The 255,523-nt window shown below is 41.4% G+C and overlaps 8 protein-coding genes and 1 long non-coding RNA gene across 15 annotated transcripts in view; 4 read left to right on the top strand and 5 right to left on the bottom strand.

Annotated features, from left to right (window-relative positions):
• The first annotated feature begins 3,514 nt into the window (after positions 1-3,514).
• On the top strand, positions 3,515-43,573 carry LOC133010652 (homer protein homolog 3-like). Its single transcript, XM_061078251.1, has 9 exons — positions 3,515-3,671; positions 20,144-20,300; positions 22,659-22,790; positions 23,208-23,315; positions 30,373-30,494; positions 33,771-33,927; positions 37,277-37,387; positions 38,257-38,337; positions 39,951-43,573. Exons 1-9 carry the CDS (start codon positions 3,667-3,669, stop codon positions 40,134-40,136), a joined length of 1,059 nt encoding a protein of 352 aa, XP_060934234.1. The 5' UTR covers positions 3,515-3,666; the 3' UTR covers positions 40,137-43,573.
• An 845-nt stretch (positions 43,574-44,418) lies between these two features.
• Positions 44,419-46,243, bottom strand: uba52 (ubiquitin A-52 residue ribosomal protein fusion product 1). Its single transcript, XM_061077823.1, has 5 exons — positions 46,190-46,243; positions 45,642-45,753; positions 45,262-45,348; positions 44,821-44,923; positions 44,419-44,572 (listed from the first exon to the last, which is right to left on the bottom strand). Exons 2-5 carry the CDS (start codon positions 45,742-45,744, stop codon positions 44,479-44,481), a joined length of 387 nt encoding a protein of 128 aa, XP_060933806.1. The 5' UTR covers positions 45,745-45,753; positions 46,190-46,243; the 3' UTR covers positions 44,419-44,478.
• An 8,149-nt stretch (positions 46,244-54,392) lies between these two features.
• arrdc2 (arrestin domain containing 2) lies at positions 54,393-64,626 on the top strand. Of its 2 annotated transcripts, XM_061077899.1 has the most exons (8): positions 54,393-54,577; positions 55,385-55,639; positions 61,222-61,439; positions 61,547-61,649; positions 61,752-62,008; positions 62,105-62,267; positions 62,837-63,000; positions 63,230-64,626. In XM_061077899.1, the coding sequence occupies exons 2-8, from the start codon at positions 55,390-55,392 to the stop codon at positions 63,281-63,283; spliced, it is 1,209 nt and encodes a 402-aa protein (XP_060933882.1). In that variant the 5' UTR covers positions 54,393-54,577; positions 55,385-55,389; the 3' UTR covers positions 63,284-64,626. The 2 variants fall into 2 exon arrangements, with proteins under 2 accessions (XP_060933882.1, XP_060933881.1); XM_061077898.1 differs by lacking the exons at positions 54,393-54,577; positions 55,385-55,639 and adding an exon at positions 59,073-59,737.
• A 35,648-nt stretch (positions 64,627-100,274) lies between these two features.
• ifi44g (interferon induced protein 44g) lies at positions 100,275-109,856 on the top strand. Of its 3 annotated transcripts, none has more exons than XM_061078586.1 (10): positions 100,275-100,340; positions 104,822-106,302; positions 106,382-106,424; positions 106,752-106,807; positions 107,012-107,054; positions 107,390-107,585; positions 107,693-107,845; positions 108,227-108,398; positions 109,181-109,281; positions 109,357-109,856. In XM_061078586.1, exons 1-10 carry the CDS (start codon positions 100,336-100,338, stop codon positions 109,552-109,554), a joined length of 2,448 nt encoding a protein of 815 aa, XP_060934569.1. In that variant the 5' UTR covers positions 100,275-100,335; the 3' UTR covers positions 109,555-109,856. The 3 variants fall into 3 exon arrangements, with proteins under 3 accessions (XP_060934569.1, XP_060934568.1, XP_060934567.1); XM_061078585.1 differs by having other exon boundaries at positions 106,379-106,424; positions 107,015-107,054; XM_061078584.1 differs by having other exon boundaries at positions 106,379-106,424.
• On the top strand, positions 103,026-103,670 carry LOC133010922 (uncharacterized). Its single transcript, XR_009680702.1, has 3 exons — positions 103,026-103,119; positions 103,236-103,329; positions 103,421-103,670. It is a non-coding gene; the product is annotated as an uncharacterized LOC133010922 (long non-coding RNA).
• Positions 109,857-112,871: 3,015 nt separating the features above from the next.
• rabgap1l (RAB GTPase activating protein 1-like) lies at positions 112,872-210,003 on the bottom strand. Of its 4 annotated transcripts, none has more exons than XM_061078581.1 (26): positions 209,922-210,003; positions 204,152-204,378; positions 203,661-203,814; positions 201,555-201,759; positions 200,574-200,748; positions 199,640-199,797; positions 198,984-199,094; positions 197,121-197,187; positions 196,732-196,834; positions 195,430-195,596; positions 191,983-192,100; positions 185,788-185,881; positions 183,379-183,529; positions 149,179-149,292; positions 141,884-141,958; positions 139,874-139,999; positions 138,056-138,199; positions 134,863-134,904; positions 129,672-129,800; positions 119,808-119,900; positions 116,510-116,620; positions 115,999-116,103; positions 114,993-115,076; positions 114,469-114,540; positions 113,774-113,974; positions 112,872-113,260 (listed from the first exon to the last, which is right to left on the bottom strand). In XM_061078581.1, the coding sequence occupies exons 2-26, from the start codon at positions 204,287-204,289 to the stop codon at positions 113,105-113,107; spliced, it is 3,093 nt and encodes a 1,030-aa protein (XP_060934564.1). In that variant the 5' UTR covers positions 204,290-204,378; positions 209,922-210,003; the 3' UTR covers positions 112,872-113,104. The 4 variants fall into 4 exon arrangements, with proteins under 4 accessions (XP_060934564.1, XP_060934563.1, XP_060934565.1 ...); XM_061078580.1 differs by having other exon boundaries at positions 209,863-210,002; XM_061078582.1 differs by lacking the exon at positions 209,922-210,003 and adding an exon at positions 209,535-209,711.
• On the bottom strand, positions 171,760-172,881 carry gpr52 (G protein-coupled receptor 52). Its single transcript, XM_061078791.1, has one exon. The coding sequence runs from the start codon at positions 172,879-172,881 to the stop codon at positions 171,760-171,762; it is 1,122 nt and encodes a 373-aa protein (XP_060934774.1).
• A 2,858-nt stretch (positions 210,004-212,861) lies between the features above and the next one.
• fam163ab (family with sequence similarity 163 member Ab) lies at positions 212,862-214,238 on the bottom strand. Its single transcript, XM_061078816.1, has 2 exons — positions 214,146-214,238; positions 212,862-213,260 (listed from the first exon to the last, which is right to left on the bottom strand). The coding sequence occupies exons 1-2, from the start codon at positions 214,236-214,238 to the stop codon at positions 212,862-212,864; spliced, it is 492 nt and encodes a 163-aa protein (XP_060934799.1).
• Positions 214,239-246,402: 32,164 nt separating this feature from the next.
• tdrd5 (tudor domain containing 5) overlaps positions 246,403-255,523 on the bottom strand; it is a 10,698-nt gene continuing 1,577 nt past the window's right edge. Inside the window, exons 4-17 of the mRNA XM_061078200.1 lie at positions 255,107-255,282; positions 254,798-254,881; positions 254,624-254,680; positions 254,338-254,504; positions 253,848-253,971; positions 253,292-253,506; positions 252,766-252,975; positions 252,590-252,656; positions 251,960-252,160; positions 251,735-251,866; positions 250,214-250,279; positions 249,639-249,887; positions 249,331-249,514; positions 246,403-246,470 (exon numbers count right to left, since the gene is read on the bottom strand). Of these exons, the coding sequence (XP_060934183.1) occupies positions 246,403-246,470; positions 249,331-249,514; positions 249,639-249,887; positions 250,214-250,279; positions 251,735-251,866; positions 251,960-252,160; positions 252,590-252,656; positions 252,766-252,975; positions 253,292-253,506; positions 253,848-253,971; positions 254,338-254,504; positions 254,624-254,680; positions 254,798-254,881; positions 255,107-255,282 (2,000 nt within the window). The remainder of the gene's footprint in view (positions 246,471-249,330; positions 249,515-249,638; positions 249,888-250,213; positions 250,280-251,734; positions 251,867-251,959; positions 252,161-252,589; positions 252,657-252,765; positions 252,976-253,291; positions 253,507-253,847; positions 253,972-254,337; positions 254,505-254,623; positions 254,681-254,797; positions 254,882-255,106; positions 255,283-255,523) is intronic.

Genomic DNA, 255,523 nt, shown 5'->3' with positions numbered 1-255,523 from the left:
CATTATTTCTTGGGTTCTGTTAATGAACATTCTCACTTCAAGCCGTGGAAACAAATGACCTTTCGGCTGAGATAGAGATGTTCTGATGGTCTGTCTCGTTATGAAGAGATTGATGATGAAGAACGACACAGTTGCAGATCAATAAAAACACCAAAAACAGATGTCACCATGTTCTCCGTGTGATTAATGAGCCACCACAAATCATACATCTTGTTTTTAAATGTTACTCTGTCGTCATTTCAGGCCCAGAAACCATTTTCTTAAAGCAGCCTGTGACTCTTTCACGTGAAACCAGCCTGGAAATGTCAGTGAGTTTTATTCAGCAGTTATCAGGAGCAGGCTGATGTGCACTGTGGCATGTTTACAGCGTCTTTAACAAAAACCATGGAGCTGAAATCACTGAGGCTGGAGCATCTTCTGATTTTAAATTCAAAGGAAAGGTGGTTTGTTCTGTGAAAAAAATCGACTAAATGACATTTCAATCTCTTTCAACCACAAACCTGCATTTCTTGATAAATTGACACAACAACCTGGATGTTGGATATTTACCATCATTGAAAGGTGACATTGATAGACTATGTGTTTTGCTCTTTCATACAAGGTAAATACAGAGTAACCTGGATGAGCGTCAAATAAGTAATTCATGATGATACCATGGCAACACCACTATCCCCTTATTGTCTTTATTATTAAAGCACTCAACCAGGCTTTGAGTACATTCTGCATTGACAGAGAACATCAAAAGATTTGAATGTTACTTTATTCACGTCTCTTTAGATTTTTTCCAAACGTTATATCAAGAGATAGATAAAAAGCACTGGAGTGGGTTGTTCATAGGTTGATGGAAACATGAACATTCACAGATTTTCCACCAAAGGACAAAGTCTGTCTTAGGTTCCCTCATCTTACGTCGAGCGGCTCTACCTTTAACTTGAATATCAGAACTCAGAATAAGTATTGAAGTAGTGAACGTGTGCAGATACATTTGTCTGTTTTTTAGTGAACACTGAATTAAACTGGGCTTTCTGAAACATCTATAAAAACAATATGTGCAGGTGGGATTCACAAGAACAGTGATATAGTTTTGTGTTGTAAATATAAATGACCTGATTTAAGAATACACCGTGAAATATGTAAGGAGGGGATGAAGGTAAACATGGAGAAGCATAATATAGATACAGTATGAGGTGCTATGGGAGGATTTTTCCCATGAGATGTGATATGAGTTGGATTCAGCCACAGCTCGACTGGTAAACACGAGGATCCATCTGTGTCTGCACGCTGAGCTGCCAGAGGTGGTTAGCATCCTGCCTGTCAGAGACCTGAAGGTTCAGCATCAGGCCTCACACTGCCTCCGCCCGGCTGAGGAGTGACTGTGTTCAGGAGCACGAGGGTTGTTTGCATGTGAGGCAGAGATCTGATGCTGCCTGCTGCCTCCCTGCAGCACATGGAGCAGCTGCATCTCTGTAACAGGCCACTGAGCAGCGGGATAACCGAGCTGCTCCTCTTCGCTCTTCCGCCACATTTGACGCTCCATCCTCAGCCCACACTCGGGCAGAGAAGTGATTTATTCCAAATCTGTGGTGACACCAAATCCCGGCCTGTTAATGGGGGGTGAAGAGCAACTCTCTCTTTCCAAGCATGATGGTGATGTGATTCTCACCAGTTTCACAAGGGAAGTCTGTGAAGCTTGAACAAGGAAGAATAAGTGGTTGAAATATCCTTTTTAACCAATTAGTAACTCCATGAAATTTTACTCTTTTAAAACCTTTATCGGCTGCTTTAACATCATAAAAAATTTTACTTCTTCCATCTGATAAAATACATTCATTTATTTTGGTGAGGTCATTGCAATACTCAAAACAAAACACAAAGATATATAATATACACAATGACGTTAATAGTTTTTTATATTTCTCTGTGTATGTGTAAATGATTAGATCCTGCATGTTACTGACAACCATATTAGAAGAACTCTCCAAAGTCATGTAAAGAGGAATTTCAAGAGAATCATGATTTTTGATCTCATCGATGCATTACTCAATATTTCAGAAACAGTATTTCAAGAGTATCCTTCAGTATCTTTCAGTATCAGTTGTAGTAAATTAGTTATTTGATGACATGACCATTGCTATGAAACATGCCCTCATGAATAAAGGCATTGTATAGATACATATCCCTGTTATATATTGTAGAGTGGGTTTATTCAGTAGGTTTATCCCCGGCCCATCATCAGGGGGATATTTAGATTTTATACATCACAGTGTTTGATAGGATTGCCATACAGCTCTGTGTAAACAGCTTTACTCTGAACATCATCTGATTTAATGTGAGCTCAGCAGACAGCGGGATGGTTCCTGCTCATCTGAACTGGAGCTTTAGCTGTAAACAGCCATTTGGCTCCTGTTCCTCCTCACGTCATTTCGGATGTGACACGCTTTTATTACGCTCCACCTCGTAAATACGCACCGAGGGGGCTTTTCAAAACGACCCGCAGGCCATTTCACATTGTGACATCTCACTGGAGAAGTGGGGGAACAGCCTCGCTGCAACAGCATCCGGGCCCGCACCACCAGGCTCAGAGACAGTTTCATCCTCCAGGCCATAAGACTTTTAAACTCCTCTGAACTGCAATAACTCCACCAAACCAGCACCGTGGCATATCTGCATATTTGCACTATTGCTTTTCTATTTTTCTCTTGAGCTGTATATATATATTAATTTAGATATATACATTTTATTTTCTATTTTACATTTTTTGATATTCTATTTTATTCTATTTTATACTATTTTTATTTTATTTTTTGGGGGTTGTAATTACTTGAGCATTGCTAGAGATTCAAGAGTTTTTATTGTCAAATGAACAGAGATAACATGAAGCAGTCACTGTCAATGAAATACTTGGGTCACAGGCTCTCTTTAAGCAATGCTCACTAATTTCAACCCAACAAAATAAAATAAAAAATAGAAATAGTATAAAATAGAATAAAAAAGAATAAAATAGAATAACAATAAAATAGAATATCAAAAATTTAAAATAGAAGATAAAATATATTGCCAGCGACTGCTTAATGTTATTGTTGTGCATGTGATAATAAAAATCTTGAATCTTGAATCTGGGTCGTAGTGTTGCGATTTGGCCGCTAGGGGGCGCGGAAGAGGCTCCGTGGTTGCGACTGGGCTGAATGGGATCCCACAGTGGAGGTCTGGCACAGAGAGGGGGGGAGACTAGGGGAGCATAGCACAAGTCCTGGGGGCGTTTTGAGCTGAAACTATCCCACCGACAGACTTCCATCGACATTCCTCCGTGCGTCCCCCCCACACCGAGCGGAGCCGAGGCGGGTTGACGCTGCGTAATTACGCACGAACACAGGGACAGATCCTTGGTGTCTCCGGCTGTGGACACCGGGGGACAAAGGGCTGGAGGACAACAACTGACTGGAGAGGAGGAGTGCTGCTGGAAGAGGAGGAGGAGGGGGGGAACCAGGGGAGATCTGGAGTCGGAAGTGATTTCGCTTCTTTCTTTCTTTCTTTCTACCCGAAATGTAACTTATACGCTTCAGGATTTCACATGCGAACATAATCGAGTTCGCAGAGGAAACAAGGGACGGGAAAGAGTTCGTGAGTGGAATCTTTTCCTGGAAGCAGCTTCAGGATCCTCGGAGCATGGGGTAAGTTGTGTGTCTGTGTGTGTGTGTGTGAAATGCGTCTGGAAGTGATTTGCTCCGATGACAAAATGCGTGGAAAGTGAACTTTGCGCTGACTTGAGGGTTTTTTTCTGGGCGTTTGGCGTTTCGATCCTTTTCTTGAATTTCATTTTACAGCATTTAGCGGGGAATCGAACATGTGACACTGCGTTTGTGTTTTTTTTGTCCATTTCTCGTTTCACCAAAGACAAGAAACCCCTCGATTAGTGATGCATTGATCCAGTTCCATGAGAATCTGATGTTCATTCACACCTGAATCTCAGCTGTGACCCACAGAAGGTCGAATCTCCAGCTGCTTCAAACTGAGCTGCACAGACACGGTTTGTTTAAAACTGAGAGTGCACGGTCATGTGATAAAACACACACACACACATACACACATACACTCTCTCTCTCTCTCTCTCTCTCTCTCTCTCTCTCTCTCTCTCACAGAGGTCACTCATGCATCACTCAGTTATTGTGATTTCCTGTTTTCTTCTCTCTCCTCTGCTGTTTGCATCACACACACACACACACACACACACACACACACTAACAGACACACACACACACACACACACAAAGCTAGGGGGAGAGAGAAGAGCAAGGAGCTTGGACCACTTCCAGGCTGCTTTCTCTGTAGAGGATTCTGAGTGGTTTGGCTGTCGGTGTCCCATTGTGCTCGGTCTCTTTACCTGTGTGTGTGTGTTTGTGTGCGTTGAATGATGCATGAGGACATTGCTTTCAGCTCAAACACGCCTGAACTCTCCTCACATGTCCAGAGTCCTGGCTCTCATTTCCTCTGGGGTCAGTTTAGTGACATTTAAATGGAGCTGCTTCTCAAATAAGTGTAAGAGCACAATATGTGAGTGTTGTACTGATATGCATTTTTAATAGAAGTCCAGTCCACCTTCGTCCCGTCCTCAAAGTGACATTTAACACTGCAGTTCAATTTGAAATGCCACAATATACAGTTTGCAATCAGGAGATATTGATTTAATGCAGACCCTAGCTTCTTTAGACCAGTGCAGTAAAGTGATGCTGCACGATGCTCACTTGTTTATCCCAAATTGCTGCAGCAGCTTCATCAGGAGTCAGCGGGTCCACGGTGCTGTGGCCTTCGTAGGTTCTGAACTTTAGCCTCCATCCTCAAATGAAACACAAAAACTCACTGTGTGGTCAGAGGTTTTCCCCCAAAACCCTTCAGCTCGCTATCTCAGCTCAGCTCCATATTCTAATTGAGGTGAAGTTGAAGATAAACTTATGAGCGGTGACGGCTCACAGCTCTTGAACACCTGAGAACCAAATTCTCACATTTCTGACTAAAAGTCTATATGATCTTGGCTGCTGAAAAGATTTGCACCACTTCTGTCCTGTACATCTGTAACTGGGGATGTGAGAAACCCCATTGTATCACATGTATCACAGTCACTCCGCCATACAGGGGAAACTCTAGGTGCCTTTTCATATGATGTCAGTGGCACAGCAGCAGTTATGTGGACCTGTTGTGCAGCATCTGCAGGAGCAGGAACACTTACAGTCTGACAGGAGGCCTGAGACAAACAACCGCTGTGTTTAGATGTCACATGTTTGACGCCTCTCTACCGTCTGCACTCTAACCGATCACAACGGCATCACCGCCTGCGTCACCGAGGCAGCAGAGGACAATCACCTTGTCCAAATAGAAATCAGAAAGGAGCTGGATGTAGCTGCAGGGTCTCTCGCTCTGCACAGGCAGACAGGAACCTGCAGATCTGTTTCCCTCCTGACTGAAGTGAGCAGCGGCAGCAGAAGAGTCTGGATTAACAGCCTCTTCAAGTCCATTAACAATATATGGCCGACGCACAGGTGCATGTACAACTCCTCTAAGAGTGCACACTGAAAACTAAATTTACTCTTGATATAATGAGAATCCTTAATTCCTGTAACAAGCGGCTGACAAAACAAAGAGCTTCCATCATTTACAACATTAAGTAGTTTTACCGTTTATCCACTTAAAGAAGACACATTATGATCATGGTGATCCCAGTGCGTGCCACACTGGTTTCTAGGTGTGGATTATGAAGATGTGCGGATTGTGACATCACAAATAACCCCTGAAATATTGGCCTGACTACTGATGACCATTGACCACAGACTTCAAGATTTTTTAAACTTTTATATACACAAAAAATCGAAATAACACATTAGAGGAAAGAGAAAATCCTTTAGGTTGTTTATTAATCAGAAACCAGACCTGCTAAAGACAACTGTCTCCACTTTGGCTGTTTGGACTGGATTGAGGAACCTCCAGCATGAGTGTGATGAAGTTTGAAAGTTTAAAACAAATGTTTCTAGTGATGCTGTGATTACCGTGTTATTCTTTGGTGTGTTCATGTTGAAATGACCCAATCTTATGTGTATTTTGTTTGATAAGTGAACTTCATCAAATTATTACTGTGATTCAGTGCACAACTGATACAAACTGGTTTGGCTTTTACTAGAGCCCGACCTATAATCCAAATGCCAATATTAGGGTGTAGAAAATTGTTAAACAAAAATGTGACAAAGAAATGTTATTGGGGTTTGATATTTTGTTTTAGTTAAATGATATAGAAGAAAACAAATAAAATAAATAGAACTTGAGTTAAGAAAATAAACTATCTTTTCTGCATTGTTTATTCTCTAGTTTTTACGAACCTAAGTGAGTGTTAAGTCTGTGTTGTGACGCTTAAGGTTTCCTGACAACCTCCACAGGTACATTGTTCTACTTTGTAACTTGAATCCTCTTTCCTCTCGCCCTCTTTCCTCTCGTCCTGTTGCAGAGGAGTTGTCTACGAGCTGTAAAATGTACCCGCTACAACGAGAGAGGTACAAACAAACCCGCTGTGGTCGTCTCTGTGTCGTGACTCTGCATGGCCGGGATGGGCGAGAACTGCAAGTTCAGATTTTGATCTCCCACCGATAAATGTGGAGCCAAATTCATTGTGTTTATTCATAATTAAAGAGTTAGTGACGTGGTTGTCGATGTCACTCTGCTAAAGTTACGAGGCACACGTGAAACCTACTGAATATTAATCTTGGAATCCCTGTTAAATTTCAAGCTTTTATTTGAAAGTCAAACATTATAACGTGAAACTGAGAGAGAGCTTTTGTACATTTTAGTTTAGCTTCTTGAAAAAACACAAATCTGATATCGATATTTTGGGGATCAATGCGCCCATCCCGACCTCGTCAGTCATTCATTTGCCTCCGAACCAAATCCACCTTCATCACGTCCCCATGATGTTTCTCCTCCGCAGCATCTGTTGAATCTATGGTTCACTGCTCGATCTGAGGGGAGGTTCCATGCTTGTCATGATGTGCAGATGCTGTCGGCATGATCTCCGCTTATTGTCGTCGTGGCTTGATGTCTCTGTCATCATACGTCGTCCTGTCAGTCGCTGCAGCTCAACCTTGAAACATCTCTGCTTTGTTTAAACTGTGCATCATCTTGTACAAGATCGTGGAACGTCTCTCATGTCAAACTTCCGTGTTCAATGTAACCACACGGCTGTCACGCATGTGCCGCCGAGTTTCCACTTTGTGCTGTGAAATGGGTATTTTTAAGTCGCTCAGTGTTTGACGCTCAAATGACGGATCATCAAAACAACTACAAGAGCCGCTGAGCTCTCTTCATTCACGTTTCAGTCTGACTGGTGATTGGTCGACTGAACAAGCTGCTGCCGCATGTTGACTGAGAAATACTGGTGAGGAGTTGGTGAGAGGAGCTGAAGTCTGGAAGTGTCCAGATGTTAGAGCTGCAACGATTCATCAAGAGAGAGATGTGATAATCAGTTATGTTTTGCTAATTTTTAAGCTAAAATATCAAACATTCTCGGATCATAGCTTCTCGAATGTGAGTTTTTGGTGCTTTTCTTTATCATTTGACGTGAACTGGACCATTTGCATCAATTAAATACATTTTGCAGTTATTTCACACATTTAATTGACTAAATAATTAAACTAGAGGAAATATGTGCAGATAATCAACTGTTTTATTTGTTGTTGGGCCTTTAATTTGAAGAAAAGCTGCCAAATGTCAGCAGTGATTTTATTTTTGTCGCTTCGATGGGAATTTCCAGCGTTGTTCAAATGATGAGAAATAGTTGCGTAAAGAAATGAGTTGTGACGCAACAATGTAAACTATGGAGTACAACATAAAACAATAGTTGCACAATATCATCATATTGTACAGCTGTAATTAGTTTGAGTAGGATTGTTATTGTATAATGTGTCTGTTGCTGGTGTCTGTATCGAATCATCTAAAATAAATGAAACCTCATAACGCTGCAAATCAGACGTCACATATCTCTGTGGAAACCTGTTCAGCTTCAAGGAGAAAGAAGCTTTTGGATCGCTGTTATGGAGACAGCTCTGCAACTGCAACAGTAAACACTCGTGTCTCTTTGTATTCACTTCATTTCACTGCGTTTTATTGGCATGAAAGTGAATAACGGTGCCGCCGGAGGATTGAGCTGTCAGACCCCCCCCCCCCCACCACCACCATCACCACCACCATCATCTCTCTGGTCTGACCTTCACATCCTGAACACAGAAAACACTCTCTGTGCTTTGCGTCACCTTCACAATTGTTCGGGCGCAGTAACTAACCGGTCCGACTCCTTCAAGAGGAGCCGACCTTCAGATAACTGAAGCTCTCCTCTGTCATTCAACACAAACACAGCTCACATTTCAGCCCTTTCTCCAAGTGTTTTGCCAGCGAACTGCTTGTGGTGATATAACGTGGAGTGAGTTCTTACGAATCAGGGAAGTGGAGAGACGCTCGGTGAGGTGGTCGACGTGTAAGAGGACGTCGAACTGACAATAATAACAACTCCAGAGGGTTCCCCAAAGTTGTGCAATTCGGTGTATGCAGCGTGTTGTGGTTTGTGCTGCAGAGATATGGTGACTTGTTGAGCTGCTCCACTGTGAGTTAGCGTTTCCCCTCGCCGTGCTATTTTCGGTGTGTAGTTGTAGCGTGTCATGTTGCCAGACTGCGGGCGACACACTTTCGCTGGTCCGGGAATGTGGACGCGAGGCCGCCGGAGGTCAGAGGAAGCAGACGCATAAAGGAGGAACAGTGTCAGATGAACAAAGAGGGGCCGACAAAAAGAAACGCAGAGAGCTTTTTTTCCCCAACGTCTCTGCAAAGACTGTGAGGTCCCTGGAGGCTGTGAAACCACAGCAGAGACTCAGCAGTGTGTTGTGTTAATGCACAGATGGTGAAAAACGATGCTCTGCTGAAGCACTCAGCCGAGGCTCTCATTCACACTGACTCACACTGCAGTCAGATGGAGGCAGGAACCAGGACCAGCGCAGGGTCGGGGGTCAGCGACTTGTTATTTAACCTGACAGACTGAAGAGCAGGATTCTCTTTGTTATTGTTGGGTCACTGTAACATCTTTTGAAATGTTGCTCTTTCTCCATGGGAAAGATACTTCAATCATATCGCTATCATGTGACTTGTTACATAAGATGAATCTCCTCTTTCATCTCCGGTGGAACAATATTACAAAGCCGAGAGGTGATTTAAAGGGCAGCTACACGCTTGTCTTAAAGGTTCAGTGTGTAGAATTTAGTGACCTCTAGTGGTGAAGCTGCATGTTGAAGCTGAACACCCCCTCAGCTCCCCCTCCTCTTACAAACATGAAAGAGAACCTGTGGCAGCAATCAGTTGTCGTAAGAACTCTAGTTTGAGATACTGTAAAAAACATAGCTGCCATGTATACTCTGTAAATAGAGTATTTTAATATAATGGGGTTATTCTAAGGTAAGGAAAACAAAAATTTGTAAAATTTAGATCATTACACACTAGTGAAAACATCACTAGGATTATTTTATATTTACTTTCTGCCAATAGATTCCATTTTCCCTAAATGTTACACACCAGACCTTTTAAACCAACACTCACATTTGGTCTGTTGTTACTCTGGCTGTGTAGAGGATTAAGCATAATGTAAATAAAGATGCCCTTGTTCTGTGTAAAACTCAAAGTATTGTGTAGAAAGTGTTTTAGTTCTATATTTACCTCCACCAAGGACTTTGTGTTTAGTTTTTTATCTGTGCTTGTGTGTATGTTAGAAGGATTACACAAAACTACTGCGTTCATACCACAAAACCCTGGTGGAGGGGTGCGGTATTGACCGGGGGAAGGACCCATTACATTTTGGAGCGTCTCCGGATCGGGACTCACTCACTTTCTCACTTCATAGCCAGATAGGGCGCTTTTCAACATTTTCATTGATTTCTCAGGGAATAATTCATGGGGGGGGGGGAAGGGGAGTGATGTTTATGAGTGTGCACGGACAAAATAATAATCTAGTGAGTTTAAACTTGGTTTCGTCAGCGGACTGTTGGGCCTCGGTGAAGGTTTTGTGTTATTGTAATCTCTCTTTGTGTTTCTATCCGGCGTCATCATGGAAACAAGGTCTGTGGTAAAAAGAAAAGAGGAACCAAAAGACATAACAAAAAAAAACCTTGGCACGGTCGGTCTGACTCAAGCTTTGTGTTACTCTAGATTTTATGTCTCGTCATTGCTGCAGACTAATATGTGAAAAATGACGATTATCAATGTTGAAGGTGAGACCTCCTCTGAATTTGGAGTCTGAAAATAGAGGGTGTTGATTTTCTCTGTGCAGATTGTAAACACTGATGATGCTTACATCAGGCTTTGGTGTATAAATAAAACCGATATGATTTTGTGTCCTTGGCCCGAAACCTACTCATCAATGTACTTTGATATAAATCTCGGAAAAGCAGTAAATTGTTGCATTGAGAAGCTGCAGCGTCAGGGATTTTATATTTGTATATTTGGCATTTTCGCTTGATGAATAACTTAAAAGATTAATTTGTAATCAACATGTATAGTTTGACGACTGATTTATAGACTAATTGTTTCAGCACTACATTAAACACAGAGTCTGTGAGTATATCTTGCATTAACATCCCATTTAGATAATGAGATGTGGTATGAGCTGATATCTTTTCTTGTTTCACTTCATCTCTTTGGCAAGAGGACGATTCAGCCAACCACAGCGTCAGCTCTTCATTTCTCTTTCTCTAGTGATGTTCAGAAGCCAGGAAGTAAAAGTCTCAGAAATTGAAAACCCTCTCCGGGTCCCTCTGGTATTTATTAAGAAAGTTGACGAGAGAGATATGAGAGAAATGGCGACTGGATCCTCAGATGTGTGGAAGTTCATTTGCATACGTGATTCATGCTCTCGCTCTGACCTTTACTGGATGTCTTTGTCATCAGACCTCTCGCTGGCTCTCTGATTCGCCGTTTCAAGTGCAAGACGTTGGATTTTAAGTTGAGCCAATGGGATTTTAAGGCGGTCGGGGTTACAGCTTCACCCCCTCCCCAGGCTATTTACAGTCCACAGAGCTCATGGGCTCCATTTCTGGCAGTTTGAGAACTATTTTCTCTTCTGCAGAAGCGACCGGTCGTGTATGACCGCGAGGCCAGACGGGGGGGGGGGCAGCTTCTGGTTGACAGATCAGGGATCTGGGTGAGGGGGCGGGAGCTGAGGTTCAGAAGAGAGATGGAGGCAGCAGCGGGGGAGAGGATTAAAAAGTGATGACTTGGGGAAAAGACGCACAGCAACCGTGTGTGTGTGTGTGTGTGTGTGTGTGTGTGTGTGTGTGTGTGTGTGTGTGTGTGTGTGTGTGTGTGTGTGTGTGTGTGTGTGTGTGTGTGTGTGTGTGTGTGTGTGTGTGTGTGTGTGTGTGTGTGTGTGTGTGTGTGTGTGTGTGTGTGTGTGTGTGTGTGTTTGTTTGTAGGTGCGAGACACTGAATATGCAGTAAGTAAATATCCTACACTGAGAGCCCCTGAGGCTTTTCTCAATGTTTATGGTTATAAATTAAAATCACTTGGAATAGTTACAATTTAATACATTAATGGAAAAATTACCATCATCATCTTGTCTGCACAACCCCAGTAATAATATACCTATAATTTATGTTACTCTTTTCTTAACAATGTTACCAAGTGCTTTACAAGGAGGAGAAAATGAGAATAAAACAATAGAATTAGATTAAATAAATAATTAGGAATAGTCAGGCTCAATTAGATCCCGTCTCAGTGTGTTTTATTATTAGGGTTTCGGGATAATTTAAGCTTAATATGTTTGCCTCAAATGAGATTAATCACACAATGAAGAGTTTAAAGTAAAATGAAATGGACTGATTTTGATAATATAGTTAACATGAATAGAATTAGTTGTAAAATCTGGACAATATTCAAATTCTGTAACGAGTGTATTTTGTCATTTTGATATCGAACCTCATCCAATATGCAGTGATTAAAAAAATACTAATGCTTAACTGTTCTGTTCAAATTATGAAGGCATTCTTTATTTTGTAAACATATGTTGGTGGTGTACATCAGCTCTGCCAAGTGCAATGAGAAGCTTTACAGTTTGGAGAGTTTCTGCAGAATTCAATGGGCTCTGTTACTTTCTACAGGTGCCATCAGTAGCAGTTACTTGTTAACTCTTGCTTTCCCTCTATTAGCTTCTCTCCTTCTGTTGAACGCTAAGCCCCAGTCCACTGAGTCACTGCAGCATCCAGTCCAACCTGAATGAGCAGAGGGTGTCTCAGGTTCAGAGACTTTCAGCTCGTTCAGCAGCAGAGATAACGAACAGTCAGTGGAGCGACTTTCAAAAACGCTTCTCTCAGTTTCTCCACGTTGCTTTTAACTAATTGATTAATATAAACGAATCATGGAGATGAAGGAATCATCTCTTAACTTTGAGTGTCTAAACTCTTAGAGGTGTGTATGATTTTCCAGTTGGACATGAGGACTGAGGGCTTTATGCTGCAGCCCCTCAAACTGTGTGTGTGTGTGTGTGGGGGGGGGGGGGGGGGGGGAGTTAACTTGACACTTTTGGTGCTGATTTTATCCGTCAAAGAGTCGCTCTGCTGTGAAATTGTTTTCGGACTGACTGGTTCAGCACTTTCATACAATTTATGAAACTCTGCAAGTCTGTTGACTTTGCTTTTTGAAGAAAATGCATATTGTTGTGCTGTGAAAAACAACAGTGAAAGGATGTTCTCCTGTGTTGTTCTGCCTTCACTGGGATAATGAACTTACCTCCGACATCTTGATGACATCATCGCTGCTCTTGTAGACATTACAAATAGATGCAGCTCATGTACAGGTTTGTTAAGGATACTTTGGTTCTGGCCCAGGTGCTGTTGCTCTGGTTTCAGGCCTGTGTGTTAGCGAGCTTGCTGTCAGCTCCGATCACACACTGTGACATAGTCATTGAGGGGAAATGTGTTTTTGAGGCAGACAGAGTGAACTGTGACCTGCAGGGAACAGATGATGTGTATTAGAGCACTTTTTGTACCATGGTGGTTAGTCACACCGCTGTCAGTGCAGGAACCTGCTGTCTGTTGTCCATCGCATTTTTTGAAAAGCTGTTTTCAGACAAGAACTCTGAAAAATGTCGTGACAATTGGGTCCAGACACTTTCCTGACTTTGCCTTTCACACATGAACAACACTGCAGGAGATTTTCCCGTCAGACGTGTTCACAAAAACAGAAAATGAACTTTCAGGTGAGGGCTGGTGTCTGAAGAACCTGCAGGAGGCAGATCGTGTTAATTCTGCTGCGTTTGAAGCACATCGACGCTCTGGAAACTCATTGTCTGTAGTTTGTACTTAATTTTTTGCGTATTTGGTGTTATCAACACCCTCAGTTGGAGGCTGTGAATCCTCTAAATGATCTCCAGCTGTATTCTCACATGGGCTCAGTTGGAAATTATCCAGAGTGGTTACCAGGCGGATGGAAGGAGAAGCTCCAGAAATCGTCCTGACTTTATTTATCTGATATTTGTGTTCTCGCCCTCCTGGGTACTTTAGATTAGAAGGAGTTTAATATCTGAAAGAGTCTGATAGTCTGTTTGTCATCTTGTCCTTGTCAGATCGGAACCTTTTTTTAGTTTGGTTGAAAGTGAATTTTTGCATGTTGTGTTTATGGTAGATTAACAGCCGTTCATTCCGAGCAAGCCCATAATGTTGAAACTCATGAAGAATAGAGCTGCAGATATTAAACTCTCAATAGAAAGTTGATTGGTTTAGTCATTTTCAATCAAACGTGTCAAATGTTCATGTCCAGTGTTGACTGCTTTTCTTTGTCCGATACAGTGAACACTAAATATTTGATTATAGTATGTTGGTAGTATGAACATATTAAACTGCACTTTAATTCTCAATTCTCAAGCTGCCTTCACTTCAAGTTGAAAATATATAGTTTAAAATAAACATAGAATGTTTGTATGAAACCTATTTCTATTGAAGCAGTAGCAGCAACATTAATAATAATCACTGCTCCTCTCCATGATAAGCAGTTGTTGAGGAGGAGATTCACAAGGGACTCAGCATGGGACTTTCCTACATCACCGACAGTTTATGTGTCATGATTTGATTTCTCTGCGGGAGGAAATGAACCTTTAACAAGTTTGTCCAAGCGGTATATAGAACTGGAGCATGGCGGCGTGCGCTGAATGAAGCCACTTAGTTCAGAGGGAGTTTATCCTTTGTGTCGTGATGGCTCCCTGTAGAAGACTCAGCGCTGTCTAACTTCCAGCTCGTCCAGATGGAGCCGTCATAGAAATCCGTCTGTTTACGGCCTTTGCTGCAGGCAGAAGCCAAATACCGTTGTAATATTTTCCTTTTCCCTGAGAGGAGGCATTTCATCTGTTTGAATGAGAAGCTGAGAGGAAGAGCGTGCACGCCCGGCAGAAGATTTTCCAGGAGGAGGAAACCGGAGAAGTGTTTGTTTGCCTCAGCCTGACATTAAATTAGATGTGCACCCATATCCTTGAAATGCTTCTGAATGCTATAATGCAATTAATTTATCACGAAGGTGGGGTTTGTACCTGAGGTCCCCGGGGGGGGGCTGAGCTTTTTATGTGGAGGCTGTTTTGTGGATAAAAGAAAACTTTAAAACTTCAGCTGCTTTATTCCCCCGTCCTCAGACAATGGCAGAATATCAAGTGCGGTTTTTCCAAATGCACGCTCAGTTTCTTTGAGTTAAAGTATAGTTTTTAAACTGCCAGTTGGCTCTTTATCAAAAAGAACAGCAGCGTGTCCCCTGCGACACGCTGTTGTTGTGGTCAAACCGTTCCTATAGAGGTGAGAACCACAGGGTTGAGCCCTGGTGACCTGCCTGTCTGCTGCCTGGACTCGGATCCCAGCAGAGACGTCCTGCATGTGTCCCTCAGGTTCTACCTGTCTCGGTTTTTCTGTCTCCTCCACTCGGACCTGGAATATAAATAAGAAGAATTCCCAGGAGAATGGTTTGAGCTGTTTTCCATGAATAAAAAAAAGCAGATTTGTGTTTCTGTTATGAAAACCATCTCTGAAAAGCTTCTCAGGATTTTGGATTGGTTGTTGGACAAAACAACCAATTGGAAGATACCATCTTGACCCTTTATGGATTTGTTTTTCCTCACTGTTTTTTAAGACCAAGAAAGAAGTTGACTGGACACTTGTATGGGCTGTCTGTGTTCAGTGCCTCTAACTACAGCTGGACAACTTAATTCTAGCAAATATATATATAAAGTAATAAAAGTATATCATTATTATTATTTGCATGTTGTGACACCTTGATCCAGTTGAAAGCAGCTGTAGACATGTATATATATAAACTGGGTGATCACTTTTAGGTGTCTGCACATTCCCACTAACTTCAGATGCAGTCTATTGTCCTAATCTCTACAATAACAGTAATAATAATGATAACTTGAAAAAGTAGATTGGGGATGTTTTCAACAGCGACAGATTTACTCCTTGAAAAACATGTTTTTACGTTTTTTTGACCCCTTAAAGGAGTGAGCTGTAATCTGAAGCTCCGCCTCCACGCATTCATGGATGAGTCGCAGTGTGTATGAATGAGGGGGAGGAGCGGCTGGATGTATACAGCACGTATGACCTGGAATAGATTAACAATAATTGATCCTGAAGACGCCTCACTGGATTCAGAGCAGGGGGGGGGGGCACGCTGCTTCACCATCACTAAGCAACAGAGGTGGAAAATAACTACGTGGATCTTGATGTTCTTCTTTCTACTTCTACCAGGGTTATATGCCCAGAATCTATATCATTTCCTCATGAGGTTATGGTTTTGCTCAAGGGACTGTTGGGCGGAGGAATGTGTTCTCCTGTGACTTTCCCCTTAAGTCCATGATCTGAATATTGTGTGTCTCGTAGCAATGCAAAGAAGTCGGCCAATAGAATGATGACTCCCTTTATTCAATTTATCTCCCTTAATGACGCACATTGAGTTACATGTCGTCCTTTCAGGTTACAGACGTTGGGCTGATTTCTGTAGTTTAACGTTTCACTCGTCTTCTCTTATTTCTGACAGCTATTAAAACTGTCAGGTGTAAGCATCGGCCTCCTGCTGCCCAGTCAGTTACGCTTTTCACTCACACGGCTCCAGATTTAATTAAAAGCTGCTGAGACTCATATATGAATCGTATCAGGTTTGTGTGAAGTACAACAGACTGCAGCTCACCAGGCTTTTCTCCTCGGTACTGCTCTGCGACTGCCGAGCTGCTGCTGGCTGTTTGCTCTCCTTCACCTCAGGAGGAGTTTAATCCACTTTTAATTTGCCCGTATGACCAAACCTCGACCTGTCGGAGCTGCTCGGCTCGGGGGTCCTCTCCCAGAGCGACATGAAGACGTGTTCAAACGAACGGGGGGGGGGGTCTCTCATTCCTGTGAGATCCGCTGTGACGCCTGGAAGATGATCTTCATTTTACATTGAGATGAGAAAAAGAAAATCCTGAGTGAGGAAATTTTTTTATTCTGACGTTAATTCTATTTTGGCTTATTGGCTTAATGAGTTTAAAGCCCTGGTTATTGGTTATGGAGCCAGATAATTGTTTTTATCAAGTATTTTCACATTTCACGTTTTGCTGTTGTGCTTGATTTGTGTCTGATGTTTGTTGCTTTCATAAAACTACACTGATATTGGGTTTCGACTGTTGGAAACTACATATATCACTTAATAAACGGTTGTTAAGACGGCCGCACTCAGGGACACAGTAGATCTGATGACAGAGACGGGAACTCGCTCTGTGAGACGCGCTGCAGGGAATCTTAATGCAGTGATTGAAATGCTTGGAAGCAGCATGTTAATCAACAGATGCCCTGTCTGTACCCGTGTGTTGTCACCGCCTGTTTGTAAAGCTGCTTTCAGACGTGCAGTGAACTCTGCAGGGGCTGAACGTGAGGACGCAATTCTTGTGAGTCAGTTGCTCCGGACTTTCTCTCTCCCCAAGTAAAAACTCCAGAAAAGAGCCTCTGTGAGACAACAGCAGGATATTGTCCGGAGAGTTTGTTACACGTAACGGACGCAAAAAAACACAACAACGTAATACAAATATCTCAGGATGAAAAAGAGGTTTCATACACGTAGGAGACACAGGCGAAGAAGTCGAGAAAGACAACGAGATTCAAGCTTTTGGGGATAAGGGTAAATGCTTTGAACAAAAACTTGTGACTTTCGCAGCAGAGTTAATTCGTAATTTTGGACAATCTTCTGCTGTGATCCTCATATGGAAAAGTAGTTAATCAGAAAACAGCTGATCAGAGCGGCAGACAGACAAATACATTTTTTAATATATATATATATACATCATCAATTAGTTTTAATTAGTATTAATTGTATCTGTAGCTGCTGTCTTCGTGGACCTGGACTTCACCTAAATCCACTTCCTCGGCCGTGCTGCTCTTCGCTGGTCATCTGCAGCTTCGGTAATCTGTGTTTGAACAAGAACGACTATTGTTTGTATGCAAATGTTCGGTAATTCCACACAAATCCCACAGGAACAATGCACCATATAGCCAGTCATGACCTACATAGTGAATGGGTACTTCTCTTTGCCAAGACAAAGACTGAGGCCTCCTCCCAGCGCACATTATCCTCATTAATGTCGGTGTCTAATTGACTTTCCGTGGGAGCATCTTATTGTGTACATTAACATTATGCAAACATTAGTGGTGTAATGTTGCATGACGTGTCTGTGAATCCCCTCATGGTCCTGAGAGCCCGTGTCCACAGTCTGTCCCCACAGCGAGTGTGTGTTTGTCTCCAAACGGAGGAGGACGGCTAATTGGACCGCTAGCGGTTAGCTAATCTTCAGCTTCATTTGCACCGTCGGCCTCATTACACCGGGAGAGCGCCGCTGACCTTCAGGACGTCTGGAAATAACAATCACATTTGGAAATTGGAAGTGTTTTGTCCTATTTGGGACTCGATCCATCGTCATTCTGCACTCGCTCACCACAGTTTCCCCTCAAACGGAAAAACAAAAGAAAAGATAATGATATCCAATTAATTTTAATGATGAGAGCAGATGCTTTAGCCTCTCGGCTTTGATCACTGAGCTAAAAATGGTTTCTTGAGAGTGAGTTTAACATTTGTCTACGGTGCACATGTTTTTAAGTATAACTGTGAAGGCATTCTTATCATGGTTGCCCTATTTTTTTTATAATGCAAAAGAATAAAGCTTATTAACTGGAATATTTCTGCTTCTTCTGAAAAGATTACACCCTAAAAATAACACCCACAGGTCGTATATTTATGTACATGATGTGAAATACAAAGAAGAAAACATCAGAGCAGAACTGGGAAGATTCCTGTATAAACCAAAGGCTCAAAGTTGTGCAGTCATTTCTTTGCTTTCATGCAGAAAATAATTCTCGATGGACTGATATGATGAATTTTTTTTTAATTTGTTCCTCAATAATCTGTTTTTGACAACAACAAGCAGTTGTCTATTTCACCGGTGTGGATTAAGTGTGAAATCATACAGTAACTTTGATTTGGAAATAAAACCACAACTCGTGTAAGTAAATATGTTTCTTGTTTACTGGGATAACTCCCTCTGCACATCAGTGCATCACTGGGACGGCTGCAGCTGAAGGGACGGTGTGAAACTCTTCTGCTTAAAATTCAGATCCTGCGGTGAAATAGTCCACATAAAGAAACTTATTGAGAGAGACAGATTTATGTCTCCCTTAAAATCTGACATCTAAATCTAGACCTCAGGCTCAACTGGCTGTGTGCGAGAGAGCTGAGGGACAAATGAAGAGGTCGGACTGAATGTGATGTGTTCACAGTATGAGGCATACGCTTGAATTCAATAAGCTGCACCAAAGAGCACACACTCATAGATATCAGTTCCATATATGTGCCTGATCCATGAATTATTCACTGGGAAATCAGTGAAAATGCCAAAAACAGAAGCAAAGAAAGTAACACATCCTTCCACTAAGTTTCGAGGCAATCCTTCCTGTAGTTATAGAGAATTCTTGCTCTCAAACAAACCAACAAACACAAGGACAGGAATGAAAACATGACATACTTGGCAGAGGTAAAACTGAAGTACACTCCAATATGTACACGTTTGTACATGTATTCAATTTTTCTTTTAGTTTCAGTCTTTTTTTGGTAGATTTGGTCCCTGACATATTTTTCTTTAGGCCTATTTGAAGAGCTGAAACATAGTTACAGTCCACTTTTGGCTGCTACCAACTATAAATATAGAAGCTTTTGAAAGACAGTGTTTGTGAAATAAGTTATATTGCAAAAAGGACACTGAGCCATTTTTTATAGACAAGAGATTGCTCCTGCGTTGCTGTGTCACTGCCAGCAGGAGCTCGTGGGACAATAACAAGCTCAGAGTGATGGAAGTCAACAGGAGCCGATGCCAAATTTGGGCCAATTAATCAAAAGAAATTCAACATGGGGAGAAAGCCTCGTGTTTTCCTGCTTTCTGGTTTGTCCAAATTTTGCCACGCTGATACCTTTTTAGATTGTGTTCCAGGATTTACCGTCAGCAGGCTGCTTAACAAACATGTCTCGCTTTTGTCAATATACCGAGTTTATCCGAAAAGTGTCTGACCGCCTGAAAACAAGCGACTTACAAATTAGATTCTAAACGAGCATGAATTCATCACTCAGGTTGTGAAATGAACCTTTGAGAAATTCTGCAGTCCACAGATGGATTTATGTTTTGCAGATCTGACATTAAAAGAGAAATATTTAATTGGATTGAATTATATATGAATTGGGTTTTTGTCCTACATAATCATTTCATCTTATACTTGCAAATGCTGTTTCCTATATTTGCAAGTATCTATGTTTGTGCTTAACCGTGTGGTTTTGATGTCATGATTTCTATGGCTGATCTGTCGGTGTCTGTTCTTTTGGTTTGCGAAGTTGTTGTTTAAATTGTAAATGAGAGGAAAGTAGTAAATTATCCAGCTAATAACCATTAGTCAGCATGTTACACAAAGCTAAGGAGACAGGGTGGGACAACTGGAACCCTCTCTTCTCCTCAGTCACCAGCAGCATCAAGTGAATGTGTGTTAATGTCTTTCTTTTGTTAATGGTTGTGTGTGTTTTTTTTTTTTAAAGGGAGCAGCCCATCTTCAGCGCCAGAGCTCATGTCTTCCAGATTGACCCGGCCACCAAACGCAACTGGCTGCCGGCCAGCAAGCACGCCGTCACCGTGTCCTTCTTCTACGATGCCAGCCGCAGCGTGTACCGCATCATCAGCGTGGGGGGGACCAAAGTAAGAGCCTGACACACACACACACACACACATATATTATTAAATTATTAAACATTATTCCTGCTGCTTGCCGGTGACAAATATGAAGGAACGTGACCTTTCATTGGTCAAAGCAGGGTCAGCACGGATCTGTTCATGCGTGTAAGGCCTACTTTATTCACGGGGGGGCACACAACACAACACACACATCTTGGTATCTGGTGACATTTTCAGGACAAAAACAAACAACATTCAATTCTACAAACATTTTTCAAGCGGAGCAATGTCAACACGGTTCAGGGGTAAATGATGTTGGTCTTCACCAGGGACTGACCTACGCAAGCCTATAGCCAACCCCCCCCCCCCCCTTCTCTGCCTGTCTGTCTGCGTAGATACAACTGACAAATGTGTGTTTTGTGCATAATTAAGAAAAAACAATTACAGTGGATGGGCAGATGGGGAAATTTCATCATGCTAGGGGGAAAAATCTGGTAAATGTGTGTCCGTAGCGTAACACTCTAGGTGACCAAAAAAAAGCTGTTTGTTGTATTTAACAACTATTAAATCTGCCATGATTATATTTTTGTCAACTAAAACAGGACAAGATGTGTAACATAACATAAATCAAATTTGTTTTCGAATTACAAACTGCAGTTAGTTGTATTTTTTGCTCTTCATTATCACCCTGACTTTCATGTGATCTTGCCCACTCCGTGCATCTTATCCTGAGGTTCTGGAAGTAAATAGAAATAGATCTATTTTTCAATTTGCATGTGGGATTACATTTATAGAATATGCACATGGTCCACGTGGGTAATAACAAATCCACAACCACATTCAGGAACGAATGGAATATCGTGTTGGCACCGAAGTGAAACTCAGAGAAAACACTGTGCTTTGTTCTTATCAGACAAATGTGCCAGTTTATTCTACTGAGGCTTTCGGAGGAGAGACTAATGAATTCTACATTTGGCAACGAATCCCCTTATCACTCTGGATTCTGCATAATTTAATGTAACTGGTTGTGTTACAGTCAGGTTCTACATGTCGACAGTATTTGTTATTGCTAATGAGTGTCCTCAGCACCAGCCTGTTTGATGTAACGAGCTGCTGCATAGTTGGCCACTTCACAATCAGATGGGAATCAGCACAATTTCTGGTCAAGTGCGTCCACATGAAAAATAACAAAGTGCTGTAATGAATTCGAAATATAAATGTGACAGGAATTATTGATATTCTCCTCCACTGGCTTTGGATACTGTGAACCGGTTGTCCTTGAAAATTACCTTCCTTTGAAAACCAGGTTGTGTTTTCGTGCTGTGATAAATGCACGTGTCTAAGTGCTGCAGAAAAATACACGTGCAGAAAACCAGGTAGTTGAATGAGAATCTAAGATCTGACTCATCTGCACTTCGGGAAAAAAGAGTCCATACAGTTTTTACGGACACTGTAACTCTATGTCCCAGTTAGACGAAAGATAGACGACGTGTCTCCACTTCCTCCCACTATCCAGAAATTAAGCTAAAATATCCTGGCTACGTGCGATGCAATCTTGTGAATTTGGAGCCAGAGCTGCAATCAGGGGATGGAGACGTCCTACAGACACTTTCCCAAATCCCTAGTCAGTCCCAGCCGTCAATCACTTCATCTCTATGGCATCAAATAACCAATTAAAAACCAAACAGACAGACAAAATGAGCGATTGCACAAACATCCGTGTGAGCAGAACTACCTGAAATTTGATGTGTACTTTGGTTCATGTATGTGGGGGTTTATGACCTATACAGCAACCAGCCACTAGGGGGTGATTAAGACTCTTTGGCTTCACTTTTGGGAACCTTCCTGTCGTCCATCTTTTTATATAAAGTCTATTACAGCTTTCACACCAAAATTAGAGGGTGTACGGGTTTTTAAAATAAAAATGTGTGATTAGTTGCTTTCACATTATCACTAGAGGAGTTACCTGTTTTTTTTCCCAACAGTGCATCATAAAACATACCTAAACCTAAAGCCCTCTCTCACCCCACTTTTGAAATTAGTGTGTTCACCCGGGTGTTTCTTTTCCCGCCGATCGGAGCCAGAGTCGATAAAATCCTGCGTCTCCTGCCGAGCCCTCGACCTGAGCTGAACGATTTGAATCGATTTCCTACTGCAGACAAAAGCCAGATGTTAATTGGTGGTAGTCGGGGTTTGGACCAGTGGAAAAGTGGCTTTTGGGTCAGACCATGACTTTGAAGGGATTTCTCTTAACAAGGTTCATCTCAGTTTCGATCCCTCTCCGTCTTTATCTCCTTCTCACATTGTCCCATTTTTCCTCTCAGGATAATCGATCAACTCTGTTTTAACTTGTGTCATTTATTTTATTCCCCGTGGTGCCAGGCAATCATCAACAGCACCATCACCCCCAACATGACCTTCACCAAAACCTCCCAGAAGTTCGGCCAGTGGGCGGACAGCCGGGCCAACACGGTGTACGGACTGGGCTTCTCCACCGAGCAGCAGCTGCAGCAGGTGAGCATCCCTCACCGAAACCATGGCAACCAAAAAAATGAAATACTCTGTCGTTATCACAGAGAGAGAGAGAGAGAGAATTCAACACTTACAAAAAATGTGTCACATCTGGAAATACTTTTTATTTTTCTCACCATGACACATTTCACAAGACGTGATATTAATTCAGCTTCAAGATTTCAACATGTTATGAGTGAATGTCTGTTGAATTATTTCACAATTTCCCCACAACAGTTTACCCATGAACTTAATTATAAATAACTATAGATAAATATGTAAAATAGTGTTTTTTAAAACTTTATCAGAAAACATAAATGCAGACACTGATTTGTCCGTAAAAAGTTCCTATTCAGGTTTTCTTTGGACACATAAGATGACAGAGTGTGACTCATGGCTCTTCTCTCCCTCCACCTACAGTTTGCAGAGCAGTTTAAAGAGGTGAAGGAGGCGGCCCGCCTGGCCAGAGAGAAATCCCAGGAGAGGTTTGAACTGGCCAACCCGGCCCTCAGCATCGCAGCTCCACAGGTAAAGAACTCCTGCACGTTCATAAAACCTGGGTGTGTCTATTTCCCAGATGCAAGACAGAACTATCAAATCAGGTGCCCCAAGCCGGTATAATCAAAATGCATTTGTTGCTGTGCCAAATCAAATCAATGGCTTTCTAATTATTTAGCTCCTGATTTCCCCCCCCCCCCCTTTGCTGGCCTGGAAACTCACTTTCTAAAAGTGCTCATTGTCAAAAGTTTTCATCAGAAACTTTTGTTTTACCGGAGAAAAGATTTCTCACCCCAAGAGAAATCTGTGTATAATCATCAGTAACTAGGACATTGCTTCTGAACACTCACATTGCTGTAGAGATCTGCGATGCTTTAAGAAACCCAAACCTCACGACACAAACCTCCCACTTACTGAGTGAATGTTGATGAGATGTAACTATTATTTTTAAAAACATATGGTTTAATTGACCTGTTATAGGAGTAAAATTGCCAACTGTGTAGACATAAGTCACAAAAACACCAGTGTCTGAAAATAACTTAAGTAAACGTTCTTCTTAAAAATATGTAATAAAAGGTTCAAAACTACCTCCATGTCTGGACATAGGATTAAGGTTGAGTTGTAATGATTAAACTTGAACGCCCCTCAGGCCGACAGCGGAGCAGTCGTACAACTACGAGCTCAGTGGCTGCGTTTCTATTTTAAATATGTACAGGAACACGACGGGTTAGATGGATCCCCTTCTGGCCGCTTCATTATTCCTCCCATTGCTTTACTCCATTAACAGACCTCCTGCGTGACAAATGAGGGTGGGAGGCGGAAAGAGACGCCGGCGCTGAAGGTGTTTCGGAGGGGCAGTAATGGCCGGGGCTGAAAGGAAGAAGAACGAGGGATGATTTGGGGGTCGGAGGGTGGGAAAGGAACTGATTCATCTATAATTGAAGGGGAGCTGCTGCTGCTGCTGCTGCTGAAGGGACAATGGCCGGCTTTTATTCTGCCAGCATGTGTGGGTTCGTGGTGAACTCTCTAACTGAGGTTCAGAAGTAAAAGTTTTCCTCCACTGGGATGAAAGTAGCGGAACCTTCACAGCTCGGTGGGTTCGGACCTTCTGACTTATTAGTTTGCAGTATATGAGACACTTTTTGGATGGTCCAGACTTTTGGAATAATTGCAGGAAGTTGAAGAAGAAGAGAAAGAAGTGGAAGCAGCTCTAAGGTTTGCTTGTAGTCTTTGACATATTGTTTGAACAACGACAATCATCTTGCTCGTAGTAAACCATATTGATATTAATGTGGCGAAGAAATGAACAAAGTAAACCAGTTCATCCATTCAAACAGAAAGACAACTTTTTAATGTATTCACGTTATGTTCTAAAAGGTCATTACAAAAGCCTAAACAAGACCCGGACCCCAGACGAACGGACGTCTACAAACCAATCAATGTGAAGTACGGGTGATTGATTCCATTTTACAAACGCAGAGGAAATAATGTCCCACATACGGTTCGGAGAGGCCTCTCAGCTGCCAGCCTCCTCTATTAGTTAACTCTGCCAAGTATTAGGAGTCTGCGTCGGCGTCACAGTGACAGATTCCAAACAGAGTGGTGCTTGTTAATGCTTTTGTGCGTCCACTGTGTGTAAATCTTAACAAAGAGCCACTGAGCGGAGTGACGCTGCCAAACAGGACCTCGGCTCCGAGACATTCGCCAAACAGCCGATTGTTTGTCTTGTCTGTTTATTCAGTGCAGCAGAGAGAAAACAAAGACGGGCTTCAATACCCGAGAAGGTCAACTGCAAGTCCAGAGCAGAAATTAAACAATATTTCTCCAGAGGGACGGACATTAAACAATAAACCTTTAATAAATACCGTTAAGATGCTGCTCTGAGCTGCACAGGACAAAAGGTCAAAGGTCAAATTGTTCAGTAATTTTCTCCACATTATTATGACTATTACCTTCAGATTTCCTTAGATATCAGAAACATGTGTAAGTGCTGTTGCTCTACTCAATCTAACCCCTGCATTTAAATCAAAAATACATCCATCTGAAGTGTGAAAAGTCCTTTTATTGCTTTTAAACTGCGAGTTGGCTTTAAATGTTCATATTTTGATCCGCTCCTGAAGATGATAAACTAACAAACATAGAGAGACGGTGGACAGAAGCTTTTCCTTTCGCTCTGTGTATCAGTTTAGTTTGCATCACCTCCAGCTGGTCAGTAGCAGCCCTGGTTAGTAAGCAGTCCACAGTGCTGCAGAGCTGTGTCTCCGCAGCCCCTGGCTTTCCAAAGCACACACTCTCACTGTGATATGTGGACGGCAGCAGGGGATCTGCAGGCGGTAAAGCTCCGGCTTCCCGGCGTGTTAGCAGAGCTCAGAGATGGAGGAGGAGACGGTGAAGTCAGCGAGATAAAGATGAAGAGACGGCAACAAAGAGAACGTTGTCATATTGACACAGTGCAAAGATAATAAAGAGGTTTGTGCAAAGAGAAAAACCCACATAAAAAATAATGGAGGTCTCAGTGGGAATACAACACATAACCCTGTTCAGATTAATGACTTTATATCGGGAAATACAGAACTCCAACATAGTTTAAGCTAGAATTGCACTCAGTTGATCATAGCCCTCCGCCAAAGCCCCTTAGATTACAACAGGCCTTATAGCTAAAGTCACATTATGTGTCTCTATGGTGCTAGTCACAGGTTACCGTTTGTTACCATCCAGCAGCTGAAAACCCTCCCCCCCTATGACACAACATTGAAATCAGTAACCACACATTACCCCCTGAATGTGTTCACATTTTTACATCAAGATTCATGAATTATTCTGAGAGAAATAAACAGAAATGATGGAAAACACCCTCTCACTTTGTTAAAGAGTGTGGAAAAAACATTCCTGGATCCCTCCCCCAGATCTGGATCAACACCAGACTGGAACGGGTTCTTCCCTGATACACACTGCCTCCTTCCACCAAGTCTCATGGTAATCCGTCCAGTATGCTGTTGTGTAATCCTGTGAACTGACAAAACAAACACACAGTGAAAACAGAACCTCCTTGGTGGAGTTAATAAGGATCCTCGAGATTAAAGATGATACATAGTCATAAAAAATATTGAACTATTGGGATAAATAAAAGTTATACTTTACCTCTTCCCGAGCCATCACCGTTAAACAGTTTAATCGGGTTAATCTGAAGTAATTTATTTAAATGTGCCTGCATGGATCATAGAAGTGTTTTCGTATTTTTTATGTTGTTTTTTATTTTAGGAAGACGTGACACGATGTGTGCAGTGTAAACACAAAACAAGTTGGCTGAACACCACCAGACACACAACTGAAGCACTTTAGAGTTTAATGGTCTGTTTCATCGCCAGAGACAGCCTCCCTAACCAAACTGTTTTCTAGCACTTTCCTCTGTGTGTATGTGTGTGTGTGTGTGTCCAGGTATTACTCATGTTGTGAGGACCTACATCTGTTTACACTGTCACATTATGGGGACCTATTTTCCTTATGGGGACAAACAGCAAATCCCCATAACATAAATCATTCAATTTGTAGGTGAAGACGTGTGTGCGTTTGCGTGTGTGCGTGTGTGCGTGTGCGTGTGTGTGTGTGTGTGTGTGTGTGTGTGTGTGTGTGTGTGTGTGTGTGTGTGTGTGTGTGTGTGTGTGTGTGTGTGTGTGTGTGTGTGTGTGTGTGTGTGTGCGTGTGCGTGCACACAGTATCTCTGGTGCATTTAGACATGAATAAGTAAATCCGGTGTGTGGTGTGGAAACACTCGAGTGTAGAAACAGGAGCTTTTGGGAGCAAATGGACCGAAGCTCAGATAAATAAGTAAACCAGTGGAGATGAAGCCCAGATGAACAGTGGTGCAGAGACGTCCTGATGAAAGCTCTCAGAGAAGCTGCTTAATATTTTACATATCTGCGAGATCCCATCGATTACAATCTTTCGCCTCCTCTCAGGGCCCCGAACATTTTTTGTGAAGTTTCTCCTCTATATGCACATTTATTTTGCAGGTTGTATTGAGGTGTTCTTATATTTCACTTTGCTGATGGTAAGACATTTATTCCACCTCCGTCTTTGTTCCGCCTTCGTCTTTTTTGGCTAAGTTACAGCGTTTCCAAGGGATATCGCCTGCCACTCAAACAGTGTGGGTGGGGACTCTGATCTCCTCTTCCTTTGTGGATACAGTTAGTTTCCATCGTGTGTTTAGCCTTCGCTGCTCCTGCTGGTTATCCTCCTCTTCCTCTCTCAACTCAAAACAAACCAGAGACATAAAAATCCACCAAATCCTGCAGAGACGAAGCTTCAATGTTGAAAACAGTGAAGCTTTGATGAGCTGGGAACAGGGCGGATCAGTATAGGATTATAATAAAAGTGCTTAATGCGTGGCTTTAATTATCTAATGACTGTTTTTGCTTTCTCTCCTCATATCCCCTTCCTTCTCTGTTCTCCCGATGCATCATGGGACACATCATTCGGCTCTCAGCTCTCCCAGGTGCGTGAAAACACACTCCTGCAGCCTACAACACAAAAAAACCAACAACACAAAGATCTTCTTTTGTTGAAGCGGCGTTCACAGACGTAGCGTTGCACGGACTATCATGTTTAATAATTCATCTGGAGTCTGATCACATTTGACTTCAGAAAAATTTTTGCTTCAGAACACAGCTGGTGTTTTCTGCCTGAGAAAAAAGAGCTTTGTTACCGACACCAGCCTCACAAATGTGAATGGGATTCAATCTGCACGTTTTCTCTGCGATGCAAAGATTGTGGATTGTTCATTTACTCAAATTGATGTTCGTAAATGTTCAGAGAGCAGAACAAATACACAGAAATGTCCTTTTTAAAAATGTAAAATTCTTCTCGTAAACTCTCAATCAGTAGATGGTCGCTTGCATGTTTGTGGTCTAATATCTCTGCCTTGTTTCTACTCCGCCAGTTAGTGAACAACATGCAGAAAAAAAATAACTGCTGTAAATTTGTAATCCCATTTATGACTTAAACATGACCCGCAGTATGAATTATTCAGGGTTACGCTGAGCCGATCCGTCGGCTCGGGGCCTGGACTGGAGTTGCGTTGGCTTTGATTCTCGCTTTGCTCTCTGCTTCCTTCTCCTGGACACTGTTCTCATCCAGTGTTTTATAGACGTGTGCACGTGTAAGGACAGTAAGAGCTGATGAGGTGCAGATAATTAACTGCCCTCCTCAGGGGAGCGACTGGGATACAGCCGGGCAAACTTAAATTAATAATACAGGCGTTTTTCTTTCTGCAGTAAGTGCAGGGTGGTGGTGCTTCACTGAGGCACTCGCCCCTTGACAAGCTCAGGTTTCTATGCAGGAAGACAAACACAGAAGGCAATGGGGGGGCAGAAATGGGCCTGAGTTAATTCATCTGCACGCTTTTAAAAAGGGAGACGGAGCACACACACACACACACACACACACACACACACAGCCTCAAACTGAAGAAAATGGTTCAGAAAGGAAGCTCAAACTCATTTCTGGGCAGCAGGGAGGGAAAGTATCAAAGCCCATTGGTTAGACTTGACAGTTCCGGGGCTGGAGTCAAGCCATCTGCATTCTGCAATGTCACATTCAAAGTCTCTTTATGACAGCAGAGGAAGAGGAATTGTTCCACTCATACTTTATCGCCATTCACTTTATTTAACCTTCATTTTATAGCCGAGGATACTTCTCATGAACTCAATTAAAAAGTAAAAGCTGCTGATCTTGTGTTGCACAGAAACAATATAATATAACCTCATATATATGTTGAAGTGTATTAACCAGGCTGTGAACTAAGAGCGAGGAGAACATTCTGCAGATCCATTAAATGTTCCAACTACAGATCAGTTGTGTAATGAGTGAGATCTGTATGTTATTGTCAAAAATGAACTGTTGTTGCTCTAGTCTCAACACAATAATGTTTATTTTTCTCAGGGGAAATCAAGCAAGTATGAAGTTTTAGTATTAACTAGAATGACAGAATCTCCGTAGAGCACGAACCTACAAAAGCTCAAAGGCTCTTTCCTGACTCCTCCCACATGGTAGATTTGTCTTGTCCTGTTATTAATTTACAGTTTCGTTAGGAACTTGTTAAGAACAGCAGGTTATGGTCACGGTAAAGATATCATGAAAAATACATACAAAAACTTTTAATTAACAAAATACAAAAATAAGTTATCTTATTTATTTTATCCTAATATAATAGGTATGTTACAATACAGCTGTGATAACCAGTTTCACTGACACGTGCGTAAACTCCAGATGAACCTTTTTGAACGGGAGCTGTTCAGTCATCTGTTGAATCAGATCTGTGTTTGAGAAGACGGCAGCTGGGCTCCACACACGGCTGCTCGCTCGACATGGATCCTGTTCGCCCAGATGGGAAAGTGTCGAGCTCTGACAGGGGCCCTGTCCTGTCATGCTGCTGTGTAGGGTCCATTTGTTTCTGATGACAGGTCTGAATTCACAGCAGAGACGCTGACGGATCCCTCAACAGCTCGAGAGGCCGGGGACTCTGAGCCCAAATCATATACCTGCTCAATATAGTTACATATACAGTCAGTAATGTTTGAATATATCCTAATTGGCATTTAACTTCATATAGAACTTCCACTCTTTATGAAATAATGTTGAATAGGTGCAAACAAAACCATGTCACAACCTTGTCCTCTTATCAGATGTTAAAGGACTGCTCAAAATTATTTGCAGAATAATCCTAAACATTTCTAAAATAAAGATGCTGGTTTATCAAGCCTTTTCTTTTATTACAAAAACTTAACGTTCTTGATTAATTGATTAGTCACTTGTTCTAAGTGGTTGTATTGTTTTCAGTGAACTTGTTTTGTCCGACAATACAGTACTCAAAGAGATAATTTACTCTTATGTAGCACAGTGAAAAACTTCAAATCCAACTCAAGACAATTATTTGATGATCAAAATAATTGCTGATAAAAGTCCTATCAATTTAATTGATTAATGGATTAATCTGAGCTCTCTTTTCATTTTCATTGGTTTCTAAGAAGTCCTTTTATTAATGATCCTGTTGATTCCTCTGTCGTTGATCCAGGAGTTGTCGGAGGAGCGACATTCACCCCCGCTGCTGACCGTTAATGGGCCGGGCGAGGAGAAGCTGTTCCGCAGTAAGAGCGCCGAAGTGGAGCTGACGGCAGAGAAGGAGAGAGTGAAGAAGATGCTGTCTGAAGGGTAACTGATGATGATCTTTTTATTGTTACGTTGCACACAACATTAACACCTTGCATTGTTTGGAGAAAAAAAGGCTTAACAACCTAAATAACTTTAAGACGAGCCAAGATAAACCCTTCTGGGATTCAAGGGTAAAAACACCTTTACTTTTAATTCAAACTTTTTTTTGTTTAGTTCTGAATGCGTGAGACAATTTCAAGCAGTTTTCATGAACCTAATCAGCCTTTTCATTTAGAATCAATGATCAGCGATGCAGAGTTTCGAAACGTGTGGTCGGCCTCTAAAAGAATCTCATTATTACCAGCACTTAAAGTCACAGTCAGTTCAATATAAGTCAATAATGCATGGACAGATTTTCCCCGAACTTTGTGGGAATGTTATCTCAAGATAAGTTTTGGAGCAGTTTGGGTCAATCTCAACAAAAATACATTCTGAAATACACACTTTCAAGATATATCCACAGATAATAGAGCTACAGAGACAGTCTTTGAATATATCAATATATGAATCAATATACATTTTAAAAGTATTTATGCTTGTATGGGAGGATCATGAAGTCTTACTGCCATTCATCATTATGAAATGGCATGATTATAATATAAAGAAGTTAAAATCACCCCCTGATGCTTTTTATTGTTCTGAATTCAGTTCATTACATCCACCTTGTGTGCTCCTTATTAAAGGGAGCCAACAAATAACCGTAGCAAAATGTATTTTAGTTCATTTCATGTAATAATTCATCTTCATTAGTGCACAATGTTTAGACTCTACACTTGATAAAAACATAAAAAAGAGCATCCAGCAATAAAAATAAGAAAGAGGGAAGAAGAGAGAGAGAGACAACGTGCTGTGAAATGTTCGCCTGGAACTTATGATGTTTATGGAAGAGTATTTGGCTTCAAGCAAACACAGCATGAGAACAATAACAGTAGCACTCAAAACACATAGACATAAAATACATATTAAAATGAAACGACCAGAGAGCTCTGTGTGCGTGCGTGTGCATTCGTGTTTGTGTGTGTTTGCTTGCATGTGTGCATGCATGCGTGTGTGTAGGAGTAGCAGAATGGACATTTTCTATGCTGGTGTTTGGAAAGTTAAAGACAAAGGTTGGAATCCAGTGTGTGATCCTCATCTTGGCAACATCAGCAGATGTAAATGCCCAAAGCACTTTGTTCAGCTCTGACCGATACTCTCTCAAAATGCTAAATTCATGTACTCTGTTAGAGAAGGGGGGGGGGGGACTTACAATAGATTGAATTGCAAAGTATTTAAAGAGCTTCACTCTCTTCTACATTTGTTATTTTCACAATTGAAGTTAATCAGCCTCACGTAGTTGTTTCCCCGTCATTGTTTCATTTAAGTGATGTCGAATCTTAAATGAAAATATCAATTTGTTCTCTGGCTCATGGTTTAACTTGTTCCATAAATCCCCTGAAAGCTGTTCCCAGGTTTTGGAGATAGACAGGTAGTGACTGAGCAGAAAATATAAAGAAACTGAAAAGATCTGTGTCTGTAACTCACACATATTCTGCCTTTTAAAAAAGTATGGAAATACTCACAAGAGTAAAATGTAAGGGTCTCATCTAAGTTTTCAAATGAAGGTCATCCTGTCATGTGGGGTTTAACTCTGTCTTCATGAGAAAAAAAAAAGAGTTACACAATCGAGTTTCAGTCTGAGAAATGGAGGAGCCTTGGAAAGGGAGAAATAGATGAAGGGTCCAACTTCCAGGATGGAAGGAAATGGAATATTATAATATATTACTGCAGAGTAGACAGAAAACAACCATGATGACACTTAAATTCAAACAAGCTGCACTTAACTTCACACACTCAGAAATATCAAATATCAGTCCCCTAAAATGGGCCTGATCATTATAATATGGGGATGCGTTTGTGTGTGTGTGTGTGTGTGTGTGTGTGTGTGTGTGTGTGTGTGTGTATGTGTGTGTATGTGTGTGTATGTGTGTTCACTTCAGACTACCCAGGCCTGACCACCACTGAATTTAGCTGCTCATAATTATTATTACCGTGGCCGTTATTGATCACTCACCTTCCATCTGAAGCACACCCAAAAAAACAGCTCACTTGTCCTTGAGTGCTGTGCATCATATCATCCAGGCCATTTGATTTTATGATTGTTATGAGCCCATCCAGGCTTTTCTCTCCTCTGCTGTGATGAGTAGTTTTATGGGTGCCACGCTGTTAGTTTGGTCGTCATGGCAAAGACTCAGCCTCCTAAACCCCATCGTCTCATCAGACAGCTTTCGGGTTTATTAGATATCCCCAATGAATCCTGACCTTTACTGGCAGACAGGAGCTGATCTCACTTCCCCACGCTGCCATAACGACGGCACATCACCTGTCGCCTTATTTTTTACATTCCACTGGGGAATATTTTCATTTTAACACCTTAACTGAAAATGATCAACCCTGGAATGTAGCTTATGGCGCCATGTTGGACTAATTAGTGGTAAAACTTGTGTGACATGGCACTTTTATAGACAGTATAGCAAGAAAGAGATTAGATATAACTTTATTGATCTACACATCGGGGAAATCCACTTGTTACAGCAGCAGGCAGGTCAGAATGAGACAATAAAATAAAAATAAAGAAATTAAAGTTAAATAAAAAAAGAAATGCTGAGTATGTCCATTCAGTACACACAGGATGATTGTACGAGGCAAGTAAAAATCAGTTTGTACATAAGAGTAAAACGGTCGTGCATAAAAAAAATATTGCTTTCTGTTAGAAAATAGTGAAAATTAGATCTAAAGGTAAAAGACATTAAGGAAACAAGTCAGACATCTTCGAGTTTCACTCATCTCTGGATCTATTGAAATCCATGAGCTTACAGGCTCTTTAAAATTCATTTAATGTCCCATCACATTTCTCCAAACAGCTGGTGCAACATATTATAAAGGTTTCACTTCATTACCTCATTAACTCTGCCTCTCTCCGGCTGTAGCCTCCAACCAGACCCATGCCTTTAACACTAAGTATTTCTGATGGTACAAATAGATCAAGTGTCTATATAGCTGCTTTCAGACGTGCTCTGAATGAGCAAAGAATAAAACAGATCATTGCTGCAGCGGGATTTAAACGTCACGTCCTGCCTCCTGCACGACAAACACCTTTTTGTCTAGCATAACAACTTTTATACAATGGAGTTGTGTGAGTGTTGTATTGTATTTACAGGTCCCTGCGCCACAGAGGCCAGAATAAAGACTATAAGAGCTTCGAATGGAAACCAACTTCTTATGACTTCTCCTCAGGTCCATGTGTGAGATAAACATGGAGGCAGAACTCTTCACCCTGCAGGACAGTAACGCCAAACTGGTGGAGGCGCTGGAGGAAGCCAACAGCAGCGTGGATGAGTGGAAGAAACAGCTGGCTGAATACCAGGAGGAGACGGATCGCCTGCGAGACCAGGTGACCACAGCGTTCACAAAAAATCTCCAATATAACGGCAGCATGAAACTAATGATATTTGATCTAATCGGCTACAATTTTTTAATATCATTTAAGGTAAAAAGTAGAGAAAGAAACTTAGCTGTTAGAACAAAATAATTAAAATCTTTCATGAACAAATCAAAGAACAAAACATTTAGTCACGGTACTTTCTTTTAGGGCTGCACAATAATCAAGTTTGGGCAAATTGATGTAGAATGTATGTAGAAAGGTGCTACTTAGTTGCAATATACATAACTAGGGCTTTAATTTCCCATCAAACCATCACTATTATAATTATACATTTATGTACTTGTATAAAAATAAAAAATATAAGAATAAGAGGTTCAGTCAACACTTTGCTAAAAGCAGAAATAGAGAAAAACCTTCCTAACATCCCTGACCACTCAGAAACTGGGTGTGATGTTGTTTTTTATTCATGCACCTCTGAGTATCACAGTAAAATCCCCACTCTGACTTGGTCTGTCCCAAACTGCAGGAGCATTTTCCATCTAGCACACACACACACACATACACACACACACACACACACACACACACACACACACACACACTTGACAGGATATTTCTGTTGACAGGCTCCCGAGATAATCGCAGGGCGAGCACGCAGACATTTCATCTTTAATTTAGGGAGGGTACATTCTGCCCTTGCTCAGACCTAACAAGGCTCTTACAATGGGTCAGAGTTAAGTGCTTCAGCAGTTTGACGGCGTGATACTATCATCACCAGTGACAGAAAACTGGCCTTTTGTTTCTGGTCCCCTTTGTAGATTCATCCCTCACTCCGAGTCCAGGTGAAGGTTACCCCCCCCCCTTCCATTGTAAATACACACACAGCTACAGACTGACTGCAGCAAAGTCAACCAGGTGGCGAGAAGTAGAGCAGGCCCCAAGGGTTTGGCAAAGGGCTGTTTGACGGGGGGGCAGGGATGGTTTTTTTTTTTAGGGGACACGACACCCTATACTGCCTCCCCTCCCCCCCTTCCCCCTCTGTGCCCCAGTTGTGGGACGAAGATAAATCACCAGAGGAGCAGACGGAGAGCGGTTGGCGTTGGCTGGCGGACGCTCCCTCGTCACACTCTCGGTCTCGGCCATGTTGGTGTCGATCTGCCACAGAAAGGCTCAGGGTGGAATTCTGGGTTCACTCTGACTCCTGCTCCGTTTTAATGAGAACTGTTGGCTGTATGACGTTTTTTTTAAGTACCTTTTAAATGTCAAAGCAGTTCCAAATATATTAAATAAGCCTAGAGTAGGACATGAAAACCGTTCGAAACCTAAGATGAGATATTTTTTTGGACTGTGGCATATTTACAAATATGTTTGGTTTACTTGTTCATGTTTGATATTTTTTAAGTCCTTACTTCAATTAGATTGATATTTCACTCAGGTGTTTTTCTGCAGTTTTAATTGGGTCTGTTATAAGGTCCCTATTAATATTGTGTCATTTCAAATCAACCTACAAAAACAGGAACCTACACCACACTCACAGCTCCCAAATCAATTCTATGGAAATTCGATTTGCATCCAAAACTATGAGAACACTAAGAAACATGGTGATTCTTCTGATTCCAGTTAATTTAGTCTCATATTGTTATTCCTAACCTATTTTATTTTTTTGCCTGCAGTGGAGGAATTTGATATTATTTATTCTTTCAAGTAACTGGGTAAAAGATGAACAGTCAACATGCATCCTGTTGACAGCTGGCCAACACCTGTCAGCTGAGATCATGTCGGGTTTCATCATATGTCACGTTTCATTCAGCATCTGGAAATCACACTGACATGCATGGCTTGATTTGATTCAATCCAATCAAGGGAAAGGTCAGAATAATTGCTGTGTAAACCTTTTAATCAGTTTTCTGCTCTCAGACATAAACAGGCTGGACTCGATTAAAACAGAGATTCATACAAAGAAAATCTACATTTAACAAACCACAATTTTTCAAACTATCCACATGAAACATCACTTGAGCCTGTGTCTGATTTAAAAAACTATCTGATGCAGTCAGGGCCACGTCCGTTTATAAAAAAAATACATAAAAAGCATTGTGATGTTTTCCTTTGCAACAAGCAGAGTGGAGTGGGAGCCGAAACTGTGAGTGTCAGTGACCATGTTTGGTTCAGAGCTGCAGATCAAACTCAAACGGTGAAGTTCAAACCTTAAACTGCATCTAGTAAAAAAAAACTTGAAAGGCTGAACAGCTCGTCCTCCTCAGCCTCTTTGCTCCCAGGGCGGGAAAAATATTTCTCATGATTCCTCAAGTTCCTACAGCATCAATTTATTTTCAGTTCTGTGACGATTGGCAGTAAAGCTGTTTTCTTTAGAAGCATCAAAGTGTGTGTGTGTGTTGTGAGGAATCAAAGAGAGTAAATGAATCAAGGAACTGTCCTTTACTATTTGCAGATTGCACAGCAGATGCTGAATGTGCTTTCACTTCTGACTCTGTGTGTGTGTGAGTGAGTGTGTGGGCGGGAAGGCGATGACCCTCTTGGTTTCCATCTTTTCCATCAGTAGTAATCGTCAAACATACATAGTGTGTGTGTGTGTGTGTTGATTTCTAAGTGATTTTATTATTGCATTTGTACATTGCTGCTGTTATGTAAAAACCTCCTCATGCTATTCTGGATGATATCCATGTTTTCATACGAGGTGAAGTGCTCTGTGTTAATCTGTGACTTCACTAAATTCAATGTGCGTTTGGTTTATTTCACCTTTTCAATGTGCCTTCGTCTGATAACCTCTTAAATGAGATGGGTTTCCTTTGACTCTTTTCACTTTCACCTTCACCAAGCAGAGTTTTCTCTCTCATCTTTGGCCATTAACAGATTAGGCAGAAACCATGTTAGGCTGTTCCCACGACCCACGAGGACTCGTTGGTTTGATTACATCATCAATCATCTGATTCCAGCTCCTAATTTGATAACTTGAAATATTATTTGCAGGCTCAGGATATGAATTGAGAGGATCAGAGTACTTCAATGTGTTACCATTGTTTCTGTGAAACCCCCAAATATATAACACAGAGCTATTTATAAAAGAAACATGTAAAGTGTTGATATCTATGAACAGGTGAAAATTGCTTCAGATCCAGATAATGGTGTTGTGAATTTTAAGGGGGTCGTTAGATAATCAACTATCAACTATTTTATTATCATCCATAGTTTAAAGTGAGCATTTAGCAAAAAACAATACAAAAACATCTGATCTTAATATATGTTTATGTTGTACAGTGATAAAGTGGCCAATCAGCCTGTCTCTGATTGCCCTCCAAGTTTTTAATTGTATTGACTCTCTGACTCTGCACTCCAGGTGGAGGATCTGGAGGCCCAGCTGGGTCATCCTGCTGCCACTCAGACTGGTCGAGAGGAGCTGAACCGCTCGCTGGAGGAGCTGGAGGCCCTGCTGAGCGCCAGAGACCAGGCAAGACACCCAGGCTGCTCCACACACTCCACACTGTCCAGATCCACTGAATCTAACAGCCTCACAGGAAGCTCCATGTGGGGAGCAATACAGAATGCACCAGCACATTCATTCACATTTATAAAACAATTAAATCACTGAGTGAAACCTTTTATTTGTAAAACCAGGATTATGTGAGTAGAGTGAGAAAAGCCAGTTTGAAAATGTGTTTAATAACTCATCTTTAATGCCTTTATTGGGATTGTTCTGGGTTAAATCATTTAGTTTGTATCTTTTCCTGAAGATAATTCATTGGTGAAATGTTTAATAACTCATTGTCGATATGGACAAAAAAGAAAAAATGGGTCGACCTAAAGAGAGGTTTTCAATTAGATAAAATCTTCAATTATTCATCTTTTCTATTCATGCTTTAATATTCATTTCCATGGAGAAAAAGTACATTTTATGTTTGTTTGGACCACGTCCTTGTACATCAGAATGCATGCTGGGTGCGATCAGCTAAATAAAAAGGAAATATTCATTGAAAACTGCAGCCTCATTAAAATAACCATGGCTGTCCCATCATTTGAACTATACTTCCACTCTTGGCTGTGGGATTTGTGTGAGGTGGCGGCGGCTTGTTTCCCTGGAGGCAAAACCTGCCTCTTCCTCACAAACATCAAGGTGTCCCAAATCTCTCCACCACCTTGGTGCATGATTAATGACTCAGCGTCCTTTAGAGCCACATCCAGGTATATGGATTGAAGTATTTTGGTGTGAAACAAAAAGACGAGTGCTGCAATATTGCGATAAACCAGTATGTTGCGTGTGTGGCTATAAATTGGAGGCGTTGTTGTGTTATAACGGTTTGAAGTGACTTGTGTTTGCAGGAAATTCACAATCTACAGAGCAAGAAAACAGATGTGAGCGAGCTGGAGAGGGAGAGAGAAGATGCCACTCAGAGACTGCAGGTAACTGACGAGCAGTAATGTCTCTTTACGTTTCCTAACTCGTCCCATTGCTTTCCACAACGCTGTTCTGCTTCTGGTGTCTCTTATTTATCTACTCATCCTTTATTTGACCTCAAACGTCCCGTCGAGGTACAATATCTCTTCTTCTGGGGAGTGCTGATAGCAGAATGAATAAAAGAGTTGTATATAATAAATACAAGCAGGGAGAGATAACAGAAAATATCTCCGGCTAGGCCCAACTGTCCCTTTGTGAAAGCGCATTTAAATTCACAGGATTTTGCACACGCTCATACATGTCACTGCCCTAAAATTTGTGAATCTTTTTCCATCAAGATCCATGAAACATTCCCAGAGAAATTAAGTAAAAGGTTAAAAAACGCCCTCAATCTCTCAAAACATTCCAAGCATGTGACTCATGAAAAGGCAGATTTGAGTCTCATACGGCCTCGATGGCCAAATCCTTTATTTTAGTTTAGTGAACTTGTCAGTAAACTGTACATGATGGTTATATTTACATCAGATTGGTTGACAGGAATTGGAATTTGCTTTTTTACATGAAAGGACAGAGCAAATGATAAATAAGACAAAAAGAGGTCTTTCAAGCATTTTCTCATTTTAAGTTCCCCATTTGTGTAAACTGCTGCTGGTTTGTTTATACATCGACTCAAAGCTTTTTCTTGTGGTAAGAAGTGTCAGTTTTGTACTTTCGCTGTCTGGCCTCTGTGCTGGTTTCCTCTGTTTGCAAAGCACTGATGCTTTACTCATTAGAGAGCCCACTGATGCTGCACTGTACGGAGACGGTGCAGCTCAGACCAGCAGCCGAGTCACTACAGGTGATGTCAGGGCTTCAAGGAGAAAACAAATTGTATTGAATTACCATGGTAATGCAGGAGGATAAACCTGATTTTGCATCAGCCTGATTGGGTCCTCTGTCATTTTTAGGAGCAGTGTCAGTGGTGAATAATTTATATTCATGTTTAACCTTTGTTGTCCTTGTGCTCATTCCCTAATCTATTCATTGGTTCATTTGGGCCTGAGAATAACATGAAACTGCACATTTAGATTTGCAGTGTAAACACTTTGAAGCACTTTAATAAATGCTAAGGAAACTTCACACAACAAATGACAAATCTGCTGACCTCCTCACGTTGGACTATATCTGCTAAGTTTGATACTTTATTTTTGATTGCTCCAAAGCTGTTGCACTACAGAGGATTTTACTCTCTGTCCCAGTTCGAAGGAATTGTACCTGTTACAATACACATGTGTACAAGGTTCATGGTGAACTTTAAATGTACAGTGAAGGTGTAGCCTGTAGCCTTACATTTACTGTCTACAATTTCTCAATTGATAATTTTTGCTCATCTAAACTCGATAGAGGAGCCATACAGTCAAAATATATATACAAAAGATTACGACTATACAGAAATGGCAAGACTAGCAGGAATTATTGAATAATCAATATTGACATTTGGCACTGAAGAGTGATTTGCAGTACAACTACGCGAGGTGTGCCCGACAGTAAAACACATTATAGAGACATAAATGAGTATAAGTTGCTCGTGCTGATGTCATATAGAAATAAAACTGAATGTATCATTCAATGTGTGCAGGATCTGGAGAGACGAAACACGGAGCTGGAGGACCGGGTTCAGAGCGCCGAGACCACGCTGGCCTCCCGCCGGGAGGAGCGGGAGCAGGCGGAGGTCGAGGTCCTACGCATCATCGAGGCTCTGGACGTCAAAATCTGCGACCTGAAGGACCTGAGACAGAGCCTAGAGAAACTGGTTGACAAATAGCCTCTGTTGGGCGGTTGGGCTGCATCTCCACAGTCAGAGCCCGTCTCCTTCATGTGGCCTTGATTTGTGTTTCACTGATTTCACAGCAGAGGAGGAATCAAAGCAATATGAATCAAAGGAGGGAGACATACAGGCGTTTACCTTCATGGATCTGTTTTCTAGGATCAGTGCAGGAAAACACACAAATCAGAAACCTCTTACAGGTGCAGAATAATCCATCTGCCCCATGCATCATTGTCACTTTCACCTTGGGATAATTATCATAATATCATAAAAGCATAATGAGGTTTGGTCTAATTGACCACTGCTACTTGTTTTCCCATGTCATAATTCCCACCAGCTGCACGTCCTTCAGTCCCTCAATGCCTGAGGAGCATGAAATCATTTTTTCATCCTCCACAGTCACTGACAACTCTCTCAAAATAGGTGAGGTCCAATAGCTCTGGTAGAACAGCGCCCCCCCTCCTCATTTTGATGTCATAGCAGCCGGATATGTAAGGTTAAAATCTGACCTGGTTGTTAACAGAGTAAAAAGTACAGAGCAGAGGCAGAAGGACCCTTAAAGTCTTTTCAGGAGAGGTCTCATGTTGTTATGCTGATTAAAGTGATGCCTCAAAATGCATGATCACTTCACATAAATACACACTTCTGCACAAAGCACCTTTTAAACAGGGATTTGGTGTTTTGCAAAGACATTTCCAACAGGTGCCGGAGCATTTCCTACTTGCTCTTTAGTTTTTTTTTGTCTTATCTATTATTATTTAATACAAAATCTCTCATGATCTGCTTCTAAATCTATTAGCATATTATTTTATCGAAGGAAGAAGCGAGAGGAGGAGCCAGACTTGGGAACAATCAAAAACTAACGGCCTGTCAAACTAACAGCAGGAGCTGCATCAGGGATGAGTGGTTGAAAAATAAAGTTTTATGGAACAATTATATTTTATACTTCTTCTAAACATTAATACTTAATAATTCCTGACACATAGAAACCTCAGCGACTGTCCATAAAGGATTTTTTTCAGAGCAGTTTGGCAGAAGCTCATTTTCACATTAAACTAATGAAGCATACTGATAATATAAATTTAATGTTTCTCATGCTACTGGTGAATCTTAAAAAGTGAGAGCTATTGCAGCAATTACTAAATAATCAAGATATACAAGAAACACATCCTCTTCTGTACAATAACAAGCTTCAGTTAATTTGGGCTGTGGAGATGCACCCAGCAGGAGTTTGGTTGTGGTAAGGACACATGGAGGCAAAGACCCTGGATACAGTCGGTTCCAGTTCACCATCAGCAGCCTGCACTGGACCACTGCTCCAACATCAACACAAGAGAAGCAAAACACAGCCTGCTCCCGTTGTGTTCTGAGGATCTCCAGCTCATGTTTCATAAGGACTGCCTCTCTCTCTCTCTCTCACCTCTCACTCCATCACTCCATCATTCAGGTCAAGGTGGGACATCAAGCTGCAGCTGGTAGATTGCTCCTCTCCACCGTCCTCTGACAGGTTGATGCTGGCTTTTCCCATCCTGATGCTGATGAGTTGAACCTGCTCTTGAAAATGTCTGTGCCAACTTTAATTTTGTCTACTTTGTTGTTTAGAATTTTTTTTGTTGTTGTTTTGGTCCGTGTTCACACAAATGAATCTTGTTCTACTTTGTGTACTATGTGTTTCACGACACTACAGATTACCATTAGAGTAATAATAACCCTGAGGCTTAGTGAAGCGGCAGAGCGTAGATCATTAGAGAGCACTGCATGAGCTCTGCAGACGCCCCCCCACCTGCCAAGTAAAGTGACGCACGTTACTTAGCAGCGTGCTACCTCGAGTTAAAAAAGCACAACTGCAGTAGTTTTAGCGACTGGGTACTTAATTGACTTGTCCGTCAAGCTTTGTATGTGAACTTCTGACGCACACTATCGATCTTTGCTTCTCACCCTCGGATGAGTTATGGATTTCTTCACATGACGTAATGTAGGTACAGTTGAGGTGCAGCTCCTCACAGCTGATGACAAACATCGTCCAAATGCGATCTAAGCAGGTCAGAAGACTAAATCTGTCCATGTAATAAGTTTGCCGGAAACCGTTGTAGCATTATTACGCTGACCTGCCATTAACACCTTGTACGGCTTCTAGCATCGTCAACTGGTGGTGTATTTATTATTACTCCTTCGCAGTTTCTTTGAGATTTTCTAATGTGCAGTTCCAAATGTTCACCTCAGCCATTTCATCAAACCTAATGCAGTAATAATGTTGATGTTACTACATTGATCACTTTATGGTTTTAAGACTTCATCACTTCGACAGTTGCTACACTATCTGGCATTGTGGGCCTCAGCTGCTACATGCAAGTATATCACTGAATCAGCAATACATTTTTTTTTTGCATAGATGGCTTCTCATTGTTGATTCTAGTAATATGTAGGTTATGACATGTTAATTTGTTTTATCTCACGTCTTTAAAAGATTAAAATTTATGGTTATCGGCTTTTTATCAAACACAGAGAAGATTCAGACGTTAGTGGCTCCTCAGCACCAGCTCACCGTTACTGTCAAACACTCAGCTTCACAGCAGCCTTATTCCAGTGTATAGTTACCACACAGCCGCACGTGAATACCTTAGAAGTTTCTGTTTAAAGAGAAAGAGGAAATGAGCTCTGCCCCGTATCTAGACTCAACTTACCGCTGATCTCCAAGAAAAGATTCTTCCTTTCAAGATCAATGGATGTATACGTTAAGAGGAAAAGCACATTAGTGTTTACAGTACACTATACCATCAGGTGTGTTCCACTTTAACCTTAAAACACTAGTTACATCGTTAGTATTAGTGTCTCTACAAGTTTAGACGACAAATCCACCTCATATTTAAGAATATTTGGGAGCAGGCTTCTGGTGACATTACACTTCGTAATGACTTTCTGGCAGAAATAACAAACCATTACACTTAAGTATAGCTCATTGTAACTTCTAATATGGATTTGATAGCAAAAGGGTTTGTGCCTCTTATTAGGACCATTACAGAACACATGGTTGGAAATAAAGGAAATCACAAGCTCAACAGGCCACAAAACTAAATATACACTGGAATAATGAGCTTCATAATCTGTGTTGCCAGCAGTAACAAAGATGCACCAGTCATTCCACAGCCACATTAACTGGAATAAACACTTACGTATTTTGCTGGACTTTCATCTACTTTATTATTAAATTTAGTTTTTTTCTTTAATTGCTCATTGTCCCACAACATCTGACCGTTCATTAAGATGCTAAATACCTCAGAATACTTCACTTAGTTTCATTGAAGTACTGGTAAACTCAACTGGTGTCGACAAGGCCACAAGAATTTCTGAATTTGAGGTGAGCGGGTGTTTGTATGGGATCTGACTGTGAGATGTGTTCCTTATATTTGTACAATATATGTTTAAACATAAAAAAATCCAATCATGCAAAGTCATGCTGTGTTGTTTTTGTGATGGACGGGCTTCTGAATTCCTAAGTGTCAATTTCCCTTGTGGTGTTTAATTTTCTTCAGACTATAATGAAAAGAAAGTCAGTCCTTTTGGACAGACTCAGTTCATCAGGCTTTGAGCTGCCAACGCCTATACGACAGTGGCAGTGATCCATTTGGCCTGTGGCAGCTAAGGGCGGGTAAAGCTGTTCAAATAGAGTAAGTGGCAAAGGAAGCAGCTGACAACAGATGATGGAAATGCTGTGGATAAAACACAATTTTAGTGTTGGGAGAGACGGTGCAGCACATTGCATTTAGATTGTGCCATTACCAGCTATATAAATGTGTTTAATAGCCCACTGTTTGAGGGACTGTTGGGACAAATGCATGGTGTTTTTCTGCCAAATGGACCTGTCAATTCAGGCAGGCCCAAGCAGTATGTGCTGTACTAAAGGGCCAGATGGATATAAATAGGAAATCACTCCAAAGTGATATGAACCAGTGCAGTGCCAGGTTGCATGCGGACATAGACAACTGTTCATTTAAACCAGATCCAAGAGGCAGGTTTAGTGAGTTACCAGGTCATTTGGTTAACCAGCATCTCAAAACAGTCCTGTGAACTGTTCTAATGAATGTTTAATCTTTGTGTAGAAAGAAGTGACATTAGATTATTGGATCAGCCTCATTGGGATTGTCGGGGTGGTAACTTTTCTTGAAGTTCAATAACCCTGCACGGCCATCCAAACTTGAACTAAAATTAAGCCTCAAGTTTCTTCATGTCTTTCTGTGTTGAAACATTTTACTGAATAATACAAGTCGACAAAGCAGGATCATTTTCTGACATTTATTTTAACACAAACTGTCATTGAGCGCCAATTCAGCCAAATTGTCTACTTCAGCTTCTTCTTGGGGCGAAGGTTGTTGGTGTGTCCACACTTCTTCTTGCGACAGTTGACAGCACGGGGGTGCAGACGGGCATAGCACCTGTAATACAAACAGAGCAGTCAGATCAACTCGAGGGAAAACCTTCATGAAGCACATTTTAAGTTAATAGTCGATTGATTTCTAGCCATTTTAAATCACATTTAAGACACGTTTAAGATCTTAATGTGAAAGAATGTTCAGATTTACACCAATTGGATTATCAGCCAACATATAAGTTCACATCAATGGAGCCTCAGTTATGTTTCATAATTACAGCCCTGCACACAAACGATATCTCCGAGACTTACTTGCGGCAGATCATCTTGTCGCAGTTGTATTTCTGGGCCAGCTGCCTGAGAGAAGGCTCGATGATGCCACCACGCAGACGCAGAACCAGATGGAGAGTGGATTCTAGAGGACGGTTAAAACACATTAAGGCCCAAATAAGTTCAGTCACATCCAGGTAAATTTATACAACATCCTCTGTACTTCAACATCTTACAGACACTCACTTCTAAAAGTTCTATAAGAGGATGCAGTACCATCTCTACACATTCATTTCACGTTTGAAAACAATACAAAATGAACTGATATATCTTAACACTATCATGCTTGAGACTTCTAGGTGACTCCTTTGTTAATTTAATTGAGTCCTTTCCCATTCAAACTTTACTTTTTACTATTAAGAAACAAATCAATGGTTTTAGGACCACAGACACACTGGGCACATCTGGCCTCGTCCTCATTACCTTTCTGGATGTTGTAGTCTGACAGTGTGCGTCCATCCTCCAGCTGTTTGCCGGCGAAGATCAGACGCTGCTGATCAGGGGGAATTCCTGCAAACAATCAAAACGACAGATCAACCAACAAGCATCCACATTTAACACACAGGCAACAGTCAGCACTGAGAAGACTGACTGACATATCACATTACTCCTGCCAACAGACTCGACTACTTTAGAAATCACAGCATCTGTCAAAAAGAGTAGAGGACCAACTTCCTGTCTCCTATCAAACTCTTAACTGTTCAAACTATTAGCTGCTCAGTAAAACAGTAAATCTGAAGCGAAGTGGGACAAATGGAAGTTTCCAGGTTAACGTGAGCTACCCAGACTGGGACGTGACTCACCTTCCTTGTCCTGGATCTTAGCCTTGACATTTTCGATAGTGTCGCTGGGCTCAACCTCGAGGGTGATGGTCTTCCCCGTCAATGTCTTCACGAAGATCTGCATGTTTGCAGGCTGGAAGAGGGGAAAAGTGACGTTAGCTACGAGGAGAAGCTAACTAGCTAGCTCGGAAAGACGACTTTAAAACGTGGGCTAACGACAGAAAGTCCCTGAGCGGATATTTAACAACAATGTGGAGTCACCGTTTGTTTTTTTAAATCTTTAACAGTTGATAATACTGATAAGTTGTGTGTAGAAAGCTAAGGCGGAGACGATGCTAGCTGTTAGCTGCTAGCCGCACACTGCAGTCGGTGCGGGGGCCTCGCCACATGCGGGACGCTAGCGAGGCAAGTCGGTCGGTTTTATCTTATTTTCCGCCCCTGAACCGCCTCTCACCTTCGATACCAGATCACCGGTGATACACGAGGTACAATAGTTAGTTTTAACCACACTCCACCAGTCGTAGATCGGTGAAACTCGACAGAATGTGCAGAACAGAACGAGCACTCACCCGGCCGCTAGCTGAGCCTCAACGAAAAGAGAGCGGAAGCTGTGAAGCGCTGACAGACGTCACTTCCCTTCTCTAAGTTTCCTTTATGTTCATAACACGTTTAAATTGTTGATTCTTCACCTTCTCATACAATCTAATAACATGTACATGTGTAACGACTTTAAATGTCATCTAATTAATATTTAGCCTCACAACCAGGAAATAACATTCACAGTAATTAATTATTATTATTATTAGGGCCTGAGCACTGAGAGGAACCGATAGACAGTGCGGCCCTACTGAAATTGTAAGGATTATTATTATTATATGTGACTCAATTGATAATACGAGTTATGGAAGCAAAACAAAGTTCAGTAGCAAAACAAAAGAGTCCTTAAATTAAGGCTAAGGTTCCTACAAAACAAACTACAAAATACAGGAAACTAGAAAAGAGTCCATAAAGGCTAAATAAAAAAACAAAACAGAGAAAACACTAGAAAATTAGATTCAATTACATTACATTTAAATTAAATTAAATTAAATTAAATTAAATTAAATTAAATTAAATTAAATTAAATTAAATTAAATTAAATTAAATTAAATTAAATTAAATTAAATTAAATTAAATGCAAAGAAGTGGACCGCATATCTCCTGCGCAGAAGTGGACTGCGCATGATAAATTAAATTAAATTAAATTAAATTAAATTAAATTAAATTAAATTAAATTAAATTAAATTAAATTAAATTAAATTAAATTAAATTAAATTAAATTAAATTAAATTAAATTAAAATAGTTTTTTATTTAATTTGTTTTTTTTGTTTTAAATTTTCTAGTGTTTTCTCAGTTTTTTCGGTTTAGCCTTTATGGAATCTTTTCTAGTTTCCTGTATTTTGCACTTTTGTTTTTCTTTTGTAGGAACCTTAGCCTTAATTTAAGAACCCTTTTGTTTTGCTACTAAACTTAGTTTTGCTTCCGTAACTTGTATTATCAATTGAATCACATATACTATTTACTAAATTAAGTTGTGGTGATGTTCTGTGCTCAGGTCCTGTTACTTTGAAGCTTTATATGATCTTAAATGAAGTTGGTTAGGTGGTGACATGATAGCTGAATGGTTAGGATGCACATACTATGGTCATATATGAGCTCTGGTTTATTTTATTATAAAGGAACCACACACCTTTGTATATTACGTAGTAGTACATTAAGCTGCAGTCTGTTTTTCACCACAGTTTTATTCCACAAATACACCAAGGAGGGCGACAGAGAGCGGTGTGATTCACTCACAGCTCAGTGGAGCCCAATTAGAAAACACACACTGTAATTACTGAGTCACCTTGTGATTTGTGTGCACCTAAGATCATGAGTTTTACAGACACACATCTCTGTGCTGAACACAACTGTTTCATAATGACTGACCTCTTATCAAAAGTGACACTTACCCACACATGTGCCATGAGAACTGTGTTTTTTTACTTGAATTTTAAATGAAAGTACATTTTAACTTTATATACTGTGCATGCACTCCAATATGTTATGTCTAACCAAAGCCTTCCGAAGGTTTTACATGTAGCTTGTAGCCCAACTTATTTTTTATTTGACAACAACAGACCAAAACGCTTCCAATATAATTGCCTTGGCAACATGAAGGGTCAAAATCATGCTCCTCGGCAAGTTGATATTGTAAAAGCTGAATTATTCATTAGACTCTTAGAAAAAGGAAGTTTGTCCACTCAAGGACAAAAAGCAACAATTGTTCTCATTATCAATTGATCGTATCATTATCTTTGTTCATTAATATTAGTTGTCTGATCTATTAAACTTTAGAAAATAGTGCAAAATTAACACCATAATGTCCTACAACCAAAATTGTCAAATGTCGAACATGTTAGAGTTCTGAAACCCCCAAATTATTCATATTATACAGATTATAACTTGTACCAGTCCTGCTTTTTCTAACACATGCAAAGCCACATATAAGTTGCATTTGCTCCTCCATGACTAACCAGTCTATTTTCTTCCTGGTAAGCATTACTACCTAAGAGTGAGCACTAGGTTTTGTGTTTCCTTGTTGTGGAATCAAATGGTACAAATGAATAGTTACTCACTGGATTTGGCATAGTAACAGGACACCGTGCATTAGTTTCTCTGCCGGAGCAGCGACAGTATCAGTATCATCATGTTCCACAGCACAGAGGTTTCCATGGTGAGGCATTGTGCTTCAGACGAAGGTGGCTCGCTTCACCAGAGAGTCATCTTAACATAAGGAAGACACCGGTGGAATCAAACATGACAGCCGTGGTGGAAACACAGAGTCCAGCCCGTCCTGCTGAGTTCCTCCTTCCAACCAACATCTCAGACCATTCACATGCAAATTCAACCCAGTTTCAGGATGACCTCCGGCCTTGGTCTTCCACAAGAGCAGAGCGTGTTCGTGAGCCCACTCCAGCCCAGGTGGACCACAAGGACTTGAGGCATATCAATGAGTATGTGACAGAGGCGATGGCTTCCTACCAGTGTCACCCATTGCCACAGTTGACCCGCTCACCACAAATGACCAGGCTTCCCACCAACTTCGAGATGCAAACAGACCCAGAGGGAGAAGCTTTCCTCACCACTTACTCCCAGAAGTTTCAGGCCTGGCCCTTCCAGGTCCCTCCCACACCAATCAGACCAACACAGGCCGTCAAGAATAACCCACTCGTGGAAAAGCTTCCAGACAGCACCAACAGATCCACTTTCACTCCACACCACAGTCCCTCTATTGTAAAAGCCACTGCAAAACATCTGGGTGAGTGACTTTAATTTCATTCTTTCAGTGTAGTTTCTCAGTAAAACAAAAAACTCAAATTTGGTTATGGATTATTTTTGATTGATTTGAACATATATTCATTTGGTTAGGAATTAACCCTTAAGAAGTTGTTAAACATTCAAACCTAAACCTTATTGCCTTGTAATAAATAACAGTGAAGGAATCTAAAGGAGGCTGTGAATCCTGCAGAAACAATTTGTCCCATAACATTTTTCAATGTGAGAATGATGTGTTTCTTGAAGACGGCTTACCGACAATAAAAGGGGATGAATGCCAGCGCAGCTTTGTCTCGCATTACAACGACACCTTCCAGGGAGCCTGGAGCAGAGCTGCCCAACCTGTGGACCAGGTAACAGCAGCAGCAGCTTTTGACCATGAGGCATCGTGATAAGTCAACCTGAACACCACATGGCTGATTATTTCATTCAAACACAGATAACTCGAATCCCCAAATATTGTTCCAACTATCCAAAGGTAGTAAGCAGTGTTGAACAGCCACAAAGTGCATTTACTCAATAGATACACCAAGTGTAAGAGCATTACGTTTCCATGTTCATTCTTTTGACGTACTTACTTTGACTATTAAGATTTTACATTCAAATATGATCAACCTATGATACGTCCTAATTGTTCATAGGTATTTAAAAAAAAAAAAACAGTATTTGAAATCGGGACAATGACATCACCAAAGATGTCTTTAACACTGAAATGCCACTTATGATAAAAGAAGTGACGAAAAGTGGATTCAGTGATTCTCCTTCACTCTTTAACCACAGGCTCATTAAAAGATTAGAAAAAGGCGGTGGGTCCACTGAAAGCAACATAGATTTAGTTAATTCTCTGTATTGTGAGGAGACCATCACCTGATGACCTGTCTCGTGACTATTAATTACTTTTATTTGATAATAATTTTGTACTTTTATATTTACTTGTAATTGAGTTTGCTTTGCACTGCTGATGCCTACTATTAGGTTGCTAGGTAATAGTAAAAGGTCTGATTGTCTAAAGCATTGTTTTACCTATATTTCTGAGAAAGTACATAGAACTTTTATCCCAAAATAACTTATACTTCTACTGGTTCAGTCATGGTACATTTAGGGAAATAATAAAACCTAAGAGTTTGAAAGAGTTTATACACTGTTCCAGACAATCTCATTATGAAGATCCACTTTGACCCGGAGCACCTGCACTGTCAGCTTTAAGTCTGTGACAGCCACTGTTTTTGTCATGTCTTTCTTCAGCACTCCTCCTCAGTGATTATCGGTGACCCTGTGGAGACTGTGGAGAGAGAAACAACCCACAGCGCGTCATTCAGCCGGCCCACAGCCTGCAGGTCCGCAGCTTTCCTGCTCCGCTGCTAAAACTCCAACCACGTGACTCAGTTTTCTTTCAAAGAAAAGCACTCAAGGCTTGGTGTCTCTGGTTGTGGATCTGTCTCGTTGTCAAGCTGATATTTTAGTCATTCAAAGGCTTCAATAACTTAAATTGTAAAGTGTCCTAAAATCAGGTGTTGAATTTATCCCCTTGCAAATGCAATAAAAGCCCTGTTTGTGTTTTTCATTCAGGCCACGAGTGGTCAAAGAGCGTTTGAAGCTCAACCTTGGAAATTTCTCAAAGAACCTTTGGTCCTCTACTTCCAAAGAAACTTACTGTTGTCACAAGCTGGGTGAGTGTTTTCGGCAGCTTTTACTTAGAGTGCAGCTTTGATGCTTAATGTCCCATGGCCATGGTGAATATACATTTGTTGAACCATGAATAAAATAAATATCTGCTCCGAGTCTCCAGGAATGTAAAACCATCTTTACACAAATTACCTCATGTTTCTTTTGCATTGTATTTGAGGTAACTGTATTGAGCTGATATTGTTTAGTGTATTGATTGAGCTGCACATTTACTTATATTCCATTTGACACTTGTGTTCTCTCTTAGAAAAACTTTCTTGCAGGGTTTCACCTGAATGGCCTTGATTGCTGTGTGTCACTGTATAATGCATACATTTTTATTCCCTTATATCTTACGTGTATCTACAACCAATCAGACCAAGACTTTATTATAGTTAGAAAATACTCTTTTATTTTTTCAGGCAGTCCAGTTGAGCTGAGAAGGGGAAACAAAACCTCCAGTTCCTTACCCAGTGGAGACACTGATACCAGTCGCAACAGAGAGAGACTGTCGCTCACCACTAACAGAGTGTCCTTCTCTGATGTGAGACCACAGATTTATCCGTCTTATTTGTTTTTGAGCTGGTAAATAATGTATAAATTGTAAAGTGGACATTTTTCTCTTTAGATTTTTAGTTGGTGTGCCACATAAACTGTATGTAAAGATGGAGGATGCATTTACTCCCTCCCCATATCCAGAAATGAAGACATATATCCCGTATAAATGATGCCATCTTGTGCCAATATTATTTTGTCTGCCCAGTAGTAATCTGGGATGCAGCCATGGTATCAAGGTCCCATCGATATGTGTTCTTGGTCCTTTCACAAGTCAGCCGTTTTCATGGCATCAGATAATAAAAAGCAAACTGTGCACTTAGAACTACCTACAATGACAGAAACAATCTTTGACGTGTATTTTGAATTTGTAGTTTTGTCCCATGTCCCATTTTCTAACATTGAAGAGGAGCGATTTATTACCTAAACTGCAGCCACCCACCAGGGGGCTACCAAGACGCTTTCGCTTCACTTTTCCATCGTCCTTCTTTATATTCAGTCAGTGGTACGGCAGTAAACCATATAAGTGATTTCTGACCATGCTGATTGTGTTACTCTTTAAAGCCGACCCCTTCACAGCCTCCAGTGTATGTGCAAGGGTCTGACCTGATGACCAAAAGCAACGTAGAGTTCAGCCCAGCGCCGACATCAGGCCTGTACTACACAACCACAGCAAAGCATCACTTCGGCAGAAAGGAGGTAGAGCCGGCCCGACCAGCCATCCAGTTCCAGAGCAACATACTGACTGGGCCAGGTGATGGATTGTGCGATTGGTCCCGTTGTGTGTTTACAGGGAGCTACGTGTAGATATTGATTGTGTGTCATCTGTTTGGTAGAGACTGTGCCAAACCTCAGCACCACCCAGGCTGACTTTCTCCCTGTGAGGGCCTGTAAACAGACACCTTGTCTGTTACTGCAGCAGGTGAGAGATGATAAAATAAACTCAAACATATTGAATTCTCCGCTCTGTGTAACAGTTGTAATCAGAGGTGCAATAGTTGTCGTAGTGGTAATAATGTCAGTGTACTGTCTATTTTTGTCTTTTCTCACATTAATATGTATATACTAATGAATGTTTGTTGTCTGTTAATCAAATAGAGTCACATCAGGTTTCCACTGGCTGAGCCACACTTCAGCACCACCCACAGTGAAGACTACACATTCAAACCTCTGATCGTGCAGCAGCCAGGCTGCAGCCACTTCCTCTCTCATATTGTCATGAAGTGACTGGCTCCTGTGGTCTTGCTCCTGACAGAAGATATTTTATTTCAGATTTTGTAGAAAATGCTGCTGCAATGTTATTTTGTGTTCACAGTATAAGACAATAGTAAGAGCAGACACAGTATCATACTTTTAATGCCTCTTTATGATTGTAGTACACAGTGAAACACCAATACAATACAAGTTCAGACATTAATCAATGATACAAAGGCTAAGTAGTGAATTTTATTTTTAAATATATTGTTCTCTCGCAATAAAATTATCATTATCGTGCGGTTTTGGTTAAATTTAGCTTTTTCTTGGGACTGGCTGCAGGAAATGTAGATGTAAATGAAAATTATTTTATGAGTAAGTGAGAAACATATATATTAAAAGTTGAAGGGAGCTAACCTCTGCAAAGCCTGAGCCTGTGTTGGGACATGACTTTTTTGGGTTATGCATGATTTATAAAACTTCTTGATCTCCTGGAGTTTACAGATGAGCTTTGGTGTTGGTCTAAATTATTCACATGTGGATCCTGAGTCTAAAAATCCATCTTAGAATAAACCATTAGGTTTCCATGTTTAAGTTAAATGCTCATGATATTCCTAAAGGGCGAAACATTAACAAAACCTTTACCCAGAACAGTACAGGAGCAATTGGAGTGTGACATATTGCAGCAGTGCGCTGGTTTAAAAATAAACTTCAGCACGTCCTGTCATATTTAGACCAGGGGGAGGGGGGAGGGGGGGCATGCCTTCAACTCCACTGTCCTACTTGCACTCTGTTTACACTGTCCTGGTCCTCATCCCCTCCTTCAAGCATGATTGACTGCAAAACTTTGTAAAAAACAATCAATGTTGTATCAATAACACAGCCCTGACACCGAAATGCAGGTTCTCTTGATACAAAAAAAGTTGGCAGGCGAGCGGATGTAAATAAAGTTTGGCAAGTGGAGCTGGAAAGTTCACTGACCAAAGTTCAGACTCTAGTCCATATGTGCCCAGCTTTAATTTCATGACCTCCCCCATCTGTTGGCAGGGTGACACAAAACTACTGAGCTGATTTACTTGAAACTTAGTGTAGGGGTGGGGAATGGGCCAAGGAAGAAACCATTAACATGTTGCAAGATTTTAATATGTTTTTAAAATGTATTTATTTTGACATTGTAACAAGTTTTCCAGGAAATAAATCAAGGATCCTATTGAAAACATTCTGGCATTTGGGGGACTCGTATCTTTGAGTGTGTGCAATTTGCTGTCATGTCTGAGTGGAGTGTCATTCTAGTTCATCCTTTAGTTAACCAGGAAGGACAAGAACAAGATGGGCAGGTATTTTTTTTATCTTAGATTACAAATGAGACCCAAAAATACACAAGAATCAGACACAAAACAAACAAAAGAGATTTGTGGCTAGAAACAAATCACATCAAATGATGGCACTTGTTAAAAGCAATAGAATAAACCAGAGTACATTGTTGTGACTTAATCTCCAGAATAAACTGGAGATTGCTTGTTTTATGTTACTTATTATTGGCAGTCAAGTCTATCAGGCTTTATCAGGAGTTTACTGATGAATTAAGGAATTAAAATAATTAAGAAACGTGGACACATGTGAGTATTGTATGAGTCTTTATATCTGGTTGAGGTTCTGCTCTTCTAGATCCACCAGTACACAATAAAAACTTCATTTTGAAAGTTACTGCTGTGGAATCACCTTGTTATTGTGCCTTATTACAGTCAGGCTGGTCTGTTCACCCTGTCTTCCTCCTCCTAACCCTCATCTTCCTTCTCTTCTTCCTCCTTCCTCCTCTTCCTCCTCCTCATCTTCTTCCCTTTATTCCTCCTCTTTTTCCTCATCTTCAGCCTCCTCCTCTTCATCCTCCTTACTCCTCTTCCTCCTCCTCCCCCTCCTTCTCTTCCTCCTCCTACTACCCTTTTTCCTCCTCGTCCTCCTCGTCCTCCTTCTCCTCCTCTTTCTATTCTAAAGTGGGCGGGCGTGCCTCGCATGTATTCTGTTCCATTGGTTTAACACAGTCGCTTTGTTTATTGTCGGTTAAACCTTTTAACGGACGCTCTTTTTTAACAGTCTGTGTTTTAAAGCCACCACCGTTTATTAAGGCGCCGGAGTTTGATTTTATTTGCGCAGAGAACTTCGTGAATCCACTTCGCTGCTCCAGGTGAGTTCAGAGACTTGAGACTAAACTCAACGCTCACGACAGCCATTTAATAAAGATACGTATTCACGGTTCTTAGTCCTGATTGGCTGAAGCATGCGCTCTTTTGTATATGAAAATAAACGTTTAACACGTTCATGGTGAAAACGATATGATTATAATAATCACAGAAAACCATCCACAGTAAGTGGTGCAGCAGAACTACTTTTCCCGGCGGAAGAGTCGAGCACGATTACTGTATCATTGACATGATGTTGTCATTTTACCTTACGCGTGTATCAATGCGCATTTAATTTGTTTAGGAATCATGACAACTTAATAATAATTAAATGTGTTTTTTTAAATATTGTGAGTCAATACATGGTGTGTTATAAGTCACTGTAAGAGAAAGTGTAGCATTATATTATTATATGTCATTCAACATTTATAAAACAGAAGAAAACACTGTTAGCTGCAGCCTGCACTGACAGGGCTGTTCCTAACATGTCGGGGGCCCACCCGGGCAGGACCACCCGATCCCACCCTAAAAGTCCCACGAGGAAAAAGCTTAAGAATATGTTCAATAAAGTTTCTGTTCCATGGCAAGTGCACAACGTTTGAGAGCAGTCTGGCCAAAATATTAAATGTAAATAAGAAATTCACATGCATCATTAGTATGTTCTGGGTCCCCTGGTGTCAAGTCTCTGAACTTCACTGAAGCCATAAACAAATGATGACATAGCATGTTGCCCTTTGCGTTATGTTTTTACAGCACCTGAAAACTAGTTCAGTACAATCCTAACACAATCGTCTTCCCGTCGTCTCTTCCAGGAATAATGCTGGACCCCATCGAGTCTTTCACGCTGGAGCTGGATCGTCCTGACGACGTAGCGTACACGGGCGGGGAGGTGGTGTCGGGCCACGTGGTGCTGGAGCTCTGCAGGGACACCAGGGTGCACACCATGAAGTTGATGGGCCATGGGATGGCCACTGCGCACTGGGTGGAGAACATTTGCATGAACTCCGTCTATTACGACTACACCTCCAAGATCGCCTACTTCAAAAAGAGGCAGCATCTGATCCGAGGTCAGTGGTGAAAGCTGCAGAGGGGTTAAGTCCTGTGAACGCGTGATATACAGTTGACTCTGTGTTATAGCTGCATCTGTTTGCAAGCAACCACACATCCATCCTGCAGAGTGAAATGTGCATTGATTTAACATTTATCTAATGTCTGGAATTGCAAATATAAGGTAATTGATTTTAAAGGTAGTCATGAATAGTTATAATTTAGCCCATTAAATACTTTGTAATCAAGCGTTTTCAGCGGGCAGGGCTCAAGTAGGGCCAGTCTGGCTCGGCTGGGAAGCATTGACTGAGGTAACATTAGGCCAAAGGAGACTAGAAATAAACATGGCTATTTAAAATCGCTTCTTTATAAGGAGGGACATTCGTATGATGACATTGCTGTCATTCCGTACTTTCTCCTGATCTCTGCCAGATTTTTGTACGATATTCTAGCGTTCTCTGTGTAAAGTAAAACTGCTGATGTGCTCTGTCGTGTGCCAGCCGGTAGATTCAGTGTCTTGTAGCTGCAGCAGTTTTCGAAATTAAGCCAGCTAGTCCTAATGTGTTGCATGGAAACACGGGAGAGAAATCCACCCTGGCTCATGCAGATGTGTTTGCCAGATAACAAGATTCCTGCAATCAAACCAAATTACCACTAGCTCTTACGTTGTGCTGTGTTTAGGGTGTAACCCTGTAAAGTGTGTTATTCCCAGACAGCAGGCAGCTTCAAAACAGAGGCAGAGACGATAGGCCATATTGGCTGAGTAAACAAATTGAAGATAATGGTTAATATTTGATTAGATGCTTTGTAAACGGTACATTGAGTTTGTTTTCTCAGCCGGGTCAGACTGGCAAATATGAACAAATGGACAGACTCTGATTTTTGTTGTTGCTTTTGCAGAATTGCATGCAGCCAAACTAGTTTCAAGGAAGTATAATCTAAATTGTCCTTTGGTACAGTTCATTGTTTCCTGGTTATTTGGTTAACAACTATGCACAGTGGTCGAAGGTACACGGAGGAGCTTTTGTACATTCAGACTAAATCATACACTGAGACTGCAGTAACACATCACCTATTAACTTACACGCTGTCCTGAAGTCCACAAGTATTTAAAATACTGAACATTTCACAGAAAATTACCAGTTACCATCAGTTAAAATCTTTTTTTCACATTGTCAACAGAGTGTTGTCAGTCTAATGTAATGATAAAATGAGATTCAGAAAAGTGAACACATAAATTGAATAAAAATGCATCAAAAGGAAAATCTTGGTATTTTTGTTTGACAAATTACTAGTGATGAACATTTTATTACTATCATCATATATTATAAATAAATATCATGATCTCTATGTAAAGTCACACACATCATGTGGTATTGGATCCACATCTATGTCTACAACCCTCAGTAAAGCATCTCATGATGATATGTGCACTAAAAATCACACATTTACATTTAAAAAATGCAGCCTGTGTTGCTGTGGCAACCAGGAAAACAACACGTGGCTCCCCTCAGGCTCCGCCCTCCTTCACCTTGCTGCCAACTTCTGATGTTCATTCATTTCACATTGTTGTGGCACAATTCCTTTACTGTAAATTAATTATTGTTTTCCACATCCCAACTTGTCAGATCACTGTGCATCTTCTTCAAAGTGGGTTAATATTTGTTTTACACCATTGTGTACTTTGCATCTCCTCTGGTAAACACCATGGAACTCACCCACGTTTATTTCAGTCTACTGCTAACATGCTAACATGTTTTCAGCCATGATTAGGTTGATCATGGCAGTGGCACAGCAGGCGGCATTTATCAGGCCCATCGCTCAGCACAGGGCACCACATGTTCTCCGTCTTATCAGAGACAAGGAGGCCTTGGCAGGGTCAGCTGCTGCTCCCAGTCACCACCAGGTGGCGTGCGGAGCTTGATTTTTACCCCAGGCCAGAGCTTTAATATATTTTAAATAGAAGCACTTTACACTTTCGTCCATTATATGCAGACATGCATGGGCTATTATATAGAGTTAGTAGAGACTCTAGTATGCAATATCCAGTGAGCGTCATCGAATTGTCTTTTTTCACCTTTGCCCCACATTCACACACACATGTGCTGTAACAGCATCCTGGTTGTCCTGCAGCTGTGCAACACTGCCTGCACACCGCCAGCTGGTGGCAGTGGATAGCTCATCCCTCATCCCTGGGAACAAAGGAGTAAACAACTTTGTTTTTCTCAGACCAGACTTGATTTGTGCGTGAACGTGTTTGACCCAAATGAAGACAGAGAGACTCAACTTAGAGATGAGTGTCTAGTTTATAGATTACCGAAGGGTGAGGAAGTGTTAGAAGTTAGTTCAAGGTTTTGAAAAGACTGCATGGGAGCAGTTCATATGCATGAATGTTTCATGCATATGATCCAGTTGTAAAAGTTTACTTTGAATAGGAGCTGTTATTTCTGTGCAGCCAGTTTCGTATCCCTTTATTTCTGAAGACAGTGTGGTTGTTTTTCAGCAGGGGATCTGGTGACCATTCATTGCAATGCTTTTGTGCATGGCTGTGTTGTTTTCCATGTGTGCGGCAGCCCAGGCGGTTTAACAGCAGACACAAAGCACACACAAGACTTGGAGTAAACAGCTTTGGTCCAGAGTATAACTATTTCCCTCTGAGCTGTGCAGGGAGAATCTCTGCCAGACTGAGGCCTGCTCAGTTGGTCTTCTAAGAACCTGTAACCATCAATCATCATCAGCCCTGCCTGTGTCCTCTCTGCTCCCTCCACACCCAGACTGCATGTTTATTATGCTGCGTTCACACTCAGTCTGGAAATATGGGCGCTGTGAGAAGGGCTACACCTAAGTGGCTCATATCAGAAAGTTAATAAGTGTTAAAGGAAGTGGGGATTTTACACTTTTAACTTGTCATGATGCGATTATTAGCTGATAAGGAGTCACGAGAGGGGTGACTGTATGTGCAAAGTGCTTTTAGTTTCATTTATTATTATGGTTTCACTTTTTGTTCTGGCCTCATAAGGGGGTTTCGCTCATGGCATATGTTGGGACATGTTCTGGGGTTCCTGTTATTGTGGTTTCCTGTTACCTGTAAAGGTGATAATCAAAGTTTGATTTGTAAATGACGGATTGAAGTTTTTTGTACTTATATTAATACACCATAAAACAACAACACAAACTAGGAGTAGATTCAATTAACCAGATGTTTAAGGGCCGGTGTGTCCTCGGGCAAGAGGACACACCGGGCAAGATACTGAACCACGAAGGCTGTGGTGGCAACTTTTGATTGATTTGTGATCGAGACAGGGAATAAATATTCAAGGTATAAAAAGTTTGTATCAAGCCATTTCTGACATTAATCTCAAAACTTTACAGCCCATTCAAATTGTTAATTAATAATTACACACAACCACCAGCAAAATGGAAGAACCCCGATAGTGAGAGTAAATCCATATTGTGTATTTGTTACATCTGATCAAGCAGTGGGGCAATAATACATTCAGACTTAAACATCTGTTGCATTGAGATGCGTGTGTGAATGAGAGAAGGGCAAAACTGTCTTGTTTACACCCGGAGAGCTGAAGATTCCGTGCCTCGGCGGAGCGCCTGAACGCAGCACCGCCCAGCCTTCAAACCTCTCCTGAGGCCTTACATAATAAATGCACGAAGCCCCGCCCACTTCTGGAGGCTTCAAATTGGGCTGCGGACCTGGGAGATCTCAACACTCCGATCTCTAACAGGACAAGCGAGCACATCTGGACACTTTAACGCACTGAGGAAGAAGAGGTGTAGAAGAAGAATAAACTTCTCCTGCAAAATACAACAAAACAAAACAAAACCAAGAAGAATGATTTTCGACAAGTTGAAAAAGTTGGACATCGTGTTCGACTCCCCGGAGCTGGACTGCCCCCCGGTGTTCAGCAGCGGGGACGTGGTGTCCGGCCGGGTGGTGCTGGAGCTCAGCGGGGCCAGCAGGCTGGACTCCCTCAAGCTGCACGCCCAGGGCTGCGCCAAGGTGCACTGGACCGAGTCCCGGTCCGCGGGCTCCAGCACCGCCTACACGCAGAACTACAGCGACGAGGTGGAGTACCTGAACCGCAGAGAGGTGCTGCTGCAGGCAGGTCAGTCCAGGGGACAGGGGACAAGGGGACAGGACACACACACAAACAAGTTCTCTCGTTAAAGCCAGTGGAACAGCACTGGAAGTGTCTGATTTTGACTGGGGACCAGTGACCAGTTGTTTTGGTTACTGGGGATCGTGTGTTTTCATGGTTTATTATTGTGGCAGTTAAACTGTTTTTTGGGCTGATGTGGTTTATGAGATGATTTATGATTGTCTGTATAAAGTTCACCGATTCTCTGAAGGAAACAGAAGTCAAACATGCTGGTTTTATTGTTTATTTCAAGGGATGTTTATTTTTTAGTTGAAAACTTCCTGGTAAAAGTCCACAAATGTCCCACATCCTGTCATTTATTGACGTGAACACGTTTTGCTTTGGGTCTCTTTGTTATTTTCTTCTGCCATTTGAGAAGTTTGGTTGTTGATCAGTATTTTAAAAAGCCCACTGTACAGGAAGAAACCTAAACCCAGCTCCAGCAGCTGTCTACACACGTTAATGTGTAATATCCGTTGAAAGGAAAAGTCCTGATCTCAGACTTTTCCTCAGTCAAAGAAAAACCTGAGTTGTTTTTCTCCAGCGACACTTGAGACCGAGCCTCTGGTTTCTGTCTCCATTCATTGGGCGCTGGGTTGTTTTGGTTTGCAGTGCACACAGGAAACGCACAGCCGGGCCTCTGGACAATTTTATGATGTTTTTCCTGCTTCGTTTGTCTACTTTGACAATATGCATGATGAGAAAAGTCATTTAAATACACACACTATAATGTGTGTTAGTTTAGTCTGTGGTGTGTGAATACATTTTGGAGGTTTTCCTCGAGAAAAACAAGTTCCCAACAACCCACTTGACCCATTAAGAGGATTTGACTGTGACAGAATTGTAATTTTGAATCAAATTGGAGCTTGCAGTTCACAAAGGGACGAAAACACACCGAGTCTGTTAAACGCAAACACGTGTTTCTGGACCTGTGCAGCAAGAGAGGGAGAGAAGAAAACCGAGCAGTTGAGACGAGCTTGAGGAAAAACATGTTCTCGCGCAGCACAATGGAGCAAGATCCGCCCTCCGAGCCAGCACACAGAGGCCATGTGATTGCAAAGAAAGACAGAGAGATTTCTCTTTCAGCAATAGTCATGCTCAAGTGATCTATTCATACTCATCGAGTCGACCTGATTTATATTGATTTTCCAAACAATAGCAGTCTTTAAAAAGAGAGTTTGCCCCCTTTGTGCAGAAAAGTCTTATCTGGACTTTACCTCCAGGCATTTGCTTCCTTTCTTGTGCTGTTTGAATTTCCTTACACAGAATCAGATAAGTACAGATTAGGAAACTTGATTTCGCTGTGCTGGATTTTTTTTTTTATTACTTATTGCTCTGTGTCCTGACTTTAACTTGGCAGCACCAAGAAGAGGCTGGTCCTCGAGGGGTTGAAGTCCTGTTGTCCTAGAATGCAAATTGCTGAATGTGTTTTTTCTTTTTTATTTCCTCAGATAACGGCGATGTAACCGTCCTTCCTGCCGGCAGACATGAATATCCATTTAGCTTCCAGCTGCCAGAGGAGACGCTGGTCACCTCCTTCGAAGGGAAACATGGCAGCATACGTTACTGGGTGAAAGTGAAGCTGCACAGGCCGTGGGCCGCTGTCAAGAAGCTCAAGAAGGAGTTCACTGTCATCGAGCCCATTGACATCAACACACCAGCCTTCCTGGTGAGCAGCTCAACCCTCACTGTTCATCAATGTTTCTTTACACCCCTCTCGTTGTTGTCTGGGCGTTTTCGGAGGCACTCGCTCATTGGGTCTCATCCTTCCTCTAGGCACCACAGGCTGGAACGAGAGAGAAGATGGCCCGGGCATGGTATCGCAACTTTGGACAAGTGTTAGTGACGGCAAAGATCGACCGCAAAGGCTACACACCAGGTAAGAGTCCAGCATCTGAACCAACACCCTCTATGCATAGGTGTCTTGCTGGCCAGATTCAAATACAATCTCCAAATTCTAATTCCTTCCTCCTCTGTGCAGGTGAGGTGATACCCGTCTTCGCCGAGTTCGACAACTCTACCTCCAGGTCAATTGTGCCCAAGGCCTACATCACTCAGACCCAGACGTTCATCGCCCGCGGCACGATGAAGCAGAAGCACTCGGTGGTGGCCACGTTGTCCGGCGACATCGTGGGCGCCAAGTGCCGGGAAACTTGGCACGGACGCGCCATCAAAATCCCTCCGGTGGGGCCGTCCATCCTGCAGTGCCGCATCATCAAAGTGGAGTACATGCTCAAGGTGAGCCGAGTCACCAGTGGCTGTCGGCGCTGTGTTCCCTCTTGCTCGTCACGTGGCTGAAACCAACAGTTCTCTGCTTTGTTTCCTTCCTCTCAGGTTTGTGTCGATGTTCCCGGAACGTCCAAGCTGTGTCTGGAGCTGCCGCTGGTCATCGGCACCATCCCGCTCCATCCCTTCGGCAGCCGCACCTCCAGCGTCAGCAGCCAGTACAGCGTCCACCTGGAGTGGCTGCGGATGGCCATCCCAGAGCAGCCTGAGCGTAAGTGTCTGATGATGTTTGAATATGTGTGGATCTAAAAGTGCTAACTCGATTTTACTTACTTTTAGAATTTAAACAACGCAGGAACTTCTGCCACCGTTTTTGTCTGTTTTCCATTGTGTTTAGCAAACACAGGATTATAAATTGGCTTTTCTTCCGTCACTTGGCTGAACATTTAGTGCTCAGACCGGGCCAATAAACCCAAGATGCTCTTAATGGTCTTTTTCACCATTTTAATAACGTATAGACAGATTCAGGAGATATTTTCCCCTTCACTAACCTCTTAGAGTTTGTGATCCTGTTCTTATTTTCATTTTTATGATCCCTCCACTGCCAAAGTAGCACTGGGTCAGATGGCAAAATGCAAAAACAAACAAAGGCATCAATTCAGCAGAGAATCATGCTGGACCAAATCTGTGCTTGTTAGTGCAAAAAGCAGTAAATTTAATTGGATTCTCAAGCGTTTTAACTGCACTGACGATGACTCGGCAGCTTTTGTGTTTTGGACCTGTGCTGTTCACTCGAGTCCGACCAGTGGATTTAACTGTCTTCCCCCTTTTCCCCTGCAGCTCCTCCAGATTACAGCTCTGTGGTGACGGAGGCGGAGGCCGAGCAGTGCAACAACAACACGGTGGTCTCGGAGCAGGCCGACGAACTGAGTGGGATCCTGGAGCGCCCCCTCATGGCTTTTCTCCAAGAGTTCCGCTTCCGACCTCCGCCAGTGTACTGCGAGGTGAGTCACCAGATGCTTGGAACCACCCCCCCACCCCCTTCACCCACAGGAAACTTTTGATTAGCACACACAAGAGCTTACAGAGATGTTTATTGTGCAGATACAGAAACATCCTTTACGGCACTTTTCCCTGACAAATAACATCTTGAGATCACAGCTGAGTTGTTCAAATGTATCTTCATGAAAATGAAACTTATTTGTCTTTTTCTCCTTGTTTTCCTGCCTATAGATTGACCCCAACCCTCAGCCCATCAACATGAGACGCCGCTGCATGACGTGTTGAACCATGAGCTCCGCCTGAAAGTCAAGCGACTGAAATTAATGAAATGAATCAAGAGATTTGTCTTCGCCTGGATTACTTCTCTCTGACAGAGAGAGAGGTAATCGGTGCCTGGTCCCACCAAGCGTTGTGGCGGCGGACCGGGAGAGAAGGAGCTCACAGGACCTGGATGTCGGTGGAGGAGCTGCCACTTTGTTTCCAGTCCATAAAGTAAAGTGGACGCTTTCCTGGTCTGCCGAGGGGGTCGCGATGTGAAGCAACTCCTCCACATCGGTTCCTGTCCTCCCCCAAGTGATTTTTTTTTGGCTCAAGACGAAGTGAGCTGCAAATACCTCCCAATCAACGATTCCCTCACGTGATGAGATTTTTGAGATACAAGGGACATATTTTGGGGGGGAAAAGATCACTTGATATTTGTCAGATGCAGAGTTGCAGTTGCAAGAGATGTTGAAAAAAAAATTGCTCTTGAGAAGTTGACAAAGTGTCAAAGAAGTGCAATTATGGTCTTCAGCATCCACTCCCCTCTGCCTGGTTACACAGTAGACTTTAACGACCACATGGTTATCTATGCAATGTGTGACCGGACGGCAGTGGGCCTGTGATGATTTCTACTCTTGTTTAAGCACATACTGTATCTGAAGGTGTGACGGTGGAGAGACGATGGCGTATATCTATGCATGCAGGTAACAATATGTAAAAGGGAAAAAAACCTACGTATGCCTTAACTATCTGCAGCAGGAGATTGCATGGGAGTTTCAGGGAATTGTTCTCTCATAGCGTTGAATAGAACTTAATGTTTTCTGAAAGAACTTAGAACAAAAACGGTTTGAACATCTGGATAAATTCCAAGTGAAGTGTTGTGTAAATGCAAAGAAACTTAGTAGCTGAATTGTCAGGTAGCTGTGGCTGTCGGCGTTAGCACAGTTAAATAAAAAGAAGTAGGAAAAGCAGTTGTGTGTGTGTGAAGCTGCACGAGGCTCATAGATTAGCTCTCAGCTGCTAAACCAAAGGACGAGACCTCTGAGCCGTGCGGCCTGAAGCGGAGACGGGAGCCAGATGCCTCAATGCTCCGTTAGGCTCGTGCACGCTGCGACGCCCGGCGCTCAAGTGGAGCCTTAAGCTGGAGATGCCACTGAAGCGCTTGGACAAAAGAACATTCCAAATAGACTCGAGGATTATGTTTTTCTCCTCAACTTCCAAAAAAAACTGGTCTTCGAGGTCAGCTGCGCGACCTCCTTGGCACGCACTGAAAAAAACGAATGTATTTTTATACAAATGCAGTTGTTGATGTGTAATCTTGCCAAAGTTTTGTAACTGTTTTTTCTAATAAAAACTCTTTTAATGGATGTTTGTCTCCGGTGTTTCCTTGGAACCTCGGCTGGTATGTAAGCTGTACACTGTTAGGCAAACAGTGGAGGGACTCTGTCTGGCCTATTGCGTGCAAGTGGATTGGTACATCATGTTCACTGGTGTGAGTCAAAACTATAATAATGCCAAGGGCAGCCCTCACTGGAGATATGAGCTGCAGTCGTTGGGCAAAAGCTATAATTAAAGACATAAGTGGTGTCTGCGACAGCTTCAATATTATGTTACTGAAGCAGTCCGGTTTTTCTGGGCGTCTGTCGCTCTATTAAAAAAAACAGAAACTAAAAGTTAGCAATTCAAATCAACACTAATTTAACTTTTGCATCAGTGGTTCCCCTTGTGGGAGTCAATGAACCCAATACAATTTCAAACCTTAACAGATGACATAACTAAGCCATAATTGTTTTGTAAAATTTAAAAACCTTGCAAAAATACGCATTCTTTTATCAGCAATTTCCCCTGAGGTGATTATGACCGATAAGTCATAGCATCAACTGCAGCAGGTGGACTCACAGTAACACAATATACATTACAACATGTGCACCCCTGTGTTACATTAAGTGCAGCAAATGCATGGATCCAGAGGTCATCTGTTTTCTGCCACTTGTAAACATGTCACACATATGAAGTAACTGGCAGTGAATTGTACACAATGTTAAACAAAGGTAAACACGGTTTAGGTACAGGTGGAAGAAGTTCTTGGAAGAAGGCAGAAGAAAAATGCTCAAGGCAGAAGGGTGAAGTCACTTACATCTCATATCAAGAGAACACTTTCCTCAAATTAGTACTGAAATAATTAGTTTGGTACTTGATAATTCAATCGTCAACATATCTAATAATAATTTATTTAAGCCAAACTACCAGATTCTGTGGTTAAGGTTCTTTAATGTGAGGATTTGCTGTTTATCTCCTAACTATAACAATGATAATAGTAATAGTAACTATGTTTTAGTTCATTCACGAGAGAGATGAGAAGAAAAAAGAAATAAGTTCATGTTACATAAAGTTATTTTTGTTAATTTTGTAAAGAAACACAAGAAACACTTGAGGCTTCTCAAAGGTCTTTGAAGGATAAAATGAAGTTTGAATTTTCACTTGAACTTAATGGACTGAGATTTAGGTGCAAATCAAAGGGTCGGTTCCGTTCCTCAGACAGCACTTCCTGTATTGTATGCAACATAAGTCATATATTTGTATTGGACTGAATTGAGCGTGACCTCTGAGGCGTCCGTCACCCAGAAGCTTGACCACACAGTGAACCTGTGTGTTTCTTATGACGGGAGTTGAAAAAGAGAACGTGAGACGTGAGCAAGATGTTTAATGACTTTGTTTTCCACCGAGTCTCGTGTCTTTTATGCGTCACTGGTAATTGATTCATCAGGGTTCATCCCAGTGAATCATTCAACCTTTTAGATATTTTATTTTTATTTTCTCCTGCTGTCAAACCTGCCTGTCTGGTTATAGTGTCTGGATTTATAGCTTGAATATTCAGTTTGTTATACAGATACTGTATTATACATCGTGTTTGCTTGAGTATCTATCAGCCTGTAACAAGAGGCTGCATGCAGACTATATATAGAAAAGTGACGTTTCTTTACACAGACCTACTATTTCATAGAGGAGGTTATGTTTTCACCCCTGTTTGTTTTTTTTGTTGGTTTGTACGTTTGTTTGTTTTTAAGTTACCAGAAGATTTCCACGAAACTTGGTGAAATGATGTCGAATGGGCCAAGCAAGAGTGACCTTATAGTTAAATGATACTGCCTTTAGATTTCTGCTGTAATCTTTTCCATCTAACTCACATAATTCATTAATTGTTTAATTAAATTTAATCTGAACCACAAAAACATTCCATGGAATTCTTGTGAACGGTTCCATAAACAGATTTCATCAAAAACACACAAGGGCTACATTTACTTTAACCTATTTGCAGCTGCAACTATATTTATATCGAGATAATTAAGTTTTGATAATCATGTTATAACATTCACACGTCAGAGGATCCTGTCAAATGAGAGGCTGCATTTATTTAGTAGAAGACTTTTAAGATTTAAGTTACTGGTCACACTTTTTTTAAAAGGCTGACGTCCTATTTTGGACAGAAACCCTCTCTTTGCGTTCACACATGTAACCTCCTTTCCTCCGGTCTTGCCTTGAGGTGTCTTGTAGCCCAATTGTAAGGTGGAAGTACACGACAGGTCTGTTTGAGCACCTGTTCTCTTGACCTGACGTAAATAGAAGACTGTATCTGAGCCTTAATTCAGAGAGGGATATTTATTTTTACCATTAAATCAAAATATAGTACCATCAGTCCTTTATATTATATTTAATCCGGACATCAAATAATATCTTTAGGGATAGTCAGATAATCCACTCTGGGAAGTTTTCCAAGAAATCGGAGCATTCTGTTTTAAATAACGTGACAGAAAGACGGTTTCGCCACCCCCATTTCCTCGGAACTCCTTTATTCAGTGTTTAACCAAGTTAACACAGTCACATGACCTAAATAAAGATAATCAGAATACTAATTTATTTGTATAGCACCTTTCAAACAAGAAATGCAGCTCAAAGTGCTTTACATAAAATATACATAGATAAAAACAAAAACATATAATTCATATAAGAGAACAGACCAAAGAAACACAAGGGCATCTTAAAATTACCTTTAAAAGAAAAGGAAATAGAATAATAAAATAATAAAAAGATGATGTTTTTTGCCTTCACAAAATGTTTTGGACAAGTTGAAACTAGTGCAGCACCAAAGTATCCCCCGATCACTTGGAAACAAGCTATACTGCTACAAGAGTATTAGCGAGGTTGGGCCCAGAGTCACTGTTCTGGTTCATGATGAAGGAGTTGGATGGGGTTCAAACCCGGCCTCTGTACAGGTCCTTCTACCCCAGCAAAGTCCAAAAAAATTCCTTTATGGAACCAGACATTGTCAAGCTGAAACAGGGAGGGAAAGTTGCCATAAAGGTGTAAATGGTGAACTACAAAACTATATCCTCTTGAAGTTGTTGTGCTTTAAAGCAGGTTCTTTGGGGGGAGGATTAGCTGGTTGCAGGTCAGGAGGGCATTTTCAACAGGGACTTGCAGGAATCCTGCAGCTGTCATTTGGGAAAATACTGTACTACAGTGACTTGAAAATCCAGTCAGGAGAGAAGATCCACTCGTGTGAGTTAGTAGGTCGTTCCAGGGTTCTTATCCAGACATTTTTGACAAGTTCCTGAACACCTCGGATGATCACGCCACCACACAAACACACACACACACACACAAACACACGCACACACACAAAGAAACACCCAGGGCTTCACCCAGGTTTTGACCCCAGCTCAAACAAGCGCTGGCAAACCACATCCAATCTGCACGCACATGCTTAAGACTTAATGACCACATATCGAGTTTCAGACACAAGTATAACAGCCCCGACAAGTCAGGGAAGTGTGTACTTTTTTTTTTAACATGGCTTTGCTGATGGGACACTTTGGTGAGGCAGTGAAAACAAGTGGATGGGGGGGTTTACACAGAAAATGAGGAAGTTTCTGCAGAACTCATCTGTTGCATCTTCGGGCAAAGACGTCAAACCATGTTCCTGTTTGTGAGGAATGAGCACAATCTGAAAAAACAGCCAGCTGTCAGTCAGAGGTTTTGCAGACTCATCATATTCTTAGCAATTGTGTTATTCATCAAGTTCTATCTCTTGATCCACGGTAATTGAGAAAGATAATTACAGACGTGCTCAGACGTGTCCTGACTAGGTCTGTTTGGTGTTTAGTTTTATCCAGAGAAGAAGAAACAAGTGATAGTGATGCCAAATGTGACTCAGCGATGCTTCTTTGAGACTTTACAGATATGAAGGATTGCTAGTCAGCTCATTCACTGTGGGGGAGTTTGGTATCCTTGATTAGTGTCCTTGATTTCATGACTGTTTGCCAACCACAGTGTCTTGAAATAATAATAATATAGGTGCTTCACAGACAACTAATAAACAGTCAGTAGATACCAGAATATCCAGTGAGACATTACAATGATTATTATGAAAATGTATTAAAAGACAAATACTGCATATTAAAGATAAGAGGGCATCTTGGCAGTATTTAATAATATGTTTGTAGAACTTCAAGATATGTACGGTAATACACCTATGTGCATTTGATCTTTTTAGTGGAGAATCCTACACACCAGGCCAAAATAAACCTAAACACATTGCTTCTCTTTTATCTTTGAGCTTTTAATCATTATATTTTTTGTTTTCTAAGATGTCTGGCCACATTACAAAGTCATCACAGAGGGAAATCTGTGGCAGACAAACCAAACCAAAACAGAGCTGCTTCCCGTCCGTGCCGAGGACACATCGTCGGTTTTGAAAGACATCATGAAGCTTTGTTGTGCGCCGAGTTGGAGGAAAATGCAGGAATGTTTGTGTGTGTCCATGGCCAAATATGTTTTGTCTTTGGGCAGAAGAATTTACATCAGTCTCTGTTCTGACTCTACAGCTTTAAGGTTTTTTCTTTTTCTCATCAGAAGGAAGTTTATGGCAAACCAGCTCCATCTTCTACAAATTATGTGTCTATAACAATTGCTAACTCGATAATGGAAATGTTCTGAAGCACTATATCGGTGTTGCAGTTTAACTCTATGGACATTTAGTTTGTGATCAAGATATGAAAACTGTGGTAAAAAACAAAAATATGTATTGTATGTATTAATAAACCAGGATTTTTGATGAAAAGCATCAGATATGTTTTGGAAAATGTTGATTCCAATATAAGCAGCATTTCAGTTTGATGCAGTAAAGCGATGTTAAACTATAGGTTGAAAGCCACATAAAGATGGGAACCAAGTAAAGCTACTGGGATGGATGTGGACGATTCAACAACACATTAGATTTCAACAGTGGGGACCAGTATCCGACTCCAGTTCAAACCAACACTTTTTTTTAATTTCTCCTTAAGGTGTTGAGGATTTAATGGCATCTAGTCAAGCAGTTTGTGAGGACAATTTTGGGAATAGATCTTACAGAGCGAGGACATTATTGGAAAGTGAGGACATTTTGTCTGGTGGAAAAAAGAACAGCTTTGTTGACGTCTGCTCCTCCCCCGGTTGAAATTCAGGGTTTCCACAAAATCTATTTGTTGCTTTGTTCGGTTTATTATCTGTCTCCCTTTGTTTCAGGCCTGTGCGATGCTCTTTGTTTGTGAATCCCTGTCGGCACAATGGAGGCTCCACACAGAGCCCAAGAAGCATGACGTGATGAATTCTAACAAACAGAAATCAATCTTCAGTATCTCGAGGCACCAGCACCACGAGTCCCGGATTACGAGACATCAAAATACCCGAAAAAGTGATGACCTCAGAATCTGTGATCTCTGAAATAAACACCTGCAGGGTTTTGACAGTGATGTTTGGAGCTGGTAGCATCGCTCAGTTTACCAGCCTTTGGAAAGTGAGTCGGTTTAGTTCAGCGTCTTCAGCACTGTTGTTCTATACGAGGGAAGATGTTCAGTATTTTCTTGTGGTTGTGATGTGCAGTCGTCAAAGGGCTGAATGAATGCACTAGAGCTTGAGCTCAGATTCAGGCCTGTGCTGCTCCAGATGTAATTTGCACACACACATTCTCGAATTCATCAACTTAGACCACTTGTAATAGTGATGTGTGAGAAATGTGTCTATAATGCAGTATATATATATATATTAGACTGGATTTACTGTGATATTTTTGCAAATTTTTAGGATTCTTGAGATGAATTATTGATATTTTATATCGTGTCTTTGACAGAAAACATTGCAGCTCAATGAAATCCGTGTGTCCTCACGTCAACTTGATGTTTTCAGGTTTGTGTCAATGCATCAGTCAAAAGGAGAAGTTCTTCAATCCATATGCAGGTATTTAACCTTTCAATTAATCTAATCACATTTTACATTTGTACGATTAACTTTCTTGAAATTCAGGCTTACATTTTTAGTGTCTGTTGTCTTGTGTGGCTCTTTTTAACTGCATCAATGAACCGTGTGTGGGTTCAGACTGCTGAGGGAAGGCCTGTTGGTTCAAGTAGACGGTGAACCGGTTGGATAGTGGAATATTCCCTGTGTGCTGCATGTGTTAAAGCCACATGTTTGCTATTTCCCCTGGCATGCAACGGAGCACGTGGCCAGGTTGTTTTGTTGAAGGAGCTGGCCGCCTGCCAGCAGCGAGAAGGCTTCTCCTCCATAATGTGACAAACATGAAGGCAGCACTCAGGAATGTATTTTTCTTGGAAAGAGCGTAAGATTAGCACACACTGAAACCCGCCTCGAGCTTCAGAGCAGCAAAATAATAGCTGGGGTAAGCTGATGAGACGAGTGCGTTGGGACTTGAACGTATTGCCCAATCACCTCCCTTCCAGGCCAGAAAGAACACTATGTCCCACGAAAGCAAAACAAGTCGGATGTAAATACTCTTGACAGCAGGAAAAAGTTATTCCCGATATTCTGGGAAGAAGGTTTGAGATAAACTGAACAGAACTTAAAATTCAATGACTCATTTCGCAGTTGTTATTCTGCCTGCAAAGGTAAAGTTGCTCATTTCAACACCACAGCACATTTTAGGTACTTTACATTACACATATTTCAGTTTCAATTTCAATAAGCTGGAACCGAACAGAAGTGCAGAGGATCTTTTCCTCAACATATTAAAGAAAACAAGTAGTGGACAGTCGTCCCATCAGAGTGAGGTGTTTAATCTGCTCATATTAAACAGCAGCTGCATAACACAACAAAGTATTTTATCACATTTACACTGATCCCTCTCTTCTACCTAAAACATATGATCAGTTGGTAAAGTATGATGCTGTGTTGAAAGTACTTCACAGTATATAAAGTAATGAAAATAACAACAGCTTGACCTCGAGCCACTTCACCCATAGAGTAAATCTTGTATGTTGACTTAGCAATGTGATAACACTGATGAGGCACATACTGTATAAATAAATTGCAGTTTAACTAAGGTAAATAATCAAAATGTGTTTTTCTCAGTACTGTTCCTATTCAGTTCTATTTGGTTGACCTTTACTATAATGTTCCATTTTATTGATTTGCTTCACACGTCTTATACACTCTGAATCAACCTTTGTGTTAAAAGTGCAGAACAAATGAAGTTGCTGTGCCGTGCGTCGGTCTGCTGCTTAGAAAGAAAACATCACCCATGTCAATAAATTCCTTCTTTATCTCCTAGTTTTGCATATTTCCACTGAACGTCTGGTTCAAATCAGTTTCAGGTCTCTGTCTCTGTGACCCTTTGACCTCCTCACCTCCATCATCCTGTTTTCTGATCTATTGAAAGAAAGGACAGTCGCTCACTGCACTTCTGCCTGCTGCCAGTGGTTCAGGATAAGGGTGTCAGCCGAACGCCTGAAATGTAAATGTTATCGTGAGTGTAATTTGATTCGGCTTGTCTCTGACTTGTTGTTGCCCTGCAGGCTCCTTGTTGGGAGTGATGTGATCTGCTGAGGGGGGGTGTAGAACTCCCTGCAGAGCAAGGCGGTGGGCGTTGGTTGAGACAAGAGGGGTCGATACTGGGCTGCCCTGCCTGCTGCAACAAGAGCTGCTGGAAAACAGGGTTACACAGGAAAACATCAGAAACCTTATGTAAGGGGGAACTGAATTCTGTTGTTTAATCTTTACTCTGTCAAATGTTTGCTTTGAGGAGACATTGGGGTTATTGTGGCGTTGTTGTCATTTGCTACAAGAGGTCAGTGTCATCCTCGTCCGGTCTCTTCAAGGCACTTTTTATTTATCATATCCAGATCAAGGGTTAGGGTTAAGGTTAGATTCCTCAGTCTAAAGACGTGATCGGGGTGTGGTTAACTGGAGACTCTGAATTGTCCTTCAAATGATAAGTGCTGATGTCTGTGTGAACAATATGCTCATCCAAGCATTCACCCAAACAAAGACAACAACATCCCAGCGTGGAAAATTGTCTGTTTGAAGAAAATATGTCAAGACAGATGTCTGAACTCTTTTGGTATTGGGGAAAATATTTTTTATATATATACGTGCATATGTATATTAGCTGCTGATGCTGCTTGTGGAAAATGTTTTGTTATTGTGCCACACAATTTTTTGCAAAGTTGGCTTTCATAGTGCTGCCGTCCAAGCCGCTACCCAGTCAGATTGACCTTCAGCCTCAGCGTACCCTCAAGTATCGTTGGCTACGAGGTCAAAACACTTGATCTACCGGCCCTTTGCTGCATGTCCCCCCCGCCCTGTCCTTCTTTCACATGAATCGTGTCCTGTCTTATAATGACGGCATCAAAGCCTGAAAAACAAATAAATAAACACACGTAAGTGGGCTACATCACACTGTAACGTTTGCACTTATCGGAGACAAGTGATTATTAATGTACCTGTTTACAACTGTAGCTTAATCCATGGGTGCAGACCAACATATAATGAATGATTCAAACATAATTGCAATAACATGAAATAATGTGGAATACATAGTTTATGAATATATATAATAATTCAATATTTCAAATATCGTCCCAGCTGCATTAAAATACAGTGTGTGTGTGTTATGAACCTTTGTAAAACACTACTTATAAACTCTTTGTCTTTTTCATAACATCCTGTTCACTACTGTGTCCCACACAGGTCAAATTCTAATCAACTTTATTTATTTATTCTTTTGTATTCCACCAGTTGCATCATTTACACAACACGTCCCAGCGAGAGAACACATAAACTATCTCTCTGTGGGTTTTTTAATCATGTTCACTTCTCACAGCTAATCCTCTCATGGCCGTCCCTCGAGAGGAAGGGGCTCTGACGTCAGGCTTTATGGGCAAGTAAACAAAGACTAATCGAGGGAAGAGCTCCCATGTAAACAGAGTTGTTGTTACTGTCAATAGGACGCAGACCAAGATATAAACACAGGATGGGGTCAAGTTTGGAGCTTGGAGAAAAGGAGAAGAATGGGAGCGAGAGAATTACATTTTGTTTTGGGTTTCTTCTGCTAGCGTGAGGAGAAAGGCCTTGACCAGGATTCAACTTCAAATGCATCAGTCAAGTCGTGTTTTAAATCTTAATTGTTTGCATTATATTGGGTTGTGTTGTCATTAACATGAATGTAAAGTAATAATTAATGCAACCCAAGGAGGCATTTTCCCAATTCATCTGGGTGTTGAGGTGATAATCGGCTTGTGAAATGTAAAACATCATATTGCTTGATAACAACAAACCGGTTTGAGTAAATCATGGGAGATGATCAAAGCATTTAGAGCTGAAAATAAATCTCTCGGATCATCTGATGTTACTTTCTACACACTTTAAAAATAACCATACTTTTCCATTCGTCTCATTACGACCAGTCCACATGATCCGAATGCACAGACATGCAATTTGTACACACGCTATTTTAGTTTCAGGAGCTTGTGATTTCAAAGTGGAAAGAGCAGAAATGAATTACGTATAAAAAGGATATGGCTTTCCTGTGCACATGCTTCCTATGGATTAAGATAAGTAAGATCTATAATTAACGGTGTAGATGTCTCAGGATCTGCTTTGTGTGGTCTATGCACTTCTTTACTTTGACCGACATTTGTCAGCTTAGTTTGTTCACAGATAAGAGAAACTGATTCTGTTTTACACACATGCATCAACACTTTAAGAAACAAACAAGTATATTTGTCTTCAGTGTGATGTGTCTGTTTTCTATAGCTCTAGTTTTAATCCCAAATTATGTCTTTTTATTTCATCCTTTCCCACAGAAAAGTTGTTTTTCTACATCAGCTATGACCTAAAGAGGTTTCATAACAGAAAAGAAAGTTCTCAGTTCATATTTAATCTTCTTCAAAAATGAGCAACACTCCAGGCCTTTGTCTGTGTCCTTTTTTATGTCTACTTTTAAAAAAATCACATGCTGATAATATCCTCCACCGAACTCAATGTTGGTTTTCTTTTCTCCAGAGCTAAAGTCCTGAATTGAACTTGCTTGAGGTGCAAACATAAACTTCTGAGGCTCAAGGCTACAATATCAACTTTATCTGATCGTCATGAACCTGCACAAATCTGTTCATAAGAACAACACAACTGTGAATGGTTCATTGTGAATAACTCAACTCAATTTATTACTCCAAGAAATTCACACTATAGTTCAGAAAGTTAAGATAATCCTTTATTAGCCTCCACAGAAGAGAAACAACTATTTCCCTCCTGGACGAGTATGTTGAAGTTGGGGGAAATTATATGGATTTAGAAAAATAATTATCATTTCAGAAAATATTTATCTTTTGAAAGCGAATGTCTCTATTTTGTTTGGATGACTGTATAAAAAATAGCGGCCTCGTTAGAGAGGACCCTCTACCAATGTAAATATAAAGTATTTAAATATAAAGGGCCCATTCTAGGTTAAAAAAACATCACTGGATCCCTTTCACCTAAATCTTACAAACTGAACCTTTAAATCGATCGTGAGTGTGACTGGTTGTGTGTCTCTGTGTGTCGGCCCTGTGATGGATTGTAGATGATGTACCGAGCCTCTCGAACAATGTATATATATAAACAGTAAAACAAGAGAAGATAATTTTCCCACAGCTGCATTTACTGTATACACAAAACAGTGTGTGTTTCATATGTGCCCACAGGCAGTGTCGGTATGTGCAGCTCCAGGAGACCAGAGCACAGGGGGGGTGCCGCGCTTCTCCCATTGGCTCATGTGGGATGACTAGGGGTGAGGGGAGGGGGAACGAGGTTGGTGGTTGCATCCCTGACTCCAGTCTCAGTATCTACATGTGCACGTGGAGCTGTGCACTTCCTCTCGTGTGAGCTCCAGTAAACAACAGTGAACATTTTCTGTGTGTCACTGTAAAGTTGTTCAGAAAAGCAGTGGGAGGTTCAGTGATCAGACGCTTCATCACATTCATAATGCTGATTTATTGAGACTTTTATTAAGACTCTATTCGCACGGTAACTAAAAGTTTCCCAGTCCTCCCTTTCATGTGACGCAGGTCTGTGTGAAAATCTGCACAGAGACTCACTGTTTGCGTCGCTCTTTGAATAGATGGATGATCGAGGTGTGAATCCAGCCTCTGTTCAGGCCAGACGCTGGAAGCTACAGATTTATTCACACTGAGACTTTTATCAGAGGAACATTTTAACTTCAAAGTCTGCAGCTTTCCTGCCCTCGGGGTCCTGATGGATAATAGTTTAATACAAATGTCCAATTCACTCATTATGCAAATACATTTTAAATTGTTTTCCTAATAACATCTGGGCATTGAAACCAAATTAAACTTTATGTTTTTATGTGTAGAAATTTACAGGACTTACAAGATTACAGAGTGATTATCATCTTATCTACATAATAAAACTAAACAGTGACTGCGAGTATGTAATAACTTTATTAATCTTTAACTGGGACAGGGACAGGTCCCTCTAAATGTTAATGTTGGCTATATCTAATCACATGGGGGGTGCTGTGCCTCCTTCACTGAATCCATCAGTCCAGTAGCTGATAACATAGAACTCAGAATATACAGTGGGTCAAAACAACATTTGAGAGCCAAAGCTGAAGAGGGACCATATACAATAAGAAACTTTAAATATAAAAACATACAGGTCCTAGTGTTGAGCCCTGACGGTCTACGCGCTAAAAAAAACAGAGAAAACAAAAAAATAGAATAAAGCTGTTAAGATGGAACCAGAGATGTCAACACACTGCTGGCGCTTGTTCTTTGGAGTGTTTACAGATCCAAAGAAACAGTCACACTGTTACATAAGGAAAGAAAAAGCATTTATTGATTCATTCGCCCTTTTAAAAAACAGGTTTTCAGGGCATATCCCGGGTCCATTAGTTTTTGAAACCCTCAAGCTTTGCATAGGATGATAACAGCTGTGTGTGTGCATTGTTTCAAAGCTGGACCATGGTTTGTTATTACAGGAAAAAACTGTCACTGTAGCCTGCCCCTGTCAGAGAGTCACTGTTACATAACTGCATTACTGTAAAGGACGTAGACTCCAATAAGTCATTTTCTCTGACCTTGGTGTTTATGTGCACTATCTCAGGTGCTTTCCATACTGTGGGGATGTGCTGCTTGTAAACCTCGGTTTCAAAGCTATAAAGGTGACTGGTGTGTGAAATTGAAACAGCCTGCGGAGGGAGATAAAGAAAAATAAAATAGAGGATTTAAATGGTCCCTCTAGCACTTTTCATGCCTTGAACTAAAATATGTCCTGTGTTATTTCATCGTTTTCAAACAACACACTCATGCTCTATCTTTGGTCTCTTGGGTGAACAGACAACGTGCGGGCTGAGACCAAACGCTGACTTTCTGTGGCGGCTTCAACACGTGAGTTTTATTGTTCGCTGTACATGTCGTCCTCTTCTCTAACCACAGCTTCTCTCAGCGAGAGGAAGTAAACACACAGCTTCACAAAGTCAACTGAGAAGGAGGTGTCATGTGCTGCTGAAGACAGAGAGAATTTAAACAAATAGCTTATCTGTCTTTTCTCTTCATCCATGATCATACAGATATTTACAGAAAGGGGTTTTTAACTCTCACACAAGCTGCAACTATTAATGTTTCAACATGTTAATGTGCACTGATCAAGTTAAAGCAGTGTTATTGTGTCATTCAGACAGAAAATACATCCTCACAGACACATTATTCTTTGTCTTGTATATAAAGGTTGACGTTGCAAGAGTTCACCAAAACTGAAGCCAAATAATCCTGATCCTTCCCCCTGGTGGCTTGCTGCAGTATGGTTCCTTTAGGCCCCACCTCCTTCATGTTAGCAGATGGGACACGGACCATACTGAAAAGTCAACTGACACGTTAAATGTCATTTTAGGTTCTTCTTATCACACAGATTATTCCTGTAAATTTAGTTTTAATAAGATATCTCATGTTATAAAAACAAGGTGAAGCAGCTGAGACCGATTCATGATAATAAAAACGCAAGATGGCAGCATCTGTATCCAGGATATCTTGCTTAAATATTTGTACAACGGGAGGAAGCGGAGACGTGTTTTTCAACACACATTCCGTCGTCTTGTTACATTTCACAACTAAATGGCAGACGGACAAAGTGAGAGACTGGCTGCTGAACACATTTTAAAAAGACGGATACTTCTGTGTTCCTGTTGGATACATATAAAAAAAACAGATGCTAACATTTCTCAGTGACGGTTAGAATTGTGTCAATATGAACGATAATATTTTACCTCTGAACCATAACAACCTCAGTATTCATCTTTTAACGACCTGAGCACGTTGAACATCTTTCCAGTTCTGGGCATGTTCACCTGACATTTACGGCATCTCGATCCAGATGTGAAACCAAATGTGATGCTGTGTTCCGACACCCATTCGTCAAACATTAAAGAGGAGAGATGGAGGAGGCCAGTGACACAGCTGCCGTGCTCCGTGCACCAACAGCTACGATTTAGTGGGCACTGCTCTCGGAAAATTCAAACCTCAAAATGGATCCCAGATGATATTTTGAAAAGCACAAACGTCCTCTGAGTCGGAACACATGTGACAAGTTATGCCTGCTTACATGCATCGGTATTAAAGGGGGGGGGGGGAATACGAGGAAAATGGGAAGCTGGAATCGTGAAGAGAAAACACATTATGCAATTATCCTGAATACATGAAAGAATGATTCATCTGAGTGATGTTTTCAAACGTGTGTGACAGACGTTCGCGGTTGGACTTGTTTGCTTTTTCAATGAAATCTGCAACTCTCAATGCATTTTAAACGTTTTGAGATACCTGCAGTAAAAGAACCATATTGACATCGTACTATATTCATACTCATTTATAATTTGAAAAGATTCATGTGGCCTTTCATCACCGCTGTTGTTTTGAAAGCTGATGATGTGGAGATGAGATATATCCCTGGTCAGTTGGTTCATGTAGTGTTGCAGCAGAGTTACACAGTGCTGCGATTAAAACGTGTTTGTGTAATGCAAAGTGTCCTGAAGCAAACACATTGTACACAAACTCAGCCTGGGTGAGATTCAAACTCCTGCCTTAAACTAAACTACACATGAGTCTTCTTTATATATCGAGACAAACAACTACAAGAAGCCAGACATGCTTAGACCTTATCACCTTGTGAGATAAGACTTGTTATTGTCGAGCTGACCTTGCTAATGTGACTGTAAAAGCAATTTAGGGCCACTTACGCCTCAGTTTACGATCAGCTTATTCTTACATTTTTCGTTTTCATTTCAGGTGTTTCCTGAGGGGAGAAAGACACAAGGAGTTTGTTACGACGGTTACAGGCCGTACATTTGAAAAGTTTTGAGTGTCTCCACATCCATCCATCTGTTGTCTACAAGTTTTCAGGCTCGCAGGGAGACTGGAGCCGATCCTTGCTGACACTGGGGGCGAGGAACACTCTGGCCAGATCACCAGCATATTGCAGAGCTGACATATAAAATCAAACAACCATTCACACCTTACAGGCTATTTTAAGTCTCAAGCTGTGTGTCTTTGCACAGTGCAAACATGCAAACTCCACACAGCAAGGCCTCAATGAAACCAGGGTTCAGACCCAGAAACCCCTTCAAACCACTGTCCACCGTGCCGTGTCTCCACAGACTCTGGGAGACTTATGGGAGTTATTATCGGAGGAATGTGCTTGTCTGGTGAAGATTCTGCTGTTAACATGCAGCTGTTTAAATGGCTCTGAACGGCTCCTCCATCAATGAGGCCAACATCAAGATTCAGGACTCAAGATGTTTATTGTTACACCAGTTATACAAGTATAATCGTGAGAAGAACTTTTGGAGAGAAGTAGCTAAATAAGGTTGAATAAGTAAATATTGGCAGAAAAGTGCTAATAGTGTGATAAATATACAGTAATAGAGTAAAATGTTTATCCAAAGTAAAAATATACAATAAGAAGACGCAGTACAGACATAATAAGAAGATACAAATATGCAATAACACTGTAATAACAGTGAAAGGCTAAATACTTGTAAAATTGCACAATAGTTTAATGTGTGTGTGTGTGTGTGTGTGTGTGTGTGTGTGTGTGTGTGTGTGTGTGTGTGTGTGTGTCTGTGTTGTATGTTTACACAGTTTGATGAATTGCACAGGGTTGATTGAACTATTTGTTAAGGAGTCTTATGACCTGAGGGAAGTCTGTTCACCTTTGATCAGAACTGGTTGTTACAGCATCATTAGCGTGTTAGTGGTGCAGCCCTGGAGAGCTGCTGACATGGCTGCAGACTATTTCAATGTTGCTGGCTGTACTAAGGAGCAGAACCTCCCCCTTATTCCACTGCTGCTCCTTCTGTATGGTTTCTCCCCTCACCCACATGGAGCCTCAGTGTTTGATAGGGTAACAACAACTGGCCGTGACGTCACGACTGGAGGAGTGAGGTGTTTTCGTTCAGCTCGTCCCCCCCGGGAGAGGATTCAGTGTCAGAGGATCGTTAAAGAGAGCAGGGTTGTTTTCGCAGAACTTGTGCAGCAACTTCAGACCGAGGCACGGATCGTACGATTTGATTTAAAAACAAAAAAACAAAAAAAACGCCTGTCTGGTACTGTTTCAAAAGTCTGTTCCTGATCCTAGTGGCAATCAGAGAGAGGCTCAGGGGAAAGAGTGAGACCAAAGTTGTGATGATGCACTGCTTTCGAGAAATGTGCTCGAGATTTTCTTTCATTATTTCGATATTTGAGCAAAGTTCTAAACATATAATCGTCGGTTTTCCTTCAATAAACCTGCCACAGACATGTGAAGCGGATAAGATGAATGTTTTTTGAGTTCTGTGAGCCACAAAATTGAGATCTTCGCTTGTTAAAACCTTCCAATATTTATTTTACACCTTGTCGGGAATGTTGTAATATTTGCAGTAGTTGGTATCCACGTTATTCGTTGCAGCCTCTTGTGTTGTTTCCTCATCGCACGTGTTGAGGAGCGGATTCCCTTGAATAACACACTCTCCGACTTTTGGCGCGGGGATGTGACTTTGTGGAATTATGGCCTGTTTTCTACCAATAGACAGGGTTAAACAGGGGACAGCCCCCCCCCCCAGCCCCCTTCCCTCATGACCACAACTCTTTGGAACACCACCCTCTCCCAAACCCACACACAGCAAACTGCTACTTCAGAGGAAGTCCTACTGGTCCTGTGTCGAAGGGCAACACAACAGGCTCAACCCCGTCATCCTCGCCTCTCTCTCTCCCCCCCCCTCGTCCGTCTCCCCATCTGTTCCCCTGGTCCCTCCTTCTCAACTCTCTCCCTGTTTGTTTTTCATTGAAAGGAAAGCTGAAACCTGTCGGGTGTTTTTTTTTTCTCTCCCTCTCTTGGCCAAGTGCCTGCTTTTATAACCGAGGTGTTGGCGAACGGGGGGGGGAGTCATCTTTCAGAAAAACACGAGGTGGATGGCTCGGTCATGGGGGGGGGGGGAGTGGAGGGGTAGACAGGCTGACACGGCTAGATCTCCACGTCTACGTCATCTTGGGATGTTTTCATCTCTCAAACTGGTTGGACGGTGTGTCAATCTGTCAAAACACAGAGTTCTTCACTGACTCTGAAGCCTCAGTCACGACAGCTTGTTTTTTTCCACATTCTCCATGTAACAGATTGTTATTAGAGGAGAAAACTATTTTGTTTACTTGCTCATCTGGATGGAACTTTTCCATCAAAGTGAATCACACTGACTTCATTTTTTAAACTCGAGCAAACTTTGTAACGATGTAGAAAATGCTTTTTATCAAACCATAACACTTCTGTTCCTGTTGTGACAGACAATTTAGTGTAAGGTTTTCAAACTTGTTTTTTTCACATCTGTAGATTATTTCTCAATCAATGGATTAATCACTTGTTTCAGAACATGTCAGAAAAGAGTAAAGATTTCCTAAAGCAGTTGGAGAAATGTTCAGATAACTTCTTTTAGGCCATGAAGGCAGTATTGAATTGGGACGGTCTGGTTTACCGACATCTTCTTCTTTGCTTGTCCCACTTTTACCAGTGGCTGCACTTACTGCAAGCTCAGCAATCCAGACAGAGAACTTGTTCCACTTTGTCACAAACACGATGAATCCTGGAATAGGTTGGATCCAATCGTTAGATCCATCATTGATTGGAAATGGGAGGACGTGTTTGTGAGTCTCTTTTGAAGGAGCCTTCTAAATAGGACGGCCTCCAATGGATGCAGCCCCTGACTTATGACACAGCTGGCGTGTCAGCTTGTTCTTACAGACCAACCATCAACAACAAACCTGACCAGAGTTGATGGCGACGACCTTCACTGATGAAAAACACTTCCAGTGAATGTGCATCCATTGTTTTTCACTATAATGCATGACTCTGATTCTGGTAATCGTGGCAACAAATGCTTGTATTTGTTCCCAACACCAAACATCTGTCCTTTTTGGGCAGATGTTTGATCCCAGCATCAGGAAACTCTCGCACTTTTCTTATCTGTACTAATGGAAGCACTTACACAAAATGTTTATTATGTATTTCAAGTGGAGATCAGAGGCATTATTTATGTAACGTTCATGTTGTCAGTCATATGTTCTCTTAATGAGAAGGGACTTCCTTTTTATCTGATTAAGTGGGAAATTTGGCTTTTCTAGTTGTAGGAACTATTCCTGCTGATGTGACAAAGAAATGTCCTCTTACATTCCACCAGTGCCTTCCTCTCTCTTGTGACCATTATCTTCATGAACATTATTTGAAACACAGGAGTTTTGTGAGCTTTGAAGTTAAAAATTAAAGAAGAATTTATAATCTGTCACTAATTAAACACAAAATAAAACCACTTTGGGTTTAGAATCACATGGGAGGGAAAGTAAGGACTTAGCCAACGTTTCAGGAACCAGTTTAACGTCTGACTATGACATCACTGTTAAAATACAGTGAGTCAGCTGGACTTCCCCTTGATTTACAATATGATATTACTGCACCTTGCATCAGAAGGACCTGATGCAAGGGTGCAGTAATATCATATAGTAAATCAAGGGGAAAACCAGTATTATTATAAATGCCTTGCTTTAAGATTATGTTGTACAACTTAACTTAAACCGGTATAAACGGATTGAGGCCTCTGAATATTTGTTGGTCTGTGTCCATCTGTGTCCGTCTGGCTCTTCAGCTCAGTGGGGAATCTTTGTGGAGAAACAGAACAAGGCAAACAGATTCAACCCCCTGAGTGCCCCCTGACTCCGACCCACCACAGCCCCCCCGACCGCATCGCCTCCTCTTCTCCTGCAGCCAGAAGCCCAGCAGGAGAGTCATAAGGCCACTCAGCTGATTTAATCCCCGGTCTAGGTCACATAAACACACGACACTGGGAAAACTACGGGAGATGTCCTGGGGATTTTTTTGAGATTTTAATCAGTTTTGGCCCCAAAAAATGTGTTTATTTTATCCTGACGTAGGAACCACAGAATCAACAGTCGCAGAAACCTCAGCAGATGACAAGTTTGATCCATGGGAACAGACAATGCTGCAAGAAACCACAGAATTACATCAACTTATTTGAGTTGCATGATGACACATTACAATAAGGCGAGGTTTCTCATAATAAAGTCCATTCTGGGAACATGGCCGTACCTAACATTGTTGTTTTTCACTTCACTAAATTTTGACAATAACAAGAGTGTTGTCTTGCACTCAGGTATTTATATTATATAGAGGGGAAAAAAACATAAACTCATAAATTGACCAAACATTAAGGAGAGCAGAAGGTATTCTCATAACAGCTGTATTTACTTTTAATGTGAACTTTGAGACTAAATGCCCACGACTTTCTCTTTGTTCTGTTGTAATTACTATGGTCATAAATAATAAATAATGTCGTTTTTTGTTTGTTATTTAAATACACTTCCATTCAAAATGACTAAATATTTGATCATCCCATTGATTTATTTATATCCTGTATGTTTATAGTTACTGCTTAGTTATTACTGTACACGACTGACTGAAAAGTTACACAGAATTCTGCTGCATTGCATCTGTCCCACGTTACACAGCAACCGCAGCTTGCAGCTGGGGATTGCGTAAGAGACATCCCTGGTCATGCAATGTACCAGGCAAAACAAAGAGAGGAGAAGAAGAAAGGGAAGAGGGTGAGAGCGAGGAGGACAAAGGGAAAGTTGCGGAGAGGTGAGATGAAAGTGGGGCAGTGAAAACCAAACAGAAATACTGTACATGAAGAGCAAATAAGAGATAAGAGACTGTGAAACCAACAGAGACGGAGAGATGAGATACAAAGACGTGTTTGACAACTTTGTTATTTGGAAAAACACATCAGTACTCAGGTGGCAACTGTTTTTAACAACATACGCACACTAGGATCAAATTAACACAAAACTGATCTTTATTAAGAAATAACAAGAAAAAGTCAAAACTACGGAGCGAACAGAAGCAAGTTTGTTGGATTCACCATGTGTTTGTGAGTTTGTGTTGGGGATGAAAGCAGGACTGGATAGGGTGAGGCCGTCCACAGACACACACAACAAGGACTCCCTGTACCTGGGACTAGTGAAGCGCATGAATGCCTCCGATACAGAAGGCCCATTGTGACGCTTATCTGATCTGACATCTGCAAAGCCAAAGAGAAGGACAGCCCGACTCTGGGATGAATGAAGGAATGAAGACAAACAGACAAACAGTCGGACAGAACGCCGAGCTCTCACAGGTGGATTAGCCGAGAGGACATCCTGTCAACGAAACCATCACGTCCTGCAGGGCAGTGCAATGCATGAGAAGAGCGACAGAAAGCATATTAAAAAGATGTATGATAAAGATGAAATTTAGGTGTGAACATCTGATCAGTAAAATAGCTCCAGCAGCAACAATCAGCTTCAAAATTCTTTTTTATTTTGAAATGTTACAAATCTTTAAGCTGCTGTTCACCAGTCGTACGAACTATTATCCTCAATGAACCTACTGTATATATTGATATAGTGATATATGCTGTGTTGACAGACAGCCAATTAAAACAATGTTTGTCTGCAAACCAAACCCTAAAAGTCGAGATACACGTCAGCTGAAACTTGCTCAGACAGTTTCTGTCATGTTTGATGGTTATATCACTACGATGTTTTTTCAATTTGGTTTTAATTCATTATTTGATGCTATAAATGGATTGACAGCTTAGACTGACTCATGAGACGTTATGAATAAAACTTTCACTACTGTTTTTTCACTTTTCAAACCACTTTTTAAACTTTCAAAACTGACTTTCAGTCTCAATATTGATTCCATTAGTCGTAAATCAAAGTTTACAGCAGAAACATTCGCACTTACAATTTCTGATTATTAGTATAATGAATATGCAGATGATATGAAACAATAACAACGACATAAAATGACAGAGTAGTGTGCATGGTTACATCCTTATGGACACATTCTTATCAAAAGTAAATCATTATGTGTTTGGATCAGTTAGTCAGAGACAAATATAGCTTGTGACTACAATATCTGACCTGGATAAACAAAACTATGTTAATCACTGCAAGGGCCAATGTTAAGACCTTAAAAGCTGTTTGTTTATAAGCACGGAAATATAGGCAAAGTAGATGTAAACACATAAGTGAACATATTCCATTGTATAGCACATGCAGACAAACACTGATGCACAGACACACAGACACACACACACACATCCACACAGCAAAGCTTGTTGTAGTGAGCAAGAGTTTGACTGCATGCACGGACACCAAGTTCCCAAGTTAAACCACAACACATGTAGAGTAGAACCCACACAGAAATGCAGCAGATGGAGTGACAACTGCACAACTGCACACACACACACACACACACACACACACACACACACACACACACACACACACACACACACACACACACACACACACACACACACACAGACTTCCTCTGTGCAGCACCAGCTGTTTTGAGGCTCCATTTAAGTGTAATAACATATGGAGGATGTGCGTGGCTAACTGTATGCTGCTGCCGTGTGTGTGCGTGTGCGTGTGTGTCTTTTGTGTGTGCAGCCCGTGTGCACGTTTCTGCTTGTTTGGGCTGGTGTGTGTTTGGCTCGTGTGTCATGGCTCTTCAGCCTGTTGTTGTAGTGTTTGGAGAAAGTTGCTGATTTGGGTCGGAGGGAAAGGTTCATGTTATCAGAGGGAACTGAGGGACATGAGACTGCAGCAGAAACACAAGTAAATACAAGACTATGATTTAATGCTGTGTGTGAATAGTTAAACAAACACCACAAAAGAAACGTAATAATGGAAGGATGGTGTACTGAATCCAAGGAAAACGTATAGGTGTGTTTCCAAGGTGTGTGCATGTGTTGTGAGCACAGAGCTGAACAAAAACACCTCCAGAAACTGAAGCATTTCACTGAGTGCAACAACAAAGCAGCTTTGACCTTTGACCTCTTTACTGCAGTTTGAAGGAAATAGTTATAATCCCTGCGTTTAAACAGACTCACAAAAACAAACTGAGAGACTGGAGACGTAAGAAACCATTCCAGTAGTTATAATTGGGAGGCAATAATGCACATTTGCAATCTGTATATTCTCTCCGTGTTATCTATCTGCAGTGAAATATGAAAAAAAAATCAATAAACTTCCTGTGCAGACGCTTTGAAGCGATACATGTGTCATTTAAAAGGCAGCAATTGCACTTCTATACGACACACTTTTTTTAAACTCCTACGCTCTGACTTTCACTTTTCACCACAGATTATATTAGTTTCAAACACTCTCAGTTTAAATCCTGTCTGTCGCTGTCACTGAGAACTGAACCTGATTCTCAGTTCTTCCATTTCCAAACTGCACAAATGAGCAATAAACCATTTCCATTGGAATTATTTGTGTTCTGTCGTGTTTCTCCCTCCATCTTATATCGTATATGAGATGCATAGATATAAATAGATATATTAAGAAGAAATTTTGAAATAGTGAAAAAAATATGGCACAAATAAAACGTGTTGTTTTCCCAAAGACTGATGACATTTAAACTAATTGCAAAGTTGCAAAACTCTGCAACGTACCGGACAAACTTGCTTTCAGCATCAGCCTCAACAACAAAGGGGAAGTGCAACTGAAACATGTGCGTGTGCGTGTGAGTGTGTGTGTGAGTGTGTGTGTGTGTTTGTCTGACAACACAGACAGCCGGGAACATCAGGCCCCGCCCTCTGCTCTACTCTCACTGGCTAAACTGTTGCCAAGCACATTTAGGAAAGAAAAAAACAAAGAAACAAGTCGCTGTTTGTCCAATCAGCACGGGGCTAGAATTTCCCTGACATGCCGCAGCATCTTTTCTGCGGTGACATCACACGACCCTTTAAAGCGTTTAAATGGCCTGATGGGGGTCATGAGAGGTCACGACCAGAGAAACAAACAAGGTTCAGGTGTGTGTCTTTGTGACATGACATCTTGTGGCACAATTGACCACAATGTATTTTGTATTATATATATATATATATATAAATAGTTTACATTTCCATATATATATATATATATATATGGAAATGTATACTTATCTCGGGGGAGCTTAGTTTGTGTGTTTATTGGTTGGTGAATATACTCACTGGTAATTTCTATTGATCTTTTCTAAAACCACAACTGGAGAGGATCAATGAGGATCAATACAAACTCTGTGTCTGGACTTTTGTGTTTAATAACAAGACTTTTGTGTGTGTAGTGTTTTTACCGTAACACTCGGCAAGAACAAAGAACTTTTTTAAACACAATATTTTAACTGCTTAAAGTTTATGCCCTTTGTTCTGTCAAAGTGCTGTTGTTTAATGCAGGTGGAGATAGAAATCAACTGCACACACAAACCATGCTGCTGGCACATACACGCACACACACACACACACACACACACACACACACACAGACACACACACACACACGCACACACACACACCTACTGTGATGCACGTCACACACGGTGAAAGGAGAAAAGTGTTTCCTGTGTTTCTCAGACGGGAGCATGTGACCGATGAGTTAGAACACACGCTCCCCCCCCCTTCCTTTATATAGACTGTACATGAAAACACGTCTTGTTTTTTTTTTGTGTTACATGAAACTTTACTGATGAAAGCATTTGCTCTGTGTGTGTATCATGTGTCTTTGGCCTTTTGTATGTGTGACTGTCCCTCTGTGATAATGGAGGTCCTCTGATTTTCGTGCGTGAGAGTGAGGGGAAATCAGCAGTGAAGTAAATTATGATTTACTACAGAGGTATAGATACTTATGAGTCAGAGAGTACTTCTCATAAACCAAGGAATTTGCAAATCATTGGTTTAATAACTGTTTATGAGGACTATAAAATATGGGTGTTGCAGAAAGTTGCTCAACAGAAATCAATTGTCCTTTTCAATATTGGCAGACTGTATACTGACTCAACTCATACAACAGCTGCCACCAATTTAAACTCTTTGGTTCTCTCTGTTCTCTCAATAAAGTTTATCAGTGACGAGAATCTCTACCATCTCTGAACGACTCAGACATTTCACTCTTATCAACCTCACTACAGATCTGGTTTGCACAAAGGTAAGCTGGTACCACTGTAAACTAATGTTCTTCACCATATTTATCTGAAGTGTTTGACGTTGAGACCTTTAAAGAGTCTGGGGAAAGTTTCATAAATCAGTTATGGTGTGAGAGGAAGTTATTTCCTTTGTAAACTGTAGAAAGTGTGTCCTTGAACGAGTGGGGACTAATGGGAAGTTGGCTCAACAACACTCTCCACAGCGCCCAACAACAGGAAAGGCTCTTGTAAACCTGGAGCACTCTGGCTAAACCTCTCTCACGCTGTGTGAATCATTTTATGGCTTTCAACACATAAAGGGAAGAACTTATGAGGAGAAATCTTCTCTTAAAAGCTGTTCACATTTTTACAACAAGAATGAAATGATATAGAAACACCTGTGATGAAATAAAACCAAGTTTCTGATCAGACAGGAATTTCCTTTTGGCAAAAAATACACTGCAGCCGGCTCAGAAAATAACATTTAGTTTAGGCTCATATTTCAACTGTCAAAACAGACAATGGCAAACCCCCATAACTAAACTCATCTGAATGTCTGTGCGTGTGCATGTGTGTGTGTGCGCACGTATGGGAGGAAGAAGTTGGCGGTAGAAGGAGGCGGGGGGGTGATGCAGCTCACAGCACTGGCTCACGCCGGTTCGCGCTGCTTCTCGCTGGCCCAGCCCCACTGCGAGGTTGTGAGGTTTGGCGGAGAGGCTGATGGATTTGAGGGGGGAGGTTAGAGCGGGGGGGTCATTCAGTGCCTCTACTGCCCTTTGCAGCGCGGAGGGCCTTGGCACGGCCGCCCGCTGACATGCCCGACGCATAGCTGCATGGGGAGAATGCGGCGGCCGTGACCCCTCCCTCCGCGAGGAATCAGAGACGGCCAGTCATATGAAGACTGTTTTTATGCATCACACAATATGTGCACAGACGCACAAGCACGGACGCACAAAGTCCCCACACAAACACATTGTGGTCATTCGTGATGGATTTCCTGTTTTCGATCAGATATCGACTGAATTCATACGACAAAGAACTGAAAGTCAAATAACTGCAACTTCTGATGAGTGAAAAAAGCAAAACAAAACTGAAACTCTGATCATATCAAGTTGTAGATTTGCTGCATTTAGCCTCTCTGCAACATTCTGGAGCTTTTTGCATGTATTGTGCAGAAGCATGCCTGATATCCAAAGTTCTGCAGCAGCAACAGAACAGATATTCACGTGTGGTGAGGCTGCTCGGGCTGCAGAGTTGGACGGACGGAGAGTCGGATCACTGACGCAGCTGCTGGACTCGAACATTGGCTGCAGCAGACTCACTGTTGTGTTTTGGTCACGTTCAGAGGCAACAAGCACAGCTGAGCTTAGCGAGAGATCTGTGCCCAGTTACAGAAACAGAAACAGGAATCATTCCATGTGTGTTCTGAGTCTCTCTTCCTGTCTGAATCTCCATCGGCCTTGGCCGGACGACTGCTCCTCTGGGCCTCCCAGGGCCTTGTTTACAAGATCTGCTTCTCTGTAATCGTGCAACGTAAACAGGCCAAAGGAAAATCCAATGCAAAGAGAAAGACAGTTGCAGGTGGTGCGTCCCAGAGCAGATGCACTTTGATTTAAAAACAGAACATCTGTAGATCTGATTGTTCGTAGTGCAAGTCTTGGGCCTGAGGATCAGAGGTCAGAGGTTGACCTTTAAATGTTGTTGTTGACTGAATGTTTTGCTTGAGAGGAAAGATTCCAGGCAGAGAATCCACTCTGTCCGTTGAAACACTTTGTCGGGAAAACAAACTCCATCTAATTGACCTTGGTGTTTTGACCAACTATTACTCGAAGGTTTGGCAGCAGAAAATAGAGGAAACATTTTTCCACCTTCTCCGGTCATAAATAAAATGCAGCTGGAGAGTTATGCAATGGAAAAACTAGGTGGTGCCGCTTTGCCTCGGTCCAGGTGGAACTGATTTTCAGCTGTGGCACATAGAGACACTTTGCCCGTGTTTGCTGTACTTGGATTTATGGGGCATGTTTTTCCAATCAATGAAGAAGGCGGGATTTGGAGAGAGACGCTCATTCAGGATTTTGGGCTTTTTATGAACTACTATTTATCCACTGAGTGTTTTTATATCCCAACATCCTGCCTCATATCTGTTCACTTCCACACATTCGTACATGTTGACGTTTTCTACTGGTGGCAACTAAGATTGTATTTTCTGCCATTTTTGCTCAAGGGCACGTTGACGGCTGCGAGAATGTTTTTCTCATTTCGATTCTCTAAACTACACTTTAACTCTCAGGGCCAGTTTGAAACAGATACTTTCACAAACTTGTTTTTCAGGCTGATTCTGACTCAGTTTGGTTATATCCTAATCAATGTTGCAGCAGTATTACAATAAACAATAAGAACAGCGTAAAAGATGCGATATGCAACAATTCTTTATTCAAAGGTCTTAAAAACAACTACATTTTGTGGAATTGTGTACTGACATTATCCTTTTATGTTAAGATTATGACAATCAACAGGAATTTCAAGGATTCAATTGAAGGTCATTCATACAACCTTTATCTTTGCCTCCCATTGCTGTGAATGAAATGTGCACAGCCAGATAAGTTTCTCCGGAGCTGTAATGGAAACAGAACTGTGTGGTGTCGACAGTGAAAGTACCAGAAAATGACCTGTTGCATTCACAACAACAACTCCGGGCTGCTCCAACAATATAAAGCTGCCTTTAGTCACACGTTATAAAACCTGTGAGTCTGCACAGAGCGCCCACTATCTGCTCTGCATGCAGCAAGGCTCCTAGCAGAGTTATGGGCTGAGGTCAGAGGTCGGCAGTCTGACCTCTGGCTCTACTCCTCCCCTGCTGCAGACATCTAATGAGGGCGATGACCCCACCGTGCCGAAAAGCCACAAACAAGACGCAGAAGTTAGCGCAGCGTGTTGACTTCTCTGCACCTCCAACTGAACTGCTTTCACTTAGAGCAAGTTGGTAAATCCATTTTCCTCAAGTGAAAGTATTTCTATATTTATTGTCTCTATTGTCTGTTGTTCTTACACAAAGATGATTCAACAATCTGTATAAAAATTCTGCAAACACAACGTTTTTAGATATTTTTGTGTTCTTATTTTGTCCTCATACTTCAAGTATTATTATCATTATTATTATAAGTAGTAGTAGTAGTCGTCTGCTACTAATTTTGCTTCTTTATTTTCAATATCAGTGTCCCAATGTAAGAAAAGCCTTCAGCTCATCCTATGATGAAGGGAACAGATGATGGATGGATGCTTTGGCTTTGCTCCAATTAAACTCACCTGAAGATGTTTAACATGATTATAATCATATAACCAGTGCAACAATACACCGCTTAATAAATCTGTTTTGATAGAAAACTTTCCAAGAATTTCCTCTCACACTAAAAACTAGATCAAGATAAAACTTACTTGGGAGAAAAGTTTTGAAGAGTTTTGACTGTTTCTGAAGATTATATAATCTTATTTATAGAGACCAAACTCGAGATCGATGCTCACAAGAGTAAACATTTCTGTCCCGTCCTCGTCTGATAACTTTCGTTAAAAAGTTAGAAATGTTATCTTGGCTAAGTCAGGAGCTTTGTGAGTGTTTTCTCAGAGGATTCGTGGATGCGGCCCCGGGGGTGTGATGTGTTTGTGATAAGTCATCTCTGCTCTTTAACAAGTTTCCATTACGTCTGTGATGTTCCACAGTTTGACAGCACGACCAGTGTTTAACTGGTCTGGGGTTGAATCATCAATTTGTGCTAATGATACAGTTATAAAAAAATGTTTAATACAGAATTGATCACAGTCGACCTTTCTTTGTTTAGAAATTGTTCTGTAGAATCACAACACACAGATACTTTTTTTTTTTCAGCTTCTAAATGAGGATTTATTTTTCACTAATACTGGAATGTTGTCCTAAAATGTAATAAAAGAATAGAAACAGATTTACTTTATATCTAAGTTTGGCAGCGCTGGCTCCATCATCAGTAAGAACCTGAAGCCATCACATGAGGAGCCTGAGTCAAACGGCCACGTGCAGTGATTCCAGGTTTGCTCTGATGAGCGTAGATTACTGGAAGTGTAATTTATACCAATAGATTGTGTTTGATCGTCGGTCCAGCATCTGCCTGTCTGGGAGAATAAGTTTAGGACTTGGCAGCCGGCTGAATCCAGGAATAGTTTCAGTTCTCATGAGCTGTGTTAGCGATAGCCAGCTTCGGCCTGAGCTCTTCACAGAGAGCGAGATCAAATCCACTCTCTCCTCACACACCTCATACTTCTATACTATTCTATGTTCTTTTTGATATATTCTTTCTATGAGTTATTCCAAATTAATTAATACTTTTCCTTTTCTTTCTCTTGGTTTCTTCCAAATCTCTTAAAGGAGACACATTCAATTCATATTCATGTTCATATTCATTCTGAAACGCTTGGTTTTGACCTCCTGTCTCTTTAAGGCCCCGTCCCAATGAAGCTCAGGCTGCTTTGATTGGCCAGCTGGCCCACTCTGTTGCGATTGGTCAACAACTTCCAGCGTGAGTAGGGAATGTCGTCCTCTGCTCTCGTTAGGTGTCAGACTAGCCACAAGACTAAAGTAATGCGAATGTGAAGCATCATGTCACATGACGTCACGGAAACGTCAGCCGGACTTCAGCGCTCCAGGAGCTTCAATGTTTTCAAACCGCAGAAACTTTTTCAACTTTGCTCAACTTTTACATTCACAACAAAACCTACAACACACTGGAGAAAAACTGAAAAAGCCTCATGTCTCCTTTTATTTGTGTCTTTAGTTTCATGAGGTCAATGCAATCCGACACGTTGATAGTTACACTGAGGGTGATTAATGAATATTGTCCCTGATAACTAAATGGATAAATTAAATCAAGTTAATTAAAAATGTTCTGTGTATCTTCATTGTTCATAAATACAAAATGGGGCTGATTTGTGTAGTTATTTGTTTGTATTATTTTATTATTATTTTATTCCTATTTTTTAGTCTAAGGCCATTTATCTTGGTCATTTATGTGGTTAATTAATTTCCTCAGCAGGATTAATAAAGTTATATTTTTCTGCATTTGTGTGAAGAGCTTCCTGTGCTGCATCCTGTAATAACTTTCTTACTCTCCTATAACTATTGCAGTTCATCCCTGTGTGTGTTCTTCGTTACGTCAGAGTTGTGAATTTGTTGTTGTATTTTCACTGGTGAACAGAACACACAGAACCCTACACATGCAAGTCTAATCCAATAAACAAGACACAAATCACTCGTCTTATGCAATGAGGCTGAAACCAGATACACTTCCTTGAAAGTCTAACCGCTCCATTTCATCCCTGTAGCGTCCACATAAAGATCTGCAGCTTGGGACGACAGCGCGGGAACAAAGTGTCCCACCAGACGCAGAGCTCACTAATCCCAAGAATGTCTGCTGGACGCTCAATATTCCCAATTTGACTTCCCTAGGACACGTCCTGATTCCTCATGTGATGACCGGGGAACATCTGTCCAGCTCTGGATCATCCCAACAACTCAACGCAACTTTATTAATACATGGCACCTCTCAAACAAACACACGCTTTTCATTTCAGGATAAAAAACACAAACACACAGCTTATAGAAAATTACAGTTTCCAGCATTAACATGACGATTGAAGGTTCATCAAATGAAAAATAAGGAAATGGCTTTAAAAGTGACATAAACAATCATATATATTAGAGTTCAACTTTAAGCTGTGATTGACCCTGGAGTTCCATCAGTGTCCCTGCTCTCACGCTGCTCTGGATCCTCTTACACTTCTGGGGAATGTATATCCAAGTTGTTCCCGGTGACAACAAGCGCATGACGGAGTCGGAGCGCCAAAAGAAAAAGTTCAGTCTGAGTCAGAGGAAAGATGAGGAGGAGGATGGGGCAGGGAGGGAGGTGAGGAGGGGGGGTGTATGGCACGGAGAGTCGGCCTGTGCTGGTTCAGACCGGTTCCTTCCCCCTTCCCCTTCTCCTCTCGTGCTTCTCTTCCTCCGCCTTTTCCTCCCGTTTGCTCTCAACTCTTAGGGCCCTGTGTTTTTTTTTCTCTTCCTCCCCTATTTTGGTCTCATTTTCTCCCTCTCCCTCCTTTCTCTTACTTCCTTAGCCCCCTTTCGCTTCCTCTTCTCATAGCGTCCCCCCCCTCTCTCTTAATAACACTTTCACACGTTTGGCTGCAAAGTTAACCCACAGCCCAAACTTGGGAGAGTCAGATCTCGTGCTCAGTTAAAAACAGACCCCAGCAGCAGATTGTGTTCATTTTGAAAACACCATTGAAAACACGTTGTTTCACGAGAAAGGTCACAGGTCAGTTGGAGCGCGTGTGAAATAGGAGAAGCAAAGACAGACAGAAAGCAAAAGTCTGTGTGTTTTGCATGAGAAAAAAAAAGATCAAGAGATAAGGAGTCCTCCCTCGGATCCTCACTCCCAACGGAGTCTCCTGACAGAAAAGCAAATACACGTCGTGTTTTTGCATATTCTTTCACAGAAAAAAACATATGCTTTCCTCTGCCTTTAGTTGCAGGTTAATCCAAAAGCTATGCGGAGGATTACGATTAATCTTGATTCTGAGGATGTGGAGCAGGTCAGGGAGGAACACAGTCAATTTGTAGATCTGGATCAGCTTTGGGTTAACTTTGCAGCCAAGCCAGATCCAGGAATCCCTTTCTTTGACAATGTAAATAATGTAGGGAAGTGACGAGCTTGTGCAACGTGGCGCAGCTTTAATGAATCTAAGGCGACTGATGGGCCTTGGCGGAGGAATGAGCCTCCTCAAGGCCACCAGGCACGTGTACAAAGTGAAAGTTGTTTGTTTGAGGCCAAACTGAGAAACAAACGTGTTGAGGCTGCAGACTCTGGAAGTTGGGTCTGATGTTGATATTCTAAACAGAGAAGGAAAGGCTTTGGGTATTTTTCATAACAAAACTGCAGCCCGTCACTCCTCCACTGAGCAGCAGGGTGAGTCGCCCCGGAGGAGGAGGCCGGAGATGTAAACACTGTGCGATGTCTGCAGGGCTGTCGGCCAAGGACTTTGTGACCAAAGATGAACTTTATAGTTTGTGTTGTCTTTATTATCACAGTGAAGTGCCCTGTAATACTAGCGCTATTAATCCATGGAGAACTTCACATAAAGTCAGAGTTTGGCGCTGTGTTTTTCGCTCCGTACAGAGTTCGTGGAAGTAGGTGAAATGGTGACACGTCTTTTCCGGTCCACTTGGCTTTTCTCGTGTACATTCTGAACAGCTCTCTGAAAAGTCATTCAATCTAAAAGTTGTTTACGGAGAGCTATTTCTGGGAGCCGGTGCAAACGTCCTGTTCACAAACAAGCAGCTCTGGTGACGGACAGACATTCGATAGCTCGAGTTGCTAATTACGGCTTGTTGACTGTCTGCGTGAGGCGTAGCGGCCAGATCCGCCGAGCGCGTTGACCAGCAGACGCAGCTCCTGCTCAACTCATTGACCCCCATCTTAATAAGAATCGAAATATTCTGTGTCTCATGCTTCTCTGGTTGCAGGAACACAGTCTGGCAGTCTGACGCTGACTCACAGCGCTGGGTGAGGGTGGAGCTGAACTACAGCAGGTGCCATAACTGCAACCAGCATTTGAACGGCCCATTACAGCAGGAAGGAAACCATGATGAATATCACACGAGTCAGCACCAAAATGATCTCTGGGTCCAAGATGATCTTTGCCGGTGTTAAACAAAATCGCTTCCTTGCTCCACAGAGAATAAAGTTGCAGAACTTTTGTCTGTTTGTTTTGTTCTACTTTTTCTGCATACTTCTTTTTTTCACTATTGTTCTGTAGACTGTGACGACTGTAGAGATAAACTGTCTCATAGATATTAGTCCACTAAACATTTCTGATTTGTATCATCTCACAATGCTAAAGAAAGTTTCACAGAATTCCTGGATCCCTCCCACGATCTGGATCCGCACCCAAAGTGAACACAGCTGACGCATGCTGCATCCGACCACTAAGTGTCATGGTAATCACCTCGCTTGTTTTTGCTTGATCTTGCTAACAAACACACAGACCGGGGTGAAAACATAACCTCCTTGGCAGAGGTAATGACATGTTTGTGTTGCACTTGTTCTCGACGCTGACACAAGCTTGTTGCACTACAGGAACCAGCGTCACTCCGCGGCTCCATGTTGACGCTGACCTCGGTGCTAGTGCTGTCAGCTGTAATTTTAAACAACAATTTATTTTCGTCCATTGTGTCCAACGTCTAATATCAACCTTGACTGAGGCCACAACAACCCAGTGACATCATCAATCACCTCCTTTCGAAACCATCAGCATCATCACCGCACCTTGCAATTTTTCTCACCCACCCACAAGCAGCCTGGGCTGAACTGTCCCAGTGATGATGAGGATTCTGATTTCTGCAGGTTACAGCAGGTGAGAAGTGTGAGAGCAGAAGGAAACAAAAGCAAGATGTCAACAGTCTCCTGTGTGAAGAGTCATGTTTACACATATGATTCATTCTAGGAGAGGATTCACGAGTTCAAGGCGAGGTTTCTGTGCTTTGCTCAAGGGCACTTTGACCATGAAGAGTCAAACCTGAGGCTTGGGCCAACAGTTGGTTGTAATTTTGGTTCATGGAGTGACAGAAAAATGAATTATCTGCGAACTAGAGGTCTCCAAAATAAAAAAAACTGCCACTATAAGTGCAATACAACCGAAAAAACTGACTCAAACGGGGATAAATACTGTGCATATACACAAAATATGTATAATATACAATTCAGATGCTTTTAAAAGAAGAAAATATGTTTTTTAGATATAAATAGATTCCTGCAGCGATAGAGTCACATAACTGCATTCTGACATGTTAGTACCTGCAGCGACCTATAGGGGGACACTTTATCTTTAATAGTTTCTTTAAATGTTGAAAAACAAACAAACTTTGAAGGAGAAACAACATAAAAAGGGAAGAACCAACATGCAGGAGGTTGGGTTCTGCCAATCTGTGTTCAACATCAGCAGAACATCCCAGTCACAGAAGCTTCTCACAGGCCACAGCTGTTTGTGTTGCTGAATAAGAGAAAACCACAGAGGCTCTTACTCAACTCATATCACTGAACTGGCTGTTACAGCTACTGCAACGTCACAAACTAAATCTTCTTATTTAATATCAGGCTACACTCAAAGCCACAGGGCGGATGAGCCACCCTACACTTTACATGAAGGTCTCATGACGTCCTCCACTAGGCTGCTTCTCTACACGACACCGTAAACACGAGGAGAGGCCGTCAGCCGAGAACATCACGTCCCCTCCGACCTGCTGCTGCCGAGACCCGGACGCAGAGGAAGGAGAGCTGCTGCCAAATCCATCTGAGCTGGATAAAGGCACAGAAACACACTTGTGTATTATTAGCAATAAGAAAACAAAGATCATTTTCATCTACACACTTCAGCCGATGGAAAAACAGCCTTACGCACTAACTCCATATATCTCTTTGGAGAGAGAGAGAGAGGTCGAGTGCACGTGTCACCCAGAGTGGATGGGGGGGGGGGGGGGGGTGGTTGCCTGTAAAAAGCTGTGTCACACGGATTCATCGTCAGCACAGCTCCTTGTTTAGACGACCCCCCCCCCCTCCTCCTGCAGCTCCTCCACTCTGCAGATATCAGCTGGAGCTGCTGAGTTGGAGCTGAATTTGTCTGAACGTCGACCAGCAGTGAACAACCTCTATCCTGTAGTAATAATGAGATATAAACACATGTTAGTTCACATGTCCTGAGCGCACACTGGTATCACACACTGACCTTTGTCAAATCATCTTATTGCGGAGTCTGTGTTTATTTGACCAAATCTGCTCACGTAATAAAAACCAAACATGTTCGATCCAAAACGCCTGCACCCAGATCCAGACTGAGGTCTGAGTATTACTTCCATCCTCAATATGATAAATATCATAGTTCAAGATAGAATTCTGTTGTGGACGGACATTTATCTATAGACGCGTGACACATGTTTTCTGGTCACAGCAGAGTCAGATAATGAGTTCTGTTGTGTACAGTTACCGTGTTTGGGTTTGTGGCTCCAGTTTTTACAGGGAAACATCCTCCATGTGTATATTCAAAGGGCTTTAGCCAAAGTTCCACTGACTTTTAATAACACCGAGTCATGACCTCAAAGCTGCAACCGGCCCGGCCCTGACGTCTCCATCCGAAAGGTGACTCAACATCTCTCAGCCTTCCTTCCTCCAGAAATGAGAGCTGACGGATTCGTTCTTTCTGCTGATACAGCAAAAGCATTGCATGACCACACAAGGCCGTAAAGATACCGGTCGTGGACTGTCATTGTGTCTGATCAGTTTCAGGCTGGATAACTTCACGCTGAGTGACAGACAAGTGAACTGAAAGAATCTGTAAACATGTTGTTTTAAACGTTTGTTCAAGTTGGAGGAGTTTTGCCGCGTCAGCATGTTCCTGTGAGCTTCTCTCCGAGCTCCACAGCCTATAAGTGGAAACAGTTTCATTCTGGTGACATCTTAGCGAGTGAAGAGCTGATAGATGTGATTTGTTGCCGGATCCCTTAGAGTGGAGTTTGTGTATCGTCCCCATGTCAGAGTGGGTTTTCTCCGGGGACCCTCCGACCCTTCCCCCAGTCCAAGGGCCACTTTTTAACAACATTGACGCGATTGACACAATGATTTCCCTTTTTTTTTATGTGTAAATACTTTAAAGGAGAAACAATATGTTCAAGAACCAGTCTGAGCAGGTACTTATATAAGATTTAGAATTAAACACAGCCTGATATAATCAATGCATTCACAAAACGACCTGGATTGAAGTTAATGCTTTGTCCAATTTTTGAATTTGACCATTTTGTGCGATAAAACATGCAGAAATGACCCAAAATACTTTTCTTATTCGTTTTCCCTGCAAACCCAGAGAAAGTCAAGACCCAGTTCACTGTAGGCCCGTACATGAACACACACCTGAACCCCTGGTGAGTTTCTTATCCAATGAATATCAATCAGCACCATTGATTACAGATGAATACACAGGTCTCCGCTGATTGGAAGCTACTGAGTGAGGACAGTCAAAAACAGGAAGTTTTGGATTTCAGGCTGTGTGGCCTCCCTGTGGAGGAGCCAGAGACAGCGTGGACCTGAGTGGACCTCTGCTGGCAGCCAGCAGGAGAGCACAGCTTCACACTCAGTACCAGAACTCCATCTAGTGGACATGATGAGCAGAGACAATAGAAATAGGGAGGTCTTCAAACATGCTCATATTTCATAATTATTTATATCCACAGCAAATCCCTCCAGTCCATATTTCTTCAGGACAAACTTTTCCACACCAACTAGTTCACCAAGTGTTGTAGAAGACGTCTGATCTGATGTTGAGTCCCTCACAGACAACATGTTGACTCTGTCCTCTCGTCTAAAGGCCTCTGCACCAACACGTTAATCTACTGACACACCTTCACTCTCTATGAAGCAAACCCACAAGAGGGTTTCCACATACAAGCAATCTGCCTTGGTGTTTTGTTGAAAATGAACATAGTGTATATATAGAACATTATGGGGAATGATAAAAAAAAAGTACTCAGTAGAAGGTGAGAGAAAAAGTGCATTTGGTGCAGATCAGGAATACAAACTGATATCTTTGTAAGAACCTTAAAATCCTACAGAGTGAAGACAGTTTGGCCACTCCTCATTTTCTGACCCACTTTGTATGGGCTGTTTGGCTTTAGGGTCGGAAAGAGGTTTAGGTTTGTGTTGGGTATTTAGTTTGGATGGTTGAGGTTGGGGTGAGGGGCTAGGGAATGCATTATGTCTGAGTGTCCTCACTAAGGTAGATGTACAGATGTGTGTCTGTGTGTGTGTGTAACTTGTAGACAATATAAATAAAAGTCAGGGTGTGTGTGTGTGTGTGTGTAACTTGTAGGCACAGTCCGGGTGTGTCTCCACCACGAAACAGTTTCACTGGACGAAATGAAAGTGTGTGTGTGGCATTTCTGAGGAAACCTCCCAGTCTCAGTTTAAATGTATTATAGTCAACAACACACTGACCGTGCACAAAGACTCAGTGTGTGTGTGTGTGTGTGTGTGTGTGTGTGTGTGTGTGTGTGTGTGTGTGTTTCTCCAGCACTATCACTTTCTATTCGTCAGAAACAAACCTGCCTGCACTTCTGCTCTCTTTCTTCCTGCAGCAGCTGCTTCAACACAGGACTCACGATGAAGTAAGTGAATATATATAAGAGCTGGTAAGGTTTTCACAGAAAGACACAGATGTTACAGAGGGAGACGGTTAAATAACTAACCTGTGATGACATGTGTTTGTCTGTGAAGATCTGTAATACGTGTTGGTCTGTGTTTGTCTGTGGTTGTGTGTGTCGTGTCACTTAGAGCAGCAGGGACGATGGGTGTCAGTCAGAGTTGGTGTAGAAAGAATTTCATATTATTTTATATGAACTCATAAAATAATATAAACTCTGCTGTGCAACATGTGGCTTTTTGTGTTCATTTGTATCGTCACCAATTTACAACATTTACACTGCAACAGAAGTGGGACTTAAAAAGTAACTCTCAGCACATTGAGCTTTGGACAGTTCACAGCAGATCACAGGTTTAATCTCTATGTCACCTTCTACATGCAGGTTGATCTGAAAGGAAACACAGAACATGTACTATAGTTTATAGTATAGTATAATAGTTCTAGAATAAAGTCAGAGACATTATTACAAACACATACAAATGCCTCTATGCTTCTGTCAAAATGTTTCCTGGAGATGGAGTTAAATTAAATCTATTTTTATTGATTTGCTGAGTGAACGTGCTTTTTGGCTTGCAGTAACAGTCTCTTACCAGCAGGGGGGGAGGGCGCACCCATGTACATCATTCTGAACTGTTCTCATTCTTCTTTAGTTTTATTTTTGTGGTTCTTTACATATACACATATATATATATTGATGAAATACTTTTGTACAAACGTAAATATGATTGCATCTTGTGGAACTTGATCTTGGTGAATAAGTGATCATTTACAATACAGGACGTTTACTTGTAGAAGTTTTTTTTACTGTTCTGGATCGGCTCTCAGGGGAAATTTCATATTTGATTTCAGATTATAGTTGATTTTAAATAAGTTAGTGTGATGCTTCGTTCTAATCCATGATAACTGATGTGAAAAGCTGCTTATCAGCCGTCAATCACTGATAAGTTGATAATAGTTAAACCTCCTTTTGGGCTTCCAGTTTTATTTGTCACTGCTACAATACACGTTACAGCAGGGGCGTCGTTAGGCCTGTTTTAGGGGGGCTGCACTGCATGAAAAGAAGCGTTTGTGTCAATCTGTGTCGCAGAGAAGTGTTGGCACATCCTTCGGTTAACGACTTTCACACGTATCTGCAGGCAGCAAAGGAAACGCTCAGGGTTCCTGCAGTTGTCAAGCCTGTGAGCTGTTGAGATTTGACCCCCCCTGCTCCAACTCCTAGAGGACGCTTTCACATGCAAATGACAATGCTCTGAGCTTCACAAATGCAAATCAGTTTCCCTGAGAGCAGATAACACCAATGTGTAAGAGGCACCAACAAACTATCTGGCTGAGTAAACCAGGCTTAAAATAAATATTAAACCTGAAATTTTAAATTGTTCTTAAGTAAGTGTGCTATAATGAATTATATTGTATACCACGAACAAAGGTCAATGCAGTCAAAAGAAATGAAACAATGCACTTTATTTCAAATTTTTATTGTCATCCAATCCTAAATCTCAACAACTGTACAGAGTGGCATGATTACAGTCACTTTTTCAATTGTGCTGGTTAAATGCACAGAGGAAGTGTAAACCACACCTCTACCAGCAAATAAATGATGCTGGGTATGATCATCTGTGTCCTGTAAGCTCCAAACTTCTACTGGCTTTCCATAAAAATATCTGTCCTCCCAAAATACTGGCATCAAATTCACATGTCAATGGCAAACTAAGCTGTTCCATGAATTATAAATGGTACCTTTTCACCACTACTTTCAAAATTGCTATGAAACATTCATTGATTTAATGATTTATTTTTTCAGTGTAATATTTAATCCCCCATGGACTGCACAGTGACAAAACACAGCAGCCGGCTGTTTGGATACAACATACATCTCCACTCAGTTTGATTATTATTTTAAATATAAAGGAGACACAATATAGAGCTTAAATTCCTTCATTATTTGAACTTCAATTGTCTAATTGTTGTTATTAAACTTTCTCAGTATTCCATTAAAACAGTCAACACTTTTATCCAAAGCGACTTACGATAAGTGCATTCAACTATAAGGTTACGAACACAGAACAGCGTGAATCATGTGTGTAAATGTACTAAACACCACAAAAAATAAACCTGGCCTCAGTCAAATACTTATCCCATGAAGTAACCGCTGCTCACGTCACCCGCTCGCGTCATCAGCTGATGGACTCGTCCAATCAGAGCCTCGTAAACGCCGTGCAGCAGCGTCGAGTGTCCCGCAGACAGGAAGCGGGTCGTGTTTAGCTTGTCCCGTACGAGTGACTCTGTCTTCGGGGTAAATAACTTGCTGAAGTCGACACGACGCTGTTCCCTGGAGGAGAAGATGAGTGCGTGTGGAGGCAGAGCCGCGGGCCCGGTGTGGACGAGTCGAGGCGGAGAAGACGGGCGCACAGTCCCTGAGTTACGGTGAGCTAGAGACGCCATGCTAACCACTAAGCTAACCCTACATCTGAAAGCATGTCCGCCACTCTTTGGGATAGCGAGAAAGTTGCTAAAATACGAATACAGCATCGAGTGCTGGAGCAGATCTAGTGCATGTGTAAATATGTATGAATTACTTAGATGTAACAGTTTGTTCTCGTTAAGTTTTTTCATCAACGTGACTTTTTTTCTGTATGTTTTCACAGCCTCAGCCCCCCCCCCCCCCACACACACACAAACAAAGAGGCGTTAGGCTGAGACGCTGAAAGTCCGGATTTAAAGTGCAGAAAATTAAGCCATTGAATGTAAGTAACTGTTTATGAATTGTTTTGGTGTTTTTTTGCTGTGGATCTTCCAACGGTGATGCAGCGCGGCTATTTCCGTTTATTAATAAAGTCATGTTACATGTGTTGTTTTCCAGCTGCCTGTCCATGACGTACAAAGACACACTATGAGCCAGTATGATCCGACCAGACCTTACATCAGCATTGAGGAGTTGTCGGAGAAGAAAGAGGGTAAGGTTATATTCATTAAATAATTTTCCAGTTACATGTAAAGGTGTATGTTGTAATTGAACTGTGCTAATTTTACTGAATGTGTTTACAGCTGATTGAAGCGGGACAGATGACATGGATCCATCCTTCCACAGCCAGGAGTGCACCGACCTGTGTCCCACACTTCATATAAGACTGGAAGCTACACTGATCTCACAGCTACACACCACAGACGTCTACACACTGGAGAAGAGTCCCACAAAGAAGTCATGACCCAGAGGCTGCAGAGAAACATTTCAAGCCTCATCTGAGTTTTTGTACAATATTTTTGCTGTATGTAAATAAAGCTTTCACTCCACATATACCTTGTTCACATTTGTTCCCTGTACAATATGATCACCTATAGCATTAAGCATCACATGAATGTTTAGTTTTAATTAACTGCAGTGCTTTTGGTAAAGGCTTCCTTATAAATAATAATAAATATTAATATATACATTTTTATTATAAATATTGTGTGGGAGGGGCTTACCCCACGTGCGGAATGCTGTGACCCCACGTGTGCACTGCAATGACCCATAAGGTGACCAATAGCAACACTTCTACCAACCAATCACGAGTGACATTAGTTTCAAGGGTCTGTGGTTTCCTCCAATGGTGAGTAGAGAGAGGTTCTAGCCAGCGGCTGGACTCCGATTCATATGCTAATTAGATCACACGTCGCGATCGGTCCGCGAGGCTCAGCGAGCCCCCCCGCGGCTCTCTCCTTTGTTCTGCAAATCCCCCTTAAGGTCCGCAAACGCCGATAGACCCACCTTGTCTTCACTGGCGAACGCCGAGGTAACATCATGGAAACAGTTGGTTACAGCAGGGGATTAGGCCTGTCCGTAGAGGTTCACTGTGACAATAATACTGCTTTTCGTCTAGTGTGACATGTTATAGTTTTACACTTTTGTGGTAGAGATTTGACTCAGGCTGGAGCTTATAAAGCAGATAATTTTAATTAATAGATTGATTATTTTCTTGATTATTCAGAATAACATGTATCAGGACACCACTTGTTTTAAAGGGGACACATTATGAAAATTCCACTTTTGTAGTGCTTCTACACGTTAATTTGGGTATCTGGCATGTCTACCGTCCCAAAAACTCTGGACTAAAACAACGCCCACGATTTGTTATGGATTCTCTATGTCAGAAACGTCATGCTTGAGTGACTGCGAATGAGCTTCCGTGTGCCTCCCTCGTCACAGGCCCAATGGGAGTCTCTTACATGGCCTGTGACAAGGAGGGCATACGAAATCCTCCCTATTTCAATCTCATATTTTATCCCAAAACTCAACAGGGCTTATTTGTCCTGAGTCGTCATAGGGACCTCTCTTATTTGTGTCAGTCCACATCAATAATGTTGCTACTTTTAAGTCACAGTTATCATATTTGAGATATTTGGATCATTTGGTTTTGTTTTATCGATCATCTTCCTGTGACATACGATTGTTTTCCGTATAAGCAGCAACTCTTCATTTGGATCAGCTGCTCCAGCTAAACCCACCAGCATCTCTTCATTTGGATCAGCTGCTCCAGCTCAACCAACCAGCATCTCTTCATTTGGAATCGCTGCTCCAGCTAAACCCTGCAGCAGCTCTTCATTTGGAATCGCTGCTCCAGCTAAACCCACCAGCATCTCTCCATTTGGATCAGCTGCTCCAGCTCAACCAACCAGCATCTCTCCATTTGGAATCGCTGCTCCAGCTAAACCCACCAGCATCTCTCCATTTGGATCAGCTGCTCCAGCTCAACCAACCAGCATCTCTTCATTTGGAATAGCTGCTCCAGCTCAACCAACCAGCATCTCTTCATTTGGAATCGCTGCTCCAGCTAAACCCACCAGCAGCTCTTCATTTGGAATCGCTGCTCCAGCTCAACCAACCAGCATCTCTTCATTTGGAATCGCTGCTCCAGCTAAACCCACCAGCAGCTCTTCATTTGGAATCGCTGCTCCAGCTAAACCCACCAGCATCTCTCCATTTGGATCAGCTGCTCCAGCTCAACCAACCAGCATCTCTTCATTTGGAATCGCTGCTCCAGCTAAACCCACCAGCATCTCTCCATTTGGAATCGCTGCTCCAGCTAAACCCACCAGCATCTCTCCATTTGGAATCGCTGCTCCAGCTAAACCCACCAGCATCTCTTCATTTGGAATCGCTGCTCCAGCTAAACCCACCAGCATCTCTTCATTTGGATCAGCTGCTCCAGCTAAACCCACCAGCATCTCTTCATTTGGAATCGCTGCTCCAGCTAAACCCACCAGCATCTCTTCATTTGGATCAGCTGCTCCAGCTCAACCCACCAGCATCTCTTCATTTGGAATCGCTGCTCCAGCTAAACCCACCAGCATCTCTTCATTTGGATCAGCTGCTCCAGCTCAACCAACCAGCATCTCTTCATTTGGAATCGCTGCTCCAGCTAAACCCACCAGCATCTCTCCATTTGTAATCGCTGCTCCAGCTAAACCCACCAGCATCTCTTCATTTGGAATCGCTGCTCCAGCTAAACCCACCAGCATCTCTTCATTTGGATCAGCTGCTCCAGCTCAACCAACCAGCATCTCTTCATATGGAATCGCTGCTCCAGCTAAACCCACTAGCATCTCTTCATTTGGAATCGCTGCTCCAGCTAAACCAACCAGCATCTCTTCATTTGGATCAGCTACTCCAGCTCAACCCACCAGCATCTCTCCATTTGGATCAGCTGCTCTAGCTCACCCCACTAGCTTCTCTTCATTTAGATCATCTACTGCAGCTAAACCCACGGGCGGCTTTTCATTTGGATCACCTACTCTAGATCGACCCACCAGCGGCTTTTCATTTGGAGCAGCCACTCCAGCTCAACCCACCAACAGCTCACCAGCGACGGCCTTGGAAGCTCTGAGTAAATGTACAGCTCCAACGAGCCTAACGTGCAAAATAAAAGCACCGACTTTTACATTTTCAGGTAAAACCAGACCAGAGAAATTTTTTAGAGAGAAGGATGTTTGATTAAACTTCACTGACTCTTACACTCTGTTCAGCAGTGAACCAGAACGGTCAACTGAAAGGCACAGATTCAAAAGAAGTGTGAGTAAAACTGTGACATTCAATAAACCAAGCTCTAATCTTCTTTAAGAATATGAGCAATGGGTCAAATGTTACAGCTGGATTTCTTTTTCGCTGACATTTCTTTATTTCTGTGGGCTTCTATCAAGGAAACGTTCAATGTGTCATAAGATCTCGGTTTATAGTCTCTGACACTCACTCATTTGTCTCTGTCACGATGTCGACCCGCTCACTTACGTAGTATTGTTCTTATCTGTAATTTGTGCAAGATCTGAAATCAATCACATTTTCTGCTTTTGGGTTCATGGATTTCCTTCCTCTGATCTGTGCGATTGTTTCCCTCCACAGCACTCAACCTGAACTTGTTCAATTCAAAATGCCGAATTTCACTGGCCCCAAAGCAGGTAAACTACTGAACGGTTTCGATCAAGACTTTCAGAATCTCTCAGTGCTGATCGTAAGCTCCAGTGTAGCTTCTGCAACTGGCTGCGATCACTGTGTGTTCTGCCTCTTATCCATCCCATAATGCATGTAACTATTCAGAGGGGGAACAATGCAAATGCTGAATGTTTCATGAAATGTCCTCTTAACTCTTAAACTCTCCCCAGCAGTTATACCCCCTTCGTGGAGGAATGTGCAGTGGACAGAAGAGTGAGTAAAGTTACATTCAATCAAAGGAGACATATTAGGATCATATTCAGTTTCGAGGACGTTATATTTTCATTTAATTTCCTGGATATTTCAGACTTTTGAACCAATTGCAGGAAGTTGAGTCAGCATTAAACAATAGAAGAAGAAAGAGACTCAGGAAGGAGGGTTGCTACCAATGAGAACTTTAGTTTTGCCGTAATTCAGTGGCGATGAAATTGAGAAATTAATCGGATTATACCTTTTTTTCCGGACGGAGGGGTGGTTGGGTGGTGAGTAGATAATGGATGAATTTTAATTTTTTTGGTGAACAATCCCTTTTAAATGTCAACCTACAGGCGAAGGACCAGCCTGATGGAGGCCGTGGGCTCCTACACACCGGGCAGTGAGGAGGTGACTCAGGCCAGGGTTCTCCTCCTGGGCCCCGTCGGGTCCGGAAAGTCCAGCTTCATCAGTTCAGTCCATTCGGTGTTTAACGGACGAGTCACCAACCGGGCCATGGTGGGCGCCTCCTCCACCAGCTTCACCAAAAAGGTACAAGAGGAGCAACAGCATGGATCTCTGAAGCTACTGTTCCCTTTTTCTTTTCCTTGAATTTCATTCATTTCGTCCATCCCATGAATTCCTTGTGTGTCTGTTAGTTGCAGTCGTTCACCATCTGTGGTCAGAAGAATAAGGTTTCGACCAAACTGGTGCTGTGTGATTCTATGGGTCTGGGGGAAGGAGAGATGACCGGACTGACCCTCCACGACATCCTGTCCGTCATTAAAGGTCACGTACCTGAGGGACACAAGGTAATACTCCCAGTGATGTTTTCACTAATGTGTAATGATCTAAATGTGTACGAATTGTTGTTTTCTTTACCTGAGAATGTAAAATGAGCAGGTCCTCAGCCTGGACCAATTAAGCACCTTTTCAGTTTTTACGGCAGCTGAAGGTTTCCACAGGTTCTCTTTCATGTTTGGAAGGAGAGGGTGAGGTGAGCTGCAACATGCAACTTCACCACTAGATGTCACTAAATTCTACACACTGGACCTTGAAGGGTCATTGGCGGAGGGAAGCTCTCTACTGTAGTTTTCGTGGTCTGGGTGTGTCCGCTCATCCTCCTGACGTCTCGGTTCATACATGTGTTATTTCCTGACTGAACACCGACTCTCTTCCTTTGTCTCCTCTAGTTCTGCCCGGACCAGGCAGTGAGATCAGAGACTGGAAACTACGTGAAGTGGCCGGGCCTAAAAGACAAGATCCACTGTGTGGCCTTTGTGCTGGACGCCTCTAAAATTGAAACGTACCCCAATGGCCTCAGAGCCTCGTTCCAACAGCTCAGGGAGCACATCAGTGACATGGGTGAGCCAAGGACAAACAAGTCGTCCTCAGACATTAACCTTTGTCCCTCGTTCATATGGGGCTTCATGACTGTGTAGCCTCAGAGGGTCTGATGTGTGTAACAGCACAGGGCTGGAATCTTTCTTCAGAGATCAACTGAACTGAAAACACTGTCACTGATTTCTGCAGAATAGAGTTCCCTAAAAGGCCCAGAGACCTATAACCAATAAATCATTGAGAATTGTCTAATATTGAAAGAAGCATTTCTATTTTCAGCAGCAAACTTAGAGACCAGCTTCAGGCGTCGTAAGTGAACTCATGTGATGTCACTCAGCCAATAAAATCTGTGAATTCCAAGACCAGGACAGACGAATGAGGGAGGAAAGACAGTGAGAAGTGAAATCAGAGGAAAGAAACTTCACATGGCTTCATTCTCTAAAATGAGCAAAGTAGAGTTTTTAACCAAAATAGTTTTCAAATCCAACCTTTTGGTTAATATTTATATTTTTATATTAGAGACTTGTATATAATCCCGATGGTTCGCTGTGAAAACTGAGAAAAAATATTGTTGGACTATTATTGTGCCAAACTTTCTTAACCACACATAGATGTTGATACATTTCCTGTTTTGATGTATTGTATATTGCACTGGATCGTAGCACTAGTAAGATATTTATGATGCTGATCTTTGCTGGAGGAATTGGCTCTTTTCTGATAACTGCAATTGTGTTTGTGTGTGTGTGTGTGTGTGTGTGTGTGTGTGTGTGTGTGTGTGTGTGTGTGTGTGTGTGTGTGTGTGGCAGGTATCCACCAGGTGGCTCTGCTGACCCATGTGGATGAAATCTGTCCAAAAACAGCCAAAGACGTCTCCATGGTTTACAGGAGCGAAGCAATAAAAAAGACGGTGGGTTGAAACAAACCAGAACCTGAGAAATGTTCTGTAAATTTCACAGTGACCTGACAGAGTTTGTGCCTGTAGATGAGTAAAGCTGCAGATCTGATGGGGATGTCCACCTCCTCCATCGTCCCCGTGAAGAACTACTCCTCAGAGCTGGACCTGAACGTGAACACCGACGTGCTGCTTCTCAGCGCCGTCGAGCACATCCTGCAGTACGTCGATCTGTATTTCCAGGACAACACACCGGAGGAAACCAAGTCAGAGAAGCCTGAGTACTAAATGTGATGGGGTTTGAGCAACCTTATAAGAAAGTTGCTTATGTTTTTCTAACCTTTTTTACCAAATTTTAACTGAAAAATGTCTTAATGTCAGAATCAGAAGTGTGTAATCATTTATTTTCACCTGCAAATACAGTGTTCTCCACTGTCATATTAGTCGTTTTAAAAAACTTGCTTCACTCACCAATTTTTTTTGTGTACTTTTTCTTAATAAATTTAATTTGTAAGCGGTGCAAACTTGTCATGTAGAGACTATGATTTCTTCAATGTAATTCTAAATAAATTCAATACAATTAATCCTGATATTTTTGGATTGGAATAATTTATAAATATACTCCTTAAATATAAGATTCTGGTCATAATAACATATATCAATAACATCATGGTTTGACTGTTTATTTTAGATTGCAGTTGTGATTGGACTCCTCTACAGCTGTTGCCCTCTGCAGCAAATCTACAAGTTGTCACTTATATAATTTATATTTTTCAAATTGTGAATATTTAAAAATGAAAAGGGAAAATGTGAATATTCCAGGCACTCAAAATTTGTTTTTTTCTTGAAAGAACCAGGTTTATGTACCACCTTAACATGGACTGGTGATGTTATTATCATCATTAATATTTACAACTTTTTAACTGTTATCATATCACCAGTCTGAGCGGTTACACAACGGTTACTGGCCTCCCTCTTCCATGTTTCTCCATTACAGAGCTAGAAGATGTTCAACGGAATCTGATTTCATTAGAACTGAGAAATTCCATTTATTGTTATATCACACGTTATAGAGTACATTGAGTTTGAATCTTAATTCCTTTTTAAAGTCTCAACTGTTGCAGAATTGCGTCAAGTCACTCAATAAAATCCCAAAGTGCACCAATGAACTGAAAAACTGGAATTTATTAATGCAGGCCAGACAGATATTGTACAGCAAACAGTGTTGGAGTTGCACCGGTCGAGGATCAGTGGCTCCACATGTAACAGGACCGTCACACACACACATTCACACTTCTGATCCGACTCACCGCCTGCTGAGTGTTGAAATTAACTGGGAGTTGGAGCGGATTATAAATTGGCAGCTGACCTCTGGGCGACGGCAATCATCAGTTAAAAAATAATTATGCTTCTGTGCTCAGAATAACTTTTAAACAAACAAACACACACACAAGTCTTGAAGTTAAAATATCAATGTTGTGTTAGTGCACATAAAAGACGGGACCCCTCCCTCCCACTTGGCCTCAGTTTACATGACACTGGTTGTACGACACTGTAATGGTCACAGGGGGATGAGGGAAGTCAGTCTCCTTTTCTTGCTTTGCGTGATATTAAAGAGATTTCCTCCAGCTGGGTTGCTGAGGGGCCGGTAGCGATGGGACGGTGGATGTTGTGGGGATCTCCAGGTGGAGACGTGTGACACAGGGCAACTGTAGAAGATAATGATGTTTCTGTAAGACCAGATGAAATGGTGGATTCATGAGGCACAGACAAGGAACCACTGGTGGACAGAGCCGTGGTGAGAACCTTATGGCACAGCTGACGCAGCCATCGGCTTCAGTCATCAACAGAAAAGGCAGCCGGGGGAAGAAGAAACCATTTCAACTTCAGCCACTTGAGAGTTACAGTGGAAAACGCACATAGACATACACACACATCCCAAAACACTCAATCATACACACACGGACGACGTGCGAGTCCAAACACCGATTCAAGAAAAGCGGAAAATAAACCAAGACTGTTTTGGCACCGACAGGAAAAACAACTTTTCATGTTCGAGTAAAAGAGACTTTTTGGTTAACTGCTGTTTTTAGAGACAACACAATCCTCTTGGTGTCTTCAGATACTAGCGTCAATGTCACAGGTAAGAAGTTTTACGTAATCTCCTTTAAAATCAATAAAGATGCTTTAATTATAGCTATTGTAGTATCATTCCAAATGAACTGTGAGCACAGAGCAACACTGACAACTGTCCACTGTGGACACCGGAGATTCTGGCTTCCACAGTGACGTTGTCTTCCTTTCAAGACTGAACTCACAACCACAACACAAAGGGAAAACAAAGTGTCAACGTGTTTGTTAATGATGGCGTTTGGCCTGAACTTGCTCACTATAGCTGGTGGTTATTTAGGGATGAATTCTGATATATAAAATACTTTAATCTCCAATTGTACTGCACTGACTTCTATCTACAGTGGATTCTGATGACCTGTGTGAAGCAGTGAAGTCATCCAGTACATTGTGTAACATCACTGAGAGATCACCTCAGTGTTAGTTTGGCTGTGACCTTTCCGGCCCTGTTGAAGCCATTTTTCTTTCTGTAAAGATCGAACAGAGGAAAAATCTTCTCGTGAACGAGGAACGCAAACCTATAGAAACTTTAATGGATGTCAGTGCAATTTAAAAAAAACGTAAAAGAAAAAGAAAATTCTGAAAGTGAAATTTGCAGAAAGTGAAAAGGCCCGTTTCTGTTTTATAAATATTATGGCTGCAAAACAGAATAAAACAACAACCTGCCACTCAAATTACTGATGAGATGGAAATGAGATTTCTCTGTTGAATTTCGAGATTATGATCGTCAAATCCGGTTTATGGAAAAGCAGCAGGGACAAATCGAGCCGCTGCACATTGTCACTTTGTCTCTTCAGCGTTTGGACTCGACCACATCGATCGCACACCGTGCTCAGACGTCAACACCGAAGAGAGACGACATTCAAATTGCAAACAGTAGAAAAAAAAATTAACAAAACTCTTCCTTGTGTTTTTTCTTTTTCTTCTTCTCTTTAAAGAACTGTACAGGATTATTTAAAAAAATCAATAATTACTTATACATATTTATATGACAACATTGTTTACGTTATATTACTATAAAGAAATACAACTTCTATGTTGTTCTTGTTTAACACCTTGGATGCAGTATTCCTTTTTCAGACTCCCGTGGCTTTGCCGGGCTGAAGATGGTTCTTGTAGATTTAGGCTGTGACAGTTTAATCAAGGTGACGTAGCTGTATCACTGTCACTGAACATATTGTAGGTTTAATTCTCAGCTACCTAAAATCAGTTAAAAGGACTAATAACGCTGCAGTGGCAATGTCTGTCCACAAGGTCCCACTACATGAGCGATGCCATTCTTTCGATAAACTCCGGTTCCTTAAGCGGAGTTTAGAGATTTAACTGAAGTAACCAGAGTCAGCGATGACCCCTGACCCTTGAGAGAAAGTTAAAGCCACTCACTTATAACATCAGCTGTGAAGCAGAGAAGCTCAAGAAATGTTTTTTTGTTCACTCAGATGTAAACAGGAAGAGAAAGACAGGAGGCTGCTCCCGTCCAGACCCCCCCCCCCATCTTTATAGCTATTTGCCATCAGAGAAGCTGCTGAGCTGCACCTCGCCACCACTTGGAAAAGGAATACTGCATTTCTCTGCTGCTTGTTTCCTCAATCTGTGTTCCTCAGCTCTTGTGTGCATCCCTACATGGGGATATATTTATATATATAGAGATATCTGTATATATCTATATATATATATATAGAAGGGGGATTGCGGGAGGAGGGGTCATCTAGGCGGGACCTTCCTTCGGAGAGGACGGCGTCTGGGATGTGGAGCTGGCGGACGAGGAGCTGGAGCTCTTCAGGGAGCCCAGAGTCTTGCTGAACCAGGAGTTCTTGGCCGCCTGGATCTCGTTCATCAGGACTCCGCGCTGGTGCTCAAGCTCCTGCACAGCGACAAGAGGAGCAAAGGGAGTCAGCGGGAGGAGCAGGGAGGTTGTGGACAGGTTACATTCTTTATTGTGAGTTCCTCTAACTGCCCTGTGTCATGTAACAGTGTTTATCCATATAACAGTCACATCCAAGGATCCTTACACTTTACTTCAGGGGTGTGTTCAGGTGCTTTTGTATAAATTGTTATAAAACTGAGTCTTAGTTGTTGACGAGTGTAGAGAAATTTAAAAGCTGTGACTATTTTAGGTTTTTAGAGAAATCATTGTTTATATTTTTTCTTTGTTGTGAGCACACTGAGACAATGATCAATTAAGCTCCAGTGATTTGAATAATTACTTGAATCGGATGTGGATGATTCTCACAGATTTAGCTAATATATCAGTTTCTGTGAGAAGAACCAGACTTGATATGTTTGCCCTGCAGCTCCATAGAAGCTTCAATAATCCCTAATATTATCAATAATCATGTCATATCGATGACTGTCCCTCCTGGACGCTGCTGCTGACCTGGATGCGACACTTGGCCTCCACCAGCTGCAGCTTGGTCTGGGCCAGCTCCAGCTCCAGATGCCTCAGCTGCTCGTTCAGCCCGTCCTTCTCCTCGTCCTGCGGCTCGCTGGACGTGTTGTCCCTGCCGGGGGACGACACCTGCAGGGTCCCAAGGGTGCTGAACAGGTCTCGACAGTGATCACAGCCCGATACTTTACTCTGCGAGGGCACAAGGGGAGGTAAACACATTGTGTACTGTAAACGTCCAACCAGTTACCTCATCAAGGCTGTTTGTGGCCTTTCATGTACAACTTTTCTCCTGCTTATTTGATAATCATTCCCTATTTATACCCCTCTCTCCTGGATCAAGCCTTCCTGTTTCAACTTGATGTTCTGTCGTTAGACATCACATGAGAGGAGAATGATCTTTATCCGGGCGTGAGGTGGTACTCCACCGCACCCGAGGAGCAACGGCAGAACGTTAGAGTTTATGTTTGACAAGGGCTAAACGAGTCATGTGCAATCAAGTTCTCTGTGGGTGGGATGATGTTACCAACATGGGCTTGTCCGACTGCCTCATGCAAACTCAAACACACAACAGAGCTATAAAACCCTTCATCCTGTGACGGGACACATTATCTTAAATTAAGATATTAAACGTCTCAAAACCTGCACCTGCGGCCTCCTTCAGTGTCTCAACAGTGCAAACTCACCCTGACTAAATCCAGCTCCTCTTTCGTTGCCGCCTGCTGCTTCTCCAGTCTGGTGCTCAGCTGGGAGCAGATCTGAAACAGAGACGGGAGGTCGGGTTGTGTTAAAAGATGACAAACTACAAAATGAGACACAATGAAGATTTCTTTGACCTGGATTTCTCCAGGAAAATCCTCTGAGCAGAGTCATCTTAATCCCAATTAAAACTCCTCTCTCACTGATATAGCTGCACACATTCAATGTGAGCAATCAGTTCTTAACCTGGTGCAGAGTTCACCCTTTATTAGACTGGAAATCTTGTCTTATAACTGCACTCTTACTTTATGCTGCACTGATGGATAAACCCTACAAATACAATTTTAACCACGATACGTGAATCTGATTCTGCTAAGAACGAGCAGAGTGACACTGATATCTTACTTTACCTCTAGATTTTCATTGAAAAAGTTGCAGAGCTCACAAAACTAAAACACTTGTCATACAATTTACATGCACTGACGACAAATGAGTGATTCAAATAACAAACCTGTTTGTATTCAGCTATGATCGCTGTGGTTTTCTTGATCTCCAGCTCTGCTTTCTCCAGCTCCCTCCTGAACACTTCCTTCAGCTGCGAGGAACAGAACAACAGCAGAACTCTCATGGAACGGATTCAACTGGTAATACTGCATCAGTCTGTCTTTATGGCTCGATGAACAATAACTCTACCATTACTGGCCCCTATGGTGAGATCAATAGTAACTCATTGACTACACCTCTAACAGTAAATGTAGCCTTTTAAGATAATTTCAGGTTGTGTTGTGGTGGAATATAACTTTTAAAGATGATTCAGCTCCCACTGATAATAAAAAAACATGGCCATCATTTCTTGTTTAGACTTAAAGGTCCAGTGTGTACGATTTATATTTACATCGGGGGCGGGTCCTCTCTACGGAGGCCGCCATGTTTTTTACAGTAGCTGGACAAACTAAACAACTTTTGAGTTTCTATGACAACTGAAGGTTACCACAGGTTCTCCTTTTTGTTTGGAAGGGGAGGGTGAGGTGAGGGGTGTTCAGCTGCAACATGAAACTTCACCACTAGATGTCACTAGATTCTACACACTGAACCATTAATTAGGCTGATGATCAATACTAATTACAAAATGCTCCTTATCATTTACAGTGGCGACAGATTTCTGAACAACTCTATTGAATCTGCTGTAATTATACAGCAAACTGAACCTGTTCTCTTGTGAGTTATATTGATAATAATCAACTTCTTGCTGATGTTGTTACACTTTGGTGTTTGACAGAAGCTCACTAGAGGCATTCGTTACTAAATGTGCATTACAATATTTTTCTCAGTTAATATCATCAAACAATGAAGCCGTTCAGCAAAGGAAACACATGTTGTGTTTCCTCATGAAAACTTAATCAAAGGTCTGTTTTTCTTTATCACACATGTTAGTTAAAGTCGAGAAATGGTCCAAAGCTTTGACTGGGACCATTAAACCAACTGATCACTGAGGCATGTTCAGAGGCAGCTGTTACCTGAGCCGTCTCCTCGTCCTGTCGTCTCTTTTCTTCCTCTGTCTCCACGAGACGTTGCTTAGTGCTCAGCAGCTCTTTGTTCAAAACATCAGCTTTGTCTTCCGCCTGAATGCACACGGACACAAGACCCTTTATTGAACAGAATCTGCAACTGTAGAACAGCAGCAGCATTTTCACTCAACACAAACACAGACTGGAACATCTCGACTGTCTACTAATGAATACACTTGCATAGATTCACTGTGACAGTGTCCAGAGCAGCTGCAGTGGATTGTTTAATGATTTGCATGTGTGCAGCTCAACAAGAGCCGGTGATGAAGAGTGTTTGGTATCAGTCTGTTCATGTCAGAAAAAAAAGTTTTTAATGATCTCATCTGAAATTGTTAATAGCTCTACATTATAGACACAGACCTGCGAAACAAATCCATTCTTCAAATTAATATATAGCATCTTTTTCAGTTTCAAACAAAGGTGTCGGTTTGATAAACATGCTCTTGAGTTGCAGCGTTACCTGGTCCAGGTCGGTCCGAAGGGCGATCTTACTGGTGACCAGTTCATGGGCCAGGTCATCGTTTTCCTGTTCTAGTCGCATACTGGCCTCCTGAAGACGACGGTTCTCCCTCTGCACACACACACACACACAAACACACACACAGTGATGATGATGAAATGATAACAACTTGAGTCTCATGAAAAATGTTTCTTTGTGGATGAATCATAAAACGTTCATTGTTTTTGTATTATTTATCTAACGTAGACCCTCTGGCTTAGAGATTAAGAGAACGTCCATGAAATGTCCTCGGCTCTTTGTTCGCCTCATTCTCCCTCATTCCCTGTCTACTGGTGCTATATGATAGAGGCAGCGTTAAGTTGTATTTAGTTTATTCAGAAAGATAATTGTAATTCTATTCAAAGCGGTTAAAAAAACACCCAATACACCCCCCCTCCCACACACACGCACACCATTTTAAAGTCCCCGTTGTAGACCATTAGTGAAGTCCCATGACTGCTGGTCTGCCCGTAAACAGTCTCACATGACGGCCATGCCTCAGTGGGACAAAGCAGTTTGTCTCAGTTGTGTCACCTGACTGTGATATCCTGTCACTGTCACCCAGACGACCTCTGCAACCCCTAATTAACCACACCCACCCACCTAGCTACTCTATTTATGTATCATAACAATTACAATTAAATACCTAACTGGTCTGAATTATTGTATTTACTACAATAACACCGATATAAACTATAAAAGTTAAATATACGTGCATCTATCTACACAGTGAAACTCTCCTTTTGGTTTCACATGAGCAGATCTAAATCATTTTTTTAACTAAAAACAGAACAGTAACCAGCATGTGTGGAGCCACCATGAAAGTCACACAGCTCCATCACCCTCTGATGTATTATATCACACATCACACAAACAGATACCAGCAGGAACAGAAAACACAAAAGTATCACATATCACTAAATGAGTCCAGCTTTGCCTGCAAGGAGCCGTCATGCTGCCAACAGATTCAATTAATCACTTCCTGTTTGCAGTTAAGTGGTGAATTGAATTTGGGACCCGCATCGTCTCAGTTAGCAGGGAGGGAGGTTTTAGACTGAACATCAAAGAATTCACATTAAATTGTAATAAATAGTCAACGATTAATGCAAACAACAATAAAGACGAGCAAACACCTTAAGAAGTAGATTAAGTGGAATGTCTGTAGGAGCAGAGGCAGCTTACCGTGCTGCTGTCCAGAGTCACAACATCATCTTCATATTCATATTGAGCCTCCAGCAGCACGGACTGAACTCACACACATGATCCTGGCGGGAGTTTCCCTTCTCTGTGCGACACTTCACTCTCTCTCCCTCACACACTCTGTGCTGTGCTCTTTTTTTTAAAGACCCTTTATTTAGTTGTAATATAAACAGCGAAAGCAGCTAAGAACTGTGCTAGAGAAACCGCATATGTTTTACATGTATAGAGCATATAACACACAGACAAATACAAACTAATGTCGACTAAACAATGCAACACACGGGTACGTACCTAACCCCGGAGCATAGAACCACACAGAATGGTTAAGGATAACGTTAATAAAATCCGAGATGTTATTCCTTCGTGTAAAATCGAACCCTGCGTTAATTCAGAGGCGGCAGCTTTTCTGCTCCGTGTCTTTGTCTTCTTGTTCTCTAACCAAGTTTTTCCACTGGCTCCAGAGGAGGTGGCTCAGATCCAACTTCTAATCTACAGTCAAAGTCTTCCTTCCTTCCCTCCAGAACCAGCAGCTCCTGCAGCTCGGCTGTTTACACCAAAATGCCACTCACGTCTCAGGGGAAACCAAGGACGGATTTTTATGATGAAACATTTCCTGGTTTTGTTTTACTGTTTCACTTGATTGTTTAATGCCACTGCTTGTTTCATCCAATTCCGTTTTATGCCCTCACATATACTACTTTTATGATATTTCATTGATCATGTTCTGGACATCAGCAGGTTGTTGTTGTTGTTGTTGTTGTTGAACTGAACCGGAACTTTAGAAATCATCCAGAAAAACAAACAAAAAAAAATGGCTGAATTTTCCTAAACCTAGAAACACAGTCCAGTGTATTTATTTTAATGTTAAATCAGTTCATGAAATATAATTTACATTTGTCTTGCAGGATCAGTTCTGTGTACATCTGAGGGGCTTCGTTTTTTAGTGGAACAGCAAACACAGCTTCAACTGTTTACATCAATCCAGAACATAATAAACCATGAAGCTTGAAAATAGTGAATTAAAACAACAAATTCAAATTTGAACCAAATGTCAGCAGGGACCTTCCCCCCTTTTTCCAACTACTACGACCAGTCGTCTCTAAATGACACAAATGTTTGACAACACATTAATTGTGACCTCTACACATCCTAACAAAGACTAACAAGGTCAAACTATATTCACTCTCAGCCATTGTTTAGAAAAAAGCCAAATTCAATTATTAACTGACTAACTAACTAACTTTAGTTAGACTTTGCTGAAATGAACAACACATGGAAGTTCAGCAGTTTGGATGTTGGGGAAAATCATGTGACATAATAAAAAGACAGACCTGGGTTTTTACTTCATCGCTTAAAAATTAGTTTTGAACTTACTTACTTATTGTTGAAAGAAAAATGCTACATAATTTCTTAGAGTCTGTCCACAAGAACAAACACATGCAACAAGAGCAGCGGGTTCATTCGGAATAAACGGTTTCTGTAAATTCTATATTAAACCTTCAGACTAAAGAAATTCATCCCACACAGCTCCAATTATTTTCTACTCTTCCTAATAACAAAGACAAATTTGAAAAAGAGAATCAAACTGTGCCCTGAGATTTTGGAGAAACAACAATGACAGATTTAAACCAAGAAAAAGAGAAACAAAAGCTACAACACAGTTGGAGTTTTGTGTGAATCTTTAAATATCTGCCCTCACATCTCCCTTTTTTTTTTTTTATCTCGCGTAGAATCAGACGAGATGAGGTCACTGCAGCTACACCCCTCTTGACAACAATGCCAAAAATAGACGGGTCAAACACGATAAAAGAGAGTAAGTGATTAAAAGAGTTTCATGAACACACTTGTGCTCACAGGAGAATTCCTATTTTAGAAACATGGTTCATTTTAAGAAATACGGCGACTTAAAAGAAGCATGAAGAGCAAAGCGTTTTCTCACCATCTCTAAGACTGAACAATAAAATACGAGAAGATAAAACATTGGAGCACAAGTAACTAAGATATGGAAAGTCATATCATAATTTGTGTATGTGTGTGTGTTTGTGGGTTTGTGTCCGACCTGGTATCGGTCGATGGGGTCCTCTTGCTGCAGCTGGCTCTCTCTCAGCGTCTGATATTCCTTCTCAAACTTCTTCAGTTTTTTGGTTGGAACCTGAAAACAACAGGAAAGTTGTCGACATCATTAACTAACATCTCATATCCTGTGTGATAAAAATCAAAGCACATGTTTTGCTGTTTGGAGATTAAGAGAGAAGATGTGTTTATTTATTTGGAGAAGCAAAACAAGTGATTTTCAGATTAGGCGTCCTCGCTGCGATGTTGTTCTCTCAGTCGGAACCAGCAACAGTCACATTGTACCAGAGTAGTAAGAGGTCTACTGCAGCTTGAAGAAAGTAGGTGTAAAACATGTCTTTAGAAAACTACAGGGCTCTAAAGACAGCTACAGTTGAGCAGTAAGAGCTTCAGTTTTAACATCTCCAACATTAAAAGAAACTCAAAAGGTCAGAGGTTGCAAAATAAATCTACATAAATGAACTGAGCTGAACATTTCTGCTGAAATATTGGTTTATGCTGCACAGTTTCAATTTTCTATTGCACAGTCTGCTGTTTCTGATCTGAACACATTACAAACACTACATTTTACACTTTCTTAAATAAAGTTTTACTCTGAATATAATACAATTGCCATTCAACACAGAGTAGGCACATAGAGATTTTATCTCAGAAAACTACCAACACAAAATCCAACTGTGACGTCTTTGTGCTGTGTTCAAGTGCACCTGCGAACCAGAACATTGCCTAGTTCAGCAAATGATGATACGTTTCTGTGTTGTGTAAAAGTCTCTGTGATTAACTTTCCCACAAGCGCAGAGAGCCTGAGGGTCACAAACATTTCTCCGTTAACAGGTAAACTCTGCAAAGTCTCTCATTTCAAGTGATGGAGTTAAAACACCTGAAAGAAAAGCTGCGTGTTTTGGACATCGATGACTGAGTGAGTGGGAGCTGCATCTGTGTGTCTGGTGTGTGTGTGTGTGTGTGTGTGTGTGTGTGTGTGTGTGTGTGTGTGTGTGTGTGTGTGTGTGTGTGTGTGTGTGTGTGTGTGTGTGTGTGTGTGTTTCTGCTTCAGGTGGAGGGTGGAGGGTAATGTTATCTCCCCTGTGTGGAAACAGTGTTGCCATAGTGTCCAGCGTTAAGGCTGGGATTCCAGGTCAGTTTCAGCAAGATGACTCCCTCCTCTGAGACTGTAGAGTGTGTGTTTGTGTATCTATGTCCTTCACTGGTTTTGTTGAAATCAAGTCAAGAGCCTGATTCAGTATTGTGTATAGTGTTTATCTCTTTCGTCTCTATCTATAGGTTACATATGAAAAGCGAAGGAAAACACATTCACGTGAATACAAATATCTTATAAAGATATTCCACATCACAAAGTGAAACATGACAGTCAGTGATTAGAACAGCAGGGTACAGGCATTTTTTTAATTCTAGCAGTCACTTCTGAAGCTCAAATGTTGGTGCAGTCACAAATGGATTGTTCTTAAAATCAATAGATGTTCTTTCTGCCTCTTTATATTAAACCCATACACTCATCATACTGCTGCAGTCTGGTGCTGATCACAAAATGAAAAATGACACCAATTCACTGTAAAACCAACAGCAATAAAATCCTTTATGGTTCTTCAATAATGATTTGTCTGCTCCCCCTCTCCCAGTTCTCTAAAAGCAGCCATTCTGCCTTTAGTCCATCATTGTTAATCATTTATTGGCCTTGTTAAATAAATGTCCAGTGACAACATGTAAATCATTTAACCCTCAATAAAGAAATAGAAATGTCAGCTTCATAAATGAAGAACGTCATTGTGAAGGATTAAATAAAGTGCCGGAATTGAAAAGCTAGAAAAGATCTTTGTAAAGCTCATTTCCTATATAGACCGATGTATAATACATAGATCAATATCAGAAAGGAAACCAGCCACTTGTTCACTGGGCCTGTGCGTAGTGTCTGTCATCACCTGACATCTCACTGACCTGTGGGGTGACGTGTGGTCTTTATGACCCAAAAACCACTGAGCTGAATAAACGTCACAATTTAATCTGTGTGACACACAACTCCTCAGGAGATAACGCAACCCAGACCTATTCTGTTGTTATCTGTGTGGGAAGAACAAGCAGCTTGGGTCTCTGCACGCTAGTTTATAATAACTGGATTGTACCAAAACAATGAAGAAGAATTGCACACGGTGCACTGGGCATCAACACTGCGAGAGACAGGAGTTTGATTTCCAATACTAGACTATTACACAGCCACAGTGCAGTGAGGTGTTCTAGTCTGGATGAACTCATTTATATCCAAAGTGTGAATCAATGTTTTCTTTTCCCTGCAGCTTTAGATTTAGAAAGTGACCTCCCTCCTTTTCCCTTTTGTATTTGTGTGGTATTGATTGTAGATTGATAAGAGAGCAAATAATGTTACTTCTTATCTTAGCAAAGACCTGCACAATAACAAAGTATTCAGGGGACTGAGGACTGACCTGAATGCACAGGAAGGTCCTCATTGTGCATGTCTATTAAAAAGTCTTAGGTTCAAGGCTATAACATAAAATTAACATGCAAGAATATTAAGAAAGAGAAAGAGAAAACTGTGTGTGTTTCCACCTCCAGATTTGCCATTCTGACGTTCAGAGTTGAAACCAGAGAAGCCACTTCTCACGTCCTCTCACACACTCATTTGCTGCCTTCATGCATTCTCCCACAGAATCAACTTCACCAACCAAAGACAGTGGTTGTATCATATTTTCCAACCTTCCTGTACTACATGGTTAGTCACAGATTTCTGCAGGTAACAAACCCCCAGTTTTTCCCCCCTGATGTGCAGATTTCTTCTACCACACAGGAAGTGAAGTTTAGCTTATTGTGTTACAGTCAGAGGAAAATATGCGTTTTCTGTGTTTTCTTTCAAACAACCTATTTTCCTTTGTCATGCCAAAATGACTCTATTCTTCCAATCATGTAAAAAGGTTTCCGACTCAATATTAGGAGAATTTTTACTGGTATGAGTCTAACACGATTACACTTTGTGAAAGTCCTAAGTGAATTTGTGAAATTTAATGAACGCGAGGAGCAAATCATCACAACACTGAACTCTAATTGTTTAACAAGAGCAGATTTCAGAGATCAGCATCAGCCGGAGAACAGCAGCTGTTAGGGATTGAGTTTCCCTCAAGGGCACTTCAACATGTTGGGGCTTTAAACTCGCAGCTCCTGAGTCCGCGCCTCTCTGCTGATACAAAGAATTTCAAAAGAAAGAAGCCCTGAGTCACACATTAAATCAGAAATCATCGACAGACAAACTGAAGTCTGGTTAGTGATTATTTAGCCCGCTGCTCTCCAACACCCCTAAAACACACAAACACTCCAGTGTGGCTGTGTAATGAAAGTAAAACTGGGCTGTGCTCACCTGATAGAGGCGAGGCCCTTTAATCAAACACACACAGCCACTACAGCTACAATCACTCAGGATCCCCGACTCCATGACCTTCACATAACAACTGCACCAGCCTGCTCATTTGTTTTTTCATTCCAACGGTTACCTCAGTTTGATTGAAAACCACCTGATGCAGCTAATAAATTAAATGTTGCTAAATATCAGTACAACTATTCCCTGACTTCCATTTCCTTTCTATTAATATCTTCATTGTTATCTGATATTTTTAAAATTACTGAACTGTAAAGTAAGTTCCAATTCACACATCATCACGTTATCAATAGTATATCTCTCAGCGTCTGAATATGCAGCCATTCCCAGCTACATTCGGGGAAAATAGCTCAAATGTCAGTTAATGATATTCCTGAAATTCCAGGGGCACGGGGCAAAGATAAGCCTGCTCTGCTTAGATACAGCAATGTCATGCTCAAGGCAACTTCATTAACACTAGTTGTTAATACACACACACACACACACACACACACACGCACACACACAGTCACACAGTCTCAGGGCTCAAACTTGCTGAAGCATCACCAAACCTCATGCTGACTTCCCACAACTTTCACTGTAGATGTTTGAAGCCACTTTGAGGACAAAGGGGCCTCTGTAGTTCAGGTGATGCGATTAAAGTTGCCTGGTGACGCAGGAAATGGTACCAGGCTCATTTTAGATTCCCTGACCTGAATCCCTGAAGCAGGAAATGGAATTGGTCCCAAACCTCCAGGATGAAATCACAAGCAGTGTGTGAGCATCAAGGGGAGTGATCCACTCCTACATGAAGTAGGTTGAAGTAAGTTTGAATATTGAAATACATGCAGTCTATTAGAGACACACACACACACACACACACACACACAAACACACACACACACACAGAGACATACACACACTCCAAGTTTATGTACGAAATTTAAAGAAAGTCACTCAGCTCCGTGTTTGCATTGACTGACAAAGCTCTGTAATCTTAAACATCAGATGCACTTTCAGTAAAAAACACTACACAACTACACAAATCGACTGTGCAGGAGTCCACAAACCATTAAACACATGCAAGGAAATGTGGTTTCTGTAAAGCCTGCATTTCCTCCAGTGTTTATAAACACAATCATAGGGGGCGGCCCAAGTGAAAAAGACAAATGATATGAAGACGAGAAAATAGAAATAACTTCCCTATTCTTTCGCACAACTGCCGAGGACAAAAGGGCCAGTAGAGCTGTGAATGTTCAAGAAGGCAAAAGTGATAAGACTCCAGACCTACCACCGGCCTGAGCGCTCTGAGGGGTCTGGAGTGGGCGACCAAGCGAGCCAGGGTGTCCTCCTCACCCGGCCGGTCCACTACGTGAGCGTCGTACGCCACCATGATGGATATCTCCTGCATCATCTTGACTCCTGCTAGTTCCCAGCAGCAAGGAGGAGGGAAACGAAGAAGAAAAAAGGGAAGAAGGAGGAGGAGGTGGAGGAGGTGGAGGAGAGAGGTGGAGGAGAGGAGTGCGGCTGACAGGTTTTGTTTCTCTCTGAGAGTGAAGGAGGAGGCGACGGGCTGCGTTCAAGAGTCCCTCAGGAGCCGAATCCCGCCCACTGAGAGGAGGAGGAGGCAGAGGAGGAGGAGAGCGAGGGGGCAGGACAACACACCTGTTTGTCTCTCTCTGTGTGCAACGCAGGGGAGGATGAGTTTGCTTTTTCTTCCTTTCCACTGAGTGAGTACCCCCCCGCCCCCCCCCCCACACACACACACACACTCGTATGATCTCTCTCTCTCCCTCACTCTGCTTGATTCCCTCTATAGTTACTGACAGAACTTGTTTTTTTCTTTTTTCTTGCTGCTGATAAAAATAAAGATAAAGGCTTGTTTACGATATGTAATATGTGTGTGTGTGTGTGTGTTTGTGCTTGTGTGTGAGTGTTTGAGGTTAAGAGAGGAAGGAAGTTGTCAGATCCACCACAGTGACTTGTCGCTGACGGTTGCACATCGTTCCAACTGTAACGCCCAAAGAGTGAAGTGAGAGCCACTTCAAGGCTGTGTATGTCTGCCATAGTAGTATCCTCCCAAAGGACCCCCCCCACACACACACACACACACACCCCCACACACACACAGAGCTAAAACTACCTCATGGAAACTTATTCCCCCTCGTAAGGGACTTAGCAACAACCATCACTTCATCCGTCTGTGTTTCTCTTGCCATGTGTGTTGTTATTATCGCTCTGTTTTCACAATGCTGACAAATTCCCCTTGAAATTTGGTGGGAGGTTGGGCCAAAAAATAACCAATTCATATTTTTGAGGATTTGCATAAGGGGATGAAACCATGATAATTTTTTTCCACTTTTCTAGGTGTACATGTGGTCAACGCTGAGACAACCAAGTTGTAAATTCAGAATGAAATCTGTCACAGTCAGCTACTGTTGTCCTTAAGCGGTTGACTCCCAATATGGCAGCCTCCCATATCTCTCTCTGTATCCTTTTTATTTTCTGCTTAATTTCTCTCAACGCTTCAACGGCGTTACTGTAACTATATACGTGAAATTCTCCCTCTATTTCTCTGTTTAAAACCCTCCATGTGAAACTTAGTCTGGGTCTCTTCATCTCTCCCCGTCTCTAAATTATCCTGTCGGTCTCTCTACCCTCACTCCTTCTCTCTTGTTTCTCCTCAGTCGGTTAAAAGTTGAGCTTTTCTCTTGGAGGAGGGATTTGGTAAATAAAACCCGGATTAATCAGTCGAACCCTGAGCAGCAAATGAATGTACGACATTTCGCTCCTTTTTTTATCGAGAGTCCTGAAAAGTCATCACTCCAGTCGCGGCCCGGTGGATGTTTAAGAAGGCAGAGAAATTCAAAATCTTCCCATAATCCCCCAGAAAGCCTAAGCCACCCTACTACCCGTTGTGTTCATCAAGCCAAGGTGCCAGTGAATTCTTTCGCTGTTTTAAGCAGCTTACAGAGTTCAGCTGATCCGGTTTAGGCGTCGACAGTGAAAAATATGTAAAAGGGGTCTGAGGAGAGAGCAAAGTGGCTGGGACAGGCTGGTTTCCCCATTTCCCTGATGGCAGTTGAGCACGGAAGGTGTTCCAACACTCCTCCATAGAAACTACTGTCTCCCCTTGTCTAGAAGACTCCTTTTGTACAAATGAGTACAAATTTTTTGGTAACCCTAGTTTAATAGATGTCTGAGAGTCAGCCGAAATTAAATTATTGGCTTGCATATCTGTCTGTGACTAACCAACCTGCTTGCCTGCACACACCCTGCTCGTACTCTCAGTGCATTGGTGCTGCTTTTGCGAGCTTTTCCAGGATTACCAACCCTAGCTTTAAGTGCTTAAGTAATTTCACAAGCACATAAATGAGAAACTTTGTGAATATTTACAGCTTTGCTCTGTAAGATATTACTGTAAATTGAATATAAAAAACAAAAACCTAGACAAAGGTAACGATTTGAAATCCAGTAAAACTGTGACTGATGTTCCTCTGACAATTTTTGTAATGAAACGTTGAACAATGATATGATTGGCTCTATGTGGCTTGGCTTGTTTGATATGTGATGTGATGGAGTGTTGTGCAATGTGGCATGAGACAAGCTGATATTACAGGCTGTTATCTGTGAGCCAGTCTGGGCCGGCTGGATGGTAAGTGGTGAAAAACAGAGAAGAGTGGGATGGAGAAGAAGGAAAGCAAGACTCTTTGACCACTCAGTCATTTTCATTAGTCTCAGCTTCTGACTGACTTACTCCATATACTTGCATCCACAAGGAATATTCTATTTTTAAAATGAAAAAAAAGGTACTGTAAGAGAACATGAAAGTAGAGAGACTATTTTTGAGGAGAAGTCATCAAAGGATTTATTGAGAACTTGTATTTTTCTCTCTCTCGCAAGTCAGCCACTTCTTGCTCATATCCTGCATTCCCTGAAATATTTGACCAAGAGTCCAATAATATACAGCTTAAGCTTCTTTCCAAGATTCCAGCAGGGTGACAAAATATTTGTGATCCAAACATACGGATTGAATCCAATACTCTTAGTTTATGTGTATGTGCTTTTGTGTGTTTGTTTGTGTGTGTGTGTGTGTGGGTGTGTGAGAAAGGTGCAAAGAAAAGAGACCTCAGCAGAGACAGCTTGTGTAAGGCAGAAAAAAAGTGTGACAATAAATACGCCATCTCAAGAGATGTTGAGGGACATCAGGGGTTTAAACCATCAGGCAAAGGATGATCAAGAGACCCAGCAGAACAAAACAGGCTGTCATACGTGTGCCCAGGGGCTTAGTCGTCCTATCAGACCTGTTTAGATGACAGCTAATTTAGTCAGAAGCATCTGGTTGGTGTGTGTGTGTGTGTGTGTGTGTGTGTGTGTGTGTGTGTGTGTGTGTGTGTGTGTGTGTGTGTGTGTGCGTGTGTGTGTGTGTGTGTGTGTGTGTGTGTGTGTGTGTGTGCGATGAAGACAGATGCTTCTATATAGAGCATTAGGGGGTTACTGAATGGTTTGATGAGTATAATAATCTGATTCATATACCATGTCCTTTGTCACCTGATTACAATCCATGGAGATTATGGACTGACTGGTTTGACAGCGCTCTCCACATAGGAAGGAAATTCTTTCGGAATTACTGTGTTCCGAGCTCCAGTGTCATTCTAGAGCCTTGCTGACTCTATGCAAAGGCACATTGAAGCTGTTCCGACTGAGACAAATGGCTCAAAAGCAACACTGTGAAACTAATTACTTGGTACAGACTTGGAAACAGGAGAATGAAGCCGCTGTCACTCTCACTCCTCCCCCTGAACGCTCTATATGTAACTTTGGAGAGTGGGTACGATCTCCTGCGGGAACTTCAAAACCGAATCGTAGTTGCAGCTTATTCTGCAAAAATCCATCCTATCAGGAGTAATGCACGACTGTAGATCAGTTAAAAATACTTTAATTATTAAAAATCAATGTGCATCATTCGTGTTCAGTGAGGAAACTTTTAGTTTATGGGTAATATCCACCATTCCGTTGTGTTTCACTTCAGTGAGTGAGACTTCACAGTCAGAGCTCCAGTCAACATTGACACATTTTTTTCTCTACATGAAACCACTTAATCCATTACACACACAAAATCAATCAGCACGTTAATCACCACGTGTGGCTGCAGAGGTGGCATCATCACTGGTGCTTGGTAAAAATGACATCTGTTCATGCCTGGTAAAGTGTGTGTATTTGAGCGTGAGAGCATGCAGAGTAAACTATCTCATGTGTGTGTGTTCTAGTACAACATGACATGTCAGGTCCTAACGCTGTCAGGATTGTGCAAGAAAACCAAAATGCTACAATACCACCAGAGATTAAGTGTGAGTCACAGAGCAGGATATCCTGTGTGTAGAAAAACATTGAAATACACCGAACATGGAGGAATCGTAGTCACTTAGGGCCATGCACCCTGCAAACATGCTCTCAACCATGATGCTGCATCTCAACCTCTTCACTCACGCTGAGCTTTTCTGGATTAAAAAGTCAGAGAGTACCTGCAAGGTAAGATATTAACTGTATGAAAGAAATAAGCAGGGGAGAGAAAGACATAAGGGTGGAGGGAGGAAGATTATCTCTTCCATCTGTCTCTGTCAACTCCTTTCCTTCCTTTTCTGCTGACAGACACATTATCTTATACACTGTGTAGTGCACTTGGTCTCTAGGGAACTCAGCAAATTCCCTAAATGCCAGCAGCCTCATTAAGGTCAACGGGAGCATGATAACATGTGGGCACACATGAAAGGACATTTTATCACATCTCAGAAGTCTTTGAGGAAAACTATGACCACTATTCAAATCATTTTTATTTCAGACCAGCCCAGTGAACACCAGTAACTACCTCAGACATTTCTCTTTCCTATCTCTCTCCTTATGCTTCTCCAACAGCAGAGATCAAACCCACTCTACATCCAACTCACATAAGCGTTTTCATTTAGAGGTAGCTCCTTCCTCCTGCAAGACTGCAAGTGATATCTGTTATGTTTTAGCCTTGGTTCGAATAAACTAAATACGAGATCCGAGCGCACTGAGAAACATCGTGCCTGAAGATACAGAGACACAGCTTGTGCTAAAGAAGGAAACATGTAGCAACAGAAAGTCCCAGAAAATCAAAATGTCACTCTCTCAACTCGTCTTTTTGACTGACCTGAGCGACTTCCCAGCATCATCTCCACATTTCCAGAGAGAGAAAGATTTGCTACATGTTTGTATCTCAGTGGAAGATGCAAAAACCCCTTAGTGTGTTGCTCAGACTCGCACAATAACTCGTACTCCCTCCTGTGCATATGATATGTGTGGATTTGTACACAGTGGTCATGCAGATGGTGTTTTTTAAAGTCCAAAGCCTTTGAATGGACATCACTCTGGGACTTTTTTCACTTATCACCTGGCTGCTTGAGGGCTGGGTCTTGGTTTGGTGTGTTTGTTTCCAGAGCTGCTTACCTTGATGTTGCAGGCCTGCTCCATAAGCCTTCGGGCATTCTCTGCAGCTCTGTAGCGTTTCGGGAGCTGGACTCTGAAGAACTTGAGAGCCCCTTCAAAATCAGCCTGCAGCAGGTCCTCTTTAGACGTCTGGAGCGAGAAATGAGGAGGTGGGAGGAGGGGGTAGGTGGTAGAGGCAGACAAAAACAATGGATGCTATTAAGATTGAGACATGAAGAGCACTGAGCAACCTCCAACAGATTGTTGTTCGATTTTTAGATTCAGGAAGAACAGACTGATGAAGCTATTGACTGTTTCATGAAGGTCATACTGATTCGTGTGAGATTCATTTAGTTAAATCATACTTAAAGTGCAGCAAATGATCTGAAGAGAAATCACATATTTTCTCTCATGACAAACAGGACAGAAGAAAGGTCATATTGTGGCTGAGCTGTGTTATTTGCTCTTGAAATATGAACACATTTAGGAGATTTCTCAATTTGAGTCAGACCAAACCAATCCAGTTCATTATCCAACAATAAAATGTCACAATGATACAATGTTTAGTCAAAATAATTGTTTTACTTTTCCCCAGATCCACTCAAGTTTTTAAAAACTCACAAACCTGACATTTAACCTTAAATCTAAACTTCATTAATATAATTTTTAACTACAGTGTATGTATAAATACCTGCAATATAACACATAACGTATCAAACCTTAACCATCGACAAACACATTCAGTGTCCTGCAGTAGCGTCTACAAGTGAGAGAACAACCTGCTGACAGGAAAGTTACTGTTTGAAAGAAAACACTCCTCCCTCTTATCAAAAAGTAATGAGGCCACATTCAAGCTACTGTAGCACAGCTAATCAGTAGCTAATTGCATGAGGCAAAATAGTGCTGGGCTACTCTTAGTTTGAATCTATCAAATCATAAGGAAATGAAGAAAAAGGCTATAGGTATATCTAATCAATAAGTGTTCAAAACACACCAATACCACCATCTGGTGGTGTGCAGATGCAAAGACACTAGGTACCTCAGATAGAGTGAATGAACATTCAGGTTTTTTCCGACCGAGGATAGAAAGATAAGTGCCTTGTTTCAAAATAAGAACTACATTTACAGAGCTTGTTTTTCTGTTTAAGTTTTCATGCCTTTTTTTTACAAGAATCTGTATTTATGTTTATCCACAAAAAAAAGTGGTCATCCATTGTAAATACAATTTTAGGCCATTTTAGGGTGGATATAATGTATAAGCTAGAATTCCATAGGATGTTGATTGTCAGCAATAAATAATAAATAGCAAATTTGAGATTCACTGAACTGGTGAAACAGAAGCTGCTTCATGAGACATTGTGCTTTTTCACCATCCTCTGCTCATGAACCAACAACCACTCCCTTATAAAGACATTAACCCATGCATGCTAATCTTTTTTTTTTCCATCCAGCATCTGTTACCGGCCCCACCACCTGCCTCTCACCGCCAGGAGCTTGGGAACGAAGAGCCGGTGTCCCATTCCGAGAATACCCATCACTTTGCAGACCGAGTCCGCTGAGGCCTCACCGCTCTGTGCACTCTCTTCAGCCTTTCCCTCTCCATCCTCCAACGCTCTACACGCTGCAGGAAGGGGCATATGGGGGGTCAGGGCCGGTACAGGGGGAGGAGATGCCGGTGAGGAGGGGGGAAGAGATGATGGTGGAGTGGGGCAGGGCGAGGGAGAAGGGCGGTCCCGCTCCGGGGTCAGGGTGGCAGAGGACTCCAGCATGTCGTCCAAATGATCCAGTGGGTTTCCCAGTTGATGGAGGAATGTGTGGTCAAGTTAAGAGAGCCAAGATTTGTTTAGAGGTCAGTTTGTCCGAGGTGAGTGACTTTCTGCCACACCAGAAAAGAGAAAAGCAAATAACTACTTCTAGGAAAACGCAGCAACTCAGCAGGCACAGCCCGGGCCTCCAGGGCATGAAAAGTTAAGACTGATACAGTTCAGGACAGAATTTGGTCAGGACCTAGGCGGTGGCCACTCAGCTTGAACCACTGTCAGAGCCCAACGGCGGCCATTGGACGCAGCAAAATAACAGTCACAAAATGATCAGTTGAAGCTGCTTGCGGCATGGTAGTCTTCCAGCTACCTGCCAGACTCTTTCTGTAAACCAGTCACACTGCCCACTTTCATCTTCTTCTGCCAAACTCCCCCAACCAATTCCAACCCAGTATACAGTTGCCTAGCAACAACGCTGCTCAACACGTGGGCCGCTTCTCCGGCAAACAGCAGCGATGGATAAGTACTGCACCTTTTTTTAAATTATACCTTCGTTGATAGGCTTCAAAAGATGGAGAGAAAATCCTCTCAGATTGAGTGGCGTTAACACTCAAGGCTGAGTGCGAGTGAGACAAACACACACGAGTATGTGATGCTCTTTCTACTCCGTCTCCAAATGGCTAGCCACGCCTGGATTTCAGCTCTCTTTGAAATGTAAAATGCACTGAAATGACGGTATGAATCCTTTTATCTGAAGAGCCTCTGCCTAAGAGTGACTAGACGGTCCCGACAACACAACAGAAGCAAAGATGTGTTTCTGTTAGCGTGGCTGATTGGCACTTTTCTGCCTTCAGGGGAAGATGATGCACTGCATATTTGCGTTGGTTTCCGGCTGAGTGGATGCTGATGCTATGCATGAGCTTGGAACGAGGTATTCACACAGAATAAAATGTTTTCCATAAGGATGTAAGTCTTTTTTCTTCCTCTTTACTGATATAATCCTACAATCTGAATCCTGTCCAGTTCCAGGCCAGTCAACAGATCCAGCATGGAGCCTGGCACATCTCCATTAGCAGCAGCGGCCAAGCATCCGGTGTGTATCGGTCAGTGGATCTCTTAGATGATAAGCCAGCTTCTTCAGATGGAAAGTCACTTCTGCCTCTCAACCACACCGGTTTGCATGAGTGTGTGTTCTATCAGGAGTGATGGTCCGGAGGTGAGGCAGAGAAACCACACCGTTTTCCCCTTCCTCTGTTTCTTTCTACCACACGCTGCCTTCCTGTCTTTCTTCACCAGTCTCACTCCCCTTGTGATGCTAACAGCTAGCAGGGGCGGCTCCGTTGCAGAGGTCTGGGTGGTGGACAGAGGTAGCGTGCTGGAGAAATACAGCCAACAGAGTGGAGGCACGGGTGTAAGAAGGTAAAGAAGGTAAAGAAGGTAAAGAAGGGAGAGAACGAGAAACGAGGCTCCAAGCAGATATCCGACAGAGGTAAAGATGAAAAATAAAAACACCAGAAAAAACACAGGAACACTGAGATTTTCTACTCCAGGTTCAAAATGCTAAGGCTAACGCTCATGCTCCTGTTGTGATGTGGATGGCGACTGCCGAGCAGGAGAGGGAGGGTGGTGAACGCAGAAGGAGGGAGGGGTGATGAGAGCGGAGAAGAGCGAAGGATGGATGGAGGAGGGAGGAGGGAGCCTCGAGGGAGAATGCCGTCATGCCTGGCCAATGGGAGGCAGGCAGTGGAAGCCCCTTCCACCCTCCTCTCATCCTCATTTGTTCTCCATTCCCGACCATCGCATCCACCACATCTTTCTCTCTCTGACACACAGAATACATTATTACTAAAACACAGAGCAGGAGGGCTTTTTAAAACCAACCATGTGTGATTGATTCGGAGCAGAAGGCCTAAGTGCAGCTGCTTTACAGTGTAATATATTGATTAAATATTATTACATAAATTAATATTTACATTTATTTATAATCATTAATAATATTTGGACATTTTGATTGACTTCCTGTTCTAAGCTATATTGCTGTGGTTATTTGATGTGCAATTTTTTTTAGTTAAGGAAAAATTGATATTAGATCAGAATTCAAGTTTGGTAGTTAACCAATGTTTAAGGGTTGATTTTTGTGGCAAAACCAAATTTTCTGGAACATACCTGATAAAAATGTTCACTCCTGATTTAATAACTAACTATTCTTATTCTATCAGCATCTTAAAACTTAACCTGTACAACTTTAGTGACTCGAGAAAAACACATCAGGTTAAATCCTTTAAACATAAGAATTCCTTGTCATCAATCCCCGTCATTCACTCAAAGACTTCTTTGAGAATAAATCAAAAGATTATTGATGATGCTGAGACGTTTTGTATAGTGGTTAATCGACTGAGACGTTGACTGTGCAAGGCCTTCTTCACTGAGTGTTCTTGAAATGACAGCGTCACTTCCATTCAGACAACCCCTCCAAATTAATGTGTACATTATGAGTCACGAACATTCAATATGAAACAGTCATTGCGAAAACTCATTGATCCATCCCAACACAGACAGATCTCATAACACAATCACAAGTGCGTCGACACCAGTCCGCTCTAATGGCTCAACATTTTTGCAAGATTGGCTTTTTAAACATGGAAACTATTGCTTTTTAATGTTACCAAAATCATAATTGATTTTTAACATAATAACATCAATTGATAAACGTTTTTGGCTATTTTATCTCAAGTTTGTGATGACGTCTGTCTATTGAAATTTTACATTTTCTGATTCTAAATGATGCAATATTAATATAAAAATCTGAGGAAAACTGTACAGAAACTGACATTTATAGAAAATGCTATATAAATTCCTTCTGTCTATAAACTGCAAAAACATAAACATAAAAAAATAGTAAAGGAATCAATTGGAAGCTATCAGTTAAATCAAACTCCAAAGAAGAGATCCCACACAACACAAAAGCACATTATTCTGTTCAAGATCCTGTATGAGTATACTGGCAGCTGGTGCGACACATCCAGCATGATGTTTAGGATAATGACTAATATGTCTTGGAAGCTTCTTACTTCCAGATGCAGTTTCTCATGTGCTCACTAGGGGGCGATGAATGCCAACGAACTGACTAACCTCTAACCATGAGACCTCTGCACCAGAGCACCTCCTCTTACTCAGCACCTCCTTTGCAGAGTCATGCCTCCCTGAATCATTGCTCTGCACAAATATCCAATAAGGTAAAAAAAATAAAATAATAATAACTTCTTAACTGTTGTCTCTGGTGCACACAACAAAAGTCAATAGATATATCCAATCATTAATATAATCTCTCCTTTATTGAAGTAAGGTGGATCTTAAACTAAAGATACGAAAACGATTTTTGAAACAAGAAGTTCATAGTTAAACCTGCATAAACAGGCAGTTTTTTTTTAAATAAATGAAATCATACTAACCTTGAGCAGGGCCAGGGCTACATTGAAGATGATGTTCAGACCCTGGAAAAAAAAAGAGAATTGGATATGAGCACAGAAACAAGAGCTCTGAGTTCACGTGTATAAGCAGATTTTTGTAATGCTGAGAGCCATGTCACCACATCAGTTTATGTCAGTGTTCTTATTTTTGATGACACTGTCACCAATACCTTAGATTTCTAAAAGTTTGTGCCAAAAACATCACGTGTTTGAAATAAAGCTTTCCAGCAGCTGAATTTAACACTTCCTACTGTGCTGAGATATTTCCCACTTGTTTTCATACAGAATCTAGTTTCATTAGGGTGGGAAGCTCTGCTGCAGATGCACCTTCTGATCTTCCTGGTGAAAGATGAAGAGACTGGAATCAAATCCAGACATATCGCCATATAAAGAATCAAGATTGTCAGGGCAATCTGCACGGGAGGGGAAGCAATCACTGTCTGGGAGATATGTCTCCTGACATTTTTTACTTTTTTCACAGAGAAATTCAGCAGAAAAGTTGTCAGCAAAATGGCATTGATGGAGCAAAGTAAGAGAAATGCCAGACTCTAAAGATGTTCATAAAATAACAGAACTTTAATATGTAAGCACTTTTTTTCTTTACAAAGAAGAAGATAATCAGTTAATCAAAGCAGCCTATCACAATAACTTTGCCAATAACCCTTTATTGTAATGTATATCATGGTTGATAAGCTTTAGAATTTCTAAATGTCGGTTGATTCTGGTTGAGTGATAAGAATATCTGTAATATAATTACCAATAAGAGCTGCAGCACAAGGGTGTATATTTACCAATATATGTCTGGATCTAAGTAAAAACAAAGGTACCTCAAAAAATATTATTATGTATTCAGACGTTAAAATAAATATGGACATAAATGCTGTGATGCTGTGTTTGCCCTCCCTCTTTTGTAGATATAATAACAGTGAATTTGACACATAAAGAAAGCAAATGTAAAGCATCAGTGTCAGCATTGCATGGGAACACCCGTCTCCTTGGTCTCCGTGACAACCAGTTCACATGGCAACACAGAGCTAAAAATATCTGGACGGCTCTAAAAATAACAGGAGAAAGAGAAGAAGAGGGGGTGGCTCCATACGCCTTTCTTTGTAGGCCTCACGATGGTGCTACAGGGCTGAGGCACGCTCAAAACGGGTGCACAAGAGAAAGAACGATAATCTAAGAGTCATGAGTGTCCGAGGAAACACGGATTCATGGGCGGAAAAGGGGAAGATACAGAGATGCAGTATCATGGAGATGGGGAAATATGGAGAGGGATTCATGATGGGTCGAGACTACATAAAAAAGACAAAGCGTTTCATACATTACAAGAAAATCTTGGGTAGTGACCTCAAGATATGAAGCAGTTAAGAGAGGTTTAGTTTAAAAGAAAATGAATGTGCAGTGGTTAGCTCCGTCACCTCACAGCAAGAAAGTTTGTGGCTTGAATCCTGATTCAACCAGGGTCTTACTGGCCAACATGCTGACTGGGGTAAGGTTAATGGTTGTTTATATGTATGCATGTATTGCTGTATATCTATATGTATCTGGAATTGGCTCCAGCAACACTTATAAGTGTTTTATATAATAGTTGGATGGATTGCTGGGAGGAAAAATGTTGTCGAGAGGAAAAAATAATGATGAAAATCCAAACTTTTGAGAAGCAGAAAGCTGCGGCAGACTGAGAGAGAATGGGAGCGATTAATAAAGGTGACGAAAAAAAAGATGGTGGAGAGAGAGAGAGAGAGAGAGCGACAGAACAAAGAAAGAAGAGAAAATAAGGAGTTAAAAATGATGATGCAAACAAGTAAAAACTGATGATAAAGACGGCGGAGAGAATTAAGACAGGGGGGGGCTGACAGGAAGGATGCAAGAGATAAGAGTTCTGGTTTAACGAGCAGATTCTCATAATGCGGCTCATTGGTTGAGAAAAACCTGGGAACCTTTTAATTGTTCAGCCTGTGGCCGATAGGCAAACAGAGGGAGGGAGGGAGAGAGGGAGGGAGGGAGGGAGGGAGGGAGGGCGGGAGGGAGGGAGGAAGGGAGAGAGAGAGAAAGGGAGGGAGTGGAAAAAAGTGAGGTAGGCAGGCAGACTGAGACAAGGATGGAACAAGACAGGAAGACAAAGATCTTTATGACTTCACTGTTTGATCTAGAGAAACTTTTCAACTTTAAGATTTCAAACAAATCTTAACACATATGCATTCTCCAGCTCCAGATTCTTTACCTGCCACCGGATCCAACTCACCAGCAGGTGGTGATCAGTTGAAACCTGTTTCTGTCTTCACCTAAATTCCAAAATTACTTAACTGCAGTTTAGATGATTCGGTTAAAAAATGTAAACCTGGCAACAATTATAGTAAAGTGGTCAGTCTAGGGAATTTCTCTATTTTTTGAAGTTCTGTATCTTCCCTATCAATGCCAGCGTGTTGGAATGTAGTTGTAGGCAAAACAACTGCTTCACATCCCACTGCTTTTCATGCAGTTCTACATCTGCATAAACAACTGACTCGAAAGCATCTCAGAGAATTTTATGAAATGGTTTCCTTTCTCATTTGACGAGTTGGAGTTGAAGCTCCACTGTGATCTCAGTGATCTCTGAGGAATCCATTTTAAAGACAAGGACATCGCTGCAAAATATCATAGAATGCGGTAGAAGAGAAATGGATGACTTTCACAATGACAATAGTCACAGAGTACTGTGGAATACCGAGAAGAGGAACAACTCTTCAGAGGAGCTTCCTGTAAAAGTGCCTCAGAGCAAGAAGCTGTGATAGTGATCGGGTCACCAGATCCTACTGACTTAATTCAATCTGTGATTGTTTCAACCCTAAAAAGCCTGATCAGGGCATCTCTATTGATTAAGAAGGGCAGATGGTGGATGGATTAATGCTGATGCCACTTAGTCTAAGGTGCTTTCTACCTTCTAAATACTGATAGCTGGTAAAAGTAAAGTTCAACAAACTGCTTTCTCTCCATCCTTCTCTTTCCTTTTATGTCTCTGTTCGCCTGTTGTGATGGTTGGGAACCTAACCACTTCCCTTCCCATGACCCCAACCCTTTACTACCACCTTGGAACTACTTTCATCTTTCCAGAAGTTGACTCTGGACAATGTGAACCAAACCACTTTTCCAGTATTTGCAGAACAATGTAGGGCCGTGAGTCAAGTTGTACCTCGCAGAGCAGAAGGTCAGTGATGTGGAACACCATGCACAAGGGGAACTTGGCAGTGAAGAGGGTGAGAAACCACTGGGAGGCATACATGTGCGCCTCCAGGTTTAGCTCCTGGAAGTGGGACCACAGGTCTGGAAGCTGTTCCTGTCAGGAGGAGCAGAAGCGTGTGAGATAAAACATCAATTACAACAATACAAGTATGAGGCTCCAGTTGTCATTTCAATTTGAAATGATTTAATTTGTACTCATACTTTATTAAATCAACCCGTCTCAAAGATTATGATCTCTTTCAAGAGTGCAGCAAGAAAAGACACATGAAACAGTTCAATAATATAAGATACATTACTTGTACATCATTCATTGTTTAACATCTAGTTTGAAAGCTTTTTATTATACAAAGGATTTTTAAATCTAAAGTAGCAAAGACATTTCAAAATCCAGGTTTGCAGAGCTGAGGGGTTTCATTATCTGATGTATGTAATGCAAACAGTGTAAGAACACCAGAATTTAATACCGTTAATGTTCTGTCATAAAATTTACTTTCATATCTGTTAAGAGGAAAATTCTCACTCTCATTATTATCTTTTTCACACTTCATTCCCTTTCTTCAACATTTTTGTTTTTTTGCGTTTATCAACTTTACTTAAGGAGAATTAAATACAGCTGCAGAAAAGTGTGCGTCTGCCTCTGTGTCAACACATGTAGAGAGAATACAGGATTCAATTAGCCTTGATGGAAATCCACTTTGGCAGCTAACACTTACCAATGCCACATCACACATGACTGGATCAGATAGTGAGCTCCCACCCAAGTGCCAATAATTAGCAGTCAATGCTTACATCCTTACATTGATCTCATTAGGTTGATGCTAATTGAGTGCTAACAGAGTTGATCCAGGTGCTGAGAGACGACTGGTAGCTGAGCCAGGACGATTCAGTGACTGGATCTAGGCTGTAATACCTGAGTAAGAGATGGGACTGCACACAGACGGACAGAATGCAGTTTGTCATATAGAGAGACTGCAGGTTCGGTACATACGGAACATAAATACTTACTGTTATATTCAATTACTTTTGTCTTGAGGAAATCAGAGTGAGTAAAGCCTGTTAAAACCTTTAGAAAATGCAATATGAGCTTTACAATTGTGGATATGATTTAACTCAGTTTGTGAGGCTATTTGCTGCCTGCTTGTCTTTTTCTTTTAATGGTGTCCACTATTGGTTCATTGTACAAACTTTACAATCAGTGAGTAACTAAATGAAACAACCCAGGGGACATTTATTCGGAAAGTGAAAATCAAATCAAATCTCGTGTAAATGAAATTTCCAATACGGATGGCTGGTTATGTCGAGCGAATTTCACGGCATTTACATTTATGACATGGCCAAAGAGTCTGATAAACTTTTTTCGTTTTGATCTGAAATAGTAGTGGACCCTGAGGCTAAATCATTTAAAATCCCGCCACCAAGTGGAGAGATTAATCGTTTCTTCAGCCGTAGCCAGAGGTGACTTAAAAAAAACGTGAGATGAATAAACTGAGAGGATAAACAATCAATGAATACACTGGGACTGAGGTTTGGGCAACAAGGATCTCAGGGTCTGCTGCATTGAGTTTAATTTGTCAATACAGAATTATTAACTAAATTGGTGTCCCTTTAAATAAATAAGAATATTGAAATGGGACTAAATTATGAGGTAATTCCTAAATCAGCAGCTTGTCCCACTTGATACCCAGGGTCGTCCTCCTAGCACTATGTTATTGCATTGTTTTAATACATTCCATTACATCTCAAATCCAGTAAACACTGCATCACCAACCTGCATTAGCCTCTCCAGCTGGAAGAACTTGCAGTGAAGATCTTGGAAGTTGTTCTTGTAGAGAGCTCTGAGGCCGTATTTATACATGATCTTCACTAACACACAGAAGGCCTGTTCCTCGGGCATCTGAAAGAAAAGCACCATATTAACGTATAAATCTTGAACAACAAAATGTTAGAACGTATATCTCGCGCCACCAAAGCAAACTGGGTAACTTTTGTTGAGAGCTTTTCGGGACATTTGGTCGACAAAGACCTCAAGAAAAGAAACAGATTCACTCTTATTATGTTCACGTCAGTTATAGTTTTGGCAGAGTCACATTTCATTTACAAAGATTTGGGTAAACTCCTCCCATCTGCCCCTTGAAGCAAATTATGTATTTCATTTCTGACATATCTGACGAGCTCTCAATACATGAGGAAAGACAGAAGAAGGTGAGAATGATCTTAGAGGACAGTTAGCAACATGTCACAGTTTCTGCATGTTTCAGTGTATATATGGCTCAGATGAATGAAGATAAGAGCCATGAGAGAAAATGTGTCACTGTGTGTGTGTGCATCAGTGAGGCTATATGGATTTATTTCCCCTCACACACACAGACAAACAGACACACAGACACACATACACACAGACACACACACACACACTTTGAGGTGATATTTAATCAGAGTGACAGTATGTGTTTGGGGCTGAATGGGCTCCTGCAGGTAAAGCTGAACCCCTATTAATATTCCTGACATCTCCTCTACAACCTCTCCCTTCTTCCTCTTCCTCCTCTATAACCTGTCTGCCTCCTCCTCCTCCATTACCTCTCTGTTTTACTGCTCCTCCTGAAATTGACAGCCTCCTTCTCAATAACTTCTACTGTTTTCTTCTACCACCCTCCTCTGATTTCTACGTCCCTCTCCGCTACACCTCGTTATTTGTCTTAAACGTGCTCCTCCGCAGCTCTTCTCTTTCCTTCCCTCCTCACTCCACCTCCTCCTGACCTCTGCCTTCCTCTCCACTCCCCCTCCGTCTTCCTACTCTTTAACCTTTGCTGCCCTTGTCGTTTGGACGTCGACCAAACTTCCTCCGCCCTCTCTCCTCCACTCGGGAGTCCCGCCTCCATTAGTCAACTCCCCTGTCTCTTCCCCCATCTGTCTTTCAACAGCTTATCAAACAAAAATGTGTGTTTTTATGCAGACAAGTTGCAACACGTGCATAAAAAACGCTGAACAACGCACAGAAAGAAGTTCACTTCAACACGTATGTGAAAGGGAGATATGGCTGCCTGTGACCTTGAGGACAAACGTGTGCGAAAGTGAATGAATGCCTCTTCCAACTCTTTGTCCCTCCTCATTTTCTGATATGACCCTGTCTCGTGCCTTCAGCCTTTCCTCCTTTCACATTCTCTCACTCCGTCTATTCATCCAAATCATTCTACTGTTTTCATTTGAGCGGTCAGCAACTTTCTTTTCAGCCAAAGACATTCATTCTCTCTGCTTGTCTCGTTCCCTGAGCCTCCGCTGTGTCTGTGATATATTCTTCTGTTCTGTTTTATTACACCTTGTAAGAGCTATCAGACTTGGCTTCTGTAGAGCTGGTCTGGTGAAGGCGCAGCCGCACAATAACGACATATTTTCTTTGTATTGGTGTTGGCCTTGACAATTTGTTTCAATGTTGTCCTCAGACTGTTAAGTGGAACGTGAACATTCCAGCAGCTTCAGAGAGCTTTTACTTTAAAAACAAGGGAAAAGCACGAGAGGTTCTCCAGTAAATGTTAAGGATGAATGTTTAGGTAGAAAGTACAACATAAAAGTAAAAGCGTCCACAAGACGTATTGCCTGGCAATGTTTGATGTTGTAGATTGTGATGTAGTGATTTGCAATATATTGCAAATTGATACGTTGTTTCTCTCAGCTAAAGTCTCTTCATTCATCTGTGTGTGTATCTGTCTACAATATAGATCTATAAGATGCATTCTGTTGACCAAGAAAAGATGGATGGAGGGATGACATGTTTACTCACATGAAGCAGGAGAACGGCAGCGAGGAACGACTGACCCTGACAATAACCAATTTCCTCGTCATAGACAGAGTAGGCCTGTTAGGAAAAAGGGAAAGGAGACAGGGGAAAAAATTACTTTGGTTATTCTCTCATCCAGAAATCCTAGACATTAAAGGGACTCTTACCTTTGTTGCATTTTTACACTTTTTGTGGATAAGGTTAAATTGGTATTAATAAGGTAATGACACTCTAAAATGCAAGACAGACCCACCAGGAGTTAAAACAAACAATTATTTCACTCTCGTAATATTTAGTGAAAACTTCAACCAATACAATTCTTCGGACCGAAGGACCTTATTGGCCGACAGACCTGTCTGTTTGCTGCATGGAAACAGACAGGAAGCCCGTCTGCTTCTTGTGGCGCATTCGGGCCCGCGTCATCAAGGCGCGTCCTCAACTATAGGGTTTGTTTTGATTCCATGGCAGACAGTAGCGAGTAGCGACCGTATCGACCGTAGCGACTGACGATGGCAGACCAAAGTGGTCCACGGCGTACTGAAAAAGCCGCTCCCAGGGGGAAAAACAAAAGAAAAAACACCGCGGATGGGAACGAGGGGGTGGGGCATTGGAGGAAGGCGGGATGATTCAAATGTGCTGTAATTCTCAAATGCAACAAAGGTAAGAGTCCCTTTAATAAATATTCTTTAAAATGAAGGAGTTGATGCTGTATTCTCGCAACTGCCACTTTCCTCTGTGTGTTCCCTTTCACTTTAACATGATCTTGGAAAAACAAATATAGGAATAATTCACCCTCCCTGGGCCCATAACAATAAAGAAACACATTCAACATACATACTTTTTGACATTTTCATAATTTTTTTTTTTATGTCTATATATTTATCCTTTTTGTGTATTTTATTCTCTCCTCTATCTCGGCTTGTTTTACTGTTCGATTACTATTCTCATGTTTCCTTCTTGTATTCCTGTGTGCAGCTTTCTTTGTAACCGTCACATAAACTACTAGATATATTTCCCAGAGGATCAACAAAGCATCTGTCTATCAAAACATCTCTATTATCTACATCCTGGAGGGAAGAATTTAATTTCAGAGTTGTGATAAATTAACAATTATGCTTTTTGGAATTGAGCAGAATAATGACTTGTGATGTGATAATGGCTTCACTTACAGCTGAATTAATCTTAAATACACCAGGCGGATCAACATTAGTCTCTCGAACACTAACACCCACGTAACCAACTATTCAGTGGGTGGGTTGAACACAAGCCGAACAGTGCTTGGCTCACACAGGTGCTAATGACCTCAGAAACTACAGCATCACCACGGAAGTGACATCCCTGATGCAAGTGTGAATATCTTTCTCTCATTGAATGGATGATGTGATCCAAAGGCTTGTTTAGTGGCGCTTTGTCGAACCAAGATGAATTAAAGAACAACAGCTGATTTTCCTTTCTAATCCCTGAGGTGCTGGAAATTGGCAAAGGTTACTTAGGAGTCAATTTAATTGTGTTTTAGGTTCACAAATACCTATATTCATAGTCACACAGGTACCAACGTCTGGGGGCAGCACATTTCAGCCACATTAGATATGCGAATCCAGTGAAGCAGCTGCGTATTTAATGTCTTGCACTCAGGCAGTGGGAGGGGGGATGAGTGTCAGCTGACATTTTAACAGTCCGTCATTTTACCTCCTACATAAAGCATTATTTATGTATGGGTATGTTGCTAGAATGACTTTCTGTCTAACAGAGGTAAGGATAAGAGATCAAGAAGAGCAATTAACTGTTTTTGACTCATCCTGAAATATGACTTTCTTGCGCCCGCATGGATTGGTCATATTTTTGATATCCACTGGAATTTCAGCTGCATCTTTTGAAAAAATATTTTGGAGACTGTGACAAGTCATGTCATTTTATCTTAAAAGCTTAGTGCCTTGTTGATCTTCCGGACGTCAGTAGTCTTATCACTCTAATGTGAAGGCTGTCAGAGCATCAGTATACAGATGACATTTCCTCAGAGATCAGATCTCTCTAATATCAGGATTTTTCCTTCTTTCAGAGGAATTACCGTGGAGGCTTTGTTCCTCTGTTCTCCCCTATACAGCTAATTCTCTGTATCTAATAATGTAACACCAATATTTGATGTCCACTTAAATAAAAAGACATTCTGAGGACAAGTGCATAGGCATACAGGAAAAATAAATCACAGTACTGTCCACTGGCAAAATATGGAAAGTGTACTATACTGTTGCACGGGATAACAACTCTATATTAGACACAGGCATTTATTTCAAAAAGACAATGGAGCTCTTAACCTGCAATAACCGTTTTCATGGCACCAACAACATAAAGCATGCGGATCATTCACCATGGAGACAAGCTGCCACTAACAGACCAAGCAAAGGTTGGGGATGGAAAGACTGATTAAATGATTCGTCAAAGCCTGATTAATGTTGGACAGTAAAGAAACTTAGTCACACCCTAACATGGACTGCTCATACTTTCCAAGCTTTAACTGTCTTTACAGATGGTAAGAAACCTTTTTAGTTTATTTATTAAAGTCAGAACTAAAAGAGCAACCTTCAGATGACGGTTCAGGACCAGCGCTGTCTCCCAACCTTCCGGGCTGCTAATGAGCAATCACAGTGTTAACAGGGATCCAGGGAGGAGGCTTAACTGCCTCAACCATTCAACCTTCACTTTGTGTAACTTGTTTGGAAGCATTTAAACAAAAAATCCATCATAGTTCCAATTCAGTAGGCTAAATAATAATAAATAAAATATATATGGCCAAACTCAGTTTGTCTGAAAATCCCAGTCCTCATTTGTAATGCCTGGTGTTCCCCACCAGGTCAGCACAAGCAGGAATAAGCATAAACCCACTGAACACAAAATATTTCCATTAATAATAATCACTATAACTAGATGGTTGTCATCCTGGTATAGTGTGATGGTGGTGGAGCTTAAGAAAACACAATTTTACTTCAACATTTTCAAATATTATGTGGTTTTCAGCCTTTATCCAAAGCAACTTTAAATAACTAAGCTGGTAAAACTTCAATATCTTCCTGACAGTCATGCTGGCAGGATTCTGATGCTTTGATATATATGTTAACTATAACTATATATATATAATACTTATATTATAAACCCACTATTACATGGGGTTAAAAGACTATTACCCCATTTCCATGCTTGAAAAAATTTGTGTGGACGTCCAGAGCTACATTGCTGATCTGTTCAGCTAATTTGAAGCTTGATGTGGAGGTAATGGAGAAGTCTTGTGGAGCTGTCTTGAGTGTAATCTACAAGCTGACATGCTTGATGGAGTGTGGCATTCACACTTCCCCAACTCGGTTTGGAGAAGTGCATGCTGACAGATGGATGGGGGAGGTCCTGGTGGGTGAAATTTAAATTAGTTAGCCTGATGCGGATAATAGGCTCAGAGGGATAGATTATTACAATCTATAGTTTCTCCTAACCAATAAGTATGCGTTTTACTTTCTATACAAATTTTCACAAAATGTTTCAGAAGTCAAACTGTATAAACAGTCATTGATTTGGTGAAAAGTGAAGATGAAGTAACAGCTGATATCATCCAATTCTTATGGGTCAGACGATAAATAGTTCTGGCTTTTATTCTGAGGAATACAGGGCAGTGGGAACAATTAATTGATGTTTAACTTTGTTGACATCACAAAGGTTTCAGCTTCTACAGTATAAGGCTTTAGCTGATGCCAGTTTATCTCAAGATATAGAAAAGAAACCTCAGGTACCTCAGGCCGACAAAAGAAATGCTGAATGACAGATTGCACTGACTGAAAGAGAGTCTAGGCCACATGTGGAGTCATGGCTTCAGGTCTCTGTTGCAACAGTGACTATTAGTGGGCATCTGTGCTGTCAAAGTGTCCTTGAACACGATAATTAATATCTGAACACTCCAGACAGGTGTTTCATCGACTTTATTAAAAAGGTATGTAAACTAGCTGAAAGGGATATTGTCTCAGTGGTAAAAGTATTGAATAACAGTACATGTGAAAACATTCACATTTTGACTGTAAATACATTTTCGTCATTTACATTACTTGTTCAGTTTAAGGTAGAAACATTTACTTGTCTTTATAGGTCAAGGGTCAGGTCAGCCAAACCTTTAGTTTTTGCAGGCATGCTGTTTACACGTATGAGAAATTCTGATCAGAATGGCGGTCACCAGGCTATAAACTATTATCTTGAATAACATGTGGATGGAAATACTCAGTGATCACTGGGATACGCAACATTAGCTCAGTTGATGAGGTATGTTAATGCGTTATCATGTTTGCTTTTTTTCCCCAGCTTTGTTTGAATTCTGTTTCCATGGAAATAGAGAAGAGACCTTCTTCATCTATTTATCTGATAGTCACAGGTCCTGGATCACTACTGCAGCTGGGAGAACAATATTCTCCTCCCTCCCTGAAAACCCACTGTTAGTGTTATTCTTGAGTTAGACACTTAGCCCCTGACTGCTGCAGCAGGTCCTGTGAGAGACCAACAGCAGACAGTCTGAGGTTGTACAGGTTAGCTGGAAGTGTGTTCCTGAGTGGAGCATTAACAGAATGAAGCGTATTATCACTGAAAAAGAACATGGGGCTCAGGTGACCTTCCCCACAGAATAAAGGTTAGAGAATAAGACTCCAGGCTTATTACTGAGTAACATATGAAGATGAATATAAACTTTGTCCTGGATCCTCTGTGCCTATAACCCACTCCTGCCTCAAGATCCAACCAACCTTATCAGCAGCAAATCTACATGGATTTGCATACAAATGAAGGCGGGCTCGCCACTGACCTAGTTGGGTCTAAACAGGATGCTAACCCTTCCTGACAGGTTCTCCCTGAGCGCTGACTGGCCATACTACACTTCTGCATCACCAGGAAAAATATAAAAGGAGGAAAAGTTCAACTTCATCAGTCTACAACTACCTTTTATCATGAATATGTCTATTGTACAGAATCTGTACTTGTGTAATACGTACAGCTTCCTTTTGAATCCTTTCACAAATTTAGCTTTGTGTGCACACATTTCTGTTCATTACATAACTACTGAGTGAAACTTTTAGCATCTAATTAGTGTTTGCATCAGTTATTTAAACATGTCTCTAATGATAAAAGTATACATTTTCATTTCACTGCCATGCACTCCCTGTCACATATATATATATATTTTTTGTATTAAATTATTTTTCCATATTTGACGAATCTAGTAGCTGATGTTGTGGCAGGTTAGGTAAAAGTGCTAATAATCGACACATGAACATAAAGAAAATGTACAGGAGCTGTGTGTGTGTCACATTTAGTGTATTCTGTTTTTGACAGAGCTGTGGGATATACTGGACTTCAGAGCAACGCAAGGTCATCTGTGCATCAAAATCCTCTTTGTTGAGTTCAGAGCTGCAGGACAGTGACAGAGATTAAGACTGGCTTTAATACATTACAGTGATGCTGACCTTGGCATTTGTCGGAATAAAATTTACCGTGTGTCCTCTCAGGACGTGAGTCCACTGGGAGCCTCACCTTATAGCATTTATTTTACTTTTCCATTTTAATGGTGAGGAGGCACTGCTGCTTTGTCTTATTTTGTCACCAAGCTGGTGGCTGATCCACGCATGGTCAGCAGAAAGGACTTCTCATTACTGTACGTTTCTATGTTTTCAATATATTATAGCATTTGACATTATCAAATACTAAGAATGTGTTATACATGGTAATTCATTTGAAGGCATTTATCAACATGGTTGAATCTCCAAGATAATGAAAAAGGCTTTGAATACATAAACTTTACAAGTTCTCTCTAAAATACTTTCTCTCTTAAAAGCAGTCACAGACTTCGTGATCCTCTCTTGATGGTCACGAGCGCCCCAGGGCTCCCTTCTGGGCCCCTCCTACTTATTATGTACCTACTACCTCTGGGTTAAATTCAAATGATAATCAGCAATGCACTTCACTGTTATGCAGATGACACCAGGCTCTATATATCTACCGAGGCTTCTTTTACTCTCCAGCCCACTTGTCCTGATTATTTACTAGAAATCGAATCCTGACTCTCCTACCATTTTCTTAAACAAGAAATACAATGTAGGTTGTCATCTTGGATAGTACATTATCTTTCCAAGCACACGTTTGAAAGATAGTGTTAACAATGTTGTCTTCATACTTCTATCTGTGCAATATTAATTGCCTCTGTCTATCGCGTGCACCTAGCGGCACTCACTGCTATTCTCAATCAAACCATTACTACATCCCCTGTTGACTATTGTAACACTGTTCTCTATGGTCTTTATACAAACTCCATTTGGTTTAGAATTCAGCTGCTCGTGTTATTACCAGAACTGCTTCCATAAAACATATTACTCTTGTTCTCCAGCAGCTCACCACAGCATCTGCTCACTTAACTACCATGGGGTCGAGAGAGCCTTTGGTCATTCTGCCCTTGCCTGTGATCCCTCTATCAAATTCACAATATTAAATCTCGTTTCTATTGGTTGTTGTGGGATTTTTTGACCTTTTTGATTGACTCTAAAATGTAGATGCATTGTAGCCTGTCTGTCTTGTTGTGTGCTTTGAAAGGCGCCTATAATAAAATAAAGCTATGGGATATTTGCATTTTTTATGTTTATATAGTTTAGTCTTTTCAGATCCCCTGCAAAGCGTCAAAGATCAATCAGCCTGGCAGCACAATCAAAATTGTTTAAATGATAAATGTATTCATGGTTATCATATTTTATATATATATAAATTATATATATTTTATCTTTATTAATTATCTCCCAAAATCATCCAAATCTAAACTTTGCAACATATCTTTCTGAATCAAATGGTCAGAAAGATAATTTAGTGGGAGCCACTGTATTTTCCCCCTTGAATTAGAGGAAAAGAGAAATTACCACTGAGGGGTTTGACGTCCTTTATGTTATGTAGGAAAGATTCATGGTGATGTCTCAGTAAAACGCGGGTTCTGTCAATCATTTATAGATTTTTGAGCCAACTTTGAATGCCAAGCAAATTCTTACTGAGCCTTGCCAGACCACAAAGAAAAAAAAAGCTAATAGTTGGCTTGTGAGGGACATGCACAAATTTGAAAGGTTAAGCACTAGTTTTAAAATTAACTTATACTCTCACAGAATTACAGTACTGTGCCATCCATTGCAAGTTTGATCTAAGTTCAGTTCCTTGTCATTTCAAAGTATTTGGATGTAAATGAAAGCCATCTCTGTTGCTCAATCAGTGTCCCCTCCAAAATCGAAAAACAATAATCTCACCTTGCAGATCTTGTACAGTGAATCCTGTCCATCTCCGTCAGAGTCCTTGAAGTAGTCGTGTGCAGGGAAGGTGCGGTGGATGTCGCGGGTGATCACACCTTCCTGGGCTGAATCCTGCAACACACATTGAGTACATGCTTAAAACATGTGACCGGGAATATCGACGTCTGTTTATTCTGATATCAATGTTTTTTCAATTCACTGATGACGCTCTGTATATACATTACAAAAGAGGGCAAGTAAAATGACCAAATATATTAATCACAGCTATGATGCAGAGCGTGTGTGTTTGTCCCTTTCCTCCTGCAACAGCACTCCCCAGGCCTCAATCACATAGTCTTTGTAATCCGGAGCCACGGCAGAGTACACATACATACTCACATACCAAACATGTTTTCCTGTGTGCTTCTCAATTACTAACACACATACATACACAGGCAATCTGCCATTTCCTTCTCACTTTCTAGTCTCACACAAACACAGCGAGTTGCACACTGTCACACACACACACAGTACAAACAGAAAGCAGGGAGAAGACTGGCAGCGCAGCATTCTCCAACAGCTCACTGCAAGCTGCAGATAAACCAAGCCTGAGCCTGACTGACCTTGATGTGTGTTTGTGTGTCTCAGAGACAAACTGTGAGACTGTGTGCACAAGAGCAAGTGTGAGTGAGAAATTTCATCTTTCATGCTTCTCCCCTCTCCTTGTTTCCCGACAATAGAGAGAGGAGAAGGGGGGGTATTAAAGTAAGAGGGGGAAGGCAGTTTGCTACACGTTTGGTAATCATTGCAGATTTGTCATGCTTTTGTTGTGAAAGTTCAAGAGGTCCCTTATTTTGCACGGGAGGGAGGACTGTGGTCTTTGTCCCCAATCTCTTTCACTGGAAGGGGAGGAAGGGATTTCTTAATGGTCAGCGTGAAGAGGAGGAATGATCACAGCAAACACAACCTGTTTAAGTGTCCATATGGACATAGAAACGTGTTTCCATATACTGTACATACTGATGCCTAACCGTTGTTGTAAGACTGACTTAAAAACTGTAACCTGTCAGAATTTATTTTATTTAGTTTGGACATTTAAAAACATCTATATTGTAAGTTTTGCTGTAGCTTTGTCATTTTTGCATATTGATAACTAAAAAACAAGATTTAAATAAAGAAATATTATAAATCGCAAAAACAGAACCAGCCACAACTAAAGGTCTATGACAGAATACTGACTATTGAAAATAATATGTCACACATTTTGTGACATTCTGTGAGGACTCCTGGATTATGTTTGGTATTAGATTCAACAATCATCAAAATATAACTCTTGTTTGCCATGTTATTAGAAAATCCTACACTATGCTTATTTTGTACATGTATCCCCACGTGTGTGCACACATACACACAGCAAAGGGTTTGATAGAGGCTGCTGGCACAACTGTGTGTTATGCTCTAATGAGATTTGTCGCGCGGAGGTGGTGTGTGATTCTGTGAATTAAATGGAACTAACAGTTTTACATTGTGTTCCTTATGCGGCAAAGAAGAAGAGAAGCAGTTCCTCAGGAATGAAGGCTGTGACTCTTTTTGTATGTGTTCGGGGATTGTCTTAACCTGGCAGCACCAACCTAGAGAGAAGTTTAATCAATTATTCAGCAAGTAAAAACATTACTTTTAAAATAATTAGAGACTCATGATTAATGTATTACTCTTATGAGTGGGTCCATCAATAAACTCATTCACGACACTGTAATTACCATGGCAATATCAGCGAGCACCACTCAGAATCTGGTTGACAGTGGAAGTTGTAAACACTTTGATTTAATAAACCATGCATGCCTCTAATAATTAACAGCCTCATTACTCAAAAAAAAAAAAAACAGCACAAAAAATGAGGATAGGACGTCCTCTGTACTCTGCTTGCTCTCCCTTATACTTCCCTCCTTGTTGGGAAGCATTTATATGTCTTCTCTCTATTCTGTCTCTGCATTTTTCATTATCTTCTTAAACTCCCATCTCCTTTATTCCTCTTGTCATTTATCTCTTCCTGTTCCCTACTGCCATCTTCTCCCCTCTTTTCTACTTCATCTTCTAAAGAGCCATCTCTTCTATTTCATTTCCAACTCTTCTTCCCCTTTTCTTTAAATTCCATCACATTTCTGCTTCCCCCTCCATTATGCCCCATGTGTGTCCCTCATCCTCCCACATTTCCAATGCAAGAAGCATACATGAAAATACATTTAAGCCCTATGGTCTCAATATGCATTTCTTGAGTGATGGTTCACGCATTTCCAGCACAAACGTACTATACCTGCTATTAAAAGATCTGAATAACGGGAGCCTTGCTGAGCTTAGAAAAAAAAATACTGTATGAATTTACTGTACAGAAGTCTGTAGTTATTACTGTTTACTAGGTGTAACTGTGATATTTACAAAAAATATCACATTTTGTAATGTTTTGGGCTTCAATAGTCTCAAGGGGAAAAGAGGAAGGTAAATGGAAAATACTTATTCTCATTAGTTTAATATCATTATTGTAAAAACATTTTGCTCCATATATATTTTGATAAAACTGTCACTATCACCACAGGCTCAGAATAAGTGAGATGTGTCACTAACATGCACATATTCACTATACAGTCTCTTAAGTTAATTCTGCTCTGTAAATGTGTGTGTGTGTGCGTGTGCGTGTGCGTGTGCGTGTGCGTGTGCGTGTGTGTGTGTGTCTGTGCTGAAGCTGGTGAATCTTTGGGAGGCTGAGGTGCTCTGGAGAAACTGCAGCCTCATCAGCAGCATCACTTCTCAATCAAAGTGCTCCAGTTGCTGTTATGCACTGCATTAGTTCAAACACAAGTCAGATAATTCACCACAATTCTTCCTCCTGCAGTGTAACCCTATAGGTCTATGAACACAGGTACATCAACACAACAGGCCCTAAAGGTTTGTCTGTTTGTTCCTGCGCTGAACAGTACTGGCTCAGATAGTCAGGTTGATCCCACTGATGCCTCAGAGACTCTGTTCAGATTTGTTATTATAACCCCATCACTCTGGATGTGGTCATACTGTTTTCCCTGTGTGAACACAAATTTGTCCTGTCTCTCCCTACTTGTGTAGCCAAAAAGCACACAAAAAAAAACGTTTTATCACACACATCTGGGTAAAGAACATCATGATTTGCTCTTTTCAGGAAGGAACAGAAATGTGAATGTTTGCATATAGAGCGGGGAGGGAAACGCATTCTGGACCCATTTTCATCTTCTGAAAATGAGGAGAGAGTTGGATGTTGTTGGTGACAGTTAGAAGCCGAGAGCTCAGCAGCGTCAGCACTGCCTCCATCATCCAAAAGATCTTTAGTCTGGAAATCGCTATATCATCCCAACAGGAGAATTAATGGAGAGAGACAGAGGTATCCAGAAGACTGTTAGCCATGTGTTAGTTCCATTTTCAGACAGGGGTATAAGGACAGGGGATGTGTGGCTGCAATAGAGAGGCAGTATCATGTCTGAAGAAAAGACTTGGCTCCAGGTAATCGTCTTAGTTTGTATTTTCTTCTTTTTGATCTTAAAAAAAGTGGACGCTGGGTGGTTTATGGTGTGATGATTTACACCAGTAACAGGAAGGATTGTTTGATTCTTCCCGAGGGGCAAAACCAGTGCATGCAAATTTCACTAAGCTGTTCCAGAGGAGTGACAAGGCAAGACTATAGAAGCCTATTAGACCGTAAAGCCAGTGTAAAATAGGACTATATACAGATATTCATAAGAGCATGCCCCGCAGTCCAAACACATGCACACAAACAATGTGCACTGCTGAATGCAAGAAAGCACAAAAGTCCACGGAATCAAGTAGATGCAAACTTTCCTCCTGACATTTATCTGTCAGTTGAAACCATCGAATATTATATATCATTCCAGCCCACATACATACACTGTCCTTATACCATAAACAGATGAGCCTAAATGCTATACATCAGCACAAAATACAAAGTACATATAATAAATATGGAAGGATTAAAAAAGCATTAGCACAAGCAGGGAGATTACATCAACACTGTACAGTATCAATCTGAATTTGATGTACTGTGTGTGTGTGTGTGTGTGTGTGTGTGTGTGCACGTGTGTGTGCACGTGTGTGTGCACGTGTGTAACTGTCAGATTTATCCCCCGGTGGCTTTTAAACTGACTGACTGAAGGCAAGAAAGGAAAGGAGATGGAACCAAGGAAAAAAAGAGTGGGAGAGGAAAAGAGCAAGGGTGGGAGAGAGAGAGAAAGAGAGAGAGCGCGAGAGAGAGAGAAAGAGAGAGAGCGCGCGAGAGAGAGAGACAGTGAGAGATCAAGACAGATAACACAGAGGAGAGACGGACTGAGACAGAAGTTGAAAAAAAGGGAGATAAAGAGAGGGCAGGGGGATACGTACACAGAGGGGAATGAGAGGCTTCCTCTAATTGTAGCCTGGGGGCTTGTTGGGCAGACAGACCATTACTCAGACCTCACCAACAGGTAAACTACTTAACACATGCGGCTAAAAATAAAATCTGCTGATGTGTCCAATGTGTCCAAACCTGTACTCCACCTCCGCAACCTTCCACATTCAATATCATTTAATCCAGAGAGTTGGATGGTTTCCTCTGCAGAAAAAAACTGTCTGGAGAACCATTATAGCCATATAAGAGCATGTAAGGCATTCTATGTTTTGTACAAATGCAAAACATTATGAATGTTATATATTACATTAGTGTGTACTATTGCATGACTTGAATATATACATTTTTATGCTGTATTGCTGTATTTGTTTAGCTTTTAAATTCAATTAAGAATTAGGATTAAACTAAAGACTCACATGTTGTCCAAGGTTTTTAAACATCCTTAGTGATGCTTTATTCACTTCTCAGCCTAACTATATTTTTGTAGTTTTCTTTTTATTGTATTGTACAGCACTTAGCATTCAGTTCTAGCCACAACATACGAGAAAGAACAGACTCAGACTCAGTGGCTGAAACTAAACTGCATCGGCTGCTGTAGTCAAAGTAGTAAAAGGGCAGATGCTTGAGGGGGGATATTTTAAATGTTAATCACTTCCTCGGGAACTCTGCCTTCATTTAAATTAAGCTTGAAGGCAACACAAGTGAACACCTGTCATTTTATGATAAAACATTTCATTCAGAGGTGGGTACAGCTGAGATGACACCGGAGTGGTTCCATGTCAAGTGTGCTCCTGCAGCAGACAGTTAAAGTCCCCCGTCCACTTCTTGTTTGCCTTCCAGCCTATTAGGCCATGTTACCTTCCTCCGGTCTCCAGAGGGAGGACAGATAAAACCGGGCACCTTGAGGACCACTGGACACTCACCTGAGGTCAACTGACATTGATGACCAGTGACCTTAGTGAAGTCTAGCCATGCTGTCCCTCTGCAAGTCCCTGCAGTATCAGGTAGACAGGTTAGGTTTTTCCACTGAAAGAATACCATGATGTACCTACAATGGATCTATTACTACAGTGTACTGGGGTACACTATGAGGACTCAGTAAGACTGTCACTGAATAGAGGAAAGGGGAACAGGCATTTGCACTTTACAGTAAACCTAAACATGCTTCAGATGCATCACCAACCCATTGTTAGTGCATAAATAACTACTGAAGAGATACTATCCGAGCACAGCAGATGGAGTAAGGATATGGAAAAGATACCCCACATGTTCAGAATTCTAGTTTAAGCAAGCAAATGGTGCAGTGTGTATCCAAAAAGATCAGTTGACTGATAACAATTGGCTGATATTGTCCTTCACAGCAAATCCGTACAATACTTCGTCAATATTAAAACTTTTATTTTACAGAGTAAGAAACGTATAAAAGATTTATGCATTTAGCATTCATTATTATATTTTATATCAACAAATGTATCTTTATTTCTTAAATTCAAGCTCTACAAATTTGGCTGTATTTGTGTTTTCTTTTTACCCATAGTTTTTTTAATGATAATCTCTGTGGTTAAACTGTAAAATCTCCAGCCAAATTTACAAGAAATGGTAAACGCCTTGATAAGACACCTTAGGAATCACTGCCAATTTGTATGTGTTGGCGGATATAACGCTATTTGAATTTTTCTTACAGCTTTGCAAATGAGCCGGGCAGCAAACAGTGTTGCTCAAGAATGTTTGAAGGAGAGGAGTATGGCTGTGACTGATTACATGAGGTCACTTACATCCATGTGACATCAATGTGACACTAAGGACAGTTGTTTGTATGCATGTATCGAGGCTAAATCATTTTTGAACAGAGGACATCTAAGAAACAAAAGTGAGTACATTTTATGCCAACACTTAAAGTGTGCTTCACAGCACAAGGTTAATATTTTGCTTTAGAAGCATGAGTCAGTCTGTCTATCAACAGCAATCCTGTCAAAATGTCCTTGAGCAACATAATGAACCACCTACCTGCTCTCACATTCTCACTCTCTCTGAATGTAAGTGCCAGTGCAATGTTTAAAATGAATAACCGCACTGCGGTTGTACGCCTGTGACAATCAGTGCTGTGTCCGTGTACATATTTCTACATGCTTCTTTTCAAGATTCATATAAGGTCACTGTGACCTTTGACCTCTGAAACATAATCCCTTTATCAGAAAATCTTCGTTACAAGTGCCAATTGATCAAAAGTTGAAGAAATCAAATCAAATCAAAGTTTATTGTCACATGCACCAATGAAAGCGTCATCGGAGCCCTCAAACACTTGAGATCTCACATTCAAGGGCCAAAAAACATGATCTTTGACCACCCAAATCTTATCAGTTGATCTTTGAGTCCAAGTGAACGTTTGCACCAAATTTGAAGACAATCCCTGAAGCCGATTTCAAGATATCATGTTCAAGAAAAAAATAAATATACACTCCTGATCAAAATCTTAAGACTCAAAATGAAAAAAGAAGAAATGGGAACAAGAGCCCAAAAGTTGTTAAAGTGTCAAAAACTGACTCAGTAATGATTAGCTCCAAGTGGTGAAGATGGCTTCACGAAGGGCATCCACGGTCTGGAACTGAAGTCCATTTTTGTAAACTTCCCTTGCCATCCGTCCCCAAATGTTCCCAATTGGATTAAGATCAGGGGAACACGCAGGATGGTCCAAAAGAGTGATGTTATTCTCCTGGAAAAAAGTCTTGGTCAGACGGGCATTGTGAATTGGAGCGTTGTCCTGCTGAAAAACCCAGTCGTTACCACACAGACGAGGGCCCTCAGTCATGAGGGATGCCCGCTGCAACATCTCCACATAGCCAGCTGCTGTTTGACGCCCCTGCACAACCTGGAGCTCCATTGTTCCATTGAAGGAAAAAGCACCCCAGATCATGATGGCGCCCCCTCCACTGTGCAGCGTAGAAAACATCTCAGGTGGCATCTGCTTGTCCTGCCAGTAACGTTGGAAGCCATCAGGACCATCAAGGTTACATTTTTTCTCGTCAGAGAATGAAACTTTCTTCCACCTTTGAATGTCCCATGTTTGGTGCTCCCTTGCAAAGTCTAAATGGGCAATTTTGTGGCGTTGAAGGAGACGTGGCCTTTGAAGACGTTTCTTGTTTTTGAAACCCTTCCTTCGCAGGTGCCGTCTGATGGTTATTGGGCTGCAGTCAGCACCAGTAATGGCCTTAATTTGGGACGAGGATCGTCCCGTGTCTTGACGGACAGCCATTCGGATCCTCCGGCTCAGCGCCGGTGAGATTTTTTTGGGTCTACCAATTGATTTTTTTGTTCCATAACCCTGAGGATCTTTTAAGAAATGCAAAATGACTGTCTTACTGTGTCCAACATCAGCAGCGATGGCACGTTGTGAGAGGCCTTGTTTATGCAGTTCAACAATCCTACCACGTTCAAAGACGGTCAGCTTTTTTGCCTTTGCCATCAAGAGATCTTCACAGTGTGATTACTTGTCGGGAAATGACATGGAATCGAAATTTTTGCACAGATTTTGGCTTTTAAAGGCTGTGGTCTTAAACTTTTGATCAGCTGATGAACAGCCTATTTGAGTTAAATTGTTGTTTTCAATAAATTGCCTGCTCACAACTTTTGGTCTCTTGTTCCCATTTCTTCTTTTTGCATTTTGAAGCTCTACTTAGAACCTTCCTAAGATCCAACAGTGCAAAATGCAAATTCATGCAATTTTTTAACTGGTCTTAAGATTTTGATCAGGAGTGTACTTCGTGAGGGAAAGGTGACCTTGACCTTTGGTATATTTGTATCAAATTTGAAGAAATTAGCTCATGGCATTCCTGAGATGTCATGTTCACGGCAATGGGACGGACAACCCGAAAACACAATGCCTCCGGCAACTGGCTGTCGCCGGCACGGAGGCATAACAATTTAAATGTAGAAACTCTGAGGCAGCTCCATCACCTTATTATACCATTGTGGAGGAAGCAGTGAGCTATTAAGTTACTCTTCCCTTCTCACAGTTATGTAACTCCTTGGTGTGGATGCTTGGGGCCCACGGGTGCTGGCTGGTGAACCCCTCGACACAGAGGCAGCCAGGCTTTGCAAAACCAATGAGGTGGGAGCGAAGGCGCCAGCCAGGTTCAGGCAGCTGCACACTCAGAGCACACAAAGTCCTGAAGTGACAGCCCGGCCAATCAGAGATGATGCTGCTGGCGTTAAACCACTGGAGGCAACCGTGAAGACAGATTGCTGGATACAAAGTCAAACTCTGTGTGCAAAATAATTACAGGAGGGAACACAGCCAGACAGGAAAAACAAAATGTTTTACGTAACAACTTCAGAAACTGCCACTCGTAGAAAAACTGTGATCACTGGATAAGATATTTCCAGTCTGTAGATGGAATGCAGAAAATGCGATAAATCCGGATTTAACATTGTATTATAACATGACATCTAACAACAATAGAGGATTTAATAAATACTGTCTACCCCTACTGTATTCTCCGATACATGCCAATAGCCCTAACGTACAGTTCCTGACAAAAGAAATAATACACCACATACCATTAGACATTTCAGCATAGCCTCCTGAAAGCAAATATGATATTGTGGTGGGAATATCTCTGGTCAACCGCAAACAAACACCACTAGAGTAATTTATTTGCAGACCAGCTGATATTATTCATCTAGAATATTCTGAATAAGCGAGCCAGCAGCTCCCTGCTGTTATGTGAAAGTGTGAGAACAAGTGGGTTGTACTAGTTTTGAATCAGCATCAACATATTGAGTTTTATCCCATTCAAATTCACAAAACTTTGAACAGAAACCTGCATCATTTCAATTCAACTCTATTAAAACAGTGTAATTAAATTTGCGTAGGTGGTTTAACAGCTCCCGACTGCAGGTTTCACAGCAGGTTTTACAGTAAAACACAATCCTCAAGCCAATGAGACAAATTATAGCACTGCTTATGTGTTACTCATCTCCATTCAGTGTTTAACCTAATTATTGATCCTCTCCTCAGTCAGCAGGCTCATCAGGGTTTTCTACCCCTTCTCAACGTGGCAAAGTGGTGGATCAAATGCACACATTCAAGGCACTTTGACACCGTGTCTCAGAGAGGAGTCAGGGAGCGAATGTGCCATCTGAGCCTGGTATCATATTGACTGGGGAGTATTGCGCTATGGGCCGTGTCAGAGAACAGAGACGGGGATGGACCAGCAGCATGGTTAAAGAGCTAAATCCCAGAGGTCCTGCAAGTAAGAGTCCGCATGAAGCAGCATTGTTTCTTTTGTTATGGACATCAAAGATATTTAAACCGAAGGGTTCTGTTATGATAAAGATTCTATGAGAATCGAGATAATAGAGAATGAATAGTTAGCACGAATATAAAGGGAAGGATAAATTACTTAAAGGGCAGAGAGGGAGGCATGGTGAGATAAGACTGGTTGCTAAATTACAGAATATTAGAGTCTCTTCATCTTTTGGATAGACGACAGATTCTTCTATGGAAGGCCAGTACTGAATCTGACTCCTACTGCATTTGGATCACAAACACTTCACATGAATGTGTCTGCCCCCTGGATCCACACTAAAGTCTATTAGGATATTCTCTGACCAATACCACAGCGTTACAAACAAATTTAGTGGAAATCTGCTAAGTTGTTTTTATATTTTACATCCTTGTGAAGGTTATTATGAAATGCTTTCTAGGCAATTTAAAGGTCTGACACTAATTTCCACTGAGGCAACTCCTGGCTTCCTAAAAAAATGAAGGTCTGAGGAGAACACCCTGTGCTGACTGAGGCACAAACTACTGATGTTAGCAGGTAAATTCAATTAGACGGTGATTTTCAACATAGTTGGAACTATGCCCATTATTTTGTCTGACATCACTTTCTTCACAAAGTCCTGACGGTTAGTTTTACTGTTGAGTTTCCGAATAGTTGAGTTGAGCGTTGTGATTCTTTCAGAGTATTTATAAAGCACCTAGATCTGCTTTAAAACCAAAAAAAATTGGAAATAAAACTTTCTACAATATAGGACCTTTAAATGTCATTAAAAAACTTCCCAAATCCCAGATTAATGAGGATTTTGTGTCCAAAACCCCCCAAAATGCCTCGGCCTTATTTTGCATTTAATTCTTAAGAAAAACACACACGGCACTTTAACTTCAAAGTCTTTACTGACTGCGAGTGAGCCAGACCTACTAATGACACCCCCCCTCGCTGCTGACACACCTGGCTCCCTCAAACACTCCTCATTTCTATTCACTTCTGCGGGACACAGTGAGATTATCTATTGGTGTGATATTCAGAGGAAGGCAGTCCAGTAATTAAAAATCAGCTCCCCCCTGAGGCCTTTGTCCTTGGTAGCTGGCGAGGAAGTTTCTGGAGGCTTCCCTGGAGGTTTGAGGGATGAGGGAGGAGGAGGAGGGAGGGGGGGGGGGGGCAACAGCTGGCCCACTTGGCAGATTGCAAATTCATCTGTCTCTGTATCGCTGCCGTGGCATTTTAATGGTCCGGCTGGTTCTGCATTTCAATTTGTGGAGTCGGAATTGCAGACACAGCGTTCGGTTAGAAAGCAAAAAGGACAAATTTCTAATTTTGCTTGCAGTAAATTTGGCGGCAAGCCAAAACATCAGAGAAACACATGACACAATAGACAGCAGCAGGGGGACAAAGAATAGCCCCAAAGCTTAATTGATCAAAAGGATAATAATTTGCAACAGATGGAGAAATCTGATTCCTAATTTTTCTGTAGTTATTCACAGCATGTTAACAATCGTGTAAGAAAATGAATCGGCATGCCCCTGAATCTCACTAACTAGCTCGTCCATATATCCTTATGGAAACCCTGTAAGACACAAAGACAGATAAATGTAGGTTGCTCTGTTTTGCCAAAGAGCCATCAGTTCAGGGCTGTTTTTACGGTTAACTATGGCTAATCTCAACTGGTTGGTCAGCAAGCACGTACCGGTGCCACATTTGTTTGTCTGGCATCATTAAATTATCAGACTTGTGCTGGCTCTGGGAAATCATCTCGGCCTCTCTGCGTTTTAGACTCGCAGCAGCAACTGGAGGGACAGACTGCTAACCCACAACCTGGCCAACACCATTGTGTGTTGGATACTATGTTGTTTGTTTTATTTTATAATATCTGTTCCTTTCAGTTATGAGGACGCGTGTCCACTTCCATCCCTAATTAAAAACCCTCTGGATTCCACCATATTTCTCTTTTGGTCAGCCAGCTGTGTTGCTGGAGTCAATGCTTTGGCAATGGATATCCATTTATTTGAGGGGTGGGACATCTGAAGGAGCATGAAAGAGAGGGTGTATTTGTTTAACTGTTGAGTTCAATCTATATTTCTCTCAGCATCCCTTACTTCTGAGTCACCTAGATGTTCAAATACCCAAAAAGGTTAGTGCACAAAATTGTGCCTTTGCAAAATGATTGAAGAATACGCATGCGGTGAAAAGCATGCCGTACTTTTTGGTCCTCTCTCTCTGCAGCACACACAGAGAGCATCACTGACTGAGGTCAGCGGATTAAGTGCATCCCTCCAGGTATCTGTCATTTTCTGTGTGTTGTGTTTTTTACTGGAGGCTATGAGTCGAATCTCTACTATGCGGAGACAGAAGATCCCCAGGGATGAAACTGGTGGAGCGCAGGGTCAGACAGTGGGTCCATGACAGAAGACGGAGAGACTTTAGTGTGCGTGTGCATATTTATTAACGTGTGAATTGTTCTGTCTGCACGTGGAGATGGGGCAGTGTCTTTCAATCCACATGTTACCTTAATAATAAAAGCCTGTGCAGTCCTGAGATGCAGCTACAACAACAAACACACCAGGAAGTATGTTTTTAGATTCCTTCACTGACACAATTTTACTTCAAATGCATGTTCTGAATAAAAGCTCATGCAAATGAATAAATCAGATGTTGCTATTTGGAGCCATTGTTAAAAATCTTGTTGTAATTGCACATTGTTTATGAACCTCAAATAAATTCTCTGAAACCTTGTTGCTCGTTCAGACTCAGGGTTTCCATAGCGACACACTGCCTCTTAAGTCCTGATTTTCATTTGGGAAAAATCAGGGAGACAATGGAGACACTCAACTGTAACCAGGGATGTGGCTCTGGATATCTGGCAGTTAATTCCATACACAGAGAGACAGGACAACAGCTCACCTGAAGAAATAATATTCCTTTAAAAGTAGGGACTGAATTCATCTTCTTTTGTATGAAACTAGAGGATAGATGTCTCACCATTGTACATTTTTATGACAATAACATTTTCTAATAAATGTATTTATGTACAGTCTAGCAATTTCAGTTAGAATTGTCTCCAGATAATAGGTAAACCAGATTTGCTTATTTTACCCTCTTTTCTTTGTACCCATTATACAATTCTAAACTCTTCTATTTTTCCATTCTCGACCTCACCCTTTGCATTGAGGAAGCTATTGTCCAAGCTGCCAATATACACTCACTGAGCACTTGATCAGGAACGACATACTATTACTGGGTCGGGCCTCCCTTTGCTTTCATAGCAGCCTCAATTATTTAAGACATGGATTCCACATTGTTGGAAAAGGTCTTTTGTGCTTCTGGTCCATGCTGACATGACTGCATCACATCATTTCTGAAGGTTTGTCGTTCATGGCACCAATCCCCTGTTTTAACACATCCCAAAAGTTGTTCCACTGAATTCAGATCTGGTGACTAGAGAGGCCACACATGTTCACTGTAACCAACATTTGCTTTGTGACATTGCGTTATTATGCTGGACGTAGCCATTAGAAGATGAGTACATTGTGGCCATAAAGGGATGCACATGGTCAGCAACAATACTCAGATGGGCTGTGGGATTCAACCAATGATTGATTGGCATTAAGGGGCCCACAGTGCGCCAAGAAACCATTCTCCAAACCATTACAACATCACCAGTCTGGACTGTTGACACAAAGCAGGTTGGTTCCACGGATTCATGCTTTTGACGCCAAATTCTGACCCCACCATCTGTGAGCCTCAGCAGAAATCCTGATTCATCGAGCCAGACTACAGGTTCTTCTTTTTTCAGTCTTCAACTGTCCAGTTTTTGTGAGTGTGTGCCCACTGCAGCCTCACTTTTCTGTTCACTGATGTAGAGTTTCACACCTTCTCACTGATGTTCTACATGAGCATCAACTGAAGCTCCTGACATGCATGATTTTATGCATCGCATTAACCACCAGATGATTAGCTGCTCAGATAATTGCATGACTAAGCAGGTGTACAGGTGTCCCTCACAAAATATTACGTGCGGCCAACACGTAGTTCTACAGATAAGACGGCTTGTGGAAATAACTGACTGTGGTTTCAGTTATAAAAAAGGTAGTATCACAATAATGTCTTCTTGCATTGCAATAAGAGATTCAGGACATTTATGGCTATTTGCACTTAGTTTACACCCCAAATTATTATTTTTTTTTTTTATCCAATTCATTCACTTCCCTTCCTCCAGTCCAAGCGTAGCCGGGCTAAATGCCACAGAGAAAGAACTGGCCATATCAACCATGACCTGAGGCCACTACTGGACTCACTACTGAATAATTGCCTATACACAACCTCAGGATAGAGGGAGATAAAGGAAGAGTGAAACAGGCGAGGTAGAAGGAAGGAAATATGCTAAGGAGCCAAGGGGGTAATTTGACTGATTTATGGTATTTAATTTATCTAAAATGCCCTAACAGAAAATTAGAGAGGCTGGCTGTACATCTGCTGGCAGAGCTTCAGTACCTGAGGTCTGCAGGGAGGTGACCAGTAGAAAACATGTTTGTCCTCCACTGTCCTTCAAGGTGATTGTCTTTGTGCCTTGCATGTATGAACAGCTAGTCCAATAATAGTGGTGCAAATTAAATTATGTGAAGAAAAGTTAAAAAAAATGTAGACGTTCCTTTAGCGCTGCAGCGAGTGAAAGTTTTGCAGCTCAAAAGCTAATGTTTTAATGAGCTCTATTATGTCAAAATAAAATCATTTTCTGTTTATACAAAAGACAGACTGTGGTCCATGGCTCAAAGTGCCAGCAGTGGTGATCATAGTGGTCTGACAGAGTCAACGAGGAAGAGAAGAATAGGATCAATTAGACAAATACAATTAAAATATCTCTTCTGTTTCACACATAAATGCATAAAATTAGACACAATTTCATTTATCATTATGATACCTTCACAGAAGTAACTTGGATGATTGCAATAACACCAAATTAATTCCTTTCTTTTGATTCTCAGATAACCGGAAATTTGACCAACATTAGTTAGCTATAATGGGCAATCACGACTTTTGAAAGCCTACATTCCTCACTTGCTTTAATGCATGTGACAGAAAACCCACATAGTGCATCTGTTACATTGAAAATACAACAGTTTTTGTGTTTATGTCAATAAAATGAAGATAAAAACTGTATTAAATTACTCTCTCACAATAAACCTCAGAGGCTTTACCATGATATAAGAATCAGGGACATCACTCCGTCGGAAGTGGATGGTGATTATGTCTATATTTCTTAAATGTATTTAAAAAATGATTACATGTCAAAAATAAAATATTAAAGTAAATTCAATTAGTTTCCTTTTTTATGTTAATTTAGATTTTCAAATCAAGTTTGTCATGATCTTCATTTAAATTGCACAGTGCTCACTATGATGTGTCTCTGTACATCCACTGCTGTTAAATTATTCAGGGCCTCTGACCATGAGGCAATGACAGAATGGAGAGGTGATTGAGCGTGGTGGTGATGTAGATCACTGCTAGCAGTCTATCACAGATGTAATGATCATTACATTTGTTTAAGTGAATCAATAACTGGCTACTCACCGCAGCTACTGCTGTGGATGCTGTCATTCTAAATTTTAGATTCTGTCAAGTTCTTATATTTCATCTTTTACTTGTAAAATATTGAATAAATTTGCGCCTCCAAGCCTTTATACAATTATGACTAAATCATAAAAAATATGAGATAATTGTTCACTTTAGCATTGACAGTACGATGCTAAATGAACTATGAAAGGGATATGAACTAAACTATCACTTGTTGTAGAAACTACACTTAAGAGCAAGCACCATATATGTCTATTTAAAAAACAGATATCTTAACCTAAACGCCAAATTTTCAGTTCACATACAGTTCAGCCAATATAATTTAAATATGTTTATTATTAGTTGCTTATGTTTTGTATTGTTTATGCTGATTCCCCCTCAGTGTCTTTGGTGTGTGTGTGTGTGTGTGTGCGTGCGTGCGTGCGTGCGATAAATGTCCCTGAATGTGCTTACCTCAGAAAAAGCACAGGAGGTTTACAACTGAGAACACTTAGAGGAGGCTTGTATTCATACACAGACACAAACAGGTTTGGGTGTGTATCACAAAATGTATGATGGCCTGTATTATTTATGACGCTTTCCAAACCTTTAAGCATCACAACAACATGGCCGACGTTTACTCTACAATTTTGGTATAGCACTTGCAATTCTGATATTTCAATTAAAGAATCAGTTCAAATATACAGAAAGAAGAATTTAACTAGGTGACCAGAAAGATAGAAGCAATAAATCAGCAATTAAACCAATCTGGTCCAATCACAGGCCGAGCAGATAAATAATAACCCTGACCTTAATTGGTTTTCATACTTGCCCCTAGCCAGGAGATGAAATGTTGCTCAAGGGTCAGGTAGAATTCCTTAGTTGTGTAGTCAGCATTAAGCAAGAACCAAGAAGAGAATGATGATGCCACAGAGATAGAAAGGACAATAAGTGAAAATTGCAGAATCAGACTTTTTCCAAACTGAAAGTGGAACAGTCAGCCTTACTAGCAAACAGGTAAAACCAACGTGCACATTGGGAGAGTCGAAGCACTTAGACAATATGGGACAGAAAGCTCTCGGTCAAGCATCCACTGTTGGATAGAGAGCCTGTCTACAAAAGGTTATCAAGTCCAATGATGAAATGGAAGGAACAAACTTGTTGGGTCGAGGTGGGTTCAGACACTAAATTGTGGGTTCGGTCACATTGGCCTGGTCACAATGTGCAAAACTATAATCAGGGAAAACATCGGGTTTGGGTTGGGCTCAGTTAGTTCTCTCTCTAAGATTATAATTATAAAGTGAAGGTGTGAGCATGTGCTTTTCCTGAATAGGTGCAAGCATGCTCACTTTTTAAACACATTGGAGGCAATTAATTGATCCATTTCCGTTCATTCCAGGTTGAAATAAAATCATGCAAATACAAACATCCACGCCTCCCAGAGGAGAGATCCTAATGATCCCCTTTTGACAATTAGCTCAAAGCAGTACAGCCTCACACAGAAATGATGCAGCCTCAGTCTAGTAAATGGTTAAATAGATGTTAAGTTAAACACTGCACATAATCTACTGTAAGGACATAGAGCCGGCTACGACTAGGGTAACACCTGTCAGCTCTCAGGCTGCCAGCCGATGTTTTCAAAGACTGAGGCCATGCAAGATGTATGAGGGAGTGTTGGTGTGTGGGCGCAGGAGTGTGTCCTCCTTATGCCATCAAAGGCTTTTGGTGGGTGCCGCAAGGCTTCACCATTAACACACAGAGGCAGGAACTGGCTTCCCCTCCAATTATGACTTCCCAGCCTCAAAAGAGGGTCAGGTGGTCCTTTCTCAATCAGGACGGAAAGAGGAGGAGGAGAGTGGCAGGATGGAAAGGGAAAGAGGAAGTGAGGCGAGTGCTGCCATTTGTGGAAATAAAAGGGAATTCCTGATATAGTGTCAGCCATGAATATTGAGCAGGCCTGGCCCGGGATGCTGTTCTTGGTTTGGCTGATTAATTGTGAGCGGATCCAGTGCTCTTTGGAAGGAGGAACACATACAGATTTTTGTTCCAAATCTACATATCAAAGATAAAAAAAAACTAGTACAGCATCCAAAACTGCCTGCTCTTGAAAGTGTTTGCTGGAATGAAACTTAAACACACTGGATCAACACCAACAATGAAAGGACTCAAGATTGTGTATTTAGGCTTTATGCCGTGCAACATTTTTGATGCAATGAGCATTTTCCACAGCACTGGGAATAAATAGCTGGATACAAGTTTATGTAGCTCAAAATAACAATTTCATAGTGGCTAATCTTGCTGATAATTAGACTATTCTATAGCAATGTAAAATTGTATTTAAAATGTATTTCATAAAAGGTGTGGAAATATAATGAACAGGATTTTTATTGTCATTTATATATTAAAATCAAGCTAAACAAAACAAAAAATATATTAAAAAAATACTTAATCACAAAGTTTAATGACACTACCGACAATTGATAATTACCCATACTACCTAACCACCCACATAGCCACCTTTTCTCTCTCTCCAAGTCTTAATCTTCAGGTCCCACCTTTGAGTTCCTCTTATTCATCTATTTTAAATTGCAAGGTTAAGAAATTGGGATTTCTGGTGCAACCTTCAGGAGCCAGAACTTCTTTGGAAAGTGACTTTAGATTCCACCAAAGGGTTTCCCTCTCTGACAAAATGGCTGTAAAATTACAGGGTGGCCATTTTATCCTAGATAGTTTTTCTCCAAGGAGGAAACGCATAACTTGGGCATTTGATCTGCTTATCAGATAGAAGATAAAACTAAATACATTTTACTTGTCACTAGATTTGCATTATTCATGCAAATACACAGGTATCTTACTTAGATTGATAATTAAACACTAACTAATTAAAAGAATAATTCTCTCTCAAACCATCTTGCTCAAAGGCAGCTTAAAAGTGTTTGCAGAGGCAGGTTTTGGCTTATCGCACAGATCCCATCAAGTCAGGAGAATCAGTCACGAGTCCACATATCAAGCCAAGAGGAGGAAACAAGAGGGCTGAGATCTGGCTAAATGGTGATTGGCAGCACAGACGCACACATATTTCACAAAAGCGACTTCACAAATGTCAATGTCTACTATTTTTTTTAATCTTTATTGGATTGGCAGCAACAGCAAAACCATAACCTTTGACAATTTCAAAATAAAAAAATAGATACTGTGTAATTTAACACACTCTGCCTCCTACTTAAATCATTAGCAGCCTAGTTGATTTAACACAAATGGGTGTGCCACACCTTTGTCAGATTTTTTTTTCAGAATTGTCTTTTGGCTATACAGCAGTTTAAAAACATACACACACTTTACATACAGTATACCCATATACAGTATATTGTGTAAAGGTATAAACATAATTTAATAAATAAATACATGTTGACCTTTAATTAAACTTTTTACTAATCTCTCTATAATAAAAGTCCCTATCAATTCACTTCAAAGTAGGACAACTTGTTTGAACAGTTTTGAGTTTCTAAACACGTCAGTTTGGTCAGTGTAATACAGACACATATTAACAATTTATTTGTTTTAAATATTCAATTAATGGCTTTTGGATATTTGAAACCCTGAACCAAGACACATACATTACATAACCTTCTACAAAATAAAAGCCCAACAAAAGGAATGCATATTTGTGCAACATCTGACCAAATACTGTAATCTCAACTTTAATAGAATATTCCAACTTGCACATTATATGGTAACAACAAAGCTATTGTATTTTAAGGTCATCACAGAATTTTGTTTCCCATCATATATAGTGTTGTGTTGTTGTTTGTCACCAGACTGTAATGATAATACAGCACTAATTTAGACCCAATGAACCTCATCTACTAACTCACGGCACTATGCTCCAAAAGAGCACAAAAAACTCGAGCTATCAAAATGAATATAAAGAAATCACAAGGCTAGGCTGTGTTTTCCTACTGTTATTCTTTAGCTCATATAGGTAAAAAAGGGAAATCACAAGACTCAGACAAATCTGGTGTCTCCTCGTATCTTACAGATATGATGTAGATGTCAGATAATCGAACTTTAACCCACTTGAACATAGGAGTCAGTTTGACTGTGATGAATGATTGACTTGACCCATTATTGGTTTAAGTGGAAACCCTATCTCAAAGTCATGGAAAATGAAATCATATATACCTTGATAAACCTAAAAAAGGTAAAAGGTGTGTTCATGTAGTTGGAAAAAGTTTTTTAAAAAGTGCAGCATGTCCATGTAACAGTAATTACTTCTCAGCACCTTTTTTTTTTTCACTTTTCCTACAAAATACATCTTTAGGCACGTATACAGAACAATCTGTACTGCATTAAAGCTGCATAAAGCAATACTTTTTTAATATTAACAATGAATCAAATAATTCCTGATTATGTTAAAGGGTGATGAATGCTGATGATCTCTCTGAGACTCAACACCCCTTTACACAGCTGCTTTTACCTCAACGATTTGGTTATCTCAGTTGTCTGAACCAACAAAACCAAACCAATGCTGGCACATACAGTATTAACCATGGGCAGCAACTACCAGCACATAACTATTTCAAGTTGACTGCACGTTACAAACCTCATGCAAAATAGCAAAGCGCTAAAGTAAACAAGTAGCTGGTGAAGAAAATAGAGCATGTGAGTAACCCAAAAGACGATTGGCTTGAAAACAACATTTACTTACATTCATAAGGTGGCCAGAAAGACTCTACTGGAATGCTAATGTAGATCTGTTGCTGCTGGGTGGGTCAATTCAAAATTGCTTGCAAACACGTGACTTAAATATAATAAGGAAAAGGCTCAGAGTCTTTCTGCCTCTAGTGGTCAAAGAAATCACTTAATGCGGCTTTAAAGTGACTAACACTGGGTACTGTTCAGCAGCAAAGAATGGAACAACAGTAACAATATCAAGGGACTGGGTTAGGGTCACTTGGTTTCTAGCGTGGACAAATATACACAACAAGCAAGGCCTAAAGCACGGAATACTATATAAGCAAAGAGAGAAATCATTGGCTATAGTACGTGGCTGTATTCTTGCAAAATGAATTACATTTTGACACTGATCCAATGATCGAGGGAATGTGTACAAGGTAAATTGACTGGAATGACTATAGTACTGTGCTGAAGCAAAGGGTGAGAATCATAACCAAAGGCAGTCTGGGAGGTTGCTTCACCAGCACACATCATCTGCTCATTGTCTATCAAAAGACCAAGGATTGGGAAACAGTCTCCTAGCTACAAGAACAGAAAATCTATTTATTATAGCAGAATTAAGTTAAAACCCCTTCTTCAAAAAAATACAAATAGTTAAGGACTCCCAAACCTTTAGTTTGCTCCTCTCAGCACAGTCATCTGTTTCGTTTATCCATTTCACAACCCAAGCTTCAAATTCACTGTTATTTTCCCCAATTTTTAAGTGAGACTCCCAGTTCGGTTTGGCTATGTGACGAGTGCACACCAAATACTGTGTTCATTCACCAGACCAGAACAAACCCATCACAAGATAAGCAACTGATAGCCTTACACCTTTATCACAACTGAGCATGTAATTTCAGATCAGTTAAGTTTTAACCTCACAGCAACCTCTAGACAGATCAGGTCACATTAACCTGAGCCGCTGATCACTGCTGCTAGGAAATATAATCCACCATCAACCTTAACAAAGATAACGCCGTGCCACTGATGCAAAGCACCTCAAACCAAGCTACATATCCTAATCTGCATGTGATACAGGCAGGTTACCCAATTACAAGTTTAAATAAAAATATGGAATACGTAGTTAGATAATAACTCTTGATGATTTTGCCAGTTCTATCCTGTGTTCACTATCCAGTGTACATGGCCCTCCGTACACAGGGGAAGAGGGATGCAATATTTATTTACTGGTTTGAAATGGATGTCACAAGCACTCATGCATCAAACTGTTAGCAGAATACTCATAACACAGCCATATCAGGAATGTCACACCAATGGTGGGAACTCTGGCTCTGATGAGCTATTTTATGCCAAAGGGTACCCTTGGGGCAAACACTGTGCTGGCTAGTTATCTACCAAGAGCATCAGTTCACTGCCCTCAACACTAACCCTTCTGTATCGAGGTCCTTGATACAGAGCGTTTGTGTTAAACCAGGCATATAAGGTGCTTTTTTTCCCTTAGTGATACACCAATTCGTTGATGACCAACTATAATCATCTTATATCTAAATTGGTCAACAATGGAAGCAGCTTCATCTGTGGACAATTTGACCCAGGTGACACTACTGCGGTAGGCAATGTGTTAAAATGTACGAAAAAACTAGACTGTCTATAGTATAGATTTGTAAATATTTACAGTTTTGGTGATTTTAACTGATTTAAAGGTTTCACAACTCCTCTCTGAAGTTTTACAGTCCTTGGCCTAACGTGGTCATGTAGAAGTTAGTTTTGCACAACTATCTATGCAGAGCAATGCTAGACATCTTACTGTTGAAGATGGCTATTCATTGACTGATCATTTAGTATGTTTTGCAGAAGGTCTGAGTAAACAGCATTATTCAGTTTCAACCAACTGTCGGATTGGTGACTTTATCAGTAGTGGCAGAATACCTACCCAGTGCATCATGAATACTTTTCAAAAAACCTTATCAGAAAAGAACCTTTCACTTTCCTCTCGAACAGTCAAGGCCAAACACAATCGGATATTTATCAGCAGCATAATGGCTGTCATCATTGTCACTTTGTGTGTTCGTCCAGTTACAAATTCACATATGCATTTACAATCTTTAAACAGGTATATGAGCCAAGGTAAGTGTAAGTTTTCTTGTATCTGCTAATGACAGGCATACATTAGAAAATGAGGGGACATCCAGTAGAAGGTCAATTTGATTGACAAACACTAACAAAATGTCACAGGGGGGAAATAGAATTAGTCACGTTTGATGTCTGAGGATTGTTTTGTGAATCTGATAGAATGTGGAGTTTTTCTTCTAATTGGGTGGTTAATGACTTATAGTCAGATGAAAAAGCTGTGAAAACCATGGGGACACTACTTTCTATCTGATCAACACCTATGACACATAGCATAGAATAAAAGCCATCACTGGGTGCCAAACTCTCATTAACTCTGTCTGTTTAGACACTATACCCAACTCCTAAAGCCTGGTAATGCAATGAACGATGGATAATTGGGACCAAAGTAAAGTCACTAGTGTCAGTTGACAGAAAGTATTCTCTGTTTAGTTTCTGCCAGTTTTACCGAAAGTTACCAAGCTGCTAAGCCTGTTAAGATTTCCCACTGACAGATTCCAGGAGAGTTGTCGTCCTGTAGAAGTCACACCTTCAGATGGAGCAGGAGTTTGCCCTCTTCCTTGGTTTAGCCTCCGCAAAATCCCTGTCATCGGCTGCACAGTGGCTGAAAGAGCAAATTGTCTGCGAGAGTCTACGCATGCCCAGGCGGAAAACACTATTAGAGAGGCTGTAGATAACACAGTTGCAAAAGCTGTTGCTAATGGCCAGCCAGGTGGTGATGAAGGAAATGGCAGGACTGGCCAGCACATGGGAGCTCTCTAACATGAAGTAGATGATGTAGGGCAGCCAAAGCATATAAAAAACACTGGTGATGCGGAAGAGCACCATCGCATAGCGTCGATCTGGTCCGTGCCCTCCCTGATGCCCACCGCTGCCACCCCCCTCACCAGCCTCCATCTCCTGGCTGGGAAAACGTGCACGTCGTTCACTGATCTCCCTATTGTGCTGCTGGCAAATGCGAAATATGTGGTAATAGGTGAAACAGACAACAAGTGCAGCAGGTGCATAGAGCAGGCACACTACAAAGCCTGTAAAAAGGCCAGAAGTTGGCCACGAGTGAGCACACCACTCAAAAATGTCCCCATGATATCCTGGCTTACCCCACCCGAAGAAGGAGGGCAGGAAAACCAGACTCGAGTAGACACAGATGAGGGTGATGCAGCCTCGTAACCGACATGGTGTCACCAGCTGGTTGTAAGATAGTGGTTTTGTAATGGCCAAGTAGCGGTCCACGCTGATGCAAGCCAAGCAGGCCATCGAAACACTCTTCAGTACAGAAATAACGTAGCTGAAAACCTGGCACGTGATGGGCTCCTGGACACCTGCTGGGTAGTGGAGCAGAGACAGGGTGGGCACCAGGCAACTAAGACCGACCAGCAGATCGGCATACGCCATTGTCTGGATGAAGTAGCTGGTAGTGTAATGATGTAGTAGGGGGGCGCAGTGGAACACAAAGATCACTGTCAGGTTCCCTGCAATAATGAGCACTGTCAGAAGTACAATGACAGCAGTCTCCAGGACGCAAGTCTCTAGGCCTTCATTTAGCCCCCAGCCCAAGGGACAAGAGTGGTTGGAGGTCCGTCTATGAAAGAAGTCTCCATGGCTGCTGTTGGCAGTGAGCACCGGGTCCGTTGTCAGTTCAGACTGGTTCATTGTTCTGGGTGCTATCCAGGTGGGTCAGGTTTGTGGTGTGCCACCCATACGGCAGCTGGCCTGAAACTGGAGAACTGCCGCCTCCCGCTCTTTACTGGGCATCTGCAACCGCCCTCAGTTAACAGAGCTCAATAGTCTCCACTCATTCTCTCTTTCACCGTACACTCACATAGCTGGGTCTCAATCAAATGAACACTGACTTGAGGAAAATCAATAAAGGCTATGGAATAGTAGGACAAGCCATTCGGCTCTCCTTTTCCAATCACTCATGGTTAGTGAAAGTAGTGGGTGGGTAACAGTCAGGAGTGAGAGGGGAAAAAAAGCTGTATTCCTTCAGTAAACCTAAGGCAGAGTAGCGATTGTGCTGTGGCCAGCATCTATCCCAAAGGCGAGTTTCCCGGCTGCTTTGCCTGCCAGTCAGTGGTCTCATCTCCTGATTTTAATGAGGGTTGCCATCGGGAGACTCACAGCCTAAACTGTCCTCACAAGGGCAGAGAACACAGAAGATTCGAGGGAGGAGAACATCAAATCAAATTTACAGTGTGCAGTTACCTTTCAAAAAAAATACATTTAAGCAACTATTTCCTGGGGAGAGAAAAAAGCTTCTTCGGAGAGTCTCTCTTGGTGTATAATTACATCCATCTCTTACATCCAAAGTTTCAATGTGCTCTTGTGTTTACTATGTTGAAGCAGGCGTCCCTTATTTTGGTGGTCCGCTGGTCAGTGTCTGGAGCCCATGAATGTCCAGCTATTGTCTGAATCAAAACACAGACACAGGCTAGAACAACAAGGGGATCTCCGCAGGAGATAATGTCACAGCTCTCTCAACACACATGGCGCTGGGGGGAAAATGTGTTTACAAGGCATCCTCAGGCAGAATAAGGTAACAACCAAGCGCATCAAAATGTCTGGATGAGTACTGCCATTAAAGTGATGTGAAGTTTAAATCCAAATGTGCAAACTTGCCTCTCAGTGTTCTGGACTGCAATTTGCAAAAGATAAACAAATGTTAAAGGCAAGTAGTTGATGAAAGCGTTGAATGTCTGAGTTCCGTGGGGGCAGGTGAAAGGACTCTCCAGGAGCAATAAGAGGCCGGCTGAATAACTCAGCGCTCCACTCACTTTGGCTCCTCAGCAATCCTGTGGCAGACACTTGCAGAGAGGGGTGTGGGGATCATTCAGCAATCCGCTTATTTATCCCATCAACTTATTAGCATTTTTGCTGTGACCTTCTGAAGAATCCGCAGGAACAGATTTAGCAACTTCTCCTCAAGTACCTAATGCCATCATGTACTTTCTAACTTGAATTATTCAATTCAAGTATTAACTATTGAAGCTAAGTATAGCCTTGTTTTAAACTCCTCTCTCAGTGTGTCTGTTGCCTTGTACAAAATACCGGCATTGCAACAAAAGGGGAATCCACTCAAGCAACATAAAGAAAAGAACAAGTCTCGGTTGGTGGAGTCCCCGTCTTAAGCACTGTCCTCTGCAAGCGTCCGCATTTTAATTCCGTTAAACAGGGCAACCCATGGTGTTAGCAGATAAATCCTCAGATCTTGGCACACAGAAAGAGATGAAAGCAATGCATCTGTCAAAAGCAAGTAAAAAGCAGGAGAAAAAAAGATGACTGCGCTGATGGAAATGAGTAAAATCTGCAGCGGGGGAAGCAAAGGGACGAAGACTCCCTCAGCCCTGGTGCAGTGAGAAGGAGAGATGCTGTGACTGGCTTACACTTGCCTCCCTCCCTCCCTCTCTCTCCACACAATCTCTCTAGCTTGCACACACACACAGGCACGCACGCACGCACACACACACACACACACACACACACACACACACACACAAGCCCTCCCCCTTTCTCGCTCTCTCTCCCATAGCCTCGTGCTCATTGCCCCGCCTCCTCTTCCCAGCTGCACCTGAGGCTCCCTGCCACATTATTCTGTCTCACACACTGGCTCTCTCCCAGAGGTAAATTTGGATACATTTCCTATTTACATATTACTTATCTCTAACAGTCTATTTTCTATTAACTAAATCCCCCCTTCCCACCCCCCACCCCTAACACACACACGCACACACACACACACACACACAACCTCCTTCCCCTATTTTACTTCCTTCTCCTCTTACAGTCCAATTTCCTCCTCTCCCATCTCCAAGCACAAGAGATCTCTCTTTTGTCTCCGAGTGACAAAATGCACATTTCATAAGTCTCATGAGTCACTCACAGTCTCACTACTTTGTTTGGTATCAACATCCATCTAGGACTGTTGACCCTAATAACATATATCCTCTCCCTTATTCAGCTAGGTTCATCTGGATATTTTATTCTTCAACAGCTTTGCACAATCTTGCTTGCCTCCCAGGATAGAGTTGCTAGGAATTGTGGCTAGTTGGGAGCATCCTTGGCCAGCAGATGATAAAGAGGGTCGAGAGACGGCAACCTTGCTAACCAGAAGAATGGAAGAAAACAAACTGCGCAGTTTTATTTTTTGCCGATTAGAGCCTATCAATGCGGTCAATAAGGAGCGGCTGGCTGCAAGGTTGATGTGAAATTGTTGCCTTGGAAAGCAGCAATGAACCTCTTCTGTAGTCAACCTTTACACTATGTAAACACAACATGGACTCTAAATTAATTAAGATGTTAAGGTTCAATACAGTGCGTTTCATATAATTTGATTATGAAATGGATTGCAAGTAAGCCTTCAACGTAGAGGGATGGCTCTTTAATTGTCATGGAGACAAGATATTCTTCTGCACCTGTGTTGGTTAATTTGGTCACTCAGAGAAACGGTGAAATTAAGAAAAAAAAAAGAAGAGTGGTCAGAAAGAGAGGAATACAAAACATAAAAAGAGGCAAAGTGAAGACTATGCAAGTTCTGCTGTCACTGCAGAAGATGACAGTCAATGGAGGTGTCTCATCACAGTGTTCTGTGCTTTGGGGGTGGACACCGATAAAAACATGACCAGAAGGCCACCATTAATAATTCATTCTGCTCCAAAACAAAGCCAGCAGGGCCACTTGGAAACTAAGGTGGAGGCTGATTCACCTTTCACTGCTTCCCAGCACCCCACCCTCATCCACCTCTGGGCTCCTGGGGATTCCAGTCTCAACAACAATTTGTTGGCATAAGCAGGGAGTTAACATTGACATTAGAGGGGCAACTTCCAGTAAAGTGAGTAAGGAGGTGCTTTTTGAAGGATTAGCTTACAGATGTAGATCCAAAGAAGGTCACACAATCTGGTGGCCAACGAAAAACTCAGATTTGGTCTTTTACATTACATGTCAGTTGGCTGACGGTTTTATCCAAGGCGACTTACAATTAGTGCATTCAACATATATGATGGGTCATTTAAGGGTTACAGTATCTTGCCCAAGGACACTTTGGCATGCACACGGAGAACTGGGGATCGAACCGCCGACCTTCTGGTTAGACCACTCTACCCCCCTCAGCCACAGCCGCCCCCTTGAATGAAAAGGATGGTAAATAGTATTCTACTCAGCCATGGTAGGACAGACAGCATGGGATTTTGTTTAAAATTATACTTGAAATATCCCACACTGATGTCTGTTGACATTTAAACTGTAGTTTTTGTGCAACAGATTATGACATGTTTGTCAAATGTGTCAGACATTAATTAATTAATTAATTAATTAAAAAGGTGCAAACAAATTTAAATAAAAGAAATGAAGACAATGGTATTAAGTTACTCCTCCATGTGACAATGAAAAGGACCAAAATAACAACAACATTCTCCAGATCTTGGAGAGAGACCTGCAGACCTTGACTGGCTTTCATCTTTTCCTGTTGTGTTTTATTAACATCAGCTGAGCTCTGTTTTCCTTCGCCTTCTTTTGTTTTGGTCTGTTGCCATAATTTCGACAAAACCATCAAGTCTGAGGATAAAGATGCAACTGTTGTCTACTCAGTTGCAGCAAAATGGATTATGACCCATCCCACATGAGTTTCTTGATAACACTGGATGATGACGCAACATTTTGTTATGCTTCCATAAACTGAGCAATTGCTCAATGTTCTGTATAATGTCTGTCAGAGTGACAGATTTATTGTTCAACTGCAATGACATTGAATTGGAGTACAGGCATGTATTGTGATGGCAAATAGTCCTATACCCGTACTATGCAGTTTGTGCCCCAATAATCATGAGTTTTATCTCCACTGATTTCAACAGCACCTGATTTTGAATAATCTGCGACAGATTGCAACTAACACATCTTTTAAATTGTAAAATATAAATGTAGTGACTTCTGTACTCTGCTTACTAACAACCCTCTCCTTTATGAGTCTGGGGGCTTGACCACGAAGGAATATGTGGTTGGTGAGCAGATCAGCACTGGTTAACAGCCGGGATTCCAGCATTCAGCAAGCAACATCAATGAACCAATACTAAACCTGCTTAGCAGGCAGAAGCCAGTATTTATGTTTATCAACCGTCGGCCAAACTTTGTCTTGATTCAGTTCCCAGGTTGTAGGCACTGAACAAAAATCTAAAGCATTGACAACATCAGTCGTGTTTGCCTTTAGAGCAGTTCCCATTTAAATAATATGACGATTGAAGTATTGAATCCAGCGAAAGCGAGACTGCCGCCAGGATGACTCTCGGCTCTTTGGTATCCCGGAGTATAAAGCACCACAGCCATGCAGCGGGCTTGGAAAAAGACTCAGTATGGTGTGCACTTTACTGAAATGCCATCTTTGGCTTTTGAAGATCAAATTTTGCAGTCACTTCTGAGTGCTGTTGCAGCCATATGAGGTTGTGTAAGGCAGCTCTAAATCTGTCGCATAAATAAGAAATGAAAAAGGATCAAGTTGTGATTATTGTTTCTGGCAGCAAGTAGTTGGCACAATCTATTACTTGGCAATATAACAGTGATCTTATTTGAAGCAGAAACAGTGGGAGGGGGAAAAGGTCAAACATTTAGATAGGAACTAGCGCTTAGCATGTTGTGCACAGCTACTGTTATCACATGACGTACATTGATGTTGAACACCCTTAACAGAAAAATCTCTCGACCATTTTCACCTACAGCACAATGTCACCATGAATCCTGCATACACAGGGATCGCTGCAATTGAACGGTAAAAGGGCTAAAGAGTGAGCTAAAGGTCAAAGGCAGGCTGCCGACAGAAATCACCATTCATCATCTTCATTTAATCTTACACCACATGGCGGTGAAGACCTTTCTGACCGATCAGGTTGTGATATATTCATTATTCTACAGCTCCTATTGTCCTTGCAGCATGTAGGTCAGCATTTAGAATGAATCTTTAAGTCATCTGTAAAAAAAAAAAAAGCCTTTGCAGTTTTACATGAAACTGTGTTTTGTTGATGAAAATCAAGACTGACAAAAAGATGTTTTCTCAATAAATGACATTGTATAAAATGCTGGTCAAGGTTGAATTAATCACCATTAACACAAAGGCAGTACGGCAGTAAGGTTGAATTAATCATCATTAACACAAAGGCAGTACTTTTCTCATAGATACACATACATACTTAATTTGTTAACCTGTTAGTTCTCAATGTATGCAGTACTACAGTATTTTGCTGATTACGCGAAATGTTTCCAAACCTTAGCAGTATTAAGGTAGTTGTTGCACTGCACATAATTTGCATCACTTCTATAATGGTAAAATGAATGCAACACATTGTTGAAGTTATTAATTCCTGCACTTGAATTGTATTAGGAGCTTCACGCTGGTGTAGCTCTGCAGTGAGGAAGAGGAAGACAAAGAGTACTACGTTAGCTGTGAGGCTACAGTGGGTATGAGGACTGAGACAGAAGTGTTGTGACCAAAGAAGACGCTGTAGGGTGGATCATCTTAATCCCAGCCGTCATATCAGTGTGAGCATGGCTAGGAGGCTATGCTAATGCATTGATAATGGATGTATTCAATACTATATAGCAGCATAATAACTGCCATTACAAACACCTTTATTTATAAAATAATTTTATTACAGCTTTAGTATCGCATGTTTATTTCCATATAAGAAAAGACTGTATATGGCTTTCAGTGAAATAACAACTGCCTACACTACACATTTGTAACAGAATAATAAAACGAACCCTAACTCAATGTTTCAATTCTCCTGTTACTTTGTTTTAATAAATCCAAATGACCAGACTACAGAAATAACAGATTCAATTACTGTTGGTTTTTCTTTTCCAGATATTGAAACTCGTGAAGCTGAGGAAGAAAGGCAGTGTGTCCTTCTTATGGTCCCTACTGGGTTCCTGCTCTGGATCTGTGAATGGAAGCTTGAGGGCTGTACTATGGACACGCACAGCGCCAGGAAGGGAGGGGGTTGCACTGAATACATATACATTGTAAAGGGGGGGAATGGAAGTGGTGCTCCCTGGCTGTGTTGAAGCCATGCAGTGCAGCTGGTCCAGTCAGATACTAAGAAGCAGGATGGAAGAGTGGGGAGTGTGTGTGTCTTAGTGGGAGAAGTGTAGTAGGGCACACAGCTAAGCCAGTGGAGTTATGTTTATGTATGTGTACAACATGTATGTATGCATGTATGCATACTGTATTTTCAGCCAGGGGGGTGTAACTCATGCATGGGGTGAAAAGTGAATAAAAGAAAAAGAATGTAGTTTTACCTTTTTCCATACAGAAAATTGTCTACTGAGGCAATGACTGTAAAAGAAATTCTAAGATTTGGCAAATGCCAAAATGCATTGCCAAACACTTCTTCAACTCACTATAAAGACTTCCACAACTATCTAGTTCGAACTACCTGCCTCCGCAAACAAGTTGTACAGTAGTGCAAAGGTTGCCAGAAGTTTGTACAAGTAGTAGGTACAATTTGGGATGATTTTGTCAGTAGCTAGCCACCTACCCACGCTCTAATTATCCAAATATAACTTACTTAATGAACTAAGGCAGAATGGTGAGCGACAGAGGCGAAAGGAGACAGAATTGTCATGGAGACAAATTCAAGCAGAGTGAAGTCCATGGACCTTTGCAGTTACCATGGCAGCCTATCTTATGTACATTGGACTCCATGTATCTGTATGTGGGTTATCATGCGTGGGTGACACATTATTCCAGCGCGCACGGCTGCATGACTGATGTTACCTTTGATTATAGAATGATGTTAAATGTCATCGCTAAGCTGACAGACGGTCTCAATATGACTCATCATCAAAATGAAAAAGTCCTATTTGTGCTTAAATTTCATTACATGATCAGATCATAAAGAACGGGTCTTGTAGAGTCTTGGGTGGGGTTTGGTTTAGGGTTAGGGTCAGGGAAGAAATGAAAAATGACAGGGACATTAAATAATCACAGCTAAAAAACAGTCTCAACAGGAGATATCACTGGGGTTGAGGCCTAAGCACATTCACAATATAAAGATGATTTCACTCAAAAAATATATTTATTTGTACCTATTGCATTTCTGTCTAGTTATTACTTTGTATAACATTTCAATTTGGTGCTTCCGAACAATTAAAATTGTTATGAATAATAATAGTTGGCGAGAATAGTTGTTACCCTCTAACAGGTGGAGATTTGTTTAGTTGGCGAGAAATAAGCAGGACATTATTTGAAGCAAGGTAAAAGGAAAAGAAGAGGAAAACAATAATTCCATTTGCAAAACAATCTCCTTGGAAGACCTTCAGTTTCATACAGTATAAGGGTCTTTGTATTCCTGCTGTTGTGAAACTGCTGTTCCAGCTTCTGATTACAGCCGTTGTACCTGTGGAGAGTTCCTGACCTCGGTTAACACGCTGGCTGTGCCGTGTGTGAGATTGGTCTTTGGAGAGGCGGACCTAGAAATAGCTGGCTGAGCTTTTTTAAGCTGTAGGTTCAAGCGTGGCAGTACACCTTGGGCTTGTTCAGCTCTAGGGAGACGAAAAGGTTGTTCAAATGTCACTTGTAACCCCCCCCCCACACACCCCAACCCCAAACAGAGAACTCAGAACAGAGTCTCAGATGCCCCCAGGCCATGGTGTGTGTGTGTGTATGTTTGTGTTTGTGTGTTTGTGTGTGTGATGACTGTAAATGAGAGCAGAACAGCACTGAACATGACACTTGCAATATATGATATCAAGCTTGTCGACCAAGGGCCACATGCAGCTAAATGTTCAGTGCTCACACTGGACAATATCATTTTGGAGACCTGCAATGTGATTTATGGCCTCAGAGATATGACATGAACAAATGGAAAGTGGATTATGAAAAGGCATCGCCATCGAAAATACGAACCATCCATGTACTTGAGTCTGAATTCAATGGTAAACAGTGATTTGGAGGCTGAGTCACTGAAGGTGGCAGGTCATTTTAATCACAAAGCAAAAGTGTGATGTGTGTTCAACCTATGTAATCACGTGATGTTTTTACATAATGGGTTCTCATAGCAGTGGCACAGGCATAACTACAATAACATCGCAACTCAAGAGTGACTGGTGCCTTCAGTTCTTTCACAATACTGAATCTTCATCTGTGCAATGTTTTCTTGCTTCCTGTCCAAGGGATTGTGTAATTCAGGGCTGATACTGATTCCAGGGTCAAAAATAACAATTTGGATGATAGCGAATGCCAACACCATTTTTTAAGTCACTATTAATATCAATTATATTACTGAGCACATTATAAAACAGACAGTATCAATAATATACTGTAGTTCTAGTACAGAAAGTGGACATGGTTTAACACACATCTGCTGCGCAACACTTACACAATGCCTGTCCAGAACTGCAGGTGAGGCACAGAGCTGATTAACTACACCAGTGTCCCCTCCATAAGGGCGACCGTCCAGTTACTTAGAATTCAATCAGCATTAATATCCTCACTGAGCCCAGACAACAGACATTATTAAGCTCCACATCACCCTCGCCATTGCTGTCATTTGGCTCCTTCCCCTCGCCCCCTCCCTCCTTCATCGTACCTCAATTCCATTCATTTGGTGTAGCTATTAATAGCCCCGCCACCAGCCTATCAATACCATCACTACTCCAGTAAGACAGAGGCTGCGGGGGTGTGGCCAAGCCAGTGGAATGAGAATAAATGAGCGGAACAAAAAAAGCTTGGTCTTATGGAATGAAAGACAAAGAGATACTAGGCATAAAAAAACCCCACTGCATATAGGAACGAGATGAAGAACGAGAATAAGCTATGAAGAAAGATGGTGTATCAAACAGACCAGTGAGGAACTAGTCGAGGGAAAAGAAGGGTAGAACAGGAAAGAGATAGAAAAAGGACAGTGGAAGCTGGGTAAAGAAATGGGGCGTGAAGTACAAATGAAAAAAAGATCCCAAATTACCAGAGAAATATGACAAGAGAAATAGAACTGTTGAGAAAGAAAAACAGGTGAAAGACGACTTCAAAAGATGTGGCTCAGGGGGGAGGAATCTGTGAGCTCTCTGGACATTTACACACATTCCTTTTCTCCTATTCTCCCTAATAGACTACAACCTCATATTTATGGGGCCACATTCTTCCATCTCTCCATTTTCCCTTTTCCATCCATCCCCTCTCTCTGTTATTGATCCAGACAGGTAGTTTCACCCATCTCTGTGCAGCAAAGAGAAAGACTATTGTATTTTCCATAAAGGATCTATGCTTTGTATTTGTATCAGCTCCTCTTGCTGCTTCACTCTGGTCCAGTGTGGCTCTCTCACACTCACTGGTTTACAAATGTCTTAGTAAAAATCCACGGGTGGGTCACGGACCTTTGTTACACAACAGCTTGATCAGATTAAGTGATTTTGGTTTTACAACAAAAAACGTGAACATTTTTACTTGCTTTAGTAGAAGAAAAAAAAAGAATTAGAAAGATTAAAACTACAAGAAACTGGGGAAGTGATAACATTTATAGGACCACTGAAGTATCAAAGCAATACAACTTATTTTCCTAATCCAGCTATCCATTGTACAACTAATTCAAATTTGCAGAGTTGTGCACACACAACAGCAACAAGAAATCAGAAATGTGCACATTCATGAATTGTGACCAAGTATGATCTGCAACACCTGCACAACCAGATAAAAGCTGAAGTAAACATAGACCGTGCGAAAGTGACCTCGATCGGCAGCAGAACCAAATCCTTCTATTGTCCAGACAGGGCTGGTGCATCTGTCAACACAACTGACCACAAAGGACAAAATTAAGCTGCACAAGAGGTTGCGAGTTCTTCAGGACAACATGAGCTCTTATTGTCCAGAAAACCGTCACACGTTCATTAAAAAGTCACAACATGACACAGAGTTCAGATGAACAGATGAACACCAGTGTCAGTGATGTTCGAACTCTTCAAAACAATAATGGACAAATGTTTTCCCAATGTATTCTTATCATAGTGACATGATTTCATAATTCCCTTTTCCAGCAAAACACAGCAAAGGACTTGTGAATGTTTCAAGACGTGTCCCATGTCAGCTCACATATGTCAACATAAAAACACCAGAATTGTGTAAATGCGACGTGGTGTCCCAGGTGTCCCTCCCTGATCTGCGTGTACATTTACCTTGGTGATGAGGATGCGGTAATTCTCAAGCAGGTCATGGTTGTCGTGGCAACCGGACAGCAGCTGCCAGACTTCGGCTCTGAGCGGCTCAGGAATGCCGCTACGGACCAGTGGGGACAGACCCTTTGGACGAGTGGACAGGTTTCCATGCCTGATAAACACACACAACATAGGGGTAATCTATTACTGTATGATCTCTACTGATGTGTTGTGTTCTTTGGGTGACATTTGGACAGTGACAACCAAAAGAACAATGAAGTGCAGGGTAACACACCTCACAAACAGTATTCATGTTACACTGACATTAATGGTATTTATCTTCAGAACAACATAGTCATTAACTGAACTATAATTACTTCAGAATTTCCCCTCACTCTTCTGGCCAGGTAGGAATGGCTGACTGAACACCCTGTTGTTTATCGACACCGGTACACATCATTACAATGCAAGCTGCCTAGTGTAATCACAGACTACTTAATTTCTTTATAGTAGCTCAAGGTTCACTGCCTCATTAAAATGTACTAAAAATTACAATTTGAATTGCAGTTGTGAGTTTAATAGCCATACAAGTACTGACAGAAATACTAGTAACTAATAGCACATTATTACCTCCAGCAAGTAGGTTATGTTTTCACCCCTGTCCATTTGATTGTTTGTTAGTTAGCAGAATTACGCAAAAACACATTTCTACAAAACTTGGAAGAATTATGATGTGAAGAAAGAAAAAGAAAATGTTGTCAAGGATTCCGATTCTTTAAAAAGCTGAGATTCGAAAAAGTGTTTTTGACATTTTCACTTCCAATCTCCATTATTCACGGATTTTGATAAGAAAAATCTAAAAAATCTGATATATTAAGGGGACTGTTATTTGGTGCACCTCGATTGAATCTAAGAGGACTGTTGGGCCTTGGCAGAGGCATGTGCTCTACTGAGGGCCATTCTAGTTGAGTAGTTTATTGTTATTGAGTACAGTACAAAATTCAATACTTAGACCAAGGGGTTTTCAAACTCTAACATTGTGTGCCTCCCTTCTGACAAAGCTTTTGTTATATTGCTATTGCTGACAATTATATTGCGATGGTTATTGTCCAGCCCTGGTTTGACATAACTTTAGAGGAAATCAAATGTACAAGAATGATTTGTCCTGAGGCATTTATTCAATCCTGATACTGGAAAGCCTCAAAACTACCGTATGGCAGAACAAGGTCTTTAACCAAATTGTACACATTTAGGCTATTCTACGTGATCTCCTTTAATAACTAACTAATCGAATTTGTTTTTTCTCAATTTCATTCAATGAGATTCCCCTGAAACTGTCGGGACCCCTGTGGGGAGACCCGCCTCACACTTTGAAAACCCCTGGTCTGGACTATTAACCGCAGCGCTGCCATGCTGTTAGCATTCTCCCACATTAGGAAATATGCTGCTTTTGAAAACACACTGTCAGCTCGTTTTAATGATGCTTGAAATCTCATCATAACGCATTTGTTGAGGCCATATGAAAGCAATTTCCAAATGAACTACTTCACTTCATTGTGCTGATGCAACAGCAGGAAAACAGACTGCGGAATCAAATGAGAAGCCAGAAACATCTTTTATTCATCTAATTATGCAAACGTCTGGAGCTAAAGCTCTATGTTTTAATGCTGCCTGTTGTAAATGCATAGAGTTATAGAAAGATGACAGTATGTAACTTATAACACATACGGCCATTTCTGCACAGAACGGTTTTCCATACAAAATGGGATGATAAAGATTAAACTGTAAATCACTGTCTGCACGTGGGACATTGGGCCCGATTTACTTCTCAGCACTAATTTGTCTTGTCATAGTTCTTTTTGCACAAGATTAAGAGACTCAAGGACTAATATTCATGTCTGATGTAATTGCATTTATAGTGTGGTATATTTACACTCCATTTTCTGTTTACATTCATCCCCTCATTTGTTCACAAGGTACATATATATATGATGGGTCTCCTGTGGCAATGTTTAAGTACAATACCTCAAACTAAGACTACTGAAATTCAAATAAATTATATTGTACAATTTCAGTGAGTAAAAATTATACTTGAATATTATACACATTGCACAAAAATCCACGTTACATATTTGGTAGAGTTGGAAACAGGACTGGTTGTTAGAAAAATTATAGATCAAGTCCCATTTTGATGAATAGGTGACTCAATAAAATCATATTTGAGGGCTTAACGTTGCACATTGATGTGTCCGTCTATCAGTGTATATACTTTCTCAATCAACCATTACCTGCTGTACGTCTGTTTTTTGTTTCTCGATATCTCTCAGTCCACATCCCAAAACACTGTCCCTATCTCATTGTTTTACCAAATGTTTTTAGTGTGTGCAATGTCCACATTTCTTAGACTGTCTATTTCTTTTGAAGCCTTACCATCTGTTGAGGATTCCTCCCCAGGACTCCAGGATTTTCTCAGGACAGTCTTTGGAAACATCTCCTGTCCCACTAGAGATTTCACTGTCGCTATCTGCAAGAAATACAAACACACACACACATATTAACAGATATTTAGAGCATAAATTTATCCACATTAGTCCACATGAGAAAAAACGTAAACCAGACCAACACTGTGTTGACAAGACATCAAACATGTTTCAGTGTAACACAGTAGTCCAGGCAAAGTAACCCATTTTGGAGCCAAAAATAGAAGTAATTGTAAAAGAATTTTTTTCAGCATAGATTATTTCTATGAGGTGTCCAGAACAACATACTAAAAGTCCTAAGAAATCCTAGTTGAGGAAATATGTTTAATTCTCATCAATGTGTGCCAATAAGGCCCGGGAGAGGCGGTGGACTAGTGGCAGAAAACTTGGACTACTGGCAGAGAAGGGGTCTCTGGTTCGATGCTGGTTCGACTCCACGGTTCGTCTCCTCGGAGTTTCGGCGGAAACTTGCCTGGATGGTGTAACGAACCTGGACCTGTCCAAAGTTCAAAAGGACTCTTCTCCCTACCCTGTCTAGTGCCCCTGAGCAAGGCACCTTACTCCCCCAACATCTGCTCGCCGGGCGCCGTACCTGGCAGCCCACTGCTCTGCTCTGCAGTGTGTCCTGCACCAGATGGGTGAAATGCAGAGGACTAATTTCCCCAATGCATGAGTGTGTCTTTGCATGTTTGTGCATGTGTGTGGGATTAATAAAAGTGTATCTTCTTCTACAATACACCCCAAAAAGGCTATTTTTTTAGTTTACTCCTATCAAATGAAACTTTACACAATGAAAGTTACCATGAAACGTAACATTTTTTGTATTACAAGTTTCTTTGAAAATTAATTTTAATATGCAAGTGAGCTATACACTCATCGAATATGCCAAAAATACACCCAGCTCATGTGCTTGTCAAATTCATTTCAAAAGAAACTTGTAATACAAAAAAAGTTACTTTTCATAAATACTTTTACTATGTAAAGTTTTATTGTGGTAGGAGTAAAGGAAAAAATTAAGCCTATTTGGGTGTATTTGGGGCATAGTCGATGAGTGTATAGCTCATTTGCATATTCAAATTAATTTTCAAAGAAACTTGTAATACAAAAAATGTTACGTTTCATGGTTACTTTCATTGTGTAAAGTTTTATTTTGATAGGAGTAAACGAAAAAAATAGCCCTTTTGGGGTGTATTGTTGCCGGGCCTTATTGGCACACATTGATGAGAATTAAACATATTTCCTCAACTAGGATTTCTTAGGACTTTTAGTATGTTGTTCTGGACACCTCATAGAAATGATCTATGCTGAAAAAAATTATTTTACAATTAGTCGGTCGGAAAACGCTACTTTGCCTGGACTACAGCTTTGAGCACAAATTCATACACAGCAGGACAAGTTGTTTGGTCCTTAAGATGTTTCAGGTATTCTGCCGAAGGTCACATATGGTTTCCATTTTAAAACTTTAAGATTGATGCCACACAGTCCGATGGAGGCAGGAGTGCTTGTGCAGTGCCTACACCTTCCATTATTACTGTTCTGCTGTCTGGTGGTTGGTGAGGCAGACGAGAGGCAATCAGGAGAGAGAACCACTTGTTTTAGATGCAGAGGCACTAATTGACTGTCTGGTCTGTTCTGCTGCAGGAGAGAGGAACTGACACCCACACAGAGACCGCCCACTGGAGCAAAAACACACACACTGCCTAACAAGGTTTGTCCAGCACACACCTATAATATGTGTATAATACATCAGTAGCACCACATGTATGTAACAAGTTGAAATGTGTTACACTTTGAGACACACAGAGATAAAACTGAACACCTGAAAGTGATTTACACACAGTTTCTTTTTCTTGTCCAGAGTTAACTCATAATCCATGTTCTTTGTTTTCTCTGCCTAGGATGTTATCTTTCATATGTCATTTTGTTTTACTCTAAATATGTAATTTTCTTGCCCTTGGTATGGCCATTACTTGTGTGCGAAGTATAGAAATTCTTTTATCCCCTCAAGTCCAATTTGATGTCTTTTAAGTTTCTCTGCCAACTGACATTAACATGAAGAACCACAGCGGTGACGATGAACTTCACTGAGGCTTCACTGAGAAAAAAAACTGAAAGCAAAAGCCCTCAAAGGCAAAAGGTGTGAAAAGGCATCATTCACTCCGGCTGAAGCCTTTTTCTAAGCCCCGGACATTGAAGAAGGACTTAAAGACATTTTCTTCTAGAACATACAACCATGTTCAATGCACTGATGCACCTATACATCCTCACAGGCTCAGTGGGAGCTTTCCAGGTCTTTTATAAATGTTTGATGAGCCCTTTCAAATGGTTCAGATCCAGCACAAAGCCGCCGCCTCTGTTCTCAGATTGGCTGAGGCCACGTGGCGAGGACGCGTGAGTCCAATGCCACTGCCAACTTACCAGGTGATGAAAAAAACAGTGAAGACAAGGACCATTACTGTTACCATTTCATCTGGAGAGGGGCTATGCATTCACTGTAGGATTACTTTCAAATAGGATCTCTCCACTAGTGGATTGCTTCTGTCTAAATAAAAGCAAGGAGAAATTCCCTACTGGCATCAAAAAGATTTAAATTAAAGTGGGTTTAAAAAAAACATCTTTATTTTCTATTTAATGTCCTAATGTTTTAATGTTTTTTAACCTTTACCGCTCAGTTGACAGCAATGTCATGGTTGATGTGAATGTATATAAAGAAAGAACACAGTTTTGTTTGTGTGCGTGCAGGTGTGTTCAGGAAAGGGGAACAAAAACACAATGAGCAACCATTACAAAGCATGTTGTGAAAGGAAAAGCTAAGAAAAAGATGATTCCTGCTTCAGGCCTATTTTCCACATCCACAGCTTCCAAGAAGGAAAGAAAAAACCTCCACATAGAATGAATGTGTGTGTGCGCGTCCGAGTGTGTCTGTGCACGTCCGAGTATGTGTGTGTGCTTGCAGCGGTGGCATCTACACTGGGGGTGAATTCATTTCTGTACACAATGAGGCCGACCTCCAGCTTCATGGCCCTGACCGCCTCCAATTTTCAGCTCTGGGGGAGGAGAGGGGCGCTATAGAAAAAGCCCCCAGAATGGCTTCCTCAGTGCCAGTTGAAAGCCGCCGGCTCGCGCCTCAGAGGGTTCACTTGTGGCTTTGGGCAAATCAGCAATTAGACAGAGGGAAGATGATGTTGGCCTTTTAATACATTAATACATTTTGAATAAAGGTTTTTTTTTTTCCATCTTTAAAAATTTAAGATTTGTATTATCTTGTTAGGACAAGTTGAGAAAATTAACTTGTAATTGTCAATCTAGACTATTTCTTTGTAATTGGATTCATAAAATAAAATAACACAGTGAATAAGATTTCATGCCTAATTTTGTTCAATTGAATATTAAGTCCCTAACCCAATATGCAACTATAACTGCTAGAGCTCTCTGAAGCAAAACAATAACAGAAGACTTTGATCAAGTCATTGAGCGGCTTGGGATCAGGGGAGTTGTTGATGCTAAATTACCTGACATGGCTCTGACACAAAGCTTGTTCACGGATTAAGAGTTAATGTATTAAGGTTTTATTGACAATATGCAGCAAACAGCAACCTGGCTAGCAGTGTGTTTTCCCTTCTTAATTTTTTGTTTGCCACAGAAGTTACAGTAATCAAAAGGCAACCAATATGAATCTTTGAATAAAATGGGGGATTTCTCTGGGTTTGAACATTGTTCAAAGCATTTTGCATAATGTAAGCACACATTGCAGCCAAATATATATGTTTTTGGACGTTTAATGAATAATTATTATTCCTTTTTATATCTTAAGGTCAATTGAGTGATTGAATTTGAAGTATTTTTGGATGCTATGAAAAAATGAAATAGTAGAAAACTAAGTAAAACATGGATGTGCCCACACGCACATACACAGCATGAGCAGCATGAATGATAGAAACACAGAGAGGAGCAGTAAATTACCGACAGAGCTGGTAAGAACTGTAAAACATAAATTCTTTATGGTCTAAACATGTATGAAAAGACTTCACATGATCACTGTAAATTAGTGGAGATGTGCATGGCTCCCTGGCTGTCTGCCCCGGACTTGGTGGTACTGTGGCCGGGCTGCTTGTTTCAATAAAACCATTTTGATGGAATGGAAATAATGCATTTCCAAGCAGGACGACTTTAACACTGTATACGTAAGCATTTGTTTATTTATCGCAAGTCATATGATCACCGCAACATTTAACGTTATCGCATATCACACGTTTTCTTAATATGGTGCAGCCCTAGACAAGTTCTATTCTGCGACACTTGCACCACCAAGCCAGTGGTCAGGTGGAAACGCCAGCCCTGTTTATATTAGTGGGTCGTGTTTGGAACCCACTGGAGTCTAACAGCAAGGGCTGGTGATGTTAATACTGCTGCAGCTTTGCCTCCATATCTCAGACATAGCTGCTGATACTGATGGGAAAATATCAACCCTGTTCTGGTTTGTCACCTTCATTTGTCATGGTTACATTTTATGGATTCAGTCTCTTAATCTAGACACATTAAGATCAGATCCTACTCTAATCATGAGTCTATTCTGTATGATGGTCAGCTCAGATTGACACCATTTTTGTTATTGTTTTATATATAATTGACGTTTTAAAGCATTTGGATCTCAAACTATTAGACTGACGCGGGCTGTTACATTATTTGTGGGGGGTATTTGACAGCAGTATGACACTGTAGTGCTGCTGTGCAAACAAGCCATGAAACCCCTTAACAGATTGGGCCGGGCTACACATAAAGCCACTCACACACGTGTTCATTATCATACAAGCAGCGATTCAAAGCCTCAGAGATTGCGGCTGCAGCTCAATCCTGACCACAGTGTAAACACACACAGTCCCCATAATCTATCCCCACTGCTATTGTCACATGCTTTGCCACACTCACTTACACACAACCCACATGTTCAATTATGCATGTTCAGTGCATTCAGAAAGTATTCAAACCCATTTGCTTTTTTCACAGTTCCTTAATGTTGCAGCCATATGGTAAAATCTTAACAACAGGTGGCGTCATTCACGGTGTAGACACAACTCAAAGATGATCGAGAGAAATTGGAGGCACACAAGCTATATTCAAAGTGTCACAGAAAAGGATCTTATTAATAACCTCAATGCTTTTTTAATTGGAGCCCTAAGCAGAATTTAAGGTTATGAAAACAATAATACTAATGGTGTAACCCAGGATATTTTATCCAGTTACAGATGTTACTTAAATGCATTGCCTGAAGCTATTGGCATACGTAGCTTCCTAAAGTCCTTTAAATGCATCACCTGAAAACCCTCAGCAGGTGATGCTATGAGCAGGATTAAGATCTAAACTTCACTCAGAGACATTCCCTTTCCCGCATGTCCCCCTCTGTGTATTTAGAATACATTGACGAATGAATCAATCAAAGAATTTAAACAATCTTAGTCTAAGGCTGCTAAATAACAATGAGTAAAAAAAGGGTCTGAATACTTTCTTAATGAACAGCACATACATCTCTATCTGTAGTCGATGTTTTTGAGCCTAAACAAAATTAAACACGCTGGTAAACCTCTACATCAGACTGAATATCTAAACATTTCATTTAAAAGACATGTTCATGCCAGCCAGAAAAAGAAAGTGAAAAAAGGCGGGGGTGGATAAATTGAATGTAAAGCCAACGCTCCATTCAACAGGCTATAAGAAGTAAATCAATTCCTTTCTTGCCAGTGCCTCTGAAGGTTCATATAAGTGTCCCATTTTTCTCTGATACTGAGGCAAAGTGGAATTTGTACAGAGCAAAGCAATGCAAGGTCGCATTTTTCAATCAAACAACATTTGGAAGACAAATGATGCTGCGTCGTGGCATGTGTGTGTTTAAATGTGCATCTCTGTATGTGTGTGACTGTGTGTGAATGTGGGGGAGAGAGCTTTCTGATGAAGAATTCTGGCATCTTATCACTGATGTATAGAGACAGAGAAAGCCTCAATGGCTTTTCAGAGATTTAAAGAATTGAGCAGATTTACATATTAGTGATTATGTACTGTGGTATTTTTAGAACATATCGTGAATCATTAACTCCAACAACAGAAAGAGGGGTAGGAACCAAGCAAAAAAAAGGAAAGACGCCCGTACCTTCATCAACCTCCTCTTCCTCAGTGGGCGTGGGTAATTCATTGTTTCTCTCAGCCTCCCTCTGAAGGCTCACCACTTCATACATAGCATCGCTCGGACCAATCCGCTCTGGTGCCTGCTGCAAACACACCACAGAATAATTTATATTATTGGTAGTGTACAATTTTACAAACTTACATTCAGTTGCATCTATCAGTAATGTAAAACCTGACAATATGCTCTTCATATTACATATTAGCAGGTACCAAGTGTGATGCAAATATATATACGCAAAGTTGGCCCCGATAGCAACACAAAAAAAACCATCCAAATACTAACTTTATCATACCTAACATCCTTGGTGGAGGCAACACAGTGATCAACAGGTTTAATATTTTCTGTTGCTTTTAAAGGTTTGAAAATGTTTTACTTAATCAAATTGTTGATCCCTTCAGTTTCAGGACAGATGTGAAAGAGTTTAACACTAAATAGGCGTCAGGGGTATGGCCCAGCACCGAGTTCTTCCAACCAACAGAGCCTCCACTCCCATCTGTCCAGGACAGTCAGCTTCCGGCACTCAGAGGAGCTCATCCCTCCGCAAAGGCCCAACAATACCATTAAACTCAATCAATAAACTGTACACACCCTTAGATATCAGTCCCCTTAATATTCTACATCCTTTTTTCTATCAACATCGATGCATAATTGCCAATTGGAGAAAATATTTTAAAAATTATCTTGAAAAATATCATTGATCAGCCCCGTCGCACGGATCCGCATTTTGACAGTTCTTTCTTGACCCATGTCTCATTCTTCCACTGAATTTGGTTGGATTCCATTCAGTAGTTTTTCCTGAAACCGTCGACCCACTGGTTCTGACCACTCTACCCCCTGAGCTCATGATTTCATCTTGAAGTAGAGAGCATAAAAATTGCTTAACAAAAACAAAAGCTTAATAAAAGCTGTGTTATCTCATCATTAAATCCGTCATAAAAGACTAACGAAGTGCACAAGAGAACAAAGACACCAGCAGACTTGACCTTGGGTGTCATAAGCTACTGACGTTTATTTCTGGTCTTTTCAATTACTGTAGTGCTGTTGCCTCTCTCCTCCACCTGGTAGAATGGATCAATGAGCGGCATTGATCTGCCCACTCGCATGGCATCTAATGACTAACTCAAGTCAGTGATGGGAGCACAAATTGAGAGAGAATATCAAGCCAAGACTATTTTTAGAGAAAATCCAAGGAGGCTTAGGTAACACATTTGCTTTGTGATGGCCTCTGCCAGTGAATTGTTAACCCTACAGGATGAATTATAAACACTGATAAAACTGTGACTGAACATTGGGCCAAAGACAAACACAAAATTATTAACTGGGGTTTATAATAAGAAAAGGAAAGAAAACGTTATTATCCAACCGTGTTTGCTGATATAAAGAAAAGCTCTCCCGGCAAAATGTTATTCTGTGACTGCATTAACAGTTAATGCGTCTCTGCAACATCCCAAAGTGTTTTTCTCTTTCAAGGTTATTTTCAACCCTGAGCTTTCACAAAGGTGGCATTTCTCTTATAACACCTCTGGTATCTCTCTCCACAGTTGGTCCCATCAACTTAAAGTTCAAGCTCATCTTGAACTTTGCTCGTCTAAAAAAGGAAAGTTCACTGGCAGATACGTGCATTTGAAGTTCCACCTTTGCATTGATTAGCTACATGTTAAAGGGTTTACAACCTATGCATATTGTTTCCAGGTAAAGCCGACAATAAAGAAAAATGAATCTCTGAGAAATCAACTTTACGTCCTATGTGCAGGTTAATAGAAGGAAGCTTGGACAGCAAATAACTCTGCAAAGGCTAATTTCGCTAATCTCACCATGTTAAAATAATGAAAACAAATTCCTGGACCTTCTCTAAAATTGACTGGGTTCTTTCTTGGGTCATGCCCCACTGCCTCCCAAAAAATTCCTGGAAATCGGTTGAGTAGATTTTGTATAATCCTGCTAACTAACAAATACACAAACGCAGACTAAAACATGACCTCATGGGCGGAGGTAATTAAGAAGACAAAGAAAACATTTTCACAGGTTGGCACAGATAATGACTTCTTGGTTCATTGAATGACTAATAACAGTTTTGGCAGAATAAGAGAACAGGACGACATGATTGCCATCTTTGACTAAAAATACAATATTATTTTAATTTGCTCTGAACCACAGCACCAGTCCAACACCCTTCCATTTACTGCGGAGATAACTAGGGAGGAAATCAGGCGGATGAGTCAGACGCCGCTGTTAATTACCCACATGCCAATAATGCGACAGAGCCTCTTATTAGCTCCACAATCCAAAGCCTCCCCACACTTCACTGCGTTGCCAGCTCCCCACGGCCTCCTACAGGAGATGTGCTTTTTAACAGGGGAGAAAAGGCTTACGGCTTAACTGTATTTTCTAAGCACCTGCACCAACTGTTCAGAACCGGTGTCCTTGTGTTGGTGGGAGGTAAGTGAATGTGCATTCTCAACTCTCTCTCACTCAGAAATTCTTTAAATCAAGCAACTAGTGAGGAAACTCAAAAGGGCTCATGTTTCTGGGCGTCTGATGTTGTACATTTTCAAACTAATTCCAGAAATCTGTCTGTATGGAGAACTTATCTCGAGGAACGTTCATTTGATCTGCTTCACATTCACTCGACCAGCGCTCTGTAGCTGGTCCGACTGGGACTAATCAACATGTGTGACGTTGTGGATCACGACAACACACACATTCAGGACAACGAATTCTCCAGGTCAGGGCTCTGTGTACTGAGTTACACCGAAAACAAACTTTGAATAAACGGGCCTGTGAACAGGAAGGGAAATGGAAAAACTGCTGATAAGATATTTGCATCTTTCCGCACTTGATCTTACAACAAAACAAGTGTCTTGGTTCTCTCGAGTGGAGCATTTGACTGGTCACTGACACAGCAACACGCCTCCTAACTGTCTGACCTCCTCCTCCTACACTGCACACATCCTCCGAGCCGTCCATCCACTCCCTCCTCTTTCTGACAAGCTCGGGCTGGGTTGGGAACTGACTCTGTTGTGGGCAATAAAGCCCTTTGGGACGCACGTGATAATGGGCTGCATTAACGAATTTGACTTTACGTGAACCAAACCAGCGACAGTAAGGTTTGGGTTATTTATCCCATTTCATTTGTACATGTATCTAAAACATTGTAAGCTGTAGTGTGAGTGGGGATGATTGGAGAAATTGTGTTGGATTAAATAAACGCAAACTAGTTAGGATACTTTAGGATTGAAATGAAGTTTTGTTGATCACCTTTCAGACCAGGCATTAAAGAAAGAAACCAAAAATCTACCAGGTTAAAAACATCTCTGGTTCATCAATCACACTCTGGTTTAAACATGCGTGAATATATGCAAAGGATGAAAATGTGTACAGGGTTAGATTTAACAGTTGCAAGGGAAATACCTGTCTGAGTTTGAGGTAAAAGGTCTCGCTGAAGGTCTTCCTGCTAAAGTACCAGAAGCGTTCGTTTGATGGATAGACCCTGACCAGAGTTTCCAGCAGGAAACGAACCGGCTCCACCACTTCAGTCACGACCAGGTCCACTGCCACCGTCATGTACACTTGTTTATCTGGAACATAACAGGGAGAAAAAGATAAACAAGAAAAAAACAAGGTTACTGTGGCTGTTGTATGTGTTCATTTTTCTTTTCTCTTATTATGAAACGAGAGGACATACATACACAAACAGATGTATGGCTCAAACTATCAATTCATGCTTCTATTCTGGTTTTATTATAACGGAAGTATAATCAAATGGGAAGGAGGACATGTGGAAATGTATTTACAGTGAGGAAGTTCAGAATAAATTTGTAGAAGAACATGAGATAAACCCTTGACATGAACAATAATAATGATAATGTCAAGTAGAACCTGGTCGTTTAGAGAAATGTTTTTGAATGAGAGGGACTTTTGCTGCAGCTTCATAGTTTGCCTAACTCTTAGTTTAGATACTTTTAGATATTTTTTGAGATAACAGAAGTTTTTCTTTTAATGGCTCAGACACCCACGGTTTGGTTACATTGTAATATAATAATACTATTTCACTAACCAAAACTGGTCTTGAGTATTTTGGATAAAGAATTGGATAAAATAAGAATACAAGACAGTACTGCAAAGTAAATTGCATAAGAACGATCTCCTCAAGATGCTGCTTTTAATTCAGTTCGTCTCACAAGTGTGTCCACGGCTCGGTTGGCTCTGCTGCCCGACGTGTTCACGCTTCCATTGTGCACAAACATGTCGAGCTTTGACAAGCAATGGGTCACAGGACAGTGCACAGACTATAAGTTATTTCAGAGAATGGAACAAAGCAATTAACACGTCCGAGCACTGCATAATTCCCAGACGTGACCTTAGGTGATGTAACACTTCCTTACGTACTACTTCATAAACTACCCATCACAAGTTCTAGAACAACACAATCTTTTCAGTTTTTATTAAAATTCAAGCTGTAATAAATTCAAGCTATATAACTATATTGGAACAAAGGTATGTCGATTAAATCTTGTTCAACGAAAAGATTCCTCAATTAGTTATTCTACAAATATCCCATTGTTTATGTGCGCTGTACTTAAATTCCAGAAATACTGAGGGATTGAATATTTTCAACTGAAACATGTATTTATATAGGGTTCAAAATAAATGTAAACGTGTAAAAGAAGTTAGAAGCTTGCTTGCTTTGCCTAGTATATTACTCTTCCTCACCTTTAGGTGTGTCTTCATTCAGTGGCTGGAAGACGGCCAAGGTAGGGTTCCACGTTCCTGTGATAACGTAGGCCTTCCCATCAGAGCTCTTCCCCATCGACTCCTGTGTAGATATTTATCCATTTGCTTATGTTCTTGTTACACACGTTTTTTTATATATTGTAAATTACAAGTCACTTGGCCATGACCCATAGTGCATACATAGGTGTTTAAATTATACTGAATTCTCTTTTAAATTTAAATTCTATTAAAATGTTACAATGAGTTTAGTATTTCATAAACCAGTCTGCCTATTCTCATGTTCCACGAACACAAGGCAAGTACACGTCTTTCAGATATCATGATGTACTGTAAACTGTATCTCACCAATAAAACAAGTGTCTGCTCACCATGTCTAGTAGATGCATGTCACTGTTGCAGACTTTCTGTCCTGGACTCAGCAGCATCCCAAAACACCTGGAGGGAAGATGCAGGAGGTACAACGACAAATCAATACTCTGCTGCGGAGGCAGAGTCTGCATTCACCAGTGTTCTGAGAGGAAACTTATAATATGGAATATACTATACTCAGTGAAGTAGACTCAGTGTAATCTTTTAGGCATGTCAGGCAGCCTCACATGTGTAAGCCCCTTCCTGCTCTCGCTGCCTGTGACAAAGGGTCCGACGGTTGAACCTTACCAGAGACATCCCTTAAATCAACAAGGGCCTCATAGCCACAGGAAATTAAATAACCAGAAAAAAAAGTGAACAACTGGGATTATAGTATCTACTGTTACTGTAACACCCATCAGGGGTCTCATTGTCACCTTATTGGATGGGTAAAGTGGTCAGTGCTCCATCAACAGTCAGTCCCAAAGCAATCTATACTGAAGAAACAGGGGTTTTGTGTTGTAAGCAAGTCCCCTCAGCTTTAGGTTCGAGGTGCCATCAAGTGGTCAATGTGGGAATCTCAGTTCCAGAGTTGAATTATGTAAGAGTGTGTTTACAGTATATCCATCACTAATCCACTCTTGCTCTAACTGATTTCACAAAGTATGGGTCAGATGTCTTGTGGCAGTTCAACAGGATTAATAAGCTTGGAAAGAAGACACTCTCTTTCTAACATGGAGGCTGTTCAGCTGCAAATACAAAACAAAATGTATGCAATCACTGATGCACATGACACAAAGCTTAAAACACTTTGAGGCTATTACGAAAAATTATATTAATAAACCAGATTCATATAAGGTCACTGTGACCTTTGACCACTAAAATTTAATCAATAAATCAGTACGTCCAAGTTGATTGCAACGGATGTAATGAAATTCCCTACGGGCAGTCCTAATATGTCCCATTAACTGGGATCCAAGGTCACTGTGACCTTGACCAGGTACCAAAAATCGAATCAGTTCATCTTGAGTCAAAGTGAATGTTTATACCACATGTAATAAAATACCCTTTGGCCATTTCTGATATATTGTGTTTAAAACATCACATAGTTATTTGACATTGACCTTTTGTCCCCCAAATCTAGTCAGTTCGTCTTTGAGTCTAAGTGAATGATTGTTTCAAATTTGGAGAAATTCCCTCAAGCTGATCTAGAGATATCACATTCAAGAAAAACAAACGTGAGCTTTGACCTTTTACCGCCAAACATCTACTCACGAACATCCTTGAGTCGAAGTATATATTTGTAACAAATTTGAAGAAATTCTCTTGACGGTTTCGTGAGATATCACATTCATGAAAATGGGACAGACGAACAACCAGAAAATATAATGCATCCGGCCACAGGCTGTCCCCGACGCGGAGGCATAATAAAAACACAAACACAGGCTGCGCACCTCAGAAAGTATCAGCTCTGAGCACAATAACCGTTTCCACTGACGCTATAAATACAGGAGAGGGCAGGTGCTTGTCTCCCTCTGAGAGCAATAGGAGGTAAAGGGTAAGGAAGACATGGGGGAGTGATGGAGCTGACCTAGTTCTTCAGGGCTTCCGTGCCACAGGAGCATGTAAACACATAAGAATAAGTGAGATTTCAAGTGTTTTGTTGTTGCAGTATTTCAACCACTGAGCAGCCTGGTGCTTTCATAGGAAACCATAAAGATAATTCATAACGTGGCTACAGATTGAATGTGCAATGTCCACCACCGGCATATTTACAGCCGTGTTTGAGAGCTTATCATCATTACCTCCCCCCTCGATCGTCCTGCTGAAACAGATGACTACCTGCAACTCAGCAGGAAGTCTTCAGCACAAACACAGCTCACCTCTCGATGCCCAGCTCCTTGTTGCCCATTTGCTGAACTGAGATGACGGCCTTCTTCTGGACGCCCTGTCGCAACTTGAAGTAAAACTTATCTCTGTCCTTTGGCACTGGACTGTGTAGGGGAAGAAGAGGGGGGGGGGGGGTAATCACATCAAACTTCAGGGACTTAATTCCATTTTGACTTTGTGCATTGTATTGTGATGTTCCTTGATGTAGCTGGAACTTATTGTTCCCTTCCTTGATATAAAAGTATATTTGACAAATATCATTATATTAGTATGACAAAAGTATTGATGATTACAGATAAAACATGACATGCAGTCCATCAAGCCCTCTCCTTAATGGAATGTATATTACTGGCATCTGCTGAACGTTCAGAACTGCTATTTTAATGTTTACTTCAGGAGAACAGATAAGTGTTAGAAAATAAAAATCAATTCCTTGTTTCATGCTCTTTGAGGATGAACGATAACAGACGGATCGATTACTATTGTAGCAGCAAATTAACAATATAACACACATTTCTAAATAACATGTTTTGTGATACTAAGATGATACAGAACTACATGTATGACAAACAAATGAAGGTTCCTCCATTAAAAAGGCTGTTATTCTCATGTATTGATCTGCACCAGTGTGTATTCACGAAACAAGTACCTGAAGTTGCCCTTGCCATCATCCTCTTTGATTTCCAGCGACACAGTGAAGGTGTAGAGGTCACTGTCGGGGGGGCCGGACAGCGTTGTGTCCCTGATGTCTGCCGGCCGAGAAGAGCGTCGAAAGGCCGTGGAGAAACTGTAGAGGATCCGACTGACCTGGGGGAAAAAAGAAGAGGGGAGGTGATGAACTTCGGACGGAGAGTTAAAGAAGTGGGAAGAATTAAAGGGTGAGGAGAATAAAAAAAGAATAAATCTTGCTTATGAGCAATCAGAACAGATAAATCAAATGTTACAAAAGGACAAGAGTACATAAAACGAATGTACACAAACAGAAATACATAGAACAGGAACATTTAAGGGATAGAAATAAGTAGAACAGACTGGAGATTATTGAGATCAACATAACAGGAGAACACTGCCCTCAGCTGGTTCAACAATGTCACTACATCCTAATACAGTGGACATTCTGTACGATTAAAAAATAGATATATCTGTTCTTCAAACCATCTGAGATTTGTTCTCATTAGTTTTGACAGACACATTATTTGTGGAGATTTACTTTAAACATTACTGAGAGTGGATTAAGTTGTTTTCCATTTCACACGCTTGGTACAATCATGATGGCTTAAAATTATATCTGTAAATGTGTCAATGTTGCTCTCAAAATATAAAATGTGAGACTTATAAAACCAAAAGCTTTAGGTTTAGTCTCCGATCCAACTTGTTTATTGTATCGTATCCGTGGAGAGTGAGCTTTTGATTACCAGCTGCAAATTTTACTGAAGCAGAAGTTCTATTTTATTATCGTTTCCTGCTCATAACAGCTTCCTTGATGCCTGCTATCCTGTGACTCAATGGTGTTGGATTTCATGCAGTACAGTGAACTGAACACTATGTTGAGTTGCAGTTTGTAATAGGGCCATGAAACTCACAGCTTCCTTAATGTGACAGGAGAAGACGTGGATCTGGAAGTCCTCAGAACTCCGGTAACTCTCGGTGAAGGAGAAGCAGTCGCTCTCCACTGAGCCCTCCTGTCCCCGAGCGCAGAACAACACCTTGTAAATGGGGAAGGAGGCGATCTCTGTACCTGAAGCCTGGTCCACAATCCTGCAGAGAGTCAAGGTTTAAACTAACAATCAAACAGAAGTAGGCTGAGGATACTAAACTTTAATTTGAAAATGGTTTCAAAAAGAGTTTATCTGTTTTGGTCAATGATACATTTTTTACTATTACCACCAAAACTATTTTTTTGTGACCCGACATCCCACTGAAAATATTTAACATCATGAAACATTTTCAGATGTTGTGTGTAGAACTGGCATTAGATAACTTAAGCTCAAGATGTGTTTGTACAAAGTGTCAAGGAACTGAATAACATTTTATATTCCATTCACTCAGTAAGTGATCCTTGTCACTGCATTTTCAACAGTCAAAAAAAGTCACGTCTCATTTCCTCTGTGGTGCATCTACACATCTCATGTTCCCCTTTCACCTAATGACTCAGGATGGTTGAAACGTTTCTCTCAACACAATTCCTCTGTAAGTTGACTTCTTCTGCTGGATATCAACCAGCAGATGTGATGTGGACGTTCGATATACACATAATTCATGATGATCTGTTCTCCTAAGTGACTGTTTATCTGCTGGAGACTGTGATAAATAATGTATCAAAGCTTTGTAGATATATCCTGGTGTCCTCGTTTTTAATGTACCACAACCACAGCTACCATTAGGTTTTGTGATTTTATTGGACCTCACAAGAAGTCTGTCAGTCCACGATTATAGTGTCAGCTATTTCTCTCTAGTGTAGTATCTTTACTCCTACTCTAAAGTTTAAATAACCAGAAAAACCATTCTCAAAAGACACATCTACTTTTCTTTTCATCTTACTTCAATCTTAATACATTACAGACCTGACTGAGCCGTCTGGTCCGCAGGGGACATGCAGGGTGATGGGGATGGGAATGGCGCTCTCTGCTCGCAGGGTGGTCATGGCGTCCTGGGCCTCGGCCTCGTTACGGGGGGCTTTGACCCAGGTGCAGCCCAGGTAGGACAGCTTGTTAAACTGGACACTGTCCTCCTCCAGGACAACAGGGCTGGCCGGTGCTGGACATGCTTCTGTGGACACACAGTGGTTGGGATGGGATTCATTTTCCTCAAAAGCTGGAATGTACTCTCGGGGGTTTTCTGTGCATATTCCGAAATAAATGGATTGTCCATCTTGAACCAAGATAAAGCAACATATCATGTGAATCTGTCATTCCATCACAGCATAATGAGACCATAACCTTTTCTGGACATTAACATCCTGTAGTTTAACAGGTCCACGACAGAGTGGTGCATTTAAGACTATTACAGCTACTACAGCCTTTAGCCTGAAACTCTCACACTTCCCAAACAGGAAACCGAACAATGAGTAGCGGCTGGATTTCCACTGCTGACTGACTCTTTCTTGACCCCCACACTAACCATTTCCTCTCTGCTCACGCTGCAGTTGTGTATTAACACAAAAATAAAGTAAGCGTAAATGAATTCAAAACAAGAGTAGTCTTAACATAACATTCCAGTGGGGATTTGTTTTTGGATAGAAGCACGTCTGCCAGGTGAGTAAATGAACAATAACGAAAATACTGTCTTGACTAAAACATTGAATTCGATGGTGTTGTAAGTAAAAATATCTATCTAAGGTACAAACAAATATATGATATTAATGGTCATCATTCGTCTCAAGCACCTGAAATTTTCACTTTCACTTCACCTGCTGCATTCATCAGCTTTGAGATTTACACAACAGACAGTAATGCTAAAATAATAACAGTATATGGTACAATGCAAAAGTTTGGACATACCTTGATTTTTAACAGTTTTCTTTCGTACAAATCTCATTCTTAGCATCACCGTGAATTTGACTACTTGTCTGCAGACAGAGAAATGATTGTGCGTCCTTCCTCTGTGACACGCATCAGTATTTGTTTCATATCACTAGAGAGTGCAGCGCTTCAGCAGAAGGGCTTTACACGTTTTGTTTTTTTGGCAACACGATCGCCTAAAAATACACACAGAGGTGCATTTCACTTTAGTTCATCTACTCACATCCTGTGTTTGCAGGTTAATGTCCTTGTCTCTCAAATTTCAATGTTTTTTGAAATGTTTTTTTGGGGTGCAATATATGGAAAAGAACGCAGCAATAATCCAGTGCAATGCATCACAGCATTTGTAGCAACTGCTGATTCCAAATGCCTGTCCCTAAAAGGGCTTTAAAGACAATAATCACATTAGACACATATGTGATATTGTTTTAATCTCATTTGGAAACCAGAAAGGGAACTAAATCTTAAGTACTGCCATAATGCAACACCTAAGTTTACCAGGGCAATATCATATCAAACAAATTCAAACTCTTTAACATAAATAGGTGACTTCATAAATCCCTCATAATAGAATACATTTTCTACCATTATTGCAGTTTTAATGATACGGGACCTCAGAGGGATTGGAGCCTATATGCTGCTAACGCCTTGTACATGCAAGGTAAACAGTGAAGTGTATCATTCCCAGCACAGAGTGTTGGTCTTTCTTCTGATGTCTGGGCCAACTCGTCCTTGCTGATACATGCAGCATTGAAGCAATGTCAGCAAGTTCAGATAGCGGCACTGCCAATCTGATACGGCGAGACTTGCATTCGTTTTTTTTCCAACGGTATGCACATGCAGCGGCATCTTTTCAAGGTTCTCTGGTCAGTGTTAAACATTTTTTCATCCAAGAATGCATTACAAATTGGTATTTCCACTCTGATGTGAAATGCCAGTGAAGTAAGAGATAAGCCAAGTATGAGCACTATCAGAAATTACTTGTTGGGTTTCTTTGCCTCAAATGCTAAAAATCTGTGCAGCAAAGCTCACTGAAATTTGACAATTTCTGAAATTAACTTCTTTTTGACACTAATATTCAGTGAAAAGGGTTAGAAAATAAGACAGTTACTGTAGATGGAGCTGAAAGGTCAAGAGGTGAGAGAATACCTGGAGGTGGTGGCTCCAGGACTTGGCTCTCTGGGTCCTTCTCCATTTTTTCCACACTGCTCTTCTCCACCTCCGTCTTCACCTGATCATCATCATCATCATCCAGCACGTCCTCCATGGCTCTTTCCAGCTGCTCGCTTCCATTCCAAGACATCTAAAGAATAGAGGAAAAGGGGAATTAACATGAGACGACAGAGAGAAACAAGGAGAGATTAAACATGGTGAGGAAAAGGAAACATTAAGATAGATGAGGACAGACAAGTGCTTCCTCAATCCTTTGCCAAAACTTTGTGAATCACGTGCTGTCAACGCGCCTTATTGGGTTGCAATTACACAGCAAAACCACATGAATACTTCAAGGTAAAGCTCTCTTAGCTGCCCTGTTAAATCTTTTGGTTTAATTTTGTATACGTTTGAGCTTCGGGGAAATGAAAATTACAACTTGCACCATTCAAATCAAGTGTAACAGTGTGTCCAGGTGTGATTCTGACCTTGAGTCTCGGTTTGCCCTCAGAGCCCTGTGGTGACCCTGCTGCACTGGGCTGTACCAGAACAAACTCCTCACTGGTGACGGTGGCCACGGACTCGGTGGAGCTGCTGACTTTTCCCAGTGAGGAGCTGTCATCCATGGCTGGCTGGTTTACTCAGGGTCAGCGGGGGAGACCAGGGTTCAAGCTCTCCCCTTCCCTCTCCTGTCTGCCCCAGCTCTGTATTCAATCTGCAGGCACAACAAAAAGAGCAACATGAAGCAGTTTAAGCATTGAAATGGGTAAAGCAACACTATGTAGCTGTTTCCTGAGCAACAGCGCCCTCTACAGCCACATGTCATGGTTAATTCTGATGTGCTCTGCAAGGATCATGTGGTTTTCATCCAGAGAAAAACAAAGCCTATCACTCTCTTGACTGTGTAGACCCACTCACTGAACTGGAACACAACTGAGCTGTGGATATTACCCATGGTCCCTGGCTTCCTGAACCAGAAGAGCTGCAACTGTAACAAATACACCAAACTCTGTTAAAATACTTGATATTTTTAAAGTTTCCAAGCTGAATATTGGAGATATTTTTATGACTTCCGTGTCTTTTTCAACTGCTCTACAGTTTGGTATTACTCTTGCCCCTCTGGCCCTGATTATAGGGATTATAGGCTGCAACTATCAATCAGTTACACACCTCTCACAGGAGATGCTTACCAAAGATACACAGTACAGTGGGAACGAAAACCACAACATTCTCCCTGTTCCAAGACAAAACTATTTTTGAATTCTCCTTTCAGCAACTTTCTCAATAATGTGGTTATAAGATCATAAGTCAAAGACCACATTGAGAAGGTAACTCTATTGAGAGTCCTATTAAACAAATCAAGGTTTAATGTTTTACAATTTATGTGCAGTGAGCAGTTGTGTCACTGTAACGTGCAAATCAACTCGGCTATCAAACAAAACACACCCATCATGCACACAGACACACCAGAGACCTGTCAGACAACAGCAAAACAACTTCCTGGTTGTGGAAACCACATTTTGGTTTAACCGTAAGTCGATGCAAATATGACTCAATGCATCATGTCATCTCTGAATTAATGACACCCACACAATATTCTAACCTGAAATTAAAGGATTACATCCTCATCCTTCCATGTTTTTCTAACATCAGCTATTTGTTTCTGTTGAACATTCAGTTATTATCTTAAGCCCTGGTTGGACAATATTGCAACAGTTAGAAATCAACTGACGTAGTTACATCCACCATTGTCAGATGTGTGACAAGACATTTCCAGGTATTTCCTAATCATCTCAATTTATTATTGAAGTTTTATGGTTTTCAATTGAAAATAATGGATATTTAATTGTCGAGCTGGCATTATTTGTATGTATTTTCTTCCTATTACTTCTACAGACTCAGCACCAGAAGACCAGCCCCCTGAAAGTGTCTCACTGCACATAAGCACCAACCCATTGTCTGTACATGTTACATCCTGCTGGCTCATTTGTTTTGCTGTGGGTCGGCCTGTACCACAAACAACGAGTCAAGATGGCCGTTACTTAACTTTTACTCTGAGCAAGAAAGCTGTTCTGTTCTGTTTCTAACATACAATTAAGAAAGTCCTCCAAACAGCTGTAAAGTACTGTTTAAATAAATAATAATAATATAAACAATAAACAATTAGGAGTACTTTAGTGACGCCTATACCACCTACTGCTTCAAAAGCCACATTAACCTCCTAACTAAACAAATTACAAATCATATGATGAATAAATATGTAGCTATTTTGGTACTCGATACGTTTTTATCAACAAAATTGCCAAAATGAATGGATTTCAGCCACTAAATCACAGAAAGTTGCTGCTTTTCAGTTTTATATCATCATATATGATACTTATACTTATAATAATATAAGTTACTATGTCCAACCTGAGAAGTATATTTGCATAGACATTGCGTATACCAGTGCATCAACTTCCACTTCTTTTATAGATTAGATAGATTTATAGATTATTATATATTACTTTTAGTTGTTTTTTTTTACTATAGTTTGCTAAAAACATAGATAAGTTGTGTAAATGATGTACAGCTCAAGCAGCTATCAAACAGCTGGGGTTCAGGTTTAGAGTTTATGATGATGCTGTGGAAGAAGAACAACAACACACAGACACACAAACACACACACACACACAGACACAGACACACACACACACACACACACATTGTTCAGCACAAAAGCATGAAGGGGGTCATTCATTCACTCACAGTGACATGCTCACATGCACACAGAAGGCTTTCATACACACTTAACCCGGGCAAATTTAATTCAAACACGCATTTGGCTAAACGCAGACATACATGAGCAGCAACAGCATCATGTGCTCCGATCACACCTATTCAATTAGCAGGGAAAGAGCATGAAGCAAAAAAGGGAACACTCTCACTGATTCACATCCCTGGACCGAGCTGCAGCGAGAAGGAACCAAGATAAGAAACACAGATAGTGTAAAGGCCGGATGGGAATCTGTGTCGTTGAGAGGAAATGTCCACCAGTTCCACGTCTCTTCTTCGGATGTCAAACTGGTTGTGAATCATGTGATGAACAGACTCCAACCCACACTGAAGTGGTTATTAACTTTTAAGTAGAGAGCATTCCTAACATGATGAGCCAAGGCTTTGATTAGTGCATTTGCTGAAATGTTATCATGTCTGACCTATTACACTGAAATATGGTGGATGACTTCGAACGATTTATCAATTGAGGACTCATTTATAGGGATCCATGAGTTTTCAAGTAATTACACACATAGTACACAACAGTATTAATCCAGATACGACTGTTTCCGTTCTCTCCAAGTCTCAGTGTCCTCCGGTGGCCGGGGCAGTTGCTTTCTCACTGGCTCTAAACACCGGAGCAAATGTACACCCAGTCATTACCAGCCTTCTCCGCCAGTCCCAGTTGGCAGCCTTGCTCGCCAACGACTGCCTGTGTGGAAACTGTGAACGGCCAGTGGTGTAGACAGACTGCATAGCACCCACAGGAGCTGGGGGAAGCAACTACGTCATGTCTATGGGTGCACGTCTTTCTGAGGGCTGACTTGCCCTGCTGAGATACAACAGTATCAACAAACAGAATACTGTAATTACTGTTTGAGAGTCGAGAGGGATAAACCTCAGTTAAGGTCAATGATTGAAATGCAAACGTTGGGATTACATTCAATCTGAGGAGAGTTTTACAAAGTGAATGATGCTGGGTGCAAGAGGCATGAGTGAGAAAGCTTCTTTCACAACAATGTAGAGTTGGGTGACAGGTAGGGACGGGAATCGGCAGGGACCTCCCGATACGATACTATCACGATACTTAGGTTGCGATACGATATGTATTGCGATTGCTGTGGGTATTGCGATTCTGTAAGTATTGCGATTCGATATTACGATTTCCTGGGATTTCTTTTGGTTATTTTTTTTTTTTTTTAAATACTGGACCATGGAAAAATGTTGAATCATTCCTTCAAATACAACACAGTCAAATTCACTTAGAGCTTTACCAGTTTTATTTCAAATATTAACATTAACTTAATGACTCCCGGGCAGCCAATAGAGAAAATAAATAAAAATGTGCCCTATTATTGTATAGCCCCTGTCAACTGCACACAAACTGACAGATTAAGAAATGTATGCCACTTAGGCTACTTTTAAACAATAAATAAAAGGTAAATTAAATAGAATGAATAAAAGTTTACTTAAAATATAAACTTTGAAATAAACAAAAAGTAGGCTATTGTTGTTTGCATGTAGCCGATGCAAAGCTAGTGCTTGGGTATGTTTAGATTCTTGTGCAGAAACAAGAGCTGGTCAACATGCTCTGGGGTGATGTTGCTCCCCCCATATATCCCCCCCCGGTATAAACCAATAAATATGTTTAAAAAAAAAAAAAAAATCGATTTGGGTGGCAGCATATCGATTTAAAATCGTCATTCACAAGAATCGCGATTTGTAACTGAATCGATTTTTCCCCCCATCCCTAGTGACAGGTCAATCTGGGGATGGGTGGTACATCTGGTCCCGTGTCTCTTCAGACTGTAGGTGATGGTGGCTAAATATCTGATGTTTACCTCCAACTGCTTCATGACCCTGCTGACCTTGTTGTGAAGAACTTGAGGCCAACCAGCTTCAACCTTATGTCAAGAGTCTGCTGCCTCCTAATCAACAAGTTGTTAAGTGTCACGAGCGCACTGGACATACCTGTCATGGCAACATGGCAAACCTGTTCAGTAGTGATTAATATAAAGCCATTGTTAGGGTTAGGCTGGTTATGTTTGACTAACTTAATAAGCCACTATACATTTGAAAAGAGTTGCCTACGTGAACTATTGAGTCCTGTCATGATATCAGGTTTTGCCCCTATTGGCCTTGCTCATTAATCCGGTTTATGACAGGTAAACTGTAACAAAGGTGTCTCAAGCACTGCCAGGGTTGGGAGCTCATTTCCCTGTACGTGTAATGTTCCTTCTGTTGAAGAATCCATCAGCGACAGTAACTTCAATAAGTCCAAAACATCTAAGCCAGGTGACTCAACACATGCCCAGTAACAAACAAAGAGTTCAGCTTCTACTGCTGCGGTCAGTGAATTACATCCCAGTCTAAACCTGCAGCCATTTGTTTTTATAGTCAAATACACACTATCTGCTGGTTTGTCTGTTTATTCCCAAAAACAAACATATACCTACAACCATGAATATAGTCCAATGCAAGGTGTTATTCCATATACTTGATGGTTCTGTAGTGACCTCCCTCCTGTCAAAGAAACATCTTGACAACACAACAAGCCGATCCAGTGATGTGACTGTGTGTGTTTTCTACAACACGGCTGTGAGCTTCTCCACTCACATGAAACACAACTGGATGAAATGTGTCAAGCAAAAGCTGCAAAGAGCCTTTTTCCTGGATGACACACAAAAACAAAGCAGATCTCATGAAGTGCTTCCTGGTGGAACCATCTAGGAATTCAAGTGTAGTTTCTCCAGCTGTGGATTCAGTCAATGCTTAAAAATCATGGCTTCAAATGTGAATGAAACACTGTCTTGTGTAATGTCAGGGTGTGTTTTCTTTTGAGTGTGTGTCTGTGAACTCTGAGTGTAGGTGGTGTGTGTTTGCAGGGCCTGGAGGAGGCTCATCACACAGCCTCCCAGCAGCATCAGCAGCAGCATCATTCTTTCCCCTTCCCAGTCTAACCAAGGGAATTCTATCAAATGGTCGTGGCACTGGTGGCACTGGGAGGGTTCAAGCACAACACCACCAGGAGTCCTGACCCCCTCTTTAAACAGCAGCACAGGGGAGGGAGGTGGGCTGGGAGACGGACTAGCTAGCGACAGGAGGCTAACTCACCCGTCACAGAAGTGGTAGATCCTTAGAACAGCTGCTTTACACACAACAACTGGGTTCTGGAGCAAAGCAGGTTGCTGTCAGCCAGCTACCAGGTGAGAGCAGGAGCCCAAACCGGAAGTGAGCGGTGCTACGCGTTGAAAGCTAAAGCTAAGTTATGCTAACGCTAACCAGCCCAAAGTCCAGAAACAGTTGGAGCAGCAGAGAGGAGCGGTGCTCTCTCTCTCTCTTTCCCTCTCTCTCTCTCAGCGACACCCCGCCCGGCTCCGGGGCCGGACCGGGGGGGAGAGGAGGAGGAGGACACCCACCCTGCGGTCCCCGGGGCTCGTACCTGGAGGACGGAGGACAGACGGAGGGACGGAGGTGCGGAGGACGGAGCTGTCAACTCACTTGTTGGGATCGTGGACGAGTTGCTCGCTGCTAGCTGTCAAGAGGAGCTGCGCCCGAAGATCGTGTCGTGTCCGGGAGGAGGAATCACTCCGCTCGGAATCCAAGCTCCATTCCTGCGCATGCGCTGTAGTCCTGATGAATCTCTGGCTCATGCACGTCCTTAGTTTGCATATATCACATAGAGAAGTTTCTGCAATATGACCGTTCAACATGTGAAATATTAGAATATATTATAGGACTAGATGGTGAATATCCTCTGTAGGTTTTGAAGATCTTCTTTTGCAAATTTTCAGTTAATGCTTTGTCTACTTGTATTGTTGTTTTATGTCCTTTGCACCAACCACACCAAGTCAATTTCCTGTATGTGAAAATATAGCTGGCCAATAAAATAATTCTGATTCTGTGCAATTTAAAGGTTCAGTGTGTGGAGTGTAGTGACCTCTAGTGGTGTGGTTTCATGTTGCAGCTGAATACCCCCTCACCTCACCCACCCCTGTGGTAGCCTTCCAGATGTGATTAAAAACTCAAAAGGTGTTTTGTTTGTCCAGTCTGGGCTATAGTAAAAAAGACATGGCAGCCTCCGTAGAGAGGAAAACTCTCCTGATGTACGTAAATATAAAGTATTTAAATCTAAAAGGCCCATTTCAGGGTCAAGAAAACAACAATTTGTACAACTTAGATGAAAAACACTCTTCCCCTTCACCTAAATCTTACACACTGAACCTATTCTCATTTGTGGCCAAAAGAAAAACCTTAAAGGATAGTTCACTTTTCTCGGGCTAAACTTTGTTGCAGCAGAATCATCAATGCATTTTAATGTTTTTCCCGTAAGGGGGTAAACAACATGCAAAATGAAAGCTTTGTTCTGAAAATTAAATTCAATCTCTGGTAGTGGTTGTCTGCCTCATGACATCCATTAGCTGGAGGTCAAAGTAGTTCAGAGGCCATGACTAAAACTCTGCAGAAAACTGCTCTTTGATATCTGAATGAGACTCAAGCAAATTCAATGGGGAAAAGTGTGTGTCTGTGTCTGTGTGTGCTTTGTCAATAATGACACAAAAGCAATTTCAAGCAGTTACAAATCTTTAATTGTCAAAAGTCAACACTGTCAAATATTACTGTTTCTGTATTTATTGTGTACGATTTTCATTTTACCCACATTTCTAAAAATCTTATTTTTTTCCTATGTTCAAAGATAAATAGTTAAGTAAGTAGTAAAATAGATAGTTAATACAATGAATAAATGAATGATGACAAATAATCTGTAGAAGTGGACAACAACATGTAGAAACTCTAAATCTTCTTTAGAGATGTGTCGGACTAGATTTCACCAGTTTCCCTAGAAGCAAACATGTTGATGTTTTGTGACAAACTTTAATTTGAACAGTCCTCTGTACATTTATTTGTTCTTGTGAGTTATTTTTCTTTGTTCTTTGCAGTTTACTTCATTTAACCTGAACGTTAAAAAGGTATTTAGAAAGAAATTAAGTAGCTGCTGATAAAAGGACTTAAGTTTTCTTTGCTCAATGTTTAATTGATGACACGTGGCCAGTCTGAAAACCCTATCCAAACAATGTCACGCCATGCAAGTCAGTGAGGTTTCCTCAGACAGCCTCTGAGTCCTTTACACAGAAATACAGATATCAATAACACCAGAAAGTGTCACGGAGAAAACGAGTGAAACTGTTTCCAATCACATAAACTTGTTCGCTGACATTCTCACAATATGAAAAAGAAGAAAAACAAACCATAAAAATAAATGAAATGGTTAATTGCATTTCAAAGATTCAACATGAGAGTAGTACAGGAGTATAGCAGGAGTGTGTGGACAAAATAGCACAAACTAGTAAATCACACTCCCTCATTCAAAATACACAGTTCAGATCCCAGGGTGCATCTCTCTCCATCAAGAAGACGCTTTCGTTCCAGTTCATATTTACACGCCAAACTTTTATGCATCACCATCAGTTAAGAGAAATTCAATCAGTTATTTTTAAGCGCACCACTGTTGCGTTCAAGGGCTCAGCCAGGCATCCTTGATTATTCACAGGTTTACACTTCAGGGTGGACAAAGTGGTGGTTCAGCGCCAGATCTGGCAACCCAGCCACTGTATCCACGATCCAGGTTGAAATGCGTGTCGGTCGTAGCTCACTGGGTGTGCACACCGCCCCAAGATGTTCCTCCAATAAAGTAGATGGGATGAAAACTGCTGACAGGAGAGAACTGGAGATGAAGAGCTGCAGTAGTTTGCTTGCATAGACAAAGCTCCAGTCGTGTGCACTCTTCTACCTTTCCTGTGACTCTATCATGCTTCCAGAGATCCAAGAACTGCAAAGGGGATGCTCCTCTCGTTATATTGCCCTTGTAACATTTTCAAATGCATTTCAGTCCTTTTAACTCTTCCTATTATGACACAGTTGATTCATAGCTGCTCACACACTTCATTATACAGTTTCCTTTCGTCGTTTTGGCAGTCGTTGGAAGATATGCAGCAGGAGAAACCCATAGAATTCTCTCAGTGAAGAAATTAGCCCTCAGTCAGTAAAGTTACAGTAACAGTCAACAGACAGTGCACAACCGCTCCCTTCATGTGGAAACATAAAGGGACATTTTCTTACAGGACGTTTTACAGCTACAGTTTCATCAGTTATATAGTTATTGTCTTCATGAACATGGGTATTTAAAATCTATAATAGTATAAAGTGAAGTGAAGGTTTGAACTTTGGTGTTCAGAAGTTATCCTCACTTGGATCTGCCCAAACCCTAATTTAATGTGATGATGTAACCTGCACAGACAGTGGATCTTCCTCAAGCACATCCTCACTGGTGGCAGCTGTAAAATCCCTTCTGTGGTCTTGTTAGTGTTGGTCCTGGTGTGTGTATGTGTACGTGTATGTGTGCGTGAGGGTGTTGTTATGTGTTATGGGGTTTTGGGCTGGTCACACCTCGGTGCTGATGGCGCGGGTGTTGGTGTAGAAATCAGGAGGCCGCCCTCGCTGAGTCTCCCTCAGCAGGGAGCCTCGGACGGCGGGCAGCGGCATCGCCAGTGCCTGGTTCTCATAGTGCGTGGGCATGTAGGTGATGCGCTCGCCGCCATTGCGCATGTCATCGTTGGTGCGGATGTAGAAGGGCGAGTCATAGGGCGAGCAACTGGGGCAGTAGCTGCGCCGACCCCCGCCGGGCTTGGCGGGGTTGGAGGGTCTGGCCGTGTCCGGCGGCGACAGGGACAGTGGGCTGACGATGGATCCGTCCAGGCCGGTGACGCTGCAGGAGTTGCAGGCAAAGTGTTGCTGAGAGATGGAGCCGCTGTCAGACCCATTCTTCTTACAGCAGTAGTACTACAGGAAAGAGAGGATCACACTGTCGTAACCTTGTCAAACAAAAGCACCTTGAAACACATGTTCATAACAAACTCCAGGTCTACAGTCTGGGTTCTTTAATGTGCTATCTTTCAGATTTTTTTAGTTTGATATGATTAACATACATAAGGAATTCAGTGGTTAGGTTGTGGTTTTACATCCATATGTCATATATTAAGATTCTGGCATCAATTTGTACAAGCAGCACTGCTCCCAGGAGTCCACTTATATATATATAACTCAGGCTTTCAACTAATTTAACTGTGCAGTAATAATTGCCGTTCTGTGTCATTTGAATTTCATATATGTGCAATACTGGTTCACTGTATATTTTCTTTTTACATTATAAAAAGGACTCTGTATTTGTATAGCTCCTTGTGTTCATATTGTATTATTTATATATTAATTACTTTTACTGGGTGTGTATTACACTCTCTCTTTTTTGCTGCTTTAACAGGTTAAATGTCCCCCCAGTGGGACTGATGAAGTAACATATATTATATTATTATATAGATGGTTAATATAAATATATATATTATATAGATAGATAGATAGATAGATATCTTAAGAGGAAAAATAGGTTTTAAATCTTGGTAAGACAGAACTTTTTGCTGAGTACCCATCTGGTTTTGAATTGTTGGGTACTGGGTTTACTCAATTTCAAACTATCAATGTCTTAACTGTACATACTTGCAAGCTTAACTACAACAGTATTTGCAAGTAGTATTTTCAACATGAAAATAAAAGGTGACAATGAATTCATATAGTGAATTACTGTTTGTAAACATGCTTTGTGTACATGTATATAACCATACATGCATACAAACATACGAGCATAAAGTACATACACACACAAATACATACCTGGAGTCGACAGTAACAGAGCACAGCTATGATACACAGAAGTATCACTGTGGCCAGTATTCCTCCGGTTATGACAACAGTTCCAGCTGTCATCCGACCAGCTCTCCATCAAACTCTGACACAGGCACAGGAAGTTACATCATCAACGACCTGCTCCTCAGAAGATTTGAGGTTTAATTAAATCACAGTTAATGTCAGTATTCCAGTAAACAGGGAGGCAATCTGCTGGAATATATTTCCGATGTAAGTACGGTAATAGAGCCAACTTCAAAAAGGTCATTCTACAATTATGTGACAAGAACGGAGAACATGCAGTAAATGACGTGCGCACAGGGACACGTTCATCATGTGGCTCAGCGCTAACACACAGCCTTAATGTTTGAAGCTAAAATGACCTCATCATGTAGCCTGTCTGAAGATAAACATAGAGGGGGACTATATTTTCGATAATACAACAAGTATTCAAATACGAACACACATTTCAAACATGCAAACTTAAAACAAAAACATAAATTATTTAGAATTGACAAAACAGAATAAACTTCATGATTAATGTCATAATACTCACGTTCAGCAAAGTTGCTTAACACCTGAAATCAGAGCAATAACAGTAAAGTTGAGTTAAATGACAGACGCATATTCACGTCTGTCTGTCTGTCTGTCTGTCTGTCTGTCTGTCTGTCTGTCTGTCTGTCTGTCTGTCTGTCTGTCTGTCTGTCTGTCTGTCTGTCTGTCTGTCTGTCTGTCTGTCTGTCTGTCTGTCTGTCTGTCTGTCTGTCTGTCTGTCTGTCTGTCTGTCTGTCTGTCTGTCTGCCTGTCTGTCTGTCTGTCTGTCTGTCTGTCTGTCTGTCTGTCTGTCTGTCTGTCTGTCTATCCATCTATTGCTGACCAAAATGATCAAATTGAATAAATGATTGGCGAAACAAGCAAATGCAGATGGCTGCATAAAAGGCATGCATGGATTTATGAGTATGACAGACTCTCTGGCCATATTCTCTGGCCTTCACAGTCCACACACCTTAAACCCCATAAATGCTTGTGGGACACTGTGGATCAACATGTTGGACGGCTTTTGCAGACACACAGTTTTGAATACACAGACTTACATCAGAGGAGTGTTTGAAGGTTGCAAGGGAGCAGAGAGGTCCAATCACAGGTCAAAGATAAGAGGGCCCACCGCTGGATAGCCACACTGTATGAACATCTCTGAGGAGGAGGAGGAGGAGGAGGAGGAGGAGGAGGAGGAGGAAACGGAGGGATTTCAAAAGTCAAAACATTTTCTCCACAAGGTGGCACCAATAGGACAGAAACAAATGTAGCTGCGTGTCATGTGATACAATTCAATGCATTGTTCCCTTATAAATACCTCAAACAATGTGGTATTTCTATGCGATAAAAATACAATCTTCACGCACTTGTTGACTGACAGGCTGTCGGAACTGTTTACAGCCTTAAATGTGTTGTCATGGTATCTATCTGCTGTAAACAAACACAACATTGCCACCACACTCAGGGAAAGCATGTGATGTCTTCTCTCTTGGATGCTTGTTCATGAGTTTCTGTCATTGTCTACTTATCCTCATCCGTTAATCATTACTTGTGCAGATTTTCAGCTCCACAGCAGAAATCAGTGAAACAGAACATGGAAAAACCTCCCAGAAAACATTTTGAGGACAGAGAGGAAAGAAAGAAAACCATTTCAATTAAAAACCTCATAGATACTTAAACATATGTCTAGTAATTCTCAACCATATTCTTGAACAAAGTCTCCACACAGGCATGCACGTGCTGCCCCTGCACGTTGTCGAGGAGCAGCAGTAAAAGTGATTTAGCAGCGAAGGCCTCAGTAGGTTGGGGGGGGTTTAATCTGCAGACTGAGGCTTGTCCAGGAGAAGTGAAATCTATTCCTCCTGATAAAAACATGTCAAACTGATGATTGAGTCGGAGGTTGGGTCCATTCTGTCCTGTGGGTAGACAAAGGAACAGATGGATGAAAAAAAAGGGATGAATGTATAGGGAAGTTAAAAATGTATGTAACCAGTAGGAAATAACATGAACAAAAGGGAAGTGATAAAAGAATTGTAGCGCTACACAACACACACATATTCACAACTTTCTGCGTTACAGGAGACAGAGCACATTCCTCAGCCTGTCACTTATGAGTCCTGTCGTCGTCTGACGTCTGAATAAACCGTGCATGTGATGTGACAAATTATGTTTGTCAGTCCATCACTGTGCAAATCCATATTAATTAACCAGACTGAAGAGATCCTGAATCCAATACCTATGCCATCCACAGTGCAACGTGCCTGCAGACAGATCACAGATTGCTACCAGTGACAAATGTGGCCCTGGGCGACTGGGGACTGAGAAGGAAACCTCATAGTCGTCAAGTGAGACAATTTATGAGGCTTGTGCTCGTCCTCCCGGAGCCACAGATCTTTCCACATATGCCTCCGTCCTCCCAGAGAACTGTAGGCAGACTGTTTAAGAGAAATTAATATGATGCCCCATTCCTTCACCAGGAGCATTTGACTCAGGGTGAGATCTCTGTTGGTTTCCCACACACATCCATCGAAGTAATTTACCCCTTCAAGACTTTTTTCTTCTCCTATATTCCAAAAATATATGATTTATAAGGATATACAAAATGCAAACATAGTAAATCTTGGTGTAAAAAAGAGAAATGTGACATTTGGCAGCTCTGCCTTTTGCAATGATGACATATGAGAGAAAGGAGCATTTTGAGTCAATGGGCATCACATGACAAGCGATTTCTAGTGTGGTCACTGTGGTCACTGTGGTCACTGTGGTCACTGTGGTCACTGTGGTCACTGTGGTCACTGTGGTCACTGGTCTCACAGCTTTGTCCTGGGGGTTTGCAGCTGCTGCTTCAGTCGGAATAACAACAATTAATCCAGAAACTCACTGTTTTCTAATTAAAGTCTGATTCCCACAGTGTGCTGATCTGTACCTGTATCTGTACCTTTACCTACTTCTACAGTAAGTTTAAAAAACGTTGACAAATTGACATGGATATTTCTTTTAAATAGCTGTGATCCAATCAAAAACACAAAAACACAAAATTACACAACACTTTGTGTGAGCTACACCATCATTTTCTCATGTTTTTAGTTATTGTCCTTTTCTCTATTGAACACATTCTGGATTAATTTGTGTCCATCACAATGACACTTGGACACAAATGGATCCGTGTTAACCTGTATGTTTAAAATATCTCAAACTAAGTTTTTATTTTGATGGTATTGATTCTAATCTGATTGTAAGGAGCTGTTTTCAGACTCTCCGCTGCAGAGGAGAAGGAGGCCGTGCTGCTTTCACTGGCACCGAGCTCATAAAGCATGTTTCTGTCGGAAAGTACACTAGCCTTCAATAATTTGTGGGGACAAAACGGGACGGCAGCTGACAGATTCCTCTCAACTTCATTCATCATAACTCAGATTGAGTACACCACCCGATTTTTCATAATTAATGCCAGCGCGGTTACTTGTACTGCAAGAAGGAAATGGAAAGGGAGTCACCGCTGTCACCACGTCATCCTTTACTCCGACACACACACACACACACACACACACACACACACACACACACACACACACACACACACACACACACACACACAGACACACACACACACACACACACACAGATTTTTTTTTCTCACATTAGACATGTTGCTCTGCAAGCACTTTGGGACCAACTTTTTAGTTAGATTAATTTAAGTTTACTTCATTCGACAAACTGTATAGACAATGAGATATCTGCAGACAGAGCACACTCACACACACACACACACACACATACAGTATACACACACACACGCATGTTGAGCACAGACAGAAAGAAAGCTGGATCAGTCACCTCTGGGTCCAGATTACAGTGGCCCTCAATCCCCCATACTGCCTGAAGAGCCCTGTATACTGATAAGACACACACGCACACACATACACACACACACACACACACACACACACACACACACACACACACACACACACACACACACACACACACACACACACACACACACACGCAGTATTCACACAGGCTAACACGTAATACTAGAAATACCGCACTGTGGTTGTATGCCAAACCCAGTGCCGTGTCAGCCTACATAGTTTTTTCCAGACTCATAGGATTGTCTCTTAAAATGACCTTGACCTTCGACCTTTGACCACCAAAATCAAATCAGGTTTTGTGTGAATCCAATTGAACCTTTATACCAAATTTGAAGGAATTCCTCCAGAGCGTTCTTGAGATATCGTGTTCACAAGAATGGGAACGGACAAATGGAAGGACAACCCTAAAACATACTGCCTCTGCAGCCGGTGAGATAAAGTTAAATTTACAAAATAACCACTGAACCTAACTCTCACACCAAAGTGTTGATGCTGCAGTATAATATAAATAAAGATTGCAGCACATTTCCAGCAGCAGAGCTCATGTCGTCTGCAGCAGCTCACGGTTCGGTACATACATAATGTATTTAGAGAGACAGCTGCTGAGGTCGTCAAGGATTCACAGATTTAAAGGGAGACTTTTGTTTGTTTGTATATTTCTGAGCTTCACTTCACGTGCACTGAAGAAGGGAAACACTATCTCCATTGCAAATCAAAGTGAAAAACAGTTGTGTCTCAGGTGAATCACAGCCCGACGATCACAAAGAGTCCCGACATCCTCTGGAGCCGAAGCTGAAATGCATTCTGGGCTCAGCACATTTCAGCTTCATTTCGGGATCACTTTTTTTTTTCTTTCTTTTTCTTAAAGTATCTGCAGCACTTTGGCTCGAGGCAGAAAATTTATTTTTCATCCCCCATTTCGGCTCAAATATCTTATATTGCATCTGGTTGCGACATATTATACTCTGATGCACAGCGCTAATGGCTCGTTATATCACACTTTGATACGACTCAGTGTACGTGAGGCTCATTAACTGTTGAATCACTGGGTTACAACTCTATGTTTGTTCACTTATTCAAATAAATTGAGAAATGATACCAGAGTGTGTCGCTCGGTCTGTTCCGCTCCATTATGTAAGATTAAGCCATGTTATCACACAATTCACTGCACATCTCGACACTAGAGAATTGATCTTTAAAGATTTTTTCACTTGAAGTCTCCAGCTGTGCCTACTTCCATTGCTGCTCTCCCTTTGTCTCCGTCCTGTCAAACTATTTTGTCTGTGGAATAAAATCCCCTCATATTTTAATACCCCAGGATCCCCGCATGCTGATTTTTGGCAAATCAGAGTAATGAGATCACCCCTCCTCCCTTCCTCCCTCCCGTCCTCCCTCTCTCTCTATCTCCCCCTCTCTGGCTCTGATGGAGTGTTCCCTCTGGAGTCTCGGCCATCAGTCTTCAGGAGCATCTGAAGGACCTTCACTGCCCTGGAAGATTTTTACAAGATTGATTCTTTGGATCTTAAATTGCTCAGGCCAGCAGTCAGCTGGTGTCAGTCTCTGGCCCTCCACACACACACACACACACACACACACACACACACACACACACACACACACACACTGACACACACACACTGACACACACACACACACACACACACACACACACACATACTACAACACCATCTGTCCTCAGTGTCTTGGAAGAAAAGATCATAGGTTTGAAATTAACAATATGTCCTGCCTGTATTCAAGCAAGACGGCAACCTGACCTCATCAGACAACAATGTCAAAACTGGCTTTTTTTGCTGGACAGAATTCTACGGCCATCCCAATGTTTCTGCTCTGATATTAGTACATTAAATTTGTTTAGATACCAATAAAGCGGCTGATATATGAGCAAAGAAATTGTCATTGATGCCTAAGATGTCTGAATGCACATACATCTTCTCTCCTATCAATAAAAGCCGTAGGGCTCAAAAATACATCTCTAAAAAAAACCCACATGGTTTAATGCAACTACCAGGTATTAATTCATGCCAAATTTGAGCAGATATTATTTTGGAAAACCACAATTTTCTCGTCAAACTCGATGGCTGCTGTTGTAAGTGGAAAGAAAACAAGTCCTGCATCCAAATGGGATTCATGGTCACAGTTAAAATGTAATTTGTCTAATCCTGTTACAGGCTTTCCTCTATCTGTTCCCTCTCTGCATCGTCTCTGTTGCAGCCCAGCGTGGGCGTCTATGTGTGTTTGCGTGTGAATGTGTGTTATTTTTTTATTTTTTTTGCACGAGGGGGAGTGAAGCGAACACAATTTAGGGGGTCGGTTTAGAAATTGGGGTATTTCTTTTTCAGGATGATTATTCACCGTAAAAGTAGAATCATGGGTGAAATGTGAAAAGAAGAAGAACAGAATCCCTTCTTACTGAAGGAGGAAACTTCACACAGGGGCCGTTTAGTTTAGCTTTTGAGTTGATGCTGTAAAATAGCAACAGCTCACTCCTGGTTGGTGGTTGCAGTGCAGCTTGGATCCTGGGAAAGACGCAAATGTAACATCTTGAAGAAGTCATTGTAGGTTTTACTCAATAGCACTGATGTGGTGTATTTCAGCAGAAACAAGACTACAGCCGAGTTAGTGCAGACAAGTTGAAAGAAGGATGGAGTCTTAACCCTGAACATTTTATAAATAGCACAACACAACTATAGAAACAGAGGCGGATGGGAATATCTTCAAAAATTGTCATGAATTAACGTGTGTGACAAATACACCTATGACCTGATGATGGCACAGGAAGAAAAGAATGAACGGTTATTATAAATCATCCTAATGGGGCTGATTGTTTGCTTGTATAAAAAAACACTCTATAGTTACAAGGTCACACATATGCAAATTACATATCATGAATGCGGGCTTTCGCACATAGACATGAGTTTTATGATTGTATAAAAGAGGAAAGAGACAAGTTCTTTGAAGTTGTTAAATAAGAAAAGTTGAACTCTACTTCCCAGGTGTGTAAGGACCGTTCACTGTATTTTGTGGACATAATGTGATGAATCATGTATTTATCCTTCAGTTTTCTTTGGTTGATGTACTTAATGTTGCAAGTGGAGCAAATTTTAAACGTGTCCAATAATAAACTATTATCAAAATTACCAAAGTCTTACTTTACTAGCGACTTTACCGTGTATCTGCATATATTAACAAAAAAAAAATGAACAGGATAATGTGTTGCAGGAGCGGATACTGCACTTAATATTAGAGTGAACATCAGGTTCACTTTTACATAGCAATATTTTACCACTTTTCTTGTTTGATTATACAATTTCTACTAAGTTTAGGTATACTGTATGTTATTAAGACATCCTGTGAAGAAGCATCATATATGGAAAAGACGTACCATGGTGACAAAACTGATCTCAGAACGACAAACTATTTATCAGTATTTTTCAGCTACGAGTCTTTGACAGAACAAGACTCAAGATGACAACTTTTTAGGACGCCGACCTTCCAACATGTGACCTTGAAAACCGTCTCCACGCACGGAGGGAACCACAGGAGCTCAACCAACCGTTCTCCCATCTTCCCTCTTAAGCTGTCGCAGCAGTTACGGCCCAGTAGGCAGAGATTGATGACACCGAACATTTTAGTTCAATTACTTCATTTTGCTGGGGGTCATTTGGGGCAAAGAATGTGAGGAACCACTCCCAGGAACGATCCTCTTGGCCCTATAAAAGCACATGATCAATACACGCAGTAAAACAGCCCGGACCCTGTGAAGATGGAGCGAGCCGGGAGGACAGATAGTTGGAGCCGGTTTGAGTCTCGTCTCTCCGTCCAATCTGGACCATGTTCTGATGGAGAATATATCGCGGTTAGATTTATAACTGGTGAACATTATACTGCTGTGCTGCTCTCCAGGCTACTGGACTCCAGGCTGCCAGCTCCTTATTCAGCCTTTCTACAAACTCGTGACTCCAGATGAGGTGAAGACCTTCACTTACATGGAAACTGACGACTATCATCCAGACCAGTGGGACGCTGTGGGCCTCCCAGTCGACGTCTGCTCTCTATCCTGCCACAGGGACTTCACTGCTGTACAACTGTAGAGCTACTGTGACAACGTCTATGATCACATGCACTGACCTAGACTTAATTAATCATTTCTCAGCTCATTAAACATTTATACTTTGCACTGTGCCCCCTACTTGACTCCTAGTTTTTTTTAATTAGTCTTTGTTTTAATACTGCAAGTTATTTAAAGGTCTAATACCTGCGACTTGTATTATATTTTGTGTTTTTGCATCTCTGTCAATCACACCTTCGTCAAGGCCCCACAATCGTCTCGTGAAACCATAATTAAATCAACACGTTAATAAATATCCATCCCCTTAATATGGCAGATTCTTTTAATCAAGATCCAAGAATCCTTCCCTCAGAAATCAATAGTAAAGTCAAAATAACGTGTTTAAGCACTTTTTTATCACGTTTTTTAAATAAACTTGAGGAAACAAAACTGTCTAATGCACAGAAAGGACCTTAAAAATACACATGAAACAAAACACATGATTATTAAACGTTTTTTTCTCAAAATCCTTCAGCTCAGATCTCGTCAGTGAGAGCAACACTGGTGTCTGGGAGGATGTTGTGGTGCGTCCATTAAAACCCACAGACAGCCTGCAGCAGAGAGCTTGTTACAGCTAAAACATGAAGGAAGATGTTTCTCTTGATAACACTGACGATGACCTCTGATGAGAAGCCTGATAGCTGAACTCTCAACGTTTATGTGCAACAGAGAATGAATACAACTCGATTTGAACACAACTTGTACTGCTGTATCTCCTATAGCTGCGGCAGTGGAGCGGTACACAGCTTATGTTCCAGCCACTCACATCCCAAGTTAAAATGTGTGAAACTGTAGGAAGTTCAGTTCAGTTCTTTAAAAATAACTCACACTAACAAACTTTTTCATCCAAACAAAAGCAGACAATTCAGCCTGCAGCAATGTACAGCAAACATGAAGGTAAAATAAACCATTCACACACTGCCAGGGAGTCAGTATCCTGCCTACGGCCGGGGGAGCAGGGGATCGAACTACCGACCTGGTTATTGTTCAACCTCCTTAAAGGGACTCTTACCTTTGTTGCATTTGAGAATTACAGCACATTCAAATCATCCCGCCTTCCTCCAATGCCCCACCCCCTCGTTCCCATCCGCGGTGTTTTTTTGAAGAAACTTTATTTACAAGCAGACTTTCAACCTACTGCCTCCGCGCACGCACGTGAGTTTTTGTTTACCAGAGCAATGGATTCGGATTCAGAAGCACCGGTAAGTTATATACATTGATGACGCGGGCCCGAATGCGCCACAAGAAGCAGACGGAAAACCTGCATGTCCATGCAGCAAACAGACAGGTCTGTCGGCCAATAAGGTCCTTCGGTCCGAAGAATTTTATTGGTTGAAGTTTTCACTAAATATTATGAGAGTGAAATAATTGTTTGTTTTTACTCCTGGTGGGTCTGTCTTGCATTTTAGAGTGTCATTACCTTATTAATACCAATTTAACCTTATCCAAAAAAAGTGTAAAAATGCAACAAAGGTAAGAGTCCCTTTAATCACAGCTTCCAAAGGGCAGTAAAGATGCACTGCTGCTACAAACGGTACTTAGTGCCATTTAAATTCGGTTTGATTTGGTTTTGGGCTCGATCATTGTACATCTTCTTTTCTTTCTTTTTTTACACTCACATAATAAAAGTAACTAACCTTCCAGCAAAGTTGCTGATCCGAGCTTGGATCCAGGAAGCAAACAACCGGCCAGCGAACAGGAACAACAGGACCACATATCACACAGACAATGTGCCAAGGTCACCGTGCTCTTCTTTCAGCTAACACAATTTTGCTGAATGCTTTTATCCAATGCATTTGGCTGCAACTGATGAATCGACCTCATTTCAAACATCACCGGCTCCGGGAACAATATTACATGTTGAGGCCAAAGCTCAAACTCACACAGATGGATCATATTTTCATCTGCTGGAGACATCAACCATAAAACACAGGACCACTGCACTAAACTTCAAAAACATACACTGAACTATTATAATAAAATATTACAGTTAATTAACACAACAAAATATATTTTCACATTTAATACTTAATATTGAATAAGAAAGGATCTTGATGAATACAAATCAAGCAGATTTAAGGAACTGATATTTAGAAGTTTGGGATTTTTTTTTTTTTGCAGCTCTGGATCTAGTGGATGTAAATGTGGTTTCATCAGGAACCGTTGGACCTTCGCGGAGATATGAGTTCTCAAAGTGCCTTTCTCGTTGAATACTGCTTTTGTAATGACGAAATAACATATTTTATCCTTTTAAACATCTGAATAATTATAGAATACCTTAACCAAATAAGCAACGTGTCTTTCTAAAGGTTAACTTAAAAATAACTTTCATTTTCTTTCATTATTCTGCCACTTTTCCATTGTGACCACAGGATTGTAGTATGCACATTAGCAATGTGTTGAGGCTCAGTGGTTGTTAAGTGATTGGTCTCATGCGTTGGGAACAAGGGAAGGAGCAAGAAACAGTCTTGGTTGTGGGTCACATTCAGAATGAACCCGTCACACAGACAGTTTAAGATTCAAACACAACCCCAGCTTGTTAAGATTCTTGGAGGGAACAGAGGCAGTGACTCACTCGCACTTCAAACTGGAAGATCCAATTGATTCCCTGGTTTATTTAAGTCGAGCTCGGACGGGTTCCCAGTGAAGAACTTCAGCAGGAAACTGACCTGATGTGAAAACACGCTGAACGTCGCCCTGCTTTAGGAGGATTGCGGAGGTTTCATCATGGCTGCTCAGCTCCTCCCCTGCTGTTCTGCGACCTGCCAGCTTCTCTTTCACACTTGGCAGCGGTGCGTCATCATCGAACGCACACACCCAGTACAGAGGGAGCGGTAATTACTGTACCTCCATTCTGCCGGTCAGCACGGCGGCCTCATAAAAGGAAATTAAATGGTCCAGCATCTATCTTTGAGGGAGTAATGTACCACGAATATGACATTAGCATACATTCACACAGACATTTTATCTGTGGCAGTGAGGGAGCCGCAGACGGCAGGGTCAGCGGGGAAAAGGCAGGGCAGCAGACGTGCCTTGCTCAGGAGCAGAACGGCAGGGCAGAGAGGTGAGGGTTAAATGAATTGTTAACTCTCTCTAAGGACCAGTAGATGTCCTTGTTTTCCCATGAGGAATTAAACCAAACAGAATCGCACTGAAGGACTGAAGCGTTCGCGTTCGCCCTCTAGGGATCAAACAGAGTTTACTCGATTTCTATTTGATGCTTAATACTTTACTGGCCGTAATAAAGGTCAGTCCAATTCTGTGAGGTTGTACTACCATTATAAAAAACAACCCGCCATTTTTTCCCAAACCAGTGGAGTCGCCCTTTTGCTGATCATTGGAGATAATACAGGTTTCAGGCAATTTCATTAATTGGCTTCACTTTCTGAACCCAGAGTCCACGTCCATTTTTACACGAAGTCTATGAGAGTGCCCCCCCTCTCACCCAATATCAGCTGGGATTGGTTCCAGTTCTCCCACAACCCTCAAAGGATAAGAGGTGTCGATAAATAATGGATGAATGAATAGATGGATGGATGGAATGATGAATGGATGAATGAATCGATAGTTGGATGGATGAAAAGAAATGTGGCCTTAAAACCATCAGCAAGACAATTAATGAGCATAGGTGTGTATTTCAGTGTTTAATTTCAACACATTGATGTGCGGAAAAGACCTGAACCTCCGACCTTCTGCTGACAGAACAGTAACTGAATCCACTGTTCCACCGGGGGAACAGCCGGGCCGACACACTGAGGAGGAAACACTTCCAGGACAAACGCTTCTCATCTCCTCTCATCTCTCTGCATTAGTTGTGACGTGTCTCTCACCTCTTGAGACTCTCATTGAGGATTTTATATGAGCCACTGTCACAACTCGCTTATCAGTAACAACTCAGAGGTTCTGGACACATGACAGACGGATTGAAGACGTGTCTCTGACCCAAATCTGTTCATTTTGCAAGCCATAAACCTTTCCTCTGAGTAAATATTAAACTGCTGCATCAATGTCACATAAAAGCAAAGACGTCTGGAATATAAGCCGCTGTTGTTTTTTAAGGTGCCAATAAGAAATAGAGACACGGCTTGAAAACTGATTTGAATCTCCAGCCAAATACAAGCAGGAAGGAGAGACAGCAGACTCAGCAAATATTATGTCTTGAGAACATCACAACCTTTACATGAACGGAAATTGGACTGATCAGCTTAAGGCTATTCTCAGATTGAATGAATACAGGTTTCCTTGGTCTAAAGTAATTGATTCGTATAATATCTTGCTTTACATGGATTCATTTAAAAATCCGTCTGTATGCACTTACACCATTTTGCATGTAAATGAAAGACCTTGAGTTTATTGTATCTGGCATACAGCAGTTATTTGCCCCATAAAAGGAAAATTAATGACCACATTATTATTAACATTCTCCCATTAAGGAGTTTTTTTTTAACTAGTGCAGCTTACAGATATGAGATGCATGTAATTCAAGTTTCTATTTTCGGTTTCCAGCCACTTCTTTTTACATGTTTACTCATTACATTCACATGTTCTATTGTTTATTTTCCTATTTTGCAGCAAATTTAACCCAAACCCAAATAAACTTTAAAAATAAAGAGATTTCTAAGTAAACCGACATTTATAAAGACATTTCTAGCCAAAGTCTTGACGTCATCAGAGTAGATTTAAATCTCAGCTGTGCAACATGTTTTATTCATGATGAATATATATTTCAGCACATAATTCATCCATATTCAGCTCAGGTTAAAGAGAAGTTATCTGGGTCCTGTGACCTATGACCCTCACCTTATTGCAGCTCGCACAAGGTGAGAATCAGAAGGGAAAAAAACTGCAGACTGCTATTGTGAATGCTGGATGTAAATTTCAAGCACTGCTTTTTACAATTTAAATAATGATGAACAAAAGGTATAGTTCACCTACTCACCGAGACAATATTGAATTGAAAATAACTGCTGACTACTTCTTCAAATGTAAAAAAGCAACGGTAACATAAATATAAATTCCTTCATACCGCTTCTGTGGTGTCATCTAAGTGTGCGAAAAGCCGGACATTCAAATTCGACTTGAACCAGCATTACTTACACCATGTTTTTAGTCTAAATGTCCACACAAGCTCCTGACTCTATGCTGTCACCAAAGGGGCACATGACAATACTCATGATAAATGATGTCAAATGCCCTTCACGCTTACAGGCACTTGAATTACACATGTTTTTTTCCTGTTGTTTTTTTATGTTTGAAGAAGTGGCCCCCCCGTTACTTCAAATGTATTGGATTTGGCTGCAACGCTGTTTACCCCTGAAACTCCAGAAGTGTTTTGTGGACTCAAGCACTTCACCCACCACCTCCATCGGCACAGTGGTGAGTAGATAATGAAGTCAGGCATTTCAGCTAACGCCATTTTAGTTTGTTGAAACACTAACCAAATTTTGGAGGAGTGGGGGGTGGAGCCAGACTGACAGCTCAAGGACACGGCACTCCACCTGCAACCTGCGCCCATTGGACGGTGCTGGATGTCAACCACACCTACAGCACCAGTACGACAGGGTATACCGTGTGTTTGTGTTCCTCAGCGTCCATGTGCATCTTTGTTAGTGTTCGGAAGATTAGATTTGTTTGCTCATGTCTGATTCTATCCATGTGTGTGTGTGTAAATGTCAAGGAAATATTGTGTCTTTTCAAAAGAGCGTGCGTGTTTGTTGCTCTGAATATAACTGGAAGTGTATTTATAAGCGTGTGTGTCTGAATGTGCGCGTGTGTGTGTGTGTGTGTGTGTGTGTGTGTGTGTGTGTTTTTGATGAGTCACCACAGATACAGCAGCCAGCAGCAGTCGGGCTACATTTGCAGATAACAGCATTTCTGTTCCAGAGGCCTCAGGCTCTGCCAACAAGCCTTCCTCTCAGTGGCCTCATCCTCACGCAGCCCCGGTGTTCAGAGCGGCGTTCACATCCACACGCCACCTTACACAATGCCACAGTCAGGCCACAAGTTTTCTCACCGCCTGGCTATATTTAACCGAAACAAATTAAACCTGCTCATGATCGTGCGCCTGTAGGAGAGTGGATTCAACATTCAACTCTGTGATTTCATGCCGGTTCAGAGAGTCGTACTTTGTGCCGTCTGCAAAATGCAATTCAAGTCAAAGATGCTTTTTTTTTAGTACAAGTACATGATAACAAAATAAGAATAATAAGACAAACAAAACAAAAAAAATAATAAACTGCCCTCATGTAGATATTGGGCAGTAAAATATGCCCCATCTTCTCATGGGGGTATTTTCCCCTGCAGACTGGGGTCGCTGGAAGCATCGGAACTCAACAACTCATGGACTGATTTTAACCAACATTGGTGGGATTACTACTTGGAGGGCGGGGGGGGGGGGGGGGTCTCCAGATCATTACATTTTCAAGCTGATTGCTCAAGGTCAATGTCATAAATTAGGGCTGGGCAAGTTAACTCGTTTTAATCGAGTTAACTCATCACTTATTTAACTCAGTCAATTATTTTATCTCGCATTAACTCAGGTTTGATTATTTATTGTTTTATTGTGAAAGTCAGGCTTTTATTTTGTGAAAGTCTGTTGCTGACTGCTGCGGAACCGGAAAAAAGAAAATAATTGGCGGATAAACAACCATGGATAAGGGTACGGAGCTTTTACATGGCCATTTTCATTTTAAAGTTCTTCCAGACGGCGGAGTCGACAGAACCAAAGTAATTTGTAGCCACTGCCAAGGTGAATTTTCTTATCACCGGAGTACTTCCAGTCTAAAATATCACCTGAATGCAAAACACACAGTTGATATCAGCAAATCACTCAACGAAACAGCAAGTGGAGTGAGGCTTCGGCAGACTACGTTATACGCAGGGAGGAGTATACATTTTTCATAACGAAGAGGATAACATTAATGCCCTGGCAGTGGCATTGAGCTTTAATTTTGTATTTGCTTTGATAACATTGTTAAGTTGAGATTTACACTGAATATTTTATTTAACTGCTACTGTATTAAATGCTGATGTTAAAAGTGTTTGCACAACAAATGTTATGGCACTTTCGTTGAAAAGGCAGAACATTGAAAATAAAATTGCGCTATACACTACTTTTTAATTCATTATTGGATTTTGCGTATACAAATGCGATTAATCGTGATTAATCAGGGAAATCATGCGATTAATCGCGATTAAAACTTTTAATCGTTGCCCAGCCCAACAATAAATATTAACTGCAAAAAGCAAATTTAACACGATGTCTCTGCAATGTAGGACTTTTAGCGACATATGAAGTTTATATCCATCAGGAAATTATTGTAATTTATCAGTTGATGACGTCATGAAGAAGTCAGGAAACAAAATCATGTCTGCACGAGGAAGCTCTGCATTCTCTATATATAACCTAGAGCTCACGGATCAAAACATCATTTCTGATCATACAGTCAGAATGAATGACATCACACAATCATCATGAAATGGCATTATTACAATATAAAAACAAGTCAGCACAGCATATGCAGGATATGCATTGAACCGCTGATGCTTTTATTGTAAGATGTCATTTAGCTCGTTGAAATATGGAATTAAAGAAGTGAATAACACAAATGTTGTTTATTTCATTGAGCATTATACATTTTTGAAGGAAGTGCATCTCTATATCAACTTCACTTGAAACATCGAACATGTGGTTCAACATTGATTTGTGAGAATTGAGTGTGTACCTGCAGGATCAGCCTCTGCCTCCTCTCTCTGATAGTCTGCACATTCATACTCTCTGTTTGGTCGGTTGTGCAGACGGAGCTGATTTGAATTTCCTTTTTTATTTGGGTGATCCGATGAATCATCAGTACAGAATTCAAATGGGTCCATTAAACTAAAACTACTTTAATCATCAAAAGTCAAAAGGTTATTTCAAGTTTACTGTGGTATCATTTATGAATATTAGCCAGGCTCATCCAGTGCTCAGTTTTTGTGCACATGACTACGAAGCGGGAGACTTGTCTGCACTGCATGAGCAGCTTCCATTGGAACAAATGGATTCACCATCCTTTGTTTAATTCCTCAATTGGGTAAAAGCAGAAACCAGATGCATTTGAGCTGGATGGTCTTAGGACGAGGTTCTCTGCCTGTCTCACTGAAGCTTACGAGTCGAGGCTCCTGTCCTGGTGAAGCTGCAGCGGTTTGGACACAGCCTGTCCCACCTCTAATGCACGACTACAGTTCACTCAACTCGACTCGACTCGACTTGCGATTGTACGACAAGAAATACCAATCCTGCAGCCAGAACAGCCTCGAGGGGCTTTTCAATAATTCACACACTACTCCTGAAACACTGGAACACTTTCCCCTTCCCGGGTAGTTCTAGGGCCCTCCGCCTTCCAACCCACCGAACGTACACACAAACACAAATACAAGTGCACACGCAAACACGACCGCAACTTCAAAACAACCATCCCGTGCATGTCGTCCCAGAAAGTGCGCTGAGTGGAGTGTCAGGAGGAGGAAGCCTGACATGACTTAACAACCACAAGTAGGCTGAGTACAGTAATCTGCCTCCAGAAAGCAGGAGAGACTAAATCTGTGACTCACAGGCCGACTCCTGCACCGGCAACGACTTCACTCTGATTAAAAAGGGGCTCATTTAAATTCCACACAACCCAGAGTGGGCTTGAGTTCGTAATGAGGGGGACTTTCTTTTGGCAGCAAGAGGCTTCACTTTAATTACAGCGAGCTTTGCGTCACAACGCAGCCCACTAGCCTTTAAATGCCAATCTGATGCGGACCTGATGAAAGACTGTTGGTCACGACGTCCCAGAAAACATGGAAGGACGACTTTGTTTGTTACCAGCCGAGGTTCTTTAATGGATCTTTCAGTTGTCTGACTCAGATACGTCAAACGCTGGAGGAAGATTTATCCAATAAGATTGTACAAGTTTTAAAATGCAGTTTATACAACTATACCATTCAGACAAGAGCAGCATCATATAGTGCCATTCTCCTTCAGTGCCTTATAACACTCAATACCTGCAGACTGATGTGGGTAAGTATACGGCAGCTGTCAAGTCAAAAATAACAACCGAGAGTGATTTGGTCCATTTTATCGATGTCAACAATGTCAACTTTTCTCAGCATCAACAAAAAAACGGTTTCCCAGCAGCGATGATGAGATGTGCAGGGTTAATAAGGCCGTTTCTTAAATTAACTTGAGTATGATCAAATATTTAGTTTCCAAGCCAGAGTTTCTCCTGCAGAACAACTTACTACTGACAGGCCGAATGTTGTATTTCACCGAGGTGTTTTGATTCGTCCGAACAGCACAGCATTATACTTCCTGTGTCTTAAATACATTTTGTCTGCTGATGCTGTGTTCGCCGTAACAGCCCTGACTGCAGACTCCTGTGGGAAATCAGCCCACTTCCTGTTGTATCGGAGGCACTGGAGGTGGAGGAATTAAGAAGCGTGTGCGTTTGTGCGTGTGTTTGCATGGTGTGTGTGTGTGTGTATGGTGTGTGTGTGTGGCGGGGTGGAGACAGCAGGATATACAGAGGCTGCTCAACAGTTACTTAGTCACAGCCTCCTCTGTGAGAAATGGGTCAGAGCAGCACGGCACCTGCCGCTGGGTGTTGATGAGAGAGATCAATACACTTCACAAACTGAATTTAACTGACATTCGCAAAGGAATATTTTGGTTGCAAGTGGGTTTTTTTGTTTTGTTTTGTTTATATGTTTAAAGTGAGCATATTTGCCCGTGAGGGAAACACTAATTGCATGAAGGGATACGTTACTAATTATCTCTGTGTGATAGGAGAGTCTGATGTCGGAGCCCTGAAGAGAAATGTTTCCCTCATATCAATTCTTGCTGCATGTAATGACACAGTTGTACTCATCAGCCTCGTTGCAGAGACAAAGGGAGACAAAAAACATGCAGTGACACCATCTCGTGCAGCTTCAACTCCACAGGACATTGCACACGATTAAGAAAGATGTTAAGACACATTTATGCATAAAACAGTCCCTCCTTAGCAGCCTACATTAATGAAACAAGTGGACAATATGCAACAATTCATCTACACAAATGACAGAACACAATGTTTGGTGGTGTGGCTGTCTGGCATTGACTGTAACATGGGATTACATATACAACCTGTGATTTAATATAGTCATTCACCTAAAAATCTGTCCTCTCACAGTCTGAATTATAACATTGCAAATGTTGTAAAAATGTGTTTTCTGTAGTGGACAAGTGAAATGAAAGGTCAAATTATATCTTTGTTTGTTGTGTATATACCCATGGACATGGAAACTGTCTTATTTTCAAGTTCAGTGTAAAATACAATGAGCCACTTTGAACCAAACCATTTTTGAAAACCAGCAGCACCACAGCTGCTCTGGGAATTGAACCGCTCCAGATCCAGCTGTGTGATGACAGAAGCCCAGGAGCCTCCACCTTGTGTCCTCTCTGTCCAAAATGTTTCACGATATATTATTTAAGAACACGTGACCATCACCAGGGACCATCACTGCCTCGACCACCTTTTCTAATTGAAACGATGCAGCAGCAGCAGGCCACACTGACCAGACTGAACCAGTGTGAAAGGAGATCACAGCAGCAGCAGCCAAATGGCAAAACCCCCCCAAGGCTCCAGCTCCTGCTGAGCTGCTCCTCTGTCATTCCACCTCCTCTGGCAGCAATAAAGACACATTTCACGTTTGATTTGAAGTGAAACGACAGCTGGAGTCACATTTCTGTGCAGCACAACGTGAAATTCCCTTCTTCACACCAGAGGTCCAGGGCCAGAGACATATCTATACCACCTCTGACATTTGAATCCAGAGGAAATTGGAAACGTTTTCCTCTGAGGAAAAAAGAAATGTGACCCCCACCCCCGCCCACCCCCCATCTCCCTCATTCCCATCAGTTCACCTACCTGATCTGGTTACATGGTCCGTTTGTCCAACTCGGGCTAATCCTGTGGAGTTTGACCATGAGAAGTCACCAGCACTTGTATCACAGCAGCAGCAGGAGGAGCAGGAGCAGGGGATGGAGCAGGAGGAGGAGGATGGAGCAGGAGCAGGAGGAGGAGGAGGAGACGCGCTGTGCATGGGACTGCGGCGGAACTTCTCCAAGGATGAGCCGGAGTCCGGAGCGCACAACGCCGCCAGGGACACCCCACCCTCCCGCTGGGGCACCAGGAGACTAGAGGTCAGAGGGACGAGCCCAGGGACAGACACGACCCGGGGACAGGAGCCAACACTCAGGAGGACAGGAGCCAACACACTGGCACAGCCACGGCCACGGCGCGTCGGGATACGCGCCTTTTACGCGCATGTAACCAGTCAAATCCCAGTAACCTTCACGCACAGAAGCGGTGTCTTCCCTTAAAACACCAGGAGAGCTAAGGCAGCTGCAGGAAGCATGAAGAATTCAAACGTGCACATCCAACAAGTGTGGGACCAGGAGGAGGAATGACGGAGTCCGCTGCTGGGCGGGCGGACAGGGAGGAGGAGGAGGAGGAGGAGGAGGAGGAGGAGGAGGAGGAGGAGGAGGAGGAGGAGGAGGAGGAGGAGGCGGTGGGAGGAGAGGAGCCGCCCAGCATCACACACACCACCACCTCCCTGGCGAAGGAGCTGATGTGCTGCTACATGTCAGAGGGATGGAGATCTATGTGAGGAAGCAGGTCGGTCCCAGAGGAAATATCACCAAAACCTGGCTGCAGCTAAATCCCTTCACCTGTTCCAGATGAGTCCCACTTTGAAATGGATACCTGGCACAGAGGAGGGATGTCACCGGTGCCTTAGATCACAAATTCTGTGAAAATATAACCTGATATCCTTTTCAATTCAGTTTTATTAAGCAGCAAATCATAACAAAGGCTACATTACCTCAAGGCACTTTGGGAAATAACAACAGTTCCCACAACAAACAAGCATTGGCACCAGTGGAAAGAAAAAACTCACTGTGGGCGGACATGTGCCTCGACCGGTTGGGTGGAGCGGAGAAAATTGGGGAGAGAGTAGAGGTGGATGGGAGAAGAGAAGAGAAGAGAAGAGAAGAGAAGAGAAGAGAAGAGAAGAGAAGAGAAGAGAAGAGAAGAGAAGAGAAGAGAAGAGAAGAGAAGAGAAGGAGAGACCAAGAACAATTGTGTAACAGTCATATTTTAAGATCTGTTAGAAATAATAAAAATAAAAAATAATAATATTGACGTAAAGATGTGATTCATGTAAAGCAGTACCAGTTACTAGCAGTAGATAAAATAATAATAGTCACGAATTTATTGACATCAAATTAGGATTAATTCAAGACAAATGACACAAAATACAAAACGGTCACTAAAAGAGGAAACATGCACCATGATAACCGTGGTCATGAAGTCACAGCTCATCACAAATTGTTACGCACACTATAACCTCCTCATCTCCTTCTGTTCACCGGGTTGGAAATAACTTGAGATAAATGTCACTAAACGCAGCACGTGCATCATCATCATCATCATCATCGTGATTATAAAGTCACGGCTGGTCACAAACTATGAGGTACAGAAAATAACTCTCACGTCTGGTTCAGGATGCTCCCATTAGGGGAGAAGAAGGAGGCTGGGTAATGTGGTTGTGCCCCCCCCCCCCCCCTTTTCCCCAACACAGACCACTGAGCTACAGTAATTGATTTGCCCTCAATCACTGGTCCCTTAATCTACTTACTGTTGCAACCAAGTCCGCGCAAATATCGACGGGGAGGGAGGGAAGGCCCGGGCCGCCCTAGCCCGGCTGCACCGATTCATTTGAGATGAGGGGGGGGTGTGGAAGTCACAGGAACAACTTCACACCACAAAGAAGATCAGGGGTGAAAGAGGGGGAACGTCTTTGTTAGGTTAGACGTGTTGGAAACGAAATGAGAGCGGTTCTTCCTTCATGAATCTCTGAAGACGACCACATGAACTCTAACTTGCTCCTTTTTTTAAAATCAGGAACTCGGATCTAACCGAGCTCTCTGATGTCTTTCGAAAAACTTGCGTCTAATGAATAAACCAACGTGCAGTTTCTCTGTGAAAGTCAAAGAACAGCGAGTATTTCAGCCGGTTCATTTACATGCATGCAAATGATTTGATCTTTATCTCATTAACGCTGCACTTTCTCACTTGAAACTGAAGTAAACATTTTGATACAGCAAATTAACCGTTTCAGTGTTTTTATTAATGGTGTTGAGCTGCAAGTGGGAGAGTACAGCAGAGTAACTCAGACCTGCTGCTGACCAGATTTGGCTTAAAACTTGGATTAATCTTGGTTTGGATTAAAAACATCCAAAAGATGTAGACAGGAAGAGGATAGGAAGACTTTTATTTTGACATTTGCGGAAAAAGAAAACAGATAGAGGCAAAACAAAAAGGTGTTTAGACTTGACCCTCAAGTTCCTGTTCTAACAAGTGCCCTTCAAAATATGAAGATGTTTCTTGACAATAACTGCTTCTCTTATCTTGCTGCTGTTTGGCCAATAGCCTCAAACACATGAGTTATTGGGTAAATAAACCCAAATACACTGATATTGCCAAAAACTGCTCAGATTGATAATGAAAAAATTTAATTTAATTTTCTATATAATAAAGGATTTTAAGAGACCAGAGGGCAGTGGTAGGGAGTTCAGTGAGTCTGGAGCTTTGGGCTGTGAAATGTTTAAAATGGAGGAGAAACGTTTTCCCTGAAACAGCCGCTTCTCTTCATGGAGCTTCACAGCTACAGAGCAGAGATAAAGCTGCTTGTAAAGCGATTTACATCACCAGTGTTCATTCAGCTAGAAAACTGCCTTATGCTGGAGAAAGCACAGTTTCCCCCAGCGCCCAAAATATAGACAAAGTTCGGGTAGATGCAGATAATAACGTCTTCTTCACGGTGAAAATGAGTCATTGGTATAAACTTTAAAGAAGCTCAAAGACCCAGCAGTCTTTGTTAATTAACCGTGTGAATGTAAACCAGAGCGAAGTGTTAAATCATGAAAGGAATAGTTCAACATTAGGATGAGTCGTAAATCATTGTTATGTCTGCAGAGTAAATAAGAAGCTACTATTGAATCCTCACTAGGTCAGAGTGGGGATTTTCTTTTTCTGAACTACATTTGTGTTACCATGCAATGAATGTAGCATTTCCTCCCACCCAATGGAACAGTTGGTTATTTTAGTACCGTTATACTGTTACACACTCTCAGCTTAATACTTTAACACTGATTGATTCTACAGACTGTGGCCAACTGTGGTTATTGATGCTGTGGTTGTGGTTACTGGACACAGTGTGGCTACAGGAGCTGGCTTGTCTGGAATGATACTAAAGCATTGTTGAGTCCCAGAAGATATGAAAACCCAGTGACACACTTGTTTCCACACAGATCTAGAACAGCAGTTCTAGAATGTAGTAACCTCAATAAAACACAGCACAATCATGTTAATGCACACACACATAAAATGCAATTGAAATTCATGCACACAACATACAACAATTGTGTGTAGTTGTACTCCCATTATAAATTAATGTTTAATAACCAAAAAAAATCCTGGTTAGAGCCAAAGTTTTACCATTCCACCGTGTCAGAAAAAAACACAATGACAGAGATTAGATGAACCGGCCGAACTCGAGCCATCTCTACCATCTCCGTGGTGCAGAATCAGCTGGAGCAGTGGTATAACCAGTATTTTGGGGTGTGTTTGATTTGCTGGTCCTGGCTCTGAAGGAGGTGCAGTGAACTGCCCGGGTGGGACGCTGGACCTGTGCCCAATCAGTGACAAGTGACTGCTCCTTTTCCTCTGAGTGAGTGGACCAGAGAGAGTGCAAAGTTCGCAGGTCAGAAGTCTCAGAGTCCAGATTGTGCATGTTACTCCTTTCACCAGCCACTTTATCATCACAATATTTATCACTATTAGCTTTGCTGGTAGACGTTGATATGGTGGTTTGGCAAGATGGTTAACACCGCTGCAACAAGGTGTCAGCGAGCAGGCTAACAGCCGCTGATGAGTATTAATGAGTCTGATTCTAACCATTCATTCCAATAAGTGGCCGAGCAGATGAGCTAAACATTGTTGGAACTGTTCGATCGGCCTGCCAGACAAAGCGATCCATTACACTGATGAGTTTGAGCCCGAGGTTCTAAGTCAAGTTCACTATGGAGACGGATGCAGAGGAAACAGGAGACGTGTTCCCAGAGGACATATTGAAATTCAGGGTGCAGGGAGAGACTTCTCTTAAATGTATGTTTTACTTTGATCAAACAGAGACAGATTAGCTGGATGCAGCAGATGAGGAGAAACAGTCACTCTGGTTGAACCGTTGACTGTAAATAAAGACGGACGACATGTCTCCGCCTCCTCCCAATATTCAGAAATGAATCCAAAATATCCCAGATATAAACACGGCCATCTTGTACATGAGGAGCCAGAGTCTGCTCATCCCTGACACGTGCACTTCACAAGTTTCACCCCGTTTTTATAACATCAAAGAACTAATTAAAAACCAAACACTTGAATATACAACTTTGACTATTTCGTTTTTTCCATGTACCCTCCCCAAACATGGAGAAGGCAGGACTTGTGATCAATACTGCAACTATCCACCAGGTGGGCGATCAAGACGCTTTGGCTTCACCTTTACCCCGAACTGCACTTCCCCCCCTGGGTGGCGTAGTGGAGAAAACACTGTAATAATTACTGCCTGTATAAAGATTTAATAAAGCTGAGTGCTGCACCTGAAACAGACAGAAGGTAACGAACATGCAACTGTATAAAGGATGGAGACACATAGTGATAACACGTCGGCCTTTACATGAGCAGCTGCTGGGGGGGGGTATAAAGAGGGAGCAGCATCTCTATGGCAACCTGGGCAGCAAGAGGTCACTGTGTCTCTCTGTGTGTGTGTGTGTGTGTGTGTGTGTGTGTGTGTGTGTGACAACAAAGCTAATGCTATTTCCTGTGCAGAGAGGCAGCTCGGACTTGATGCTTATCTGGACTTGCCCATCCCTCTAGCTAGCACACTGCCTGTCGTCTCTGTGGCCGTGTCCACACACACAGACGAGGAAAATTTTTCCCAAACACACGTTTTTTCTCCTCTCAGAAAAAAAATACACATAAAAAAAATTCTTACATCTCTTTTTAGGGTGTGTTCAGGTCACAAGAGCTGCTTTATTCTGCATTAAATCAAGCTACCTTTCAACTGGTAAAGGGATAGTTCACCCAAAAAGGGAAATTCACTCTTTATTTACTCAGCCCTTTGCCAATTAGTGAACTTTACACATTTTAAAAGTATTACTTGTGACACCTGACCTGGAATACACATCTCAGACACAACTCTTGCGTGCTGTTCTCTCACTCACGGGTGGACGCTAAATGGTGTAGGAATAAAACACAATCATATATTTATGTGGATGAGTCAGTTCGGTGACCCGAGGACTTCAAAGTACCACTGAACTCAAAACCTTTGGAAATATTTTATGTGAAATCAATTTGGGAATCCCACTCTCCTGTGCACTGTGGCCCAGGAAGACAGACTGTGAGCCCCCGTTAGTCACGGAGCCGCCAAACGCTTCGTTTTTATAACTTTGCACAGGGCTCCACTAGTAGGACATAATGTGTTCCTTCTATGTAATGGCTTGAGCTTCAATCTGGACAGCCCACAGTGTCGTCTGGTCCCTTTATGCACTGACATGACAATGTCACATAAGCAAAACTGTCTGAAGGTCGGCGTTGACATCACGTTTCAAAGGGTTTTCTGCCAGTTATCATGTCGTAACATATCCACTGCTTTGTTTCTCAGCCGGTCAGTGGGACATTAAAATATAAATTTGAAAACACAAGGTTTACTGGTGACATTTTAATTACCTCTGTCCCTGCATAGATAAATCTGGCTGAGGACAGAGGAAGCATGAGAGAAGGGGACGGAGGGGCGGAAAGGAGAGGAGACGATGAAACAGAAGAGGAGAGGAGAAGTGAGAAGGAAAGGGGGGGAGGCACGATTTCGATGATTGATCATGACTAAGCATTACACCGCTGGCTGTGAGAGAATCCATTCATCAGGTGATCTGCTTTCTCTGAGTACGACGTGTCATCATTTGACTGAAGACAGAAAACAGTTGGAGACAGATCACACACACCCACTTAACAGCAACACATATCCATCTATGCTAACTCAAGTGCAGATAGGCTACTTTATAAATCACAATAAATAAACACGCGTATATTTCACATGATCGCTCAACAGCAATCCTGCAGAGTCAGGAACACGGACGCTCACGAGGCACCTCAATTTGTAAAGCCATAACATCCCTGCGGTTTTCTCTCCCATCGTGGATTTACGACTTGATGACAGCAAATTAATAAACAAGCCTGATGTCCTTTTCCATCAGACACGTCCTCTAGCTCCAGAAAACATCCCGGTGTAACACACCCAATCCATATCGACTGGTTCCTTTTGGGTCAATGGAGCAGTGGTCCAAGTCCCAGCTCCTTTAAGCGCCTGTCCTGATTTCAGAAGCCGAAACAAGTGAAACTAAGTTTGAAGTATCTGCATGTTATCTTACTATGTAGATTGAAACCCTGGGCTCATGAAGATATGTTCAAAATTTGATTCAAAGACATTGCCTTCATCATCTTACCCTTGTTGCTTCGTATCCTCACTCGGACTACTCACCTGCTACCAACACAAAGCAGGTATCACACGAGCCTTCACCTCCCACTTGACGGCACGTACTTTAGAGCTCCACAAAGGACAGGATCCCTCGAAGGCGTTCCACTCACAGTTGTGTTGGCTGGTGCTAATGGTTCATCCAAAATTCAGAGGCAAGCAACCATTCCGAGGATGTGGGAGAACAAAGAAATAAAAAAAAACATGCAGATACGGGGAGAAGATATCACACAGAAAGGCCCGGTCAGCAGTCAGGGTAAAGGTAAACGGAATGCATTTATATACAGTGTTTATTCTAGTCTTATAACGCACTTAAAGGGTTTTTTCCTAGAAGTATTACAGTCTTTTCTATCACAAAGAGTCTTATAAACCATCAATCCTTCTGTTTATTAGACAACCCGCTCTACCTCCCGAGCCACAGCTGCCCTTAAACCCACAGATTGGTAATAAATGTTGACCTTTTTTAAAGCCATAACCACAACCTTTTCCGAACTATAATTGTTTTCCTAGTTCAACCCCCACCACAAGCACAATCTTTTCCTGAAACCTGTATTTACTGAATCTGCCACGTGCTGCCATTTCGCAGAATCCACATGGCCGACACTCTCGATCCCGATGATTCTTTCTCCCTGTGAACTGCACGAGCTTCAAACTGTAGCTCGAAGCAATGAAAGTCTCCACTGAAGGTTTACATTGCTCCCACTGCTGCCAGTAACAGCTCTGCATCCGTGGCAGGCAGGACGCTGCCGGTCTGTGGGTGACGTGGTCTATATGAAGGGTTGGAGCCTGCTCATCCAAGATATGATGTATAGCCGACTCTCTTTTGTTCTACAAATCCTGTGTAATGCTCCACAGGGACAGAGTATGGAGTAAAAAGAGAGGCTTTAACTGCACAGATTCACTGCACTTATCAGAGGAACATTCATATAAGGAATACATTTCTACTATGCCTATTTAATTGATGTATTTTACAATGTTTGACAGAATAAACAATATTTAGTACAGATTGAAGATGTTGAAATGCAAACGTAAAGCAAAAGAAGGGCGTGGGGGGAGAGAAAGATGACAATGGAGGTTGAAAGCCAGGATACAAGACAGAGAGGGAGAGTAAGCAGGTCTGCAGGGACAAACAATACCCAGTAATGGTGCATATTGTCTCTGTTGTCACCGAGTGCGGCAGTTTGATGCATTGCATTGCTGGACCAAAGACAATTCTGCGAATGTGGACAAGCCGGCGTATCTGCATATCGATTATTTGTGGCTGCCATAAATATGGTTTAATGGAACTGTCAGTGTGTGCCACTGCACATAAACTGAGCCGAGGGCTCGGCTGCAGCTGGAAGCTGCTGGCAAACAACACTGGCCACATCTGCATCCAAGTGGAGAACAGGGGAAGGGGTAGAAAGGAGGAACCTTTACTGACTCGTGATTTTTACCATTTTAATTTCAACAACTTGAGTTTTAAAATGTATCTCTGAACAGTTTTTTAACATTGGTTTTGTTATTGATCACAAAAGCATCAGGCCTTACAGTTACAAAGTAGATGGACACAATAACAGCAACACATTCAACTGTGTTTGAAAAATCCAACACAAAAGGCCCAAAATGAACATGGAACCGAGGACTAGGCTAAGATAAGATTTTCAGAAATTGTTAAATTACTCAAATATTAAAACGTTTTTGAGGGTTTGAAAACTGGACCTGAGGGATTTCCTCTCAACCAGCTGAGCTAACCCACATGTAGCTGTCCTCCATCAGCCGCAAGTTTGGTTCAGACGCACGCAATTTTGCTATGATGACACACACACACACACACACAGTGAAAATAATACAATGGGATTATCTGCTGCTTCATTTGACTAGATTTGACATCACATTTCTGTCAGAAGTTCTTATCCAACAACAGCTGAGGACACCCCCTCACTACCCGAAGGACGCCCTGTCACTAAGTTTACCAGTTCACTGCAGCTGAAGTTGATGGTACCAGTGTTTATATAGTTTTTACACCATATAGCTCATTAAGTCCTACAGTGACTCCCTCTATACTTGTGTGTACTGTATCTAATATAACTAGAGTGGAAAGACTTGTGTTTCCATTCTGACAAACATGCTGCTCTGATGTCGGCTGTTAAGTTGCTCACTAATTAGATTTACTCCTTTGACGTTAAACATCCTAGTTTCCCTGCTGAAACCAGATTCTCTGCACACGAGCATGTTTAAACAGTCACCGTGCAAACTTCAGTTAAAACCAGGACACTTCGCCATGTAAGGAGAATGTGCATCATCAGGGGGCCATAAAGGGCAAGGTGAAGAAATGAGAGGAAGCATTAGTCTTTATTCATCCTGTCTCCCTCCATCCCTCCGTCAGCAGGCAGCTCCCCTCCGTCCCCCAGGGTCTCTTCAAGGCCTCCATTTATCCACCGAGCCATAAATTCTCAGTACAGTGGCAGGAGGCACGGCTGGAAGGATGCCGCTTCTTTTGAATAAAGGCTTCATGTAAACAGATGTAAACTACAAGCAAAACCTCCTTCAGACACTACTGTAGTACTATAATATACTATAATGTTAGCCAGTATACCATAGTACAATATTAATTTGTGATAGTGCTACATGTTGTAGAAGGGTCAAGCTCCATTAAATGCTGACGCCTACATGTTCCATAACTCCACACAACAGCACCTCTTATCTGACTCTGTCTGCCTAATATAAATATCCACCTCCTTGTAGACACAGAGTAAGAAGATGTGCAATGTAGTGGAGCTCAAAATGATGTGCAAACACAACATTATAAGTCAAATCAGTGGTGTTCCCCTTTAAAACATTTGAAATTTGCAATCACATTTGCCTTGACAATATTAATACATTCTTGAACATGTAGCATTGACTGGAGTACTGTGCGGAGTTGGGAGTAACATGAAAACGTAAGGAAGCTTCATATAAATCTAATGAGTCGAGTGGAAATGCTTCACTAGGAGAGCTGCTGCCTCTGATAGGAGTAACTAAAGGCTCGAGGAATCGGCTGCAGAATGAAGCTTCTCTCGATTGTCCTAAAATTAAAACAGGAGATAAGAATTTTGACTCAAGGATAAAAATAAAGATGCCTCCCTTCCAGAAATTATCTCATTGGACGAGTATGACTCGCAGCATATCAATGTGCACACACACACAAAACCTCCCAAAATACATATGAGCGAGCATACACAAACACCGACCACTTCCAGAATGCACAGATGCAGAAGTAAAAAAAATATAAAAGGAACACAAAAAAAAAAGCTTGTTGTCAATGGAGCCGAGCTACAGGGACGACGATGAAGAGGGGAGTGAGAAGAGATGGCTCATCGTGGCTGGAAGGAAAACAGGACCAGATTATGCAGCTAATCACCTTCGTGCATTTTGGGGATTCAGTGTGAAAATTTAATTATTTGTGATGATGAAATACACACAACGTTGTAGAACTTCCTCAGAAACAGAATAGCTGATGGGAAAACTCATCTACAAGACCCATCTGAGATTCAATGCTTTGGTCGTTTGAATCCATGGATCCATTTGTAACCAGTGACGTAACTTATTCAGATTTTTCTAAACTGTGACAAAAGACACTAATGTCTTTATACATATTGATCATAACCTGAATCAGGTTTATTCCCAAGTAGGATTTCAACTTACAAGGAAATCAAGTCAAAAATAAAGGATAAAGCAAATCCAGGACCAAGTGATGTGGTGCAAAACTATACAATAATATACTTTACAAATTAAAATTATTTTGAGTAAAGAATAAATAGAAAAGACTTTGGAAGAATCTTTGGTGATAAAACACCCCCCCTGGTGGTCATAGAGACAACACCAGCCAAGCAGCTGTGAACAGACGTGGGGAAAATCTGCCTGATTGTGAGCAGATCAAATCATCACTGATGCATCTGATCGACTTAGTGCTCGGACCATGGAGAGTTTTATATCCAGCACACAGCCTCGGCTCAGGTGAGAATAGCGAAGGGGAAACCTGCTGCCTGTAAAGCTCTGAGAGACAAGAGCCAGGGTTTCAATTCTGAACAGTCAGCATCAGCAGGAGACTTTGTTACTGATGAAGAAAAGATGGGATTGAAGGATGTTATTGTAAGAAATGCAGGCTCGTCAAAAGCATCAGTGGTGAAATAATACACAACTAACCGTACCCCACAAATAAGGTGCAGCTCCGACCAAATTAAAAGAACACAAGTTCAAGAGGTTTGCATTAGGTAATTACTAGAGCTACTAATAAATGATGCTTGAGGAGAATATTTAATGATAATGTGCTTTTTAAATCATTAAAGAAAATACCTTCAATCCGTATAAAAGCAGGAAATAGTGATTTCAATCAAGCTGCTCTAGAATAAATCTAACGGCCCAAAGTATGTAAATGTAAAAAAGTAGAGACAAACTTCCCAGTGATCAATACGTCCAGTCACCAGGATCAGAAAACCAAAGCCTGTGAATCATCTGACAGTCGTGTTCGAGCTCTCGTGTGTAAATCAAAGTCATCAGATCTTCATGCTTCATTCAGCAGAGAGATGCTCTGCTGCTGTCGTCTGCTGATTCAACTGCAACCACATTACTCTCCTGCTTATTAAGGTTTACTGAGTGTGTGTGTGTGTGTGTGTGTGCATGCTTGTTGAACACAGCAATTTGTTTGTCTATGTTTCTCATTTAGTGTTAAATATCTCCACCCAGACAAGATCACTAAAACAACTAGAAATGCTCAAACAAGCACACTGGGCCAATAGGTGACATATTTTATATACAGTGTATTGTCATGACACAAATCTGAAACAGGGTTTGGCTTTTGTATAACAAAATAAAAGGTGTATGAGAACATTATTTACATGTATCCTAATCTAATTAGTCATTTAAACGTGTTTACTATATCTGTGGGGTCCAAAAACCGAGCATCTGACAGCTTTGCGGGAACCAGGATGCTGGACCGCATGTTTAGAGCTTTTTGAGGGTCGGGGGGGCGAGGAAATGCATTACGCCAATGTCAGGTCCCCACCAGAATGAGTGAACTAGAATGTGTGTACAGTATGTAGGTTAATGGCCTTCATTGTGTTTCTGTTTTTCAGTGAGAGGAGCTCCTCTCATTAGGAGCCTTTTAAAAAGCTAATAGGCTGAGCCAGGAAAGGTCAGGGAGCTCAGCAGGATGCAGACTAATGATCCCGGACGAGACACTCGGCTTTAACCTTTAGTCCCAACACAATTTGGTTCCTGAGCTTCAGTTCCAGTCTCTACAGGTTTCAAAAAGACACATCATGTTTTCCTCTCATCGGAAAATGAATGAGACAATGAGCGTCAGGGATTTTAGAGTCGGTCTCAGGGTGGTTGTTTTTTTCATTGTTCCTGTGCAGCGATCTCATCTCATCTTCTCTCAGACACAGATTTAATGTGCAGCTGTTTGCAAGGAGGACAAGAAGACTCGTGTAAATACGAGTAATTTGATTGAGTCAGCAGCACAAGGCAAAGTGTGGATTAATTGCTGGGGTGAATGTAACATGGACACTGAAGAAGTGAGGAATTGCACGACAGCTGCAGACTTACTGAATCAACGCTGAAATGAAAAATTTACTGGATTTTATTTATTTTTTCAAGGACAAAGGACCAAGAAGAAACACGACAAAGAAACTATAACTTCCGATGCTCTTAGGATCAAGTTTAAGACACTAACTGGATTTTAAGACAAAATATGTTTGAAGCATTTCCACATCAAGCGTATTCTGCAGAAATACACATTTATATGCATTTATCTTCTTACATTTACCAACTGAACATGTTGTTTATGTCTGTTCATTTACAGCTGAGCATTACACGTGACCCAGTGCTGGACAAGAAATTTAACTAGAATATATGTTTATATTCTTGCTCATATTTTATTTGTTAGATTACATTAAAAGGCTTATTGCTCCATAAAATAAACTAAAACAGAAAAAAGCTGATGTGTTGAAAGGTTATCTAAGTACTAGTGTCAGGTCGTGGCTGCATGAAGAAGAATCACAAGACTCAAATTGAGACAATAAAACATTCATGATAAATTTATTACCCAAACAAAAACTGCATTTGTCATGACTTACATACGACTGTAATGTTCATTACGTTTGAATATTTAAATGTTTCAACCTTAATCAGAACAATATTATTACGCAAAACAACAAAAGATTCATTATATCACGAGCATCTTGATGGCCTCTGAGAAAATGATAAAACACTTGACCCAAACAAAAAGTGTTTTTATAACAAACAACACTGACAAACTTATTCACTGTTAAAGAACAACCCTTAATTTCCTGTATTTTGTTTGCAACAAATACAGCAACTACAAACTAACAGAGCTCAACATATTCTAGGTTTAAATAATCTAGATGATTAAAATGACATGAAAAGTAACTTCTTATAAAACATATGTTAACACTTCCTTCAGGTCAGTGATAGTTATTAGATTATGCTGTAAATAAGGCTTCCTTTGTGTTTGGACTCATTCAGGTCGTTGGAAGTTGGTTTCAGATTAGTGACAGGAGGCTCAAACCTACCTGCCCCCAAACAAAGGAAACATGATGCCAGGGTTACGGATCTGGAGCAGAGACACAGGTGCACCTGGACAACACAATCAAACACAAACCAATATTAATATTAATACTTTCATACATTTCACATAAATATTTACTTTGCCATGTTGTAAGTGATTTTGCCTATTGTCACAAAAAGAATTTGTCACGCTGAACAAAGTCACTAAAAAGCATCTTGACTGTCGCCCGGCCACAGCGTCCCCTCCATAACACCTGATGGGTTCTTGTCTTTAAAGGCTCTTATATACTACTACGTGTCCGTTTCTCGGAGAGGTCTCAGCGGGAGACAAAGAGTCTTTTTGATTTTTACTTCTCCGTCAGTCTACGTCCGGAAAAAATTCACTGCCAAACCCATAGGTGGCGCAACGGAAGACGAGCTCAGAGAAGCCTACCCCATTTGGGAAGAAGAAGTCCACGTGTCTCTGTTGACATGTTAGCTTGCGTCCCACACACTGAACCATGGCAACAAACAGAACTAAATAAAGTGACACCCAGCGTGTCAAAATGCTGATGTAATCGTTTCTTAGCGCAGCGGTTCCCCGATCTTGTTTCCGAACTGTGTTGCTGATTCCACAGCTTGAATCTGCTTGAGGCTACATGTAGCTAGAAGCTACACGGAGCTAGCTCCCCCCCAGCTTCCACACACAGTCAGCAGGGACTCCCGGCACTAACAACTACTATCCAGTGTTTGCTTCTAACCTGACGGTATTATAGAAACAGTGTCATGATAGAAGTGGAATTAAAGTCGTGACGGCGGGTTCTTGCACTGTTACCACCGCAGTTAGCATGGTGGCTAGCCTAGCCCGCTAGCCTAGCCTGCTAGCGCCGTTTTGAAAGCTCGTTATAACCGTATGTGACCGTGCACACATGCCCTCAGTGCTCGAACGAGCCACCGTCAGCCGGACAACTCCGCTGGCTTAACACACACGTCACATTAATCGTAGAATCATAGTTGTGTTCGTGTTTGTCGCTACATGTAAACAGGAAGTTTGAGGTCCGGAAATACGGAAATGACGTCATACGGAAATGATGTCGTTCGCGGACCAATCACAGCCAAGAGCGGTCCGTCGGGTCTCCAACATGAAGACGGATGGTTAGAAAAATCAGACGTGTACAAAAAGCTGTCCGAAGCCCTCGGAGAGGACGTTTCACGACGGATAGGGCGGTCTTATCTGTCCGTAATAGAAAAAACGGAGAGGCATAAATTGGCCTTAAGTCCCAGACTAAACATGAGACAACCTATGTCCCTACAGTTGTTCAGAGGTGTCTTCTGCTGGACCTGCACTCAGACCCGACAGCGATATCACAAGCTCACAGAAAGTGCACTAGTTCATTACATCAGCAAAAGTAAGAACTTCAACCACTGGAAGTCAGCAAAAGCAAAAATCTCTGCTATTGTTAACTTAGTTTTAACATCATAACAAACAGACTGATAAATAAATAACCAAAGAAATGGTCATTTTCAATTCTGCAGAGACTCCAGAAAAACAAGCTGAGTCCTGACCTGCAGGTAACAAACTGCTGAGCAGCCACTCACAGCCGTAGGCCCATCATGAGAGAGACAGGATAATCACGACAATGGACAAGTGCAGAGTTTGCATTTTTGTGTGTAAGTATAGACTTTTCTTTTCTGAGTTAAGTTTCGGCAATGTCAGGTTTTTCAGGGAGCGCAGCATAACGTTTCTCTGGGCATACGAGGAGACCAAATATGAGAAGGAAGAATTTCTATTTCAATACTTCCATTAGCCTAAAGTTAATATACAGTAACTTCATAGAATATTGTGTTTTTTAATCTGTAATTGTGCATCTGTGTGAACCATTCTAAAACGCTGCAGGTCGCAAAAAGCGATTTGTAGATAAATCTGCCGTGACCAACTCATTAACACTGTCCGGGTGGAAGTGTGGTGGAACAGCAGTGTATCGATATCAGGACAAATGCAATGAAAGCGGCTTGTTGGGTCAAATAGCTCTGGTAACAGATCTAATTGAATCTGTGTCAGGTTCTCAGTACAGGTACATCCACTACTGCAAGCAGCACCATGGAAATCAATACACCCTCTATGCATCCATGGATAAACTCTAATTTCATTGAAGGCTTTTTTTTCTGTGTGGTAGAGAGAGAGAGAGAGCGAGCGAGCGAGCGAGAGCCAATGTGTGCATATGTGCAGGTTGATGAAGGTCATTGTATAATCCTATTAGAAAATGTGTGTGTGTGTGTGTGCATGAGACAAGGCTTTGTGTGCACATTTGGACTTTTGTTCCACAATGTTATCATTTTACAATGTAAAGGGAACTTTACTTACTCAGGATTAAAGCTTTATATGATGACTTTAGAAATCTAGTGTATATTTGTATGTATTTTGACTTCGACAATGCATTTTGATTAATCTAATCCCTTAACTTAAATCCATCATAGATTTAATGGTGCCAAATGTAAACAAATACAGTTCAAACAAAACTTGGCATTACTACATTTCCTGTTTACACCCTCTTAAGCATTATGGAAATGTGGTTGTCTCCCAAATAAAAGAACTAGGAACAGCTACAACCCTCACTAGAGCTCATTCCTCTGCCATGGCCCAACAGTCCCTTAACTCATTTAATCAAGATGCACCAAACTGGCACTAAATCTTAGCACCATACAAGTAGTGAAGCTTTTTGCCATATGATGAACAGTAATGAGAAAAACAACAAGGTTCCATTCAACATTGACAGAATTACATTTGCTGAAAGAGCTTTAGTATATATAAAACTGACTATAAAAACTTATTTAAATAAATCTGTAGCAGTCACAAACCTATTATAAGCATTGGTTATCATTATGAATTATACCCACACTGTGTGCTGTACCTCCCTCATAACATCAATGAATATAGGTGTATACGTACCCTGATAGCAGCTCTTGATTTTGCCCAGGTCAGGGGTATGGAGGCAGAGGGTCCGCAGGAGCCGAGGTGGTGGGACCAGTAAAGGGGCAGCGACCTTCGGCTGGTGCTCCTCCCCCCCAGGGGTCTGGTAACATGAATTCAAATTATTGCTGGAAGTACTTGTGGGAGGAGTCCTGCTCAACATCTGAAAACAGAATAAGGTTGGATTTATAATGAGAAAAAAAACTGTTATCACTCATTACTTTACCGTTACCTCAACTCCACAGCTATGAATTCTTTCTATAAAAAGACAAAAGATGTCTCCTCACTGTGAGATCAGCTGTACAGTGAGCTGGGGTTGTCTTGGTCTGGATCACATCTGGAGGGACGAGGGGACTGGTAGCAGGACTGGTAGCAGGACTTGTAGCAGGACTTGTAGCAGGACTGGTAGCAGGACTGGTAGCAGGACTGGTAGGGTTAGCGTGAGGAAACTCGTTGGTCACGGCCAAGGCCAATTCACTACAGCTGCGTGTTGGTTCATTCAGAGGAACACTGAATGGGTTGACGGCCTTCGTATCCTTAAGAAGACACACTAGTTAGACTGAAGCAGCATTTGATCACACTATTCTGTTTTGATAACATAACATAATTTTGTCCACATTCAGATAAACATTATTGTCTACCATTTAATCGTATTAAAATAAGGTGACTGCAGTAAATCAGCAATCCCAAATCTCTAATCTTGAGTTGTACTCCACAAGTAAGTTAAAAACAATATTTCAGTCTAAATCCTTCCTAAAAATCTAAAGGCATCCCAATTCTAACAGACCTAAGCTTTCTGAATACACACAGTGAAGATGGTGTGGGTGTGGCTGTGCATGCGGTCAGTGTCTGGTGGTCATACTTTGACCTGATGGATGACCTCACTGTCCTCAATCCACTCCAGGGCAGGCGGCTCTTCCTCTTCAACCTGAGACACCAAGAAACCTCTGAGTGCTTCACACTTACGTTGCACAAACTAATTTAACTGGTCCATAGTTGAATGTGCTACGGATTTATAAATAAGTTCATAGGTCAGATGTATTTAAATAGCATGTTCAAAATAAAAAAAATGGCAAAAAAACTAAAATAGAAGTATGGACAAAAAGACAGTAAAAACAATCAGAGTTCAGATGCCGTAAAGGAAAGAAGCTGAGATAAAATGACAGACAACAGAAAAGTGAGACAGAATCAGGCTGAATTAAAAGGAAGATTAAAAAGATAGAGATATATAAACTCATCCGTACTTTTCAGCCCTAATTTAATTCACATATCTCGAGAACAGTTCATCTTATCGACTTCACACCAGAGGAAGTGCAGTGTTGACTTTGCTAGGTAGCAGCAGTGGCTGGGACTCATTAACGTTAGTGACAGTGTCAATCCCGACAACAGCTATTAATTCTCCAGTTCAGTGTTCTGCTCATCGCCTCACTGAACTTTGAATAAACAGGTGAGCAGCTCTTGGAGCAGCAGGGTTCTGTGGACCGAGTGAGCTCTTTTACAAACAGCCCGTTCCAAACAGACAAGTTTAGAACAAGCTGTGCACTAGAAGGAAAGATAACGAGTTGTTGGTTGACAGTAAATATTGGCTCAGGCTTACCTTTTTCATGTACACATTAAAATCAGTATTCAGAGCAGCATGATGCACAGTCAGCACAGACTGAGAAAACAGTATTGAGGTTTGAAAAACGATCAGCTGACACATTTTAAACAGAGCAATGATTGTATGGTAGCTTCAAGTTGACTATTTACACAACTGTGATGTGAACAGGATCAGTTGCTCACATCAGAGGAAAAGTATTGTGGGGAACAAGAGAACACTGGGTGTGGAAAACCTTTCTGATACCTAATTTCAGAAGAAGCAACACATAAGTAACTTACTACCTATGAACAGAAACTCCAGTTAGTCACCAGTGAGCTTCCTTTACTCATGGGGGGTATTCTGTTGCCTTGTAAGCCAATAGTCCTCAAACAGCTCACTGATCGGCTGCCATCTTATTAACTAAACAACAACCAGCGATGACCTTCCAATAGTCAGACTATATGTCCGTGCACTGACTGTGTTTGTGTGTGCACGCCAGTACAGTTTGTGTGTTGGGGGTGCTTGGTGCTGCAGTGGGCCTGGTGAGATAAGAGCTATGAACGGGAGGAACAACAGCAACGTTGAAAGACTGACGTGTGAGAGGGAGCAAGAGAAGAGACAAGGAGAGTGCTCTCTTAGGTAAGAAAACAACTGAGTCATCATATTCTACAACTCCACCACACGCATCCAAGTGGGCAAGTACTCACACTTATCTTTAGTTTGAACCACAATCTCATAGATTTTAATAAAGAAGTGCAGCAGCAGCCAGGCCTGTGTGAGTTTGTGTGTCTGTGTGTGTACTACCTTCAGTGTGGCTGACATGGATGGTTCAGGAGCTTTTGCTGGCTCAGGGCAGATCATCTCCTCCTCTATCTCTGGCAGGTCAAACTTTCCCTCCCCCAAGTAGAGACTCACTGGATTGACCTGGAAGCACAGCTGAGGAAAGAACACCAATCAAGTGACTGATCACAAACTTTTGTATTTATCATAATCATGATGCAAATAAGAGTTTGTGTGTGAGGGGCTCACTGCTGCACTGGCCGTAGGGCAGCACTGTGTCCCATGTCCTTGGCTCAGCAGGGCAAGGTGGATGTAGACGTTGTCAGCAGTAAGCGTGTTACACAGGTAGAGCTGCAGCACATCTCCAGTGTTACAACACGTAGTGCCCACCAGGGTGCGATCAGAGCACAGCTTCTGGAAACAAGCAGTGGCCTCAGCAGTCCAGCTGACCTGAGAGAGAAACACCACAACACTCACTCACAAATTATTACAGCTCTGAATAATAAAACTGTGTGCAACTGAAGAAAGACTCAGAAAACATGTTGATCTTTTGACAATATACCCAGTGAATATTGGTTTATACTTGTTTATCCTTTAGGAAGATTCAAATGTTTATGAGGGAACCACTACTGTCTGGATTTAAGTTAAATGTAATGTTAAACTATCACACTTACTGTCTTTAGAAGCCTTAAATGAATTGTTTCTCAACAAATAGGTTATGTACTAGGAAAAGCTGACTAGTCATGATGCAGGATGAATACTATAATTAACTATAAGCGGATAGAGGAGGGATACAGTTGGCATTTTGGTTTTAACGTTGAAGTGGTGCAGAGCTCTACATGAATGTGAATATAATATAAGTTCAGCTATCACACTCACAGAGTTGGGTTTGATTCCAGCAAGTGATGACGCAACAGCTTGTGCAGGAAGAACCAAGTAGCAGGACCTGGTGAAAAGAGAGATGAAGAGTTCACTACAACCCACACACACACACTGACCAGCTTCGTGGGACGACTTCTATCGATTAACTGCTTCAATGTCTGAGATGCCCATACTTGAGGAACTTGAGGTCTGCGCTCTGCACAACAGTCATTCCACCGAAGTCGACGTAGTACACCTCCACTTGAGTGGGACTGATGATCTGATGGATCACCACTCGGTAGAACCATATTCCACTAGGTGACACGCAGCAGACCTGACCCCGTCGTACAAATGGCTTACGGAGGGTGTAACGCTCCGACACCTTGGGAGAGGTATAACATCGTCTACAGCAAAAACACGAGAGGGAGAGTGAAACAAAGTTATTGCTCCCAGAGAAGCATCGGGAATCAGGTGAATTTAAGGCTGAAGCAGTTTTGAAATTATTAAAATGCGGGATTCCTTTTTGATTAGTGATTTATTTTTAAATTTTAGAACCCCAGCTTCAACTTTGCACTTAGACAAAGCTGTATTTTTTTTTTACTAAGAGTGCAAGTGTGCCAGGAATTATGAAATAGTAAAAAAAACAGCAGATTGCTAATGATTTCAAAAGAACTTTGTTCTTAAGTCTTTTAAACAAGTGGCCAAGAACAGGTCCACCACCTCATCTCAATCATCATGTCCTCCATAGCCTGCGCCTCCTTGCTGTTGCTGAAGCGGATGTAGAAATGTCCCGGCGACTCCACATGTTCCACCAGGACTTGTAGATGCTCTTGAGCTTGACGACGCATTGGCGGTTTGAGATGCTGACTCTGCACAGCATCCAGGGGCACAGCAGGGCTGCGATGCACCTGGATGACAGGATACATCTCAGACCTCTACAGGCGGTCACAACAAGTAAAAGGGGAAAAAGAAGAAGTAATGAGCAGGACACAGCAGTTTAAGTCTACAAGACTATAACAAAACATTAGTAATATGAAATATCTAATAAAAGTTAAACAAAGAGTGATGACCGGTTTGAGGGCTGACTAAGCCATACATTAACAAAATCTAAACATTACGCAGGGTAGACTGATAATGGGTCATTGTACTCCTTGTTTTGAGTGTAAATTCCTGATTCACGTTTACATATTCCTGTGACATTTTCATTTGGGTCTCTTGCTTTGTAATTGAGTCTGGTAATGTAAAATAATAGAATAAAAAAAAGATGTTGCCTCACCAATTTTTGGGTCGTGGAAATGTGACTAGTCTCTAGCTCCTCGTTCTTGTAATCTGCTGTGATCTCTTCCATGTCTGCATCCAGATTACCTTCCCAAGGAGACTCTCCACCGTTCAAATAGTAGCTTGAACTGTCAGTTTCCTTTGAGTCTACAAAATACAGAAAAATTCATTCCATGATAAGTTCAAAACCACAGACACAATAAAAGTACTTATTCCAACAGGTCATTAGAAAAGTTTTAAATACAGAGAGACTGGTAATCTAATATTTAGTGAATAAATAAATAGAGGGATGGAAATGATATAAACATAACATTTATATTTACAGCTAAATCAACTTGAAACAATCCTGTCACCCCGAGTTTCCACTATTCTGCCAGTTTGACCTTTACTTTCCAAAAGTAATGTTTAATTGCTTACACAACTCTGTTGCATGACTGATATCTAACCATATTAAGAAAAGTGTGTCCTCGTGCAACACATGAAAGTACACACCTGACTGTGTGCTTTCATTGTCATGGATGTCCATAGCTATCCAGTGGTGCCCGTCGTCGCCCCCTGCAGGCTTGAGGTGCAAGGTGTCACTCATGGCATCGACCAGTTCTGTGACACTGACAAAGCCGTTCTGTAGCAGCGGCAGCTCCTCACCAAAGAGCCTCTGAAGAGCAAATCAACACAGATGAGCTGCGCAAAATGTGACCACTCATAATTTGTCTTCCACTCTCATGTGACACTATGATGGTAAACAGGAGCATCGAATGACTGATTTACTTTTACCTTATACTCTGCAGGCAGATTTTCCACCGATAACCCTCCACAGGTCTGACGTACAACCTGCAGCGTGTGAGGATGAAAAGAGTTTCATTACAAAAGAGAAAGAAAATGCATCTTTCTTGTTTCAAAAATAATTGTAAAGTTATGAATCAACTCGCTCAAACTAGTGGATGTAACCTTTAGCAACTTGTCCTTCAGCTCCTGACTAATGGTGCGAGCTACTCCATTCTCCAGGATCCTCTGACGAAGCTCCTCTTCCAGCTGATGTAGAATTTGAGGAGAAAGAACAGAGATATTTGAACTTAAATTAAATAAATGTACAAAACATTAAGTTTTGTTTGAGTTTCCAGGTTCACCAACAAGACCATTGACTGTATATGATGTCTGACTGCAGTAGAAGTCCTAAACCCCACTTCCTTCATGTTACTGGTTGGGACATGGATCAGACTAAACGTTGCAGTTTCTTTGTTTTAAATAAAAGCAAACCTTGAGAACGCGTTTCTGAAAGAGTTGATCTTCCTGGCAGAGCTTGTCTTCAGATTTTTGGTTCATCTCAACCTTGTTTGGCTTGTTACTGACAGTTATCGACTCTTGACAGACACGGCCCGAAGTCGTCTCAGCAGACGACTGGTCCAAAGGACTCTGCTGCATTGGGACAGGAGCTGAAAAGCAAAAACGTGTGTCAAAATATCAAGAGCCACTGCTCAGGGCTTTTTGTGCAAAACTTACAAAATCTCAAATAGAGTTTGAACAGTGAGTTAGTTATGGATCGACCCGCTAACTCCGAGTCGATCCATAAATATTGGACAGATTAAATAGCTAGCCGATCTCAAAAAAAGTGTAATGCAATCAAGCCACTGGATAAAGATTGCTCAATAGAAACACATTTTATAAAGATGTTAA

This window comes from Limanda limanda, chromosome 9 (assembly GCF_963576545.1).
Source record: "Limanda limanda chromosome 9, fLimLim1.1, whole genome shotgun sequence".
Lineage (NCBI taxonomy): Eukaryota > Metazoa > Chordata > Actinopteri > Pleuronectiformes > Pleuronectidae > Limanda > Limanda limanda.
This window is presented reverse-complemented; position numbering and strand designations above follow the sequence as displayed.

Bases quoted from the DNA above. Each gene is read 5' to 3' on its own strand.
- fam163ab (XM_061078816.1), bottom strand. From the start codon at position 214,238: ATGACAGCTGGAACTGTTGTCATAACCGGAGGAATACTGGCCACAGTG. The intron at 213,261-214,145 runs GTATGTATTTGT...TCTTTCCTGTAG, and splicing joins TCTGTTACTGTCGACTCCAG to TACTACTGCTGTAAGAAGAA.
- LOC133010652 (XM_061078251.1), top strand. The intron at 37,388-38,256 runs GCAAGACACCCA...TTGTGTTTGCAG, and splicing joins TGCTGAGCGCCAGAGACCAG to GAAATTCACAATCTACAGAG. The intron at 38,338-39,950 runs GTAACTGACGAG...CAATGTGTGCAG, and splicing joins ATGCCACTCAGAGACTGCAG to GATCTGGAGAGACGAAACAC.
- rabgap1l (XM_061078581.1), bottom strand. From the start codon at position 204,289: ATGGATGACAGCTCCTCACTGGGAAAAGTCAGCAGCTCCACCGAGTCC. The intron at 197,188-198,983 runs GTGAGCTGTGTT...TCTTCCCTCCAG, and splicing joins AAGGAGCTGGGCATCGAGAG to GTGTTTTGGGATGCTGCTGA. The intron at 196,835-197,120 runs GTGAGCAGACAC...ATATCTACACAG, and splicing joins ACATGCATCTACTAGACATG to GAGTCGATGGGGAAGAGCTC.
- gpr52 (XM_061078791.1), bottom strand. From the start codon at position 172,881: ATGAACCAGTCTGAACTGACAACGGACCCGGTGCTCACTGCCAACAGC.
- arrdc2 (XM_061077898.1), top strand. From the start codon at position 59,464: ATGATTTTCGACAAGTTGAAAAAGTTGGACATCGTGTTCGACTCCCCG. The intron at 61,440-61,546 runs GTGAGCAGCTCA...TCCTTCCTCTAG, and splicing joins TCAACACACCAGCCTTCCTG to GCACCACAGGCTGGAACGAG. The intron at 62,009-62,104 runs GTGAGCCGAGTC...CCTTCCTCTCAG, and splicing joins AAGTGGAGTACATGCTCAAG to GTTTGTGTCGATGTTCCCGG.
- uba52 (XM_061077823.1), bottom strand. From the start codon at position 45,744: ATGCAGATCTTCGTGAAGACATTGACGGGGAAGACCATCACCCTCGAG. The intron at 44,924-45,261 runs GTAATGAGGACG...ACCGTCCTCTAG, and splicing joins AGACTACAACATCCAGAAAG to AATCCACTCTCCATCTGGTT. The intron at 44,573-44,820 runs GTAAGTCTCGGA...TTTGTATTACAG, and splicing joins GACAAGATGATCTGCCGCAA to GTGCTATGCCCGTCTGCACC.
- ifi44g (XM_061078584.1), top strand. The intron at 106,808-107,011 runs GTAAACTACTGA...AACTCTCCCCAG, and splicing joins TTTCACTGGCCCCAAAGCAG to CAGTTATACCCCCTTCGTGG. The intron at 109,282-109,356 runs GTGGGTTGAAAC...TTGTGCCTGTAG, and splicing joins GCGAAGCAATAAAAAAGACG to ATGAGTAAAGCTGCAGATCT.